Source organism: Onychostruthus taczanowskii, unplaced genomic scaffold (assembly GCF_017590055.1).
Source record: "Onychostruthus taczanowskii isolate IOZ18803 unplaced genomic scaffold, ASM1759005v1 scaffold90, whole genome shotgun sequence".
NCBI classification, from domain to species: Eukaryota; Metazoa; Chordata; class Aves; order Passeriformes; family Passeridae; genus Onychostruthus; species Onychostruthus taczanowskii.
Window position 1 is genome coordinate 2015210 of NW_024506994.1, and position 258032 is coordinate 2273241.

The 258032-nt window shown below is 41.9% G+C and overlaps 1 protein-coding gene across 1 annotated transcript; it reads right to left on the bottom strand.

Moving 5' to 3' along the window:
* Positions 1–3529: 3529 nt before the first annotated feature.
* Positions 3530–241151, bottom strand: PKHD1 (PKHD1 ciliary IPT domain containing fibrocystin/polyductin). The gene is made up of 65 exons (XM_041426139.1): positions 241100–241151; positions 239989–240066; positions 238897–239041; positions 237238–237337; positions 235068–235125; positions 234148–234226; positions 231969–232043; positions 231204–231268; positions 230532–230571; positions 229645–229715; positions 228228–228329; positions 226214–226309; positions 225008–225143; positions 224069–224183; positions 222955–223230; positions 222400–222486; positions 221685–221778; positions 220947–221089; positions 220180–220310; positions 219216–219400; positions 218653–218791; positions 216481–216635; positions 215683–215867; positions 214605–214727; positions 212992–213097; positions 211839–212117; positions 208502–208632; positions 207840–207975; positions 204354–204549; positions 202828–202895; positions 199252–200865; positions 198939–199082; positions 190859–191042; positions 185057–185207; positions 161850–162000; positions 150566–150778; positions 135434–135641; positions 134126–134274; positions 132156–132350; positions 130616–130765; positions 127926–128059; positions 122925–123037; positions 122014–122104; positions 120792–120926; positions 117531–117666; positions 116048–116294; positions 107060–107237; positions 106225–106420; positions 97671–97736; positions 95767–95886; positions 88439–88576; positions 80616–80729; positions 79840–79927; positions 77364–77518; positions 75387–75539; positions 74154–75032; positions 72646–72808; positions 70526–70686; positions 30326–31331; positions 16911–17037; positions 16263–16350; positions 12905–13012; positions 9072–9227; positions 8457–8591; positions 3530–3882 (listed from the first exon to the last, which is right to left on the bottom strand). Exons 1-65 carry the CDS (start codon positions 241149–241151, stop codon positions 3530–3532), a joined length of 12045 nt encoding a protein of 4014 aa, XP_041282073.1.
* Between the last annotated feature and the right edge of the window lie 16881 nt (positions 241152–258032).

The following is a 258032-nucleotide window of genomic DNA, read 5'->3' on the forward strand; positions in this document are numbered from 1 at the left end:
GGCACAAAATTTCTTCAACCCAGACTGTAATTAATTTTACTACATCACCAGTTATCTCTTCTCCCTAACCAGGCTTGTCATTTTAATTTTTCACAGGCTTTCTTTTTCCTATCCATGTGCCTGTTCCTGTATCTTCGTGAAGTCTCATCAGCTCTGGCCCAAAGCCTTAGGCAAATTTGTCTGTAATGCACTCCTCTACTTCAGACATAAGAGGAAAAAACATCACCCCCACAAAATAGGGAGGAACAAAAAAGGAAGAAGAATAATTTTGACCATACATTGTCTAGCAATTCAGAAATCCTGGAGAGCTTGGTTAAAAGTAAAGCATCCTTTCTGCTGTGTTCTTATTTATATCAATAAAGAAACTCAGAGGTATTGTAGATGGGACTACAGGAAAAGGTTACCAGGTGGAAATCCCAAATCCAGCAAACTTAAAGAAATTTTTGCCATTGGCTTGAGTAGAGCCAAACTTGTCAAATTTCACTGACATTTGACATGACTGTCCAGAAAGACTTTGGGCCTCAGAGGATGGATCTCCACAGGCAAATCCAGAAACTTTTTTATCAATTTTCCTGTACATTAGTCTTCCTTCACATCCAGTGTGGGGATGTTACACTTTGTTAAACCCAAGTAGATTTGCTGGAAATATTTTGTGTCCCTCACAGAGATGGTTTGAGCGTGGGCTGTGCTGGAGCATGAATCTCTGCCACTATGTCCCCACGAGCTCCTTCCAAAATCCAAGCTGATATCCTACTTGCTGTCTCTCTATGTCCTCCCAGAAGCTGGACTTTGACAGCAGCTGAATGCCCTGAGCTGAGCCAGAGGGCTTGGATAAGCCCAGGTCTATGAAGGCACCACATCCCCTGTGATACCATGGCTAACCCACACACCACACTGTGGATCCTTCATCCGCCTCCTCCCACTGCATCCCTACCCTGGCCCCACCCTGGATTTTGGAATGCAGAATCTCACAAATTTATCCATAAAACACCCATGCAAAGGTGGAAACAACTGTTGTCCTAGTTGCAGTGTAAGGATTAAGAAGAACTCGAAGCAAAGGTTGAGGAGGATCACCAAAAGTACTGACCACAGCACAGCAATGACAACAAGTGCCCCTCAGCACAAGCTAGCACTCAAAGTACTGGAAAATGAGGTTTTTGGCTTGGGATATGAAACATTTCTTCTCTTCTTTGCCTTGCCCAGGACATTCAGTAGCAGCTTGGGTGGGGCTGTTCACCACAGAATGGGTTGGGTTTGAAGGGACCCTAAAGACCCCCCTGTTACAGCCCCTGCCATGCGTGGGGACACCTCCCTCTATCCAGGGTGACCTCCAAGCCCCATCCAGCCTGGCCTAGGACACTTCCAGGGATGGGGCAGCCACGACTTCCCATTAATCACACAGTTCCATTAAGAGTGAGTGTTTTAACTCAGTCTCATGGAAAACATATATGGAAACATTTCAAAATAAATCTGGATCTCCCTCTGACACGAAGCAGAAGGATCCCATTTCATCCAATTGCTGTTGCACTCAGCATAAACCCAATAATTTTAGGAAAAGAAGTAAGTTTATGTTGAGACATGAAATGGCTTCAACCTCTTCAACTACTGAGTCTCATTCACATCTTTCTCTCCGATCACTACAGTGTTGTGTTTTCAATATTTTTATTTTTTCTGATACACAAGATCCCCTAAATGTGTTACTTATTCAGGATTTGCTGCATGTTTGCACCCATTTTTCACTGTGTTTTTTTTCACTTTCTCCCCACTTCTTTCCCATGTGCCACCACCCACTCAGCTGAAAATGCTGCAATTAAAGACTGAGCCCTGTTAATTCTATTAGAGGTCCAGCTATACAGGACATTACTTATTCTGCAAACAAAGTATGGAGAAATTCAAAGATTTTGAACTAAAGGATTAATTTAAACCCTTAACTATTTCCAGTATATCAACATTTTCCCCCCAAAAATTCTTTTTTGTATTGTATTTTCATATAACTAATTAAATGATCTTTTCTGGCATTTTGATGTGTGATTATATATTATTTTCTTTTATACTGGTTGGATATGATGGAATAACTTATTGGAAGTAGAAACACTGAAGGGAAATAGAATTCATAGAATGGAGGAATTGTATTTCTGCAGAGAGGGAAGGTTCTACTGCCATGTAGCATCTCTGGAGAGAACAAAGGGTTTCCCAATAATTTCACCTGAAATGGATGTCGTTGAAAGCCATAACTTTTTATTCAGACCCTGAATCATGATCCATATGGATCCACTCAATAATAATATTTTGGCCTCTCCAGAAAATTATGTAATAAATGGCTTTTCTACACCATGGAAGGAGGTAAGAAAGACTGATCCATTGCTCTTAATAAGGTTTTCATCCACAAGTGTCTTATACCAAAAAAACTCCTCTCAACAAGAAGCCTGGCTCAGTGTGCAGTCAGTCTAATTTCACCCCCAAATTATGATTATAAAGACACCATAGTGCAGAAGCTGAAGATGGAGAATCTATTTTTGTGCCCAGGAAACTGAGCAGCTTGATCAGAATCTGCACCTTAACTCTTTCAACCTGAAGAGAACTGGTTTGTGGTTTGTTTGAGTTTTGTTCCAAATCAAGGTTTTTCACCTTCTCTTCCACTTCTGATCTGGCCAAAAACCTCATCTTCCTAAGTAGTTTTTTTCCTCAAAGGAGTATAAATTTTATCTGGTGCCACCAGGACACCTTGCAACCAAGAATTTTATGGTACAGAGAAGGTATAATAAAGCTCCTCATCTTCCAGCTCAGTAAAGCAAAGCACAGAGGAATTCCCTGAGCAACTGAAGAATATCAGCATTATTATTATTATAATCCATAAAGAGTAGTGTTCATAACAAGTCAGTGATTTAAAGGTGTCAGAAAACAATGCCATGGTGAAGACTTACTCAGTAAAACACTTTAATCTAAAAAACAAACAAGCAAAAAAACCAAAAAACACAAACAAAACAAAACAAAACACAGGCTTAAGTAGAGCACTATGGAAGCACTTACTCAAGCCACAATGAATAAATGTAAAAACAGGAATAAATGTAAAAAAAGGAAAATATTGGTGTACATACTAAGGTTCTTTGAATGAAACTAAAAGCATGGCTGGAAGAAATGGGAAATTTATATATATTTACATATATTGATATTCACCAGCAATACTCAAGACACTAAGACTACATCCATGCTAGAACATCGTAGTGCCAGAAACCCTGTTCAGTTGTTAGGCTGAACCCTGACTGCTTTTCATCCCATAAGCACTCCCCAAAACAACTCCTGGAGAGAGTTTTGGAGTCAGGAGAAATGTTCTCAAAGGGCAGTTTGGATGCACCCACCCCATTCTGGAACCCAAGAGGGGTCAGCACCAAAGACCCTCACAGCTGGCTGCAGGCTCATTTGCCCACGTGGTCGCCCATCCCAATACCTGTAGGGTTTTCTCTGAGCACAGAGGCAAAAGGCTCAGCCCCACAGGGACCACACTGCTTCACCCCCTCCCAGCACTGCCTCACCCCTCTGCTGCCACCATGGCAACACATTCTCTGACATCGTTCTGGGGTTGGGGCAGCCTGTCGGGCTTCTCTCCTTCCTGGCTGTACCCAGCTGAAGTTTGGGGCATTTCCTCCGGGCTGGAGCACCCCGGGACTGCTGGCTGCTGAAGCTCCTCAGAGTCACCAGGAGCTCTTCCTCCACGGGGCTGCTGGTGACTGCCAGTTTTCCTGGCTGAGGGAAAGGTGTGTCTGTCCCCTGTCTTGGGCTGGGCAATGCTTGGCTTTCTTGCTGACTTGGCTTCACAGGGCTGCAGGTTCAGCTCCTCTGCACGTCCTGTGGCAGCTCCCACTGCTCCACTTCCTTCCATCTCTGTGAAAACAAGACTTGCTTTATTCTTACAATAATTACAAGACCCCCACCTCCATGTACAATATCCTTTTATGCCTTTATTGTGTGTTAAAGGCATCAATAAATTTTTAACTTTTTTTCCCCCATTTTACATGGGTGGACAATGATAGGACAACAGGGAAGAGTTTTAAACTGAATAGGAGAGATTTAAGTTAGAGATTAGGAAAAAATCCTTCCCTGTGAGGGTGGTGAGGCCCTGGCACAGGTTGTCTGGGGAAGCTGTGGCTGCTCCATCCCTTGAAGTGTTGGATGGGGCTTGAAACAACCTAGGATAGTGGAAGGCGTGCCTGCTCACAGTGGGAGGAAGTAGGTGAGTATTAAAGTCCCTTCCAACCCAAACCACTCTGTAATTCTATGATTAATTAAAAAGCAGTTACTGTTACAGAAATAGTTTCAGTGGCCATACATTTCAGTTTGACAGAAATAAATTGGCAAAGCCAAACAACCATTCGCTATTTCCACAAATAAGTAAAAAACAACAACCCAGCTGGTTTGTGCTTATTGACACACTCACAGCTGCTAGAGCATCTCCAACATTTAGAAAAATTTTAATAAATGTTTAATAATCAATTGTGTAGAATACAGTTTCTTAGTAAGCTATGTATAGCTAAGACTGATAATATTTTAATAATACACACCCTTAAAATGCATCATCCCTTTCTGAAACAGGCTGTAACTTAAGGTAGAACTTTGTATTTCTGACATTTGAGTCCTACTCGAGGCAGAGCCTGTAACCTGCAATGATGTTTTTTTTTAAAAATGACATAGAAAAAAATGAAAGAAAAGGAAAATATACACTATACATTTTTCATGTGGAAATGTTTGCATCCTTATCTATCAAATAGTTGCCAATAACAGAGGCACGGTCACTTGTAATGACATAGTAGATAATTTCCGAGCTGACAGAGTGTGCCATGATTGGCAGCCTAATTTGTAGCTTCATGTGGATGCTAAAAACATTTATAATTTTCCTGTAATCCTCTCCCTCCCCACATTAAAAAAAAAAAAAAAAGAAAAGAAAAGCCATCAGCCTACACCCAAACCTTTAATACTCATTCCAAATCCAGAACTAGTCCTGGTCAATGTGTCATGTGTGAGTGGACAAAATCAGATTTTTTTAGTCCATTTATCAGCACACATTTTAAGTCCTTAGCACAAATAATGCCAGAAAATGTGTTATGACCACTTCTGATGTTTTAGGTTTGTCCTTTCAGTTTCAGCCTGTAACATTCAGCCTCATGGCTGTTCAGATTCATTTTTTTCTGCATTTTCTGTAACTCATTAATTTAAACTATATTTGTTGAATCATAGAATATCTCAAACTGGAAGGGATCCATAAAGGGTCATTGAGTACCGCCCCTGCTTCTCATAAAACCATCTAAAATTAAATCATATTTCAGAAAGGTTGCACAGACACTCCTTGACCAACTTGAACTCTGACAGCCCTGGCTGTCAGAATGACTTCATGCTTGGGATCTGTTAAAGGGTGTTGTTGTTTTTTTCAACTTGTACACTCATAAATTTAACTTTCAGGGTTGTACCTCTTGGAAATCCACCAGAAAGTTGTTTCCAAAATTTCAGCAGTGAGATATATTATTATGTTTAGCACTTTTCCTTCTTAAGCTGGCTTTAACTCTAGGTAGTTGGCTGATTTAAGGTACAAATTACATATATCACCAGGTTCAATTTTCCTCTTTAGACACATAAACAAGATAATAAGGTCATGATCTCTTATACCAAAGCTTCATGTTAGTTCTGGAGATTTATTGACTCTCTCATCTTCAAAGGTGCCATTATCAACAGTGGAAAAAAGGTTTTTCAAGCAAGCTTGAATCAGTGGAAGAGGCTACAAGTTTACTGGATAGAAGCAGGTTCAAGGATGAAGTACTGCCTTGAGATTCCTGATTTTTAAGCATTAAATACAAACTATTCAGTATCATGAAAGCATATGATTAACTGGATTAAGTCCCATCTAACAGAGCTCAGGCAGAAATTATATATGGGAAATAATTCTCAGGGATGTGTGGCAGTACCAGACTCTACCACTGAAATGGAAATTCAGCGTAGCCACTGGTGATTTGGAATTTAAACTGAAATTGATTCTGATGAAATTTTCTAAAACAAAGGGATAATGGCAAACCATAGAAAGGAAGGAGGAGGAGCTGATCTGAGCAAGCTGGGAGCCAGAAGGAGAGACCCAATTTACAGACTGGTATAACATTTTCAGGAACATACAGTGATTTCTAGCTGAAGACATCCAAGGAGTTCCAAGAATAAGAATCAGTCAGGTACCATTCCGAAAAGGTTCAGGGAAAGGACAGAAAATTGAAGCTAGAAATGTAAGTTGTAGGAGGATACAAGCACTCTGTTGAACCACCAGAATAAATTGCAAAAAGCAAAAAGAAACAATATGTTCCTGCACCTCCAGGTGTGTTCTGTTAACAGTGTCTTAGTGCATCAAAAGTTCTTCAATTCAAGAGAGAGATAATTACAAGCAGCTAAGGAGATTTTCCTTGTTAGACCAAGGCTGGGCAAGGCAATATCTTTATCCCTTCTCCTTACTGCACGGCATAACTGTGAATATTGTTTTCTTCCTCATCTTCATCCTCAGTTGCTCCTTTTGGTACAATATCCAGGGCCCTTGATCCATTGAACTTTGCACTCCAGAAACACCCACCAATGAGAAAATCTCTGTTTTGCAAATCTTACTTGTGGTGATTAATAAATAAAGGCCCTGAACACTTAATTGTATTAGAAAAGCAGTATTTCTTATGAGGGGAAGAACTACAAAGCAGAAACTAAACAAAAAGAGTGCAGCTTTGATTTCTTCTCTCTCTCTCCAAAACCAACAGCACTTTAAATAGGGGGGAATCAAACATTAGACGTTTCCAAGTCATATGTATTAAATTCACTTAAGATATTGTTACCCTTGTTTAGATTTGAACATATTGGGGAATCTTTTTGTCTTGCAACTATTCCTAAAAGACTCTAAGTGGCTGGATTGCCTTTTTCTGACAAAAAAATCCTTCCCATGAATTATTTACACGACGGCTCCAATCAATGCTGTACCTGTCAGCCTCCCCAGCCAAAATGAAAGTTCACTATGTAAAGGTGCCAAGGGAGAGTGGCAGCCTCCCACTGCGAGTTTATAGACAGAACTAAGTCAGCACGCATTATGTGTCAGAGCCGACATCAGACAGAATCAGATCCTTTGATCTCAGACCTCCACAGGAAGCTTAGATCTCAGACAAATTAGATAAAAAATGAATTTATAGCAGATATGTGTCCTAAGGCACACAGCTGAATGCCGTGTTTTGGAAGAGTATGGCAAATATCAAAACACGTAAACTGCAGAATTTCCTCTCTCCTTCTCTCTCTCCCTCTGCTTTTGTGATAGACACTAATTAAAAGGAGGTAAAATTCCAGCTCGCCTCTTCCTGCCTCTTATGTAATCCACAGGCTTCAGTAAGGAGGAGGAAAAAGAAATTCCCAAAACAGAGTAAATGGAGGTTCATCAGGGTTACCCGAATGCCCTTAGATCTGTGCTGTTGGCAGGTGAGATTAAAAAAAAAAAAAAGCCCTCAACTACTGTAAGAACATTTTACACTTGCAGAAAGGGAAGCTGGTGCTTTGTGCTGCCAGCCACATGCCCCCGGGGCTGTCTGCTTTTCTGTGACCTCAGAAGGAGTCGGGTTTGATCAGGAGATGATGAAAGGACAAGTCTGGAGGAGGTGTGCAGGGAAAGGGTTGTTTGTGGCAGGACCCTGGGGAATAAAGTGGGATACAGGGTGGGGTGGGTGGGAGTGGAGCTGCTTTGGGCTGCTGGGTTTGGACTCACAGGACCATGCAAATGAGCCCTGGGTGGGTTTCTTACCTCCAGTGTAACTCACAGTCCTTCACAGCCTGCAAACTGCCCAGAGCTTTTTGTCCCACTCCAGCACCTGGAGATGTGGGCAGGGAGGAACCCTGCTCCTCCAGGCATGTGGGGACAACAGGAGTATTGGTCCCTGCCCTACTCCAAAAACGCTGGGAGAAATGATGGGCTCACTGAATCATAGAATATCCTGGATTGTGGGGAAGGAACCCAAAAGGATCACTGAAATCCAGGCCCTGTCCCCACACAGGACACCCCAAGGATCACAGCATGACCATAAGTGGGATTATGCTGCTGCCTTCAGTGTAGCTGTGAATTCACCCCACCTGTATTAAAGGAGATGAAATGATAAATAGAAAAAAATCTGGGAGGAAAAGGAGTAGGCAATAGAGACAGACTTTTTGAGAACGCACCATTGATCCTATACAAACCTATAGAATCATAGAAACACTGAAGTTGGAAAAACCTTTTAGATCCTTGTGTCCAACCACCAAGGCAGCATCACTGTGTTCACCATTAAACCTTTCCCCAGCTGCCACATCCCACACATTTTTTGAACTCTTGCAGTGATGGTGACTCCATCACTTCCCAGAGAACACCTGAATGTGTTAAAAGACATAAAGTGACTCAGTGTCCAATAATTTATGAATTGCAGTCTCACCTCCTGCTACAGACACTCCACTTTTGGTTGGTCCTTGATTGTAGCAAGGCTTGGTGGGAGCTGCAGGAGGCTGTGCTTGCTCACTGGGTCTCTTGATGCTGTCCCGTGGGAGATGAGGCTGTTCAGTCCTCGTTTCTGCAATGAAACACACAGTCACATCACTCTCAGCGCATCCTCTGTTCAGCGGAAATTATTAATTCAAGCAAAAACTGAACATATTATTGAATATATAGTAGAATATTGCTTGGAGATATATATATATATATGCCACCAAATGCTGTGTCCACACAACTTTGAACACTTCCAGGGATGGTGACTTCACCACTGTCCTGGGCAGCCTGCTCCAGTGCTTAAAAAACCTTTCCTAGAATAAACTTTTTGTAATATCTGTCTGGACTCAGACACCTTTTATAGGCATAAATCTGTATAACCTTAAACTATCGTAGAATCGTGGAATATTCTGAGTTGGAAGGGAACCACACTGATTATTGAAGCCCAACTCTTGTCTCTGCATAAACTACAAACTCCTTATTAATGAACGTGGCCACTCTGGGGATTTGTTAAATGAAACAAGGAGTCTGCAAGTATAAATTCTTGTGGATATTTTCAACTTACTGTTGCTTTTGCTCTTCCTGAACCAGCAGAAGGAAAGAACGATGATGAATGCAGATGCTGCTGAGCCCAGTATGACAACGAGGATCATGCTGGCCCTGACTCTCAAGGGCACAGAGAAGGTGGCAAATGGCTGGGACAGCACAGTGAACTTTACCCCTGAGAATTTAAAGCAGTCAGTTTGTTACAAAAGCAAGGACAGCAATTTCACAGCTAAAGCACCACCCTATAACTTTTTAACAGGGATGCCACTGGTAAAGATGCATTCAGGGACAAACCATAAATCCATCTCCAGACAGATCCAACATTAATGGACAATATTTATTTAGGACTGAGTACCAAGATAACCCATACATGTAATAATTTTTCTACAAGCTAAGTTTCAAGCTTTCAGTGCTTTCTGAAGCATAAACAGCTTCTTTGCATTCAACAGTACTTAATATTTCTTCTATGAATTTGTCTAACTGACACAAACCTCAGATAATACATTCACAATGCATCTGCTTTTGAGGCCAGACAGATCAGGCCCCTACAGAAAACATGCACATTTTCTGCCACAGAATCTGGTTGTGACAAGACAGTTCTTAATACTTTTTTTTTTTTTTTTTTTTTTACAGGCTATACCTGAATCATATCTATAGAAGTTTGGGGAAACGCAGAAATAGTCACCAGCATGAAGATTAAATCCATGATGCAGAGAACTCCCAGTGAACTTGTTAATAATTTCCACCATGTTGATAATGAGCATTATAAATAAAAAATGTCAGTGTCCCTGCTGTTACACAGTAAATATTTAGTCTCTTGAAAGACAGAAGCTCTGAGTAGTGCTCTGCACTCAGAGGTTCTAAAGTTTTCTCTAAATGGCAGAATCAAGCCAGGCATTGCTCATAGTCTCTGTGTTCAAGAATCCATTGGGTCTCAGATCTGAGTTGCAAGGACTGGAAGAGGACCAGTACTGCCCTTTTGAAATAGAAAGAGGTTTTGATTCCCTAAATTATTTGCAAAACAAGTTCTGAGTGCAGATGTGCTTGGCAAGGACAGGAGTTTAGGAAAACTGGCCCTGGTACTCTCTGTAGACCACCTTGAAGGATGTGGATTAGCACATCAACTCACTAAGTGTCTTACTACCTGACTCATTATTCGTCCTAACCTCACAATTCTAAACATTTTGATGGATGGATATTTCTTTTATTTGACTTCCACTTTTAATAAAATCTATAAGCCTGTTTTTTTCATCAGTTCATTAAAAAAATCAGAAATGCTGTCAGATGTAGGCTTGGAGACCAGGGCAAGTAGCTGTAGGTACTTTTAGCAGAAACTAATTAGATTTGTGTCAGTGTTGTCCACCTGAACAAAGCTGGGCTGCATCAGAACAAGGTGGGAAGCATGTTCCAATTGGGAGAAATCTGCCTGCAGGTACAAACACATATGAACTTCAGCTGAGAGAAGAAATCTCTCAGGTATCAAGAACTTTACACAGACAGGTGTTTAAAGGTGTTTTGCACTACTCTAATAGTTTGTGAGTAGGATGCTGCTGGCTTAAATGGAAAGTGGATGTATCAAACCCATTGGGATCCATATCAGTGAAGGGAATATTACTGTAAAACAAGGAGCAGGATGATGCAGTAGGGCTATGAATAGTCTGCTCTCCCCAGGAGCTACCACTAAAACATTTGGGATTATTGCATTTGACATCAGCTGCACCTCCTGAGCTGTCTCCAAACAGTGAATTACGCCAGGCTAGGTGTATAGAGCAACTGGTTCATGAAGATGTATCACAAACATCTACTATTTGATTGTTTAATTCCTTAAAGTAAACCTCTTCAGTGCGAATCTGGAAGTGTAAAAACCTTTATGCTGCCTCCAGCACGGCTCCCAATTACAAGGAGCAAAAGGCATTGTGCTTTTGGTGTGTACTTTTGCAATGCACTTTAAAAGTGTGGAATAATCTGATTTACACAGGTGATACCTACACAGGTGCATCAGCTGCCTGTACACATTGGTACCTCTAAGCATGCTCCATGGGGGAGAATGGGTCTAAACTGGAAGAGGGCAGATTTAAATTAGGTATTGAGCACTGGCACAAGTTGCCCAGGAAACCTGTGTTTGGCCCATCCCTGGAAGTGTTGAAGGTCAGCCTGGATGGAGCTCTGAGCATCCTGGTCTACTGAAAAGTGTCTCTTCCCAACACAGGGGAGTTAAAACTCGATGATCTGAAAGATCCCTTCCAATCCAAACCATTCTGTGATTCTCTTATTAATCCTTAGTAATTCTCTGACTGGCTAAATATTTCAGAAAAGGGATCTCTGTTCGACCTTTGTTCAGAAAAAAGATTTTGGGATTTACCTGAAACAGGTTTCCAAACACATTGCATTAAGCTGTGCTTCCATCCTAAAGAATCAGATCTTGTGAGGTGCTGACTTTCCATCTGCTCTCACTGATGAGAAGGTAATGGGAGCTGCATGTGTTTAGCAGCTCAAAATACATAAAAACCCTCCCCCCTTGGAAGGCCCACCTCTAAGTGTTTCATGCACCCCAATTCTTCCTTTGCCAAGCCATAGGAAGCACTGGATTTGGATGAGCCATTTGTGGTAGCCTAAATGTTTACAAACTTCTAATTTTTTTTCCTCAGATTTTTTTATTACCCACTTCCACTTGGCCACTTCACCAGTTAGATATACTTGTTCCCTCTGTTTTTTTCTGGATGAGGCAAGACATGAGAGATAGATGATAGATAGATAGATAGATAGATAGATAGATAGATAGATAGATAATATATCTATATCATCTACAGTGGTATTTATCTGGAGAAATATCCATGCATATATATCTATATAAAGAGAGATGGATGGATGGATGGATGGATGGATGGATGGATGGCTAAATGGATGGAAGGATGGATGGATAAATGGATTAATAAATGTATGGACAGATGGATGGATGCAAAACCACAGAGGTTTTACACACAGTCTTACAACATCTATATCGTAGTATGTCCCTGGACTGCATGCCAGACCTGTTCCTGCTTCTCCATATCCTTGCCTCAGCAGCCATCCTGAGACAAGAAACCAACACTTTGACCCCTCTATACCTTCAGAAACAGATTTAGAGATAATTTCAGGCCCCCAAACAGTTGCAGAGGTGCTTCTCTTGTGAAAACATCTTGAGGATTTTCCAAGGCAGACTTCACAGGGTGCCTTGTCTCCAGTGTCCCCCTCAATTGGCATTTCCAAGAAGGCATAAGCACACCTGCCTCCTCTTTACTGAGATGCTCAGGGGCCTCTGAATGTGCCAACATCATCTGCAGAAGCTCTTAGGAAAGCCCTGGCAGAGCCCAGTCCTGGAGTCATGCTCTGAATGTGCATAACCACCTATAAAAGTGACCAGGTGCAAGCAAACAGTCAGGGAAAGGCACTATGAAAATAGCCAGGAGCACAGATGGAAAATTTCTGAACATAAACAGGGGAAAAAAGAGGGAATGAGAGGCTGCAATTTATAGGAAAAAGTTTGCTCAGTCAACTTAACTGATTTTAAGTTTCTAATTTCTTGGGATACTTACTAGGGAATCCAGGGAGAAAGAGGCACCTTTTTCTGACAATACTTCTCTGTACTTATTCATCAGATTTGAGAGATCTTGCATGAATAGCAGAGGAATCACCCAGCTCCCCTGCTGCCTGGGGAATGCCAGCTTGGATGTGGAACAGAACTCAGCCTATTTGGAGGTTTGGCATAGCTCCACCCATTCAAACAAAGTTTAACTCCTTTTTTATAAATTCAGGCCACCTGTAGGGTTTTGATTTTACCAAAACAAAGAATACACAGAATACAGGGTTTACCTGGAGGTGATGTGACTGTGAACACAAGTCTCCAGTTTGTTCCTGAGCTGGAGACAGCCAGATTGGAAAAGGTTGCACATCCCTCTATGACCTGCACTTGGGTGAGCCCTGGAGAGTCAGAAAAAATCATATTGCAATTAACAGCAACCAGGTAAGGGCCACTTAAGCACCTCAGGGTGTCCTCATGACTTTAAGGGACTTCAGAAAGCCTAAATTAATTATCCATCTTAAGCATTGTGTCTAACCCCAGAAAATTTCACACAGAGATACTCAGAAAACAAATTCCAGAGGGATTGGAGGGCTTCAGCTTCTAAATATTTATTCTTTGAGCTCATTGTGAAATGGCATTTTCTGTGTGTTATAGGGGTGTAATGTGAATGCAGCAGTTAAAGGGATCAAACAAAGGTAGCAGGAGTTATAGAGATGCACTAGAAAGGTCCAAGTGCCCATTTTTAAATTTAGCTCATGTCTTGTGTGACTAAGTACTTCACCAAGGTTAGGAGAGTGATAATGAGGGTGTCCCAAGGGGATGGTCTCAAGGAGTCAACCCCTGTAACTAAGGGACAAGCTGAATCTTCAATTCCTTTCTGATTTGTTTCACCTTATCTTTCAGGCATATTCCCTCCTGTCATATTGTTAAATCTCTTGGAATTTTTCTCCAACTCTGTCAGATGCTTTGAAGGGTATTTGGCCATGGAAAATGTCTGTGGTGACTGCCCTGAGACAGTACAGGTGACACTGTCAGCTGGAAATCTGGCAGGGAAAAACTCCAAGGGGAACATTAAAATGAAACCCAGGAAAGAGAATTTCTCCATCACGTTACCTCTTGTTGTGATCTATCAGGGAATCCATTCTGACTCAACATTTGCCCTTGCCATGATTGTTATTTCTGTAGGCTCTTTTAAAAAGTTATAATTTACTTTGCAACTGGATCCCCATTTTATTGTGTGTATCTTTGAGCACCAGCCAAGGCCTGGCCTTTGAGTGATGCTGGCCAGGTCTGATCTGCATTCAGACTCCTGGGGTGAAAGGGGTGAAATCCTAAAGGCTGACAAATTTCCAAATGTTGGTTCAGGTGGGGGTGAGATGCCAGAACTTCCTCAGGATGCTGGACTGGCTCCAGTGATCACAAACACAGACTTTTGCCTGCTGAAAGACAACATGTCATAACTATTTGCTTTATGAAGCAGGTGGCTTGGCATTTTATTGCAGTTAAGCAGCACAGGTGAAGGTACATAAAGCTGAATGTGGGCAGGACATTTCTACTCTGCCATTCTCATGTTCAGGATATTGAGCAATGTGGTGAATTAGCAATTGCTGAACTACAGCCAGAAATTTCCCAAGACAAGGTCCTAGGCAAGACCATGACACATATTAATTATTTAGCAACATAAATTATAAAGTTTCTCCTCTCTGTGACTCTGGTACAATTTAATTTGTTAATATCCCAGTTAGTTTTGACCACATATATGGGGTTTTTTTCTATTTCTGTACAACAACTAGCACACCAAACCGCCAATTTCATTACAAGTCTCCAGGATCAGCTGTGATATATAAATAATCAGTGATTTATACTGTGAATAGATTTGATGGAGATGTGGGAATGTAAGTTTCTTTTATTGTTCCAGCTTAATCCTGGTTCATCCATCTACCACTCATACGATCCTCCTTATGACAGTGTCTGCACAGTCTACCAAGATTTTCTTGGCTCTCATACTCTCTGTAATGCAGATTTTAACAGAGGGCCTTGTCCAAATAGTTTATAATTGCCATTTCTAGTGTGTGAAGAAGCCTGGAGTACTGTACTGTACCTCTCAACAGACGCGAGCTCAGCTTTCAGGCACATATGCTCCAAAGCTCAGAATGCTACAGATATATATGGGACTCTTCCCAAAGATCTCTCAGGCAAGCTGGTATTTAACGCAGAAGCACAGCTAATTTGGAGCTAAACTGCCTTCCACGAGGCACTTTGACTGCTGTCAGATGAAGCAGCCTCAGTGTGCTAGACGGGACCCATTTCCATTAAATGCTGCTTTCACGTGCTTCAAAAGACGAGCGCAATAAGGATGTTTGTCAAAGGGAAAACTGCAGCAAACTATTACAGGCAGAACATCTGTACTGTGCTGCTCTTCCTTTGCTGGAGTTTATTGACTATTAATTTGATGCATGTATCTTTTAGAGAATGTGAAGTGTCTTTCCCTTCAGTGACTTGCTCTTTCTTTCTTTCTTTCTTTCTTTCTTTCTTTCTTTCTTTCTTTCTTCCTTCCTTCCTTCCTTCCTTCCTTCCTTCCTTCCTTCCTTCCTTCCTCCCTCCCTTCCTCCCACTGTAAGTCAGTACCTGATCCAATAATCTTTGGTTAATCTAAACCTAAGGAGTTTAGGAACATGCCCTGAAAAGGCATGAAAAGCAGCAGAAAACACCAAAGGATTTTTCTAACCTGTATCCTAGAACTATCGTGTGGTAGGAAGAATTTCTAATTAACAGAAACAGGGACTGAAAGGGTGAGAAGCTGTGATCTCTAGCATGAATGCTACTTATCTTCTCTAAATGTGAACTTTTCAACTCAAAAATAACACAAAAATGGCTTTACTGAGAACAAAATACTTTCTCTGCAATAGGGAACCTAAATTTTCATTGTGTGTGCTTCTTACTAATATTTAAATATTTTAGAAATTAAACTTATATGTTTATAATCATTATAATTTCCAACTTCTAATTTAGCAGTGAAAGACCATCCACAGGTGTTTGGTTCAGCAGTCTACTTAAACAAGGTTCTATATCTAAGCATATTCACACAACCTTGAGGGAAATCCTCACATGTTTAGAGTTTTTTACAAGTTTTCCTGAGTCTTCAATGAGTTCATGTTTTTAGATAATTGAAGACCAGAAGGGAAACATTTAGATCCCCCATGAAAAAAAAAAAAAATCAGTTTATAATATGTTAATTATAATCTATGGGCATTTGTTTCTCTCTAAACTTGGCCAGATCCTTTGGGATAAAAAAGGTGTTGTGGAACCTAAAGAAAATACCCCAGTTAACATAAATTGAAAATCAAGTGTTATGATTTCTAATTCTTCATTCTTTCCTTTTTTGACCCCAGATATGTCTTTTCAAGACAAACTATTGGATACACTTCCTTTAAGCTACCAGCCCACAAAAAGACTTCGTGAAAGCTTTTTTTTTCCCCTGTAGCATATGACTGGGCAGTTCACCAAACTCCTACTGCAACCTTCTGTTTTCAGCCCAAAGACTGGTTTTCAACTGAAGTATTTCTCAGGGAGAACTCCTAAAGTTATCACCAGCATTTTTCATAGCTGCTTTGCCATAACCCTTGCTATGGTAAAACACATCCAAACCTTTCAGCACAGCCTCAGAGGAGTCCTTGAGATGAGCTGATACAACCCAGGGCTCTGCAGGAGGGCCCAGTTTGTCAATTCTTTCACCCTGGCAGGAAGAACAGAAGAGTAGAATTACAATCTTGTCTCCTCAGCAAGACCAAAGAAAGCTTTTATGGTTTTAACAACTGTAATTTTTTTTATATATATGTCCCCTGTCTGAGGGCAGTTTGCATTTATGGGTCACATGCTACAAATGTCACAAAGGTCACCATAACTTTTCAAGGTGAGGCCACATGACAGAATGGATCAGGTTGGAAGGGACCACAGTGGCTCATCTGGTCCAACCTCCCTGCTCAAGAAGTGTCATCCCAAAGCACCAGGCACAGGATTGTGTCCAGACAGTTCTGGAATATCCCCAGTGAGGAAGACTCCACTGCCTCTCTGGACAATCTGTTCAGGGCTCAAACATTGCACAGGAAAAAAGTTCTTCCTCCTCTCCAGGTGGAACTTGCTGGGATCAGTTGCTGGCCATTCCTCTGGTGCCATGGCTGAGCCCCATGGAGCAAAACCCGGCTCCATGCCAAAAATCTCAAATGTCAAAAATCTCAAATGTCAAAATAATACTGAATTAAATAAAATCTCCATACACAGGGAGGCAAATTCTACCTTTCTGTCCAGGAAAATTATTTTTGGCTGTACAGGAAGCTGCTTCTTGATTTCTCCATCTGAAGGCTGCACCTGAACAGAGATGCTGTAGGGTCTCCTGTATAAGCATGTTTCTGAATGTTGTCTGCTTCCATTTCTTTCACATGAAAAGTGATGGGAAAGAAAAAGAAAGTAATTAAAAAAAGGAAAATTTGAAATAAGGTTTTCGCTGTTATTTTCTGTTCCTATTTTCTACCTATTTCCTACCTACCTACTATGATATTTACCATATCATAACCCTTTGATTCCTTGGGTGAGAGCAGCATGCATGGAAATAGGAAAGAGTTCTCACTTCCAAGCAAAAAGCAGCACCAAAGTATGAAAAAATCCTTTTGTTTCAATCCCCAGTTTACAGATGGAAAAGTGAGAAATTAACAAAGTAATTTATGTCCCTGGTATCATGTTGGAAGTATGTGGCAGAGACAGGGATTTTATGGATTCATGAACCCAATGCCTTAGCCCCAAATTCGTCATTGAAATGCACTGAGAGCAGTGGACCCTGCAAATGTCCTCTGTCCAGGAGAAAGATTTCCACTGAAAACCTTTGAACTCCTCTAAGAACCAAGTCTTGGTTCCTCTACACAAACACACCAATTACAGGGCTTTACTGCATTTCCTTTTCCTGCCATCACCTTCCCAATCTGCAAAGTCTGCAGACTGAAATAAAGCAGTTACAGACACCCCCTTGAAAGACATTGGTTTTTCCAAGCCTGAAATTTAAATTAGAACATCCCAGGAGAGAGCTTTTGCATTTGAATAAAGAATCAACACTTCTTTCTGAGCCTGGATCATTTCATTCCCTCTCCCAGTGCTTTGTGCCATTTAGTATATCATATATATATATATATAATTTTTATATATATATAAAAAGCTCTAATCTGCAATTGCAACGAAGTGGCTGGGGGTTTGGTATTGTCTTGAAATGAAAGAAGAAAAGCTATTCATGGATCTCTAGTGTTTGCTTAAAGGTGTTTACAAACACAAGATATACAGAGCTAAAGTTTCCTTTGCTTTTAGCTCTTTTTTTCTAGTTTGGATGGTTGCGGATGTTTTTTTTCAGAGAATTACTCTGTATTAGAAATGAGAAACTGTTCATACTGAGCTGATGGAAAATACTGGTGTGAACTACAGCTAATGGAAAGATCAACTAATGTTTTAAGGATATGTGCAGACTAGAGAGGTGGCTCTTGGATTGAAGTTTTAGTTCTTATCTTGGCTCTTTATCTTGTATTTTTGTTGGTGGGAAGTCTCAAAGACGATGTTAGGTTTGAAATTCATGTCAGGGGCATCAATAAGGTGCTGTTATCCACCTTCTTCCAAAAATGTGCATTGAGCTGTGTGACCAAACACCAAGTCATATACAACACACCAAATCATTCCTGTTTTTAAGCTAAAGAGCTGCAGTTTTCTGTGAGCTCACTGGTTCCAGCTGAGCACAGAGAGGTTCAGGTGAGTCTTAGCATAGTTTCTGTAAAACCCAATTTTCTTTTTCTCTCCTCAGCTTCTTTAACAAATAAGAAAAATGCCCTGAATTCACACCTCAGTCTCTACATGCTAAAAGTGTGCGTAGAGGAAGGCTGCCGCAAAATGTGGATCTAAGTACTTCTCACTCCCTAAGGTGAGTAGAGTCATAAAATCATAGAGTCATAGAGTCATAGAAAATTTGGATTGGAAGGGACCTTAAAGATTATCCAGTTTCATTCACTGCCATGGGCAGGGACACCTGCTACTATCCCAGGTTTCCCCAAGCCCTGTCCAGTCTGACCTGGGACACTTCCAGGGATGGAGCAATCACAGCTTCTCTGAGCAATCTGTACAACCCTCACAGTAAAAATCTTCTTCTTAACATATAATTTATATCTCTCCTCTTTTAATTTAGAGCCATTAATCCTTGTTCTTTCACTCTCTGGTAAAATAACAGTGAAGAAAACAGAACGAAGCAAAACTAGACATTGATACTTAAAATGGAAGTGTAAAAGTGAATGTCTGTTTGTAGGTAATTTAAAATTGGTCAACACAGCATGGAATGTGGTAGTTATATCCCACATGGTCCAACCTGACTCATGCTGTGAGGGACCCCCTGCCTTAGGGCACAACCCTGCACACAGCAAGTTATATTCCTTAAAATTATGTCAGTGTGGAGGAGGAGAAAGGAGCATCCTGCTGCTCCCCTGCTGATTTGTGCTGGAAGGAAAATAGGCCTTTCCTGGCACAGCTTTGCCCCAGGGAGGTGGAGGTAGATGAGTGCTTGTAGCCCAGCAAGGACCAGAGCAAGACCTGCCTTTGCCTCCATCCTGTAGCCATGAAGGATGTGCTGTTTGCCACTGGAGTCTCCTGCTGGGCAGGAGCAGGCTCGTTGGCAATTCCCTGCTGACAGGGAGCAGCTCTGATGCTCAGTGCCCTGCAGCCCTTCTAGATGTGGGCACAGCAGGCTGGGGATGCCGCAGTCTGCAGGGACACCAGGCATCCCTGATCCTGTCACCTTCAGTGCCTACACATGTCTGCTGAACAGGCTGAGGCTCCACAGGAGAGCAAGTGCTTGTCCTTTAGCAGCAGGGAAGTCTGAGGGCAGAAACTGGAGGGTCTGCTGCAGGTATTGTGGATTAACTGAGAAACTTGGTGGAGAGATTTGGGGCAGAGAAAATGAAGTATCCCCAAAATCAAGGAGAACTTGTCATTTTATTTACAATTGTAATATCAACTGTAATAATAAAATAGAAGATCATAGAATGATTTGTGTTGGAAAGGACCTTGAGGATCATCTTGTTCCAACCCCCTACCATGGGCAGGGACACCTTCCATCATCCCAAGTTACTCCAAGCCCTGTCCAGCCTGACCTTGAACTCTTGAACCTGACCTTGAACACTTCCAGGGATGGGGCAGCCACAGCTTCTCTGGGCAATCTATGCCGGGGCTTCACCACCCTCACAGGGAGGAATTTATTCCTGACATAATCTAATGTAATATAGTAATATCATTATTAATCTAGTTATATCATGTTATCATAAGAATGTCTACAACAATAATAATAGTGGGAAGAAGAAGAAGAAGAAGAAGAAGAAGAAGAAGAAGAAGAAGAAGAAGAAGAAGAAGAAGAAGAAGAAGAAGAAGGAGAAGAAGAAGAAGAAGAAGACGACGAAGAAGAACAAGAAGACGAACAAGAAGAAGAAGAAAAGAAGAAGAAGAAGAAGAAGGAGAAGAAGAAGAAGAAGAAGAAATATTATCAATTGACTTCAAGGGGAAGATCAGGATGAGAGCCTGGATCAAGGGTCCATTAAAGTCAATGTGTCTTCTAGAAAACTAAATGATACCAAAAACAAGCCTTGGCACTGACACCTGATCACCTCTACAATTAAAATGTCAGTCTCTCTTAAGCTATTGTTTAGGTCCAATGGCAAATTCCAGAACAACTCCCAAATGGTCTGGGAGCTAATACAGTCAGAAAATATTTTCACTTGGAAGTTTGGATAAGGCCATGCTGAAATATGTCAGCTGGCCTGGGTGCCAAAGAACAGCCCCTGGCATATTTAATTTCCTAATAGACATTGAAATTAATTGAACAGTTGTCTGGTATGTCTGCAATGTGCTGTAAAATCAATGTATCTTGCAAGAGGAAGGAAATTGGGAAGAATTTAGGGAATAATATGACTAAATGAATTATGATCCAGCTGAAGAGACATTTCTATTTGTTCATGGAAAGGTGGGGATTGCTGGTAACTGTAAGGGATTCAAGAAAGAGAGTTTTAGCAAGGACAGGGCATAGGCAAGCTGAGGACTTATGGCAGGCAAAATAGGTGCGTATGCACTGGAAACATTGTGAGGAACTCAGAGTTTTTGGGTGAGAATGGGTTCTGATGTCATGGGATGATAAAATAAGCCAGACCTCTGCCCTCTCAGGTGCACTGTTGGAGCTTTGTCACCCCCTGCAGATCTTGTCACTAATTATTACAGATGGGGAAGACTGACATGAGCATGAGAAGACAATGAGGAGTCTGAGGTCATTCTTCCGTTAAGCAAAAAAAGGTATTTGAAGGATGACTTATTTCCACCAATTCCCATATTTTTCCATATTATAGAAAGAAATCAAAGAGATTCATGGAGCCCAGCTCCTTGCTCAGCACGGGACAGACCCAACAAACCAATCCTGTGTCTGAGAGCATTGTCCAAGCACTTCTTGAACTCTGCCAGGTCTGGTGCTGTGACCACTGCCCTGGGGAGCCTGCTCAGTGCCCAGACACCCTCTGGGTGAAGAAACTTTTCCTGACATCCAACCTAGATATCCCATGGCACATTTTCATGTCATTCCCTCAGGTCCTGTCACTGGTCACCACAGAGCAGAGATCAGTGCAGGCCCCCTTCTTCCCCCCCATGAGGAACTTGTAACTGCAATGAGGTCTCCCCTCAGTCTCATCTTCTCCAGGCTGAGCAAACCAAGTGACCTCAGCATCTCCTCCTATGACTTCCCCCTAGGCCCTTCTTTCAATAGAACAACAAAGATGATGAAGGGTCTAGAAGTGAGATCACCAGAAGCCTTTAGAAGAAGAGGGACAGAGCAGATGTATCTGATAGGAGAGAAACATCCTCCAGATTCATTAGTGACTTCCATTAATAGCCATAGATCAGTGGAAATGCCCCTATTTACGAAGCCAGTGGCAAGGAGCTAAACCAGGCCTCCTCTGTAACACAGTCCCCAAGTTTACTGTCAGAGAAATGTCTTTTATTAAAAGTAAACAGCATCCCGCCGGAGGTCAGAGCTTTGCCGGGCTGCGTATCCCAAGGTAATACCACTTTAAGCTCCACATAAACTCTTAAACAGTTTCTATCCTAAAACCAGACCGTAGGTGGTACAGTTTTTTACGATATGTTATAATAGTGCAATAAATCTGTTAGCTTAAAATCGAATCTCCGTGGCCTTTTAGAGAAATCATCATTAAATGCAAGGCCCTGTTAATGATGCCATCCCAGTGAAATTGTTTAATCTGCTAGGGGGGTGGAAGGTCACCAAATGAATTTTTTATAATACATCAACTTGACACGCAATAGGGAAAACTGTAATAGATAAAAGCAAAGGAAAAGGGCACTGTCTTCTTCTGATAGGTCAATAGCAGCCAAGAGAGTCACTCATCCACTTTTCCTTCACTACCCTGCTCCTTTTCCATTTAATATGGACACCCAATTAATACCTCAGCACCATAGACAACCTCATTTTAGGTGAATTATAGCAATTTCTTCCCCCTTCTCCGAAATGAAAGTGATCACAATACATCATAGCATTGTGCGAATTAACGTTAATTGATTCGAGTTACCAAGCATTGATGGGCCACTTCTATAATCTGGTCCTTATTGGGAGCTGGAAGGGATGGAGGGAAGATTAGATTGCATCCCCCGTTGCTTTGACGACGGCGGTCACCTGATGGCTTGTTAGACAGTTGTACGCTTCTATTGCCGGCCCCAGTGGGGTCGTCAGTAAACTGGAGTGATGTCCAAACATCATTACACGCTGCTCCGATATTAAAGCAAAGGGATTAGCACCTTATTGCAGGCAACCTGGATTTGTCATTGTGCTGTCGTTATCCAATTTCCAGATGATAATGTGACTGTGGCCTGCGGGCACAAGGTCCTACAGCCAAACCAAGGTGCCTGTGCACGTATATATATCTATACTCTACATATATATATATATATGTAATTTTTTTTACTACTTATATGCACACACACACACTCATATCCATATATACACATGCACACTACCCCACAAACACCCAGCACCCCAAGCCATTTAACCCTTTGCTCACCAGATTCCTGCTAACAAAGCATGTGGAAGAATTTTTTCCCCCTTTCCCATCAGACGTGCAGCGGAGGCCAGGAGCACGATGTGACAGCGGAGCGGGCTGGCCTCGGAGCCAACACGGTCGTCACTCACTCGAATGTCACAGCAGACAAGCTCTGCTGATAGAGGTGACACCACTCACATGTTAAATAAGGCGGAGTGGGGACAGGGTTGGTCCCTGGGAGATGTGGCCAGCAGCTCCTCTCTGCTGGTGCCTGCGTCGTGTAAATCATCACTTATGTCTCAAGTCCCGTTAGTTGTTGGGAGTGAAAATAAATTCATGTGTGACACGAGCAAGGCAGGTTTTGTTTGACAGCACTGAGGTACCAGTGCTGGGATCACATATTTTTGCAGTGCTTGAGAAGCATAGCAGGGACACTGCGGGATCTCCTGCATGTATCTGAACAACCTTAACTTCTGAGGGAGCACTGAAATAGGGAATAACTTCCCTTGAGCTGATCCTCTTCATTTTTAATTGAGACGTAATAACACAAACCCATCAGTTTCAAAGACCAAGACTGGTGTGGGGGGTATATGGCTATTTATTCCTCCTTTTTCCCATAGATGCAAAGTTTTGTGCTCCTTTTCCCAAATCTCTCCTACCCTCTCCACCTTCCTCTTCCTCTGCTTTCTCCTGCTCTCTTTTCACCTTTCCTACCTTCTGCTCCTTTCCTGCAGAGGAGCCCGCTGAGTTTTGGAAGGCCATTGTCAGAGCAAGCAACCAAAGCTGTGTGAGGGGTAGGACTTCTAATTGCCTGAATCTTGTAATTCACAGCTGTCACCTTTGAGTGGGAATGACACATTCTTGGATACATTTACCATGGACACTAGATGCCAACAGAAATTTACTTTAAAATTTAAGGCTTAGAGGTGAAATATATCTTGGTGATAGACCCTCTTAACCCTACACTGCCAAAAGGGTTCCTGTCCAGGAAAGCAACGGTGAAAAACCATTATAATATTCATCTACTATTGTTGGAGAGGCAATGTGAAGGTCCATGGAAGGTGGTTTGAAGATTTGTTGGAAAACCTGCAAGGGAAATGCTAGCTTCACATGAGGCTCATATACAAAGGGCTGCTTTTTGTATTTTCCCCTTCAAAACCAAACAATCTTATGGACAGACATCATATTTTGTGCTTGTTTGGAACAGACTGAATGAAAAACATTTACATTCAAGCTACAGTTCAATTAACTCTATTGACCATGGACTCAGGTCAAAAAATGCCTCCTTAGTTTTCCTTCCTTGATTTAAATATGAAAGAAAAAAAAGGTTAAAAACTGTAGATCTGAGGCCTAATCTCTACATAATTAAAGATTTTTTGTACCATCATCATCCCTGGTATGACTGGGCCTTCCTTACATTGACAATTGAGTTTTGATGCCCAATTTCAATTCTACCAGAAGCAAAAGATTACTAACACACTAAAATTTCACTGTTGTTCAGACAGATAAATATTCTATTGACACAGAATATTCCCTTCACATAAACTATTTTTACATCCATTGTCACCACCTTCACTGTGGGAAGATGTGTCTGAGTCTCTAAGTTCCCAATGGCCATCCACCTCTTCTGGCCCATCCCACAATTAAGTTTCCCACTAGGAAAAGAATTATTAATTGATAATAAAAATTTCATCCTAATTCCAAAAGTACAATTTTTGATCAGGCAGTTTTATTTGACATAATACTTTTTGTTCAAGTTTTAACCCCCACTTCATAATCATGATATTTCTTATCCTATCACTCCCGTAAAGAACCCATTACAGAACCAGAATTTCCTCCGATGGAAAACCCTCTAGGTTTTTCATATGGGCTTTCCCACCTTTTCACTAGACTATAAAAGAGATGTTGGCCACCTCAACTATCCCCAAACTATTAAGTAAATAGGTAAATAAATAAATAAATATAATAATATAATTTTGGCCATGTGGGGGAAAAAATCAAGAAAATATTATTGAATGGAAAAGTGAAATGTCTCTTTCCAGTTCTATTGCAATAGTCTTCCAGTTTGTTATCTGAGGAGGAACCTGCTTCTATTTTTAAATGCAAATTTACCTCTCGATGCCTTATATGCTTTGGTTCCTGTGCTGTCATTGTCCGTCGCTATAGAGAGATTCCTCACTGGTATTTACTCTTGCAATGTATTTTCACAGATAGAATGATATTTTCCAGATATGCTTTGCCAAGATAAACAAACTCTTTATTAAATGGTTTTATGATTCTTTTCCTTACTTCTTAAAATAAACTCAGTTTCCATTATCATCTTAAATGTCCTTCCTTTTAATTATTTTGAAGTGAATTTGTCCTTTTTTGTATATCAGCTGTGAGTGAGGGTCACATTCTACATAAGAATATGCTCTCTACACTGAATATCTAACCTAAATCTAACCCTGTGAATATCTAACTTAAATTTAAATAAATTTAAATTAAAGGAGATTTTAAGCTTAGTTTAAGCTTCTGAGTATCATCACTTCCACACCTTCACTTGAGGGGTGTAGCAGGTAAAACTTTGAAATAACCTCCAGTGCTACAATATCTGCAGCTCTTGACATGGAGATTTTTAGCATCTTGCCTTTGCCTGATCACTGGAGGAAAATCAGGTATATTTATGCATGAAAAAAGCTGTCAAGTCTTTTTTTTTTTTATAAAACCCTGTGCAATTCCACACAGCAGACTGTCTGAAACCTGCACAAAAGTTACCAAATACAAAAACTTTGGGGTTAGGAGGAGTCAGAATTTATCTAGTTTGAACTCCAGCCCTGCTGCCTGCATATGTGCTGTGTGACGCAGGGAATTAGTTGTAATATCTCATTTAGTGCTCTGCATGGGAATTACTGTTGGAATATGCCATTCTTTGATAATTTGCTTCCTTTTTATTCCTTGCTGTGAGCCTGAAATTTCCTGAACAAGCACCATTTTTCATACGTTACCTCAAACATAACTCACCAAAAAAAAATTTCAGTTTGTGTCCAGTTAAAGGTCAATCAAGAAGGAGCAAAGCACCTGCAGTAGTGTGGGGATAGGGACTAAATGGCTTCTGGACAACTGCCCAGAATTACATTCCTGATTTTGTATAAAGGCACCTGCACAAAGACACACAATATATTCATCACTGTGCTTCTTGTTATTTCCTATTTATATTGATATAAGGAAGATTTTGCAAAACAGGGATTTCTACCTGTAAATACATTACAGTATCTATTATACACAGGCATTTTACTGGAAGATACACTGTGTGATAGACATCTCTGACTCTCCAGCTGTGCAAGACTATAGCAGTCACAGCAATCACCTCTGTCTTCTCTTGACAAATTAATGAGCCGTGCTTGAAGTGACCCTAACAAAGGAGTTAAATTAAAATCATGTATAAAAGCACTTCAAATCATAACAGACAAGTCATATTTTTTAAAGGCTTGGCAGTGTGAAATACAGACCTATTGACTCATACCTTACCACAGCAGGGTTTCCAAGGCTCCCCTTCAGCCTCACTGTCCTGGGCTGCAAATGAACATCCAGTCTGTGCTGATTAAAGATCTTTTTGTAGTTGTTGTTGTGTTACAAAACCATAAAATCATTAAGGCTGGGAACTACCTCTAATACTGTTTAGTCCAGCCATTAACCCAGTACCACTGTGTTGACCTCCAAACCATGTCCCCAAATGTCTCATTCATTCACCTCTTGAACACTTCCAGGGGTGCTGACACCACCCCTGCCCTGGGCAGTCTGTCCCAATGCCTAACCACTCTTTCAGTGAAAGATATTTTTCTCTAATATCCAACATAAACCTCCCCTGGTGGGAGATTTTTGCAGCTTGAGGGTTTTTTCTTATCCTGCTGCTTGTTACCTGGGAGAAGAGACTGACCCTCCCCTGGCTCCAACCTCGTTTCAGAGAGTCATTGAGCATGATAGTGATGCAGAACAATTCCCTGGTCTGAAAGCCCAAGGAGATGGGCCTGGAAGAGTGCAGGTTCTCTGTATTTCTGATGGGCCAACTGGGTTTTGCATGACTCAGGTGTGAAAATATTCCTCTTTTCCTTCTACAAAAAAATACACTGGAATACTTTGTCTGACTTGTAACCCCAGTCCTATTATCTGTGCCTGTGCCAGCATGTGCTGCTTAAATGGAGACAGATAGACAGTGGGGACAGTACATGTCCCAACAGGAAAACCCTGATTTCATTTCACAGGTTATCTGTGGCTTTATTGCATCGGAAATGTCAGCCATGAGTAATTCCAGAAAAGCTATGACTGATGGGGAGCAATAAATAACAGTGCAGAGGAGCCCGAGCAGCTGAGGGTGGGTGAGTTCTGAGCCAGTCCTATGATCTGGTGATGTGAGTGTTCTCTTCAATAAAGATCCCAGGTCTTCCCATAACTGGGACAGTGAATCCAAGGCTTTAGGCTAGCACTGCTCTTGTGTCTGTAGTAAAACATCCTCCATCCTAGGGAACTCTCCTGATCCTTACTGCTTGGAATCTTTTCACAGAGTGTGCACAGACAGGAAGACAAAACACAGCTGGGAGAGCAGTCAAAGTGTGGAGATGTCACTTCTGCCTGAAAAAAGGTAGCCTTGAGGTTTCCTTGCTGGCACACAGAAGATGGTTCTTTCCTGCTTTAAATGGTCTCTTGGGATCGTGTCTCAGGATCATGTAAATCATGGAATGCTTTGGGCTGGAAGGGATCTTAAAGATTATCCACTTCCACCCCCTTCCATGGGCAGGGACAACTTCCACTATCCCAGGTTGCTCCAAGCCCCATCCAGCCTGGCCTAGGACACTGCCAGGGATCCAGGAGCAGCCACAGCTTCTCTGGGCACCCTGTGCCAGGGTCTTACCACCTACTGTAAAATTTCCCACATAATTTTTCTGCTGTCCCATTTTGCAGTGCCATTCAGTGTAACACAAACAGCCCCACTCACAACAGTGAGGTGCTGATCCAAAATGCAGTATATCTTCAGAACTGGCCCTGATTTAAGATCTGATCTTGCACTTAAGAATTCTTAATTGAGCTTAATGCAACACCACAAAAAAACCAAAAAAACCACAAAAGTAAAAGCACAAGAGCAAAGCAAAACAAAACAAAACAAAACAAACAAAAAAAAACCACCCAAAAAACAAAAAGAAAAAACAAAAAAACCAAAGCAAAACAAAAAACCCACCCAACCCAAAAGAAAACAAAAATAAAATCTTCCCCCCCAAACAAACAAAAAACCACCTCCAGCTGAAACCAACAAACCAAAACCAAAACAACTAAACAAAGATTCCCACAGTCACAGACCATTGTCCTCCTTCTGGGTCCTTTTCCACCACAAACCACACAGTGTCTACTAGAAAAGTTAAGCATGTGAACAGAGTTTGTGTCACTGGCAGACATCAGGATGGTTCATGGGTCAGCAGCAAATGGGAGAGGATGTGGTATTAATTTCAGAGGATAAGTCTTAGACAAATCCAATTTCTTTCTTTCATAGATAGAATATATGGAATATACTTATACTTGGATAAGCCTCAGTAGTGCACAACATCAAAAAATAACATTATGCAATATCAAGAGAGTACACAATAAGATTGCCAAATATCAAATCCTATGTCCCCTATTAAAAACAGATGGGATATTACCTTTTTCATATTACCCATATGCTTTTAATACTGTTTCAGGATCTGACGCTGAAATACACTGCTGTCTGCTCCCATCCCAGCCCTGCTCTTCACAGCCTCCTCTGCAGATAAGGGCTGACATCTGGGCTATGCAAATAGTGGCAGTATGAGGCTGAAAAGAGCAAGACAGGGACAGAGGAAGGAGGGAGAGAAAGGATTTCTTGTTGCTATGGAGGAGAGGGAAAAAAGACCTTCAAAAAGTGAGTCTTGGTATTGAATATCGATAAAATTTAGTATGTACAAAACTGACCAAGAACTCTTCAACTGGCAGAGCTCAAAAGGGAGCTCCAGGGGGAAATTATTGTAAAGCAAAAGAGTATTGTGTATTCTTCTGTCAAAATGAGATGCAGGTCTGTTGCTGTACCTGGAAGGAGATACAAATATAAAGCCACTGCTGATAAAATGCATGGTTTTGTGGGCTGATAAATTACCAACAGAAAAGTCAAACATGGGGGTCCAGATCATGTGGGATGTAGAATCTGGGCAAACAGAGGGAACTGGGTTCTGGAAAGTCAGAACTGAAAAGGAATTAAAGAACACAGTGAGCAAACAGAAGACCATTAACTCTTTTGTTTCTGTGGGAGAATGGGCTAATGGAATCATTGAATTGTGCCAGTAGAAAATGGGATTTAACACCACTTTTGCATTTGGCGCCGATTCCATACAATCATAGAATGCCAGGTTGGGAGTGACCTCAATGATCCTGTGGTCCAGCCTTTCTTGGAAAAGTCATGGTCTTGTCAAGGTGGCCCAGCAGCCTGCGCAGCTGAATTTTAAAAATGCCAAAGCTAGGGAAGCCACCAAGAAGGAAACCTTGACTTTCAGTCATGCCCACTTCCAAACAGATTCAGAAAACAGAGATAGAGAAAGAAAGAAACACTCACCAGAACTCAAATATTTTGATTTTTTTCCAAAGCAGACAGTGAGGTGATTTGATTACTTTGAAGGTATCTGGAAGAGGAAGAATCAATGCCCAGAAAGCTACTGATGTAAAAGTGGAGGAAAGAAGCCAGGAGCTCTCATGGGAATCTGGAGGTAAAGGCTGACAAGAGGAAATGGACAAGTATTTGTGACAGAAAGAACAGGAATAGAATCCAACACCTAGGCACATGTTCAGATAGTACTGGATGTGTCCAGCTCCTGTATCATCAAGATCAGATGGGTTTCTAGAATTTTAGGTAAAAATAAAAGTTGACACTAAGGTATCAAGGTGGAGAATAGTGGTTTGTGTCCTGCAGGATATTGAAGTAAAAGATTAAACAGATTTTTGTTGCCTTAAATTTTAAAAGTATGTGAATAAATGTTTAGATCTTCAAGATAGTTAAGGCAACAACCCATCTTCAATAACACATCCCTGGTGCCACATCAATTTATAAACATTCATAGATTTAATTGCTTAGAATTTAAGAGCTATGATAACATGAATTAACCCAATTCTCTATAGTTTCAAGGCAGACTTCCAGGAACTCGGTTCCTCATTTAAGGCATCACTGACATCTCTGCATTCCAGAGACTCATAAGCACCAATAGAAAAACATGGTAATTGATGGTTGGGAATCCAGCTAGTATAGCTCTGACATCACAGAATCATGGAGTGGTCTGGGTTGGAATGGACCTTAAAGGTGATCACATTCCAGCCCCTGCCATGGGCAAGGATATCTTCCAAAAGACCTGGTCCAAGACCAGGTCCAAGCCTTTTCCAACTCGGCCTTGGACACTTCCAGGGATGGGGCACCCACAGCTTCTCTGGACAAGTCATGGAAACTTTATAACATGTTTCAGCATGGTTAGTCATATTTCAGTCAATGGAGAACTTAATAAGTACATCAAGTGGATAAAGTACCTCGCTACACTTCAATCAGTGTCTGGTGATGATACATCAGCTACTTACCTACTGTTACCTTCTCTTGGGGACAGCAAAGCAGACTGAGTCACCATTAGGGTGTCAACTGGCAAGCCAAGGCCACTCTGAAGGTCTCCAGTCTGATGAGTGTTGATAATTGTTCTGGCCAAACTCTTTAGGCTGTCACTTGTCAACTCGTTTCTTGGATGACCCGGCAGATCACCAAGCTCAATGATCAGCACTCTTGATGGACCAGCCCCATCAGGTGGATTCACAGCCCGGGTGCTCCCTGGCTGTGTCCCCTCTTCCTGTGGGCTGTACCTGCTCTGAAAGGCTGTGCAAAAGGCCATGTTAGGGCAGTGATATCTCTTTTTGCTGGCATTGGCTGAGATTACCTGCAATGTGCTTTCACTTCCCAGCACGTTATAGACCACTCTGACTTGGTCATGACCAATCTTCAAGAAATCAGCCAATCGACGTATTATGGTTGCCTCACTCGCTTCCCCAGCAGCCTCAGTTACAGTGAAAGCCACAAGAAGGGAAAGGCCAGCAACTATTTCCACAGGTTCCTTCTCATGGAGTAGAACATAGAGAAGGTTGTCCTCAAAGCTGAAGTAATTGGCTCCTGCCCCTGCGTTCAGTGAAAAAGAAGAAGGGGTTGGAGAGACATAATTCCCTTGGATGAAAACACGAAGGCTGAGTGGTTCAGTGAAGAATATGGCGAGGGGCAGCCTGGTTGTGTTTTGGCCACTGAGAAGATAAAGTCGGAAAGCCAGAGGTGCCACGTCTGGGAAGCAAACTGTGGTGAGTTTGGTGGAGGGCAGAACAGAGAAGAAAGCAGAACGATGCTCTGAAGGGTGACACAAAGAAAGTGAGGTCTCATCAGTGAAGGTGTCCATAAAGCTTCCAGTCATTGTAACCACTGGGAACAGCCTCTGGCTGTCCACACTGGAATCCAAGTTTTCTAAGATGACAAGTGCATGATCTGTCTGTTTGCAGAAGTAGCCTTGTACTGAGGGCTTGAAGAGGCACTTACTGTCATCTCTGTAAATTCCTGGAAGAGAATAAAGGGAGATGGGGAAAAAAAAATTGTTTCAGACATCATATCAATTTTTTTTAATAGCTCTTTGTTTTCCCATTCCAAATTTAAAGTCACTTTGTCAGTGTTAAAATTTTGCATAATTTTGAGAGAAGCCTGGACACTGAGGGATATTAAATAGGTAAAAACTGCATCTACCTCTAGATGTCCTGGAATTGAAGATTGTTGAGGACTGAAAACAAATGACAGAGAGGCATCACCTGCACCTACCTTGTTCTTTCTACATATAAAACTGCAGTATCCATTGAAAGAGCATACATGCAAGACAAACTTTTTGTCTGACCCAGCACTTTGTCCCCATGTCCTTGTGCCTTCTACATTTTCCCTGGTCCCAAGCCTGTAGCAGGGTGATGAATCAGGAAATGACTGCAAGTCTTTGCAATGATAATTTAACCCTACAAAATGCTGTCTCATCCCACTCACAGAGACTGCACTTCAAACAGAAAACATTAGAAAGGACCAGAACATCATTAATCTACTCCAGTGATGAACCACCTCATCAAGTGAGAAGCTGGAAGAACCCATCAGATTCAGATACCTAAAAATATAGGAGACTCTCACATGTGTTCCAAATTCCAAACTCCCACAGCAGTCCGTTGAGATCTGGAATTTCAAACATTTGCTCACAGGCAGGTTCTAGATTTGTTTGGGATGTCTTGAGGTACCTGAGACATGTGACGCAGGGTCAATAGAAGACATATGCCTTGCAAGGACGCCCCACAGCACCAGAAATTACACTAAACACACATTTGTGTGACTGAAACACACCCAATTCCCCAGCCATCTATTCAAAGCAGTTTAAAACCAGTGAAATTCATGCTAAAATACTTCTGTTCAGTCATCTGGATTACATTTTACAATCCTATAATTTTATTTACCAGAGGTGGGATCCTGTCACTTAAACACAAGTGCAGAGTGTCACCTGGACTTCTTTTGATAGCTGCAACATCTGTAGGTGTAACACACAATGAATGGGAGTGCAAAAGTCACTTTAAATAACACTTTGTTCTTTCACTGAATGTAACAGGGGTGAAGATCATTACACACTTCTCAGGATTTTCCACTAAATCTCTTCCCAAGTGCCTCTGCAGAGAAGTCAAGAGGATTCTTTTATGAAAGGCTCTAGAGAGAAGAGATGTAATCTGCACAGTCTTCTGTTAGAAGAGTTAGAATCATAGACGCACAGAATGGTTTGGGTTGTAAGGTTGGACCTTAAATATAATCTAGTTCTGACCCTCCTGCAAAGGACCACCTTCCACTAGACCAGGTTGCTCAGGCCCCCATCCTACCTGTCCCTGAACAATTCCAGGGATGGGAAATCCACAGCTTCTCTGGGCAACCAATGCCTCAACATCCTCACAGTAAAGAATTTCTTTGCAATACCAAATTTAACCCTACCCCTGTTAGTTTGATGCCATTCCCCCTTGTGCTGCCACTCCATACCTTTGTCAAAAGTCCTGAATTGTGCTATAAGTTTACGGTGTGCTCCATCTGACTAAATACAGGTCTCTGCTTTAAGATGAGAGAAATTGTGCCTCAGGCTGTAACAATGAGATCACCACTGATTATGAAGAGAGAATAAAAGTATATGAGTTCAGATACAGGCACCAAAACCATAAACATTTCTGCCTGAAGCATCTTAGAAAAAGATGTATGTTTCTGTTTTTCCTTCCTCTCTTCAAAATAAAATCAAAGGAGGAATTTGCTGCTGTAGTCAGCTAGAATTCTCCTTCCCTCACCTAGCCTGCTCCTTCCTTAGTCAGCTGTGCTCACAAACGTGTTGGGCAAAGCATGGCCAATATCCAAACCAATTCTGTGCTCCTCATTCAGCACTTGGGGACATGTATTCAAGTCACATAAAAAATAAGGGACAGAAACATCCTTGAGAGTCACAAACTTCTAGTTTATGATGACTGAGAAGACATTAGGGCAAAAGGACATCCCTTATCAAGGACACATTATGTGAAAACCTCTGCTAGATAAAAGTAGCAGACTTCTAAAAAAGAAATTAACTATGAGAAATGTTGGATGGAGCTCTGAGCAATGTAGTACCGTGGAAGGGGTCCCTGCCCATGGTAGGAGTGTTGGAACTGGATGATCTTTAAGGTTGCTTCCAACCCAAGCCATTCTGTGATTCCATTAAATAATTCTGGGCTCTGCCTTTAGCTACATCTCAAAGACTGGATCCTGTGGGTTCTTGACTACTATGTATTTCCAGGGGAATCATCATGTGCAGCCCATGTCTGTGAACCTTCCCCAGAATGAGCTCCCCCTCTGCACGTCCCTGAGGAAAGCAATGGAATTACATAAACGGTGAGCTCTGCTTAGGGAGGATGTCCAAGTGAGATGGGATTTCACTGGGGTTTTTTTGTGGTTTTTTTTGGGTTTTGGGGTTTTTTTTCTTTGTTTATTTTTTTGTTGTTGTTTTGTTTTTTGTGGATTTTTTGTTTGTTTTTTTTTTTTTTTTTTTTTTTTTTTTTTTTTTGTGGATTTTTTGTTTTTTTTTTTTTTTTTTTTGTTTTTGGGGTTTTTTGCTTTTCAGTGTAAACATTTTGCTGTAGTATTTTGCTGTCAGTTTGCGCTGGAGGCAAAAAAAGGGTGAGGGACAGCTCTGTTCAGAACAGAAGTGGAAATGCTGTGCTCAGAGACACTGGAATTGTCCCGGAGCATTGGGAGGATGCGCTGTGCCGCCAGCAACCTGCCCACAAAGGCTGACACATCTCATCCACGGCTATCCTGGAAACACCCCATCTCCCCCTGGTGACATTTCTCATGTCTACAAATGGGATTTGATGATATTTCGTGATTTCTCAGAACTTTCCTTAGCCCCGCCTGCCCTGCAAAGGGGGCTGGCTTGTTTTCCTGCACACACTCACACCCATGCACACACACACACATCGTTGCTTGTCTTTTTCCAAATGGCCTTATCTGCCAGTCACAATTTCTACAGCCTGCAATTTCGATCACTTTTAAATGAAACCCATGCTGGCCTTAGTAATCATAATGTCATTTACAATTTACCACAAAACACGTTTATTCGGTTAGTAGCACATTGGAGAAAGAGAACTCCATATGAACTCGCCACTGAAGCCCTAATCTGATTATTTCCTCATGAAAATCCAAGCAGGGGTGCTTGTAAGAGGGGGTCTTAGAGGAGAAGAAAAAAGTGAGTCCTGACCACAGCTGACTCTGATAATCAATGCGAACAGATAAGTGACGCTGCATGTCACGGCCAGCAGCTTATCTGCCCCAGGGCTTTCCTCTAAAAAAGGCCAGAGTGGACAGGACTTAATAAATGCTGAGTGACCACTGAATATTGAGCTGACATGTGCTATTTACATTGGTGATGAACAATAGCAGTGATAAATTCCAGAAGCATCCCCCTGCCATGGGTGAAATTGGATTACAAAAGTTCTATTTGTGTGTGTTTGCACACACACACACGTGTGTGTGAGAGGGAGAAAAAAACAGGGGAAAAAGAGTCAACCATAGTCCTTAAAAACATGTGGGAAAGATAGAGAAGATATTCTCATATTGTTGAACTTCATGCTGGGTTCTTGTGTACACAGGCAGAGGAAGGGGACACATGTCCTTTGGGCTCAAGAATTCACCTGCTTGTCCTGCTCCACACAAGAAGAGAGAGAAATGATACATGGAATGTGTGTGTGTGTGTTCACCCTCTGCAGATAATTCCTCCACCTCAGCGAGCAGACTTTGATTTCTGCAGGTTCCACCCATCATCAAGGCAAATTTATTATTTATTTATATACATAAACATACCAGTACATATATCTAGATGAGATTTTAGCACTCAGGTTGCTTCTAGGGCTCCTGACAAATATTAACTTTGTGTCAATATTTGTCCTTCCTGTCGTGAAATGAGGATTTTCCACCTCATTTCACATTTGAAAAGAATAATGCGCCAAGGGGGCCCTCTTTGCTTAGGGAAAAAACCTCCACCACTACCACCATCACCACATCATATCCTTTATTTAGAAAAATGGAGAGAGGTGGAAGGAGAGAAGAGCATTTTTTAAAACAGATGTTCTGACTTAAAGGCACATGGAGTCCTTTACAAGTCTCCTGCCTTTTCCCTTGTTCCCCAATGCCAAATAAATAAAATAAAATAAATTCTACATTTAAAATTGAATGAAATACATCAACATTAATGATTTTCCCCTTCAGGTTAACACCACCATTTGCTTCAATAATTTTTACCCATTTCGTGATAGATTCCACAATTCATGGCACAAGGAAAAATAGAGTCTCTTTCTGACAAAAACAAAAGGCAATGTCAGTTTTTTATCAAAATAAAATAAATCTCCCACAATTTTCTTTCCATCTGACTGCATTTGCCCGTCAGTTATTTCTAATTTAACTACAATTATAGCTACAAAAATATAAAAGCAAGGAGGGGAGGAAGGGGGAGGGGAGAGATAAATGGGACACTGTTTAGAAATTGCGATTCATTGGCCTTGGGCTGGCCAGCACATATCTTTGCTGAGAGGGAAATATTCATCAGCATTAACTGTTCCTTTTTGACCTGCTGACATTCAAATGGGAAATAAAGGGGGGGAAAAAAAGAGCCCAGGAATAGCACCTTGGAAATCCAGAAAAGGTAAATTATTCTGAGTTCAGTTGCAGAGGAAGGCACAGTGGTACAAATGTTTCTCATGTGTTTGTGTACAAACGTGCTGGGTTTGGTTCAGGCAGAGTTAATTTTCTTTGTGGTAGCTGTTTTGGGCTGTGTTTTGGATTTGTGCTGAAAATGGTGTTAATAGCACAGAGATGTTTTCATTATTGCTGAGAGGGGCTTGCACAGAGTCAAAGCCTTTTCTGCCCCTCATCCCACCAGTGAATGGACTGGGGGTGCCCGAGGATTTGGGAGGGGACACAGCCAGGACAGCTGACCCCAGGTGGCCCACAGAATATCCCAGACCATGTGGGGTCATGCTTAGCATATAAAGCTGGGGTGAGAAGGAAGGGGAGGACATTTGGAGCGATGGCATTTGTTTTCCCAAGTCACTACTACCTGTGATGGAGTCCCACTGGAGTGGCCAAACACTCCCTGCCCATGGGAAGTGGTGAATGAATTATTTGTTTTGCTTTGTTTGCTTACACAACTTTTACTTCCCCTGTTTAAAGGTCTTTATCTCAACCCCCAAGATTTCTCCCTTTTACACTTCCAGTTCTCTCTCCCATCCCACCAGGGCTGAGTGGCTGAGGGGCTCTCTGAGGTTGAGTTGCCAGCTGGGGTTAAACCATGGGAACACACACACATATAAATATGTACTCATAGCAGGGACCATGTAAATAAAAATAAAATTACTGCTTTAGGCTGTTAATTCTTTCTTTTAAAGAAAATTATTTTGGAAGGAAATGAGTCTCATAACATCACTCTGTGTGGGGGTTTTATATTCTCCTGTTTATCATTCTTCTATAAAAAACTTTGACATCGCCCCCCCCCCGCCAGCCAATTTTAGCCACATTTGTGGACTCAAAAATACTATATGTTCCTTCAAGGTTTGTAAAAGTAAGGGCCCAAGTAGAGAAAAGACAGTTACTGGTGCTTCCTTTGAACAAAGCTCAGTAGTAAAACTCTCTTCTTACACACTCTGAGATCTGCATTCACCCTTCCCTTTCACATGAAAATACAAAGAAAAACAGGTATATTACATGAAATATTTGCTCTTGCATTCATTGTGTGCATGCTTTGATATGACCACACATATTGAAGCTGCTTATTCTCTGTAAAATCAAGTGTTATTTGCCACTTTCATACAGTTATACATTTTTATGTTTGCATCAACCCTTCAGAGCTCCCCATGCCTGAGACAGAAGGCACAAGTTACAGATGAAAATATATCTGTCCCAGTCATGGACAAAAAATTATGGTATTCCAGTTCCCAGAAACTATAATAATAGTTCATTCTTGACCTCAAAGCATCAGTGCACAAGTAAAGTCTTAAAAAGGGAGACCAGCAAATCTCTGTGGTCAGAATGCTCTCCAACAGGGATCAAAAAGAGTATGGGAACCAAGCATTTGTATAGTAATGTTCACCTAAAATGCTCCTCAGGCTTTCAGTGATTTACAGGTCAGGAACCTCTTGAGTCAGAGAGATCATTGTAGGTCTCTGTATTTGAGAGAAAACATCAAATCTGCCTCACAAACCCATGAAAAGTTGGGGAGAATAACAACCCAGCCAGGACAAAATATCTTGATCCCGCTCAAAGGAGGTGGTGAGTAAATCTGGAAAGGCCCATTAGTGAGGTTGCCCAGACCAGGTTGGATAAAGGGATTTTTCTTATAATTCCACAAATCTTCTGGATTGCAAGGTGTCATACTTGGAAGTACTTGTGTCCAGAACAATCAGCAGGAACTGAGCTGCTAGAGCATTTTATCCATCAAAACTTATAAAATAACCAGTGTCAAGTCAGGTTCTAGTCCCTGAGGCCAGCTGGCATAGCACTTCCATAGTATTAAAGCCATGGACCCTCCAGAAGACAGTGATCACCTCCAAACTGAATTTTTGAACTGGCTCCTAACTCGTGATAATTTTTGGAAAGCACCCAGGAGTTATTCTGGGCACCTCTGTGTTGGCTGGGACAAAAGTGGGTTTGGAGCTGTAGTCTTGGTGCAATAGGAAGCTCCAGTGTTCATACCCTAGTGCTGCTGGACTGGGTAGAGACCCATTCCTGCTACTGTCAGCACTGGCCCAGGGGAGCTTGTCCATAATTCTACTAAACTTTATCAGAAAGACAGAATCGGGAAGGATTTTTGTCTGCGTTATGATTAATGAATTGGGAACTGTGATCATTTTAGTGATCCTGACACACAAAGGTCCCAATAATGCTTATTTCAGGAACAAATCCAATGCAGTGACAAAAGCGTTACCAGATATTTTATTGTTCATGGAGACAAAAATGGTTAAACAGCCTGGACTGGAGCTTTCAGATGATCTCATGAAGCAGGTAAGACAAACAAACTATTCTCACAAACCTCTTGAAGTCATTAACCACCATCCAAAAAACCATCTTTGTTTTAGTTTGTCTCTGCAATGACATCTGTGTGAGATGGGTCCTGTCTCCCAGGAAAGACAAATAAAAATGCAAAGAGAAACACCTTTTGTCCCTATTATTTCACCTTTAAAAAACATGCTGTTCTGCAAGTATCAGGTTTTTTTCTCCTGTTGCTACCAAAGCTTCTCCCATTTTCTTCCCCTTGAAGATAATCTTGATTTCCTTTAGGTGTTTTGAGAGGATTTTTCTCTTCTCCTGACCAGCAACCTCACTGACTGAAGCTTCAGTCACACCAATACCTGTGGCTCAACACAAAGGTGAGGGGCAGCAAACAGCAGAGCTTTTGCCAATGCAATTCCAGTCACCATCTCTCTGGTCTAGAAATGATAAAATTACCACTGCCACCGCCACCACCTGAAAGCAGAACAGCAATTTTGTCAGATGCCAGACCTAAAAATGAATGTGGCTGTGCCACGCACTGCTCTGAGCTGTGGATATAATGAGTTTTGAATGGGAAGTCCCGGACACAATAAATCTGTGCCATATGTGACCATTTCCTGTGTCAGTTCCTTTCTCATAACCAGTGGAGGCTTCTCCCTCCCCCTCACTTTCCCTTTCATGACCCCACACCAGGGCTCTGAAATCTTTCAGGGTTGCTTTTGGGCCCCAGGCCTTTCCACAGCAGTTGCATAAATAAATGAGTTTGACAGCAAACATCATAATGGTTACGGTAATTTGTGCTCCACACAAGTGCTTGTGCTACTCGCAGGAGAAACGGGGGAGGAAAGAGCTTGTTTTGTTACCACAAACAAAAGTATGTTCTCTGACAAGTGGTGAAAGAATTAGTCAAATAAACTTGAACTCTATTCAGACCATCGCTGTTATGGATGGGGAGGTTCTTAGCTTCGCTCTCCCTCCTTGGCCTGCAGTCACTGCAAAGACAAATCATCCTTTTCTTCTGCAAAAATAAAGTTAGGGCATGAAATGAAGTGCCTCAAAATAAAATTTTCAGGGAACTCCACTTTACTGCTATTATTATTATTATTATAATTTCTTCCCAATGAGAACAGTTCTTTGGTTCTGGGAACAGACTCACAAAGAGACTGAGTGATTTTCCACTAGAAGCAGGCTAGAAGGAACATGCCAAATACCTGCAGTTTCTGGAAGTATTTGGGTTAGAAATAAGCTTTAAAATTACAATAATTTCTGTATGAAAGAGGTTGACAAGGCAGAACGAAAGCTTTCATTGGTTCTATTTTCTCCCTTTTTCAGTGACAAATAACACATTTTTGACTAAATACCAAACATTTACTAAGTTTTTAACTTTCCCTGAGAAATTATAATATTTTTGGTCTGTGTACATTTTTTTTTCCTGTAAGCCCTATTATCAAAATCCATTTTTTCCCCAGGAATGCCATTTAATAAAACATATTTCATATATCACAATTTCAGCTCAGAAAGACTGCAAACATTTCAGTTAGTATAGTAAAAGATATAATTAGTTTATAGAAGTTTTACAACAATTGTTATGAAGGAAGGTTGGTTTCCCATATACAATACAGAGATAACAATATAAAAGTATTAGTATTTTAACCAGGGAGGCTTAGGTTGGAAATTAGAAGATCATCTTCTGTTTAAAAAAAAAAAAAAAAAAAAAAAAAAAAAAAAAAAGTATCAAGGCCTTGAAAGCAATTGATTAGGAATCTGGGAGAACTAATAAAGGTGAGGGATTTTCTTAGCAGGTTATATCAATTTCTTTTGGGAACATTGTAATTACAGATATCACTTTAGAGTTCTTTCTTTCTTTCTTTCTTTCTTTCTTTCTTTCTTTCTCTCTCTTTCTTTCTTTCTTTTTCTCTCTTTCTCTCTTTCTTTCTTTCTTTCCCCATCTAAGTTATAAAAAATGTTAAAATCTTACTTGCACCTGCCTTGGCTGGAGGTTCAGTCCAAGAACCTGTGCTGATAACAGAAAGGTTCACAAGCTCAAGAGTCCCTGTGACATTATTAGGGTGATTTTCGGCAATATTAGTCCTGTATGAGCTGTGGACTTGAATCTTAAAGCAGAAGGATTTCATTATGGGTACAGACAGCTATATTATGCCATGACATATTTATGACAATGAACAGTAATGGGAGGCAAGTATTTTAAGCCTTGGGAGTCGAAATTAATCTGAGAGCACAGTGCAGAATCTGAACACCTATGAAAACATATTGCAGAGCTAAAAGTTGAGACACAAAGGCTACAGTCATTATCTGAGCACATAGAAGGGATTCATCACATTAATTCCAGCTGCCTAAATGTTAAGCATCTAGTCTAAGCTAATTGTCTGGTCTAAGCTGTTCATCCAGAAAATAATCATTAGAAAGGGGGAGAGAAGAGACTTTTAGAGGGTCATTCATTCCTGCTTTTCTTTGGATGGATTGTATCACTTCTGGAGGTATCTGTCTCTGCTGGCTATGTGTGGGACCTAGACACATATTTTGGACTGCAGGCCTGTCTTTAGAATCAGAGAATCACCAAATCATTAAGTTTGGAAAAGATCTCCAAGATCATCAAGTCCAACCTTTGGCCAATCACCACCTTGCCATTAAACCATAGCACTAAGTGCCAGTGCCACTGGGTAAAATGAGCCCAAGCACTAATGATGCTGCTAATGAGGCTTGTGGAAAGCCAGGCCAATCCATGTTCTTGTTCTGAAATAAGGGGGCAATGACATCTCTGTACACAATTCTAGGTAACCATCTTCTCCAGTTTTGAATGAGAGGAAAGAGAGAAAGAAGGGAGATGAAGTCACTACCATCAACCTGAAAACTAGAAAGAAACTCCCTACCCCTGACAGAGATATAAACAAGCTACAAACACATTTTTGAGGAAGACCTTGAAAAAGACCAAACTCTGCATTTAGCTTTTGTAGCTCTGATGATCAAGACATGGCATCCAGGTCCCACTCCCAAGTGTGCAAGGTGCACTTCCCCTGAAAACCAAGGTTCTGTCAGCTCCTGAACAGTGCAGCTCACACAGGAAACAGAGGGAGCCCTCAGCAAAATACCTTGGAACACCCAAAATTAGAGAACTTATCCAAAAATAGTTGAGCAAGTAGAACAACACCCCAAAAAATTATTTCTAACCTCTGGAACCAACATGGATGCAGGAACAGAACTACACTGCTTTCAAACACCACTTCCAAAAAATCAAATGTGTCTGTCAGCATTGTCCTAAAATACCATGCCTATAATGAATCTTGGAAGAAAAAAAAAACAGTCAGAAGAGATTTCCAGGTGTCATATATTTCAAACTTCTACTCAGAGCAAGGCTAACTACAAAGTTACATTGGACTTCCGAGGGCTTTATCAAAAATCATAAGACATCTACATTTTAGGCTTTTAGGTTTCATAGGACAAAACGCCGAGGTTAGAAAATGTCCAGAGGAGCTGCCAGGGTTGAAAATTACTTGGAGAAGATCTGTGACCCCAATGACACGTTCATTCAGAACTTCAAAAGCTTTCAAGATGGTTTGAAGTAGCTTTGAAGATTGATTTTGCAAATAGTTTTTATACTCATATGTGATTATTTTAGGTAGTCCAAGTTCTGTTCCTTGTCCCATCCCAAGCCTTCTGGACAGCTCCAACAGGAAAGGAGTACATTTGGAGGTTGAACATCTCTTGTACTTTACCAGACAGTGTTCTTCAAGTTCATATAAAAGTGAAGGACAGAGTCACACTGATCCTGGTTGTGTGGTGTGATGCCCGTGGAGACAAATAAAAAGTGTAAAGGTGAAGCACTGAAATCACCCACCAGTCCTGATTGCCTTGCTCTAAGTAGTAAGGATCACTTTCTTTTTATTTTATTCCAGATTTACTAGCAAGCTGTTTGAAATTTCAGACAGCCCTTGGAGTTATTTTGGCCAGGGAGTATATTTAAAACTCATTGTGCCTAATGTTGTCTTTCTACAATTGAGAAGTAATCAGGAAAGACGTGAAAATAAATAGACAAGTGAGAGGCAAAATGAAATATGAAGTGGCTAGAAAGGAGTCTGCTCTCTAATGTATTTTTTCAGCTTATTATTGTAAAAGCCCAGAGCAAAAGAGTAGCTTTGAAGAGTCTTTTGTTAATAGTGGAAAGGTTGTCTTTATATTTTTCTTAACTTTTTATTTATTAACCATGCTGCACAGGGTACTTCCATAAGTGATGGCCAAGTTTCAGGTTTCAGGGACTTGTTTAGTCTGAAAACATCCCCAGCTGCAATGGGAAGCAGAAAAGAGAAGTCACAGCCCATTGCATTGTGTTAGAAGGAAGTAAAAGTGAAGCCCATTTGTTCTCTGCTTTTCCCTGTAATTTCTGGTGGTTGAGCTTGCAGAGGTTTGGGTGTCCCTGTTTGGATGGTAAAAATGCATTCCCAGCAGGTCACTTCCTCAGGTGGTCTAGCTGATGACAGCATGAGGCCAATGTAAAACAGCTGATGTCTTGACCCTATCTGACAATAAAATTACAGAGCTGCATTCCTGCACTGGGCAATCCTCCAGATCATTGTGGAAAATAGAAAATAAATGTTATTGAGGGCACTTACCCTATGCTCAAGCCCTAAACGATGACAGTTGATAATATTTTTGAGACTCTTGGTGTTGGGGCATTATGTGTTTATTTATCATTGCAGTCATTATGGGGCTAAGTATAAAAATATTCAATTTCTTCAAAAACTCATCAAAACTGTCAGGTGAGAAAATATTATCTATGCACAGGAAATCAGTGATGTGCATTAGGCAGATTTGTTTCTTTAAGATTTTTTAGTGTTTTAACACCAGGAAAAAAAAGAAAAAAAAAAAAAAAAAAAAAAAAAAAAAAAAAAAAAAAAAAAAAAAGCACTGATACTGTGTTAGATAGGTAGAACGATTCAGGATTCTCCAAGGCTTCTTAGCTCAGGCACCCTGCTGGAATTTAAAGGATGCCCTTCATGTATAATAGTTTACATCATCTAACTTTTAAGAAGAGAATTGTCAGCATGGACAATTTTGGTCTGGGTTTTTTTTTGGTTTTTTTTTTGGTATGACACCTGCATTGCCAGACATGCCCATCAGACAAGCCCAAGCATGATTTTTACTTGTTTATTCCATAGCATCAAAAATATCAGAACAGAATTAATTTTCTGGACACACCAGTTAAAAAGCTGTCAGCAGGAATCTCCACAAGAATTTCTGCTGGTCTGTGCCATCAGGGAGTGTCTTCCAGCGCCATGAAGAGTCGAGATGCTTTGGAGAGCCTTCAAAGAGCCCATCTGGCAGTGTTAGTTCAGTTTTCACAAGCCTCATGTGGCAGTCAGAGGGACAGAAGGCTGAATATTTGTAGATTGTGTTTGTATCCCACTAGGATGGAGAGGCTCATTCCAGAGTCAGAGTACACAAAGTATTCAGAGCTAAGTACCAAGGCTAATCCAGCAGGCAGAAGACTGGTGCAAGCCATTTCCAAACCTGTATTGCCTTATCATGACAATCTGGGCTACAACCACCCCCCATGAAAGCCACAGAAATTCTCTTTACATGTAATTCCTCTTTCCAACTCAAATCCTTCCCAAAAGGGTGGTACTTTATGTCAAGCATGTGTTGTCAGTTGTCAAAAATGGATCCACATTTTCTTGCATGTTGTGTTTCCCTGGGGTCCCAAAATAGTAAATAATGCTGGCAGCACTACAGACAGTAACCTGAACGTCCAGCCAGAAGCATGTGCTGTGGGAAGCATCCCTGTGCTGCCAAGGACATTGAGGAGAGGAGGAATATAAGGGAATCTTGACTTTTTTTTTTTCATTTCGCTGTGTCTCACAGGAGCAGGAGCTCAGACAGAGAGGCCTCAGAAGTAGAGGTCTGAATTTAATAAAGCTGTCTGGGGGGAGGGAGCAGGGAAGAGAAGATCACGGAGATAAGAGAGAGAGAGAAAGGAAGACAGAAAAAGAAAGGACATTACAGCTGGCTGGTGATGGCTGTGCCCTTTCAGACTCAATTGGGGGAAGTGAAATATTTGTTTAAGAAGCAGGACACCAGGTCATTTTGGAAAGAATGGGAAATAAAAAAGTTAAAAAAAAAGAATATTTTGTAGTTTGGACATATATTTCCATGCCACTGTAATGAGGATAGGCCAAAGGCAAGGGAAGATGAGGATAATAGCAAGAAGCTGCAAGGTAATTAATAGGGCTGCTGGATTTCATCATAGTTTTGGGGATTCATGAAATGACCCTTTAAATTCAGTGCAGCTACATTTAGAGTATGCAAGAAGTTAGATCCCTGTTTAGGAAAATAACTTCTTTCAAATTAACAGTTCTACATATTAGCAAAACCACAGGGTCTCTTTGCTTCCCCACTTCTGCAACTTTTCTCCTGTTTCACCTTGTAGAATAAAAGTTAATTGAGGGGAGCAGGGAGGAGGAGGAAGCTCATCTCATCCCCACTGACACAGCCTTCTCTATCAAGGTACCAAGTTGCCTCCCTTTAAGAGAAAAATAGCAAATGCACCACCAAAGCTCCCATCTAGGGATGTTTTTTTCTTTTCCACAAGATTCTGTTTGTTAGAAAAACCAAAAAAAAAAACCACCAGAGGGAAAATAAATGCAGATACATTTTTAATGCATGCATTTAATTTTCAGAACATGGTGGGCACTTCAGTGCTGGAACTGCAAGGGGGAATTTATCTAATCAGTCCTCCGTGTCCCTGCTTCATTGACATAATGTGGTCCTGCCGATTAAAGCACTCGAATCTCTGCCTTTTCCTTCTCTTTCATACTAAAATTATTGATGTGCTTTGTACAATGTGTAATTGCCATTATTGTATATGTGCCTGGAGCATGTGCAGAGCTGAAATTGAAATAAATAAGCAAACAAAAATCATACGATAGCGAGTCTCTGATGGTATGGTGGGGGTTGGTGCCGTGGTATCACAAGCTGAAAATAGGATTTCATACTGCTGTGACTGGTTTTGATAAAGTGAGATTTGATAAGACTGGAAGAAAGGCTGCTGTGATCCTCCAGCCTGACCTCTACTTTTCTTACAGCACAGACCCCCAGTAAAAACCCAAATCAAAGTGCCTCTTTTAGCATCCTGGGTCTGAGCCTCACCATCCAGGGATTTCACCAGAGCAGCCCTGATTTGCATCACCTGAGGATCTTGCCCAGTACCATGCACTCACTTTTGCTCCATCTCTTTCTCTCTCTCTCACGGACACGCAGTAGATTTGTTCTTTACATTTAATTTATGCAAGCAAGGCACAGAATACATTTCAGTAACGCCAATTAGATACGCACTAATTTCTTCTCTGTGAAATAGCAGTAAGTAATTAATCAGAATTTTGATCACAACTCAGTTGGCAATTCTAATTGCACTTGTCATTTCCTCAGCAAATACAGAATCATTATCTTTTTCGCCAAGTCCTCTCTTCCTAATCATCCAGGGGTGCTAGAAGCAAAACATTTCCAAGAACTAGATATTGTCTCTATCAACCAGCAGCCTTAATACCTTTGGACTGAGGGTTAGTGGGTTCAGTCTGTGGCTGTGTTTTATTTCAAGCTTCATCATAATTTTAAAGGGAATAGCTGGTGGCAGGCTGGCTGCTTGCCTGGGGGAGGGGGGATTCTGCCTCATGAAATTATGAGGAAGGATAAAAGCTAGCAGCTCACTCCATTAAAATCCTTCTGGGAGAGCTCTAGAGATGCCTGACCTTTGCAGGAGCATCCAGCAGGCATCCGAGGGACATGTGGACGTTGATCAGGTCTGTGCCATCACAGCCCCCACGACATCTCAGAGGCACCACATCCACATCTCACCTCCAGGCACTTCCAGCCACCCCAGGAGCAAACAGGATGATCAGGGGAGATCAATACCCCGTGTTTCACCAAAGCAGTGCTTCCATGACTGTTTAGAGATTATTATCCTGATGGTTTGTGCAAACTGACAGTGCCAGTCTGGAGCGAGAACGGGTTAAGATTATCTGCATGGATGGTGCTGTGGCTGGGGGGGCTGTGGAGGTGGGACTCCCATTTGCTATGCTCCAAAAAGCTGTCAGTGAGATCCTCCTCAGATGGCTTAGAGGAAGGAAGAGAGCAGGAGGAGAAAGGGACATTTACCTTTTAGGAGCTGGGCCCTACAGAGACCTACACCAGATCCAACCTCCAATTCCAGCATGGCAATTCACCTCCTCCTGCTGCTGGAAATAAGGATTTCCAAGGACCTGACACCTACAGTCCAGTTTAATAATCCGATTCTTCATATAATTCAAGCCCAGGTAGTTAATATCTTCTCAGGTAATACCAAATCATACACAATAACTTTGGGAACAACCACTAAAACTGAGATCGTAATTCTGTCAATAGCAAGTGAAAAAACATTTAAGAGGAGAATAAAGGCACCTTATGGAAGAAGTCTCTGCATAGAGTATGTTGTGAACCAGAATAGTTCTGGCTCTACCCTTATCTACAATTTGATCAAGCAGCACCAATGAAAATTAACAATTTGAACACTGCCCAAGAATCTCCTGTATTCTCCACATTTTTCTCCTCCCTGTTCTAAGCAGCACAAATCACTGAAAGAACCAGAAGGCATCACTCGGTCCTGTCTTTTGCTTCCTCAGGGTTTATTTTGCCAATGTTCTTGTTTTTATTCCATATTTGAGAGATCAATAAGAAGGATTTGAAGGGAACAGTAACCTCTCAGTCCTACTCACAGAGACTAAACTTCCCTTATAGAAGGGGTAATACCTCTCAACATTAGTAATGCCAGTGTGGACTGAAGAGGGTCAGAACACCTCAGAACTTAGCTATGAATATGCAAGCCAGGAACAATGTCTGAGATCTTGGTGGGCTCAATTTCTTTCATAACGAACAGAAAAAAACCAGCATAAACATCTGAACTGCCACAGGGACTTTTCTTTGTCTAGGATTTGGGCAGGGATAGCATGTTAAACATGCTGTCCATAATCAAAAGTGTCAAAAGCTTGAATCATACATTTTCCACCTTCTGGGACACAGTGGGCCACAGACATTTTTCATTAGTCTTTAAAAGAGGTACACTGAGGCTATGTCCACACTTATGAAGGTTTATGCCTTAAGACCAAGTACTCAATCACAAATATTTTACATTCTTAGAGCAATGTTTGGCATGTTTCTTTTTTTGTCTAGGTCAGATAGCACTGACCAAAACTGTGTCTAGGAACTGTCTGAGTCTTAATGTGATTTGTGACCATCCCAGTTTGAATGCAACAAATCTGGTCTGGAGCAAAAGGGATTTTAATGATTATATAAATAGCCACACTAAGAGTTGGCCATAAGCAGGGATGCTTTGCACTAGACCAGGTTGTTCAAAACCCAGTCCAACTTGACCTTAAACACTTCCAGGGTTGAGGATATGTTCAATTTCAAGCCACTCAGAAGCATGGGAGGCATTGATAAAGCCAAAAATGAGGTTGCCATCATCAGATTTTTCTTTACCAGCTCTCCATACTCAAACAGAGTCAGCAAGACTTTGCTGACTATCTAAATATAGATGAGATACCCTAAAATGGCAAAAAATAACAAAAACTGGTAAAAAAAAAAGCCTAACATATAAACTGCACAAGAGAAAGGATGACTTTTAATTCACTATAGTCAAAGTTGCTTAATCACCTCAGAATTGGAAAATGAAAAAGAAACAGCAGCTCTTGAAATGTGAGCATGTTTGAAAACTGAGTAAATCCACACACCATGTATTGATGAAGACAGCAGATCACATCCCAGATTAATTACAGCAGCCAAAAGGGAAAAATAAGATCTTTAAAACCAGAGGCAGTGGGACACAATCAGACTAATAAAAAAAAAAAAATCAGCTTCAACACAGATATTTAAGTAATGGATGGTCCTGAAGAGATATTCTGGCTACATCTTCACCAGTAAATTAAATGTGCCCAGGAGTATTCCCAGACACCAAGGCCAACTGACATGATCTGGTTGCATTCATCTTCTAAACCAGCTCAGCTTCAAAAACAGGATGGATTCATTCACCAGACCAGCTGGGAATGTTCCTTGGCAAACACAAACTCCTAAACTGCACCCAAGGACACAAAAATTTTTTGGGAGGATATTGGCCAGAACTAAAGCATGTGAGGGGCTGTGGTAAACATGTTGGCAGGGCAGTGGATTGCACCTCTGTGTCATTTTATTTAGCTTGACATGGACATCACCCCTGTCCACATGAACCTCTGCCCCTGCAGAGTGCTCCTGTGTCCACAATTTTACCTGAAAAATTTAACAGAGGGCAGAGACCACATCAGTCAGGTGTATCCCAGGTCAGGTATCCCAAGCCTAAGGAAATGGACAGAGAAACCTGCAACCCAGATTATTTCTGGGCCTGTTTGAGAGAAGAGTTCACACCCAGAGGAAAAGACCAAGCAGATGTTATGTGAAATATTTGGCCTTCTTTTGGCATTGTTGAAGGCTGTTGAACATCATCACCCTTTGGAAGTTCAGTCACACTGGTTTGGGTTGAAGGGACCTTTAAATATTGTCTAGCTCCAGCCCCTGCTATGGGCAGGGACACCCTCCACTAGAACACTGACATTCTCTTGTACTAGAAAAATATTTAAAAGGAAAAAACCCCAAACATTTATGGTTATTATTAATATCACTCTTAGTGGGGCAGGAAACCAAGTTGTTGGTGTGCGCCTTCTGTATATTGCAAGAGCAGACTTTGAACTTGAGAGGAAGAGAAGGAAGGGACAACTTAGTCACCTCCTGGCTGTTATTTCCCTGCTGGAAATAGGCAATAGATTGACAACAGCTGAGGAGAAACCTACCTACCCACTGCAACCTTAATTAATACAAGAAGGATGGGCTTGGGAAGACTGGAGTCACCCCAGGAGCAAATGGGAATGATTTCCTGTCTCTAGTCAGCTTGTGTCTCTGTGGGTTGGTGCAGATGGACTGAACTCTGGTCTTCAACAGCCAGTCCTAATCTATGAGTTCAATGAGGTTCTGGCCACATATAAGGGTGGGAAATAGCCTGGTGTTTGGTGGTGCCACCAAATCAGCTCAACACGCACGAGCATCTCTCTAACCCAGATACTCTGGCAAAGAGTGGATAAAAAATGTGTCCCTAAGAAATGTGTCACAATCACAAAAAAGCTAAGTAAATCCTTTGACAGACACACCAAGCAAACGCAAGAGAAAGAGTGGGAATAGGTGAGGAGTGGCTACACCACCAGAACTCTATCACCATTGGTTTTTGGAGATGACTCCCTGTCATGTGCCCTTGACTTGGATGAGAACTGTGAATGTCAGCAAAACCCTCAGGGCTGACCCACAGCAGATTCCACCACTGCTGACCTACAGCAGACTCCTTCAGTGCTGGGATGAGTCAGAAGCACAGGCTGGGGCTGTGTGGGAATGTACCCACACAGAGCAGGATAACAAGAACGTGAGGTCAGGCTCCTCAGAAGGAACCCAAGTAGGTCCAGTGTCAGGGACACCACCTGAGCCAACAGCACCTGTGCACAGCACACAGGGAAAGGGACACAAACACATCACAGTCTCGTAGAATCGTAGAGTCATAGAACTGTTCAGGCTGGAAAAGACCTCCAGGATCATCAAGTCCAACCTTCAACCAAACACTAGCATGCCCAGTAAACCATATCATGAACCACCCCCCAGCCAGGGTGGTGATAAAGATAAGGAAAGAGGCAGACACTGCTGCTCAGTCAGAGACCTGCCTTCAGCAAGGACCAGGAACATATTTTGCCTCTTTGTTTCAATCTCCCTTCCCATTTTGAGCTGATTCTTTTTCTTTTGTGAACAGGAGTCCTTTGCACATGCAGAACAGAGAAGGCTGAATTTTTTGTGGCTTCTCATTTGAGACTTTCTTTGCATCTCCCATCCATAGTGCTCATGCCAGTGCTTGGATTTTCAGTGGCAAGCCACCTAGATCAGGCTCGTTATTACCCTTTGTCAGGTGACTTGGGAGCAATACACACACCTGAAAAGTGAGTGGAGCATTGAGCTGATGCCTCCTGGCCTGAAGATGTGGGGACATGCAGGGGCACAGCCAGCGCCAGGCTGGGTGACTCCAGAGCACAGTGCCATTACAAATAGCGCTTTGCCTGGAGGCCCATCCAGTTGAATTATTAAAAAAAAAGAACCATTAATTAACTTGACTTAAGAGAAGGCTGATGCAGGGCAATGTGACCTTTTCTCTATGTCACATGCCACACGGATTTTGGCTTCCCTCTGATGCTTTGTCACTGCCAGTCCTTGTTTTTTAGATCACTGGACTGCGGGTGGGTGACGGTGGCCAAAAGGATTGTGGCAGCAGGAAGAAAGGAAGTGACAGCTCCACTATTCCATGATCTGTACACCAAAGGAAGCAGAATCCTGTTAGACATCTACTATTTATTATTATAATGCAATCAAATATATATATATATATATATATATATATATGCACATTTTATTTCAGGTATTACAAACGCATAACGCACAATGTGTACATTCAGCTAAAATACACATTTAAGATGTGCATTTAAGGCATTTAAGGTTAAGGTTAAAATATTTTTTACAGAAAAACTAAGAGGGGTATTGGTTTTACAAAATGCAGAATATAATTGCTTAATACTGCTCAATTTTTGCATAAATGTGTTTGCAACAGAAGGAGCTTTATGTAGTTTTCACCAATCAGCTCAATGCATTGCTAAAATAGCCCAATCTACCTAAAATTTGATACTGAATTAGCCCAGCAGTTGGGGGGGGGGGGGGAAGTGATAACAGTAAAATCATGGAGTCACAGCCCAATTTGGGCAGGGAGGGCCCTTAAAGAAGATTTCGTTCCAATCCCCTGCCATGAGCAGGGACACCTTCCACTATCCCATGTGCTTCAAGCCCCATCCAACCTGGCCTTGGACACATCCAGGGATCCAGGGGCAGCCACAGCTTTTCTGGGCAACCTGTGCCAGGGTCTGACCCCCCTCTCAGAGAAAAATTTTGTCCTAATATCTAATATAAACCTCCCCCCTTTCAGTCAGAAAGAAGTGATTCTCTCTCTCTTCCAGATCTTACCAGAAAATCCAACCCTAATATCTTGTGCCATACTCAGAAGGCCATGGTTTTGCAGTACTACATTTTCACCAGCAAGATTATGATGGACTATTACAAAACCAATTCAGAGAAGATCCCCATCTCCATGGCATATAGTCCACATGCAATGCTTTCTCCTAGGTCTGGCTTTTTATCTAGTTTATACATTTGTGTGTTTTGACATGAGTGTCTGAGCCTGAGCATGGCTTCTTGAGCTGAGATAAATCAACATACTGCACAGGAAATGTATGCATTTAAGACAACAATTTTAGGGAGGAGAGAGATTTTTTCAGGCAGGCATGATGAATCTTTTGAGTTTACCCTGAATGTCTCTTTGGAAAAGCAAGCTCTTGCAACCCTATGCATCATATTCAGAATGCATCTACACCTTCTCCTTGGCACAGTGCAACACCTGACCCAAAGCCCACAGCAGCAATAAACCAGGAATTACAGGTCCTAGAAATAAGGCAAAACCAGTTTTCAGAGCACATGTGATTCTCTGAGCCTCAGTTTGCTTGAAATCTTTGCAGGCCATGAAGGACCCGTGGACCTGTTGTCAGTGGGTGACCTCAGGTATTTCTACTCTGCCAGCATCTACCTCTGTGCTCACTCTGCGGTGAAAGGTGTATGGATCTGGGAGATCACTGCATCCTGAGTTTCTCCACAGAACCTTCTTTGAGAGTTTTGTCAACACAGACATTAAGATCAGAGGTGCAGGGTTTAGTCCTCTGACTGAGATTTTTTTGACTCTACTGTTGAAAAAGAAAATACAAGGGAAAAATACTTCTGAAATTCCACTGGATAACATTGGCAAGGAAAGGCATGTCAGTGTTATACCCACATATAGCTCATGTAGAACACAAAACCTCAGAATGGCTTAAAAAATGCTTTCCCATGTCCCATTAAATCACTGTGGCTTAAAGTATTGAAAGTTGGTTTTGAAACTCCTCAAAGAAATCTAAGCCTTTATCTCAGTGAAAACACTCCCCTCTTACTAAACAAACATGATGTGATCAGAAGTGGACCTCAAAAAATCCTCTCACATCTCATTATCCCACAGTTTAGATTAGGGATTTTATAGCTTGACTTCCTAATTCAACCACAGCATCAGCTCTGCTCTCCTCTGCCACAGTGCTGATATATTTTTACTGTAACATGAAGAGCAGAGCAAAGGAATAGAGCATGTTCTCATGGAAACAAGTTAATTTTGGTTTAACCTCCATTGCCATTGCACTCTGGTTGGTTAAATAGCAACACCAAGTAAACCAGAAATAAAACTTTACTCAAGCAAAAAGCCTCCTGAAGGTGCTGGCTGCATCATTTCCTGCAACACAAAGGGCTCCCTTGTCATTCTTGTTGGCAAGATGTTAATTTCCATGCAAAGATGGACTCTGTTGAACCTATTTACCAAGGAACACCTGTGAAAATACACCTGAAACTGAATTATGAGGGCTTTCACCCAGAAAGCACAAGAAGATGGAGAGCAAACCTCTGTGTTGGTTTGGAATTTTTCTTTTTTTATTCCTTTCCTCTCCAAACTTGAGCCTCAGCCTCTCAAAGAAAGACACTTGAAAAACACTTTGCTTTTTGAAAAGACTTCAGCACATATGAATCCCACTGCAGCAATATCATTCCCTTAAGCAGCTCCCAAACTGTGAATATAAAACGATACAAATTCAACACCCTCAAAATAAGAAGAATAAGATAATAACCCTGGACAATGAGAAAATTGCACAAGTTCACTTTCCATGTCAGTATGCATTTCCCTTTAAGAATTTCCATTTCCCTTTAAGCAATTCTATTATTCACACATAGCATTTCTAATCATTCTTTCAAGTGTTTCTATGTAACTTATCAGGGTTTAATGAATGCCAGAATAAGCACTAGAGGGAAAATCCACATAACTGGACACTAACCCAAAGGTTTTAACAAGACCTCTACATTTTTCTCTTTTTAATATAATCTTTATTCAAGTACTTGCTGCTTTGATCAGAAATATGGCTTTTTTATTGGTGTTATTATTGACTTTTTCCCACCAACCCACTTGCCTAAATCAGCATCCCATAACTTGTGAGCCTTCCAGGGTTGCAATGAAGAGTTATTGGTTACAAAGGGCTTATTTGAAAACAACATCTACATAAAATCTGTAAAAGTTAACAAACAAAATTCTATAATGATTTCTACTGAATGGGGACCCACACTCACATTACAGAGAACAGTTAAAAAAAAAAAAAAAAAAAAACCAAAAAAAACAACCAGAAAATATCCAAAACTGGAAAATGTTCAAGAACACAAGTGACTTGTTCAGTCTTCAATAATATATGGAGGTACTTGCTATCAATCAGAATTCCTAAGGATCACCTCATGCAGTTGTCATTCACACAAATTCTGGAACACTTTGCCACTAATGGTTTGAATGGCTAAAAGATTGCGTGAGACAGGATACATAAACCAATAGTACAGGAATTTGTTTTACCTTCAGGTCAAACTATCCTGAATTAATTGTTGCTTTGGAAAACAGGGTATGAGAAAAGTCAGTCTATAAATGCCAATTATTCCTCCCAAAGCAACCACTGCCTCCAACATTATACTAAAAACACACTAAAATTTGAATCTGATTTTTTAAGCCACTTCTGGAGTTCTGTAGGATTCCTGTCTGCAGGCAGGAAACTTCCTGCTGTTGTAGGCAGCCCTGCACTTGTATTTCATCTCTGACTGGTTTGGGATTCTTTTCTTTGGAGTGCTCTTCAGGCATACGTGTAGTCAGTCTCTCTTCCAGAGACACTTAGCCTTTCCAAGAGCAAGGAATGTTTTTTGTTATGTGTAGTCACTGACTTCCATTGGTCTTCCTCTTTCCTTCAGACACACATTTGAATGGCTGAGGAAGTTTGTACCCTTGGGGTCCAGAGAGGGAAAGGAGAAAGTAGATTTCCCTCCATGCACAAGGATGCAAAGCAACAACTTGAAGCTGGTTGCAGAGGGAGCTGGGCAGAATAGTTTCTCTAAAGCTGATTTAGATGTCTTACTCAGTGGTTTCAAAGAGTAAGGGGGACATCATATCATTTTCCTGCAATGAAAAAAATTATTTTAACTGATTCTACTTACAGCTCTAATAACTTGTAATAACTTTCAGGGAAAGCTAATAACAGCCTTCCAGTATCAAAAAGGGGATTAGGAGAAGTAATTTTTACAAGGGCATACAGAGATAGGACAAGGGGAAATGGCTCTAAAATTAAAAAGAGTAGATTTAGATTAGATGTTAGGAAGAAATTATTTAGAGGCTGGTGAGACCCTGGCACAGGCTGGCCAGAGAAGCTGTGGCTGTCCCATCTCTGGAAGTCCCCAAGGTTAAGATTGGACAGGGTTTGGAGCAACCTGGGCTAGTGGAAGGTGTCCCTGTCCATGGCAGGTGTTGGAACTGATCTGTAAGGTACCTTCTAATCCAGATCTTTATTCAAAGAACTGGAAAAGTCCTCAACAAGCGGCACAGCCTATTCCTCCATCCCACAGCAAGAACAGGTCAGCCTGGCTTCATTCCTGACACATCCTGCTGTGACTTTATCTCACAGCTCGCCCTCCAGAAAAGAAAGCAGTCGTGTCCATTTCCTAAGGCACAGAGACCAGGGATAGCCCAGCCCTGCTCCAATGTGAGTTGTGCTTTTAATTGTGGTCAATCCTCAGAGTAAGACATGGACAGAAAATTTAATTAATTTATAACGAGCTGGATCCGGAGCTCCAAGAAGAGCCAAGGACTCTCACAGCTATTAGGGAAATTTTTGCCAAGTATTCTTTCCAACTATTTATCCAATAGAGCTGTATCTCCTATTTCTTTCATATTTATTTTTTGGTGCAACCTTGAACATACTTGGTGCTTTTGAAAAGCTAATTCTGTAATCTGTCTGAGGAACAATTTCTTCACCAAAAAGGTGGTGAGGCATTGGAAAAGGCCAGCCAGGAGTTGTGGAATCACCATCCTTGGAAGTGTTCAGTGTTTGGGACACGGTTTAGTGGTAGACTTGGCAGTCTTTAGTGATTGGACTTGATGACCTCAGAGGACTTTTCCAACCTAAAGGATTCTGTGATTCTGTAAATCCCAGAGAAGAGAATAAAATATTGTTCTTGCAATATGGACCCTATAGGGATGTGCCTTCATTTTCAGTCCAGTAACTGTTGCATCCTGGTGAGCATGGGAAGCAGACAATAGGAAAAGCTTACCCTGGTTTTGCAATGTGCTTATTAATTTCAGAAAAACCACCGCAGGAACAAAGTTTATTAGTGAGTAGGAGGATGTTTCAGGAACAGAGCCCGACAGAATATAATCTTAATTAATTACATACAGTTTTATTGCATAACTGATGGTTTTAAACCTTGGCCAATTAACTTGTCAAACACAGAAGTTAAATTCTATATTGGTCTCTTAAGAAAGATCTATGCCAAAGTATTTGAAAAAAAAAAAAAAAAGAACAGGAAAGACAAAGGAAAAAAAAAAGGGCAAGGACACTGAAGTCCAATATATTGCACAGGTCCATGACTTCCATTGTGAGGCAAATTGAAGTGGCAAGGTTACCTTGTCTTGACAACTCATTTTCTAAGAAAAGATGAGGTGCTGTTGTTAATTTAGCATGCTTAAAAGAGAGGAAAAAAAAAAAAAAAAACAAAAAAAAAAAAAAAAAAAAAAAAAAAAAAAAAAAACAAAAAAAAAACAAAGGAAAAAAAACCACACCTTTTCACTGAAAAGTTCTTCAAAAGCACCTTATGGTGCTGTGGTAGCTCTCACTGATTTGGTGTCTCTTATCCCAGCAGCTGGAGTATATAGAATGATTTTATAATCACATATATTCATAGATATATTTATATTTATCAAAGCATATTTATATATTTGTATATTGAAATGAATATAAATGTGTACATGTTAAGATAATAAACATGTTCTTGGGGTGATCTAAAACTGAGTATTCAACATAACTACCCCAGATGAAAATATTTCTTTTCCAGCTTCTTACACACAATGTCAGTTAATAACTTTTTTTCCAAAGCACTGAGCTGTTTCTCCAAAAATTCACTCAGAAATTAATATGTTCTTTTTAACTAATTATTTTAACTAAGCGTTATAATGTACTCATGCTATGTATCCTGAAAACCCCATGGTGTACATAGTGTCAACCACATGTGCTTTGAACTTTGGTAAAGTGATGACATCTATATCAAAGCTATGCTTTATAAATGAAGATTTTGCATGTTTTGTCTCAGTAATTATTTTGTGAAATGCAGCTTTTGCGTGCAGCAACCTCTTGGCCCGAGGTTGCTGCACACTTTAACTTCATTAAGTTAAAATGTTCTATTAAGTCATTGTCCTGAAAGCAATATGGTTAAAACTGGGATGGATAGTTGTGAACTTCCCGCTGATTTTTGGTGATCATGTCATAGTATCATAGAACCCTGGAATGCTTGGGATTAGAAGGGACATTGAAGATCATCCCATTCCACCCCCTGCTATGGGCAGGGACACCTTCCACTCTCCCAGGTTGCTCCAATTCCCATCCAGCCTGGCCTTGGACACTTCCAGGGATCCAGGGGCAGCCACAGCTTCTGTGGGCAAGCTTGGCCAGGGCCTCTCCACCCCCATGGCTAAAGAACATCACCCAGAGACCACCTACACTAGGGCCCTGTCCAATCTGCCCTTGAATGTTTCCAGGATTGAAGCAGCCACCATCTCTCTGGGCAACCTTATGCCAGTGTTTCATCACCCTCATTGTAAAAACTTCTCCCTTGTATCTAATCTAAGTTGAACACCTTCTAATTTAAAACCTTGTCCTATTGCAGCAGGACCTGCTGAATTATCTGCCTCCATTTTTCTTAAAAGATTCCTTTAAGTACCGAAAGGCCAAAATAAGGTCCCCCCACAGCCTTCTCTATTATTCAAACATGTGGTAGCACACAGCCCTGAGCCATGCCCAGAGCAATTACACTTTGGGCCAAATGAGTCAAAATTGCTTGCTTCTTATTGTGATCACAAAAACTGTCAAAGCAGAGAAAGACTGTCAAAATTTAAAAGATGAAGAAGAGGAGAGCAAGGCCAGCTAAGGTCACAGAGGCAACATCTAAATTCTTGCCTGACTTAGTAATGCCACAGGAACACTGATAATTAACAGTTTGTAATTTTTCCCAGTGGTTCACAGGGGACTCAAGCTAATTTGGAATCATACCAGACCACTGCCACATAGACAATTCTGTAGTTCCCTACTCTGAAATATTGAGTCATTACAAACTAGTGAGTGGAAGGAAAAATAAGAATTATCCTCATTTCACAGGGTAATCAAGCGACTTCCTTACTGTGAGGATGCTGAGGCCCTGGGACAGGTTGCCCAGAGAAGCTGTGGCTGCCCCTGGATCCCTGGAAGTCTCCAAGGCCAGGTTGGATGGGGCTTGGAACAACCTGGGATAGGGAAAGGTGTCCCTGCCCATGGCAGGAGGTGGAAAGAGCTGATCTTAAAAGTCCCTTCCTACCTAAACCTTTCTATGGTTCCATTTTTACTATCTGGGACCTCTCCTCAAAATTCACTTGCCAGGACATCTTTAGCAGTGCTGCTTTGTGTGTCAGTGACAGTGACAGTGACACAGCTCCTGCTTCAGAGCTGCCTCCTGTCCTGCCAGCCTGGGACACTGACAGACAAACAAGAGTTTTCTTGGAAGAGGCCACATCAACACAGCCAAGGTGTGGTGGTTCCCACAAGAACTCATCTTTCAGTTATACTTTTACATCCCTGACATCAAAGAACAGGGCGAAAATTCCCTTGCTTTTCTTGCGGCTCTTTTACAGCACTGATCCAGCATGGAAAAATTAAAGATGCTTTATCTGAAACATCCACGAAGGAAATCCTGTGTTTCTGATGAACCTGACTTCCTCAATTTCCTGTTTGCTGCACAGCTGTCTGTATTGGATGGGTCTTAGGGACATTTTTTTGGACATATTTGTGTACCTCAGTTGGAAGCCAGGTTCCTAGAGCTGGAACATAAGGGTCTATAATCTTTAAAAAAAAAAAATCACAGTGAAAACAGAAAGAATGAAAAGAAAACAAACCAATAAAGAATCTATTCTGTCATAACATTTGAGGTTCTGGTATTTGCTGGCCTTGGAATAGGCTCAAGATAAATGAAGGAAATGTGTATTTCATTAAATGCTAATATTTGGAAGATAAGAGGATAAGATGATGAAATGCTCCCAAAAACAGTTGTGAGGGCAGTGCCTGTGTGTGTTTAAACACAAATGTTTGCATACACACAAACAGACCATCGTGATTCACTCTGAATCAGAGCAGGGCTACATAAGAAGTATTACAGGGAAAGGGAAAAATATACCTATTTTCCCAGGTCATTTCTCTTCATATTCATGACAAGGGATTTTGCACTTCTCATTCTCCATCTCTTTTCAGAACTGCAATTAAAACCTTCCAGAATATGGGGTTTTTTGGGGTTTTTTGGGTTTTGGGTTTTTTTTGGGAGTGTAACTTATGTTATAAATAATCATTGAGTCACACTTAGGCACACACAAAAAAATCTCAATCCTACACAAACTAAACTGTGCTAGGTGCTTTAATAATAAGGCTGGTGAACCAACACCCAACCAGCTTTTTTCCCAGTGGATGCCATACCTTTTTGCTGGTTAAACTTTGAGGTCTTTTCTCCATTCCACCCAGAGGACTCTGTGTAATCCCTTGGCTCCTGCCCAACCCAGTCTGTAAAGTCAGGAGGAAACACATGTTTGCCTCCTGGGGACACAGCCTTAGGCAGCAACAAGGGTCACCAAGTGCCCAGAATTCTTTTGTTAATTAGCAGATGCAATGCAAGAGAACTAAAATGTGGGATTTGAGGCTCCAAATACTCAGGAGAGCATTTGATGTCTGTCCTTCAAACAATGCAGCAGAGCAGGAACTGAAATTTTCACAAGCGATAGACAAGGCTTAGAACTTTCAAAGAACATGAGAAGATAATGAATCTAAGCAATTTATTTTCATAAATAGTTCTGGACACTGTTTTTCACAAGGACTGCACATAGAAAATAATTCACTGACCACGGAGTTGTTTCCCTGATAACCCCCAACCTCTATTGCAAGGCTAGAGGTTCTAAGGCTTAGAGATTTGTTTTTAACACACAACAGAAGAAAGCTTCATTTTGTTCATTGCAGCTGAACCATTTCTGAGCAAACTTTCAGACAAAATCTTTCCCCAGGCATAAATCTATCACAGAAAAAGAAAGGCATCTATTGTAGCAAATAACATTAAAGTATAGAGTATAAAATAAAATATAAAAATAGAAGCAAGTAAAAAGAAAGAGCAAATATGATGGAATGTTACAGTATAAGCTGTCAAACTGTGATTGCATGAAAATCAGTGGTACTCTTGGATCAAAGCCATTGATCCATGGCAGCCTCCTTGCAGGTGGACAACACCTGCCAAAGAACTGATTAAATGCCTTGGTCTAGGTTTCAGGTAAGGCATAACGGCAGCAAGAAGACAATTTGGTTACTGGTTGGGAAGGCTGTGGAGGTTTGGCTTTGGAAAAGACCTCTGAGATCAAGTGCAGCTGTAAATGTAAGGTCACAAAATCCCTCTAAACCGTGTCCCTCAGTGCCACATCAACACATTTTCAATGCCACAGCAGAGGAGAATCAGGAGGTGAAGAACAACTCCACACCGAGTGGAACAAGTGCTACACTACACAGCTGGATTCCCAGCCCTAAACCAGCAAGCAAAAGTTTCTTTCTTTAGCTGAGGTACAAAACTGGAGTTTCTCTCCAGAGAACATTTCTTGGTAGCCAAAGGACTCTAAATGGATAACCCACTTTGGGGGACAAAAACGTTCACTCAGAGTTTTTCTTCACAGACCCAAACTTTTTTACACCTGTAGGAATCTATTACCTTGAGGACTTACCATTCTATTACTTTTGTTTAAAATTGAAAATGTTTTTAAAAGGACTGGGAGGGAAATAACACACATATATATCTGCACATACACTGCATGATTACATAAATCTCATGCTTGAAGAAGCCCAACTTAAAAAAAAGAGACAGAAACATGATGTATAAACACCAATAAATTGACTGTTAGCCGGATTTCCTGATACGTTCTGCAAAACTCAGGAATGTGATCCACTAGGTGCCATTCCAACAGATCTCTGCAGTGTTTGTTCAAAAATGTGTCCCCCGCAGGCTGCCCAACACCCTCTAAAATGGGTGAGAAAGCTGCTTTTCCATCCACATGCCTTGATCAGTCCCATAAAGAGAGGAAAAGAGGAAAAGAGAGCTATCCCTTGGTGTTTGTGCCTGCTTCTCCTTCAAATGGAATTAATGGTGGTTTAATGGGGTATGAAAGGATGTTTTACTGGAAACAATGAGGAACAATTGTCTAGCTCACGTTTCATTTCACAGGTCATTATTGCATTAAGAAGTAAATCGACCAAGTCCGGTAAATAACAGTCTGTGTTTTGCCCAAAGCTTCAAACCAACAATCTTAGCAGTCACCAACTAATATCTTTGTCATTTTTAACCCTTGCAGGGATCTGCTGGGGGCTACACAATTATAGTCATCACCCACCCCTAGCAGGTGAGCATTATTCATTTTATTTCTCATCCCTTCTTCCTGCAAACCCCATGAGGCTGGTTTGATTTTTTTTTTTTTTTTTTTTTTTTTTTTTTTTTTTTTTTCATTGTTGTTTTGTTTATTAGCCAACCTAGCCAACTGTGTGTCTGGTGGCCTTGAAAAACAACACATATTTTAGTGACTGCCACAGGCATCTTTAAACAGGCTGCTTCCTCTGCAAAATTAATTGTTGCAAAATGTGGTGCTTCCCCTGTAAACCTCTGCAAACTCCCACTCAGCAGTTTGGTTGGATTATAAATATGTCTCTAAGATCTAAAGGAAATAATATAGTTGTGCTTGCAGGATGAAATACACATTTCTTTTTTTTTTTTTTTTTCTTTTTTTTTCTTTTTTTTTTTTTTTTTTTTTTTTTTTTAAATTGAATAAATACAACCAACTTGCCTCCTTAAAGGTATCAGCCAGGAAGTCTGGAGAGGGTGTTCCATGTAGATGCTGTCCTTGGTTCCATCACTGCCCCACTGGAGCAAGTCACTTCTCCACTCCCTCTGTTTTTCCTGACACATTCTAGCTTGACTTTTAATATCAGCAGCTTCTGCTACAGCTGCACCAAAGGCAGCACGCGTGGCAGATCAAGGGAAGTGACTCTGCCCCTCTGCCCCGCTCAGGGGAGACCTCACCCGCAGAGCTGCTTCCAGGCCTGGATTTCCAGCGCAGGAAGGACATGGGGGTGTTGGAGCAACTCCAGAGGAAGCATCAGGATGATCAGAGCGATAGAGCACCTCTGCTATGAGGAAAGGCTGAGGGAATTGGGATTGTTCAGCCTGGAGAACAGAGCTTTGAGATGATCTAATTGTGCCTTCCAGTACTTGTAGTGTGTCAACAAAAAAGACTGAGAAAGAATATTTCAAGAGCATGGATTGACAAGACAAGGGGGGATAGAGTCAAATTGAAATACAGTAAGTTTAGATTGGATATTAGGAAGAAATTCTTCCTTGTGAGGGTAGGGAGGCCCTGGCACAGACAGCCCAGAGAAGCTATGGGTGCCCCATCCCTGGCAGTGTCCAAGGCCAGGCTGGATGGGTCTTGGAACAACCTGGGATTGTGGAAGGTGTCCCTGCCCAAGACAGGGGGTGGAATAAAATTATTTTTAAGGTCCCTTCCAAACCAAATTGTTCTGTGATTCTTCCAGAAGATGCTGGAAAATTTTTGGGTGGTATATTGTAAGACTGACTCAGATTTGTGGGCATCACCAAAACCAAAAGGAATGATAAATAAGAATGTAACAGTTCCTTGGGAGAATATGAAGGATGTCTGAACTTTGAGGAGAGGTCCCAGATAAGGAATAGATTCATAGAGTGGTTTGTGTTGGAAGGGACTTTCAAGATCAGCTCGTTCCAACCACCTGCCATAGGCAGGGACACCTTTCCCTATCCCAGGTTGCTCCCAACCTTATCCAGCCTGGCCTTGAACATTTCCAGGGATGGAGCTGCCACAGCTTCTCAGGGCAACCTGTGCCAGTTTTGGTTCCCTGTAAACTCCACTCACAACCTGGACACCATTTTCTATGAGACTCTTCTCTAGACTTACATATTGCACACAATTTCAGGCTCACTGGCATTCCACAAGAACAGGCAGACTAAATGACCAGGACCAAGCACGTGGGTTGACAGACAATCCCTTTCCTCCCCAGTGGTCACTCTTTGTCTTCATCAGAAGCATTTAGAGAGTCTTAATTACCAAATCTTCCTCCTACAACGCCCTGGCCTTTGGACCCATATATCACTGTCAGACCTCAAAGATTCCTGCAGGCCATGAATATCCTTTCAGAATTTTTAAAATAGGTGCTGAAAGGGCTATTTGAAATTATTTGACCCATCCTCTACTTACTCAGGAAAGGATCATCTGTATCTGATTATCTAAGGATGTTACCATTGATGAGGACTCTGCAACTCACTCAGGCAAGCTATGCCCATGTTTCTCTATTTCAACATTTCCTCCCAACACATAAAATTATCCTGATGACACTTCAGACCATTATTTCTGGTTCCACAGACTGTGAGAGCAATTTATTTCTCTCCAATCCCCAGCAGTCTCATGTTTTTGAAGGCTGTTCCTAAACCTCTCTTCCACCTTTTCTCAAGAGCAAGGCACCCAGCTTTTCCAGTTATTCCTCATATCACCTGTTTTTCACATGCCTAATAATTCCTTTGACCTTTAACTGTCAGTTTCCTAAATAAATCCATGATTAGTAAGTCCATCAGTTAGTAGGTCCATTCAGTTTTCATGGACCACCAATGCTTTATAATCACAGTTTAAGAAACACTACATTGAAACAGAAGCTTCATCATGCCCATGATAAAAAAACTTTTGCTTGTGTTTCAGACAACATTTATATACAGAAGGGGAGAGAGGTGGGTTTCAAATCCATAACTAGAATCCTAAATGAAGGTGACGTGGTGTTTTGGGGGTACTGAGCCCGCAGAGAAACAAACAGGCTCTCCAAGATCTCACAAACTCTAAAAATGGTGGCATTTTTTTAAGCAGCTCCTTAAATACAGGAGCTGAGTTTGAAAAATTAAAAACCTGCTCTTTTATCCTCAGGGATTAAGGCTAAAAGGAGAAGCCAGGAATTTCTGACAGCAAGAGTAGGCACAAACTATTTATTGGCACATCTTCAAAAAGGATTGCTATCCTAAGGGGCAAGGTTATCTCCCATTGTCAGGGACCTGACTTTATAATCAGTTTTTCCAAAATTCATTTGGATAATCATTCCTAATAGATATGTATACATATTTTACATTTTATGCAGCTGAACATCAGTGCATGACTGTTTGAAAGAACCTGAGGAATTTAGAAAAGAAGAAGAAAGGGTGGCACAAAAAGCTAAACTCTATTTACAGCAATAAATTTACAAAATAGTGGGGTTTGCCCAAGGTTTTTTTGGCTTCATCAGGAGAAAAAAATTTGTTACCCTTGTTTGATGGGAACAAGGAAATAGGGTTTGATAGGCTTATACAATTTTACATATACAGATGTGTGTGTGTATATACATTGCTCTGTGCTGATCCCATGGAAAATGAACAATGCACTTCATCTCACACATCCTGGATTCAGAAATAAGGAAAAAGCAACTCTGAAAAGAAAAATAGCTGTTTATTAGAGTCTGAAACCCAGACTGTGAGTGAAAGCAATTTATAGTATTTCAAAATGGACATGTGGATGGCCACCTCAGCCCCACTGCTGACCTTGTTGCTACGTCCCCAACTGTGCCCAGTTCCTCCCTGATTTACCAAAAGAAATCATGTAGAGGAGTGATTTTCACTGGCACAGCTGTCCCCTAAGCAAGTCTCACGGTGACATCCAGGTCACAGAATCACAGACTGGCTTCTGCTGGAAGACACAAAGAAGTTCATCTTGTTCCACCCCCTGCCATGGGCAGGGACACCTTCCACTATCCCAGGTTGCTCCAAGCCCTGTCCAAATTTGCCTTGGAGACTTCCAGGGATGGGCATCCACAGCTTCACTGGGCAGCTTGTGCCAGGGCCTCAGCACCTTCATAGAGAAGAATTTCTTCCATATCTCTAATCTAAACCTTCCCTCTGTCAGTGTAAAGCCATTCATTCCTTGCTCTATCTTCTTTCCCAACTGGTGGATTTTCCACCCACAGAATTGTCCCTCACTGAAGTTGGCAGAGATGATTCTTTAATTCAGCGTGTTCCACCATCTCACCCGATGAGCCACCACATAGACATCAAAGATATAAAAATAACGTAATTTCCCTTTGGATTACTTTAAACTTTGTTCTCCCATGAGCATTACGAAAATCCTCCCAACTTTATTCTCTGCTTTGGTCTCAACTTAATTAAAGTCTGCTGAAATCTTTACCGGAGATGTGTTTTCAGGAAAATTAAGAATTACAAGCATTTTCTGATCATATTAGGTTTGGTTTTTATGAAAGAATAGCTTGGTAAGAGCTCTTTTAATGTCCTCCATTGCTACTTCCAACCCATTTTGCATGGGCCATTTATTGCAGAAAAAGCAAATTTCTATTTGTGAACAGCAACAGCAAAAAAGCTCCAGAGGAAAACAATGCTGATATTGCTTTGTTTCATTCCATGCAGAGCTACCAAGCCTGCATTTTCTTCTCAGACATCTTTAATTACCGACTACAATTACGCATAGCTAGTGTGGCTAATCATATTCCTTAGAATATTAAATATTTATTGTCAACATTTTCACCCAGCTTTAGCCTTAACTTATACTGCCAGCCTGTGTCTCAAAATTCTATGCTTTCCCAACTATTATTTGAGATTTTTATTCAATAATTAAAAGTACCAGAAGAAAGAAAATTGTACAAAAATCTTCGACCAATAACCCAAGTTATAGTTTTTACCTACATCTGACATTTTATCATACTTCTGATGAACTTAGCAAATTTCTGTAAATTCATTTATGACTTTTAACTTCAGTGTTACAATTCAAAGAGTTTTTGAATAGTTTTTCATAAAATTGAGTGTTTCATGTCTCCATAATTTTCTTCAGAACAGCATTTACATATTAAACACTTTCCTCTTTATGATTTAGAAAATGTAATGATTACCTCTAGAGAGTAAGCAAGACTACTGAGCAATGTTCAGTGATGTCCCAAAATATAGTCCAGGAATATTTTTTCAGAAAAAAAGTGCTATGTAAAATGCACTTTGGGCTTATTCTAGTCAATGCAACCCTAAAGTTCCACCTACTTTAACAGGCTGAGGTATTTTTAGATTCAGGGTCTGGCTGTCAGGGTTCTGGAAGGAAAATTTTTAATTCAATGACTGACCTTGGGCAAGTTACAAATTCTCTCCTCTTCCTGGAAAACTAGTGCCAAAATAAATGTCTACCCCACAGAGGTATTATGGACCTAAATTTCACTGTATCCAAAGAACTTACAAGGAGTTGTCAGGTGGTAAAGTAGAAAATAAATTAAATTATTCACACAAAATGCAAGGATCACATTTACAACAGAAAGAAAAAGTTGCATGAATATACACCAGATAGTCCAGGGCTTCATTGTCCCCCAGTAAATCAGAATCAGATAGGACTGAAGGAAAGACACAAAGTTGGTGAAAAAGTTGGGGAACCTCTCCTGTGGGGAAAGGCTGAAGGATTAGGTGTGTTCTCACTGGAGACAAGGCTCAGGAGAGAATCCTATCACAATATTCCAGTACTTACAGGGAAGCTACAAGGTAGATAAAGGAGATAAAGGAGAAAGGCTCTTTCTTCACAAGGACACACATGGGGAAGACAATGGGCTACAGGTACTGCTTGAACCAAGAAAGATCTCATCTCAATATAAGAAATAAGTTTTTTCACAGTGATAGCAATCATTGGGTGTTGTAGTTGTCCCATCCCTGCAAGTGTCCAAGGCCAGGTCAGACCGGGCTTGGAGCAAGGTGGATTGGTGGAAGGTGTCCACGCCAATGGCAGGGGGATGGAACAAGGTGACCTTTAAGGTCCCTCCCAAGCCAAACCATTCTGTGATTCCATGGTTTATTGGAACAAACTCCCCAGGGACATGGTGGAGTCTCCATCACATCCTCATACTGAGGTTTCCAAAATGCAGTGGGACAGGGTGCCAGATAATGCTCCTTTCCCAAAGAAGGGTGGACCAGATGAGCCTTTGAGTCCACTTCCAACCTGGTCTGCTTTACAATTTTATGATTATTCAGTCCAAATTGCCTTAAATTATACCTAGGATGTATCTGTCATCAGGAAGAAAACATGTCTGCAGGCTCAAGACTAAAACTTTAAAGCCTTGGTTTCATCTCTCCATTTCTGTGTATTACCCATGTAATGAGTCAATCTCTCTTCGCTCGGTGGAGGGGACATTAGTAAACTCTGGTGGAAGTTGTCCCTGCCCATGACAAGAGATGGAATCAGACCAACCCAAACCATTCCAAAATTCTATGACAACACTGGAAACAACAGAAGTGGGGACAGCTGGATCTTCTACCTGCATTCCTACCAAGGGAAGACAATGAACTTTGATGGCTCTGGGAGTCATCCCAGATTACAGATTTAGGAACTGTGATAACAGAGTCCTATGAACACTGCAAAAAGCCAGCAGCTGGCTGATCCTTCAGCTAGACAAGGATGGCTGTATCAGCTGCCCTTTGCTGAGTTGGGGTTTTAACCTGGATACAGGAATCAGTTGAATACACAAACTGTTCGCTTATCCTTAATTCCCCAACAAGACACTCCTGTTTATAGCTAACTCTGCTGTACAGCTTATGATTCTGGTATTTCCTCTATCATGGAACCATTTAGTGCTCCAGGCCTGGCCCCAAGCTCTTTTGCAAGAGGCTTGCTCTAGACACGAGTTTTAGGAGAAAAACATTTTGTCATCCAAAAATGGCAGCTCAAAGAGATTTAAATAATTACAAATTCATGTTAAACTCATTAAATTGTTTTGGATAATTCAAAAAATGGTACTTTGAAAGTTCCTCATAAATTATTTAGGGAGGAGGGTGTTGGAAAACATTTAATTTTAAACTTTTGAAGTATTATATTTAAAAGACAAAAAAAAAGATAAAAAAGACTCTCATATTAAAAAGTAATTATGCTTTGTTGGACTCAAACCCACTTTTGTTGTTACTCCTTTTTTCTTGCAGTAGAAATAATAATAGCAACAAAAATCTTGGATCTGTTCCCTCCTGTTTTGTTCTTTTTTTCTAAATTTCTGCGGTTTATCCAGAAAACTAAAATTTCATTTTGAAGTGAACAATTCTGCTTCTTAAGAGAGTTACAATAAAAAGCTTGGTCTATGAGCAAAGACCAAAGTCAGTGATAAAAGTTTGGGAAAACAAAAGGGGGAAAAAGTGGGTATAGAAATAATAAATTTCATAAATTCTATCTCAATTACATCTTCAATAAAAGACATCATGTGAATCCGGAAACATCAATATAATTCTGAATGATCCCTTGTGCCTCAGTTATGGCTTTCACAACTTCTTCCCTGGGATATTCCTTATTCTGATGAAACATCTCCATGGCTTTTTTGTCCCTGAAGTCTACTGAGTGTTTTGGTTTGCTCCCCACAGAATAATCAGAGTATCTGAAAATGGCTGAGGGACAGTAATTTCAATCTGATTGGCCAAACTGGAAGTTTGAAGGGAACATAAGTATTTATATTTATTATAGAATCATTCAATCACAGACTGGTTTGGGTTGGAAGGGATCTGAAAGTTCATCCTGTTCCAATGCCCCTTCCAAGCCATTCTATGATTTCATAATTCTGTGACAGCACCACCATCTTCACAGACCTTGAAGAAAAAGGGAATCTGTCCCTACAGAATCATTAAGGCTGGAAAAGACCTCCAAGGTCATCAAGCCCATGATAAATGAGTGAATGCCACCATGCCCATTAAACCATATCACAAAGGGCCACATCTTGGTTTTCTTAATTATTCCAGGGATGGCGGCCTCACCCTGTCCTGGAAAGCCTGTTTTAATGGCTGACCACTCTTTCTGGAAATAAATTTTTCATAATACCCAACCTGAATTTGCCCTGGTGCAGATTGAGGGTATTTCCCCCTGACCTATCACTAATTTCCTGAGAGAAGAGGCCAATCCTTCTTTTCAGGGAGTTGTAGAGAGTCCCCTGAGCCTTCTTTTCTCCAGATTAAGGAACCTCAGCTCCCACAGCTGCTGCTCATGAGACTTAAATTCCAGACCCTTCCCCAGCTCCTTTCCCTCCTGTTACACACTCCAGCCCCTCAATGTCTTTCTTGCAGTGAGGAGTTCAGAACTGAACTCATGGTCTGGCCTCGAGCACAGGAGGGATGATAATTTCTCTGAGATAAGTGGGAGCAGGAAAGTTGCGCTTTTTCTCCAGTTTGTCTATCCTGGGAGCCTGCATTGCACTGTGAAAAATACTCAGTTTTACAACTTTGCAGAAAGAGAAGAAGGGAAGAAGACAGCCACAAATTCACCTTATCATCAAGTTGTGCGGTCCCAAATGTCAACCTCAAGACAAAATGAACCATAGGTCAGAGAAATGTAGAGGAATTTAACACACATTTGGGAAGGGAAGAAGAAAAAAATTCCCATTCTGATTCGGGCAGCAAAGAAAACCACAGTAATTTGGTCATAGCTTCAGAGGCAGGCAGCATTTATCATATACTGGTACCTCCATTTCACAAGGAGATAAACCCTATGGAGTGAAGGTTGTACCCTCAGTGTACTTTAGATTGTGAGGATTCCTCCTATACCTATGACTGTGTGCTAGGAGGTGCTAAAAATGGTGGGAATCTGAATAAAATCCAGGTTTTGTATGCAAATATATTCATTAATATGCAGGTGCTAAGTGGTAATAGTACCAGAGCATTAGTGCTTGGATGTGATTCATAATTAGGGTGGAAAAGGTACAATAAAAATCAGTGTTTGCATCTAGACAACACATAAATCAACCCTTTAAGCAGCCAGCTAGAGCGGGATCCTTAGAGGAAAAGCTTTACACCTTTTGTTTAAAGTTCTTCTTGTGTTTAATCAGTTTCAGAGTGTGAAGAAAAACAGGATTAATTACAAGTCCCTCCCATCAGTCTCCCATACCGGCAGAGTTACAAACGATGCATCTCTACAGCAAAATGGCCACCATCAGCAGCAGGCACAGGGAATGCTAATTGTAATTAAAGAGTTTATTTGGAATCAGAGAGCCGAGTTTTAATCAGGATGAGAATGGAGCCTTGCTGTGGGAGCTTTCAGAAAGTGGTTACTGAGCAGAATGGGCCTTTTTTAAACAGAAAGGAGTTGTCAAACTTCTGGAGTGGGTTTTCAACTTGATTATCTCCTCAGTGGGATGTGGATGAAAATCCTTGCAGGGCCAATTATTGGTAATATTTTGGAGTTTTGTGGTGTTTTTATGGCATGTGCCCCTCAATGCTCTCAGAGGACTTTGCAAAGGGCAGGTAGAATCACCAATAATGGAATCACCAGTAATGGTTTGGGTTGGAAGGGACCTCAAATCTCATCTCATTCCACCCCCTGCCATGGGCAGAGACACCTTCCACTAGCCCAGGCTGCTTCAAACCCTGCCCAACCTGGCCTTAGACAATTCCAGGGATCCAGGGGCAGCCACAGCTTCTCTGGGCAACCTGTGCCAGGGCCTCACCACCCTCACAGGGAAAAAATTTCTTTCTACCATTCAATCTAGCAAGTCAGACCATAAAGAGGGTAAGGATGCGGGGTGAAATGATACTGCAAGTAGGCAGAGCGGCACTGGTGGGCACCAAGCTGCACACTGAGTCACTCCAGACTTCTACAGCACAATTCACTACATCCTGCCTGGAAAGGAATCACACAGATTGGGACTACCATGACCTCAACCTCAGTTGCAGGTCTCAGGGAAAATCACATCTCATGGCTCAAATTTCTGCACAACTTTGCAAACACTCCTGCCAGCACAGGCACTTACCCGCTTCTGAGTAGAACTGTGTCCATTCAAATTCTGACTTGGGGAAAACAGAGACAGGTGGCTCCAGATGCAGGACACCTCCATCCAAATCCTTGAAAAGGGCTTTCCTTGAGCCTTTGCATCTCTTTTCGGGGAGCATGGTGTCTTCAGAGGTTTGCACACTGGTTAGTAGGAAAGGTAACATTATTATTAGTAGCTTGGAACAGCCAGAAAAGCCTATAAATTTCTGTGTAAGGCATTAACTACTGGCTGCCAGAGAGGAAGGTACCTGTAACAGCACAGGTGTGTTGAGAGAAACTCATCTCACTGAAACAAATATAAGAGTTGAGACTAATCATTTCCTAAACAAGGGTCTATATTGACTATAGAAGAAGGTCAGTGTGTTTAAATAACATGCTTAATTTTTGGAACACTAACATGTAGAGAGCTGAATTGCTTTCAATTGCAGATTGACTAAAGGTTCAACACAGCTTAAATGAACTGGTGAACTGAGCATCTCACACCCATGGCAGAATTCAATATGATAACAAGACTTGTACTCTAGCAAAGTCCATGGAGATATTTTCAGATTACTACACATTAAACCTTGAAGAAAATGCAGAACTTTTTGGTCTCAGGCTGAGAAAATCTGATTGCTGGTACCTTGAATGGGGCAAACAGGTATAGGCAGAGATTTGCAGTAAGGGCAGAGGAACAAAAAGACCAATTCCCCCAATCAACCAAGCTCAAAAGAGGCAGAGAACAAAGACTCCTCTGATCCTGACAGATCAGTTCTTGGCCATCTCTCAGCACATCCAGCATTTCTGCTGGTTAGGTCTACCAGTAGTACAAGCAAAGTTCTTCATGGATTTGCTCTATTCTCTGATGTTTCTGTTTCTTTCTTGCTCCAAGGCAATGCTCATCTTCTCTTTGACAGGACAAATCCATCAAGACATCCCTTCGGGATGCTGAAGCAGAACAATGCAGACACATGCTGGATCAAGCTCAGCAGCTGCAAAGGTGGATTAAACAAATGCATGCAGATATTGCATGAGGAGCACTGGGAGATGTTACCACCCTCAGAGGCTCAGCAGCCTCCCGAGGAAGACTTCAGTAACCCACGTGCATTCCTCACATTTGAAAACCACCAGCTCTTGCAGTGGACCGGGTATTCAGCAGCTCACTACCAGCAGAATATTGTGGGATGGATACAAGAGTGAAACATAATGGGAGCTGACAAGCTGGACAGGGCTCAGAAATCTACACGCAAACTAATGCCCAGAGCAAAAAGCAAAAATATAGAATAAAATAAGAAATTCTGGCAGAAGGCTGGAGGGGCTCTAAACACAGCAGTGTGGGACACCTCCAATTATTTTTGACTGGCAAGTGGAGTCCATGCTGGAATATTTTTTTGCTACTTCAAGGCTTTCCTGACATAGCCTCTGCATCATGTTCAGTGGCTGCAATAAATAAATAGGCATGTGGTTTCTATTGGATGTGGTATGTCTAAACCTCTGCAACCAGCAGTGACTTAAGGTTACAGATGAAGTTCTCCCCTCCCTCCTCAATCCTCACAGATGATATTCTCCCTGGGCAGGAGCAGTTCTGGCAATCATTTGACATCTCACAGCCTGCCTGGTACTGATCAACATTTCTGATGTGATCTCATGGGCACAAATCAAGCCACGCTTCCCCGACCAAAAGGACATTCCCTGTCTCAGGGTTTTTTTTCCTGGAGGTCCTGACATTTTCTGAAGCCTGAGGCTGAGAAGTCAGAGATGCTCAGGATGGGGGTTTAGGAGATGGGATATGTGAGGCTTGTTTTGCTACATAAATGTCAGGAAAAGAAGAAATCCAAGAGGATTCATCCAGAGATGCACCTTGATGGAATTCAAAACTCAAATTATAAAAGATTGCCCTAAACTAAATTTGGTGGTATTTTTCCATTCCCTTTTTTTTTTTTTTTTTTCCTGTATTTTTATTTTTCTGTGCATGTTTGTTTGATGTTGGAGCTTGCTCATTTTTGTCAGACAGGAGCAGTACAAAAGCAGATATGAGGGGAGGATAGTTCCAAAGCTGTAGGTGTTTGCGTTTTTGTTTTTTTTTTTTTTTTTAAGATAACTCAGAATGAAGCATTTTACCTTGTTGGATAAAAGTAGAACTTGTCCTTCTCACTGACATGTAACATCCTTGATGTCTCTGCTGTGATGAGAGGCATGATGCCTAAATGATCAGCATTTGACATGATACAGACATCCCTGTCTTCACTGTAGCAACTCTGTGTAAAACCAGTAAAGGTGACTTCTGCCAGAGATTAAGAGAAGATCAATCAAGGAAAAGTGGTTAAAAGAGTGCCATAATTAGAGATAAGAAAGTTGTTGTTTTTTTTTTTTTTTTTTTGGTGTGATGTTTTCCATGTTAACGTGGCCCCCATATATATATATGGGCAAATTATTTTTAAATCACAATAATAGCATTTTTCATAGATCTTCATGTGGCTTTAGAATACTTGCAACTAATTTACATCCTAAATTGATACAAACCAAGTCACACCATAGGAAATGAAATCACAGAAATAATAACTGAGAGAGAAAACAAAAAGCAAGAGTATTTTATACATTTTCATTTGAATAAGTAAGAACCAGTTAAATAACAACCTGCCTTGGATGATTTTTCTACTTGCCAGAGATTAATATAAAACAAGCAGGGTGTGATGACACATACTTGGCTCTGACTCTCAACTCTTATGCAGCTCCAAAATCCATATTATGCCATGAATTTTCTGTGAGATTCTGCACAAGTCTATTTGTCTTTCTCTATCTCTCTTACTCCTCAGTAAAAAGGGGATAATGAATTTTCTTGCAAAAGTAAGTAGCAGCGAGGAGTAAAGACATGAAAAGTAGTGGGGTATTTAGATCCCACTATTGCAAGCAGCTATCAGGGTTCTGATATACTCAAATATTGCTCTGGGGACTGAAAAATTATTCTGAAACAAAGATCCAGGATACATAAGAGACTTCTATTCCTCTTGTACAAGCTCTTATACCAATAAAGGTCATAACTGTTTCTGTGAGTTATAGTTCTTATGTTCTGTGACAATTCTATCCAAAGTATGATATTCACTTCTCAGATTTGGTATTTTTATTTAGGTGGAGGCAACTGTGGGTCAGAGAGATGAATCAATTGGAAAAGTAACACAGAAGGAAGGTATGTGTGAGGTAGAATCTGTACATTAGCATGAAACATAATTATCATGGAATCATAGAATCCAAGAATGGTTTGGGTTGGAAGGGACCTTAAATATCATCTCATTCCAACCCTCTGCTACGGGCAGGGGAGTCTTCCACTATCCCAGGCTGATTCAAGCCCCGTCCAACCCAACCCTGAATACCTCAAGGGATGGGGCAGCCACAGCTTCTAGGGGCAACCATTATCCTGCAGTAGATTCGGGAAGTGAAAAATATCAAATAATATTTTTTTCTTAATTAAACAGTATCAAGTTGTAGACGAATTGTGTAATCAATTTCACTGAGGTTCTGATTTCTCCAACAGTCCATCTGTGGGAGGCTAAAACTTCAACTGTAAAAAATGAAATTAGTAAAGAAAAGCAGTGACAGAATAGTCTGGCCAGTAGAGGCAGATGACCAACCTTTCAGCTTCATGATTCCCAGGGCTTTTGGACAACGCCCAGTTTTGTGCCAGGGATGCTCTGGCCTTTGGCTGGGAGCGGTGCTAAATGTGGGCCATAAAATCCCAACACGGCCTCTTAGAGGGTAGAGTGGAGGTCGGTCCTGAGCTGTTGGATCAGCTGAGTGAGGCTTGATCCTGTCTCTGAGGCAGTCAAAAGTCGAGCTTGTTGCGACAATGATGGAGTTTTTAAGTTCTATGAATGTTTTCCCCGTGTAGCATTGCTCGGTGTAGGCACAGTGCACCATTGCCAGGAGTCCCACAGTGTTGTCCACCAGCACCACGTTTTCCACAATAATGCTGCCTCCAGGATGCATCATGACACCATAGTCATAATTCTTATAGGACAGAAAACCTGTGATCCTAGTGCAGGTCTGAAATCCATCTTCCTGGTAGAGGTGAACGCCGTGGAGACTCGAATGGGCCACATTTCCGCTGCAATATTCTCCAGCTAGTGAACAGTCCTGGCCCCTGACATGGAAGCCAATCCTCTCGGATCCTGCCACAGCATTGCCATGAAGGGAGACACCAGTGGCCAGGTTCAGCTTGATGCCAGCAACCCAGTTTAATGAACCTGCTGGCTGCCTGCTCAGAATAACAAGGCTCCTGATGAGGGAGTGATTTTTCCCTTCCAAATCAATGCCAGGTCCAGTGGTGTTGAACACCACATTATCGTGCAACAAGATTCCTCTGCTCTTGACTGCTTTAATGCCAGCTCCACAGCTGCCACTGAAGCTGGATGACACCACTGAGGACCCCTGGGATACATTCCTGAATTCAATGGCAGAAAGCTGAGGAGGCCCAAAATTCAAAAATTGAACATTTAAGAGTTGAAGAGCACCTGCAATGAAATAAATGGAGTGAAATAAAAGCTTATATTACATAAGGACAAGTAAGGACAACCACCTTAACAACAGTCTCACATATAACAGCAGGTACTTTGTCAGTGTATTGTACTGATGGGTATTTGTTAATAAATATATAAAAAGTCTTAGTAAAACCTTACAAAACACAGAACAGCCCCTCCTAAAATATCTTCCATTTTAATGAATTTTTAGTGGTGCTCATGTTTCATACTTGCTGACAGTCAGCTTGTTCTGACTTTCATAGCTCATGTGAATGGATTCACATGTTGCTGTACCTCTTTCTTGGGCAAAACCGGTGTGCTTGATGAGGACAGGTGAATCTCAACTACCTTCAAACTCCATCCCACTGGAGCCTGTGAAGTGTCCCACCAGCATCCTCCCAGCACAAGCCACATCCGACTGGATCTGCACGTTCCGCGTGAGGAGCCCAACCTCCGCGGCCAAAGGGATGCTTCTGCCATCTTCTGTGTCATGGGGATGCCCTGGGGAGTTTCAAGAAAGCAAATGTGATAAGTGTCTATCATACCTATTAGCCAGTGCTTTGAGGGACATAAATCCTGACAGCTCCTCTGCAGAATCTGCACTGACATTCAGGTGTGTTTCACCCCCAGCACAATCTGCGTGCATCGACACAAAACCAGAAAGGCCACCTGCCCATCAAATATTCACTGTGTGCTTATATTTTACTGAGATATCTCGTTTTTAGAACAAGGAGGTGCTAAACCTTTCCCCTGCGGTGTGCAGGTGCCAAAGCAATGAACAGGTTCACACTTCACTTTTTCCAAGCTCTGCGTGCTGGAGTTACTCTTCAGCACACTGCAGAGTTGATCTCCATGAATTTTCCTCAGGATCAGACTAATGTCAATGCCAAAACCCTCTTTGCTACAGAGTTTTGCTTGTATGTGCTTTCTAAAAGGATTTGAAAGCATTTTTTCAATGCCTTTCTGAAAGAAACTTCTGTTCAAGTTTATGCAGCTGTCTAGCTTGGATTAATCTCAGGTGATTTTAGACACATGAAGATGTGATTTTTAACCAGTTATCCAGGCTGGTTTTATGCATGGTGGAGCAATAGGCAAATCTCAAGTGCAATTTGTTGTGTATTTTATATACCTGCTTTAGGGGCAGATAAAAAATGAGTGAGAAGTATGTATTGTATGTATTTTTCTGCTTTAATTATCAAGGGTGCTAAGAGTGACTGGCTCACATTTCCTGCAAGTATCTACATTTGCCAAGGTGAAACTCAGCATTTACCCCTTAATTTTTCCATCAGAATTTTTTTTTCAGCTGTGTCTAACAATTGCTGCATCACTCAAGGGGTAAGCAGTAATTTCCCCTCAAGACACATTATATCTACATCAGCTAAAAAGGAAGGCCTAAAATGCATAAACTACTGGAAATAAAGTCTAGATGTTCTATGCTTTGAACTGCACATTTTGTTTGAAAAATGCCATTGTCATAAAAAACTGTGCCATGGAGGCTACTGTTGATTAACACTGTGGATAATTGCAGAACAGAGCTCAGTTCCAAGTGAAGCTTTGATTACTCGCTCAGATATTTAAACATTTATCATTTAAAACATTATATTTCTGGACCTTTTTATCCATTACACTCAATTTCTGTGCCTACTGGGTGGAATAACGATCAAATTGGAAAAAATATTGATGTGAACAAAAAAAATCCTTGGTTTGAAGGTTCAGAATTTGACCTGTTAATAAAATTCTTTAGATTTTCTTAAATAGATTATAATAAATTTACTTTATAAGCTGAAATAAAAGTAAATAAGTATTAATAGTACATCCCTTTTTCCACAAACATATAGATCCCATGCAATCTACACAGAAAATAGATATACACAGATTTTATTTTTTTTAGATATTAGTTTATAAATACATTGTTTTCATGCTATGGAATTGATACAATTTTGTTTATTAAACTTTTTTAACATAATTATTTTGAAATTTGAAAAAAGGCTGGGGTTTAATTCTTTTCCAGGTTTTTGACATACCATAGAAATTGTACAAAGGGCCTAAAATCCTACATTTCTTTTTTTCTTTTAAAAGAGAAAAAATTACTTTCTCTCTCTGTGAACCAGCTCAACTTGAAACACCAGAAAGTTTTCCCAAAGAATTCAGCAGTGAATTGATTATTTTCACAGAAATTCATGTTACAATCAGCATGATAAAAAACTATATGGAGAAAGAAATGAAGACACCACAAGGAAGTAGAATTGATCCTGTTGAGATATGAAATGGAAAGTCAATACTTCAGAAGAAAACTTTCAGAAAAAGGAAAGAAAAATTCCTTACCAATGTGCCTGTGCAGGAGATGTTCATGTATTCTTATATTATGACCATGGACTTCTTTAAGTGTAACTACTTCAGCTTGGTAGGCTTCATAGGAGGAAGAGCTGATCACAATATCCCCACCTTGATCCCAATCTACTTCATCCTCTACAAAAATCCTGTAACACCATGATATAAACTTAATGTCACTACACTTATGAGAGTTAGGCTCACAAATTTCATTAAAAATGAACAGTTTTGCTCAGGGAGATCTGAAAAAGAAAAAAAAAAGTCCACAGGCCATGCTGTAGGAAAAGCCCCTTTAGGGCTTTCTGCAAAAACAGATGTCTGAAATATGTGGGAGGAAATTAATCCTGAAGCATCTACTTCACACCATTGATTAACAACATATAAAGTTCCAGTACAGCATTTCAGAGCTCAAGCTGCCTCCAAAAGACATATCAGATCATTTTTGGTGCCAGGAATATTCTACAGAGCTGAAAGTCAACTTTACATTTAGACAACAACCACGTGCAGGGTCGTGTGGCTGTCTGCACTTGGCATCTAAGCTTCCACCAGAGCTTGTTGGTGCAGTCAGTAGTGGGAGAAAAGCAATTCAGTTCTCTGAATTGGTTACTTTGATCAGGATTTGATTCCCTGAACAAGAGCATCTCTTGATATCTGAGTTATCCCAGGGTATCTAAAATATCAGCCAGCAGATGTGACAGGAGATAGGACTGGTTCCTGAAGTGCTCCGGGAGATAAATGTGCAAGCCATGGAAGGACACCAAAAGCATCTCAAAAGAGCCCAAAGACACCTCAAATGGGCCGAAACAATCTGTTTAGGAACCTTAATCCTTCATTTGGTTGCTGAACATCCTCTAGGCACCAGCACTTAAAACTCTACTGGCTACTGAACGTTGCACAGCGTCGTGCATTTATTTGTTTTAATCTTGAACTGAAGATCCCCTTTTACAGTCAAAGTTATATTGGTAGTTCAGGGGATTTTTAGCTTCATGTAAAGAAAATAAAAGTGTTTAGTGACAGCAAAATGCATAATGGTCAGTGTTCATCTCTGTTTGATAAACACCTTGTCCTGTTACAGAGTTACTGCTGCTGGCCAGGTGATGATCTAAAGTCTTCAGGGAATTATTGAGGATAAAGGGCACTGAGTGAATTCAGACAATGCCTCACATGCAGGCTAGAATGACAGAAGTGCAGAGAGAAAGGAGATTCCTAAAGGGATGTTGTCAAGTTTTTCCAGAATCTCTTTCCCCAATATTTTTTTCAAAAATGAGTAGGTTGCAGACGAACATTTACAGGATACAATATCTGTGAATATTCAGTAGAGAAATCCACCAAAATTTCTTTCTGGGTTTTTTGTTGTTTGTTTTTTTTTGTTTGTTTGTTTGTTTGTTTTGGGGTTTTTTTTGTTTGGTTTTTTTTTTGGGGGGGGGGGGGGTTTTGGTTTTTTTTTTTTTTTTGAGGAATCACTGCATATCTTCTGAAATGGCAGGAAAGTCCTTCCTGAACTGATGAGCTGATTCACACTGGAAAATGATATAGAGCAGTTTCTCTCCTTCAATAAAATCCACTTCCTTCAGCTTTCATTTTCCTTCAGCTTTCATATTCCAGCTCTGCTTTACCTATGTCCTGTATCCAACCACATTAACTCTAAGCTGGCTTTTGGTAGATTTTTAATGAAAAAGAGGGCATTGGTTTTGGTTTGTTTGTTTGGGTTTTTTTCCTTTCTTTTTAACTGAAACAACTCTTTGTGCTGTATTTAATGTGCATGCATTAACTCCAAACACTTGTATCTTAGCACCTCATGATATTTCACATAAAATATCTGGGCAGCAACCCAGATCTAGACTGGATCCATTTCATCCAAGTGTTTAACTGGCATGCTTCAGTCAGAATCTGATTACTCTGATCTCCCATCTCAGCTAGGGGAGGAGAAGAATTTCCAGAGGGTGATTCTAAAGTTGCACAGTTTGGATCAGGATCAGGTAGCAATTCCTAAACAATTAATCTACACTGAACACACAGCTCTGAGAGATCTCACAACAGATGAGCCTTACTGGTGAGGACTTTGTGCTTCCACTGCTCATCTCTACCATCATTTCCCGAAATGCTGACACCTCTACCCTGATGGGAGCTCTTCCAATGAGGCTTTGTTAGGGCTAGCTGAATGGGAGAGGAAGGAGAGGAAGGAGAGGGAGGAAGGAAGGAAGGAAGTCTTAGTTTGATTCATCCTTAGAATTTTGATTTCTTTAGAATTAAAGTTAGTCTGGGTTGGAAGGAACCTTAAAGATCATCAGCTTCCCCATCATGGTGCAATTTTCTGTTACCTAGGTTGTTTTTTTTCTGTCTAGACAGAATTCAAACAGAACCCATCACAAAGAGAAAGAATAATGCAACTCACAGGAATATTAAATACAAGTCATAGGAACAGGAGCCAAAATTTAATATTTGAAAGCATATTTGACCAAAATACCACCTTTCATTGCCCGGAGCAACATTAGTTCCCAGATGTGTCCAAGGTATCTTCGGATAAGCACTATAAATTTGCACCTGTCCATAAACTCCTGGGGAAAAAAAAAAAAGAAAAGAAAGAACAGAAGGAGGATTTCAAAGGTTAAAGAAAGAGAGGCTTGAGAAGAACTGAAGCAATAACCAAATATATGGCCAAATATATGGAAATCTTTATATTTATTAAAGTATATTTCTATATTTTATGATAAGTGTAAGAACAGCACAAAGCCTTCACTCAAAATACAAAGTGAAGGAGCAATAAGTCCTCAATAAAGTAAAATTACCATCGCATATACAGGCAAGAGAGGGGATTTTACCATTTGTGCCAATGAGAAGTCTCATTGGCACAAATTAGAATTGAAGTAATTGCAGACAACGATATCTACCATTAAAAAAAAAAATCAAAAAATTTAAAAAAAGGAATTATCTAAGTAAATTAATTCAGTAAAAACACCAGGAATGAAAGGAACAAAAAATTATGAGGCTATTATTTATCTTTCTGGACAATTAACTTTTTTTCCCCTTCTCTGGAAAAGAGATCCAAAACCAGAGGACAAATCCAAAATACAGAAGCTTTTCTTATAGATGATATGTCCCAGAAGATTAAATGTTAGCTGTAAAATATGTGTTCCTTTGTTTGAGGTTTATCTGTACAATAACATAGTAACAGTCTCAACACTAGTAGATTTGGATATTATCAAAAATTAGTTTCCTATGAAACGTGGAATACATGTTTCATACCAATACTCCCTGGGTGGACGTTTATATCCTCCAGACGATCACAGTAAATCCCTTCAGAAGCCCGAAGAAGGAACAGCAGCTTTAAATCCCTTTCTAGGGGATATTGCAAAGAACCTGCAATAAAGACAAAACAGCATCAAACCCACCACAAAAATATCCATGGCTGCTCTGACACTGAAAATGGGAGGAAAACTAGGGGGGGAATATGTGTGAATCTCATTTTAAAGAAATACCTAAATGGCTGAATTAATATTTGCTTTCTCAACCAGTTTTTGCCTTTTTGCTCCTTCACCAGTTGCAGGGTAATCGTGCAGCAAGGATGGGAAAGATTGAGGAAAAAAAAGTAGGGAAAAAAAAAGTGCCCAAGAAGTTTTCGTAAACTGTATTCCAACTTTGCCTTAGTTTCTTTCACCAAAGGTAGTTTACAGTTTCAGAGGAAAATGGCCCAGCACTAAACAGATACTAAGGAGGAAAAAGTAGGACAGTTTTTGCCCTGGAGAAATGTATGCGGAGTCCAGTAAAGGAGTTCAACGTTCCTGTAAAATTAGAGATTAAATCAATTATGCAACAGAAAACTGTAGCAGATGTAGAACTAAAATATATATATGTATCTGTACAAAATTAGCTGGCCTGTCATGTTCTTTTAATATTTAAAAATTACTAGTTTGGAAAAGAGAGCTGATTTTGTATCCTAAAGAAACACTTTGCTTTAAGAGCCTTTTTTTTTTATTTAAGTGAAATCAATAAAACAATTAATTGTTCCCGACCACTGTCTGACTGATAACTGAGGATATTTAAATTCTCTGTATGCCTTTTTAACGGGTAAAAGGAGAACAGTACAAGGCTTTCATGCTCCCCATCTAATGCATCTCACACCAATGAGCATGTATATTCTCTGGGGACATGGAAGGAATTATTTTTCAGTGTCCATCATCCACCCAATCCAGCTTTGATTTCCTTGTTTAAACTCCCATAACTGTGTTTTGAACAGAGGAAAAGCAGGAATTAGGTTAGTTTCCAAATATGCTTTCACAATTTCTCATGTTTTTTTACTCCTGGTTACAAAGCATTTACTATTACAGTTAAGTCAGTCAAAACCATCTCATATATCCAATTCTCAGCTCAGTTTTAAAACTATTTTTCAGTAGGCTTCCAGACTTAACAATCATGTACAAAGGATTGGAAATGGGGATTCTATAGGATGAACTGGAAGTTCTTCTTCTCTTAAAAGATTTACATCTGTATTTAGCTAATAATCATAAATTTTAGTCCAAAAAACCACAACATATCAAGAAATTTTACCCTTGTTAAAAAAAGCCAAAATCACACAAATAAAAAATACATTCAGAGTGAGAAACAAATGAATGTCATAATAAAATTATTTATAATGGAAAATAAAACAAAATTTAAAAGGTAAGATAATATTCGCAGAAATTTTTCAGTGGCTGGAAATTGTAATTGGTAAATGACACAAAAGAACACAGTAGTCATCAATCAGTAGGAAAATTCTACTTCTTTTAAGAATATTTAGAAGAAAAATAGCCTTAATATTTGCTTATTGCCATCAATAGTTCCATGGGTTTAAATCAATGGATTTCAGTAACTTGAATGCAGGTGCTAGCAGAGAGTTTTACAGAGAAACCCTTTGGCCTATTAAGGTGGACTCTTCAATAATTTTGGGATCACTCATGATGTCTGAGAGCCCTTGAAGAAAGCTAATATTGTGCCAATATTTCAAACAAAGATAAAAGTAAGAGCCCCAGGTAATTACAGGCCTGTCAACTTGACACTGATTCTGGGGAAAAAATAAATAAAAATGGAATGTCCAACTCTGAACACAATTAATAAATCATTAAAGGTGGATGATATAATTAATGCCAATCAACCTGCTTTTATAGAAAAAAAGGTCCTGTGAAACTTCCTTGTTATCGTCTCCTAATGAGATTACAGGTTTAGTTGATAAAGATAATAGCTTTGATATCATATAATTGGTTTCTCCAAGGCACTTGGCTTAGTAGCACAAAACTTTTTCATTAACAAACTACACGAGAGCAGCAGTAACATGGCACACACTAATTTACAGCCTGAGTGACTGGAATGGAGACATGGACTCAACCAGGTCCTGCAAACCCCGTGGCATTCCATTTTTTATTATGGACCCAAATTTGTGTGAGGATATTGAAAGTAAGCAGACAAAGTGACACAACTGGAGAGAACAATTACAGGGGTGCTCTAGGAAAGTCAGCAGGAGTTTAGAAGTGAAGAATTAGGAAAAAGGTGAAGAATGATCTTGGGAAGTCTGCTTGAGCAGGGTGGTTGGATTAGATGACCTTCAGTGATCCATTCCAAATTTATCCATTCTGTGATTCTCTAATCTTGAACATAATAAGACAAGAGGTCTTGAAAAGGTAAGAATCTCTCTGGGAATGAATGGAGAAGAATGAAAAACAAAGGGAAAAGCTGAGTAAGGTCTCAGATACATACTTTGGCTAAGTCTAAATAGATTACAGCAGAATGACCCATGAAAATGAAGATATGGAGGCAGAAGCTACTTCAGCTTACTCATAAGGGGACTACAAAATAGTTGATTCACACAAGCCACAGAGCTGGGTAAGTTTCAGAACATTATGAAGTAACTAGCAATGAAATCACAGCTCTTGTAATAAGTAATTTTGTCGGATACAGCAACTTGCCACAAACAACAGGAATCATGATTTCTGCAACACATAAGTGAAGGATCTAGGCTTTAAGCGTCCATCTTTGAGCTTTGGTTGTGAAAACTTCAGATTTCTTGTCCCACTTTTCTGTGGTGAGCAAGTCCTACACAAGACCACAAAAAACTGCCCAATTCCCCATCCTGCATGGGAGGAATGGAAATGGATCCCCTTTCATGCTCCTACTCCAGCTGGAAGCCCTGGCAATTTAATGAGCAACCTGATTGATCAGAAAGTGAAATAATAATGTGTTGCTGGCAGAGAACCAGGACAAAAGGATACTTGCAACCTGGAAATTACCAAAAGGTGGAAAAGTCTGGTGAGATATGCAGAAAAGGTCAGGAGGCAGTAAAGACAGAGGCAGGGCTCCCTCAAATTTGTGTTCTTCCAATTGCACTACACAGTGCAAAAAACCCCAATCATTTATGAGAATCCTGTGTTAAATAACCTGATGTGTTAATAAATTCACCACTGATTCACACTGTCCTGAAGAAGTGTGAGATGCAAATGTTGAGATTGTAACACAGGTCTGTTAGCACAATGGTTTCAGCTGGTTCATAATCCTTCATCAGGTCTAACTCCTGGAGAGGAGAAAACCTACGAGAAAAAATGAGGGAATAAAAAGGAGAACAGAAATATAGATGTGTTTTTTCTACCCAGATTTTCCTTTATTCTGGACTGTGGTCTGGATCTAGTTTGTTGACTTTTGAAAGCATTTTCCATTGTTTTCATCTTTCAGTTCTGTTCCAGATGTTCCTCCTGACAGATTTTTGCTGTATTGTTTGGGGGTTTGTTCCATAGCAAAACCCATTCAATTCTTTCCTAGAATAGTGGGTGTTTCCTCCCTTCTAGCCTTCTCTTTTTTTTTTTTTTTTTTTTTACAACATAACAGTCTGCAACATCTGTTGCATATAAGAGCAACGAAATCTCTGAGATAGATCTTCGCCCTTCACCTGGCAAACAGACTTTGCTGAGTATCTTGCTGGGACCATCTCCTCTATCTCCCCTATCTTTGAATCCTGAACTTCTTGGACTCTAAGTACCCAGCTATTTTGAAAACTGTGTGATATTTTCACCAGAAAATATGGTGGATGGTACATCTGAGGAGCTTTTATTCATGATCAATACACAGCTGGACAGCACCTACTGTTGGTTCTCTTCTGGAGCTTCCTTCAGGTGTTCATGCTGCACTCCGGAAAGAACCTGGAATAGCAGCCAAACAAGGAGCCCTCACTTGGTTGCCTCTTTGTGCCAAATGAACAGAAGATTTCAGAAGTCCTCAGCTCCACAACTCCACAGCTGTGGTGTAGGAACCAACAGCCAGAAGTGGGGGGTGAATGAGGAATAAGTGGTGAGACACATAAGATGGGATCTGAGAGTCCCAGTGCCCTCCAAATCCTCTCTTGGATTGCAGGTACAAGACAGGGATAAATGACTCTGGAGTGGGACTTTTTAGCAGAAGTTGCAGTCAGGGGGAGACACCTGAGGGTGCCCAGAACAATAGAAAATCCTTATAATTAGGCAACGGAACCATATTTCTGGGGATAATCATATACCTACATTCAGGTTTTTTAATGCAGATTTTCTCTAGATACCTTTATCAACCAGTCCCACTGACTGCAGGGGCTGCACTGGTTATATTGGATAGACCCCTACTGGAACAGCAGCTCATGTGCTGATGTCCACATTACACCTAAATTCGGGTGTCTAGAACATGTGAACCAAATCCCTTCCCTACATGGTGAAATCAGTTAAAAGAAACTGAATGGCTTGGAAGGGGTAAAAGACAAACAGGCAGAGGCTGAGGAGTTCGTTGAAGGGAATACAAATAGTCCAATGAACTTTTCAAACCACTTTTTTTTCTGTGATGCGGAATGAAAATACATCTTGTTACACCAACAGAGTCCCTTCCTCATACAAGTTGGACAGCTGTGCAGGGATGATGTGTGACTGCAGGGTGGGACTCGGCCCACAGCCAAAAATAGGATCCGCACAATAGGGGTGCTGGAGAAGTTGGAAAAGATAGTAAATTGGTGAAACTCACTGGTTCTCTAATTACTGCTCTTTATTTACTGCTAACGCATGGCCATTTAATGAAATACACTGATTTATCCTTTGACAAATCAGTATGGGTGGTCCTCCTGGAAAAGAGGGGGAATAAATGCATTAGAGCTCTTAGCACAAGCAAGATAAGGGGCTCCCTCTCCAGACAACCCCTGTCTGGGGTTCCCTCTCCAGACAATCAAGCCATGAGCTAATGATGACCTTAGGCTTCCTGCCTCCAATGAGTGACATGACTGACAAGCAGCCATCAGGAGATATGCGAAGGAAAGTATGTGACAAGTTGAAACTAAAAAGAGAAATCCTATCTGGATAATTACTTGGTGAGCTCTACTATAAAAAGCAAAAGCAGCCTGCCAGCAAAGAGCAGCTGAGTGCAGTTTAGTTCAGGATGAGTCCAACGGATCAATGTGTGCCAAGTGAACTTCAGCATTTCCTTCAGCTTTATTGGGAGCTGAGGGTTTTGCTCAGCAATGAAACAGGGCACTTTCTGCATATATTGTCTGAGTTTTAATGCCTGTGGGTTAAAATGGACAGAATCATCCTAGATGAGAATGGAAAAGCAACTGTGAGATGTTGAACTCATAATTTCTTACCTTGTTTTGACACAGATGTGCTAAAGATATTTAGCATTTCACTTTCTCTTTGAACCTCAAACTTCCTTTTCTAAGCTGGAAAAATAACCAATTTTTACAATATCATAGTGCAGAGAAACTATATTGTGTTACTAAAATTCTACTGCAAACATCACCATCCACTTAAAGACTTTGAAGGATAAATTGAAAGAGAGAAACTCCTTATCTTAGAGGTAGGATTATGAAAGTAGAAATAATTAGAAAGTTTCCCTGGATCCAACAACACTGGAGGTCTAGGAGCACCCAGAGAAATTCCTGTGGGGTTAGATTCACACATTTTCCTTTGGGTTTTCTGAGAGTTCTGGCAGAGTTCTCTGTGGGTCTTAAATCATCTCACTTCTTCCAGGGATCATAATTCACATGGATTGTGATCATACATTAAAGAGAAAAGAGATTATTGACCCTGCATGCTCAATGGTGTTTCAAAAATTCTGATTTCCTAATCATCACTACTTTCTCATCCCAGTTTGTCTGTAAGTTATTGTTTCAATAAAGTTAATTGGGTTCTTGTTATGGCTGATAAACTCCAATTTTACACTGATTTTTTTTTCCCTTTGTTACATATTTCCCATCATCATTTAGTGCATATGCACTTATGGTCATGATTTAACCTTCTGACTTTGTTTTCTCTCTGCAGAGAAGAGGTCAAGTGCTCTGGAGGACAACAAACCCAGATAAGATGAATTTCTAAACTGATCATTGTTCTCTAGGGGTTCAAAGGAACCAAATACTCGAGCTTTACCAGAAATTCTTTGTCCCAGGCCACAGAATTAGAAGGAACAGCATGTGGCTAAGATTGCTACACTGAAAACAGGGCATGGAGAAATTACACAACAGGCAGGACCTGGGGATTTGACTCACGTGATGCCAACCTGAGATCCTGCTCAGGCAATGCTGAATGCTGATGTCCACATCTATTAAATCTGTTTACTAAACTGTCTCATTATCTGTTTTGTGTCAGGATTTCTTTAGGGTGTGGTGGAGTCGGACAGATGGGCTTCAAAACCCTTCCTTCAGGCATGGAACAGGCAGGATTGGACAGATGGGCTCCAAGACGTTACCGTAAGGCCTCGAACACATGGGAAAGGAAAGGGGAAGGGGGGAAAAAACAGGCACTCCCAGATCTACGTGCAGGCAGAGAAAGCAGTATGAAATGTGGGAAACTTGCAGAGTCCCCACCCACCCATCATCCCACAGCTGAAACAAGGACAGCTCTCCAGGAGACGCTGGACTGTGACTCAACAGCTGCAAATACCTGCTTGGCTTTTAATATCATTACTAGTCACAGATGTGCTGGAGGGGAGTTTGTGCAGCAAAGTGCCTCAATGTTTTTTTAATAAGTGTTTTTAGCAATGAACACATGCTTTTTCTTAAAACCAATATGAAACCATATTTAAAGTGCAAAGGAGTCTAAGTAAGAAATGACTGACAGTCTTTCAAGTATATATATATTTTTAACCTCCCAGATTAATCTTTCCAACCTCTTTTTCCAAAGAAAAACACAAGACAGCAAAATAACTTTTTTTGGCTAGTACTATATTAACTAAACAGTCCCTTGAGATTAACAACAAACAAATATTGAAGCAGGCTTCCTCAGGAGGTGATTACACAAACAAATTCTCTTTTTAAAGTTCATGAAACCAATCTTGAGAAAGGTCAAGCAATGATCAACAATGTGATCCCAGTGTTCTAAGCATTCCTGTAAGTAAATATAATGCCTGGCTTTAGAAACCTTGATATTTAAAGGGAATTATGTGAATAATTACTTCAGAGTGGAAAAACATCAATCCTCCCTGTTGTAAATAATGTGGGACAGCCCCGGTGGCTTTGGGGACTGTGAAAAGCTGGAAGTAGGGGCAAGGTGATACCTTCCTGTGGTCCTGGTGCTCATCTGTACAGAGGGTTGAGAAGAAGAAGTGTGCTGAATCCAGCTGTTTCACACCACAGCAGGACTTCCAGGCATTCAGAGAATTCTTCATGACCCTGTTTATGTTGGCTTAAAATATTTCTGTTACAAAAAGTGTCCTATTAATGCCCACAGACACCAGGCATTGCCTGAACACTAGGGCAGATCCTGCCCTGAGGAATTACTGTCTCATAAAGCAGCCCCACAGGATGTAGGGAGGGCTTTTACACATATCAGATAAAATCTCTGCCCCAGTGAAACCAGGAGTGAGGTGCAGATTGCAGTATTTGTAACACGTCGCCATTAAAGGAATAGGTAATTAGCTCCAGTGGATAATCATCGTGTTTCACATGCATTCTGGGTGTCCAGACTGCAGATATCCACATAGCCACGGGGCATTAGGTTGGACAGCATGTTTGTGGTGACACTTTGTCATTCTCCACAGGTTTTTTCCTATCAAGAGCAGAAATAAGCCCCAGGCATCCCGAAGATCAGCTGTTCACTCACCCACTCTCAGCACACCTCCCAGCACCACGACACAGGCTGCGCTCAGGACGTTGCTGGAGTTGCTGGGGAACTCAAGGGTCCCCAGGATGTAGAGTCCTCTCAGAGGGGGAAGAGCCACATCCACCAGGATGGTCCTGTCTGGGAAAAAAAGCAGAGGGTTGTTTAGGTCAATGGCAGCCTGAAAACACCACTTGCCAAAAAGAATGTCAGCTTAGCTTGAGTTTTGTTGTTTAGATTGGCTTTCATAGAATCATGGAATGGCCTGGGTTGAAAGGAACCTTAAACATCTTCTTGTTCCAAACTCCTGCCATAGGCAGGGACGCCTTCCACTATCCCATGTCTCTCCAAGCCCTGTCCAAGCTGGCCTTGGACATTTCCAAGGATACAGTCACAGTTTCTCTGGGCAACCTGTGCCAGGGTCTCACCACCCCCTCAGGGAAGAGTTTCATACTAATATCTAATGTAAACCTACTCTCTTTCAGTTTGAAGCCATTAGCCCTTGTCCTGTCACTCCAGGCCCTTTTAAATAGTCTCTCCCCATCTTTCCCATTTTTTACCTCATGGAACTGAAGAGGACAAGAGAGTTCTTTTGAAAGGAACAAGAATGACAAAATGCCCCATCCCTGGAAGCATTGAAGGCCAGGTTGGACAGGACTTGGGGCAACCTGGGATATGGAAGGTGTCCCTGCCTATGACAGGAGGTTGGAACAAGATGAACTTTAAGGGGCCTTCTGGGTTCTATGATTGATGGAAATAGAAAAATATCCATCAGTATCATTGAGGTACGCCACAGTACAAAGGGCCTGCAAGTCCCCACCTTGTCAACAACAGTGATCAGGGCGACAAACTGCAGCCACACGCCATGAACTACCGCCACTGACTCTCTGTTACCACTTTTCCCTCTTTTCATCTTGGCTTTGCTCTCAGTTAGGTTTAGAGTATGAAAACTCACCTCTTCCTCACCATTCAAGAGGAAAGCTTTGCTTACACAAACACAACCTGCAGGAAGCCAGAGCTCATGGAACCACAGAATTGTTAAGGTTGGAAAAGAGCTCTGAGTTCACCACCAGGTCCACCATGAGTTCCATTCTGCATTCATATTTCCCTCTAAAAATCAGTTAACAATGACCAGGGCAAAGCACCCTTCCCTCAGATCCATAAGGAGAAAGCAAGGAGGATATTTTTATATTTCAGAGCAGAGTGGAAACTTTTGTGGCTTGAGGGCAATGACAACATCACTTCTGCTTCCTAAAGCTGCAAGTCTGCAGCCTGGGAACCTTTAAAATGCCTCTTAAGTGTTCCAAGTAGGACACGAGCAAGGATGTAAGTGGTGGATCATTTAGAGGTATCCTGCTGCACAGAGGTGAATTCCACCCCCTGGGCCCATCTAATGCTCTTGGATGTCACTAAGAGCTTCTCAGTTGATTGCACTGGAAAACAGCTCAGGCCCTGAAACTGTGGTTTCCATCCCCCTTCATTATTGACAAGAATAACAGTATGGTGCATTTCTCAGTCAGTGGGTGTTCCTGGAAAAAGGAAAAGCAAGGTGTTTCTCTAACAAGGAGCTCAATAATATGATCTGATAATGGCTTTCATAGAAACAGATTGCAGAAAAAAAAATCTTCAACATAATGACAGCCCTACCTTACACAGAGATCTTCTGTGACTGTCACTTACAAGCATTTATCCATGGCATAGATATAGAAAACATGACAGATTAAGGAACACAAATATTTTTCTGCTGTATTTTGACAGAGTGGTGAGAATGGGACACTTGAAACCAGTTTTGTGTGGAATATAAGAACCATGAAGTGTCTTGGGAAATGGTTCAGCTACTTAACAGTTTCACTTCTGCCTGCGGATATTGGCAACTGCTGCGGATGGGAACACAAATGACCACAAAATGGGCAGCACAGAGAAAGTCTTTGCCAAAAATCATGTAACCAGGAGCTGGCCCAAATTATTTAGCACACCAGTTTAAGAAAATTTTCAAGCCCTGTTTGCAGGAAACAAAATCAATGATTCTGTGAAAACCTACATGAAATACACTCAGAATTGGACTGAAAGAAAATATTAGTAGCATTTTCTAGTTTTTTACTCCTTAGTTTCACAACCTCCAGGGAAAGGAAAATTTTATTTCAAGTTTTCTTTTCAGGTTTGGAGTTCTGGCTCTGCTTACAGACTTGTTTGTCTCCTGCCTACTTATTCTTGCCCTTATCCCTATGAATCAATTATCCCACCTCTTCCTTTTCCCCTCTGTATTTTCATCCTTTTTCTAAGGCTGTGAGCACCCTGAAAACCCAGGATGTTTGTTCTCAAGGACTATACCAAGTACAGCAGCAAGCCATGGTTAATAAGAACCCCTCATCCCAAAACAAATTCTCTGAATCCTTGTACTGAAATATCTTTCAAGCATGCAAAATTTCCACAGTATTCAGATGAAGCAAGTCTCTAGGGAGCAAGTGCATTTTTTTTCCTCTCTAAATCTTATGATGTTACTACTTAATGTATTTTTACAGGCATGAAGAGATTCCTGTTTATAATGTCTTTACAGGACAGGTACAGTGCCATGCCCTGCAGAGCTGTGAAGGGAAGGCTCAGGATGTGAGGATATGAAACATGGAGGAGAATAAGGGGGGAGATGTTGTTAAAATGGTATCTCTCAGACAGAAGGGGAATCTAGTTTGTGAAATCACAGCTCAAGAATGTGGCAAAAAAAGCTGCAGTTGACAAAGGCCATAAGTATATTCATCAAACACAGGCTGAAACATTTTTACAAGGAAGAGAAGCAGTGCTCCCAGGCATGCCATTTATATGTCACATTTCAGTCTAGAACAGAGATTTTTTGCTGAGTTGCACATCTTTCTAAAAAAGGTTTTATACAGGAAATGCTGACTGCTCTGTATCTGCGGCATCATGTGTGTGAGCTTTGAAACAGAGGAGTGAGAGACTCCCCCACTCAGAGATATCTTTGCAAACCTAGACTTTCCTCAGTTTAAAAGGACAACACTCTGGGATGTGATGCTTGGGGTGTGAAGTTCTCAAAGGGTGAAATGTTGCTCTGCAGAAACAGAACACTCCTTTGAGGGGGGAAAAAAAGTTTCCACACTTGAGGAGGAAAGCAAACAGATTCAAAGGCAACTTCCTTACAGAATACAATTTACCTCGTAGAGGGAGATATGACTTAGCAGTTAAAACAATACACGTTAGGTCACTGAGCTCAAAGGATTTACCCTCAGAGAAAGACAAACTGGAGCTGTTTTCCCACCATGAAAACATTCATATAGCAGCAAGAAACCACTTTCAGCAAACCACAGTTTGAGGTTGAGAACAGGGCAATATTTCATTGTACATACACTTTCTTCAGACAAAAAGCTCAGGTATGCCAGAGTCTTAATGTTCAGATGTACAATACCAAGAAGGCATTAATGACTCCAGCAATGACACAAAATGCCTTTGATCAGCCACATTGCTGTATAAAACACCATAGCATGCCATTGAATGGAAATCAGGCACAACAGAGGAGCTATTATATGGGATACAGTACTACAGCATTCATCTCTTCAAACAGAAAAACTTCAAAGACAATCAAAATCAGAAAATGAAGAACAGAGTGAATTCCACCACTGGAGAAAAAAAAAAAAAAAAAAAAAAAAAAAAAAAAAAAGGAAGACAGAAATTGCCAGAGGCTACATGATATCATATCAATACTCTTCAAAACAACATTCCTTAGCTTGGAATTATAACACATTCTCCTTCTACCCAGAGCACATTGCATCAGGAGTGTGCCATCCTAAAAACCATAAACCAAAGCCCTGAAAATCCCAGGGCTTTGGGAAGCTAATGCCACTGCTGGCTGCTGGAATGGCATGACTAAACTCCTCTGGCTTTTTTTCCAAGGTGGTGTGGCTGCTGAAGCCTGATGCATGTGAGAGGTCCTTGTGGGATGGCTGTGGCTCTGGAGGATGAACCTCCAGGGATAAAAGCACAAGCTGTGGCAGCCTGAGCTGAGGATTTCCAGATCAGGCTGGAAAAGACTTATATCCACTGGGGAGAGAGACACTGATGGGAATTGTAGCAACACATCAATACTAAAAGTCACTTTCACATGAGGAACCCACCTTTGTTACAAGTGAAAGTCATCCTTGTACTAAGTCTGTGAAGGTAAACAGGGCAAAAAAAGAAAGAACTTAGTACACAACCCCAACTTCCAAGCTTGCCCAAATCTCTAGATGTCAAGCAGACACTAAGCAAGAACACAAAAACCTGGCTTCTAATATGTATATTTTGCTAATAGAGGCATTTTCTACTTTTTCAAACCTTCCTGAGACCAGCACATGAGGTAGCCCTAATGTTGCAATTCTGCTTATTTTGTGAAATAAGCAAATTGAAGCCTTCAATAGCTAAATTTATACAGTGCCCCAGTTCTCCAGCAAACTCCAGGAATCCACATTCAGTCAAAGATTTCAAGTGTCTGACCAAAGTCTTCCCCTGTACTTCTTCACCCTAGAAATGAACACTAAGCATCTACTAATTGCTTTTATGACCTGAAAACTGATCTATTATTTGCTTTTATGACTCTGAAACTGTTCTTTGGGAGCTGAAAGGACTGAGCCAGTCATGCACAGCATACCAGAAGCAAGTTCATGTCTTGGCTTTCAACCAGAAAATCATTGTAGATTGCTCCCAGAAGAGAATTTTAAGTAACCAGAAGACAGCAAAGAGTAAGACACAGCTGCATCTTGCCAGGAGTGAATCACAAAAACTTATTTTGATGTGCATAGCAGCACAAAGTTTGGGTGTTTCTATAATATTTTTGTTCTCATGAGAGCAAACTCTCACTTTTTTTGAAGCCATCTGAAGTCATTCTGAGTTTAGCAGGGTCTGCACAAGCCAGTGGAAAAGGGAAGAGAAACATCCATAAAATGCTACAATTAAACATATATTTTGCAATTGTTGATTTAATTTTAGATTTTGGATCCAAGCACGGGGCTGGCTTTCTTTGAACTGGAGACTCAAACACTTGTGGCCGCAAAGCAAAGCATTCAAAATGGACAGAAAATTCATCTTGCCTAACTTAATTTTTAATGCACTTATTTGAGCAACAAATCCAGTTCCCTTATCACCCTGGTGAGGGCCATGACTCTAATTTAAGACTCTGTACTCTGTTGACTCCAATGCCAGTGAATGTCTCAACACCTCCAAACCAGCAGGACTGAAGAGGGAGAGCAAAAATAAAATAGAGAGAGGATGACCAGGAAAGGCAGAGATGAAACAAAACAGATGGTGTGATAGACAGCTCGTGTTTGTGTTCATGCTTGTGTTCTCAGGATAAAATCAAAGGAAGATTCCAGAAAGGCACTGGAGAGGAGAATATTTTCTGCACATCAACCAACACACACATTTACTCTGGCAATGGGAGTGAAGAGATTTTTATAGAATCATGGAATAACCTGAGTTGGAAGGGACTCACAAGGATCACTGAGTTCAGCTCCTGGCCCTGCACAGAACAGCCCCAAGAGCCCCACTGTGTGTCTCAGAGCATGATCCAGACCCTTCCCCAGCATCACTTCCCTTCTCTGGACATGCTACAGCTCCTCACCTTTGCAGGAAACACAGAAGAGATTTATTCATCATGGAGCACAAACTCATCCTTCATCTTCTACTCTCTTGGTCTGATCTAAACAGCAGAACTCTAAACCCTCAGCCAAACCTATTTATTTATTAATTTTTGATTCTCTGCTTCTGTGCAAATTGTGATTTGCCTCTATGCTTTTTCATATCTGCATCTGACACATGATGGTGAAGACTGGAATGTTCTGATCTTATGGCAGTAATGGGCTGGTATTGGTGGACCAGTTATCACAGAATCACAGAATCACAGACTCATCAAGTCCAACCTGTGACCAATCCCCACCTTGTCACCCAGCCCAGAGCACTGAGTGCCACATCCAGACCTTCCTTGGACATCTCCAGCGGTGGGGACTCCAAACCTCCCTGGGCAGCCCCTTCCAATGCCTGACCACCTTTTCCATGCAAAAATTCTCCCTTATCTACTCTTCAGCCCAATGTAAGTTCCCCCCAAAAGTGAAGAAAATATTTTTAAAAGTACAGGCTTGGGGTTTTTTTAATATTTATCAGAAAATTGAAGATTAAACTAAATAAATATTGAAGGTTAATGATAATTCTTAATGTAACCTTCAATTTTATATATATATATATGTGTGTGTGTGTGTGTGTGTGTGTAGATGCATATATGTGGAAGGAGATGTTTGTGTTGGTATTTGGGCATGGAATTTCTGTCATGGTTAGGGCTTATCTTCATTTACATACATATATATATATATGTGTGTGTGTGTGTGTTTATGTGTATATATATATATATATATATATATATATATATATATATGAAATTTTTAATGACACAGGCCAGAGAAGCCCTAACCATGACTGAAGCTCCATGCCCAAATACCAACACAAATTTTTCCTTCCACAAAATCCGTAAACCAAAACCAGGTGGGAGAGGAATAGACATGGAGCTATGTTATCCATATTCCACCTTTCCAGAAGTGGAGCTGTGGTAGGCAGAGAGACTTAACTGGTTTCAAACAAATGAGGAGAGATATCAGGTTCTAGAATATTTCAGGTACATATCCAACAATATTAATTGGAAATTCAATAATTATATCTGGAAAGGAACTCAATCAAAGAAAGGTCAGCTCTTATGTAAAATGGTTATCACAAGCTTTTCTCCAGATTTTCTTTCAAATTCCCTAATACATTTACTGAAATCAGTTTTTTGTACAGTAGTGTTGTAAGATGAGTGGGGATATAAATGTAACTCAAGTTGAAATACAAGCCTAAGCTAAAATATCTAGGAGACATCCACACCAAATGGTTTGAGAAATTGCCATTGATAAGTAGGAATTTCAACAGAAAAATAAAACGGAAGTTGATGCAGAAATGTAAAATATAATCCTTGCACAAAACACAGAGAGAAATGGGTCAAGATATGAGCTCTCTGTGAGCTGTGGTTCTGGGTCTTACAAGTTCTCTTCTGAATTAATGTCCCTGTCATACAACAGCTTGAAAGTCATCATAAGTGCTTGTTTTTGTGTGTAGGTGAAAATGGAAAAGAATAATCATTCTCTTCCAAAAACAACATTTTTGTACTGCAGTTTGTGTGACAAGGAACAAATGTGGAGTCCTGCACACACTGGAATGGCCACCAGGGCCAAGGAGCCCATATTGGAACACAAATATAAATCCCAATGGAGGCAGAGCCCAGGACCTCCACAGAAAATAAACACCTTTCCTTCCCCACGTACTTGGCAAGATGATGACGTCTTCCCCAGGGCCTGGGATGCTGCCATTGGATCCACCCCAGCCTTTTCCCACACCATTCCACGTCTCTGGGAATGACCATTTCAACACAGCACAAGAAGGAACTACAAAACAGAACACATAAAGACAGAATTATCATTTTCTATAGCTGGAAGAATTACCATTTCTTTGATAGTCAAGCATCTGTGACATTAACATCCTCCTTTAGTCACTGCTAACTGTTCTTTGTTATTTTCCATGTTTAAAGAAAACTGTTTGATTGAATTCCCAGGGCATGGGAATTTCCATACTTTCCCAAAGTATGAAAAATTTAAAATAATTAGTCAACTCTTACAAGCTTGCTAACATCCAGAAAAGCAATTTTCCCATTCCAAGGGGTGATCAAGACCTGCCTTGGAAAAGCAGCTTGACCAAGACACATAGAAACTCCTGATCCTTCTCCAAAATTTTCTTTTTCAGGTCAATCAAAAAAAAAAAAAAAAAAATCAAGAGCCTTAGGAAAATATTGGAAGAAACTGAGTTCAAAAATGCAGCTGACTGACTTGCATTTGTATTTTAGAGAGCTAACTAGCCAGTCTCCATAAATGAATTGTCCCTAAGTTTGTTGTTCCTAAGAGAGGAAGGGAAGCCTTCAAGGGAAAATCCTGCACACTAAATCCTAGACTAATGCAGGCAGGGCCTCCCTCTGGAGGCCTGTGCAAGCACCTACTTCTGTCCTTCCACTGTAAAGCAAATTCTGGCATTTTTTTCTTGAGGAAAGCTTCTTTGGCAATTGAAAATATGGAAGGTAGCACATGCTTAGGTTTTGGGGGCACGATCCAGCTCAATAATGTTGTAGTATACAAAAAAACATCTGTTGTCAGCACAGGGAAAAACAGAAATTAAACCTATGTCGAGTTCCTTAAGTTTGGGTTTGTCTCTCCAATCACTTGTTTGTTCTGGGAGAAATAACCTGCCAAAATGTCTCTAAACCCTTTTCCCACAGAAGTGATTATTGTTAATCACAACATAGCAAGTCAGATAATATGATGCCTTAAGTTTTAGCTTTCACATTTTTCAGATTCTGTTCTGCCTTAGTATGTGACTCTGAACTTCATATAAAGTGTTAGCAAGTTCTCTTCACAGTTTAGTTAAACAAAACAATCCTTTTCCAGCCTGAGAACCAAGGATACCAGTGCATCTTCAGGCCCAAATAGTGAAAACAACAGCAAATGAAGGAGAGCAATCTGGGAGGATGGGACTTCATAACCCAAAGCTGTAATTGGACAGTTAACCACAATATGTAAATGGACCAAAACTTATAAAAGTGGGAAAACTCATGACCAGTTGTCCCTTTTGGGTCCATCTTGGGTCCATCTTGGGTCCATCTTGGGTCCATCTTGGATAGAGCCATGGCCGGGCTCCTGTGCTGCCCAAGGTGCATCCTTTGAAGACCTTTCAATAAATCCCTACTTTATTCCTTTAAGACTGTCTAGCCCCTGTTCCAGGTAGCCACTTTAGGAAACAATACCAAAAAATATCAAAATTCGGAGGTGTCTCTTGTCTCTGGTATATTTTTCTGTCTGATTCAACATGAAACTGAGCAGTAATATCACACTATGGAGCACTAAAATACTCTGTAGTCTTACACTCTCCATGACCTTTCTGATCTGCTGTGGTATTTCCCAGGGAAAGTTTATGGGGTTTTATACTGCGGAATCACACATTTATCTTGAGCAATGGTAGATAGGACTCAATGAAACACCTAAATTAATACAAAGAGCCTCTGTTGGCTTGATAGATGTACAAAATATTGAAGTGAAAAATAGCAATTTAGTCCTGAAAAGGCCATAAAAAAGAAATGGTGTCACTCCCAGACCAATGTTTTCTGGCACAGACTATCACATACCTGGGGTAGGTAAAGCCACTCTTTCCTTCTCTTTCAGTGTGACCTGAATTAAGTCATCTCCTGTGACTGAACACAAAGAATTTTATGGAGTTACAGCAAGGCCTTTCAAATTAATATAAAAAAAAATTAATAAATCTCAATTTCCACACACGAATTCCTGACAACATTATACATTCCTTACAAAAAGCATTTTCTTTAAGAGCAACTATACGTGTTTTCTAAGCATTTTTGTCCTTTTTTTTTAATGCATTGAGAAAGGATTAAACAAACACATTTTAATTTACAGATACGGAAAATCTCAAGACAACTCATTAGAAACAGCTAAAAAGAAAACATTCAACAATCAGAAATTCTAGGCTGGAACTCGAATCTCATTTATCCCACTATAAATCCACAGCAGTTCCACTTTCACAAGCAATATCACACCATTGAATGCATAATGTATTAACTGGCTCAAACAGCGAAATACAGCTTTTGTTTTGTAGTTTGGTTTTGATTTTTTTTTTTTTTTTTTTGCCCCCAAAATCTGGTATCTGAAAGAGATGCTTTAATTAGTCAGACTTTATAGACTGGAGACAGGGACCCTGTGTTCTCTGCTGTGAAATGGGGTCAGCAGCAATTATCACAGTGGTAACCTTTGTGCCCGTGTATTGTCAGCAGGAGAAGGGCCAGAATAATGCAAATCAAAGAGGAGCAGGAGAAAGCTGCTTCAGACACAGCTAAAATCCCACCTCCTCTTCATCTCCAGTGGCATATAAAGGCACTTCCTTTCAGTCACCAGACTGGAGCAACTGTAGGTTAAAATAGAAACACTCTGACAAACAAATAAATCTCCTGTCCTCTGCCCAGCCCCTTATGGTGACCCTAAAGTGTTGTTGGAAGATTATTTTGGGGGGTAGAAGAATTGTATCAATGAAGCCATTGTCAGAACTTTCCTCAGTTCCAGAACATGCCTGGAACTTTCCTCTGTGTGCTTCAACGTACCGTTGGGATTTCATGCCATATTGTAATTTACTTATTTTATCTTTAAACAAGTCTCTGTACTTTTAAATTGTGAAACCCATCCTTCCCTACCTCCCTCCTTCTCTCCCAGTGCAACTGAGCAAATTTAAAATAACTGAGGTTCATTAATTTTAAGTGTTCAATAAATTAGTATGAATAATCAAAAAACTTGATTCTTTCTGATAATTACTATTTGATGTCAGTTGAAAGCACTCGATTGAGTTAGCAGCATATGCTCCTATGCCAAATGAGCCTTCCATAATTAAATAGAAACTGATTCCATGAGGTTTTTCTCATGTCTGATTAATTAGTAATCAGGTGCCTCAGCCCTGTTCTTCAGTGACACCTTCTCTCCCAACGGTAGCTGGGATCTGATCCATGTATCAGTCAAATCAATCTGCCCCAAACCATCACACAGAGCTCACACTGAACAGCAGCACGCCTTGAGTGGCCACAAGGTGAACATTTGAAGGGAAAAAGATGACATGAAACTGCTGATTTAAAGCCTCTGTCGCAGCTCTTGTGGCTTTCAGACAATACTGTGTGTACTTTGATGGTTATGTTTTTTGGTTTTATGGTGTTTTTCCTTCTCACACAGGGCAAAACAATTGCCAAAGCTTATAAAACAGGCCTAAGAAAAACAAGACAACCAAGCCCTGACACTAGCCTTTTTCACCTCAATATATTTTGTGAGGTTTGTTTGGTTTTGGCATTTTTTTTGCTTACTTTTGCAGGCACTAGAGTGAAATCATCTAATTAAGGATGTTTGTATTTTTCAGAGAAAAGCTGTTCTAATTAAATCCTGAGGGGACATAAAACTTGATCAATATGGTGCATAGACCTCATAATGGGGTTCAATCCCCTTATATGGTGAAGAAAGGAATCATTAAGACTTAATTCAGTGCAGTTTTATCATTGCCCTGTCCAGAGTAAGGGCAAAAATAAAAGTTTCTCATATTTGAAGTGTCATCCCACCAGAGAGCACGACAATTCAAACCATTATAAGATATTTATACTCTTGACATGAGCATAAGAATCAGGGACACAATTCTCCCCAGAACTCTCCTTGTAACTTGTACAGTTATTTACATTGATGGGGTGTAAAGTGCACTGGTTGTGAATCAGCAATGTTTTGTTGCTTTTTCCCACGAATACTCCCAAAAACTGATCAAGGAAGATAAAAGCCTTGGGATTAATCAAGGCTACAGTGACACAGTCCTTCTGGTGGTTTTGTTTTGCTGCTGAGTATGTTATCACTGGGTTTTGCAGGACAGGAAGAGATACAGGCACTACAGATGAAGGACATCATTAGTAAACATTGAATTAAGGTGACTCTTGGCAAAATGTAGTTATAAGGCTCCAGGGTTTAGTTGTATAAAACCTTTATAAGGCTCATCAATTTTCTGCCTTATTACATCCAGCTCCTCCTGGATGTTTGGGCTGTGGATCATAAATATAGGCCTTCTGGATGATACTGCTGGTAACTTTTCCTGGTTCAAGGCTCCTTGAGTGAACATGAAGGAGGAGCAACTCAGTGTTTTATCAGCTTTGCAGTGACTCGGAATTTTGCCTGTGGATATTAGGAAGGGCTGAAACTAGGATAAATGGCTCCAATAGCCTGACTTACAAATAACAAGCAGCTCCATGCTATTTAACATCAATTGGGCTAACATCCATCACCAGGAAATCAAAACTTTTTAGACAGCACAATCAACAACACAGTGAGACACACCTCTAGAAACTAGAGAACCAGGAGAGGCTGTTTTGTCATTCCCTGTGAGGATCTTCAGCAGGAGATAGCCAGAAGTGTGATATAACGAGGACAATGTGTTAGGGAGAAGAGGTGTAAAAACCCATTTTATATACATATAAATAGCTAGATACAATTTTATTTTTATTTATGTATATATATATATACACATACACACATATATATGTATATATATCTTTGGGTTGATGGACACAGATTGTTGCTTACAGCAGATTGGCATTTGTGTAAAATTCCTTGTGCAGACATCACATAATCAAAAAATCAACCCTGACAGGATCATAAGGGCATTTCATAATCTTATTTCTGTAATTGCTGGACTCTCTGGTTTCTCTGCTTCCATGCCAGAAGGATAGGAGCTCACCCACCAGGAGAAGGTTGTTTTGTCTCTTTGTGTCTATTACAAAAATTGAGCAACTGAGGGAATGGGGCGGGAGGGACTCAGCCTGGAGAAAAAGAGTCCATGGGAGGATCCTGCTGCTCTCTGCAACTACCTGGTGTGAGATCCTAGCCAGGTGGGTGTTGACCTCTTCTCCTAGGTAATTAGCTAGAGAACAAGAGGAGATGGCCTCAAATTGCACCAGGGGAGGTTCAGGTTGGGCATTAGGAAGAATTTCTTTTTTGAAAGGGTGGTTAAGCATTGCTACAGACTGCCCAGGACATTAGTAGAGTCACCAAGCCTGGAACTGTTAAAAAGGTTACTCAGTGCTCTGGTCTGGGTGACAAGGTGGGGATGGGTCACAGGCTGGACCTGGTGGCCTTGAAGTTCTTTTCCAACATAAATAATTTTATTATTCTGTGATTACAAGGGGCACCTCTTTGCAAAGAACTGACTTGCATTTCATGGAGGTCACTGAGCAGCCCACATCTGGTCAACTGGCCCTCTGAAACAACTGATATGGGTGAGTTTTATCTGGGTGGAAGAAAAGATTCATCCCTGTAAAATCAGTCTCTGTAAAGAATTAACTCCATTCTTCATGTCTTTCACCTAGGATTCTCCTTTACCCCCAAGCAATAGGGCTGCAGCAAATATCTGTGTTTATTTATTTTCTGTATTTTAATATTAGAAACAAACATTCTTTAGAGTGTTTTTCCTCCTATACAAAGCAATTACAGAAACCCACAGAGCCTAATGGAAGTGAGGTCATTCTTTAGGAATCTAGAAAAGACAATAAGTATAATCAAATTATTTTTTTAAGAACTATGGAAATTGTAAACCTGCTTCTGACACAGCAGTAATGTGAGGTTCAGCCTTAGGCCCTCTTAACAACTCACACATGAGCAGCCTGAGCAAAGTCAGCAGGATGACCCATCTGCATAAAAGTTGTGTCTACTGAAAAATGTATTTGGGATAAATAAAAAGTTTGATAATCCTTTCAGTGATGTTTTCAATAATGTTTCTGTCCAGCACTTCAAATTTTAGGGGAAAAAAAAGCCAAGAGAAATCTGGAGGTGAAGGAAGCCAACACTTTGTTTCATTCCAAAAGAAAATGGTTTAAACATTTCAAAAGTGAACTAAAAGGAAACAACATCTCTCTGGTTTTTAGCCAGTTCCAGTATTGCCCAGAGACCTTAACCAAGGAGCAGTACCGTGCTGTGGCACCATATGCTGAAATTTGTAACAGACTTAAAAAGCTCATCATGTTATTATTGCAATTTACAAAGGATATTTCTCCTAAAAAATATCCCAGATGTCCCAGTGGGATGTTTCTTTCCACCACCTTTGTTATAATAAGTGTTGTTTTTTGGGGTTTTTTTTGCTTCAGCATGGTCATATCATGTTTCACTCCCCTGAATCCCCTGAAATGTGGTTGAGCCACAGCCCATGAGTGTTTCAGAGTCACACCACAATTGCAGGCCCACAGTGACCTTTGAGGATCACTTCTCCTAGCACATAGGGTGCCCCAGAGAAAATCAGGATGATTCTATGAATCATGTCAAAGCAAAGCTGGTGACGTAGATATGACCGGCGTGGAATTCTTCAAGCTTCTTAAGCCTCCCCTTTACCCAGAGCCCTCAAGGGACTTGGGGTTACCTGTCCTTTGATGCAGATGCTTTTAAAAATGTCTGAAGAGGTGATTTTTAACGTGGCTTGGAGGCTGGTTAACAGAGTTACATGTATGTAGGAAGCAGTGACTATCTTTGTTCATACGATCATTGCCCATAATAAAGAAACATTCTCCATTACAATTATTTGCCCCCCATTCAGCACCTCCTGCATTCTCCTCCAAGCCTAACTTACAGGAATTAGGCTCCCAAGCCTAATTTACAAGACTCCAACCATCAGTGCAACTTAACTCCTTTAATCCCCTCCATACGGTCTATTTTCTTGCCTTTTGTGTTAGACAGACTTTTCTTTTCTTCCAAAGATAAACAAACACTTTGCATGACACCAGGCAGTTTTGGATGGAAGAGGGCATGGAGAAAGCCTGAGCCCAATGCAGACTTCTGGCCAAGGTGGCTTCACTCGGCTGCCTGCTTCATTTGAATAACAATATCTTCTCAGTCACGGCGTTTTCCTTCCCCTTCTCCCCATTTTCTCCCCCATGCAGGCCTGAGTAAAAGGCTGTGTGAATTCAGGAGCCTGCTCATTAATGAGCTGGCATCTGATCCGTATTTACCGACGTTAATTTTTGGATGTAATGCACCCCTGCCACTTCCCCACAGTTTGCCCTAAAAGGCTTTCTGAGGGGCACAAAAGCAGAGGGTCAAAAGTGAGTTGACCCCAGCCAGAATGTACAATTATTGCAAAGAGGTGGTACACCAGCAGCTGTCGAAACCCCACCGAAACGCTTCCAAGAGTTGGAGGATGACTAATATACGCCAGAGCCGCCGACTTTGGGCAGGAAGAATTATGGCCCTCCCGAGCAGCTGCAATAATTGTCTTGCCATTGTCCCCCTGCCACCCCCTACAAGTGCCCATTGTGGCCGCGGAGTCAAGTGATTTTATGCTCGGGCTGATGCTGTTTGCGCCCAGCTGCCCGAGCGCTGACACACGAGCCTGGAGAAGGGGGACCCGCGTCTGCTAGACGGGGCTGCGACATACCAGACCTTTTACATAAGTCAAACAGGAACAAATGACTCTTTATCAGCCCCTTCTCCCTTTGAAGTGGCGGCTGCTTATAGGCCCTTACAGCTTTTCCTCCTTAGCCCGAGCAAACATCCTCCTTTTGATATGCTACATGCTCATTATCTCTGCCCCATTTAATGATTTTTGATTGAAGGGTGGCAGCGCAGTTGCCAAGAGGGTAGTTAAAGAGGCTCCACGCAGTCAGGACAACAAGAAAGGCTTTCCTTGTGCAGCAGCCTAAATTTGGAGTTTCTTAACAGTGTGTTCTTGTTCTTAGCAGCAGATAAGGGCTGAGCGTGAAATTCTTAATTAAGCAGTAAATAGAGAGTGGGGTGTCAGCAGATGCAGCCTGTAGCCATGGAGACCAAGTCTGATGGAGGAGGGAGCTAAGACTCAACACCGGCCCCGGGCTCGGGCATGACTGACAGCTGAAGAATCCGACAAAGCTTGTAAACGGGATTAATTAGTTGGCTAATTATTTCATATAGTTAAATGTAAATAAAATATCAAAAAAACCCCAAAATTCTAAAAGAGCCAACTTGCAGAGTTAGGCGGGGAGATGTTCTGAAGGCCAAATCTAGCCTTGTCCTCTCTGGGTGGGTGGGTGGACTGGTGGGGTTTTAAGGCCAGAAGGGACTATTGTGGCAGATTTCTCTGACCTCCTATGGAGCATAAATCTCGCCTCATGAGGTTTCTAATAGCTTCTTGCAGAGCTGGAGCATATTTCCCTGAAACACAGCCAAGCATCTTCTAAGGACCTTGAGTGATGGAAAGTCCACCACATGCCATGAATCTGCTCCGCTGGCTAATTATCCTCACCCTCTCAGCCTGCACAGTGGAGAGAAGGAGAGAAATCCCACACCAGGGCCAGGAATCTGCTTTGTTTCAAACTTCTACCCTACACATACAGCATAGATATTAGGCACCCAACACTGAATTATTGATCTCACTCCTATAAAAGTCCTCACAGAAAATGTTCACAGCATGAATTATACATGTTAGGTGTTTTCATGAATTTCCTCTCGTGTATGTTGTATTACTGTTTCTCTAGCAAAATAAGGAACCACAACAAGCTCTTTGTGTAATAAAAATCAAGATAAAACTAAGGCAAGAGAAGGACAGGAAAGTATCTGTGATGCAAGAGTGACATATGCCAGCCATACACTTTTGTCCCAGTCTTCCCAAGACTCTCATCTCCTCTATTTTCATCAGCAGAGGTCAAGTTACTGCTTTAGATGTCATCCTCTGAGCTTTCCCATGCTGTTCTGACAGTGCAAATGAGGATATGCAAACTGAAATACAGTCACCTTTTATATTTGAAGGAACAAATTTACACTGTTAGTAAGCAGAAATAATAAAGCATTTTTCTTCTTTCAGTAAATACTTGACTTGATCTCTTCTTTCAGTAAATACTTGACTTGATCTCTGGTAAGGCTTAGACACAATAGCTAAATTTACAGTAACCAATTTACACTTGAACTGTATCTAAATAAGGCCAAGACACAGACCTAAGACCAAGACCCCAATAATCTACATGGTTATAATGCTGGCCAAATTCCTGGCACAGCTTTGACCTAGACCAGGCAGACTCCCAGATGGTGACCAGTAGAGTTTGGGATTTAGCAAGCACAGGGATCTTTTATAATTTGAAGCCTGTGTACATCCAGCCCGTTTTTAGAGCTAAAATGTTAAACACAAACTATGCTGTGGCAGTGGCTGAAGGACCAGAGGGGACACAACAAGTGTGATCCTCAGACTGAGATTAAGGTTTGGGCTTCCCCACTTCTCCACAAATATGATTTTCCACACTGGTTGATTTTCACTGTTGCCAGACCAAGCTCAGTGGATTGTCTGCCCTCATTCCAGGCCTGTTTTCCTCTCCACTGTCACAATGATTGTTCTAAAGGTATCCTACATGAGAAAGTCATTTGCATGCCATCTCAGTAGTGCAAAATCAAGGGAATTTCATTACATTTAATGGAACATAAGTAAAAAAAAACATCTGTTAAAATGAAAATCATCATCTTTGCTGGTATGAGTCATGACAGAGAAGATAATCTTCTCAAAGACACCAAAATATATTTGTGATTTCTAGTTCTGCTGCTATTAATAAAGGCAATGATAATTACCTTGCCTTTGGCATATAGAGCTTAGATATTTATAAAATTATTTGCTTGAGAATGGGTATTATGAAAAATGTCCATTACTTCAAAAAAATAATTTCCAACACGCTCCATGATCTCATGTACAAAGTCACATAGCCAAACGTTTAAGATGTCTTTGGGAGTTTCCAGCCCTAGAAAATATTGTCTCCCAGTAATCTTACTGCCTTCAGTGGGCTCAGCCTAGCAAGATGGCCATGTTTTTATTAATATCTGTGATGTAGGAGAAGCTGACAGCCGAGGTAATTGGTGGAATTTAATGCCTTTACGACTCAAAAAAGCCAACTCAAATACAACTGGTGTCACATCACCCACTATTTATGGCCCATTCCTTTTGTTCCTTTTGTTGCTAGGTCAGGCATCAGACAGATCAGTTAGGGATGCACCTGATGTGCACTTACCTATTTGATCAGCATTTTGAAGGACCTCTCACTTATGGAAAGGCCATTGAAAGCTGGCCTTGAGTAGATTTGGGGTTTAAATTAACGAGACATCAGCTCCATCACCATTCTTGATCACAAATGTAGATTGCAACCCCCACACTGCACTTACCCAGATAGGTGAACTTCCCCAGCTTGCTGTCAAGATGCCAATCACAGCTCCTGTGTTGGCCATACGAAGGTACCAGCTGGAGTGGCTGTCCCCTCCTTGTCCCACAGGACACCACAGCCTCAAGATGGGCAGGAAGATCCCTGTGTTCCACCAGCAGGTAATTCCCAGCCTTGAAGTTGCTAAATGTCACTGAATACTGGAGAAGAGGGAACCAAAAGAAACGTCTGAGTCTGTGATTAGAGCTCCATGGAGAGCAGCATAAAGGGGTAAGAAGGATAGCGCTCCTCACAGGCAACATGCGTTGGAAATAGGAAAAGGGATTAAAAACTAAGCAGGAGGTGATGGTAAATACAGAAAAAAAAAATCAATTACCCTCATCACTTTTGAAAGGTGAGGAGAATAAATATCTTCTGAAAACTGCTTCAACATTTAAGGTAGTAAAAACCTGTTGGTTCCTAAGCACCACACTGAACTTTCACCTAAGATATCCAAAGTCATCAAGCACCCATGGCCAGGTGGGATGGTGCTTAGAGCAACCTGGTCTAGTGGAAGGTGTCCCTGCCTATGGTAGGGGTTGGAACTAGATGAGCTTTAAAGTCCTTTCCAACCCAAACCATTCCATGATTCCATTACCTTCCTGCTCCAGGTGACTACTGAGAGTTTATCTAAGAGATAAGAGAGAGCTTATCAGTCATCTTATCTAAGCCTATAAATACAGAGAGACTTTCTCATTGCACTTAACTCTATTTTATTTCTCTCTGTTCATCCAAAGAGATGAAAACATGGTTATCTCTTCCAGATATAATTTTGAAATTATAAAACCTTCCCGTGTTACCTGGAGCTGTTTGCTGACCAAAGGGTTGTCAAATGTCAACGTGTAAGTCTCTTTATCCAAGAGAAGAACCATCCAGCCATACAGGTTTGATAAAGTATCAGGGACATAATTGACTGTGTTTGACTTATTCCTTCTGTCAGTCACAGTTAAATTATAGGGAATGTCAGGTGCCTCTTTTCTGCAGGAAAAAAAAAAAACCAACAAAAACAAAAACAAAACAAGGCAAAACAAAACAAAACAACAACAACAAAAAAAAAACCACAACAATTAATTACATTTTTGCACTGAACTCTGTTATTTTGCAACCTGTACAGTTTTATTTTTATTTGAATTACAGCAAATGTGCTGGATCTCCCTTAGAATATGTCTCCATTTTTGTAATTATTTATAAATACCATAAGAAACAATATTTTGCCCCAAGTGCTGTAAAAAGAGAAAGAGAAAAAGAGAGATGCAGCATGTAGGAGTAAAGGAAGAGGAAGGGAGCAGAGCAGATTTATCAGAGTACTAATTTCTAAATTGCCAGAGTATTTTCCCTCTGCCAGACTCATGGGACCCCACGTTCAACTTTTAGGATCTTCATGAAGTTTGGTGGTCTTCTTATTAGCCTCAGCCGAGGCTGGGTGGGGTTTGGAGTAACCTGGTTCTGGTGGAAAGTGTCCCTGCCCATGGCAGGGGGCTGGAATAAGGTGATATTTATTTAGGGTTCCTTCCAACCCAAAGCATTCTGTGATTCTGCGATTATTCACTCCCATTTCTGTGGTCAAAAAATTTCAAAAAAAGTCCTGTGTAATTCAAAGAGATGTTCTCTGCCCGTTCCTGTGGACTGTTTAAATCCTTCACAAAATGGGTGAACTTTTAGTACAGCAGTCCTTATGAGCAACCAAGTGAGAAGTCAACCCCCTTTTTCACTAGAACTTGGCACTCCTAATTTCTGACCAGTCAAGTCAGGAGAAAAGACCCTTAGTGAACAGATCAACATTAGCCCTCGTATCATGAGGGGTCATAAACCCTTTAGATTTAAGTTTGCAGTAGACTCCTCTCAGTTTTGGCATTTGAGCTGAAAATAAGCTTTAAAAATCCCCTCTTTTAAGCATCCCTTGAATAATTTTTTCTCAATATTTGAAGCATTACCTTACAGCTACACATCTCAGCATATTATCTAACCTCTCAGACTGGATATGGCTTACTAACCCAAGACAGTGCTAAAACTCATGTCATCCTGAAATTTGCCTGTATTTGCAGTTTTTGGTTGGATTGTTGCTTTTTTTTTTTTTCCCCAGGTGCTTTGGAGATGATGCAAAATCACCAGAGCAGTCATCCCAGATGTATTTTTCTTTTCTCTTTTAAAATCAGTGATTTTTTTGTTGTTGTTGTTTTTTGGGGTTTTTTTTTTTTTTTTTGTTGTTGTTGTTGTTGGATTTTTTTTTTGTTTTGTTTTGGTTTGGTTTTGTTTTTGTCATTCTCGTGCCTGTCACTTTGTCAAAGAGCTTTCTGGTTACCCAGAAACATTTAGCTGAGAAACAGCAGTGGCAAAACAAAGTGTGAATCAGCAAAGGATCACTCAACCAGAAGATATTGGCAGACCAATGAAACTGGAAGGAGTTTATAAGGCTTAAACAGCTTTTGTACCACTAATAAACCTCCTGTTATGGGCATTAACTGGACCAGGATATTAGGCTGCTAATTAAGCAAGTAAATGACAACAAGCACATTATTGCCACAGCTATCAGCACCTGCGCAGGTATTCTAGCAGCAGAAGAACACCACACATAATGCAAAACTCTTTTGCACATCAGAAGGAGACTTATTGAGTTGTAAAGATGCCCAATGTCGCAGCAAATGACAGAGACTCAGACTCATCCTCTCTGCAGCATAAATTCACATGGTTTTACTCTTTATTTATTTCCATTTTCATCACCAGAGGATTCTGAAGAGAACAACTTGAATCACTTTTACTGGGAGATTCTTGCCAGTACTTCCAGGAGAAGTAAAGATAGAGAAGAAACCTTGGAAGGGACAGTCCTGCTGGGGTACAAGTCTGACCTGTTAGAAGGTTAGGTGGCAATTCCACACCAACCATGTAGATCCAATAGCTAGTGAATGGGAATGTGAATTCACTAACAGTGAATTAAATGTCAATCCATTTATGTTGGAGACCAATATTTAGAAGAGCCCAAATAAATATCTTAAAATGCATAACAAACTTCCAGATGGCTACAGTTAAGTGAAATATATATTTTCCTGTGTGTCTACTTTTAACAGACAAGTTATAGAATCATAGAATCGTTTAAGTTTGAAAGGACCTCTGAGATCATTGAGTCCAACCAGAAACCAAACACTGCCAATCTCTAAACCATGTCCTGAAATGCCACATTTACATGTGTTTTAAATCCCTCCAGGCATGGAGACTTAAATCTATTTTTAGAGAGTTATGAGCACCACTGCCCCACAAAGCCCATTTCAACGCCTGACCTCCTTTGCCATGAGGAAACTCATTCTAATTTTCAATCTAAACTTCTCCTGGTGCATCTTAGGGCCATGTACTCTTGTCCTGTGCCTTGCCTGTGCCAGTCCACCCCTGCCAGTTTCCCCTTCCTGTCAGGGAGTTCTACAGAGCCAGAAGGTCCCCCCTGAGCCTCCTTTTCTCCAGGCTGAGCCCCTTTCCCAGCTCCCTCAGCCCCTCCTGGTGCTCCAGCTCCTTCCCCAGCTCTGTTCTCTTCCCTGGACACACTCCAGCCCCTCAATGTCCCTCTTGTCATGAGGGTCCCAAAGCTGTCCCCGGCACTGGAGATGCCCCAGCAGTGCCAGCACAGGGAACAGTCACTGCCATGGCCCTGCTGCCACCCCAGAGCTGGCACAGCCCAGGTGCCTTTGGCCGCTTGCCCACCTGGGCACAGCTGGCTCATGTCCAGCTGAAAGCCTGTTCATGACCCAGCAGGGAAAAGGAGCAGGAGATGCCTTATGGCCTGGAATCTCTAAGGTTTTCTTGACTTGGAATGTTGTGTCCTTGTCTTTTACATATATTGCTTGAGGTGTTACCATCCATAAATTCATTTCCAACTCCTGACAGGCTGCCCACAACCAAACCAAAAATTTGGGGAGCCTAGAAAGCTTCTCAGCTCAGTGTACAAGTTAACTGGTGCAAGGACACGATAAGCCTGAGATACACTCCCCCTGAAAGGATGTCAGTGTGTTGTTTTTTCACCTCCATGCCAAAAAGGCACCAAAATGGAAGTACCCTACTAATGGAATTACCAGCCACAATTAGCACCATTTCCATTTGCCCTAAATAGCCAGTGATTTCACTGTGCCCTAAATAGCCACCAATCTACCTCTCTTTAATGCTAATGAAGTAGAAGAGTGTTGGCACACCACGAGTATTTCTAATTCAGAGTATCTGAGGGAGCCTGCACGCATCATTAACATGGAGAGCTTCATTATCAGAGGAGAGCCTTCCCCTGAACTTCTCCTGGCTTTATTAGAAAGAAACTAGGAGGCAATGGTCTTAATGCAAAATTAACCCTCCCTTTAAACTGCTGGAAGCCTTTACAAACTGTAAGGGGGGAAAAAAGGATGACTCATTGTAAAGGCTGTATTTTTTATATCGAAGCAGGTTTCAATTAAGGAGCAATTTGCTTTAGAAATATGGCAGGATTACAGGATAGGGCTTTACAGTCTGAGCCACAATTCACCAATTGTGACTGTATAAACTGTTATATAATTTAGCTCAAATGCATTGTGCAGAACTGCTCGACAGATATGGGCCACAAAGGATTTGTTAAGCCAATCAACAACATGGAGTAGAACAAATATTAACTCTCCTGTTTATGTTTACCATTAACTTATTTATCCTGAGGGTCCATATCTGTGTGTATGAAGGCAGGCACTCTGTTTAGCTCTAAATGCTTTCTGTTTGTGCAATAATCCATTATGATTATCCCTCTTCAAAAACAGGAAACAATTTAGCATTGAACTTCAAATGGGACACCAAATGTTTATACCAAGAGTCCATGTTTATTGTTGGCCAAAGGGAGGCTAATTCAAAATTATAACCATATCAAACACTTTACAGGTTTAATCTTGGGCCCCAGACCAGTTCACTTTATTTTAATTGCCAAGAACTAAGAATTTTCAGCTGTTTTCAGTAAATGTGTGTATCTTTGTTGAGATACCAAGCTCATTATTCAAATCTGTCTTTTATTATGTATCCTTAGTAGCAGTGATTTTTTTTTCATGCATGAGTCTTTTAGGAAATAACCAGATCTTTGACCCTGATCCTGAGTCACCACCATGGGCTGAATTTTAAGTAAGAGAAGAATTGGAATGGTTTCCCAGGAATAGAAAGGGTTGTGACTGACAAGTCAAGATGGATTAATTCAGAGTAGAATTTCAGTTTGCTGCCCCTGACTTCCAAAATTCCCGGTGTTCTTAAAGCATTTCCCCAGATCCTACAGTTTACAAGCTGATATTTTCAGGAAAACTAAAATCAGACAGAAATCCTGAGCTGGAAAGTGGTTGGTGAAAAAACAGTTCAAATGTCTGCAGTGCTAGCACAGCAAACACCAGAGGAGGACTGCTTGTTCACTCTGCTTTTCCCACATCACGTAGAGTTCTGAAGAGTCCCTGGAAGTGTCCAGTGCCAGGTTGGACAGGGCTTGGAACAACCTGGGGTAGTGGAAGGTGTCCCTGCCCATAGCAGGTGGTGGAACAAAAGGATCTTTACGGTCCCTTCTAACCCAAACCATTCTTTGATTTTAGGTTCAGTATGTTGGTTGTTACAGGGAGTCCCAGTTGATGCACCTGGCTCTGATCTATCCAGGCCACATGAACCATCCAACAGACTTGCCAGACTCCTTGCCAGGAACAAAAGCTTAGGGCCAGCAAACATTGCATCAATGTTAAATTTATCTCCCTGCACTTGGAAATACTTTAGATGATGGTCAAGCTGAGGGAGAAGGCTTGAATAAATATCTTGTCTTGCATGCTCATAACGCCGTGCAGGATCTGGCTTTGCTGCCCATACCCCTGACTGCAGGGTGAGTGGAAAGGTGTCCTCCACTGGGAAACAAATTTCTCTTGGTGGGATGTCTGAAATGCCAGAAATGCAGTAATAATAAAGGCTGAATCTCTAAAGCTGAGCTGATGAGTTGGTAATTGAGCAGTCAATAATTTAATATTTGCCTTCCATGTTACATCACAGGAGCCCTCAGAGGATGGGTTATTGGGATATGTGACCATGTAAGCTGCCCCCTGTGGGGATTGTACCCTGTGGGTACAATCATGTGCACGGAGAAGACACATGGCCAGAGAGAGACTGAAGACATTGAGAGAAGAATCGTGGTTGTCAGGGTGTTTCACAGCAGGGAGATGTTCAGCTGAAGGCACCACAGAGAGTAAATATCAAAGGAAAAACAAAACCAGAGTAACCATCTGAACTTTCTTCATGATTCAAAGACACAGAGGTAGGGGGACACCAACCCATCAGCAGTGGCTGAGTTTGCAGCAGAAATGCATCACACAGAGAGGATGTTACAGCTGATTTAGGAGTGAAACCTAAAAAGTTAATCTTTTGCTCTGAAGCAGAAGAGGGAGACAATAAAAGGCTTGAACTGCAAGACTGGTGCTGAGCAAGTCCAAGGCTTCCCCAGTGAGATAAGGAAAGCAGATTGGAGGGACCAGGAGGGAAACTCCCTTTTGGCAGACGCAGCCACTGATGTTTGGAGTCCCCTTCGCCGCAAGGTGCTGCCATTCTGCAGATTATTCTAATGCTCTCCTCTTGTAAAAATTATGCATAATGTGAAGAAACTTTGAAAGTCACTTAATCATGTTATGACAATTTTTTAATGAAAATTTGTTTTAATATTAATAGAGATTCATAGTTTCATGATAATATGGGTAGGGGTGGCATTTGGAGCAGCCGTTTCTAGCCTGCAGCCATGCTGTGCTGTGCCATAGCATAAGCTGTGCTTCAGACTACTCAATAACTTTCTCACATATAAATTTATAAAGACTTTTATAAGCTCCAATTACATTTTTAAAAGACATAAAACCCCTCTTTAAAGTGTGCTTACGTGACACATTAGTTTAACTTTCAACTGGACTTTGTGAAGAAGGGTTTTGTTATAGCAGTGGTAGCTTGGAAATGGATCCCCATTTCCCTGGAAGTTGTTGAGTGAGGTAGCTCAGGACAGAGAGTCACAAAATATTAAAGATAGTAGTTCTCCTTTTCAGAAAAGAGCTTCCATAGTTTTTCTCTAACAAAATGCTCTTTTCTCCCAAACACATAGTTTATTTTGGGGAAAGGTGTCACTAAAACACATGCATACTGGTAAATTAAACAACATGAAGATAAACAGTCAATTGCCCACATTGTATCATAAATAATTGAAATTGTTCCAGACATTCTTTTAGCTGGCACCAAACAGCCCTATCCCTGACAACTCCCAGGCAGGGGGTCTTCCCTAAAGATTAGTGCTGATGCAACATCCCTGACGTTTTGGATTCTGAGATGGTTAAAAATATGGCCATGTCCATGTCCTTGCCTGTTGCTCTCAGGGTCAGGGAATGATCCTGAGGTTTCTGAGATAGAGGATGCCATACTAGGTCTCCCCTCTTAAAATCCGTTATTTGCCTCAAACTTCAAGAATTTTGGAACTGGAAACTCATCTCTGAAATTCAGGATAAGTGAAAAAACCCAACATCTCAAGCCTCTCATGTTTGGTTTTTTTTTGTTTGTTTGTTTTTTTTTTTTTTTTTTTTTTTGAGCACAAAAAAATTCATGTTGTAACCTGACAGGTCTCATATTCCACGACCTGGTAGAGCACAATAGAAAGATTTCTTCCAGAGAGATTTTTAACCCTTTTCTTGTCAGAAACTAAAGACAGACAAGCAACAGTGCTTTTGTCTTTTCATTGAGGTGAGATGGATCCAAGAGGAACTATTAGGAATTTTTTTCCTGTCAGTCACCTATCTTTATTCTCTTTACTCAACCTCTGCCAATTGCTCCTAGTCATGTTTTGTTGTATTAATCCTAAACTATTCGTTTTTTATTGCAAACACTCTCCAAATGCATCTGGATAAAATTCACCCGTTCTCCTTCTCCCACCCCTCATCCTCTGGTCATGCTGTAGGTATTTTAATGACTTTTACTCTTCATCCCCTCCAGCTCCTTTTATTCCCCATCCTGGTCCTCTCCCAGGTTCCTTTTGGAGCTCTATCTATCTGAACAAAGCGTCCCTGACTCACCACACTCATTTGGCTAGATCTGAAAATCTTTCAGCTTCACATGATGGTGATTTGGCTGCTGGGAGCTGCTGAGGAGAGAGGATCTGGAAGCAGCACAGAGAGGATGGTCATGGTCCCTGGGGTTACTCTGCTGAGTACACAGTCCTCAGGAGGACAGGCTAACAGCTGGCTCCTTCTTCTCAGACTGCCAAGGATCTGTTACATAAACTGACTCCCAGCTCATGCAGATGAATAATAAAGATGCTAAATAAATACTTGCTTGAAATAAAACCTTAATTGAGAAGTCATTGATATGACTAATCACCAAATCCTGGAATTATTTAGATTGGAAGGGACCTTAAAGCTCTTTTAGTTCCAACCCCCTGCCATGGGGAGAGACACCTTCTATTAGACCAGGTTGCTCCAATCCCTGTCTAACCTAGTCTTGAGCACTTCCAGGGAAATTCTCATGCAGTTTACTGGGAAAACAAAATTTAGGTCTGGTGAATTCTTCCAGAGTTAACAGCAATGTTGCAGATGAACTTCCACTTGTGCTTGTTCCTTGCCCACCTTTTGATGCCAGGAGAAACAAGGTGTATTAAAAATCTTAACTGCCATGAATTATTAACAATTACATTGTGGCAGTATCCAAAAGGACCCAAACCACTCTACAGGCAACATTTAGAGAAGCTCCATCCACCCACACAGCATCAACCCAAAGATCGTGTAGTCCATTTCACCAAGGTAAACAGAGACTAGAAAGGGAATTAATTTCCCCAAGATCTCATGGTTAACTGCTTAGGAAAGACACCAAGCACAGTTTTGTTTTGCCTTCTACCCAGTATTCTTTTAGTTACATATGAATGACTCCAAGCTCTTAAATTTTTGCAGACTTTTGGTTTCATTACGAGACAGTAACCGCATGCAAAGCCTCCAGGTAACTCAAAGTCTTATAGTTTTCTCCTTCAATGGAAAAGCTGATTAGTTTTTTTCCTGTTTGGGAAGGGGTTGGGGTTTTCCCCCTCCTACTTCTAAAACATTAATTATGAGGCAGACATGAATGATTAACAGCCCTCTGACAGAGCACTTCAGGATTTCTGCCTGTGTACTATTAACCTGAGACGGCAAAATATGGATAATTTTCAGATTTTTACTTCAAAAGGAGAGTGAAATACTGAGCAGGGGACTGGGAAGGGAAGATGAGCATGGGAAGAAAAGCAGGAGTGATGCTTAGACCTCTAAAAATATTTTTCACCCTTTTTCTTATGTCAGAAATATGGAAGTGTCCTCCCTGAGTGATAGAAGTGGCAGCAGTTCTTGGCTGAACACCATTCCTCCACTGGATCCCCTTAGCTGCCAGCTGGGGAAAGGCAGGGAAAATTCCAGCTTGGGGAGACAAGTGAACTGGGACAGAACTGGGAGCTGTACATGCACCACAGCTGATGGGAATGACCTGGCTGTACCTCAGGACTGGATTATTATTAGAATTCTTTCTAATTTCCCAAGCTACCAAATACTTCAGTGTGAACACCAGATCTGACACAGCATCTCCAGGAGATCCTTGTCCTTCTGCCATGGAGTGACAGGCCATGGGAGACAGCACAGCAGATTCAGGGATGCCATTGCTGAGGCTGTAGACCTAGTTTAGGATCAAGCAGAGAGGCAGCAGTCCTGGGACTGAGCTCAGACCAGCAGCAATCTCAGAACAACACACAGAAGCAAAACCCACGCTGTATTTTGGGAGGTGGAGCAATTACTTACAAATGAAGATCCATACGGTGGAAAACGAGGTCACTGTCACAGACACTGCCACCAGAAACTTGGCTGAAGTTGGCACTGGCTGTGCAAGATGTTGCCAGGATATCTGTGGAAGGCAGGATGTGACTTCCCTTCTGTCCCGTGGTAGAGCCATCAAGGTCCTCAAGGATGGCAGAGTGAGGGAAGGGGAAGGACACTTGGAAAGGGGAATTGGTGAAGGCCAGATGTTCAGCTGTCACGGTAAACCCACCTGTGGGTGACAAGCAGCATGTCAAAAAAAACCAAAATGGTCACCTCATGTAATGGGCCTGAAGACAACTCTCTGGAGGAAAAGAGACCAACTTCATTCCACCTTGCCTTTGGAAAAATGTCTGATGGGTCAACAAAAAATAGGAAGATTCAGGAAAATAAATGGAGATGGTTGTAAGAATGGCTATTGCTGTGCCACACCAAACCTGCCCAGTACCCTGCTGTGACTGAGGTTCAGACTCGCCTGATCCAGGCGCTGCTCCTGGCCCTACCAGCAGCTCCTCAGTGACTCAAAACATTTATTCACAGGCCCCACAGCCAAAATTACAGTGACTCTTACAGATCCTGTCTGCCTTTCTTTTAGAGATGAGTACATGGTGTAAATGCACTTGACTCTTTTGCGTATTTGCAGCACCTGGCAGAATAAAGCCTAGGCTCAAAAGTGAGTCTGGAGGACTTTTTCACTACTGAAACATAGAAAGCTACAAAAAAGTTGAATATTCATGCAGGCTAAAGTTTATGAGCACATTAATATTTACAAAAATGTCAGAAAATCATTGCCCCATGGACTGTAACAAGTCAGCCTTGGCCGGAGTGCCCTACAACATGGGTTACTATTTGACAGTCCTATTCCCAGTTTTTTCCCTGACTAAGCTGGATTTTACTATTCCTCCTGTCCTTTGATCTCATCTCTGAAATATTTTTCTCTTTTATGTTATTGTAGGGAAGTCTTTATTTATATATAAATATATTTTATTACAATACAAAAGGCAATTGCAGTTGGAACATTCTTCAAAGAGCCTTTGAGTACCTCTTCAAAGCTCAGAAGGATGCTTAGTTCACACATTATCTTAGGCAAATTCACCTCAGGTTTAGGCTGGCCTGAGGTAGCAGTTTGTTGAAATTCTGCAAGGTTGTGTCACAGCTTTTAAAGAAATCACCTGTCTTGAAATTTTACCTCTCAAAATGAAGATGCAGAAACAAGGCAGTGTATAAAACCTGTTTCCACTAAGAAAATTGTATCAGTGCAAAAATCAGTCTATGTTTGTCTAAAAATAAATGCAATATGTGGCTTCAAGTGAGTGATGAAGTCATATCCAGAAAGACTGGGGAGAACCTGAAATCTCAGCCCGTGCAGAGGAGTTATCAATGGTCATCTGTGGAAACTATGAACTTGTAATGGGAGGGGAAGTTAGGGATTTGGGAATCTTGACAAATAAAAATAAATCAGACTCACCCTGCCCTTGGTAACAGCCAGAACAAGTCCTGATGGCTGTGCAAGTGTTCACATCAAAATTCCTGAAAGCTATGTTGGAGATGAGGAGCTGGTATCTTTTGGGAGTCCTTAGTCCTGCAGACATACAGGTCCTATCCTGAAATGGAGAAACGGAGGAAACATCACCATGAGAATCATGGAGTCCTAGAATGGTCTGGGATGGAAAGGACTTCAAAAGTCACCTCATTCCACTCCCTGCCATGGCAGGAACATCTTCCAAAAGACCAGGTAGCTTCAAGTCCTGCCTAACCTGGCCATGAACATTTCCAGAAATGGAGCATCCAGGATGCAGCAGCTGGGAATGCAAGAGTGTGACTGCCCATAATTGTGGAGTTTAAAGGACAGATGTAAGCTGTTGTTTGGAAAATTCTCACAACATCCATCTAATTCCCCACTTGAAGCAGGTGATAGCATCACTTTTAAGGGCAGCTTGTTGCCCTTTGTTGAGTTGTTGCATAGATTGGACATTCCCTGGGGAGAAAGAATCCACCAAAAAGCCCCAGAGAGTGGATTTTTACATCCCCATTTCACTTTACCTTTTCTGTCCAGCAAGTGGGAATTTTTCCTGCTCTGCAAAAATGACTATCCTTATTTCTGCTCTAAGAAGAATCTGAGCACTGAAATGCAAAGGGATTTTTTGTGATTTGGCATGGGGACACACTCAAGCCAGGCTCTCAGAAAAGCTCTAGAGGACCTCAGGGTCTATTAGAACTTAAAAAGACAGAAAGGAAGAACAAAAGCCACAGGAGACGAAAAACACAATCAACAAACTGGATTTTGGAGTGATTGTAGTCCACAGCAGAATGGAAGTGTACAATCCTCTGCCCAACTCTCTTGGAAACAGGCTGGAAATAAAGATATACTTAGAGTTAGTGAGCAGCCTGGAGGAAGAAGGGCTGGCAGGAGTCTGTGATACTATTTCTGAGGCCAATGAATACTTGTAGAATATATCTCAAAAGCCATAGTAAAGAATCAATCAAGAAATCCACTCTGTGTGAAAACACCTGCAAATGAAAGGAAAGAATGTAATGGACTCTTATATGTAGATTATTACTTCAAAGACAAGGTGCTATCTTCAGTCTTTGTAAGACACAGTAGTTCCATCAGCTGTTTTATTCTGAGGCCAAAACATCAGGAGTGATAGTCCTGGTCCTTGGGCCATCCTATTCCAAATCACTGCAGAGCAGAAATCCCTGGTTTCTGGTAACAAACTGCTCATAATGTCTCTATTGGATTTTTTCTTACACTTCTGATTCTTCCATCCCACCCAATTTTCTATCTTTTTAAAAATAATTTTATTTAAACAAATAGCAAATAGACCAGTGTGAGACAATAATTCCTCCCCTGTGTGTCTCAAAACTCTTGCTTTTTCCAGGAAGAAAGGTTTCTCCTTAAATGGTCCCACAATGACAATGAGTTGCTTAATGAGAACACGGAGGAGGCTTTCTGAATGTCTTGGAAGTTAAAAAAAAACAAACCTTTAACTTGGCTTTTGCCAGTCCTGGATTTAGTCCTGTCACTAATGTTTCAATGGGTCAAAGCCCCAACCCTTCAATGTCCTGATATTTCCAGAAAACAATCTTGTTTTAAAAACACTTTTTTCCAAAAAGTGGAAGGGCTAGCAGAGAGGAATATCAAGGTTCACATTAAAATAATGTTATAAAGTGTTAATTTATATTAGAGACATCATAATTAAAGGGAGAATTACATACATTAAGATATAAATTATGACAAGGAGGCTCTTATCATGAGATAATCAAAGATAATCCCCCCCCCTGAGGTACTGCAAGAAACAAGGAACGGCATGAGCGCCTCTAAATCTCTCAGCAAGTACAACACTGGAGTTCTTCCATGGATCCTGCAAAGCAAAAACAAAGACATCCACCCCTTGGTCAGAGAAACTCACTGGGACATCACTGGGATGCTGCAAGGTTGGACAGGTGAAGCCAGAATTTTATCTGAACTATCTACTTAGAACAGACCTGCCAAGGTGGTTCCTTTCTGTGAGCTTCTAAAGAAAAGTCATTTAAAATACTTTTATTTCTGCCAGACAGAGAGAAAATTAATTTAATGAACAACAATAGAGAACTGAGCAGGGGGAAAAAAAAAGACTTTAAAATCATGAACAAGCAGCTGCGGCCAGTTGTAACTAAAATTCCATTGTTATCTATGTTATTAATCTGTTAACAACCTGGTAGCACCCAAAGGACTTTGTCCAGCTGCCTAAAGAAATAGTGGAAGAAGAACATATTTACTGCATAAATAAAATTACATTTTGTCAGTATTTTTCATTCCCAAGTAAAAAAGTAACACTCTGTGTTCCAGGTGGACCAATGATGCTGAGAGAGAGAAGAGGAAACCAAAGTGTTAACAAGGATAGACACCAAAGCTGCTGTTCCCCCTCAGTATTCTCAAATCTCTAAACTAAAGACACTTGTGCATAGTTAAATGGTGCTAAAAGCAAAAGGTGTGTAGGAATTTGTGTTCAAAAAGCTCAGTTAAAAAAAAATTATTATTTCTCTCAAAAAGTCATGTTTGATGAAATTCCAAGATTTTTCTGAGACCATATCAATCCTGGAAAAAAAAAAATATGAGTAGGAAAAAAATTTGCACTTGTCTTGCTAAGATCCTTCAGCTTTTTGTGTTTGTGATTTTGCTTTCGCTTTTTGAATGTTGTTTTAGAAAGAATATATGGGATTATGCCTTATAGTGTGAAATTTTATAGTAGTTTCTAATGAAAACAGAAAAACCAGAGTCCTTGTTTCAAATTTGCTTAAAAATCTTAAAAACTTCCATGCTGAAAGGAAAAGATGTTGGGAAAAAAAACCCAAAAACCTGTAGAACTGTTTTGGTTGGAAAAGCCCTGGAAGACCATGGAGCCCAACCATCAACCCAACACTGCCAAGGCCAACACTAAACAACGCCCCGAAGTGCCAGCATCTACATGGCTTTAAAAACCCTCCAAGTGATTCCACTACTGCCCTAGGCAGTCTGTCCCAACACTTGAAAACATCTCAGTGAAGATATTTTCCCCAAAATCCAGTCTAAACCTTTACTGGTGCAACTTGAGGGCATTCCCTTATAACCAGTTTAAAATCCAAGCTTTTCCCAAGCTGCCATGAGGCAGGGGCTGTTCTCCAGGTTCCTTTCTTATTTCTCCACATTCTTATTGAAATGTTGATGTGAGACTTAAGGGACATTGAAATTCCTTGCAGTTCTTACCTTTTGTCCAAGGTGTCCATTTAAAACACTCTCAGACACAGAGGTGTTTCCCAGGCTTTCCACAATGTCAATGCCAAAATCTTTGCAAGCAGAAATCCGGAAATGCTGGATCTCAAGGTTCCTGCTTCTGAAAATCTACATGAAAGGAAAATAAAATAATAAAAATGCATATCATCATCAAAAAATGTAATGGTTTAGGTTAGAAGGAACCTTAAAGACTATTTCATTCCAACCCCTGCCATGGGCACTGACACTTTCCACTACCCCAGGTTGCTCCAAGCCCCATCCAACCTAGCCTTAAACACTTCTGAAATGGGGCACCTAAAAGAAAGAAGATTGTTTCTAAAGGGAGCTCATGGAAAAAAAAAGCAAAATATATTTAGTTATTTGTGCATTCTAGGTCAGTCACATACAAAGAAATTACAAGTTATGCAGAGAAAACAAACAACAAACCTACAAATCACCCTTTTACTCCTTTTCATACAAATAACCTTTCCGCAAAGAGAATGCAGATCCTGAAAAATCACACTGAAAAACTGGATACCTTCAGAGGAAGAGTCATATGGGTGGGTGAGGCTATAAAGCCTTACAGACAAATACATACAAACTGCTCAAACCATCAGACAGGATTTAATAAGATCAGAGGCTCCAAACCGTGAGTATGGGAAAAAATGTGACATAATAAAGGGTGGTGTGGCTTTTAAAAATCAGATTAATTAATAGTGAGTCATATTAGCTGGATAAAGCTAGACAAATTTGAATAATAAAAGGTGAAAAATTTTAAGAATTAAAAAAATCCCATGGGAACCATCAGTTCTATAAAGGTAATATATCTACCTATTGCAATCTTCATGAACAGCTCAGATATACTTGGAGAATTTTTTATTTGGCAACATGGTCTAATGGAAGGTGTCCCTGCCCATGGCAGGGAGGTTGGAATGAGATGGATTTTAAGGTCCTTTCCAACCCAAACCATTCTAAAATTCTATTATTACAGTGGCAGACAGATGCTAGATGATTACAGAGAATGCCAGCTGGTGAAAGTAGCATTGATTTTGTAGCAAAAAGAATTCACAAAAATCAAGTTTATGGCTCTTTCCTTAAAACAGGAGCCTCCAGGTGAGAGGCATGGACATAGAAGCACAAGAGCTTTTAGTCAGTGAGGAGGTGAGATACTTGGAAAGATCCTGAGCATAACAGAATGCAGAGGGGACAAACCTACCTGCGCTCCCCCTTGGCAACTCCAGGCTGTGAAGTTGTTGAGCTGAACGTGACTGTCTGGCAAATACTCTGGGTATACCAATAACCCGTGCCTGTTTAGGAGAGAAAGCCATGGAGACTGTTCCTTTACAGTGCATGTACTGGTGAGAAGATTTTTCTATTCATCATTTTGATATCTAAAACCTTGAATCAGTAACAGTTGTCTGCATGAGACTTGATTTCTTTAAAGTCAAAAGTTTTCAGTGTTAGACCTATCAGAGCTAAAAAGGAGTGTGCAGGGCCACTGAGAGTTTCTCACTAGAAAACACCCTCCCCATGCTCATGAGTTTTAAGCCAGTGTCACCTCCAGGTAAGTCTGGCACGAATCTGTACAGATAAGGCTCTTCTTTATCTTGGATTCAGCCAACTTGGATTACAGCCCAAATGTATGCATTCCTGAATGCAGGACTTGGTTGGACCTTCTCAGAGATTTAAAATCCAGATTAATATCCAGAATAACTCAAAATTCAGGTCACATCAACCACTGATTTTCAGTACAATGTCATTTTTTAAATATTCTTTCTCCAATACTCTTTCTGTTTTAGGGAAGTACTGGTTAAAACTTTCGTCAATAGCTGTTCCTGGATACTAAAGGAAGAATTGTTGAATGAAACACCACAGAACCATGGAACCAGGGAGGGTTGGAAGGGACCTTAGAGATCAACTCGTTCCACCACCCTGCCATGGACAAGGACACCTCGCACACCAATTCTGCCTTGCTCCAGACAGCTCTGCTTGCAAGAGACAATGACCTGAAAAGGTGCAAAACTGGAGAGGAAAGTCCTGAAAAGAGGGGCAAAGCCTTTTCTGCCCACCACTGCAATTATAGATGGAACAACCATTTGCTGAAGGAAAATCTCCTTAACCAAGTACCTTGTGCAGGAGTGAGCTGTGTTCTCACTGAAGGACAGGAGAGGCACTTTGGATGGTCCCTCAGGGGAGAGATGAAAGAAATAGCCATACCCAGCACCACACACTGTGTTCCCCTGTAGAGAGGAACATGTGACTATGAAAGTAATATTAGCACAGATTTCTGGAAATGAAAACCAATTTAAGAAACACACAAATTAAAATCCCAGCTGTAGTCCATTCAAATTCTGGTAAACTGGCTGGTGGAGACTTGTACCTCATTTCTGTGTCCCCTGTCTTGTTCTGTTTTCACTTTGACCTTGGGCCAGTAGTAAACATACTTGTTTTCAAATCAGACAAGGAGGATTGACCAAGCAATAGAGTCAAACAGCAGAACAATGGTGTAGTCACAAACCTTCAAGAAGTAGGTAAGAAAAAAACGTGCTGAAAACTTACTTCTATAAACACCTTTCAATATAAGAAAATGTCAGGAAGACAAAGTAAATCACAAACTAATCCCAAAGGTAAATCACAAACTAATCAAGTTTATTGGTTTCCTTCTCAGTCTTGATATTTCTCTTATCTCCCAAAGCAAACACGGAACAAGGAAATATAGGAAATATTTGCATTGAAAAAGTGATACTCCAAAAAGTCAAGAGAAAGCAAAGAACAACATCTTCAGGATATGTCAGTGACTGAACAATTAAACTTCCTTAGACCTGTGGTAAATTATGTAGTTTGGATCATTTTTACAGGATAAATGAACAACCATAGAAAGATGTGCTGTAAGTTATTGTCATTTAATATCTCAAATAAATTGCATTCTAAATTCTAAATTCTGCACTTGTTTTGTTGTAAGTAATAAAACAATAAAAATAAGTGGACATAAGGTCTGACTGGCCTTAAAATTAGGAGTTTGGTAATTACAGAATCTGCATTAAGTAGATTATATGAGTTGTATTGGGTGTGTTCTGGACTTCTCAACTCTAGGACAAAAACCCTGTTCTTGCCAGCTTAATTTGGAGAGCAGCCAAGCCTAGTTGGGTTTGAGTTGTGTCCATATGTCTTCATGTGTGCACCTGTGCATGATCCCTCTCACCTGCCTTAGGTGTGTGAAAATTTGAAGTCCAGGCTGGCAGATTTTAGCTCCCTTTTGAAGAAAAAAATAATAATAATAAAACATAGGCATGTGCTGAAGGCAATGCTGTTGGTCTGTCCTTACACAAAATTAATTGCTCTCTAGAGGTATGTGGCTCTCAGAGGGGCATCTAAGATGGCCTTTCTTGCAGCTCTAAGGAGGGCTTGTTCTCTAAGATCAGGTCTGACACCACCACTCCCATTCATAGGTCACTGGACAGTGTTAAAATACTAATGACTTTTTGGTCCCTGATGGTCCAAATCAAAGCTGAGCCTGGTGACCTCGAGGTGAAACCCTCCATATACCAATTACTTTCTTCTGACCCATCCAAGTGTGCTCCCTGCAGTCCTGATCTCTGACATCTGTCAAGGAATAAAGTACTGAGACCCAGAGCTCTGCTTTCTCTATCCCCTGGTAAAACTGCTGCTTTTTCTGAAAGTGCAGCCACGGACCCTTTTTCTTTAACAAAACATTTCTGCAGTCCAGTCACATCATTTCCAGGATATTTTACTTGCCACTCCAATTGTGCATTCTACAGATGATTCATAAGGAAAAAAAAAAAAAAAACCTGCATATTTATTCAGCCAGCTAGTGGCTGGAGGGCAGGGGTTTTAGGCAAGCAGGGAATTTTGTGTGGAAATCAATTCTTTGTGGAAGTCAGTATATTACGAATGTCCATGCAACCAAAATTCCAGAGAGAAATTACCTCCCTGAGCATGCCAAAAACCTGGAGGTATGCACTGCAAGTCACTAAAATCAAGTGGCTGACGGTTTAAGTGTCTCTTAACTGTTACAACTCTGCTGGTGTAAATATTTCATTAATTTCTTTTAGATAGCTGGGACTCAAACTGTTGACCTTAAAGATGACATTAAAGCTCTGGACAGTGCTCCCAGCACCGCTCCCACAGTTTCAGAGCTGGGCAGGATGTGAGTAGCACTCACAATGTGCCTGCTTTGGTGTGGGCCCACTTTGCAGGAAAGGGTTTGGAAAAGATCTCAGCGGGGATGAAGCAGTGGGAAAACTGTGCCAAACATGCAGCCTCACCTCTTTGGTGCTGTGGAGAATGGCTGGATGGGGTGACACTAGGAAACAAATGCATTCACCAACAGTGTGACAATCAGTCACTCCTCTGACATGGAGACACCAGCTGAGCTCCACCCCGTTCATTCATCTGAGCTGTTTTCCAGTCCTCAACACCAAGGCAAGAAAGGAGAGGGAGGTTCTTGCTGGATTTCTTAAACCCAGTCCATATGTTGTTATGCATGAGCACCGCATGCTGGCTCTGGCATTTCAGGGCATTGAATGTTTATGGGTTGGAACAACAAAAAGGCCAAAACTCACCAGGCTCAAGAGAGACAAAATAAAAAGATAGAAACCTACATTTAAAATTATTTTTCCTGCACACAAAAAGAAAACCAAGGACATGGGGTGGATATTTCAGTGAGAAAAAAGCCAATATCACAGAGGAGCATCTTCAGTTCCTTGGGCTGATAGCATTTAAAATGCAAAAAAATAGCCTGCTAATGAGATTGTCCAAGACTCTAAAAAGTGACAACCTGGGATTACACACTGTGTTTAAAAAAATTACACTAACCTTGTAATAATCAGTTTGCACTCATACTGTCCGAGCATAAAATTTTGTCTAACAGCCTGATTCACCAGTGCACTTAAGACCTTAAGTCAAATGGAAGCCAGCGGGAATTGGGTCTCCAAACGTCTTTGTAGGCTCAGGTTTGAGTGACTGCTCTGTCCCAATTTCCACACCATTTAGGCCACCACAGAATATCAAGGAAATTTAAGCTCTTCAGCCACCGATGCAAATTTAAGCTCCCAAGTAAATTGACTAGTTATAAAAACATTACTGCAGGTCTCACTGTAGAAAGGCTTAACCCATCATGCACAGAAGGTGTTGCACAGCTTGGACCTAGAGCTCTCTGCAGTCCCTGCCTTAAAGATTGCAGCCAATAAGTTAAAACCAATCATCAAAAGATAGAAATCTGAAAACAAACAAAAAACAAGCACAAAACCAACGAACAGAAAGACTGACAAACACCGAAAATTAAATTCTAAACCGGGAAAGTTTCTATCGCATGTCCTAGCCTGAGAACCAGGCAGGTGGAAGGTGAGTCTTTCCCATCATATTCTTCAAATTTCCCCAATGAACTAGGCTAAAAACCTTGAATCATATGATCTGAGAATTTTCATGAGGGAAAAGGTGCTAAGATTACATCATCATAATGCAGGTGCTGCACCAGCACCCCTGATTATTATTGCACTAAGAAAAAGTCCACAGTTCTTTTGCCAGGGAGAAATGTGACTTTTTCTCTTAATATCCCTGTGCTTTGCTGCCTTCCTGAGCACTGCTTGGTCCTGTTGTACAGTAAGCACAGTTAATAACAATTTTAAGCTGGGCAATTTCTTCGAGTTTTCCTTTTGCTGCTGCAACTCCTCAAATATTCCACTCCTCAAGATGATGAAGGTCATCAGCAACCATTTGAGGGCCATCTGTTACCCTGCCTGGAACAGCACATCTCTGAGAGCAGAAAGGACCCCCTGATATTGGGGTACACAGCCACAGCTGTAGCTTTATATCTGCAAACTCACGTGAGCAGAGAGGGATGAATAAATGTGCTGAAAACCCAGCACAGCCAGTTCCCAGGAACCCGTGGAGGTAATTGCAGCAAACCTTTTCAAAAGCTGAGCCACTGGCAATGGAGTGAACTGCTCCAGGGTAAGTCAGTGCATGACAGTACAAAACTCTGTGCTTAGTGGAGCTGAAATTCTCATGATTCTGCCTGGTTGTTGTATTTTAAAACTATATTTGATGGCCTTAAAAATGATAAATATGGCCTCAAGGGAATTGCAGAAAGTTCTCCCTTCCTTGGTGCTGCTGTCTTCATAAAAACATAGGAAATGTGTTGGTCTCTTTTTCACCTTCAAATTTAGGTGTAAATCTTCCCTCATGGAGCAGAAGCCCTGGGGGTGATTAGGTCTTCACAAACAGTAATTGGTTTGGTTACTGGAGGTTAACAATAGAACAGGTTAGGATTATTTTTTAAATGAAAATATGCATTTTTCACTACTGAAAGTGTGGTAAGAAAGGTCAGTTTCAATGTAATTCCTTAAAATAGTTGGGAAAGAAAAGTGGTTTGAAGTTGATGAAAATCATATTTTTCCACTAAACACATAAAAGTGACTCTTTATTCTGAAATGTAAGACCAAAAAAGAGTATGAACTAAGAGAAAGCATCAGAGAATTAGTGAATAAAAGTATTTTTTCTGAGCTCAGCTTTTTGATGTGTGCCTGTTAAGCTGTTAGCTCTTTAAAAACCTGGTGGTTTATAACCATTTAGAATAAAGAAACTTCATTTCTTTCAAAATCAATGTCATTTTCATAGGACAGGAAGCACTTTCTCTTTCTCACCCCAGAATGCAAATCTTCAGCTGTATGGTCAAGGTGACATCCAGACAGAGATGTTGCTGAATTTTAGTGTTTTTGTAGTCAGTCCATTAAAACTGAGGGGTTTGGTTTTTTTTAATAACGGCAGAAATTCTAGAGAAGCTGAGACTAAACTTCTTCCAAGTTTTCTGAATCTGTGAGCATTATAAAATAAAACAACATTTTAAAGTACCTCAGGATGAATTCTCTCACAGTAATATTCCATTCCACTAAAATACAGCAAAATTCTCAGTAATAAATTTACCCAGGAACATAATTTATTTTGTAATATGCACTTGTTTCAATATCCCATCACAAGCACAGGTTCTGACAGCTCAGCCAAGAAACAAATATTGTGTATGTGATCTCCCAGATAAATGAAGCTCTGTGTCTTTCTGATACCTTTGATTAGAAAGGAAATGTTATGTCTTATACCAGAACTTCTTACCCTGATGTGACTGGCAGGAGCCCTGATGTAGATTCCTGCTGGTGACAGTGTCTCAATATTAGATAAACCATCAGTTACATAAAGGCCAACCACTATGTTGTTACTGATTTTGTTCTCCTCTTCCAGTCCCTCACCTTTAAAAGAAAAATATACAAAGAAAAGGAAAAAAAATATTAAAAAAGTAAAACATAGGAGAAAGAAAAAAGAAAAATAAACATAAATGTACTTATAGCTGGAAACCCTCTATTCTCATGATACTCATTTCAATATACTCAAGTCCAGATGCTATATTCACATCTATTTCCCTGTACAAGGTATTATATGTGACTATACCAAAAGTCATACATTCTGGACTGAAAATTTGTGGTAAAAATAAATAAAATATGTATTATAAAGTAGATTTACAGTTGAGAAAAGAGACTCAGAGTGGTTCAGATTGGGAAAGAGGCTCACCTATGTATGCTCACAAAGGCATGCTCCTGGCACTACTAGAATTCAGTCTTTTTTATCTCCTATCTCCATTCACTGTCCTACTTACATGCAAGAAAATTTCTAAACAGGCTGAAAAACACCTGGTGGACCTCTGCATAAAAGTGGGGGGTTGCCCCCCTAAGCAATAAAAATAGAAGAGAAAGGGAAAAATCAATCAAGAAATTGATCAGACAACACAGACCCTTGGGGTGCTCCAGATCTACTTACAGTATAGAAATTGGAAGAAGAAAACAAAATAAATATTTTTTAAACAACGTTGTAAAGAAATTGGCCCCCCAATGGCAAGGAGGGGACGACTGTTCATGCAAGCAATTCCAAATAAGGACACATGGAGAGGATAAGGGGAAATGGCCTTAAGTTGCTCTGGGAGAGGTTTAGGTTGGATATCAGGAAAGATTCCTCATCTAAAGGGTGGTCAGGCATTGGAACAGGCCAGGCCACCCAGGGAAGTGGTGGGGTCGCCATCCCTGGGAGTGGTTGCAGCCACTTGGGGACATGGTTTAGTGGTGGGGTTGGCAGGGTCAGTTTAAGGGTTGAACTTCCAGAACCAGGAAGACCTTTAAGGTCTTTTCCAACTTTAATGACTCCTTGATTCTATGATCAGAACTGGTGCTGTTTTGGAAGCAGAATACAAAGTGGAATCCCGTGTGGAGTCTATGCATAGGCCCTTCTCTCTGGCCTACCAAATCATATCCATCTGGTTTTGTTTATCCAACAGAAGTCACTATCTTCAAATACACCTGCTCAAGTTCTATTCCTAACACAGATCCCAAATCATTATTACCCCAAATATAAGCCACTTCACAAGAAAACCTGTGCCCTTTGGTTTTCAGGATAGCAATAAATACTTTTAGCCTTCCTTCAGTCTTTTGAGGAAATCAGCTTTCTCAATTTTTTCCAGTTTCTAGGTGCTACAAACAATGCTGCTACCAGAGCATGAACAAGATCCTAGAGAAGTCCTTTTCACAGCCATACAAGATTTTGAGGTTTTGGCTTTCCAGCTCAGACCTTGTGTGTCAATAATTTTGTAGCCCAGAGTGACATTTTTTGATGGTCTTGCAAACCCTCTGAAAATAAGGATTTTAGGTGAAATCACTGAGAGAATCCAATTCCAGAGCTGCAAAGAGCCAGCTGTAATAAATATTCCTTCACAGGCAACAAAATTATATATAAATTAATGCATCAGACCCTCTGGAGCTGCTGACAGTAAAGCCATTAAAATCATCTTGAGGATAAGGTGTATTCAGGCTGAAACTTCAGCTCAGCTCAGTCCTTTACCTCAGACACAGATCCCAACACAAATGAGCCAAGGGATGCCAGAAGCTTGGAGGTCCTGCTCTGCTCCCCCATGGCTGCAAGGGCTCTGTACATCAGCTTGCATCTCTCTAAACCAGCTTTCTTCTTCTGCAAGGTGTTTTTAATCTTCCCTGTTTATAATCTTCCCTGTTTAAATCATGATATATCACTCCTCATTATGTTTATACACAGCACCCAGCACAGGAACTTGCTGTGTGTGGGGAACTGCAGGACCAGAACTGAAGACTTTCTTTTTTTCCCATTTATCTCATAATTGGTCATTTTTATCCCACCTCTTATGAAAAACAAAAATCAAGCTATATCTTTAGGTATTCAGGAAACATGAGATACCAGCAGAAGATGCTTGAAGTCAGTCTCCTGATGGTTAGTTAGGAGAAATATTTTGTTGTTTAACATTTTTGTTGCTCCAAGCTCCAATTTATTTAAGTACTAAATCATCTGGTTAACTTTTAACATATGCTTTCATTCCATTATCTTCAACATCAAATGAGTGAAGTTAAAGGTAATATGCTCTTAAATGCTTCACTGAGTTGTGGTCTTAAATATTGCATAATTACACTTTTCCAAAGACAGATGAATCAATCCCCTAACAAAAATCTACTAATTTTTCACTGAAAAATAACTAATCTCTATCAAGTGAAGACTGACCTGAAAAAAGAGAGCAGGTCAAAAGTAGCTGCTAGGAGTTGTGTGTGGAATTGTGGGAGTTTTATTCCAAATTCACTTACACCAGAAATTGCAGAAGGTTTAAAGTTCTCAGAGTAAAGTTCTCAGAGTACAGTTAAGGATCTGCCATTCTTTCCTCCAAAGCATTTTCATGCAAATGCAACCAGCACAAGCTGCTGTTGTACATAGTGAGGATATTTGCTTGCTTCACTTACCCAGGAGAAGCCCATGGCCTGAAATGTTGTAGAAAACGTTGCTGTCCACACTGAGGTTGGAGATCCCTCTCAGATGAAGGCCTTGGCCAAAGGAGTCCAGCACGCAACACCCATGGATGTAAGAGTCTGGAAGGAAGTGAGTGGTGTGAGCACAAACCCCGCTGCAGATTGAGGGCAGGTATTTTACACCCCTTCCCCAGCCAGGCATGCTGACCTTCCCATCATCCACATCCTGGCCAGGGCTGCCAGGGAGCCCTGACCCTCACTCAGTGATGAAGATGGTACAGGTCCTTTCCAAACCAAACCATTTTATGACTCTGTGAGAGGTGCAAATGTACCTTAGGAAGGGAAAATCCATTCAGCACCCTTAAAGCATTCTTTGAGCCCACCTAAGTTGCCCCTACCACCATCAGTCTTCAGAACCCTCACTGCCACTTCCACAGAGATGAATTTGGTATTTAACAGTGACAAAGTCAAAAGAACTTAATATGTTTCTTAATCTCTGGGTGATAAAATTAAATGTTGGCCCCTGCAAGTAGCTAGCCCTCAGCCATTTTTGGGCTCCCTCACAGTGTTTTAGTGCATTCATTTCCAGAGCTACTCTCTTCTACATCAAAAGAACAGTGTAGCATAAAAAAATATATTATTTTAGGAAGAAGCAGAGATACAAAGGAAGTGAAACAGGTGAAACCACTCTGTCACTTGAGTTTAGACTAGAGGTGAGGGGTTTTTTTCACATTTAACCATCCAATTTGCCAACTGACTCAAGAGCCAAGCAGGTTTTGAGGGCGCCTGCCCCAGCTTTGGGCAGGAGAAGGTGGGTATCTCCAGTGCAGGTAACTCACCTGGCATCCAGGTGTTGCCAGTAACAGTCAGGGCACTGTGGTGGTGCCAGAACCTTTGGCCCACGTGGCGGAATTGGACCCCCTCCAGCTGGAGCTGGCTCGCCTGGCCCTGGAAGGCCTCCACAACCAGCACGGCTCCCAGGTCCCGAGAGCCCAGCTGCCTCTCACTTCTCCTGTACAAACACCCAGAGCGACCTAGGATACAACCCAGGGACAGTTGTGAGGAGCACCTTCTCCGTGGGGTGGGGTGGGATGTGCAGGGGGAGATCCTCTGGCATACATTAGGACCAAATCACATCCATCTACTTGTTTTTATCCAACAGAAGTCATTATCTTCAAATACACCTGCTCAAGTTTCTATTCATGATACAGATCCCTTCCCAAATCATTACTACCCCAAATATAAGCCACTTCACAAGAAAACCTGTGCCCTTTGGTTTTCAGGATAGCAATAAATACTTTTAGCCTTCCTTCAATATTTTGAGGGAATCACCTTTCTCAATTTTTTCCAGTCTCTATGTACTACAAACAATGCTGCTACCAGAGCATGAACAAGATCCTAGAGAAGTCCTTTTCACAGCCATACAAGATTTTGAGGTTTTGGCTTTCCAGCTCAGACCTTGTGTGTCAATAATTTTGTAGCCCAGAGTGACATTTTTTGATGGTCTTGCAAACCCTCTGAAAATAAGGATTTTAGCTGTTGCCAGTAACAGTCAGGGCACTGCGGTGGTGCCGGAACCTTTGGCCCACGTGGCGGAATTGGACCCCCTCCAGCTGGAGCCGGCTCGCCTGGCCCTGGAAGGCCTCCACAACCAGTACGGCTCCCAGGTCCCGAGAGCCCAGCTGCCTCTCACTTCTGCTGTACAAACACCCAGAGCGACCTAGAACACAACCCAGGGACAGCTGTGAGGGGCACCTTCTCCGTGGGGTGGGGAGGGATGTGCAGGGAGGGACCCGCCCCACTGACCCAGTGAGACTCCAGCTCCAACAGGGATCTGAAACATGGACCCAAAGGCAACACAGGCAAACATTTTTTATGTCCTTCAAAATAGGCGTGGTTCTTTCCCCAAAAGACTGGACATTTTGGAGGGAAATGCATCAAAACAAGATGGAAGCTGTAGTTTTATGTCTTGGACAGCTCCTTGGAGTTAATTTTATATAATTGTATGCATGAGGAAGAGAGATTTGACATTGATTTCCCTTAGGTGAGGTTTTTGAAAAGGAGATTGGGCATAGATGTATGGAAGTAAACTGAAGTGGGGGGTTTCTTTGTTTTTTTTTTTTTTTTTTTAACTCTGCTTTCCTGACTCTCTCTGCAGATGGATGTTACTACCCACAGTTTTAAGACAAGAATAAAGATTAGGGACATCACTTCCTTGTGAGGTTGATGAGGATCTGGCACAGGTTACCCAGAGAAGCTGTGGCTACCTCTGTATTGCTGTAAGTGTCCAAGGCCAGGTTGGACAGAGCTTGGAACAACCTGGGATAGTGGAAGGTGTCCCTGCCCATAGCAGAAGGGTGGAATGAGATGATCTTTAACTTCCTTTCCAACCCAACCATTCTTGGATTCCATGATATGACAAAAAATTAAATTGTTGGGCTGGGTAAAATTCCTGAAAGGCTCTTCCATGGGTGTGAGATATTTTGGTATGAGATTCAGACTACGAATGTTTTATTTTGGCTTGTTCAGTGGAAGAGCAGAGGGGATCTCAAATTCCAGCACTGCCTGCTGATGCCCAGTAATGCTTATTTTTCTTTAAAAGAAGATAAATTAACCACAAAAAACACTGCTCACTCCTCTTCTGGTGACTCCTCTGAGAAATCCTCCTATCCTTTAACTCAAATAAAAACCTCAAACGGTTAGTGCATTTCAGAGTCTATATTTATGAGTTCCACACAAAATGGACCATAAATCCATGAGTAATATAAGCAGCTGGCTGCTGGATATCAAATGAAGTCTTGTGTCACAGTCTGAAAGCCCAAGGCACTTTTTTTTTAAAGGAACCCTTACACCTGGGTTGCCAGATAACCTAACTCTCCTCACATTATAATCACTGTGTCTGATTCTGCTTCTTGAATAGATGGTGTAAATCAGGAATCCACTGTCAAACTCCATGGCATTCCATACAGGTAAAATTAAAGGAGAACTGAGATATTTAACATTTTTTCACCAGTGATACTTTATGCATCACCTATTAATTTTTTCCTTGGCAACTCTAAGCACTAAACAACGTCTCAATATTTTACGCTAAAGAGTACAAACAGCATTGGGCTGTTTTGTTTTTCCTCCTTCTTAAACTGACTAAATAGTAAACACAATTAAAAATTTAATATATTATGTACACTGAAACGTGTTTTCAGAAGATACTTTCTTTTCTACACCCTTAGGCTCAGGCAAAACTAAAGGGTCTTTCCCAAGATGGCTTGAAACAACACTGCGAAAATAATACATCTGAGATATTACAATGAAGTGCAGTTCAACTCCCAAGACTTCACACTTCAATGTCAAACAATGTTTGGAAAGACAAACTCCCTTTCCTGGCATTGGAATTATCTCAAAGTTATCCTAGGAAGAAAGAGTTCTAATACACAGTGAGGCTGCCACAATGGGATTTTAATGGAGCAGTTTTCCTCCCCAGTACATTTCTGTGAGAAAAGACCTCCTCACCTGCATTTGCACACTGCCTGAGGTGGGACATCCTCTCCAGTGTGACATTTCCTTGAACAACAACCCTTCTGCTGATCAGTGCCACCACAGCACTCAAAGGCAGACCTTGGCCATTGCCCCATCCCTCTCCAACACTGTGGGGGTACCTAACAAAAGACAAAAAATATCACCTACACCTGCCAGATGGAGAGAATAACGTTCATGATTTCTTGTTATTTATGCTTATGACCGTAACCTCCCAAATTCTGAGCAGGTTTCACTCCTTTTCTCAATAGGGACAGTGGCACAATCAGTGCTAGATAGACTTTTCCTTGTCTGATGTTTGCTTTCATCTTTTTTTTCACAAGCTCCCAACCCTTCCTTACATTACGTATATAATATTACATTGTGTTGTGTTATTAGGAAAAGGCTTTTCATCCAGAGGGTGGGTGGGCACTGGAACAGGCCCCTCAGGGAAGTGGTTACAGCCCCAAGGCTGCCAGAGCTCAAAAAATCATTTGGATGACACTTCCAGGCACATGGTGGAGATTTTGGAATTTCCCTGTGCAGGGCCAAGAACTGAATTCAATAATTCTTGTGGGTCCCTTCCAATTTAGCATGTTCTGTGATTCTACAAGATTTACAACAATATATATCAGCATTTGAATGCTCTTCCCAAAACAGGTTTGGGTGAAAACCATCAGGACTTATTTCCTCAAACCCAAATTATTTCCGAAAATAATAAACTAAATCTTCCTTGTCATTGGAGTTAGGTTGCCTCTAGATAGATAATGTAAGAAGTGCAGTTTTCAGTGTGTCCAAGATCTCCATGCACAATAGATGAAGAAAGTGTAGGACAGTGAAATTAACACTCACAGGAAATATAGAAACATATTTCCATAGTGAAAAAAATCACTTTGAGTGTATTACTTAAGAAAATCAGTCAAGAACAGAGGATTTTTTTTTTTTTTTGACACAAGTCAAACATTTCTTGTGAAAAATATGCACTTTCTCAAGGAATTGAATATGCAGGAAATTTCGTTGTCATTCCTATACTGACACCACTGGACTTTTTTGGCCATCAGTGTTTTCTGCTTCAAAGGTTTTCTGAGTTCAAGGGGATGATACAGAATTTAAACATAGAATTTAAACATTCAGGGTTGAACGTCCACTACCTTTAGGGGGAGTGAGGAAGTGAAATATCACCGGCCACCTTTATTAAAGGGATTTATATAGTTATTATGTCCCACAGGGAACAGCAAATCCTGACTTTGATCAAATTTTCTCCTTGTTTAGCTCTGCTATAAAAATCTCCTGAAAGGATACCTGAGTGGTGATCTAAGGTGCAGCTCCGTGTTGTTCACAGACTGGATAACAGCCACTTCCTCCTGCTGCTCTGCATCTCCAAGGCCTGAACTTCCCACCAGTATTTCATCACCAGGTTGCCAATCAACAGGCTCCTGGAGCACCAATCGTGTGTCACTGGCATTAGCTGATGATTTCAAGTGTGCGAAAACTACTTTGGGCATCCAGCCTGAAAATAACAAGGAAAAAAAAGTTAAAAAGTAATTCAATCAACTTAAAAAAAAAAAAAACAAAAAAAACCAAAACAAAACAAAACAAAAAAAAACCACCAAAGAGTAGCATTCTCCTGGTTAAAGGCTGGACTGGACAGGGCTCAGAGCAACTTGGTCTAATGGGAGGTGTCCCTGTCGATCACATGGGGCTGCAATGTGATGGTCTTTAAGGTTCCTTCCAACAAAAAACATTCAATAATTCAATGATTCTATGAAATCTGTCTGTAACAAGCCCAAGCAATGAAAAGTCTTGCCCTATAACTCTCCTTTCTTCACTTAATGAAGTTTGCTTTAACTTTTGACATTTCCCTCTCAGGCTTTGGAAAAGATTGGTCCAGTGAGGTCCAACACACTGAACACCATCAGGGGAGAGTGTGTGTCTCACATATCCACCTTTAGAATACTTTTCTTCCCTCCCTTGCAATAGATCATCATTTACCTTTAGCCCACAGCAAGTTACTGTCCTCCTTGGTTGTACTGCAGGAAAGTAATAATAGCAGAAATCACTGAGTGTAGAGGTTGCATCCAATAAATCATTTTCAAATTATTTTAAGCAAACTTCTCTGCCCATATCCTATTTCACTTTCTTGTTCCTTATACTCCAATGTCTTCATTACTTATATAATAGTGTCTCAACTTTTTCCTTAATGAAGATGGAAATAAGAAGTAGCACCTCCAAGACAATAAATTCACAACAGAATCACAGAAGAATAAAATCTTTATACTCTTTTATCTTGAAGTATACATGAGCACCTGCTCTGTGTGTCAATGATGGCATCTAAACTTGAGATACTTCTGTACTATTACATTTTCTTAAATCAAACTTGAAATTTCCCAACTTCCAGCTAAGAAAATCTCCCAAACATCCTTCATTTAAGGTATTTCAAATTCTTTTGGAAGGCATTAAACATCTCCTGCTGTTCAGCTCAGTCCTGTGAGGTGCATCTGGCTTTCTATGTCCTATTCTGGGCTCCTCGGGTCAAGAGAGACATGGAGCTCTTGGAGTGGGTCCAGTGGAGGGTTATGAAGATGATGAACATGATGGAGGGCCTGGAGCATCTCCCTGAGGAAGAAGGGCTGAGGGAGCTGGGGCTGTTGAGAGGAGAGCCTGGAGAGGAGACACAGCTGAGAGGGGCCCTCAGCTCTGGGTGTCCCTGTGTGCAGGGAGGGCTCCGAGCAGGGCCCAGGCTCTGCTCCAGGGCCCAGCAATGGCACCAGAGGAACGGGCAGCAGCTGATCCCGGTGAGTTCCACCTGGACACGAGGAAGAACTTCTTTCCTGTGCAGTGACAGAGCACTGAACAGATTGTCCAGAGAGGCTGTGGAGTCTCTCTCACTGGAATTATTCCAGAATTGTCTGGACACAATCCTGTGCCCTGTGCTCTGGGATGGCCCCGCTGGAGCAGGGATTTGGGACCAGATGAGCCACCGTGGTCCCTTCCAATCTGACCCATCCTGGGATTCTGTGAAACCAATGCAGAAACTGAAATGCAGCAGGACACATAGGACACTGTAGGTGCCAATGGAACCAGACTGAAATGACTCTGTAGTAGCCCCCAGAACATGTGGACCCTGCCTCCTCAGCACAAACATCACTCACCCTACAGCTCTGCTTCTATAGGGCCACGCTGTTTTCTAATGCTGATGAAGACAAAACCCACCTTCCACCATTCACAGGCACTGACATCAAAGACCTCATCCTCAACACAGCTCAAAAAAACCCTCTTAATACCATGCTATGTACCAGCAGCACTCTCTTCATTTCTATTCATTTACCTTCTTCCACTGAGCGACTCTCGTGAATTTTTAAGGCTGGCATAAAAGCCAACAACTGGCAGCAGCCATCTGCACGTGGAGCACTGCACTTTTCTCTCCAGCTCTGGACATTGTGTTTCTGGTGTTGATTTGTGTGCCTGTGTTAATGTGTGTTCTCATGCATCTGTGTCCAGACACACAAGTGACCCCTGTGGAGTTCATCTGTCACACACACTCTACAGCAGCACTGCTGGGCAACAAGTCTTGTCACTGAGGAGTGGGAAACACCATTCTGCATTCAAAACATGCTCCAATGGAAAAGGCTTTTTTCAGGCTTTTTTCCACTTTTGAGCTCTGACTCAAAAATTTTTACCGAAAGTGTTCTCAATTTTTGGGGATTTTTTTTTTTCTTCTAAAAGGATATTCAAGGCATCCAGACATTCCCCATTTCCTTTATTTCCTTTTCCTTGTTTTCACCTCTTACTGTGTTCAGCTACCTGTCTCCCATGCCACATGTTGCACCTTTTTTCCTGATGATTTAGGTGGGGTGGGATATTTCTCTGATTGTTCAAAATCTACTTCCATTTTCCAATAAATTCAGTATATTTTTGTTAGGGAAAACCAAACCAACCAAACAAACAAGTCTGGTAGATTCCCCTTTCATAGAATCATAAAACCATTAAGATTAAAAAATACCTGTGAGGCCATCAACTCCAACCATTAACTCAACCCTTTCATGTCTGCCACCAAACCATGTCCCTAAGCACCACATTTATCCATTTCCTTGCTTCCCATTTGTATTCCCACATACAACACCTCCAGGTCAGAATCTCCTCTACTTCCAGCAGCACAAGTGACACACAGGATATGATCAATGACACCTTTCTGGTGTCAGTGAGGGACCAAAACTGAGGCTTCTTTGCCCTAATTATAATATATTCCCCTTGAAAACAAACTCTATTTTGAATAAAACATGCAAAGTTCATAAAACAACCTTCAGTGCCTGGGTTTGGGCTGTGCAACAGGTAAATAAATTACCTGTTTGAGGGGAAAATGTTTAAAAGAACAACAGCTGTGGTGTATTTAAATTATGTCTTCCCCCAAAATGTACTGCAAGCAGAAACACTCCAAATGCTGAAAAATAGATGAATCTGTATAACTCCTTAATTATTGAACTCATTTTTAATAATTAACTAAGCACGAGTTAGAAAAAACCCCCATCTTGAGATCTAAAGCAGAAGTGACTTCATGTTAAAGGTACAAGACAGAGCCTTCCAACACAAAAAGCTATTGCAGGCAATACAAGAATTAAACACTTTACAAAATGACTTAACAGAACACCCTTAAATACAGAACAGAGAAGAATAGCGCAGACTAGAAATGCAAGGGATTTGAAAATTAATTCCAAATTAATTAATCACAAATCTTAAGATTGGGAATGTCTTGGCATCAGGACCCTGGTTATGCTTCCTGTTAGAAGCATAATGTGAAGTTGCAGTCTTGTGTGGACCTGGTAAAATTATTGAGAATGAAACAATTCTGATGTGTACCATGCCATTCTCAAATGGCATAAATTTAACTTCTTATGGCCCCTAACACAAAACATTTCGTAAATCAGTGTGGGATGCTATGTCACTTACCTAGCTGGTTTCACCCAGTCCTAAGTAGTGATAGGATACCAACAGTTACTGACAGAACAAGGAAAAACTATGAGAGGAGACATTTAAATCAGATATTAGGAAGAAATTCCCAAGTCAGAGGGTGGTCAGGCCCTGGCACAGGTTGCCCAGAGCAGCTGTGGCTGCCCCTGGATCCCTGGAAGTGTCCAAGGACAAGTTGGATAAGGCTTGGAGCAACCTGGGATATTGGAAGGTGCCCCTGCCCATGGCAGAGAGTTGGAATTAAATGAGTTTTGAGGTCCTTTCCAACTCAAACCCCTCCATGATTCTAAGTAACTCAACAGGAGATGTGAATTTGACATTTATGGAAATATCTCCAAGTCACATCAAAACTGAGCAAACCAGCAAAATGTGTCAGGGCACACACCTCCAGGGTCACAGGAAAATCTGTCCACAGAATGCAAAACATGCATTGTAGTGTTGTAGGTTTAAACAAATTAGGACATTATTTACAATCCTTTGATTACAAAAGACATGAGCATAATTTCCTCTTCCAGGGGTACAGTGGTTGACTCAAAGGGCACTGAAAACATTAAATGGGTGTTTGATTTTCATCTCTGGTCATCCAGCTTTGAAAGTTGCAGTTGGAAACATTGAAATAAAGGGGTTTGAAAGGAATTACTACAGTGTAAGGAGGGGCTGCTGCAAATTGATTAGGAAACAAGTCCTGCAGTCAGTGGGGAAAATGAGCTCCTGGGGATCCTACACAATCTGAATCACCTAGCGGAATTTCTCTATCCCACTGCAGGCACAGGAAAGCTATCCCCTCATTCAGACCAGGGGATTGACCCAAAGTGGCTCAAAAAATACCTGAGAGGCAAAGGAGCCTTGGAAACTCCATCTGCCCTCACTGGCGGCTGTCCCTAAAAAGTTACAGGTGTCCTTGGACATGAAGGGTTGCACAGACCTGGGCTCCCTTTAGGGAATCACTGATTCCTCCCTAGGCACAAGTCCAGCTTCTCTGCCAGTCTTCAGCACTCCAGAGCAGAAAGGGAGGGAGGGAGAGGCCAAAAAGCAGTGCTACTGATCACAGCTGAGAAAGGCACCTCCACATCCCACTCCTCATCACAGTGGGAAATTTTGCTTCAGACAAAGCATCTTTAAAGTCTGTATTTGCCAAACCATCTACAAAACACTCAAGTAATAATTTTACCCATTCTTTGCACATTTAGAAAATATCACCTCTTGCCCACAGCCTTAAAATGTGTTCCAGCTTTCACTAGAGGAGAAACTTGGATTGACACTGAACACCAAAGGAGGTGCCTAATTTTTAATTTATTATTTGTATTAAACCAAGACCTACCATGCTGGAGGGGGTGGAACTTGTCTTTATGGTCCTCTCCAATCCAAACCATTCCATGTTTTGGGTTAGGCACTCCACACATGCAGATAGTTAAGGCCAGACCTAATGGGAATCTCTCCTCTGGTCACAGACAAGTCCTACCACAGCACTCATAAAGAGCACATGGCTGATTCTTTATGCCGTGGAAACATGGCTGAGACCTCCCAAGATAAAAGTATTAAACTCATTGTACACAAGGCAAGGTGTGGATGAGATGAAAAAGAGTTAAGAGGCTTCTTTGGGGTAACACAGGAATCTGGGGATAAAGCTGGGAAGGGAGTTTCCACTGAGCCCAACAAGTTTCTCAAAAATAAAGTCTGTATTCCATCTAGGAACAGTCCAATACATCTGAAAATCAACACTTAGACTCTTCCAACAACTCTTCCAACAATTCCAACAACTTAGACTCTTGTTGGAATTTTCAGTTGTTCCTCGTTGTTCCTCACTGCTCAGGTATAAACTCCAGTGGCAGGATTCCTGCAGCTACTGGAATGCTTTCTCACTGGAAAGGGAAACTGAATCAGTTTACACAGATAAACTCAAAAGCAGGCAATTTGTCCTAGTCCAAGAGGCAGACCAAAACCAAAAGAGGAGGTCACAGCTCTGTGAGTCACCTCCAGCTTTCTGTCAGAACACCAGGATGTGTTGATATCTCAGTTACCTTTTATTACCAATCCCCCTCCTTCCAGGGAATAACTTTCCAGGCAACAACTCTCCTTCTAACTGAGACTGATCCATTAAATTCCAGCTTGCCTCCAGCCTTCAATAGTCATAGGCTGCACACTTCTGTTCCTGTTGAAAGGTACTTCTGCCTTTCATGCATTTCTATGTGGTTACATGAATTTCACTTTAAATCTATAAGGGGGGGTCTGAGAATTTGCATGAGAAGACAACAAAGAAAACATGGAAAATAGATTATGTCCCTGACCTGAAAACAAGACTTTTTGCAGTACATGTTGTTACCTAACTTTAGACACCCAGGGAACCTCCTAACCAAGCCTGACAGCAAGCAGTGTGAGCCACATCCAGAGTCAGGCAAAGCTGGAGAGTAGGGTTTACACATGGGAGTGTTGGTACAAACTGGAATCTTTTAATGGGTTTTAAGAGAAGTGGTTCCAGTTCTCTTAAAGCCTGCCATGGTTCTGTTGGTCTTTCTCCCAAAAGTTCTTTTAATAAACTTCCAAACTTAAATGTTTTTTTATAACTTCCCCTTTTTGTCATAGGGCAGCAGGGTTTGAAGCCCTCTCCTCTGACACCCAGGACCCTGCTGCATCTCATTTTCACTTCTATTTACCACAAATTAATTAACTCAGTTGTGAACACACTGTTGTTTGTGGTGTTGACAAACTATAAAGCTCTTTTACACCTCCTGACTCTTTATTGGCGCTTTAAAGTTGGGGTAATGAGATCCCTTTATTCCACAAAAGGAATTTACAAGAACTGCAGGGCTCAGACACAAAATCTACTTACTGGGAATGTACAAATTACACTGCAGATAATTTGTCAATCTGTTGTAGCTATACTGTAAATCTTTAGTGTAAATTGGAATAGGAGCTTTCGGTTTCCAGGAACAAAGTGAAAAGAAACCTATTTTTCTACCCACAACAACATCAACAACAACAACCAAAAAAAAAAAAAAAAAAATCACTTATTATTGTTCCTTTTTCCCAACCAAAAATGTTCTTTCTAACCAAACTTAGCTTGGCCATTCCTAAAATTTTCCTAAAATTTTCAAATGTCAAAGTGATAACTGCCAGTACTGCCATTGTAAATTGGTGCTTCAGGAAAAAGATGAGTTTTTTAAAATATATTTTTGATCCATGACAAACACATTTTGCTGCTGTTGCTTCACTTAATAAAATATTATTATTGTTCCCTTTTCCCAACCAAAAATGTTCTTCCTAACCAAACTTAGCTTGGCCATTCCTAAAATTTTCCTAAAATTTTCAAATGTCAAAGTGATAACTGCCAGTACTGCCATTGTAAATTGGTGCTTCAGGAAAAAGATGAGTTTTTTAAAATATATTTTTGATCCATGACAAACACATTTTGCTGCTGTTGCTTCACTTAATAAAATAAACCAGAAGAATAATAATCAATTAAATTCTTCAAGTTAAAAGGAATAGAAAATCTTTTTCAGAAGTCTCTTTAGTCAGGATAGCACACAGATGGCTTTCTAATGGATCTTCAAGTGACAGATCCTTAATTAAGGACTAGGAAAATTATTTTATGAATGTGGATCTTATATTTTTTTTTTAAAATGTCACAGCTACCTCAGCTCTTGCAGTGACTAATCCAGTCACTGGCTATAAAGGATTTCATAAAAGGAATCAAAAAAGAAGAATGAAAGCTGCTTTTCTATCTCTTCCACTGTGTTAAAAAACATTTGCCTCAACTGTGAGCTGTCAACCCTCTGGACTTGAATGTTTCCAGCTATTTTTGCTCTCTGTTAATTCCAGTCCTAGGTATATTCCATAAGAATTTGTATGTTTTTAGATTATTTTCAATGAGAGGAGTTTGTTAGGATTTTTTTGTTTGTTTGTTTGTTTTTTTGGGGTTTTTTTACCCTGCTACACGTCTTAGAAAGACAGAGACATCTCTGCCTGGAACTGCGAGCTGCTCCCACCCCCGTGCAGTCCTGCAGGACTCTGCTGTGTGTGGGCAGCTCCTGGGGAGATGCAGAGCAGCTCTTCAGCCACAGCCACTGCACTGAGCTTTTCATCCACATCCCAAGCTGAAATAGAAGGTGATTTCTGATTTATAAATGCTTGTTAACCCTTAGGACACCCAAGAGTTTATCAGCTCTTTGACAAGAAGCTGCAGCAGGACCACACTGGGTATTTTAGGTGGGCTCAAATCGTAGTTTGGAATCAGTGTCACAGAATGGTTTGGGTTGGAGGGGACCTTTAAAGATCATCTAGTCCAGCTGCCCTCCTCCTGTTGAAGGAGCAGGAGCATCAGCAGGATCAGGTTGCTCAGAGTCCCATCCAACCTGATTTAATTCTTCTCTCAATGAGCAAAAATAAAAAATCTGACATCATCTGGACAAGAGGACACACTGAATAGCTTTTATGTTCCCCACTGGCAGATATCCTTGAAAGTGACCTAGTCCTGCTGAATGTTTCTTGTTCAGGAAACTGCAGTTTTCACTTAAAGCATTTCCACCTGAATATCTTTCAACAGCACCCTGGAGAAAGCAAGGATTATCATGTTCTTTTCCTGGAAATGTTCAAGATGAGGCTGGATGAGGCTTGGAGCAACCCAGTCTAGTGAAAAATGTCCCTGCCATGTCAGGGATTTGGAATGAAATGGATTTAAGGACCCTTCCAACACAAACTATTCCATGATAACAGGATCTTACTGAGGATTGTTGCCCTTTTCTGGCAATTTACATTGCAAAAAAAGTACCTTCCCTGCATGTTGTCCCATAAATGCACAAATTTCCAAACATTCCCTTTAATCAGAGATCAACCAGTCACTTTGCTAAGTCACATCAGTCCTGAAAACAAGGGGAAGGATATTCCTGTAATGCCATTGCATAAACCAAAATCCATGCTCCACACCTAGAACGAGCTCACAACCAAATATGCTGTGGAGGAAAAGGTCTTTAGGCAGATCCCAGAAACAAAGAGCTCCAGCCGTGGCAGCCAAGGACAGAGGATCCTGCAGGGAGCTGCAGACAGCTGGTACCACTTTGTGTGATTGCCACAGCATCTCCCGTGCTGCTGTGGAGTGAGACAGGACCTATCTCCCTGCAGGAGTGGGAATGTGGGGCAGCACAACCATTGCCATGCTAACATCAGCTTCTTGCGTCCCCAAAATCTGATGGAGGAGAATTCAGCACCAGGAAAGTGAGGGTGAGCCCAAAGGGAGGGTCCCTGCCTGGCTCAGCCCACAGCTCTGGGGAAAGCCAGGGATGGGTCCAGGCCCCTCAATTTGCCAAAATTCTCAGAATCACTCAGGTTTGAAAATACCTCCAAGGTTGAGTCCAACCTGTGACCAACCCCTGCCTTGTCAATTAGGCAGGACCACTGAGTGCCACGTCCAGTTTTTTCTTGAACACCTCCACCACCTACCTGGGAAGCCCAGACTTCTCATCCTTTCTCCTGTCTAGGGTGGAAATTAACCCTGAATTTGCTGCTGGGTGTTCTCTTCCTCCGACCAATAACAACTGGGTGTTGTTGGCACCAGAACTCGAAGCAGTATTTTGATGTTATATTTGAAAGTTTGAAGGAGGAAATTATTTAATATAAAATATGCCTCCACATTTGTAACAACCCACAAACCTGCACCCTGTCAGGAATCACAAGGTAATATATTAGCTATAGTGTATTTACATATTCTATCATATCCTATTTTATTCTATTCTCTTCCAGTACATAGTGTGTATTGTATTATATTGTATTAATATCTTTACTACCTATATTATATAGTTTCCATCTCTCTGTCTCCTTTTCATCATGTTTTTCCCAGTAAGATCAGCACCAAAACACAAATCAACTGATTTAAGCTTAAATCAAAAATAATAGATGCATTTCTGTTAGAAAGAAGGGCAAACTGTGAAAGACACAGCAGCTTGCCCTGAACCCAAGTCTTTTTTTCCTCCCCCATCTGCTAGGTCTTTAAAATCTAATGGTCATCTTATATTTGTGAATAAGAAAGTGAAGGCACAAGTCATTGTACATTAGTTACTCCATGGGAAGTGCCTAAGCGCAGTTTCTTACCCCTGGTGAACACAAGGGGATTCAAGGCAGCTCAGCCTTCTGTTCCAGAGCCATCTGCTTTAATGCATCATGTTAAAGTCAAGGTCTTAGAGAGGAAAAACACTGTCACAGGAGGAAGAAAGACTCCTGCAACCCCTACACAGAATAACGGGCACCTAAGGAAAACCAACCTATGGAAGCAAGCTCAGGAAATGAGGAAGTTCAGCAGTGAAAAATAACATTTACTAAATAGATTCATTTCAGTAGAGTAAAAAAATATATTTTTTCTAACAGATCTCTGCACCCTATCTTGAATCCCCCTGCTACAGATTTTTTCCTCCTATATTTTTCCCCTGGGAAGCTTTTCTTTTTAACATGTGAGTAAAGCAGAACAAATTCTCTCATGTTGTCTATGATCTCTTAATCTCAAACTCAGCACAGATACATAACATTGCCTAATGGAGGCAAAGCAAGAGGCATTTGATTAAATGTTTGATCTCTGGAGGAATGCACAGGCTTTGTAGAGCACAGTGAGTAGCTCACAAATATTTTGTGTTTTATTATTGATTAAAAGCAATTAAAATTAATAATTGGTTCAACTGATATAATTTATTTTTTTTTTCCCTGAGATAACCCTGAAAAAGTATCAGATGGCTTTGGCTGCAGAGAAATCTGGGATAGAGGTCATGCAGATTTACCTCTAAAATATAATTTTCACCATTGCAAATGCAGGGACATTCTTTGCAGTAGGACTGGCCATGATTTTAGAGCACTGAAGTGACTACTGACACCTCTGTTTAAAGTATCCTGATTATAAATAAGTTATTAAACCAAAACTCTCAAGACATTGTTTCTTTCTTTATCACATACCTTTCACAGTTTGGACAAGGTGAATGCAAATGTTTTTAATCTGAAGTGTAACATTTTTCATCTAACTAAAGGGATACATATTATTAGTCAAAATTCAGGGAAAAGGCTCATGGAATCACAGAATCACAGGGAGTTTTGTGCTGGAAGAAACCTTAAAGATCATCCACTTCCAACCCACTGCCACAGGAGGAACACCTTCCACTAGAATAGGTTGCTCACAGCTCATATTCTTTCCCACCAGAGTGCTGACACAAAGTTTTAGATAAATGCCTGGCAAAGGAATGCTGGTCTTTTTTTGGAAAGACTCACAACCTGTTTCATGGGGACACAATGGAATAACAAGATCACCTTCACAGGACTGCTGAAAATAAAAAAGATCTTTAAAATTTTTCAGTATGTGGCAATATCTCTGCTCTGGAGCCAGGCTGGGGGCGCTGGGGGTGTTCCAAAGAAGATCTTTAAAATTTTTCAGTATGAGGCAATATCTCTGCTCTGAAGCCAGGCTGGGGGAGCTGGGGGTGTTCACCTGGAGAAGAGAAGGCTCCAGGGAGAACTCAGAGCCCCTTCCCATGTCTAAAGGAATTCCAGGAGAGCTGGAGAGGGACTTTAAACAGGGGCCTGGAAGGACAGGACAAAAATAAATGGTCTTAAGCTGAAGGAGGGTGGGTTTAGATGGAATATTGGGAAGAAATTCTTCCCTGTGAGGGTGGTCAGGCCCTGGCACAGGGTGCCCAGAGAAGCTGTGGCTGCACCTGGATCCCTGGAAGTGTCCAAGGCCAAGCTGGATGGGGCTTGGAGCAACCTGGAACAGTGGAAGGTGTCTGTGCCCATAGCTGGGGGTGGAACTGGATGGTCTTCAAGGCCTCTTCCATCCCAAACCATTCTGGGATTCTGTGATAAGGGTTAGGACCATAAGACCAGGCTGTCACAAGGACAGGTTGGGTGTTCTTTGTCCTGATGCAGCACCTCCACTCTGCACCCAGCTCCTGCCCCCACTCAGCGTCCACTGGTGTCTCCAGTTTCCCTGGGAAGGACAAAGGCACAAGAACAGCCAAGGCCACCACGCTGAACTTCTCTCCCGAAGCTTGTCAGGAGAGTTTCTCAGGGAATAGAGCAGGAATGGAGCTGGAGACAGTGATAAATTTCCCTTCTGAACAATCAATAAAACTCTCTCAGCCCCGCTCAGGCCCCTACTGCGGATGCAAGGGCCATAATTACATTGTCAAAAAGTCGAGTTGCCCTGGCTGGCTGAAGCCTCCTCTCAAAGTGACGGGTGATTGACAGGCAGTTTATGGGTGGCACGCTCTGACTGGCAGGGGAGTTGGCTAAAGCCAAAGGCAACAGTGAAATTTCCCAGTCTGCTACAACTACCGGAGCAAAGGACTGCCACTCATGAGGGAATTGTGGGAAACCCTTAGTCATATTAACATATCAAAGTGAGGAGCTGACAGCGCTTACTAAACAATCTGAACTCAACCAGAGCTGCAGAGCATCATCCCCCAACATTCCCAGCCTGAAAGAGAAAAGGAATTAAAATGCACTCAGTCCTGTCTTTGCCAAGACAGCCAAGAATTTGGAAACCTGCTTATTTAATGATTTTGATCTGAGATAACATATATATTTGTGTGTATAAATGTATCTCATAAATGTGTATTGCAGAGCATGTCAGCTTCTTTCACACACACACATATATTCTATATATATATATATGAAAGGGGCTGTCATGCTCCACAATTTGTTCTATACCACAGACCAGACTGATGCTAAATTAAAGACAGAACAGCAGATTTTTTTCTTCCATGTAAGCAATATGAACCCAGTAAAAGACCCCACTATTTTCTGTCATGTTTTCTAGCAGGCTTCTACTGCTTCTATGTTAAATTGCAGATTACATGGTTTGAATGAGCAATAATTGCAGCCATGCACTGGGGCTGCGTGTTGTGCAGAGCTTAAAAGTGACTTCATAGCTACTCTGGATATGTTGAATAAGAAATTAATATGAATTCTTGAATAAGAATTGATTTTGAATAATAATAATAGAATAAGAGTTAGCATTGTTCAGCCTGAAGAAGAGAAGGATTAGGGAGAGCTCAGAGCCCCTTCCAGTGCCTAAAGGGGCTCCAGGAGAGCTGGAGAAGGACTTGAGACAAGGGATGGAGGGACAGGACACAGGGAAATGGTTTCAAACTGCCTGAGGAGAGAGTTAGATGGGATATTGGGAAAAATTTCTTCCCTGTGAGGGTTAGGACGCCCTGGCACAGGGTGCCCAGAGAAGCTGCAGCGGCTCCTGGATCCCTGGAATTGTCCAAGGACAATTTGGATGGGACCCCAAGCAATCTGGGATAGTGGAAGCCATCCCTGCTCATGCAATGAGGGTGGACTAGATGATCTTTAACATCCCTAACCACACAAGCCTTTCAATAATTCAATAATTTATGAAAAATTGAAACCAAGAGTTTTTTCCACTAAGGGTCAAGCCACTTTTGACTCTGTATGTCTCCATCCAGGTAATGCTTGGATTGCAGACCTCATCCTCCTTTTTTCCTAGGGAATGAAGGTTCACTGAGAATAATGGCACTGAGTAAAAAAAAAAAAAAAAAAAAGGATAAATTGGCATTGAGAAAAGACTCAAAGGTACTGATGTGCATGCCTGGGTTTACCTCCCTCCATCACATTGTCAAGGTAAGACTGCAAAATGTGCTCTGCCCTGTTTGTCTTCAATTTTGTGGGTGGTGGAGTCACCAAGGCAGAGTTGATACAGGCTTGGAATAGAAAGCAGAAGCAGCACAGGAGGCACAGCTGCCAAGAGTTGCTACTGGCCTTTTTGCTAGAAAACAAAAAGTGAAGGCTCATGCTGTAAATTGCTGACAATCTAAGGACAAAATCCTGGCTTACAGGGGTCAAACCAAGAATAGAAGGACACTTTAAAGAGGCGGAAGACACAGAAAGTGAAGCAGCAAAAGCTGCTATGAGGCAAATTCAAATCTCAATACTTTTCTTTAAAAAGGGGGGAAAAATGGATGATTAACCAAATTAATCCCCTGGAAAAAGCCTCAAAGGAAGAAGCTGGTTTCTGTCTCCCTTGACATCGTCAAAGACCAAGTCTTTCTGGAAGGCAAGCTTTAATCTAACGGGAGTTACTGAGCTCAGGGCTGGGATAACTGTGTGAAACTCAATGGACAGTGAATTCAGCCAAGATGCTCTAATAGCCCTCCTTCACAGAGACCCTCCAGGAAATGGGGCAGAAATGCTCTGCAAAGCCACTTCACTGAAATTGTTGATGCCTTTTACAGGCAGTAAATAATTGAGCCTTGCTGTGTCTCAGTGAAGGATCAAGAGCACCTGACATGGTGCTGAGGTGCAACCTCACCTCTCCTGCCCTGCCAGGAGCTCCTTCCACAGCCCTTGCTGATCTCTCCAATTCAGAAAAGCATCTGCTCACTGACTCCCCTGCAAACTCAACCTCTCCCAACCTTGCTCAGCTCCCATGAGCTGGCAGGATGATGGCACAGAGGCACAACTCACTCCCTGCCTGTGCTCAAATGGTACCCTCAGTGCCTGACATAATTTTTGTCCAAAAGCCACATCTCTGCAGAGACAGCAACATTTCCTCCTGTAGGGCACAGGAAGTTCAAGACCTGCTGGAGGGTGTGAACACCCACCAAAAGGAAGATTGACACACAAGAACAGGAGAAAGGGGGATGAGACATTCAGATGTTTTTTCTTTTTCTTCTTTTTCATCCTCCTCCTCTATGAGATGTAGAGCTTTTAAAAATAGCCAGTAGAGAAGAACTTGAGAAATGTGCAGCAATGTTCTGAATCATGACGAGTTTGGACGTGAATTCCATGTCCAAACTCCTACATCAAGAAATGGCCATTTTATACCCATATTTTATAATCTTCAAGAAAAGCTCCACATCTACATTCTTCTATGCCACAATATAAGAATGGTGTGGAGTTGTTGGAATGGGTCCAGAAGATGTTCCCAGGGCTGGAACCCCTCTGCTCTGAAGCCAGACTGAGAGAGCTGGGGGTGTTCTTCTCGAGAAGAGAATGATCCAGGGAGACCTCAGAGCCCTTCCAGAGCCTAAAGGGGCTCCAGGAGAGCTGGAGAGGGACTTGGGACAAGGCATGGAGGGACAGGACACAGAGAATGGCTTCCCACTGCCAGCAGGCAGGGATAAATGGGAATTTGGGAAGGAATTCTTGGATGTGAGGGTGGTGAAGGCCTGGCACAGGGTGCCCAGAGAAGCTGTGGCCGCCCCTGGATCCCTGGAAGTGTCCAAGGCCAGGGTGGACAGGGCTTGGAGCAACCTGAGATAGAGGAAGGTGTCCCTGTTCAAGGAATGCCTGCTGGAACTAGATGGTATTTAAGGTCTCTTCCAACCCAACCCATTTCATGATTCCATGAGAATCATGACCAAAGTTTTGTCAATTTTTTTTTCTTCCAAACCCATTTTTTTGTATTTTCTTTGTTTTGTTTTCTGTTATTCATTTGTCCTTTGCTTTTGACAACAAAAGAAATCTACTCACTGTGAATGGAAAGGGTCCCATTCCTCACTGCCAGGAATTTGACTCCATATGGAAATAATGGTGGAGAGTGGAGGCTTCCATAGAGATAGATGTGTGCTTTGTGACGGAAAGGGGCCTCAGGGGATCCCACGTGGAGCTCTCCTCCATCAGACACCAGGATGTAATGAGCATGCAGTTCTACAGGTCCTGGCCCAGTAAACAGGAGTTTGCCACCTGAAGACAAGAGAAGAAGAAAATACAATCATATATTCAGTCAGTCACTCTCTCACAGCCAAAGGAACTGGAAGAGGTAGGTAAACAAAGGGGTTTGCAGTAAAATTACAAAATAAAGCTAAAATGCTATTGCATTCTGTGAAATTTACACCTTGTTCTTTATTTCTCCTCATGGATTTAACAACCCTTTAACGACCCGATTAATCCAGTAAATTTTTTGATTCTTCAACAGTCTGCATTTCTGGACTTGAGCAAGGCCAGTCAGCCTGGGCAGACTCTCCAGCCACAGTTAAAGGAAGCTGTGTTTGGAAAAACCCAATTTTAACCAACTAAGTCACTTAATGTCAAAAAGGAATATTCCTACCTAATTTGTAATATGTTACTTTTTAGATTACAAACTACTTGTGACTGGGAGAGGAGAGAGGAAAACTGCTTTGGAACATAAGAACTGGCAACATGTTTAGAACAGTGGTTGATTTAATCCTGCAAACTCCTCCAGCTGCTGTTCAAAACCAGATGCTTCCAAATACAGTGTGAGACACGTCTCCCTCTTAGCTGGCTGTGGGTTGGTCTCCCCATCCCATAAAAATCTCATTTTAATCCCTAATTAGAGGTTAGCTTCACCTCAAAGCATAAGGTTTCAACCCCTTGCCAACATTTTCCTCCTACTGACTATTAGTATAACTGGATAAGATTTGCCAGTAATAAAGAACTGGTCTTTGGAATCTTTGTGATATTTGGTCTCAACGACTTCTTGAAGCAATGAATTATGTGGGTTAAATGCATAGTGCATGAAAAGCCATTTCCATCCCTTATTTTTTTTTTGACTCAAGCTCTTCAGTTCTGTCAAATGCCTCCCTTGTTCTTGCCTTTCATCAGCTGAAAATCCCAATCTGTCACCTCAGGATGGTTTATTCCATGATCTCCTTTCGGGTTAAATGCATAGTGCATGAAAAACCATTTCCATCCCTTATATTTTTTGACTCAAGCTCTTCAGTTCTGTCAAATGCCTCCCTTGTTCTTGCCTTTCATCAGCTGAAAATCCCAATCTGTCACCTCAGGATGGTTTATTCCATGATCTCCTTTCATATTTCCTCTCCTGTGACGGATGCTGTCACTTCCTGTACAATGGATGTGGACAGAATGGACTCTCATCCATTTTGTCAGACTGCACATGGGATATGCCTTCCTAGATCAGGCTGTGTGTCCCAGGAGAGAGTAGGGAAATTCCCAAAGTGTGGAAGATACACACCTCTTCCAAAGGCTCTACCCTGCTCCCTTTGTGTGAAGTAGCTGACAACTGTAGCAGCTCATCCCACAGCCAGTTTGCTGCAGGTGGAAGCAGTTTTTGATGGTGATCTCTCTATCAACCACCCAGCTGGCTCTCCTACCTCACAAATTCTTCCCTGTGAGGGTGGGGAGGCCCTGGCACAAGTTGTCCAGAAAAGCTGTGGCTGCCCAACTCTGGAAGTGCTAAAGATCAGGCTGGATGGGGCTTGGAGCAACCTGGGATAGTGGAAAGTGTCTGTGCCCGTGGCAGGGGGTGGAACCAGATCATCAGATGATTCTTAAGGTTCCTTCTAACCTAAACCATTCCATGATAACACTACCGATTCTTAAATTCTTAGCAAGAGGAAGGGAGACCAGACATCTGGATGAACTGCAGTATTTATACAAAAAAAAAAAAAAAAAAAAGAGAATTTCTAATATAAAAACATATGAAGTGCTATCTTGATCATTGTTCACCATTGTTCATATTTTGCTTATCCTGATTTCCTTTTTTATTCTCACATGGAGGGGTTTACCTTGTTTCATTGATTTCTTGAGCTTATAACAAAGTCATATAACTTAGTCCTCATTTTTAGGCTTATAAAAATAGTATTTGAATAGGGACTATTTATTAAATATTTTCTTGCCTGATTTTATTGCTTTCCACAATTTTTTACACAATTTTTTACAGAATATGCTTAATTGAAGGAAGAGATAAATCTCACATTTTCTTGCTTATAACCACTGGGAACCACAGGTTTGCTCTCAAAAACAGCAACTCTCCTATGTGTAAATTGTCTTTTTCCCTAGACATTCTTTTCTACCTACAAATGTATTAGTGCTGAGCCTTCATATAGAGTCTTTGCAAATTGTACTGCATGGATTGTGAAGAACCAGAAGAAATTTCAGCTTGTTTCATGTAAAACAACACAAGATATCTGACTCCAGCAGCAGTTTTAAATCTCTTGACTGAGACTGGACCTGTTGATTTTAAGAATGTGTATTCTGAAAGAATATTTAATGTTTTCATTCTATTAGCATTATTTGGCAATAAATGGACTGCCGCTCCATCTTCCTCTTGTGATATAATTTACCATCCTGTTTCTTCCCATGCTGAGAACAGAAATATTTATTAAATACTTTTGCTTTATAGCAGCAGTGTTAATAATTTTATCACCACAATCTATAAATGGAACTGTAAATCACTGTGATTTATTTCACTCCTAACATAAAAAAGACATCTTCCCTAAGGTCTTTATTGACTTACTATGCTCTATTCTCAGTGAAATACAGTAATTTCTGTTTCCTCTTCTTCTCATACAATTTTTAATGAGTATTTTAATTGCTGCCATGCTGTACCACTGAACCAGGAGTGCTGGTAGACAGTTGTCCTATCCTTTGATTGCAAAATCACAATTCAGTCTCAAACAAGTTTTCCCAAGTTTCAGTCACATATTACCCACTCAAAATTTTCAAACTGTTGATTGAAGATTTTCCATATCTTTTGTGGATTTCTGAGTGTCCGAGAAGTCTGGATGCTGCTGACTGCTCTGGGTGCAAGTAGGAGCAATATTCCCACCTCATCCCAGGAGCAGCAGGGATTCCAGCAGGAGCTGTGCAAGTTTGACCCTTCCAGAGGAAAATCAGAGTCACTGAGGTTGAAAAAGGCCTTTAAGATCACAGAGTCCAGCCATTAACTCAGCACTGCCAACTCCACCACTACACCATGTCTCCAAGCATCAGGTCCATGCATTTTTTGAACACCTCCAGGGATGGTGAGTCAGCCACTGCCCACAGTCTGTTACACTCTTGGCCCTCCGAAATTCTTCCTAATATCCAGTTTAAACCTTCCCTAGTGCAGCTTGAACAGCAGAAGCCCTTATACTAGGAAGAAATTCTTCCCTGTGAGAGTGGTGAGGAATTAGAACAGGTTGCCCTGGGAAGCTGTGACTGCCCCATCCCTGGCAGTGTTCAAGGCTAGCTGGGATGGGGCTTTAAGCAACCTGGTGTAGCCTAAGGTGTCCTGTCCAAGCAGGGGGGTTGGAACAAGATGGTTTTAAGGTTCCTTCTAACCAAACTATCCTATAATTGTGGGGTTTGCTGTATGTGACTCTTTTGCTTTCCCTTAGAAGCAGCAGTCAGACACAAAATTTAATCCTGGAGAAGGGGCAGATCAGCTTCACTCATGGTCACTCCACAATGCTGTTGTCCCCTGGATCTTTGCAAAGCTTCTGAAAACCTCCCAGGACAAATCCAAATGGTGCTCAGTCTTTGGGAGAAAGTATAGTGGAAAAGTAAAGTTCAACTGCTGAGGTTGAAAGAAGAGCAGCGCCACAGAACAGAAAAGAAAGCATAAGGAAGGACTCATTAAACCATTTATCAAGTCTATGTGTAAAACAAACTCTGGCCAAACTTACAAATTCTTGTGTCCAAAAATTGCATATTGTCCCTCTACACCTCTGTGTTTTCTGTTGGGTCAGAATAAATATACAGCTGCTGCTTTACAAGGCTGTCTTCTCATTTTTTTAAAAAGAAAATAAAAGTTGTGCTTCCTTCTTTTATTGCACTTGACCCCTTCCCTGAAAGCAGAATGCAGGAATATTGCTCAACGGAGCCTTTGGCTGTGACCCTCAAATTGTTTGTTATGGCTGCACAGGAAAGCAAAGTCCTACACATGACCTTGAGGGTGATTTTATAAAAATCAATCAACCACTGTTATGATGGCCTCCCCACCAAGCAAAATAAATACAATTAAGCCCATAATCACTTCTGTACAGTAATGTGCAAATTCAATGGGTCTCTTTAGGTGGAGTGAGGGAGAGAGGGGAGAAATATGTTGAGGCTATTTGATACTTTGTGAGAACATCAGAAGCACCATTCTTCTCAATTAACCCAGCAATTAGCCTCCACCTCTGCACAAACAGAAAAGAAATCTTTCTTTATCTGTCTATACCAAAGGGGGAAAAGAAAGAATAAAAACAACAAGGCAATTCCATATGTCCCACAGGAGGGGAGAAGCAGCCAGACCAAATAATTAAAAAAAAAAAAAAAAAAAGAAATATTAAAGAAAACAAACCTAATAATAAGGTGGGAGGTTTAATCTGCTGAAAGAATAATTAATTACGGCACCACTGCTTTTGTGAAAAGAGATTTACCTCCTGAAGTCCCTGGGAAATGGTGGAGGACATGCTCAAAAGTAAAGGATTTGGAAAGGGAATGTGTTAACTATTCTCTCTGTCAGGAGTCCTGTACTCACTCATGCAATGCCACAGCCCAGGTATCCAAAATACTAACTATGAAAAGAGCCTGCAATGTGCACTTATGACAAAAAAAAAAAAAAAAAAAAAAAAAAAAAAAAAAAAAAAAAAAAGACTGGTGCAGGGAGTTTAAGAAGCTTCACACTTGTAGACACAGCAGTTTATATCCCTCCTCAAAAACCTCATTTTTAATTTTAAAAAAATTTCTAAAACAGATATTCAGATATTCTCATAATAAATAAAAACAATGTTACTAACTTTCATTTAGATTGTGTTATAGACTGTTTTAGAGATTTCCTGAAATTGGAGGGAAGCAAAGTCCCCATTCCAAAGTACACCTTTTGCATGGAGATATTTTTGAGGCCACACTTTGCATTCACTGTCAATATAAGATATTTTTCCTAATGAACAGCTCATTAGGGAGCTGGGATAAAAGTAACATATTTGTATTTAGTTCAACTTCAGCTATTCAGTTCCACTTCAAATTTTATTTAATTCTACTTCTTTATGTAAAGCTGAATACAGTGTTAAAGCCTGCAAACTACGAGAAGAGTGCTGGATTGTCTCAAGACATTTTTTTTAATAATCAAGTGGTAGAAGAGTATCAACAAAATGGTCTTATATACCACTACTATGTCATGCCCTTCAACTAGGAAACTTCCTCTACATGGAAAGGGATTTGGAGATTGAAATCCCATCCCTCCACCCAGACCACCTCTTCCCATCAGTGCAGGGGAGACCTGCTCTGGTTGCTCCATGACCAGGAATAACTCAGCCCCACAGCCTTCAGCTTGCTCTTACCAGCTCCTCTCACTTGGTGTTTCAGATGATAAAGCCACAGAATTCCCCATGAGAATTCCCCAGGCTCAGCATCAGAAGTTCTATTCCTGGCCAGCATCCCTGAGTGGCAAACAGCAGGATGCCCCTGCCAGGGTTGGAATAGCTTTGCTTGATCCTGTATAACCACAAGGCTTTAATGTGCTGGCAGCCCCCTTACTGCTCATTCTTCTGCTCCAAGGGGGTCACCAGCAGGGGAAAAAAAAAAAAAAAAAACCAAAGCAACTAAAATCTTGTTGCATACAGAAAGAAAAATACAAGGTTCGTGAGCTTTAGAAAAGACAATTAATTATTTCATGGATCTGTCACCTGCACCCTGCTGACATGCTCACAGGACATTCCAATGAACCATGAAAGTTGTTTGCAGCTTGGACCATGTCTGAACAAGATGCAAAGGGGAATTTTGTTATATTGGCCCCATCCAAAAGGCTGCTCAAACCAAGAGTCCAAATTTCATCCTGCATCTCCCTCAAAATGTTCCTTCATGTTCACAGCACCCAGATACAGATCCCAGATTAGCTCTGAATTCAAATGCCTGTGCATTTCCACCAGGACATCACTAACACACTCAAAAGTTAAGCTTGTATTCCAGCATTTTGTTGGATGGATGCCTTAATCCATCCCTGGGAGAGGAATCAGCAGCTGCTTCACTACTCTCAGACAGAATTCATTTTCCCAGCCTGACAAGCCTTTGTTTTTTGGCTTGCTGTGCTCACAGCCATCTGTTCAGATGGCACGTGCTCCCTTGGAAACTGATCAGGCTCTTCCCTTAGAGCTCAGGAGACAAGTAAAAGGCAATTCCAATCAGCATCCCAGAAGATGCTGCCATAGATGTATCTCCTTCAAAGAATTCTTTCTATTTCTTCAGCTCTCAAGGGACCTCTGAGATACTTCATAACACCTGGATGGATTTGGAAGAGGAGAGCTGACTTGGTGGGGAAGAGGTGCAGACACTCCAGGGTGCCTTCTAGCACGTCTGACATCATCTGGGATCTAAGTGAGGAACTTCCAAGCGAGCCTTGGGAAGGCCTCAGGTAACACCACCCACAGGGATGTGATGAAAACAAAGGTCCTTGGGCTGTCATTTCAAGTCCCCAAGTGACAGACATTCATTAGGTGCACATTTGAAAGAAATTCCCTGTGAGGGTGGGCAGGCCCTGGCACAGGGTGCCCAGAGAAGCTGTGGCTGCTCCTGGATCCCTGGAAGTGTCCAAGGCCAGGCTGGATGGGGCTTGGAGCATCCTGGGATAGTGGAAGGTGTCTGTGCCCATGGCAGGGGGGGAATGAGATGAGATTTAGGGTCCATTCCAACCCAAACCCTTCTGTGATTCTGTGATTCCCTCTTTCCATGACAGTGATTAGAAGAAAGAGATGGTGCTGCCCAGGGTTTCTGCTCAGTCTCTGCCAAAGCTGTGTCCAGTTCCTTGGCCAGCATTAGCTTCCACAGATCTGCTCGCTGTGAAATGTCCCACAGGAGTCTCAAGAGCTGCTGAAGTTGCAGTAAATCAATTTAATTGGCAAGTGGAAGTCCTGGGAGTCCAACGTGCATCCCGTAAGCCCATATGAAACGTGATGGCAAAAGAAACCTGCAGTCCACGCCCAAACATGAACCAGGGTTTGCAGCTGGGGGAGGATCTGAAAAGACCCACACCTTAAACTGCTACAGATTCAGGGCCTCAAAACCCTTCCTCCAGGAATGCCCACATCTGCAAGTTGCACTCTACTGGATAGCACTGAATCCCTGCAGAAAAATATACTGAAAAATAAAGAACTGATGCCTTTCACAGTTTTTCATGGAAACAGAGAGGATTCTAAAGCTCTGAGACTAATTATTGAAGGCTCACCGTAACAATGTAGGAAAATATCACACAGTGACAGAGAGAAATAGAGCTGACTTTTCTTCCTTTTAAATCTCAATTAAAAAATACATTGGATGAAATTTCCCATTAGCTGTTACTATTTGTACATCCCATGTTCTTTCTTTAATTAAAAAACATGCTTATTGCAATACTGCCAGAATCACTTTTATGGTATTTTAATTGTAATGTCTCTGCCTGATTAAAAAAAGAAAATATGAACTTGAAACTGGCTGAAAAAAAAAAAAAAAAAAAAAAAAAAGAGGATCACAATGCTTATCCCAAACGGATTGATCAAAAGGGCACAGAAAACACCATGACAGAAACAGGTTCTAACTGTGCCTATTGACAAGGGATTTAAAAATGAATTTAAGGACTGGTTGATGGCATAGAGAAGAAAACAGAGGGAACCACTTTTTCCTTAATTCAGTGAATTAAAACCCCAATCTTTCTCAGCAGTGGCTGAAGCACGGTTTATTTGACTACTATTGAAGTTGGTGTATCAGAGAATATGTGATTGCTTGTTGCTAATAGCATCAAAGAGGAGGAAAAGAGAAGCAAAATCAATATCTTTGTTTTTTCTACTCCCAGATTTACGCACAGGATCCATTCTGGCCAAAATATGATCAAAATGTGGATTACAAGGAATTCAAGATATTCACAGAGTCAGAGAATCAAATAAAAACTGCACGTGGCATGCAGTGCTCTGCTCTAATTCACATGTTGGTATTTGGTCAAAGGTTGGACTCTGTGATCTTGGAGGTCTTTTCCAATCTAAATGATTCTTTAAGTGAAAATTAGTCTTTTCCAGGACAAGGATCAAAGCAATTTTCTCCCTTATGCCTGCAAGAGTGGCTACCCCAAAGTTGCCTTTGCAAGAGCAACTCTCCAGGTGGGGATCTTAAACTCCATTGGGGTGTAACTGTGAGTGTCACCCCAAATTCATCTCCAAGGAGCTCCTGAAAGACCAGACAGTTTTGATTTTGGTGGGGTTTTTTTGTTTTTTGTTTTTTGTTTTTTGGGGTTTTTTTTGTCTCCAGACCTCCCTAGACCACTATAATTTCAGACAAAGGCAACAACACATGTCTGAGGTATCAACCCATCAAACACAACGTTCCTGCACTGTAAACCCTGTGCAAAGGAAATTTCCATCTGTCCTGGGTTATCATAAATATTTCCATGCTTGTGATGCTGGGATTACAAAAATAACTGCAATCTGCTGAACATACAGAATTATCTACAGTCTGTCTCTCTTGTATCTCTTCTTTAAATCAGTCTTGTCTGAGCCATTTCACAGCCCGACTATTAAACTTTCCACACTCAATATCCATTTGTTCATGCTCTGCTTGTTGAGGAGGAGAGAGAAACTGCTGAGCCCTCATGGCAGTGAGCAGAACCCAGCTGCCTAATCCTATTTTTCTATTGTTTTGACCTCCAGATCTTCTGCCCAGACAGTGTGGTCATTCCCAGAACCTCTATATGTTTGGGGCTATATGTTAATATGGCCAAAGGAGGGTCAGTTTAAGGCTCCACATGAAGTTGATGTTCTTGTTCTAACACTCTTTAAATTATTCCTGCAATGTTGAAATCATCAAAAAGGGACAACACAGAGCCAGTATTCAAAATCCTCATGGTGTCTTAAAAAAGGTGGAATTTCAATAAATGGGCCTGTAAACATGTGTTGAGCTTGCTGGACACAGCACCAGAAAATGGGCAATGTAGAAGCAATCTATTCAGTAGTGTTACATCATTTTTCCATCCACAAAACATTGTATTTTCAGCTTCAGAGTGCACAGCCAGCCTGATGCTGAGTCATGAAAGCCAAAGGGAGCAGTGCTACAATTTAATCCCATTCTCCAGCTCCAGCTAAGAAAAACTCTCCAGGTAAAATAGGAATGGGATGTTTCAATCGAAGCACATATTGACACCTACCTTAGGGGTTAGGGGTTTACTGCCATGCCCATCTGGCACCTGGGGGAAGTGGTTGATTATTTGATGTGCTCATGGGGTTGGTAGTTGCTGCTCTGAGGGATCACCTGTGATTCAATTTGAGAAGGGTGTCTGTAATTCCTAAGACGAACAGGTCTTTGTTGATGTGTGTTTGTATCAATACAGGAGCCTAAAAAACTCCCCTGAGCTGGACAGTTTTAAAAAAGGGAAGATAAGAAAAGATAAATCTCAGCCTCATTTCAGAATAGATCTCAGCATGTCTTCATTCCAAATCTAACCAAGGCTACACAGCCAGAGAACCTATGGCAGTGGCAGTGGATGCAACAGGCAACTACACAAAGCTCAGACAAAAAAAATTCCTGCAGGTTATAATTCTAAAATGTTTTATCCTTCTGTTTGGCATGTAACAATGGAGAAAATAATCACATCTAGAATATTCTAATGCTGCTTTTCTAACTGAATTGACTTTATAAACCAGGCTTCTTGGAAAACATGATAAAGAAGAGGAATGATTTGAATGTCAGATGAGCCAAAGCCATAAAGATACTACTCCAGACTTCATTAAATTCAATCAGAGCTCCAGTAGCTTCATGAGGGCTGACTCATAGATCAAATGAGCCTTTGAATAGGTCCAAAGCTCAGAAGGTTTCTGTTCCAATATTTTGCCCCAATTCTTCACAAAGTCAGTGACTGAGCCCCAAAATCTTCATCCAGATTTGCAGCCAAAAGAAATCTGGTGTTCTGACCTGTCTCCTCTAAAGTATGGCATAATCACAATGAGGTTAAGAATAATCTTGAACCACAGATTTAGAATTTTCACTGGGGAAAAGGATTGTACTAAAGTGTTTCACCTTTTTTTATCTCAAAATCTCAGCTGATTTTTAATTTTGCTTTTAAATGGGTGTCTGATGTAGCAATTCTTGAATACCTCTGAGCCTAGACTGAGCAAGTTCAATCAGTTTTGAAAATGTTCTTGTGATAGGGATAAACTTGCAAACTTTTTTACATATTGAATTATCATTCAAATTTAAAATAAAATATAATTGTCAAATGCATGACTTTCACCATCATCTCAATTAAAAAAAAAAATAGTACCTTTAGTATCATTTTAGTATAAAAGCAATTTTACCAGAAATTCTCCTGGTTTTTAAACATATAAAAACTCCTGCTTTCATTTTTTTGAGCTCTATTTCAGCGAAGGCTTAACTCTGAACAAACAATTTCACCAGCACAACTCATTCCCATAATACCAGGCATGTATACAGCAGATTCCACAACCAGGATATGACTTCCAGGGGGAAAGATTTCTGACATGGAATTACAAATCCTTTAAATTTTTACTTCAACACCCACAGAGATATGCCAGTCTCATTCTTATTCTGGGTCTATGTACAGGTACATAAACCCAGCAAATTCAGGGTTTCCCAACATAACTGTGCTCAGTTATTTACTTACTGCCCACCAGCTGGGCTCTAGGATTTGGGATTATTTACTGCATTTGATTGTTGTGAACTGCAATTCTATAATGTCAATAATTTTGTGAAGGTGCCTGTGACACACCTGCCTCAAAGAAGCCAAACAGGACAGAGTAGATTTTTGCTATCAGCAGTGCCATTATCACTGAACACTGCTCAGGACAGCAGCAATTTTGGTAGACTGGCAAAAGAAAAAAGCGGGGGAAAAAAGGCCTTTTTGCTTATATTGCCATTATGCCTCAAGCAGCATAAACAATTCCTTCTGCACACAGAATGTTTAAATTCTTTCCCTGTCCCCTTGCATCTACTGAGGGCAGGCTCAGCCTGCACAATCTGATGCTGGGGCTGGGGAACGGAAGGAAAGATCAGAGCCATGAAAATCCCCATCCCTGGAGGAGGAAGAGCCCCGAGCCCCCCTCGTGCAGACCTCTGAGCTGCAGCAGGTTGAGGACATTGGTGGCGGTCCCCAGGAGCAGGGTCCGGCCGCCTTCTATCGTGACATTATCGCCATCTCGCGGCTGGTGGCCAGCAGGCCAGCTGGAGTCCTCGTCCCACCGCCCGCAGAACTGGAGGGCAAGCTGGAAAGAGAAACACACAGAGAAGTTCAAAGCTCGCCCCTTTCCGTCTTTCGAGAAGCCAGTTTGCTCAGAGAACGGGGGAGGAGATGCCAAAGACGCATCCAGCGTGGCACTGGCATCTCCTCTGCCGTGCTCTGGGCAAGATGACTTCCAGAGGGACCTTGTGAAAGGCAAAGGAATGGATGGATATTGGCACTGGAGAGGTGCTCGGCCTTCAGGAATGCTTGTCGCAATTTGGGGGTCTCCCTTTATCTCGTTCTGGTCTGGAGAACGAGGGATTTGCACCGGGACTGACCACAGGTTTCCTGGTGTGTGTCTCTCTCTGCCTCCTGAGAAGCAGAACTGCACTGTTGTTCCCTGGCAATGTCATAAAATAGCCTGAAGAGCTTAGAATTAAAACATCCTGCTGGGTGGGCAGTATTTTACCTTAGAGGTGTTTTTTTTTTTCTTTCCTAAAGGCTCTCCTGCCATTCATCCTCATTTAGACAGACATTCCTGTCTCAAATACCTTTTTAGCTTTCTCTCTTTTAGTTAATCTGGTGTTGTTATTGCCTCTGCTTTGAGGGTGAGCACAGCAGCTCCAAATAAAGCACTGAATAACTTGAAAACTGCTAATAGACTAACTCGTGATGTGCAATGGTAAAGCGATTCCTGAGCTCAAAGGTCAAAGGTTTCTCCTCATCTCTATACTTTAAGCATGTACTTTGCATGAAGGTTTTATAGAATCACAGAATTGTTTGGGTTGGAAAGACATGAAAGGTTATTTCCTTCCAATCCCCCTGCCATGGGCAGTGACACCTCCAACTTAACCAAGTTGTTTAGAGCCCTGATGGTAAATTTCTTGAAGGTGTGAATATTTGTACCTGGACACGTGCGCACAAGTGTGGACATAGACATCCAAAACATATTATTTGGTCTCATATGTGAACCAGCAAGAACATCCTCAGCTCATCTGAGGTGGTGGGGGGGATGAAACCAGACATAGAAATATTTGTGGTCCTCACTGGGCTGTGCTAATCCAAAACAGCAGTGGAAAGAATAACCTCAAGACAAAAGCAAAAGAGAGTTACTCCATTTTCAAATGGAGCACATCGAGTGCATTAAAGCTTTTTCTCGGGAGCTGCAGTTGAGGTGAATCAATAATGGAATGTTATGATTGTTATTCTCTTTTACTGTGCTGTTTTCAGGTTTAGTTTTATGTGCCTGATGTTTTATAGAATATTTCCCATAGTGCTGTCCCTGGGCAACCTGGTCCAGTGCAAGGTGTCCCTGCCCATGGACCTTCAGATGAGCTTTAAGGTCTTTCTAACCAAAACCACTCTAATTATTTAAATTATTATAAATTATTCTAATTATTTACACCAGGAATGACTGATGGTTCCCAGGCTAAATGATACAACAGGTTGATATCCACCCTGGCTGGATGCTGGGATTTTCTACAATCCATTCTATGATTTCTCTACAAAGGGAATTGATTCAGTTCAGAGTGAAGCCTGGGACTGCATTAACACACAAGGCAGTAGAAAATTCTTGAGAGTTAAAACTCTGGTGTCAGAGGGAGGGAACCACTTCATCATTGCCAAAGTAAGATTAGTGCACAGTTGCTAAGTGTAGCAGAACAAGTTTAATCTTCATTAGTTGTAAATATATATTTATGCAGTTCAGAGATTTAGGACAAATTTCCAGCTGAAAGGATAGATGCCTTTACCCATTATCTTTCCAGAGAGGTGGTGAATTACTCTTCATTGACAATGCTATGAAGCAGATTGCAGAAAATATACAACAAATCCACTGAAAACCAGCTAATTAAACTTTTTTATATCTCAAAGGAGGGACAGTTCACAGAAAGGTGCATACACTGCTTATCAAGCCAACTGTAGCACAAAACTACAAATTCCACAAACTCCTGTCTGGCACAAATGCTGCCAATGCTGTCAGCATGACACTGGAGGAGGCAGCTGTGAAACGGTGGGATCCACAGGAACATTTGGTTGAGAAGGTTTGCTGAGTGCCTTTAAGTCACTTTGATGTCACTTTGACCCTCTGAAATCACTCAGAACCTTTAGCTAACTCTCACGGGCAAGCAAGGCTGTAAGGAATGTACCAGACCTTCTTGCTAGCACCACTTGCTAGCACTTAGTCAGCTGTTGATAGAAGCCCTGCAAGAGTTAAAAATAAATTCCTCTTCTGAATTTACTTTTTTTTTTTTCCTTTTAAGATGGCAATTAGGGATTTCTAACTAGAAAATTTCTAGTTTAAGCTTCTTCATTTAAGCTTCTCTCTACCTAACATCAGTGTTTGAGCTTGATCGGTTCCAGCTGTCACTTCTTAGAAGGTTCAATACCTGTTCAGTTCTCCCAACAACGTCTGGCACAAAAATCTCAGTGTTCATACATGACAGTGGAATTACAGAATCCCAGAATGGTTTGGGATGGAAAGGACTTGAAAGATCACCTTGTTCCATCCCCCTGTCATGGGCCAGGACACCTCCCACTATCCCAGATTGCTCCAAGCCCATCTAACCTGGCCTTGGACATGTCCAGGGATGGGCCAACCACAGCTTCTCTTGGCAACCTGTCCCAGGGCCTCCCCAGCCTCACAGAGGGAAAAAATGAGTTAATCAAGGTCATAAAATTCTCTATTTTTCCACCCAGTCCATACCTAAAAGGTCCCAGTGAGAAAATGCCTGACGTAGTCCACTGTCATGTGCACCGCCTGCCTGTGTGTCTTTCAAGTGATTTCTGACTTGTAAAATCAATATTTTTTAAATATTGTAAAATCACTTTTTATTCTTTATAAATAAAATTAAACAGATGAACATCAGCCAAATAATACAAGACCAAGAGCTGTTTATAACCACTTGTACTATCCTTGCATTACCACAGAGACAATAAATCCAAAGAATCTGTTTTAGGAGGAGAAAAGGGGGTTTGTTCAAGGAACACACTTTAAATTACCAGAGCACAGAGTGGGGTTAGAGGGAAGGCAGCTCTGTAGGGATTGAGGAAAGACATCAAACAATTTTGTTTGGTGACTCTTCTCTTGCAGTCCTGCACCTTTCTATAAGATGAAAGATCACCTCCTTAAGATCTTTGAGAGAAGAGGGTGTGGTCTAATGCAAGTTTAGTGAAACAGACACCTGCCCTAAACCACCAGTACATTTTCCTCAACTTTGTGAATCCCATGTGATTATCCTCCCTAATTTCTGGTAGAAAAGCACAGTGCAATCTCCAGCTGCAAGAGAATTCTTAAGATCCTTTCCAGAAGGGTGGTGGTGTTTATATCCAGTTCCACTTAAGCAACCCATGGTAAAATAACATCAGCTAATACACAAATTAATTGCACATCTCTCATTAAGCAGGGCTGGTGACAGAGTCACAACATCCTTCTATTTTTTTTTTTTTTTTCAGACAGGCAAAACTCTTTCTTTTTTCTATTTTTTCCCCTGCCTGGCACCCTGTATTTGACCTCTGGTGTTTAATTGAAATACTTCTCAGCCTGAAGAGTAGCAGCAGCTGCAGGTGCCAGGGCTGTGGCTGAGTGCCCACCCCACGTGGGCTTGGTGAATGAACCAGAAGGAACCTGCAGAGCCAGGGAAAGCTGTGTGTCAGCCACTGGTGCTGGGCATTTTCCTCCTGTGCTTTTTCCAGCTTCAGGAAAAATGGCAGGGAGCTGGAAAATCAAAATGGGACAAAGAAGAGCTGGCATTAAACAAACCCTGAGCTGTGAAGCTGAAGCTGGCCAGCAGCAGCTGCTGCAGTGGGGTGGCAGCTCCATGTTCTGGCTTCAGTGTGCACCAGAGTTGGAAAGATGATTTGGAGGAAAGAGAGCTTGTGAGACCACAACGTCTCTGCAGCCATCTGTGTCACTGTCAGAGCTCACATTTGAGCGTGGCCAATTTCAGCGAGAAATTAACAGGAGAAGCAAGACAACAAAGATGCTGCAATCCTGCAGGGTTTTTGACAATCAATAGATAAACTGGGGCTTGAGTCTCTCCTGGCTGTGTGTTTTATACAATGTAATGGGTTAAATAAATAATTATAACCTGAACTAAACACGTAAAATCATCCCCCAAACTGCTGCAGGATGTGCCCTCACATCACACATCCACAGGAAAGCCACACTGGCAACATTTCATATTTTCAATCCAGCACAGCAGATGGCATTAACCCAGTAGGGAGCCAAACCTGCAAAATATGGGCAGAAACCTCTGGAGGTGGGATATCACCAGCATTGGGAATCCCTAAAAAACCCCAGTTGCTCTTCCTGAGGCACCAAAGAACAGAAGGAGCTGGGAAGGGATCTGACCTGACAATTCAATGAATAGAGTCCTGCAAGTGCTTTCCAGCTCTGACATCCATTTGGAATGTGTCATGCACACAGGAAATTTTATTTGCTAAGGAAAGGTTTTTTTACCCAGAGGGAATTTGGGCACTGGAACAGGCTGCCCAAATCAGAGCCCCAAGCTGGATGGAGCTCAGAAGCATTGGGACAAACCTCTCAGGAACATGATGGGATTTTTGGGGTGTCCTGTGAGGGCCAAGAGCTGTACTCAATGATCCTTGCAGGTCCTTTCCCACTCAGAATATTCTGGGATTCTATGCACAACTCATATCAAGCCCAAACCTTGTGTAGCAGGCCCATAGCCTGTTATAACACAGGTTAATTTTGGAGAGGTATCAACTCCTTCCCAATCATATTTTCAAAATAATTATGTAAAAGTAAAATAACATTTTTGTAACATTCAATAAAATACACACAATCTCTTTGCAGTTCAGCACCTTACCTCCTTTCCTGCCTACTGCACCTTCTTTTTTCATTTTCCAGGCAGATTTCTTTCCATTTTATGTTTTTTAGCTCCTGCTGTTGTCAGCCAGGCTGGGATTGCCTTTTTGTCAGCCTTTGGGGACACATCTCAGGATCAGTTTGTCAGCTTGTGCCTGTGACTACCAGGGCTCAGAAACAGCAGCAACAACTGAATAAATAACAGTGAAAAACTTACATTCCCACCCAGGCTGGTAAAAAATTCAGACGGGAAGGATACCAAAATGCAAGGTTTGGGCTTCAAAGGGTTGAGAAACTCCTGTTTAGATACAGAATAGATCATTTGATCACGGTTTGGGATAACTTTGCAATTTCTTTAGTTAAGTGGGGTTTGTTAAGAGTACAAAAAAGGACTACAGTAACAATTACAGGCACAAAGATCTTTCAGCCTCTCATCAGAAAATGACTTTTAAAGCAAAACCAAGAAGCAGTGATGTAGTTAAACACAAACCCTGCTTCCTGCTGTGCTCACTATTCTCCCTTCTTTCCTAGATTTTAAGGATAAATTCTTTACTGTGAGGCCCTGGCACAGGTTTCCCAGAGGAGCTGTGGCTGCCCCATCCCTGGAAGTGTCCAAGGCCAGGCTGAATGGGGCTTGGAGCAATCAGGGATAGTGGAAGGTGTCCCTACTCATGACAGGCGTTTTGAAATAATATGTTCTTTGATGTCATGCCCAACCCAAGCCATTCCATGATTGCAGGCTGTGGGTTCCAGCTGAGAGTTGGAGAAACCTGGAAGCAGGAGAGTTTTCCCACCAACAGGGAAAACCCCTTTCCAGCCCCAGCAGGCATTTTTATCCTTTCCCCCGGACCCAGCTGACAGGATGCGGAGCACACCGAGGTTCCTGCAATCTTATAGCAGGAGAAAGTTTCCCCTGTCCCAGTGAGCACGTCCACAAATGAACAAAAGTTTGGAATGCTGTTCACACAGCAGAGATTGACACCCAGGAGAGCAGCCTTTCCTTGGTGCTGACAGATTGCCATTTAACCAGCGAGTGCGGAGAGCAAGTGTTCCTGTCCTCAGCCACCACGGAGAGACAAGGTTAACATTCCAAGTGATGGAGTGCAGCGCAGATTTCCCCACGCCACACACCCAGGACTCCACACCACATTTGAAAACACTTTAATTTCAGTGATGGATGCAGGGAGCTCACTTTCCAGGCTGTGAACTCTTAACAGCTCCTCGGTTTAATATATCAGGAAAAGATTTACACCCCCTCACCCAACTCCCATCCACCTGAAGGAAAGAAAAACGTATATTTGGAGGAGACAAAAGAGAAGGGGAGGTATTTTATTATACTAGATGTCTTTTACAAGGGAAGTATTTTCAGCCATCTGCTCTAATTATTCCTCCTGTATTGGCCACCATCTTCATGCAACAATAGAAATAATTATCTCCTCAAGGGCAGAAAAAAAATATTTACAGAAACAAACAAAAGTTGATTATCTTTAGCTCCTAGGGAAAAAAAAAAAGAAACAAGCTACTTCTTAATGAAGGAGCAATTAGGAAGGTGGGTAGAACATCTATAATTAAACTAGACAAATTGGTGCAGGCTCCTCCCTCCTACACATACTTGAAAGGGATGCAAATGCAAGTTATTTGCTACAGTCAGTAGAATTAACAAGCAAAATGCTGCCCAGTGCCCAAAGAAGCTGAACCTGTCTCTTGGCATCATTCCCTGTCTGTCCTGCTTGTCACACCTCTAACCATTTGCCAAATTAACTGGAAAATACTCACCACGACTGTAAAGCTATGGAATTTCAATTGGCATGGGGAGGACTTCCTCTGTATAACAGCATCCTCAAGACAAGTAAAGGATTCTCATCATCCTGTTCTTTAAGAACAGCCTCCTGCCTGCACTTCACCCCTCAGTGTAAAAGAAAGTGCTCTTTCTATATAAACCAAACCTAGAGGATTTTTGCAATTGCATTTTCAATCCCTGCAGTATCTAAGAATTTTGCTCACTGAGAGAATGAAGGCTTTGTGGGAAAGATGGAACGGGGCTGTCCCAAAGAGAACAGAAAATATGCTGTGCAACAAGTATAAAGCTAAAAAAAAAAAAATGTTGTCTCTACTAAGAGCAAAGCCTTATTTTATGGACAAATATATGGGTTTTGGCTTCAAAAAATAATTTAGTTGAATTTAAGTGTCTGTGTTATGAAGTCAATGAATGGCAAGACTGAAGTTGGTGAAGGAGCAGGCTGATCAGGGAAGTGGTGGGGTCATCAACCTGGAAGTGTTCAGAAAACACATATATGTGGCACTTGGGGACACAAGCTTGGTGGTGGCCCTGGCAGTGCTGGGGGAGTGGTTTGACCTGATGATCTTGGAGATCTTTCCCAGCATAAATTGTTCTATGATTTTTAAGACTGAATTTCCCACAGTTTCTCCAAGAAGTCTCAGGACAGAAGGTACCATCTAATGCTCATTACAGGTGCAAACACCAACCAGGAAAGAGCTGCAAACCAGCACACTGGGAACACTTATTTAGGCAAACCCTGCCCTGTCCATTCCAAAAAGGCCAATTTTCACCAAAAAAAAGAGAAAAATAATCACCAACCTCCCCCCCCCCCCCCGAAAAAAAAAAAAAAAAAAAAAAACCCCCCCCCCCCCCCCCCCCCAAAAAAAAAAAAAAAAACAACAAACCAAAACAATAAAAAAAAAACAAGCCAGAGATTAAGAATTACCAGTATTTGTAGTGTTTCTCTTGCACATCCAGCAATTCCAGAGAAGCTGCCTTCAAATATATAAGTAGCCTGTACTGAGTTTCTTAGGAAATCAGAGTGCCAAAGGAGTCTAGTGGATCCTACAATGTGCTCAGCAACACCATAAAGGACTTTTATCCACGTGCACATCACTACAGTGTTCCAAATTTGCCATTGATTGAGGCATTTCCAAGCTGGATGAGAGGGAGAAGAAAGTAAGAGAGAGAGAGGAGAAGCCCTGGAAAAGTTTGGAATGGAAAATATACTTCCATCCTCCCAGTGAAAGCACCACATTCACCTTTATCATTTTCATTTCATAGAATCATGGAATACCCAGAGTTGGAAGGGTCCCATAAGGATCATTGAGTCCAACTCCTGGCTATGCTCAGATGCCCCAAAAATCTCATCCATGGGTAATCTGAGCAGACACTGGTAACTAAACGGGGCAACAAAGGTAGAGAGATAATGGGACCATCTTCTTGTGGTTTGTGAAATAAATGTTTCCAAAAATGGCAGAAATTGTTGTGCTCAAATCACAAATCACTAAGGACGTAGCCTTAGACACATTAAAAAAACAACAAACAAATAAAAACAAACAAAAAACCAAACCAAAACAAAAGAACACTAGAAAAAAAAAAAAGAAAGAAAGAAAGAAAAAAAAAAGGAGAAGGCAAGATATCTAGAGAACTATATGCTGTGAAAAAAAGAATAATTTATGTCAAAAGACAATATTATCCCCAGGAAGACTGGAAGGAACTGTAGCTATGAATAAACCAAGGATGGAAATGAGCAGAATGCTTCTAAATATACCTGCATGGAGAGGCTGGAACAGGTTTCCAGAGAGAGTAGGAGTCCAGGCTCAGTTTTCCCTTATGATTTAGCATTCTTGACATGACAGCCTGGAACACAACCCAACAAACCATTTCCAAGGCCACAAGGTGATATTTTTATCACTGTCTGCATCATCTGCTGCTGTGTAACTTCACTTTACCCACTACTCCAGCTTTAAAATGCAGGTGGGGTTATCCCACCAGGTCCCTCTTTAATTTCTCCCAAAGCATTGGTACAGCAAGGACCAGGGCTGGGTTCATGGCTGGACATGTGATGCACTGTCCAATATCTTTATTTTAAACTGAGACTGCTTGTACCCTGAGTTAAAAAGAAATGATTATTTTTTCCCTTTTTCTTGTTTGTTTTAATTTTAGCTGTCCTGCAGAAATCTTTCTGACTTTTGCTGAGCTGCACAGGCACAAGAAGGGAAGAATCTGGCTGGGCATGTTCGCTATGGGACTGATGAATGACTCTAGTCTCTCCCAAACTATTAGAGGATAAATCTGTTTACACACAAAAAATTGACCTGGGCTGGTGAGGTGGGACTAGAACCAGGAAACTGGCACGTCCCAGAGGTAAAAATGCATTTGCAGCCAAGAGCATTAGTAACTCAAGACCATAAACAAGCCACAGCATCATTAATTACTCAGACAGGGGCAGCCACAGAAGCAGTGAGAAGACCCAAAAGCCAACTGTAAATAGTTCATCGAGCTGATTAGTTCAGGAAAAAAATGAGTGGGCAGTTTTAGAGGTCAGAGGCCATGGCACAAGTCAGTCTCAAGCCAGTTTGCAACTGGACAATGGCATGAGAAACAACTTCATTCCTGTTTAAAGAAAAAATCCTAAACAAAACCAGCAAAGCCACTTAAAAACCAACCACCAAAAAAAAAAAAAAAAAAAAAAAAAGGTTTATTCAGCAGGGGAGTAATCACTGCAATTTTGAAGCACAGAAGGTAAAGCTCCTTGCTCCAGAAGTATTTAATTAAGGACACAGAGGATTAGTTAAATCTAATGTTGCTTTTATAGGAAGGGTACTGAAAAGACATCACTGTTTTCAGGGGGCATAGCCCAGGTATAAATGAGCCATCTTTGTACACACAGGCAACAAAACACACCCAAATTAAATGTAAAATACCAAATAATGCAGGGATATGAACACTATTAATCCACTCCATAATTAAACAAATCATGAGAACTCTGGGAAGATCCCTGTCTCTTTACCACACTTACATGAGAACAAAGTGTTGTTCTTGGGTCTGTCAGGGTCATGGTGGGAGGACAAGCCTAAAATCAGAAATCTTAATTTCAAATATTAAAGAAAATGCCCTGGGAAACAGAGGAACTGTCTTGGAGCACAGGAAGAGCCTTGTTTCACAGAATGTGTGTTTTCTTGTAACTCCTTGTTAATTCACAAGGATCTTCACAATGTTCATTTACAGCATGATATTCAGAGACTGATTATTTATTATAGTGGAAACTATACTAGTGCAGAGTTTTAAGCCCAACTTGCTGAAAGTCCTCAGTGTAAACACATCGAGGAATTCAGTGCTGCCTTCCAGTTTAGACACAACAGGACTGGGTTTTCCTTTCCATAGCACTGTTAAAGGGCACACATCATTTATACATCTCTCTAAACCAGCCATTTCTCAAACTATGGAGGCTTCTGAGACAAATTAAAAGCAGCAATTTAATGGTAATGAGAAAATTACAGCACCAAGTTGTTTACACAAGCAGGATAACCAAGCCTGGTGACTGTGTCAGCCTTTGCACTGTGCAAATATTGTCTCCCAATTGAATGAGCTTGAGTTACACTCACTAATCTTAGAGCAAATATTGCAAATGCAAAGATTAGCTCAACAATTTGCTGACCACCTGCAGGAAAAGTAATCAAATTATGTCCTTATGTGTCAGCGAGCAGGATTTCTGAATGGATGCTACAGTAAATGGGGAGGGAGGAGTGAAGCTCATCCACCCAACAGTGCCAGGGAGAGCTGATGATGTTTTTTTGGATCAGGCAGGAAGACAAACAGAATCCCAGAGATGTTTGGGATGGAAGGCACCTCTGGAGATCATCTAGTCCTACCCCCTGCCAAGGCAGGATCACTCAGGGCAGGTATGGTTGTGTTTGAGGGTCTTAGGATGAGGGAAGAAATGAGAATCTTGATTCCATGTTTCAGAAGGCTGATTTATTATATTATGATATTATATTATATTATATTATATTATATTATATTATATTATATTATATTATAATGCTATACTAAAATTATACTAAAAAGAACAGGAAGAAAGGATCCATCAGAAGGTTGGAAAGGAATAGAAAGGAATGATAACAAAATCTTGTGGCTGTTCACAGCCTCGACAAAGGTAGCTGTCACTGGTCATCAAGTAAAAACAACTTCACATGCTGGGTAAACAATTCTCCAAATCACATTCTAAAGCAATAAAGCATGGAGAAGCTGAAGCTTCCCAGTTCCTCAGGAGAAAAGATCCTGGCAAAAGGATTTTTCATCAAATATGTCTGTGACAACACAGGAAAACCTCCAGGTGGGTTTGGAATGTCTCCAGAGAGGGAAATCCACACACTCCCTGAGCAGCTGATCCAGTGCTCTGACACCCTCAGCATAAAGAAGTTCTTCCTCAGTTTGAGGTGGAGCTCCTTGTGTTTTAGAGCCCCTTGCAGGAGTCCCAAGTCATCTGTGAAGGTCAGAGAACTGGTGTGGGATCCAGCCTTGGAGTTTTCCACAGCTCCCATGGAAACACAGGGAATACACAAACCATCTCCACAGCAAACCTGGCTTGCAGAGGGTTCAGAGTGATTTACCAGGCAAAGACTGAAAAGTGCTTGGAAGAGGGCAAACTGTGTTTAGGCTACAGCTTGGTCTGTCCTATGTATAAAATACAACAACCAGACAGCAAAACCATACAATCCAAGGACAAATGTTGATTCTGCCTTAATTGCATCCACATCTCTTCAGCCCAAGAGTCAGAGCCATTGATTATTACTGGGCATGACCATCTACCCAGGGCAGGATCTCATGCAGAGCAGCAGCATTCATAATTATCATTGCATCTCAGGGATGATTGCAGGTGTAATGAGGTGCAAAGGGGTTGGCCAGCAGCAGAGGCACAGTTACTTCTCAAAGGTTCATCATAAAATTGGAAAAGTTTTAGTTGGAAGCGTCCTTAAAGCTCATCCTGTTCCACTCCTTGCCAGGGGCAGGGACAACTTCCACCATCCCAGGTTGCTCCAAGCCCTGTCCAACCCAGCCTTGGACACTGCCAGGGACTTAGCACCGACAGATACTCTGGGAAACCTGTGCCAAAGCCTCACCACCCTTTAGCAAAGATTTTTTTTCACAATATCTAATTTAAAAAAACTTCTAGCTTAAGGCAATTACCCTTTGTCCTATTACTCCATGCCCTTGTGAAAGTTCCTCTCCAGCCCTCCTCTAAGCTTCCTTTAAATCTTGAAAGAATCATTTCCTCTCACATTATCCTACAGGGATGCAGGATTTGGAATTCCCAGCAGCCACCAAGACTTTACTGCTCCTGCAGAAGCTGTGGCAGTGACCAACAGTGCTGGTGTCTGACTTCTGCAATGGAAACAATCCTGCACCTGCCCCTCAGATAGAGAATCTCACCCTGCACAGCTGTTATTTCAGTAATGTGAGCTTTTGGAACAGCTCCTCCCAAGCTGCAAGCTTTCAGAACCCACTTTCAAACTCAGTGTCCTGTTTAGCTTTAGCACATCAACAACATGCTGCCCTCAGCCTATCTGTGAGCATTATCTGCTGCTCTAATGTATCGTGTACCGAGCCACAGCATCATTACAGGTAAGTGCTCAGGTTTAAATGCAAACATAATTGCATAATGTGGTACAGCCAGGAAGAATAATGCAGGAAATAGAGCCAGCTCCATCTGATAGTGCAATCTGACTGGAACGCTGGCCCTTCAGATCAAACGCGCAGCCCAGATGGGGCAACCAAGAATAAAAGTGCTTCGTGGTATCTTTATTGTCATCATCAAAAACACTTATCTGCCACAAAGGTAAAAAGGTGAAGATGGGACTGCTACAGAAAAGGTCACAGAAGCAACAGGGTAGCACCGGGTTGTGGGGGCAAGGACACTGTCACACCCCAGCAAAGGCCATCTTTGCCCTGCACTCCAAGCTGAATTTGCCAGTTCCTAATGGGAATCTGAGCACCGAGTGGCATTTAGAACACTAGGAACACCCATACCATTTTCCTTCACCAAAGGGTGTCTCTTTAACTGTGATAAATCCAGATAAAACCTCCCACCCTACCCCATAAGGAGCTGTAAAAAGAGGGAAGAACATTCCCAACACTAGACGCCTTCGAAATGAGAGCATGTCTGGAGCAGATATGTACACTTTAATACATTTATTTTATGTAGCTAAAATTAGAACTGATTCTCGATGGAACAGGGCTTCCATCTACTTAATTTTATTTTTTTTTTCAGTAGTTTGAGCTTGCAGTGGCACACGATAGATGATTTCAGGGGTGCAGACAGCCCCACAACAGAAGCCAGAAGGCAGCAGAAGTTAATTTAGTGCACTTTGAACCATTTGCCCTGAATGACAACTCCTCCTCTGAAGAGAACATCACACATGTCATGGGACAGTAACTGCTCTTGTCATTTCAGGAGATTTTAGCCCAAACTTCATTCAAATTAGACAAGATGAGAGCCTATCATGAGAAAGAACCTCCCCACCAACACACTGCCCTCTGAACTGAGAAGCCTTTGAGTTGAAAGCACAAACTGCTGCTGTTTGAGCTGTAAAGACATCCCTCTGTCTGTAACAGTGTCATGGTTTGACCCGGAAGTACGGTTTGAGTTGTAACAGCTCATCTTTGTTGGGAATACAGATCCCCTGCAATAATGCACTCCATGGCCTTTACTCTCTGCCTCCCACATGCACAAACTTCTCTGCCTGTAAATCATTTGGCAGGATATGAAACCCAGGGTCCTTCTACCCAAGGGTCCCTGCTGGCTCATCCTTACCCCAGTATCTGAATTCATACAAATGCTAAAGGATGCAGATGAGTGTTGAGTAATATTCCAAGGGTGAATTTTGTTTTGGAGAGAGTTGGATACCAGCCTAATGCGCACACAGACAAGAGGATGTAGGTAAAAGTGGAAATGCCAGCTATCAGCACCTGGAGAAACTCACCCAGAATTGTTACCCATGATACCTGTATTCAAATCCTTCATGTACCTAACCAGAAACTCCCTCCTCCAGACCTTAAACTGAGGACTGGCTTGGGGCCATGCCAGTGGACAGCATCTGCTGTCCTTTCAGCATGGAAAAAACTCAATTTCTATAACACTGTCTGGGCCATCTCAGCTTGGAAGACGCATTTTTAGCTCAGTGGCTCCATTCCCTGACTCACCCCAACAGGGTTCCCAAAAAGTCTCTGCAGACAACACTGACTGCCCAACTTCTTCTGAACCAATTCATTTCAGAGAATCATGTAATCACAGACTGGTTTGGGCAAGGGCCTTAAAGAGCATTTAGATCTATCTCTCTGCCAAAGGAAAAGACACCTTTGACTAGACCAGGTGGCTTCAAGCCCCATTCAATCTGGTTTTGAACACCTCTAGGGATGGAGTAGCCAAAGCTTCTCTAAGAACCTGTGCCAGGGTCTCCTCACCCTCCCGGGAAAGGATTTCTCCCAAATATCTTACCTAAATCTACCACAGAATGGTCTGTGCTGCCTTCCTGTGCCTGCTCTCCTGGGTTTACCGGTGAGCTCAGGGAAAACTCCCCTCAAGGCTGAAAGCAAAAATTACATCTTCTATCACCAAACACAGCTGAAGGAAGGAGGAAAAACTGCAAATAAATGAGAATTTGAGAATGAAAGAGCAAGACAGTGTGTGTGAAAGAGGGAGCACTGTGACCCCCAAGTGGGTGAAGCTGAGCCTGACCCTTGATCAGAATCCCAGACCCAGAGAAGATGTGTGAAAGCAGGAAAATAAATCAATAAGCAAAACAGCAATCTCTTTCCTCAATTTTATTTGAGGAAGTTCAAATTTACCCAGCTCCTCACAAACTGTCTTTGGCTAAAATCACCACTAACAAGCTCTGACATTTGAAATTTAACTGAATATGAGCTAACAGCTCCCAGCCCTCCACCACCCAGGGAGCTGACCGGGAATATTTTTTTTAAGTCATAGACGGGGCTAAACTGAGCTTTATTGAGAAGACCCAGCTTTCAGGGGCAAGTATTTATAGCACCCACTTCACCTGATGCTTCCCTGCCCTGGCAGTCTGCTTTTCTTCACGCAGAGCTCTCAGTCCCCTCCTCTCCTCCCCAGTGCAATTATTTGCTGATTTTTAGGAGGTCCCCTCACGATCCCTTAATGAAGTCCCTCGCTCTGCAGCAATTCACGAGGACAGATTGGACACGAGGGGCTTCCACTTAGGGAGTGCCAATCAGGGGTGGTACCCAGCATTTAGCAGCAGTTGTTAAGCCAGTCTATCACCCGGCTATTACAGGCTCATCACGAAAACAGCTTGCTTTTACTGGCAACTGCATCAAATTAACCCTTTCCTCAGAGACAGGGGGAAGCCTCGAGTACATTTATCATGACAAGGAGCTCTGGTTTTCCCTCCTGCTACAGCAGGTTTTTAAGTTATTAATAAATGCTCTCTGTACTGAAATCTCCCTACTTTAAATTTGTTTTTTCCTCTAGCTGTACACCTAGTTCACGTTTTTAGTCTATGCTAAATGTAATGATAGCATTAACAGTTACGAAATCAGGAAAAAAAAACTTTTAAAAATCCCTGAACAACAAATACTATTTGTCCTTTCTCTATTTCTCACTCTAAACTCTGTGCACTGAAGAAATCATGATGCAGGATGATTGTGTCTTCATCACTACCAGCGGTTTGCTACAAGACCAAATTTTCAGGCTTTTGTTATCCTCAGGATTGATTTCTTTTTTTTTTTTTTTTTTTTTTTTTTATTCCCAAAGAAGAAAATCATAACTGTGTTCCTCTCCCACACATTTTATCCAAGGCTTCTTGTCACTTCTTGTGGATGGGGTGGGACACCTGATCTGGCCTTCATGGCCAGGCACCAGACTCAGAATTTTAGCACTACATCCATGGCCCAACCACATCAAGAATCCCTTCAATGATCCCACTCTGGCCAAGACTATGCCACTGAAGTCTCCCAGATTTCAGTAGAGGTTCCCCCCACATGCCCAGTCCTTGCTGGGTGCTGAGCCAGACCCCAGAAATATTTGAGAAGGGGTTGTAGGTGAGCCAATGCCTCTGGTACACAGAAAACACAGTGTGGAACATCCAGCCCACAGTGCTGCTCTGGGTGGGACTGGGGAGGGGACACGAGTCAGAGGGTGACAGAGTCCTCTGTTAGTGACACAAGGGGCTGAAAGGCCACATCTTTATCCCAGGCCATGCCACACAAAGAACAAGACTGTGGAAGAGGTTTTATAGCGACTTCTGTGAGCCAGAGAGAAGTTTGATAAGAGGATCCATGTTTACCCCAAAATAATTTTCTACCAAGGTCATTGACATAGAAACCAAGAAGGAAAGAAGGATAAATAAGAGAAATCTACAACTGCCTGTTCCAGTGAGCATTTTGTTTGTCTTTCATGACCAATAACCTTATGAGTAACCTTATGAGTATTGTAAGAATGTATAAAAAGCATGCATGCTGTAATAAAAACTGTTTGAAGCTTTCTGAAAATGGAGTGTGCTGCTTTGTATTGCCTCCATCTCAACTATGACACAAGACCATCAGATATGTTAAGCCATGCTCCAATGCAGAACAAGCCTGGGCTAGGTGTGTCTCCAAGTTGCTCAGCTCTTTTCCCATTAAATTCAAGATGGGCAGCTGGAGAAGACACAAGGCTTCCTCCAATTTCATCCAAAACCTAAGGCTGGACATCCCAGCACAGTCACAGTCATCCAAAATTCCCACTCCCTTCCCCCAAGGAGACAAAGCCAGGTTGAAGAGGACTTTGAGACACCCAAACTGGTGGAAGGATCTACATCTTCTAAGCACCTTTCCAACCCAAACCATTCTGTGACACCAAGTCCCACAGATGGAGAGCCAAAGCCATGGTTCCAAACACAGACAATCCTTCCCCCTCCAAAATGCTGAATTGCTGAAGGAGTCAATTAGAGGTTCTGTCATAATTAAACAGAAAAGTGGCAGCAACACTCTGTGCAAGCACCTGGGAGCAAGAGGAGAGGACACGAGCCCACAGTCACTCAGGAGCTTCCCCACACCCTCCTGACCCATACTGGATCCTTCCTTTTGTACAGGAAGGGAAAGATTTGTTTTCTGTTCCTTGGAGCAGCACTTCCAAAATGGTGCTTTTCACCCCAAATCTGTTTCTATTAAAGCTTGGGAGCAGGGATAAATGGAAGTGGGAAAAGGAAAACAGCTCTCATTAAACTATGCAGTATTCAGTTCTGATTTCACACAGGTTTGTTTAAATGCATATGGAGAAGCTTTGAGGTGCTTTGGATTGCAGGGACTGGCATCTCGTCCTGGGGATTATGGCATTCCATCCTAGGTAATCCTGGGGATAGCTTCCAATGCACCTCTCAGTGCAGCTCTGTGAGTGGTGGCTTTCCTTCTCCTGGAAATTCAGGAAGTAATCTCCTCAGAGACATTAGAAAGATGGTGGGATTGAAAATAAAAAGCTTTTCACAATGTGGGGTGGAAAAGAGAAAGTTACAGTTCAGTCTTTCATTTTTCATCTGACAGCAGGAGAGGAAACAGTTAAACCTCAAATCAGGAAGCAAAAAGTTAAAGGAAAATAAAACACCATAAGCCCAACTCCTAAATTTCCCATTGCAGCCCAAGGCTGGACCCATTAAAAGGAAGGGGGGAAAAAAACAAAGAAAGGAAGAAAGAAAAAGGAAAAGGGGAGAAGGAGAAGGAAAAGGAAAAGAAGAAAAGAAAAGAAAAGAAAAGAAAAGAAAAGAAAAGAAAAGAAAAGAAAAGAAAAGAAAAGAAAAGAAAAGAAAAAGAAGCAATTTTGCTTATCCTTTCCTCACACACCTAGCAGACCCTTTTTTCCTATTATTTATTTATTTAATTAATTACCTTCCCCTTCCAGAGCAAGGCCCTTATTTTCTCATTTAGTCCAACAGAGATTGTCCTCCTGGAATGACCTTTTTTTTTTTTTTTTCTTTCTCTCTCTCTTCCTCTCCTCCTTTCCTTCTTCCTCCCCCCTTCCCCCCTGCTGCCTCCAGGCCATTGCCCTCGTGCCAGTAACTAGATAACACACTCTATCAGAGATTTTTTTAAAAAATCATTGCAAAGGCACTGGGGCTGATAGTGGCATCAATCCTTGCCTGACATGGGCTCGGGTCAACCATTTATCTCTTCACATTGCCTGTGGTTACTGGGGAGCCCATCTTGGTTCTCTACAAGTTAACAACCTTGCAGATGGTACCTCTCTGCTCCAGCAGTCTGCACACCCCAAGACTGGGTTTGTGGGGTTTTTTGTAATCAGTTTTTGCTGTTTTTTGTTTTTTTGGGGTTTTTTTTATGGACTGTTCCGCTTCTTTTCTGTGAGGGTCTGGTGCGTTTTATTGCACTCCTCACCTCCTTCTGAAAATAACACTGTGACCAAGATATCAAGTTAAGAAAACAGGGAATTTGGAAATCCAAGGGTGGGCTTGCTGGGCTGTTAAAAGTGGATATTTATGAAAATACACACAAAATAATGTAGAAGATTTCGTCTAGTTCAACTCCTGATGTCCCATCCTGTGTGACATGGGTATTTTTGGCTGGTTGCACTGCCAAAGGACCCAGGAGCTCTACTCACAGCCCACAACAACATAAAGTCAGGTTCTATCAGGATACTTGCTAATAAATCCAATTAAACTATTCCCAAACCTCAGCAAGTTGTGATCCCCATGGCCAGATAATGGGTTCTGGGTTTGCACTCTCTAAATGGATACACAGGAATTAAATATCTATTGCACCATAATTCTTCTTCAAGTGGAGAAGAGAGTAAAACAGAACAGTCATTTTATTAGCCCATTCCAAACAAATTCCATATCAAACTGGAATCTGCTCTGTTCCTTCCCCATTCCTGGCAGTGTTCAAGTCCAGGCTGGATGGGGCTTGGAGCAGCCTGGTTCAGTGGAAGGTGTCCCTGCCCATGGCAGGGGGATTGGGACTAGATGATGTTTTAAAGATCCTTTCCAACCCAAACCTTTCTGTGACTCTATGATCCCTGCCCTGCCTAACTACCCCTCAGCCTGCTGTGGTGGTTTCCCTCACGGACTGCCAAGTCTGAGCCCTTCACCCTCAAAAATGCCCCCATCAAACATCCACACAACACGAGGACAGCTCTAAAATGAGAGCAAAAGGGAAGAGTCACTTCCCATCACTTGTAACCCTCACAGATGGAGAACATGCCCAAGAGCTGTCCCTGCCCATGGCAGGGGGTTGGAATGAGATGATCTTTAATGTCCCTTCCAACCCAAACCAGTCTGTGACCTCGCATCAGTCCTGCTGTGAGTAGTAAAGTAGCAGTTCTTCATGCCCAGAGTGTCCTGGACCTCCAGGGACCCTTCCATGCCCCCGAAAGCCACCTGGGTTTTGCCACCTTTGCAAACCACCAAACATCTCCACCAGTCAAAACCATTTCATTGCTTCCCTCACCTCCAAATACTTTGGATGGTAAGCAGGGAGAAAAAAGCTAAATAAAGAAGGAAAGGAATGATTCTAAGGTCTGCATAGGAATCCAAGGGATTTGAAGATCTAGTCCTGTTTATATTAAGTGGAAGCTGAACAGAAAGGATTTCTGAGGTGACTGTACACATAGCAGACACAGATTTGTGGGAGTTTATATTTTTTTCTTTCACGAGAAGTGAACAAAGCAATTATCCCTGTATCAGTCACCAAGCTAAGAACTCACAGATCCTCAATAATCTAAGCCACCCCTTAAATCCCAAGACCTGTTAAAAACAAACTCAAGGCAGCACAGCACACCCAGGCAGAGCCATAATCCAGCACGGCATTTTTATCTGGCAAGTTATTTTTTATTAACCTCCTACCCCTCAACAGGGACCCCTTGAGGGTTGGGTTGCAGGGAATTCACTGGGATACCAGTTCAGCTTCCCTAGGGCTGACTTAATACGTGCCATCGGCCCTCTGCCAAATATTCCATCAGCCGTGTGGGCCAGCAGAGGAGGGGGAGTGGGAGCAGGGAAGAGCTGCTCCAGCAGCATGTTTGCATCATGATTAGGTCTGGTTCAGCGATCTGGAATAATAATGGGAAGACTCACTAAGCATAATGTGTTCAGAGCCATCCCAGCCTGGTCAAATCCTCCCACGAGCATCCTCTTCTTGTGTTTTTGGGGTGTTTTGCACATCTCATCAGTGTCACCAGAGCTGACGTCTCATTATGCAGCCAAGGTGGAAGTGGACAGGTACTGAGTGAGCATTAGAACTTTTCTTTTCCCTTTTATTATTTAATTCATGTCTTCCCATTATCCAGTGCATTCTTGAAGCTGTGAACTAATTAAGTCCTGTGGGATATACAATCAGTGCTGGGTTTTTTTTTTTTGCCCTCCCTCTCTTTTCAGTAGGCTAAATTGCATTATATACTGAAATAAAAATAATTGTGCAACTCTTCCTAGATAATAACAGAGCAAGTTACAAACACTAATGATGTTGAATGCAACAGTGGGGCAGAGGCCTGCTGCTTATTTCTTGTGACCTAATTAAGTCATACAGGGCAAAATACTTCAAACACAAAGTGAGGCAAGAGCTTAAATCAGTTTCTAATGAAAATCATAAGAATTAATCTCTGGGGAGGTGGTGGGACACAGACCAGACATCATGAAAAAGCCAAATTGAACTGAAATTTCATGAAGTCTGCTGTGAAAATCACAGATCTCCAGGTAGCCCCTTGAAACGCCATGAAATTCTGGGAGTCCTCTAGATTCAGATCTGAGCCCATCCCTGACTCTAACCATGCACCCAGTGTTTCTGGAGGTTTTTCCAACATTTAAGATTCTGTGTTTCATGCAAGCAACAGCTCAGAGACCAGAGTTGAAAGGACAAAAACTTAGTGATGGATTTTGCAGCACCTACCAGAAAATGCAGTTGTTTAAATAATACAACTGGTGAAAAAATACCCTAAAAACTGTGTCATAAAATAATGGGCATATCATAGAATATTCTGAGTTTCCAGAAACCCACAAGGATCATCAAGGGCAGCTCCTGGCTCTGCAGAGAACAGCCCCAAGAACCCTAATCTGTGCCTAAGAATGTTGTCCAAATGTTGCTTGAACTCTGGCAGGTTTGGTGATGTCACCATTTGTATTCTCAGGCTCAAGTTCCCAGAACCAATATTTTACATTTCATTTATTTATTATTCTCTGCTCTCAAGCAAGGCTGTTCTCTCTTGTTGCCAGTGCCCATTCATTCTGTGCCATAAGCCTCTGTCAGCCTTTCTGCATTTTCACTTCCAATGCCATCCTGGAGCTAATTCTGCTCTACCATCATCACCAAATCACCTCTGAGCCAACCCTCCCACAGCACCCAGCTGGGCTGAGTTCTTGGCCTGAGCACCACTGAGCAGTGTAGCTGTGCTGAGAACAGGATCATCATGCCCCTTTTTTATGGAATGCTTTGAGATCCTTGCATGAGCATGCAAGAGAAGTGCCAGATGTTATAATAAAGAGATGCAGCCCCATTACTTGTACACAGAGTTGTGCTGCCTGCTAATAGCACCATTATCCTAAGGCACGTGGTGCTATTAATGCATTTCACTGCTTAGTGCTGAACCTGGGGACCATTTTTTCCACGGGAAAGGTAAGGCCAGTTCACATGACATGATTTAAACCTCCACAGTGAAGCATGCATGCGCTGCACCAGGTCGTAAATCTTAACGGGATGCTGTCAGCCAGAAAGGGACCAAAATTGAAGCCATTTATCTGAACTCCCCACCCATCCACCTCTGCTCACCCAAGCCAGTTTTGGGAAGAGGGATAAAATGATTCTGAATACCCACTGGGTTCATTAAGCAGCAGCAAATCCCAGATCTAAAGTGCTGCTCTTTTCATCCTGCTCTGAATGAATTTGTTCATTCAGGACACTTAGGACTTCCTTGGTTTTCCCTACTCTGGGCAGAAAAACCGCAGCAGGAGCAAACCTCACAGCTTCCTCCTCTTCTTGCTCCCACCTGAGTCACAAGACAAGCTGTCATCCTGCCATTACTGAGGCTGCAGGAGCTGTGGCACACCCCAGATCACAGACAGCAGAGGGGAATACCCCTCTGTGCTGCATCTGAGCATCTGGGACTCAAGAGATGCTCTTATCCCATTTGGAAATGAAAACAGGAACGTAAGGAGGAGTCACCAGTTGGTCTCATGCTTGCCTGGGCACTTCCCTTCACTTCTGCAGTAGCCAACAATCAATTTTTGAGGGTTGTATTTCTCCTTAGCTAACATAACTAACCATAACTAAACAAGGCTGATGAGCAAATGAACCTTAATAGGTAAATTCTACATCTGACATTCCTTCACAGACCAAGTACAGGCTTAACAGAAGCAAGGAATTATAATTTGGGATACTCCACTGCAATAGTAATATTCATGTAAGGTAGGTTTGCAAGTATTCAGAGACTCCTAAATATAGAATAGATCAGATATATAAAACTAAATACAGAATTCAACACTAGAAATGTGCCAAAATTACTCTGCCAGGACAATGCAGCTCCTTTTTGGGATGGCAAAGTAAATGTAAAGTCCTTAAACACAGGAAATCTCTTTGCAGATAGAGTTTAAAATTAATATGGTAGCTTTAACTTTGATGTTGAGCAAATTAACTTCATTTTCCTAAACTGTGCTAAAAGACTGTGTGAAAAGTTTACTTAAAAGATTAAAAATAGCATTTGGTTTTTATCCTGAGTCAGGTGTGTAACTATACCCACTCACATGTTCCCGTATTCAGGAGGTCACCACCACATCTCAGGAGCTGCTCCATTAGGAAAGGAGAATGAAAAAGGGATAATTGGTGTTCAACAAATATCCAACTCCTCTAAATTTCTTCTTACAGGTGGATAAACACCTCCTCTACGAAACTGTGAGGACTCTAACAGGACATTTCAGGTTAGCAATGACATTTTATGTATCAAGTTTTAAAATTTATGCTGGTTCAGGATTATAGCTTTTTTTTAACTCTTTTGGTCTTCTTTTCTTGCAATACCCACAGATAGCACTGGGAAGACCGTCCCATTTCCCTTCAGCTACTGAAAAGCAGCAAAAATCAAATATAACCAGGACTGCACTAAATGCTAAGTCTCTGCCAGAGAGCTGAAACTGTACCTCATGGCTAAGATTCCTGCTCAACAGAAAATAACACTTTTATAAGAAAATTGAATTTATATTAAAAAAAAAAAAGGAGAGAGTGTTAAAAAATACATAGATTGCTCAGAAAATAAGGTAAAGCTCATTTATGTCTCATAAAATCCGTGATTAGCCATAGTTAACCATTAATTCAGCTGTGCTGCATTAGAACTGCTATTCAAAGTTGGAAAGCATTTAATATTATATATTGCTGCTGCTCAGCCTAAATTGTTTTTTTTCTTGCCCCCCTTTAAATGTACACAATATTACAAATTTAATTTTAAGCTGTTTGAATCAGTCTGTAAAAAAGATTTGATTATACCTGAGTGTTCTGGCCCCAGTTTTTCCATATCTCAGTAATCTTGGCAGTAATTGGCTGATTAGCTCCCTCACACTCCATCTCTGCCTCAGTTTCCATGGTAATGTTACAGGAGCTATTATAGATGAGAACTTCATCTCTTTCCACTTTAGGGCTGAAACGAGAAGGGAGGTTAAATGGGGTGTCATCAATCTTAATGAAATGCAATTATTTTTACTCTTATTAATCATTGAAAGCCATTAGCTTGTGGCAACTCCTGGCCACCATTTGTCAAACTTTGCAAATTTCGGTAATTTTGTTTCCATTCTTTTATTGTTTATTTGTTTTTCCCCCCTTTATCTGCACACACTCAGGATGAAAACACATGCAGTAAATATCTCTCAGTGATGCTTTTCTCCTTCCCCAAACCATCACAAACGAATGCTGATCTAGACCAAGGCAGGCAGATAAGTGCAGACAACAGGGAGGGAATCAGCAGCGTTGGGAGCAAAGATGGACTCCTACAAGGAGTAGGGTTGGTTTGTGTCTCCCCCCTCCCCATCTTACTCACACTTAGCAATGGGGAATGAATAACTTGCAACTCCCCTAGGGCAAGGGGAGAAATTGGAAAAACCACACAACTGGCTAACTGGTCCCTAATTCCAACTGTGAAAAAATGAGCTCATTTAGGGGTTCCAATTCCTGCTACCCAGCTGATTGCAATGATGCTTTGTTGCTAACATTGGAACATTAACTTAGTAAATTAATTAAACTTACTTAACAGCCCAGACTAAGCAGATTCGATATATGTGCCAGTTATACCAGCAGACATTTGCTCTAAAGCCTCCCCTTGCACAGGGGGAAGAAGAAATAGAAAACATGGTGGGAGAGAAACATTTTTTTCCCTTGGTTTTGCTGCTGACAGTCGCTGATTTTGGTAGTGCTTCATTGTGGAGAGCTATAGAATTCAACATATAGTTTAGTGGTGAGCAAAATGTGGTGCAGGGTTAATGGCTGGACTTGATGATCCCAGAGGTCTTTTCCAACCTAATTCTGTGACTCTTGGCCATTGCTACTTCTTCCTCTCCTCCCCACCCCACCATCAGATTCACACAGGCAAGTTGTAGGAAGCTGAGGAGAAAGGAGAGTTACAGCAAGATCAACACAACAACCAGCAATACAGGAATTACTGTAATTACTGTAATTAAAGCCAAAAATGGCTTTTCTGAATAGCTAAGAAAGGACAGAGTTCACAGTGTGAACTCAACAAAACAGAGGATTAAGATTTTAAGAGACCTTCGGGTTCCTGAAAATCCCATATAACAGGGTTTTCTGGGTTTACAACCATGGAATGGTTTGGACTGGAAGGACCTGAAAGACCATCGAGTTCCATCCCCCTGCCATGGGCAGGGACACCTTCCACCTTCCACCTCCCACCTCCCATCCAGCCAGGTCTTGGACACTTCCAGGGATCCAGGGACAGCCACAGCTTCTCTGGGCACCCTGTGCCAGGGCCTCACCACCCTCAAAGGGAAGAATTCCTTCCTAATAACTCTCAAATATCTACTTTCTGTCAGTTTGAAGCCATTCCCCTGTGGCTCCAGGCCCTTGTCCAAAGTCCCTTTCCAAATCTCATAGAGTCCCTTTAGGCATCGGAAGGTGTTCTAAGTTCTCCCTGCAGCTTCCTCTTCTCCAGGCTGAGCAATCCAAGTTTTCCCAGCCTTTCCTCACAGCAGAACTGCTCCACCCCTCTGATCATCATCCTGCTTCCTCTGGACTCCCTCCAACATCTCCAAATCCCTCCTGTGCTGGGGACCCCAAAGCTGGACACTGTTCCAGGTGGGTTTCATGAGAGAGGAGTAGAGGGGGTGAAGCACCTCCTTTGCCCAAAGCTCTCCCAAAATTGACCCAGTTGGAAAGCGAGGACTCAGAGCTTTGTTGGGAAGGTGATGATCAGAGTGGTTTGATGACCCTGGAGATTTAAAACTTCCCTGCTGGATGCAGCAGCTCACTCTGCAAACAAAGCCTTGCTCTGACCTGCATTTAGGGGCTGTTTGTTTTGTTACACTTATTCAGGGTTAAAGTGGTAAAGGAATCAGCCACATTAGAAACCACAACAATACTAAAATAAAAACCAAAAAAACCCAAACCAAACCAACAAAAAAAAAAAAAAAAAAAAAAACCCCAAACAAAACAAAAAAAAAAAAAAAAAAAAAAAAAACCCACAAAACAAAAAAAAACCTTTGAACCCTTTTAACAGCAAATTTTTGTTTTTATTTTTATGTTTAAATAAACTTTTCCCTCTGTTGTATCAATAATCAAAAGCCAGCCTTGGGGAGCTGTGCTTGCTCTTGATAGCAACACTTTGAGAATTGATCTTGTCCTGTGCAATAATTCAGTGGACTGGGCTATCTTTCAAGACTACAAAGTACTTTTTAAAGCTCCAAGAAAAAACGGCATATTTTAAATAGCCAACAATTTTAAAGGCAGAAGAGGGTGGCCATCAGCTGGATGCAGGGCATGGACACAATTTCCCAAACATTCAAGTCAATACAAGGACCTTTGAGTGGTTTTCACAGGTTTTTTGCAAAACATAAATACACTTTGCTTGTAAGAAGAACCAGTTCCTTTCTGTCCTCATGCAAGCACATTCTGAAACACTCTTAACAAATTGCAGTGTTTAAAGGAAATGCAAGAAAAGGAGTGAATTATTAAGTGGAATTCAGGAATGTACCTTGATACAAGTGTTGTTAACGGTAAAACTTAAAACTCTTTTAAGGAACATGCTTTTGCCATTATGAGCTGATAAAGGATGGGCTGTGGTACAGACTACATAAAGAAAATATTTATTTAAACCACTGAAAAACATTGTTCAAGTTGCTGCCCCAATCCTGGAAGTGTCCAAGGCCAGGTTGGATGGGGCTTGGAGCAAGCTGGGATAGTGGAAGGTGTCCCTGCCCGTGGCAGGGATGGAATAAGATGAGATTTAAGGTCCTTTCAAACCCAAACTATTCTGTGATGCTATAAAATTAGTAAGCAAAACAGGAGCAATTCAATGTGCACTTAAGCCAGGAATTGCTTCAGTGGTTTTGTCCCCATCCTGGGACAAATGTCTTAACCTTGAGCATTTGCACAGAACTAAAATTCATATATATGTATTATTATTTACTATTACTAATTAAAACAATCAATATGTATTATTTCAGGAATCCTCAAAGTAGTTCTTTTCTGTGGAAATATTTAAATTTTTTAAGATTTTCCTACAAATTCCATTAATACTTTAAAATTAAATATTTTTTCTGAACTGAAATATGGAAAACAGTTTTCAGAAATTCTGAAATAAGTTAATGTGTATGATGCAAACCTCTCAATTTTTTCTTTCTGTTTCTTTTAAGACTTCTCAAATCAGGAAACTTTTTAAAACAAAAAACCTTTGCCCCTACTTCCCTTTAGCAAGAAATAAACTTCCCTTTAAATGAGAAATAAACACACTAGAAAAAAATATGAGCCCAAGTTTTAATTTCCAACTAAAAGATAAGCATGACCACAATAGGGTGAAAAGTTAACACAATAAGAAAGAGGCTGAACAAGTGGGGAAAATGGAAAAATAGTAGGTAAAAAAAGTTGATTGATGTGATTCAGAAATCTCTCCCTGATAGGATTTCCAGGAGGAATAATAAACCCTATCTCTGGAGCATTCACAGTGAAATTAGACTAAAAACCACAGTGAAAACAATAAGCAAACAGTCAGCAAAAGGACTTTGTGACTTTCTGCACAGTGGCAGCCCAAACTAAGAAAAGGAGAAAGAAAAAAAATGATCATATGATAGTATTATTATTATTATTTATTTATTATTTATTATAATTATAACATTGAAGATGCATTTTTTTATCAAAGAAGAGCTGATCACAATTTTGATATCCAGGGAAAAAGAAGCAAAAAAAGAAATACATATGGGGTTGTCCTGTGCCTCTCAAGTTTGTTGATTCTCTGGACTGGCGTTACACTGATGTGAGGAAAAGCAAAGCAAAGTTCAACCAGACAAGGCAAGGCTCTGGAGTTTCTTGATTTGAAACAAGTCATTCTGGGAGCAGTAAAACTGATTCAATTATTTCAATTTCTTTTTTTTTTTTTCCTTCTAAGTCTCCTTTTGTTTTCTTCAAAATATCTGTCCTCCCATCTCCTGGGGTGTTACAGGATATTACCAAAGCACGGGGTGGCTTTGGACAGTTGTACAGATCAGGGCAGAATTCTGCCCTCTGTCTCCTCAGCAGGAAAATAATTTCTTTCTGCCTAACACCGATTTTATCAAAACTGGGAAGAATTTTCTTGAAGTCCAGGCCTGATGAAATCTAGACCAAATTTAAAAATCTGGTAAGGAAGTGACAGACCCACAGAGAGGGTGTTTCAACTGTGTAAACTTTTTTTTGTTAATTAATTTTAGTTGGAAACTTCTATTTTTATATTTTTAAACAAGTTTAAAAATTTGTGGAATTCATGTCTTTCTATCTTTGTACAGTAAATGCCAGTTGGGTTTTTTTCCCCCCCTCAATTCAGGGTATCCAGAGCTCCCTCTGGTGAATCAACCCCAGGTATGATGCAAGATCAGGTCAGGATGAGGAACAAATCTCTGCAACTTCACTGAAATACCTGGACCGTGGCAAGATACAGCAGCCAGAAGTTTGTTCACCAGGTACAGCAGGTCATGGGCAGTGAATTACAATGCTGTCCTAATTCTGTATTTAACTAAATAACATCTGGCAAATTTTGTTCAACTTGTTCCAGTATCTAAAGGGGAGTTACAAGAAGCCTGGAGAGGAACATTTCACAAGGGCATGGAGTGATAGGACAAGGGGGAGTGGCTCCAAATTGAAGGAGGGGAGATTTAGATTAAAGATTAGGTGGAAATTCCACCCTGTGAGGGTGGGGAGGCCCTGGCACAGGTTTCCCAGAGAAGCTGTTGCTGCCCCTGGATCCCTGGAAGTGTCCAAGGCCAGGTTGGATGGGGCTTGGAGCAACTTGGGATAGTGGAAGGTGTCCCTGACCATGGGATTGGAACAATATAACCTTTGAGGTCCCTTGCAAACCAAATCTTTAATAATTCACCTATTTATTCCTTAACTCAGACATCCCACTTATCCCTAGAAGTAAGTGCTCTGCAGGAATAAATCCTCACTGCTCAATCAAAGACAACAGTTCCAAGTTGTACTCCTGGACAGCTCAGCCCCAGATTTGCAAAGCATAAGCACCCTTGCACACCCTGCTGAATTTACTCCTTGACTTATTACTCAAGAAAGTGCTTGGAGAAAGGCAGAGGAGGGGAAAAAAAAAAAAAAAAAAAAAAAAAGGGGGAAAAAAAGGAAAAAAAAAAAAAAAAAAAAAAACAGAAGGGGAAAAAAAAGGAAAAAAAAACAACAGAAAAAAAAAAGGAAGACTTTTGCTTTTCATAATGCCTAATCTTTTTTCCCACTGGCATCCACCAGATGTTGCTTTGGATCAGAAGATAAATATTAAAACCCAAGAAGGAACAAAGCAGGCTGTTTACGAGATGGATTTTCTGATGTCTCTCAGACACTTTAAAAAGGCAGGAGGGAAGGAGGGGGAACTGGAGATGCTTTGATAGGCACAGAGAATGAATTCCACTACCCAGCAGAGCTCTCTAGTGGTCTCTCAAGGCTAAACAGCCCTATTGCCATCAATCTGAGAATTAAGAATTTGTTCCTTCAGTCCATCATTTGGAACAACTCTGCAAAAGGTGGAAAACCTTGGGGGAGATGTAATTTTTGGATGGACCCACTGGGCTGATGGAGAGACACGGCACTAACCTGGCAAGGAGTCCAGCAAAATGCCCCTGGGGCTGGGTGTCCCCACAGATGTAGAAGTAGGACACAGACCCTCTCTGCTGGGAGGAGCCCACCAGGACTCGGATGTCACACTCAATGAAGGTGGCTCTGTCCTCTTGGCAGTTGGCAGAAGAATGTGTCAGACCACAGAGAACGGCCAAAGAGGCTGCAAGACAGAGAGGAAAAAATAACCCAAAGCAGCCTAAACACCACTGACATTGAGCACATTTTAGCTACTGAGAGGTGTCATTGCAGGAGGTGTCCCTGCCCATGGAACTAAAGTAACTTTAATGTTCTTTCCAACCCAAGCCATTCCATGATCCTTTGGCTCCTGATGTGCACCCAGCCTCTCTTTAGCTGCATCCTTTTCAAGGATAATTCTTCTCCATGCAGCTCCTTCAGCCCCATTTGCTTTGTGTGAGCAAAATGTAATCTCCTTTGTGCCCTGAGCACCAGGATGGTCTTTGGGATCGAAGTGCTCTGTCCAGAAGGAGATGACATAAAGCATTAAATACAAGCATGGACTTTTCTTCTAGGAGAGCTAGAATATGGTTTACAATTCAGAAATATGGCACAAAGCTTTTACCAAGGAGATGTGACAATTTAACATATATCACAAGTTTGAAACCCAGAAACAGTTTTTGAGGACACTTTGACACAGCTTGGAGGAATCCTGGGAAACTGCTGGGAACTGGGATCTCCCACCTTGCTTTATAGCTGAATATGACTTGAAATGTGGTCCAAGTCTGCCTCCGTGGATGAGGTAAAAATTGTAATGGGAGCAGCTGTTTTGAGGTTTATTTAAAGAACAAGTGGTGTGAACATCTGGAAGAAGTTTTTTTTCCAAGGAAAGGGCTGTTCAGCACTGGAATGCAATGTCCTGGGAGGTGGTGGAGTCACCAACCCTGGAGGTGTCCAAGGAAGGTCTGGATGTGGCACTCAGTGCTCTGATCTGGGTGACAAGGTAGGGATCAGTCACAGGTTAGACTCAATGATCTTGGAGGGTTTTTTTTCCAACCTAAGTGACTCAGTGGGATTCTGTGAGAAGAAATTAGATTTTATTATTCTAAATCCAGACAAAAAATGTTTATTAAAAAAAGGTATTATGAACTGTCACTGAAGTGCAGATTCAGTTGAAATATTTGGGTTTAACAATTTTAGAAAGGAGTCCTTTAAGCATTAAGCCATGACAGACATTAAATCTGTTTCTCTCAAAGCTCTGACTTTCGGAGAATATTCATTAATCCTGAACTAACCAAATAGTTGTAATGAACTCCTGAAAAGGTCTGTGAACGAACAGTGTAACAGACTGCACTGTAGCATCTAAGAGTATTCCTTAAGCATCAGAAAGCCAGACAATGGGAATTTATCAAGAAAGGGGTTTTTTCTATTTGATTTTGTAAGTTCCAATTTGTTCAAAAGGCATTTGTTTGCTGGGGAAGTGTCATTGTCAATGAATGTCTTGTCTCCTAAGCAATCCTAAAAATGGGATTTGAAATTGCAAAAACATGAAAGCATTCTATTTCCTGTATTAAAATATTAAGCACATTTTGCTGAAGATTACTATTTCATATGGGGTATTTCTGAAGAGTTTATAACTCTTTAATGTTTCAGGTATTTTTGAAATATTAAAAGCTATCAGTTCATCTCCTCTGAACTTCAGAGAGAGATCTTACAATTCTTCTCTATTTTTCGTCTCTGGATTTGCACTGATAAAATAAAGTTACCCACATGCTAACAAATTTCGTTCTATTCTTAATCCCTTTCCTTCCCAAAATCCAGGGGCAATTTTCTTGCTTGGCATCCAAACAGAGCCAAACACAATTCCTGCCTTGAAGACCTACATCTAAGGCAAGTAATAGGCAGAGAAGCCTAAAACAACGACAGCTAGATTTTACTTTTATTGTCCAAAAATTCTATCTAGTGCTACTTCGGGTATTCTATGACTACAAGAAAAGCCATATGTCTTTCCTGATGTTCCAAGGGCATCTTAAGCAGCACTAAATATCTGTGTTTTGACAAATAAATAGCATCCAAGAGGACTAAATGCTGCAAAGATCTTGCATTTGCAACAACCTGGAGTAGAACCAATTCATTACAGGAAAGCTTTGGTTTTCTTTTGTGGTCTTGAAAAGAGCATGGCAGAGTTTTCCTATGTGGAAAACCACTTGAACTCTGTTTTGGGATGAATGTTGGAAATTACTCACAGAATGTCAGGACTGTTTTCCTTGACATTTTGCTGCTGTCAACAAACTTGCCTGGCTCATGTAGATCACCAGAAGGTGTTTCCTGCACAGCCCAGAGAGCTCAGCACCAGAACAGTCTGGCACTTCTCAAAACAACCCCAAAATGTGGAAATTGGGCATTTCTGCTGTGCTCCAGTGCCCTGATCCCAAAGTTGTCACGCTTGTAGGAACAGGAGGCCTGGTATCCTAACAATGGCTGAAATAGTTTTTAACTCAAACCAGGCAAACAAAGGTATTAATTTATAAAATCTAAGTTTTAGAATATGGCTACAAAGGATTGCAAAGAGATCAGAGGAAGCAAAATCCAAGCAAACCCCACTTCATCTATACCCCCCAGAATCAAACTTAGAATTGTTTTCCCTCTCTCAGGTGGAAAGAAGGGAAAATTTCACCTCCCCATCCCACATCTCTTGTCCACCAGATGGAGATATCACTTTTAGAGGTGATGTTCTTTTCCCGTTCCTTCCTTGAGGCTTTCCAAGGTCCTCCTATTTCCCTCTTTTCAAAGGTTTTAATGTCTTTATTCATTTAGGAGGAAGTCTTGGCCTTTCCCTTCCCATTGCTCTGACCATGAAACACAAATAGCCCTTGGTATTGTTGGTGCCATTTTCTCCTACCAAACAGCGGCAAAAAATATCAACTAAAGATTTCAACACACTTTTGGCACATCCTAAAAGGATATTCTGCCTGTTCTGGGACACAATTCTTCTCCCTGCTTAATTGGTTAGTGTTCAAACCCTAGAATGAAGCTGCTTTAGGCTTTATACTCCCTATAAAGATCAAACCTGCAATCCCATTGCTGGGATGAATGCTCTCAGCTCATTACAGCTTCTCTTTTGAGATCAGACACGACGGCAGCCAAATCTCTGTGTGGTGGTAATGGCTTAGGGACTGACTACCCCCAGCCCTGGCTTTGAGGGATACTCTGGTTTAATCCAGGATCCTGGGATGCTCAGCACAAGGGCTTTGTTCTGGGTCACTGTTTAATAACAACTGCTGGACTTGTTATGAGGCTCAAACCTACAAGAGGCTCCAAGGGCAGCTGGGGATTGATTGAAGAACTGCCCAAAGAGTCCCAGTGCCAAAACACACATCCCTGGTCATCCACCCCTCACAAAATGGACTGTGGAGCAGCAACATGTGCTTAGAAGGGAAGACAAAGAATTTTTTTTAAAAGTTAATAAAAGGGAGAGAAGAAAGAGACCTATTAAGGTCATTGAGTCCAACCTTTGCCTGTGAAGAATTGCTCCCTGTGAGACATTAATTTCACAGAGACAGGTTTCAGAAGTCTCAAGAGGTGGCTTTCAAGCATCTATTCCACTGCCTGATAGATCTCACTGTCAGAACATTCCTGCCATGTAATTAATATGCTTTACTTCCCCCTCTTAGCTTCATTTCTGGATTTGAAAGGTAGAAGGGACCATTTGGATTCTTTGGTTTGATCTTCACAATAAACACCAGAGGCCCTGGTTTCACTGAGGTCCCAATTGCCACAACATCACAACAAACCTTCTCCATATCTTCTGTATCTGCTCATACAAATCCCTGAATTTCCCTCGCTCTAGTGCCTATTGTCCTGGCTCAGAGCATCTCCTTGTTACAACCAAAACTCATTCCTCTCTCTCCTCTTGCCCCATTCAAAGAGCTCCACCGAACCACCTCCTTTTAAACCAGTCTCGTGTCTAGCCTCTAGTCTAAATCCTTCTCCCTAAACATCCACTCTTACCAGTGGAGTCTGGTTAATGGCAGATCCAGAATCCTACAACAAAGATCCCAAGAACTGTTACATCAAAACCCTGAAGTCAGACCTGTTTTTCCAAGCATGTTGATGCCACCAGGAAAATCAGGCTCAGCTTTTACCCTGATGCATCCTCTTATCAGTTCACCTCTTTTTAAAGGTGCCTTCCTTACCTTCACCTTAATGTAAAACATAAAATGTCAGGGACTGAGTTACTGGAAAAATTATATATGGTATTTACCCTAATATCACCTTAGAAGAATAATCAGTTATTTTCTCAGCTGTCTCAAACTTCCTTCCAGTTTGCTCATTTTTCACAGGAGCACAACTCAGTCCCACAGACATTAACCATGTGTTCTGTAAATTTAACCTGAGTTGAGCCGAATCTACAACTGCATTTTTGCTCATTCAGTGGCATAAGCAACAAAGCAAGAACCAGTGAAGGGGAGAGCTTTCACGATTATGGAATAATTTTGGTTGGAAAAGCCCTCCAAGACTGATCCAAACCATTCTCCCAGCACTGCCAAACCCACCACTAAATCATGTCCCCAAGTGCTACATCTACATGGCTCTTGAACCCTTCCAGGCATGGTGATCAAGACAGTTATATCTTTACTTTTAAAGACTCATGGGTTAATTTGGGCATTTTTCTTTTGGTTTTGTTTTTCCTTGAAGGCACTGAGGTTTTGTTAATTTTATTTAATTTTGTTAATTTTTTTTAAGCTTTAAGGCTGAAAATCAAATTTTAGCTTTGTTCTGAATTGATTTTCCTGCATCTTGCAAAAGACAAGGATTTTTATAAAAGAGTCTGGTCTTGCATTCCCATTCCTTGTGCTTTGGGTTGAGGATATCTCAGTAACATGCCCAGCTCTTGCCAGTAATCAAACCAAAACCTCACTGCGACCCCGCTCAGCACCAGTTCCTAAGGAAAGCCCCATGAGGAAGGCTTATGGATGGATCCTGCTGAGCCTGGCAATTCCTCATCTCTTAGAAATCTTCCTGCTCAAAGGGAAAGAAGGAAAGAAGTCACATTTCCTACCTGCAGAGCCTTGCCCTGTGGACTGGATCACATGAGAGAGCCACATGGACCAGTTGGGGATTCCCACGTGGACATCTCTAATCTCAAGCAAGCCAGACACAACATGACCCAGCACTGAGAGCCAGGGCAGCCATTGCCATCTGACATCCCACAGTGCCAGAGGAGAGAGGGTTCTGCTTCACAGCCCTCAGAAACAGAAGAAATACAGCTTAAACTCCTCACGTCAGCCAGTTCGGTGAGCAGAGCAGGGAAAGGACAGACAAATATCCAACTTGGACACAACACTGAGGGGCTCTGGAGCACCACAGACCTCCCTTTCTCATTCCTTCACAGTCCTGGAGTCTCTTTGCCACATCTCCCATGTGGACGAGGCAAAGCAAGAAAGGTCTGAGCACTGGATGTGCCAGCACCAAGTGGCAAAATTCCCCAGGCAAACAGCACAACGTAAACCATGAGGTAAGACTGGAGTTACTGCACTTAAACCACTCTACAAATGGTGAGGAGCAGGGTTAAAACCTCAAACATATTTAAAAAAAAAAAAAAAAAAAAAAGTCCTTAAATATTAAGGATTAGGTGGAAGAGTATCTGGAAAGCATCTTCCTCTCTATACAGATTTACCTATGCCAGATGTAGATATGCACAAGCTGAATACAAGTGTCTCAGGGAGTACAAAGAGCCTGACAAACACAGATTTGAGAAGCCTGAAAAAGGATTTTTACTTTTTAAGAAAAGAAAATATACATAAATTTGTTTGTAAATATTTAATTAACAAATATTTTGCAACTCCGCTGGTGAAACTGGCATGGCTGCAAAACCCGGGGCAGGAGAGAGAGGGTGAGGCAAGGCTTCCTTTGCATTTCCTCTCCAGACACACAACCAGCCATCAGCATTCACTTGCTGACATCTAGTGACAGGAACAAGCATCATGGTCCTGCCTGTAAGATTGTTTTCCTCAAGATCCCTCTGCCACCAACCACTCCGGGAGTTCTGAACACAGTTTGGACCAATGCGATTAAATTTTAGTATGCTATTCTCCCTGCAATAACCAGGGTGACCCGTTTTGTGGGGTTTTTTTCCAGCACTCCAGCACTGTGTCTTTTTTTATTTAAAATAACAAAGTTTTGTGGACTGTGCCTCGGCCTTGTTTAAAACAAAGAAAACTGAGCTCTTTATGCCCTTTTGGTGTCTCTTTTTGAGTGCTTCTGGTTGAGTTTTAAAGCCCTTTTTCTTTCTCCCTTCCATCTTTCTTTAGTATTCCTCATGCCACTGGGGTTGGAATTGGATGACGTTTAAGGGTCCTTCAGCCAAAATCTTTCTGGGATTCTGTGAAAAGAACTGCTCAAAATGGCAGGAGTAAATTTAGAATTTGGGAATAATTAAGGCTGAAGGGAACACCTGGAGGCCTCTTGTCCCAACCCTTGCTCAAAAGAATGTTAAATTTCACGTTGGGGTGGCTTCTTGGCAAATGATTTATTCAACTTCTGTTTTGGAGGATGGATATTCCACACACCTTTGAACAAACCCCTGTGAATTTACCCTGATGGACACTCTAACTTGCCACCTTTCTTTCACATCCACAAAGAGGTCATGGATTTCTGGTCACCTGGATACTGGATGTTTGGACAGCCTCAGAACAGCAAATATTTCTGCAGATCTTCAGATGTTCTCCAACTTCAGAGCTGTGAAGGGGCTGAAATGTTAAGCTTCTGAGTCTTGGAATCCCTGAATCACAGCATTTGCAGTTGGAAAAGATCCCCAAGATTGCAGAGTCCAAGCTTTGAATGCTCCTCTTCTTGTCACCCAGACCAGAGCACTGAGTGCCACATCCAGTCATTCCTTGGACAGTTCCAGGGATGGGGAATCCACCAAAGAGTCAAGCACCAAGGTGAATATTTCATGTTTAGAATTTGGGAATGGTACAAGGCTCAGAGCTGAGACTTAAAAGTCTTAAATTCTGCCTTTTGCAGATATGAGAAGCCTAATTCTGAGCCTTCAGTAGGAAAAGGAGGGAATGTATCTTTTCCCAGGAAATGCTCATTTTGAAGAGTTAGCTCCAAAATTCAGGCAGGGTTATTTCTCTCAGAGAGAGATGTGGAGATCATCATGTCTCTCTCCAGTTAAGGAAGATGCTCTGGTCATGATGGATGATCCCATCCTCCTCTCAAGGAAGTCAAATTCTCATCTCCACCTTCCCAAAGGTATGAACTGGCCATGGTCTGTCATTTGTTCACCCTTCCAGTCATTCATTCACCTTTTTCCTTCTACACTTTTACCCCACTGAGGCCATCCCACCATGTAACCAAAACACAAAATGTGTGTGGCCACAGAATCAAAGAATTGTTAAAGTTGGAAAAGACCTTTAAGATAATCATATTCAACCATCATCTCACCAACACTATGTTCACCACCAAACCATGTCCTGAAGTGCCACATTCACCTTTTTTTAACACTTTCAGGAATGATGACTCCACCACTTCCTTGGACATTGCCTTTCAAAGCTTGAAAACGCTTTATGTTAAAAAAAAATTTCTAATATCTAAACTGAAACTTCCGTGGTACAACTTGAGACCGTTTCCTCAGAAGACAAGCCATTTAAGGGGGCTTAATTCATTAAGATGGTCATGATGGCTAAGAGGTGCTTGGGTACCCAACCCTGCAGTCCATATGCATGTTTTACATGAGGAGCTTTCCCAAGGAATAACTGCTGTGAGGAAACGTTGATGTTGTGCAAGTGTGGCCACAGGCACATGGATGATCTAATCCAACATCCATGGCCATGGACACAAAAACTCACCCTGACACCATCTGTCCTCAGACTGAGTTCTAAAACAGAAATCATAGATTCATGGAATCATTATGGTTGGAAAAAGATTTCCAAGATCACCAAGTCCAAACTTTGTCCGCGCTGTGTTAATTCCTCTCCTCTCTCCAGGGCTGCTCCTTGTTCCCCTGGGATGAGATACACTAGGACTCCCCATTTTGGGTCAAGATTTTAGGGGATATTTTTATCACAATGAAAATTTCTGAGTTTTAACTGACCTCGTAGGTGTGGGGCAAGGCAGCTCAGCTCAGTCACGGTCATGTTGCCCAAGAGTTCACAACTTGTGCCACAAACTGTGATCAAAGTCTTTCCTGGGGAAAATCCAGTTCCATGCAGGTAAACTTGTCCTCCATTCAAACCACCTTAGAAAAGAACAGCAAATGGGATTTAAGACAGAGCCTGACAGCTAGTTCTCAACAAAAGGGGTTTTTTTAATTAATAATTTTTTGCTTTCATGACAAAATGCCCACATCACTGCAGTGCCTCACACAAAACCCTGTGGAGGAACTGCAGCAACTTTGCATGACTTACCCCAGTTGTGACGTGCAGCTGTCACTGTCAGATGAGAAGTGAACGTCAGGTTGGAAGAAGCCCATCCCCTGGGAATATCCAGGCCCAGCACAGGGTAATCTCCAACAGGGAGCAGAGGAGCTGTGCACTGCAATGTGGAGTGACTGACGGTGATGTTGCTGCAAGGAAAATCTCCAATAAACACCTGGATAATGTCCACTTCTGTGACCTGTGATACTGTCAAAGTTAAAAGGAGACCAGTGGAAACAAGTGAAAGGAAAGCTGGGGTAAACTCCTCACTGTAACTTATTGTTCCAAGGTAATAGGAGTGTCCATCTACTTTCAGACTCAGAGCCCTCGTGCCTTTCCCTGGAGGCACCGTGCACTGGATGAGCACACAGCTGATGTTGAGAATGAGGCAAGGGTGATGGTCTATGAGGACTGAAGTCATCCTCTTTCCTTTCAGAGCCAACCCAGCTAAGCTGAGCAGGCCTCCCCCATTGGTGCTGAAATCCCGTGGGTAAAACTGGTACACCCAAGGCAGGATGGTGAGAAGGCTGGATGTCCCTCTGAAACAAGCACGGCCACTTTTCCTGCTGGATATGGAAACGCTGTGCTCCCCTGGGGCCAGGCAGGCTGTCTGGCAGTTGATGATGGTCTCGTTCCAAAAAGTCACCTTGCAGGCAGAGCTGTTATCCACCTGTACCACGGGGCTGTCACCCTGCCATGCCAACCTCTGTCCTTTGATGGTCATGTGGGTGGATGTCCCGTTGTTCTTCCAGGTCACCAGATGTACCAGGGGGGTCCAGTGCTCCCGAAGGTGGAGTGTACAGCCCCCAAGGCACACACTGCGGACCCCATTGACAACCACAGTGACACTGAGAGCCCGAGATGCCTCAGCCAGCCACTGAGGGTGCAAAGGGTGGGCCCCTGGAAGGACAACACAGCTGATGGAGTCATTATCAGACTTCTGAATCTCACAGGAGTAATTACTCTCCAGGCTGACCTGTACCAAATTCCTCCTGGATTTCAAAGCAATACCAGATATAGTGAGCAACATCCCACCACAGATTGATCCTTGTGATGGGAATATGGAGGTTATCTGTGGAGTTATTGTGAGGGCCTGCTGCCTTGCTGTCACTTGAGCATATCCCAGCTCCTTCTGGATGACCTGGATAGGGAAAGTCCCAGGTTCCAGGCTGTTCAGTGGCAAAGAGCACTGATAAGACATTGCAGACTGGTTGCCCCATTGAAACTCAAGCTGACATTCAGTGTGTCCAAGCTTAGCCACAGATCCAGTGATGTTTATTCCCTGAATGCTCAAGAGCAGGCTGCCATCTGTGATTTCTGTTTCAACAGCAGTAACTAGGGGAGTCAAAGCTCTTTGGTAGTTAAAGGTGGTGGTCCTATTTGCAGAGAGATCTTGTTGAAATGACCCGCTGCTGATGGCTACATTTACTCTGACAGAGATGTCACCTGAATCTTCATTAGACAAATTAACAACTGCTGGGGTCAGGCACCAAATTGTCTCTTCTTCCAAGTGAGTAACTGTACAGGTTTGATTGTCCATTGACACAGAAATCAAGGCAGGATTTTGGCTAAAGCCCACCCCGGAGATTGTGAGCAGTGTTCCACCTAGGAGCAAAGCAAAATAAGGAAGAAGGGTATTATATGCAGAAGAGGAATTCATTATTATCTCTGAACCATCATCTTTAAGGTCCCTTCCAACACAAACATTTTATGATAAAGCTGATAAGCATGACAGGCTGAAGGAAAGAAATAAAATCCTTTTTTTATGGAGAAGACAGCTAGAGAAAATAGCAGCCATATATCAGGATAATCCTATGTGGACAAGAGGCTAAGGTAACAAGTAGCCAGGAATCTTTGTGGCAGTAAATGACCATAGAAAGACACCACAGAAATGGAGAAAGCTGCTGTGAAAGACCCCTGAGAGTAAACAGAGGCTGAACTCTTCATGGAATGGGACTGTCCCTACAGGTGGGTGGGGAGGTAGCTTGTTCCTGATGCCCACAGGGAAGAAGAATGAGATTGCAAATATTTTCAAACTCAGGCAGTGTCAGATTTCATAAAATCACAGAATGCTTTGTGCTATAAGGGGCCTTTAAGACCACCTCCTTCCAACACCCTCTCATGGGCAGGGATACCTCCCACTATCCCAGGTTGCTCCAAACCCCATCCAACCTGCCCTGAACATTTCCAGGGATGTGGCACCCACAGCTTCTCTGGGCCCCCTGTGCCAGGGCTGCTCCACTCTAACAGGGAAGAGCCCATCCAAAAGCTCTGTCCATGTTCCTTTTGTTTGCAGCACTGGAACCCCCAGTGTCCTGCCTTGCTTCAACCTCTTTATCCATTAAGCCCATTCTGTTCCTTTTCCCATGATCTAGTTGAAAAAATAAGTTGTTTTGTGATGAGGTTTCTTTTTAAGTGAGCCCAAATCCTTAACCTAGATGTGCACACAAGTGTTAGACACAACAAAAGTTTACAGGTAAGGGGGGAGGGACTGGTGTTTTTTGCAGCAAAGATATTTTAATTCAGCTTAAGCCATTCATAAAAATACAGCCAAAGAGTTAATCAGTTCTTATTTAATTTTCAATTTACCCTGAAATATAAAAAGAAGGGTAAAACTTTTATTGTTTTTTGTAGTATGGTTTAATCTTCAAAACTGATAGGATTTGCTCTCCAAGCTCTATCCACTCTCTCATCTTTCAAGGCTTGAGCACTTCACAAACTATTGAACTAATCACGTACCACAAAGCCTCTGAATTTTTGTGTCTTTAAATGTGTTGTGAGCCTGGGAGAGCAATCTGTGGAGGACCTGAGGTTGTAGCACAAGAATTTCTCTGTCTTCTATAAAAGCATTTCTAAGGGCTCATGTAAAATTCACTACAGGGATTCAACTCTCCTCCACCACCAGACAAATGACAAAATAAATCAACCACCCTAAATATGCTTTTTAAGATTTAAAGTAAAACTTTTCTTTTTAATTCAGCAGTGTTCTGCTCAGAAACACACTTAAATTATTTCCAATGTCTAAAAGCTTAGAACAGGATTAATAAATATTTCCCTTTTGATTAAAATTAACATTGAAAAAGGGCTTTTTTTTATTTTGTCTTTTCAACATGACAAAAATTAACATCCCTTTTGGGATCACTTCAAATTATTGTTTGCTTCAAACCACAATTGTACCCTGCTTTCCACCTAACTTTCACATGGAAAACCTTGAAAGATGGGGGCAAAATGACTGAAAGAAACAGCACAGATGAGCCAGGTGTGGGCGTGCTTTGTTTTCCCAACGGGAACATGCAAGGATACATGAGCAAACACTTGGGGAAATCAAATTCAAAGCACAGGGAGCCCTGAGCCAGCCAACCAGATGGAGGGATGCTCACTACAATCCTACATTTCCAGATCTCTGCTGTCTGCCAGTTGATGCCTGCGTAATAAAGGGTCACAGATTCAAAACCCCCTCATTTAAAGGGATGTGAAATGGGATGCACTTTCCATTCCTGCAGGAAAACTGTGCCCTTGATTCCTTTAACCTCCATAAGTGGCTGCAGATGTACCAACTCTGTTTACCCAGAATGGAGCCACAACACGGCTGGATGCTGAAGATCTCAGAGAGGTACTGGATTAACGGCTCAACCCTGCAAAACACAACCAACACAGAAAGGATTCGGGGCAGTTAGGGATACTCTTTTATTTTTCCTTCCTGTTTCTGTGCTTTTCTTTCTTACAACTCCCAGAAAGCCAAGCACCCACTTGGCACATCCCATTTGTTTGATGTCACAGTGACAAGACCACCCAACACCCCACATTATTCCACGTGGTTTAGAATCACAGAATGGTTTGGGCTGGAAGGGACCTTAAAGATCATCTCATTCCAACCCTCCCAGTCCCTGGGCAGGGACACATTTGAGCTACATCTATCACAAACACTCTCTTATCAATTGGCAACATGTGGGCCAAATTTAGTCCAACTGAATTGCCCATCAAAGGAAGCAAGAGTAAGGATTTTTTGGCAAGCAGACCCCACTGTAGCTATTCCCATTAGAAATGTACTGAAAAGGCCTCACAGCTGCCCTCTCTCCTCACACCCTCCCACCAGAGTGGAGTACACTGAACAAGAGGAAACCCAGACATGAGCTCCTGAAGCCCACCCAGATAAAGTTATAGCTCAATTTCTGTCCCAATCTACATCTATTTTATTTATCACCCTGCTTTCAAAAACATCCCTTTCCCTAAAAAGACGTGTTAGAGAAGGGATCTTCCCAATCCTGCAATCCAGCCCACCAGAGCTCAGAGTCCTCTCCTGGGATGACAAATCTCCTTCCAATCTGTCCCTGGAGATAGTGATGGTGCTGCTAACAAACTCCAGTACCAGGCGGGATAAATCCCTGTGTGCCATCCCACCAACCACAATTTTTCTCCTTCTGAGGTTCATTAACATTACAAGCAGCTTAAGTTGATTTGTGAGCAATAAAAACACCTCATTTCTCCCCAGTAGTGTCATTTCAGGACCACTCTTGCAGCTGCCATGGCTGAAGAACAAAAGTGTGTTGCTTTTGAATACATTCCTATATCCCAGTTTCAGGTCAGCTTTTCCCTACATTTTGGTTCGTTTATATTACATTTATCTAGGCATGAACTTGAAGTGTCACCTTAGGAAATGGAAATATCATAATTTAAAAATTCTCCAAACAAAGCATTTTTGCATTGTTCAAACGAGCTTTTGTTTTTCTGATGAAAAGTGTTTCTTTTCTTCTGCTGTTTTCCTACAGCAGGATTTATCTGCATTTGACCTGAATCTGTGAATGCTTTTGATTGCCTGAATATGCATTTTTCATCAAATCAACTGTTTTTTCCTAAAATATTTCTCTCCTGCCTTCTACTGATCCAAGGGAAGTTAATTGACTAGCATTAGCAGTTTGCTGACTTGGGCTCCACAGACAAATAAATTCCTTGATAATTATTTATAATTTCATACCACACTGCAGAATTCACCTTTAGGTACAGAATTAGTGAAAAACTCAACCCTTCCTTCTCAGATTAACCCTAAAACACCAAATAAGATGGAGAATGAAGCTTCTGAGCAAAATACACACCTGTTTGAAGTGACAGCAATGCCATTGATGAGGACAGAAATATTGTACCGCCCTGCAGGCAGGGCTGGAAGTGTCACAGTGACCCCACGCTCTGTCTGCGCCTGGACCTGTGGCCATGAGTCCCCAATTTGGACCTTGACATCTGAGCCCTGGTAGCTGGAAAACCGGGATATTCCAATGTGAAGCTCCTCACCTCCTGCAGAGAAAGGAAGGGAACTTTTTCAGTGTTTCTGGCAATGGTTATTTTAGCACATGTGACCATTGCCTGAGGAAGAGCAGAGTCCCATCATGACAGAATAGTCCAGCCATGTCCATCAGCCCAAACCCGAAATGTTGAAGACTGCAGTGGCTCTGTATCCTACTCAATCTCTCCTGCATAAGGTCACCAGCTATCAGGGTTGTCTTGAGATATCAGCACAGTGATTTTGGTTATGTCCACTAATAGCCACTCTCAGCAACACTCAGGATGGGATTCATGTCCCCGTACCATAAATGTCTGTCCTATAAATATGTGAACCTGATAAAATCCAAATCCTTTTTTTTTTTTTTTTTAAAGCTCTAGAGCTGAGGAGTTCTTGGATTTTTTAAATTTTTTTTTCTTAATCCCTGATAAACAATCTAGAGCCTAGAGTTTTCAGAATTATGGAGCCATGGAATAGTAATAGCAGCCTTCCACAGTAAAAAAAAAAAAAAAAATATTTCCTTGTGTACCTAAAGTCAGATGTGCTTGTCATGGTTTAACCCCAGATGGCATCTCAGCCCCACACATCTGCTCACTCCCTCCCCTGCCGTGGGATAGAGGAGAGAATTGGAAGCATAAAAGGGAGAAAAATTGTGGGTGGAGATAAAAACAGTTTGATGGGTAGAGCAAAAGTTACGTGTGCAAAGCAAAATGAGGACTTCATTCTCTGCTTCCCATGGGCAGGCAGGTGTTCAGCCATCCCTGCAGGGCTCCATCACATGGAATGGTGACTTGGGAAGACAAAACACCATCACTCTGTCTCCCCCTTCCTCCCTTAGCTTTATAAACTGAACATGAGCAACATGGTCTGGATAACCCCTTGGGTCTGTTGGGATCAGCTGTCCTGGCTGTGTCCCCTCCCAAATCTGTGTCCACCCCCAGCCCATTCACTGGTGGGGTGAGGAACAGAAAAGTCCCTGACTGTGTAGACCTTGCTCAGCAGTAACAAAACATCCCTGTGTTATCCACACCATTTTCAGCATGAGCCCAAAACACAGCCTCACATGCAAAAAAAAAATTAACTCAATTCCAGGGAAAACCAGCTCTGCTCCAAAGCACCTTATTTTCAGTAATCGTGACTCTCTCTCCTATTTAAGCTGCTGTGTGTCAAACTGTGTTCAAATGATAGAGGATACTTTATTAGTGCACAGTGTACTAACAGGAAAGGACAAAGCCAAGAGACAAGGGATTTTCATAACTTAAATTTCTTCTGAAATAGCTTAAAAAAATAAGGTGGTATCCATCAGTCCAAATAAAGGCATTTTCACTCATAGCTCTATCTGTGGTCAGTGAAGAGAAAAGAGACTTTATGCCACGATTCATCCTATTGCAAGACACACAAAAGAGCTGTGGCAAATCCCACCACAGAACCATCTATTTATCTTCAATGACCATGTAAAACATCTAAACACTGAGCACAGGGATGTGTTTAGGAGGTGAATCATATATTCCTGTCTCCCCTGAAAGGATGAAGGAGGGAGGAAGAAGCAGAAGAGCCTGTACAAAGATTCCTTCAACTACTTGCTCCTCTAAGCAGGTCTTGGAGCTGACACTTTTAAATTTTGCATTCACAAAGACTCAAATAAAGTTTGAAAGCCTGAGAAGTTGAATATGTTAATAACATGAACTCTTTGGACTCTTGGTCAATTGTCAGCTTAATCCCAGATGCCTGGAAGGCATCAGTGTAATTTATTTATTCTTTTTATTATATAGAAGGAAAATTATATTAAAAGACGAAGCCGTGGAGGTTCTGAATAGGAGATTGAACTCAGCCCCACCACAGCTCATGAGACACTGTAACATTAAGGAATTCTTTGCACCTGATCTGCCCGCGGCTACAAAAACCTCCCCTTGGTGCTGTGGCATCTGAATAATATTCAGATGATAAAGGACGTTTTCTCTTATTTATGCATTCTGGAGTAATAGAAAATGACAAGGGCGTTTGGGGAAAAATGAAGAGAAATGCTGGGAGTGCACAAGAAATTTTGGCACTGGCAGTCACCTAACCCTGTACATCCCCAACAAGTCCAACTGAATTTGGGAGCTTTAAGGTGTTCACTGGAGAAGTTGCAAAAAAAGAGAAAAAAGTCAGATTATTATATTCTTGGAGGAATGGGAATGGGAATGGGATAGGTAAGAAAACAGGAATATTTCTGTCTTCCTCCCATCTTCTTCCCCACTGTCTCAGATACCAAATAACTGTTGCCAGTTTGCCATGCAAAAATGTGCTAAACTTTCCTAAAAGGCTTGTTTGTAAGTGGACATCATTCACTATTTATGTTTTCTATGTTCTACACACAGCCAAAATCCTGGGGGGAAGGGGGAGGAAAATGAGAGAAATGTGGAAAAAAACCCCAAAAAAATTAAACAATTAGAAACTTTCCCAAAGAGAAACTTTCAAAAGACAGGAATGGCAAACACTCCATGAGATCCAATTAGGATTTTGTCCCATGAATTCTGTGAGGTCTATGTTCATATTCTAAAGTAAAACATCACAAGGTCAAAAAGGAAGGAACATTTTGGCTTGGAATGGGAACTAGGAAAAAGAAATGTTGCCTATCCCCTGTTTTCAGTAACCCAAAATGCACATGATACTCTTTATGGTTATCCCCTGGGGATCCTGGAGAAGAACACTCTCCAGAGCTCATTTCTCCCGTCAGGGATGAATCTGTTACTAAGAAATACAGAATCATGGAATACCCTGAGTTGGAAGGGGCCCACAAAGATCACCAAAGTTCAACTCCTGACCCTGTACAGGACAGTCCTGAGAATCCCACTGTGTACCTGAGAGAATTGTACAAGCACCAGTCGAGCTCTGGCACCCTTGAGGCTGTGACCATTCCCTGGGGAGTTTATTTAGTGCCCAGCCACCCTCTGAGTGAAAAACCATTTCCTCATACCCAGCCTAAACCTCTCCTGACACAGCTTCATGCCATCCCATTGGTTCCAATCACTGCATGAATGGATGGGATCATTTCAGAGCAGAGTTAGAGAAACCTGACATCCTGTGGACATCATCCATACTACAGGGCAAGCAACTCATTACCTCAGGCATGCTACTGAAAAACCGATAAAAAACCAACCACAACTGACCAGGACTAGCAGGAAATACAGAAACCAACATTTAAATGAAAACAAACAAAGTTAGATCAAAGTTTATAGATTTATAAATTCCCTCTGCCCCACCACCATTGGCACTAACAACCCTTCTGCAGAAGATGCCCAATACATATCTGCATTTTCACCTGCTATGCCACTTCTGTTCCTGCTCAAGGATTCAAGTGTAGGGTTTAAGGAAGGATCATACTGGAATAAGTTGGTTACTGTTGTTGACTTGTATCCAAAAATCAGTGTCACATGGACATCAGCATCCCCTGCCCTCTAGGAAGAGAGAGAAAGAAAATGTCAGAGATAAGAATTAAGCAATTTTTTTAAAAAACGAAAGTTATTTCCTATGTTCCTGCATCTCCCATACAAAAGTCAGGTACATGGCACTGATAAAACTTTCACATACAACAGACTCTATTTAAATATTTACAGTTACGTTGATTTTAAAGAGCATCTACAGAGATTTTGGAACCTTAAAACAATCCCAGACTGTGAAGATTTTGATTTGCTATATCCATACAAGAACATTAAACAAGTAAATAAAATCCCAGACTAACTATGCAGTTTTTAATTTGCAATATTCTTACTAAATTAAGGAGCTTGCTTTTTTCACTGGTTTTCATAAATCTCCTGTTAATCTATTTTTAACTGAGCTGGTCTAATCTGTAGAGTCCACAGTAAACTGCCCCACAGACAAGGCTGAGGGGCTACTCTTTGCCCTTCCCTAGTATAGCTCAGGCCAGAAACACATAGGAAGGCACACTGGCTTCTGTCTGCTCCCAAATGTGTGGTTTCTTACCCGAGAAGGAACTTTACATTGAATTCTTGTTGAATTTCTGCCCTCCTCCAAAACTGGACAAGGCTGGGATCCAAACAACACTGCGTTTACCCCTTCCAGATTGGTCCCCCTGAGAGTCACTCTAAGTCCTCCTAAAACAAACAATTATTCCATGATGTTCAATATGTAGGATGTTTTAATATACAAAGAATTCTTTGTTTATAGATGACTACAAAAGTCTCTCAGCTGAGCTGATGATGATCTGTTCCACCTTGCTGTGCCTGGCTCCCTCTCTTGCACCAGAGATCCTTCTTGCTTTGTTTGAATTATTTGAATTTGAATTATTTGAATTCTCCTCCACAATAGAGGACGACTGGGTTTTTTTCCTCGGTTTATTTTTTAATGGCATACTTATTTAAACCAGCAAGCCCTGGCCTGTGATCTCCCCCTTAGCCAGATCCCCAGCTCGAGAACAAAATAAGGAAGGAAGGAAGAAGCGCTAAGAATGGAAAATGAGCTTAACGCAGCAGGTGCTCTCACAGTTCAAACAGCTGCCAAGCTCCCTGCTGTCAGAAAAGCCTGTAGCATGTGTCTAGGAAACTTGGGATAGAAAGGGGACTTGGCAGGGCTGGAGACTCGGATTTGTGAGGGAAGTCACGGAGGCATTCGTTCCGTGGAGCACTGAGCAAACTCAGCTCTCCTCCGTGCCAGACTGAGCCTCCCTGTCCCAGGCGGGATCACGCCCGACACAAGTCAGGCTTGTGCTTGATCTTTCTTCAGCATCCAGTTCCAAAGAGCCAAGGTGCCCCTTTGTTTTTCCAAGTGATTAGAGGACTCAGGGATGTTTCAAAGAGAAACAGGAAAGAGAACAGGAGTGGGCATTAATGGCAGTTCCAAGCTGGAGTTCGTGCTTTGATGCGATTCAGAGAAACTTTTAAAAAAAAAAAAAAAAAAAGGAAATGTTGCTTGAAACTTAGAGCTTTTTCTCTAGTTCTCAGCACTGCAGAGTTTTAGGATTATGGCTGAACAGACTGCTCAGACAGGCACTAAATAATGCAGTGTTTATTTGTATTTATTAGCATGGCTATATCGTAAACCTACTAAGCTTTCACCCCGCTTTTCACATGTGATATAAGCAAAGTAAAGTTAAAGTAATTATATATTAATGACAAATTCTCTTGTATGCCTTCCTGAAATTACCTAGTCCTGCTAATTCTTTAAACCACCAGAGAATTACAGAAGCTTAGACTTGATTTCCTGTGGCCGGCAGCAAATCCAGGCCAACAAGAGCAATCAGATACATTAACAGCAATCTCCTGGTATTCACTGGAACGTGGGAGTATCTTTAGAAAGGCATTCCATGTTTCTAGAGTTAGGTCATGGGGATCTCCCAGCACGGCACCACTGAGACCAGGGATATTTTGACAAGAGGGAGCTGATGCAGCAAAGTACAAGGTGCTTTGTTGCCTTCCTGTCCTGTAACATTAAATTTGCAGAGTCAGAAAGAGCAAGAAGTGAAAACTGAAGCCACTTGCAAATGCAAGGGTTGTCAGATAAGGCGCTTCAGATTTAGAGTTCAGAATCCACTAGTGTTGTGTAAAGACTGATGCTGTTAAGTTTTGATATCTGCATTATATCTATATGCAGTGAAATACTGCCTGTGTGCACTTTACAAGGAGATTGAAGAGAGGTATTTGAAATGGGAGAAATTGAAAACACAGATGGAAGTTGTAATTCTTTCCAATTATAAGCATTCCAGGCACATGTAATGTAAGATAGCATTATTCTTGCTTTCTTTTTAATGAGTGACAGATCACTGTAATTGGGAGGAGTGGATTTGCCAGCAAAGGAAAAGAGAAGCAAAGCCCAAGCACTAAAATTTGCCATTGAAGGATTGTTTTTTGAGTTGCTTGGAGGTGTTTGAGTTTTCTATGAATTAAAAGTGATTCTTAAACTCAGGGTGTCACTACCCTTCACATTAGGGAAAAATAATAATATTAAAAGAGTTAGAATCATTTTCTTCCCATGCAACCAAAAAAAACCAAAACTCAAACAACCCAAAAAATCAACAGCAGAAAAAATAATACGAACAACCCCCACCACCCCCCTAAAAAACAAACAGAAAAAAAATCCCCAAAACTAAAAGCACAGTGAAAGGTGGCCATAACTTCTAGCTAAGTTATTCCAAGTCCATCCCATGCTTGTCCATGAACAGTTTTACAGGCTATCATTCTTTTTCTGTGGCTGCTCCAAAGTGGCCAAGCATGGCCCAGTCAGATCTCCAAGCCAGGTGTCTGAGCTGCACTGAGTGCTGCTCTCAGTGGTGATTGCTACCATGATCTCAGAAATAAAATTAGTAAAATGAGGAGTTTTACAGAGAAAGGACTGGGTAACTTTACTGTCAGAGTAGACTTGGTTCATGCTGATTCTGCTGCATTCCTTGCTGCTTGAAAACAAAGGATGATCTGAGACTGTCCTTCACTGCACAGCCCAGGTATATCAAGAGTGTTTGCCACATTTCTCATTGGGTTGAGGAGACTCTTTTCTCTCTCAAAAAAAAAAAAAATATTTGAAGCTCTTGTCTTCAGGTATGGAATTTATCATTCTTTATTTCCTCTTCTATTTCAAGGAGAGGAGGTATAATGGGAAGGGAAGGAGATTCAGTTTAGCTTTAGCTTCTCTAAGTTTCTTAGCTTTGTACCTAAAGCTAAATGAATGAGTTTTCCATTTTATTCCTCAGAACATGAACTTGCTTCAATGGGACTGGGATTAACCAGAGTCCAGCCATTTCACAGTCATAGAATGATAGGATCATTTAGTTTGAAAGACCCTCTAAGATCAATAAGTCCAGCCAGCAACCCAGGACTGCCAGGCCCACCACTCACCCATGTGCTCAAGTGCCAGATCTACACATCTTTCAAATCCCTCTAGGGATGGTGACTCTACCAATGCTCTGGGCAACCTGTTCCAGTGATTGGCAACCATTCCAGTGAAAAAATTTTCCCTAATACCCATTTTAATTAACCAGATTAATTCAAATACTACAAAGCTATGTGTCAAATTGATATGGGAAGATGAGTGAAGCACTAATGATTTGCTGAAATGAATATATGTGCACTTGAAAATACAATTCCCAAACAAAACTACTCAGGAAACTGGTTGCCTGCACAAAGAGCCAAAGAGATTCTGTCAGTCTTTAAGTCATTTTTGACTGTGCTTTGGGGCACACGCAGTGTGTCCAGCCATAAAATTTCTTCTTCATCAGATGAAAATCTTGACACTGAAAGTACAGAAGAACCAAAACATGTCATGACAAGGAAGAAGCAGGAAACAGTTCCCTTGGAGGGTTCAGACCTACCAATCTCTGAAGTCGAAGAAGGTTCAACAGCCCCCAGTGTTGGCTGGACTGTGAGGAAGATCCCTTGTCCTGTGGTGCCACTGAGAGCAAAGCCATGAGGTGTCACCAGCAGTGTCACCGGGTAGATCCCGACCGGCAGCCTTGGAACCTGGCAGACCACTTGGGTTTGATTCAGAGATGCGACCTGGCAGCTCCTCCTGTCCACCTCCACCTGCAGGGCCAGCTGCTCCTCACCAAAGCCAGCTCCCCTGAGAACCACTGTGGCCTGGGACCCTTCACCTGAAGGCATATAATCATCAAGGTGACTCACGAATTTTGGCCTAGCAATGCCCAGAATTTAAGTTCAGCCAACAGTTAAAAGTTTCTACCAGTTTCAACAGGACATCCTAAAAACTACACCACTGGTGTTATCTCACTGTTCCACATAACAGCAATTCCTGCCTGTCCCCGTTCAGCTGTTACAACTTTCCTCAATTTTTTATTAAAAATAACTCGAGCCAAGAGCTGGTTTTTGCTATAAGCATCAAACCTGTCATTGTTTCTCTCCCCTTTATGCTTCTACCACAGAATTGCAGAGTAGTTAAATTTGGAAAAGACCTCTGAGATCCCCTCTGTGGTCACCCCTAAACCATGTCTCCAAATGCCACATCCACAAGCCCTCTGACCCCTTCCAGGGAAGGTGACTCCACACCTGCCCTGAGCAGCCTGTTCCAGAGCCTGACAACCCATTAGATGAGGAAACCTCTCTTAATAGCTATTCTAAACTTCTCCTGATGCACATTAAGGCCATTTCCTATCATCCTATTTCTTCATCCCTGGAAGAAGAGACCAAGTCCCCCCTGGCTGCACCCTCCCATCAAGGAGTTGTGGAGAGTGAGAAGGTCACCCTGAACCTCCTTTTCTCCAGGCTGAGCATTCCCAGTTGCTCCTCCTCAGACTTGTGCTCCAGACCCTTCCCAGCTCCACTGCCCTTCTCAGGACAAACTTGTACACTCAGCATGTCTGGAACTGGAGCTGATCAGTAGTGACCCATAAAAGTGCAGTTTCCATAAAATCAAAAATTTACAAAAGGAATGTACATGAAATCCCCAGCACCCGGCAGATCTTTCTCACAGAATTTTTTCCACTGTGCTCAGACACCAGGCCCCATTACCTGATGAATACTCCACATCTCTGACTATGGGCGTCAATTCCCGGCTGAACTGGAAAGAACACAAGCCAGAACAGTTTGCAAGGACATCGTTCACCATCACCACCACCTGGAGAAAGACCAGAGAGATATCTTAAAGCTGAGTGAGATCTTAAACACCTCCAAAGAGCCGTTTTCTAGAGCCATAACTGACTGATAGATGCTGATAGCCACCCTGAGCTACTGAGAGCACACAGTGATAGAACAGGGCACAAATAGAGAGCTCTCCACCCTGCTGTAATACCACTGCAAATTTAATTGCAAATTTAAATAGCAGATTGCTAGGACTCATCCAAGGCACAGCATCCAGACCTCCTCAAACTCCTGTACTTCCAGTCACCCATTGAAGACTGTTCTTGCCTTCCCCAGTTCTTCCTACTTTGCCTTGGGAATAAATGTATTATGTCTAAACACCCCGGAAGACTAATTAAAGTGAAACCCACAATGTGTCGTCTCAACATGCAGCCCTTAATTTTATTTTTTGTTCCTTGTTGTTAAATGTAAAGGAAAAAACTGGGCTGTGACCTTGACTATCTAAAAGAGATATCAAGAAATATCCCCCCTGAGATCTTGATATTTTTAAAGAGTCAGCTGGCAAAGAATAGGGCATAAAAGAGTCCCTCTTTATCCCTCTGCAGGTGTTAAGGGTGTGCCTGCAAAAAGCAAAGCATCTGCTCCAAAGAAATAAAAGGAGCACAGAGTTGCAAAGTAGTCTGCTTAGACAGAGACATGATAATTAGAGGGACACATTTACACTGCCAGAATAAAGCTTCAAAAGCTACAAGAAAATCTGTTTGTTGCTGCGGGTCTTGTTTCACTTGGGCTGTTTGAGGGTTTGTGCAGCATGGATGGAAAAGATGTGATAGGTGCCTGAGTCACTGGAAGAGAGCAATTCTCATGGCTGGGAACCAGGCTCATGAAAAAGGCAGGATGATTTGGTCCCAGGTGTTGCACAGCTGGGCTTGGAGCACATCCAGCACCACCCTGTTATGGCCACAGTGCCTGTGAGGCTGCTGGAAACAAAGCCAGCCATAGCCACTGTTCTGCAGTATCTGAGAGCAGAGCTGGGAAAGCATTTGTCCATCCAACAGACTGGAATGATTCCTCCTTCAGCATGAAGCTCTCCTGTCTCTCTCTTCCCTCCTGGGAAATTGAGATACAGACAGGTTCAGGATTTGCCTAACTCCCAGATAAGTATCCCAGCCACCAACTCATTTACTTTGCCCATCAGCATCACAGAGTGTTGCAGGTGAATTGTGTAATTCCCAGTTTGGTGTCCAGCACCACAGGGCCCACCAAGGTTGAGAGTTCAGAGATTTTTATCCCTTGGTCACTGCTTCAAAAAAAATATATATTGTCTTCCATCACCCATGATCACCATTCTCCCTACCTGCAACAGCTCTTGGAGGAAAGTCCTGCTCCACACACCAGGCAGCAGAATATGAGAATTTGAAGCAAAGAACATTAGATTCCTGAAAGGATTCATTGGCAGAACAAGGTACCCAAATACCTGTGAGACTCCTGGAGCTACACAACCCTGCTGAACCAGTGACAAGTGAGAGAGCACATCAACTCACCTGTGTTTGGTTATGGAGGGTGGCAAGCATGTCCCCAAATATTGGTCCAATAAACACACCCCCATCATAAACCACACGAGTGGAAACAGTGGGCTTCAGGCCAGTGAGGTTTTCAGCAGAGACCTGGAAAAGATCAAGGAATTCAAGTTTCTCATCCTTTTCTGTCCTGTGATGTTAAAACAGAATCTTTACAAGCAATAACGCCTGGAAAGTTCTCACCCTTCTTCCGTGAATCATATCTGCACCTCTAAATCTTCATTCTCAAGGTTTCACACTACCTCCCTGTTCCCACCTTCACCTTGCAGTCAAAGAGATGACCAAGAAGCTCAGGAATCAGGGTGGTAAATAAGCTTCTAATACCTAATAATATAATTTGAATTTAGGCATGGAAAGATCTTCTCAGAGACATGACTTTAGGTGACACAAGGGCCTGGGCAAGAGTTGAAGATGCAGCTCAAACTTTTTTCACCCTTCAGGCCAATACCTTGGGCACTGGAATTTGTTGAAAATAACATCACACTTTTAGGAGCTGAATACCCAAAGAAACAGTGTTTCTTTTTGAGGTAGGAAGCATCGCAGTCTGAGTCCTTACTCAAAAAGACCCTTCTGCTTGAAGCAAAACTAGCAGGACATATCTTGGGATGGGAGAGTGTAAAGTGAAGCTTCACCTGAGACTTATGAGAATGAGATAAGAAACCAGACAAAACAGTTCTCAGAAAAATACCCTCTTGGCAAATGATGTCACAAATCTGTGATGAGCTCCAGTTACTGAAATGTTAATGTAGATATAATTAATAAAGATTTCATTTCAGTATACCAGTCCCTTTGCTGTGCAGAAATTACACTCAAGTTTCCTGGTTTTGAATCACAGACTCAATATAATTTCTTCTCCTACAACTGTTTGGTTTTTTTTTTTAATCATTTAATCTGGAATTTGCTTAAGGTACTTATCCAAATAGGAAGATTGCCTAAATTTCCACGGTGTCTTTTTAACAAAAACATTGTAAGAGTGAATCAGCCAAGACCAAAGCTATCAAATGGGGATCAAAGTGGGGATTAGTAAAAGAAATTATTGTACCCTGATAACATTGGGCAAGTCCCCAGCTGTTTTTTTCCAAGTCAGTGTCCAGACACTTTCATAGCACGAGCTGGAGTCTCTGGTCACGGTGAAGTCACTGGTGTTGATGAAGGGAGCTGTAAAATTATCCACATTGTCCTGCAAAAGCCTGCGGAGCTGGTGAGCAGAGATGTGCACTGAAACACCTGCAAAAGATGTTAGGGAGCAGTGGATGTCTCCATTTCCAGGAGAGCACATCTGCCTGCTCCTGGAAAGGAAGGGATTTCATTATGAGTGCAAGGCTGTCATGGTTCAAACCTCTGCAGCTGCCAGAAGAGTGACATTCATTGGATCCTAAACACCAAAAAATCATAGAATTATAGAATAGAATTATAGAATAGAATTATAGAAGGATTTGGGCTGGAAAGGACTTTAAAGGTCATCTAATCCCAGCAATGATAGACCAGGTTGCTCAAAGCCCCATCCAACCTGACCCGAAATGTTCCCAGGGATGGGGCATCCACCACCTCTCTGAGCAACCCTGTCAATGTTTCTCCAACCTCATCATAAAAAATTTCTTCCTTATGTCTAATCTGAAGGTCATCCACACTTTTCAATAACACTCAGTGCCATGGTTTAGTTGTGGTGTCAGGGAACGGGTGGGACTCGATGATCTTAAAGGCCTCATCCAACGTTCTGTGATTCTGTGAACAACCAACCTGGCCTTGAGCACACCCAGGCATGGGGCAGCCAAAACTTCTCTGGCAATTAACTCTTCCCTTGGCTTCCTGCTCAGGAAATCCCTGCATCTTCCCTTACCTGGTATCACTGTGTTGGCCAAGTGGATGTGGAAGGTTCCTCCGAGAGGTGGGGATGACTTCTGCAGCCTCTGGATGGTGATGCTGACTCTCACATCCTCCGTGGACACGTTCAGGTGTCCATATCCCTCAGAGCCCTCCCCAAGCACTGCACCTCTGTGGGACAGAGAAGGGGTCACAGGAAGGCATCAGCAGTGGAGACCCTCACTGCTGACACCCCCAAGTCAACCAACAGCTCAGGAACACCTATGGGAACAACACTCCTGAGGGATTTAAGGGGAAGATGGCCAGACCTCAAAAAAAAACTGGATATTCCCAACTTTTAACTTCTTATCACTCTCTTTCTCCAGGCAGCAACTAACAGAACCAGAGGACACATCTTAAGCTGCACCAAGGGAAATATAGGTTGGATATTAGGAAAAAGTTTTTTTAAAGAAAGGGTGATAAAATACTGTAATGGCCTGCCCAGGGAGGTGGTGGAGTCACCGTCCCTGGATGCGTTTTTAAAAAAATTGGATGTGGCACTTGGTGCCATGGTTTACTTGAGGTGTTAGGGCTGGGTTGGACTCAATGATCTTGAAGGTCTCCTCCAACCCAGTGATTCTGTGAATTATGCAGGCAATGCACACAGCAAAAAAATACAGAAAATGACCGTTTTAAATTTATGGTGGAAGAAATAATTTATACAACATCAAGCACCAGGTGCAAACCAGTGGTGTTTAGAAACATCACTACTGGTGTTTCTAAAGAACCAGCTCAGTGCAGCCTGGACAACATCTGCAACAGCTAAGCAAAAAATATTTCCTGCTTCATACTGTAATCTCCTTGAGCCCATGAAAATCTCAAGTCCCCTGAATTACAGTGAGATTTCATATTGTACAATAATTTAGGTTGGAAAAGACCCCTAAGATCGAGCCAAATCCTTAACCCAGCATTACCAGGTCCCTCATTATACCATGCCCCCACACACCACATCTGTATTGGAGTTATTCAGGTTCACAAAAGTACAATTTCTAAAAGTTAAAATGCTGTTCTCCTCCACTAAAATTCTCGTATTTCGAAGGAAAAGGAGCCTCTCCGTGGTACAACGATGCCACCGTGTGTTAAATATCTGCATAACAAATGGCTTCTGCAGAGCAAATTTTCACGAAACAAAACCAAAAGGATCACTGTGCCCTTTGTACAGCTGGTATGAGATTTTAGCCAATATTCCTGTTCTGACAGGGGTAGGAGCTATATTGGATTAAATCACAGACCCTGTTCAGAGAAGAGAAAGAGCCAGGTTTATTCTGAAGATGTCCAAAGACAGTGCTCAGCTCACACTTTTTTAAAGCTTGTGGTGAATCCTGCTTTTTTCTGATACCTTCCTCAGTGAGATGGAAAAGTCTGCCTGTGCTTAGCACCCTTTTTTTTATCCTGGTGAGAGGTATTGTGATCAAACTGCTTCTTAATCTTTTTTTTTATTAGCTAAACAGGTGGAGCTTCTTAAATCCTCCTCTTCTAGGCATTTTCCTCAGCTCTACAATGATGCTTATGGCATTTTCCCCCATTTTTTTCTAAATTTATTTAAAAAATACAGCCATCAGTGTTATTTGCAGCATTCCAATGTCAGTCTTCAGGCTCCACACAGGAGTAAAAATTTTCCCTCTTCCTATTAGTTACACCTCTGGTTATGGATCTCAACCACCACAAACGTCCCTGTGTATTCTCATTCCTGCCCTTACCCTTGGTGGTTTATGTTAAGATACTACATTGGACTCAGCTGGATACAATCCAACTTTTACAGGACTTATTTTCTGCCCGTATAAACCTTTAATATTACAGCCTGTGACCCAGTTATAGCCCATGGCTCTGATTCCTCTGTCATTGTTGGGAGGAACAGAAACCTCATCTCAGCAAACATGGACACCCAAGGTGGACTTCCAGTGCCTAATGTGGGAATTGGTGTCATTAACAGTGCTTTGGAGACACCTTTGGAGGATCTTCATCCCCTGTTCCAGAAGGGCTTAGATTTCCTTCCAACCCCACATCACACCTTGGTGACCCACGGATGTCTGACACCACAAGTTACCTCAAACTTCTCGTTTTCAGCAGCTGAACCCATCTCCAGATCCACTGGGGGAGCTCTAAGGGGTGTTACAGGGTACTGAGATGAGCTGCTGGCTGTCCCTACCTTGGAGAGAGAAGGGGCAGACTGGCACCACAGCCAGAGACCCCCCAGGACACGTTGTAGGAGGGAGGAGACCCCACCACCGACACTGCTTCAATGATCCTCCCCCCTGGCCACGGGGGTTTGGGGTCTCTCTGAGAAACTGAAAGAAAAAACAAACATTCATTAGAGCAAGGAGAGCAGAGGTGATTATACCCAGGGTATTGTCATTTCCAAGCTGGAAACACCTGCTTGGGTTTGGTTTTTTTGTTTTAAGTTATATTTCATAGAATCATTAAGGTTGAAAAAGGCCTCTAAGTGCACATAGTCCAACTATTCTGCAGCACTGCCCAGTCCACCACTAACCTGTGTCCCCAAGTGCCACATTAACACATTTTTGAACCTTTACAGGGATGGTGATTTCACCACAGCCTGTTCCATTTGTAGAGCCACATTTTCAAATAAACCAAGTACAGCGATATTTTGGCAATTCCTTTTCGAATGTTGTCACCAAAAAAAAAAAAAAAAAAAAAAACCAAGTCCGGGGGGGGGGGGGGTGTGGTGGGAACCAAAAGAGATGCCTTTACCAATCACAGCTCTGTCAGCAATGATGAGCTCATCAAGATAAAATGATCCAGCTGTTTCTTTTTGCAGCACAGGGCTCTGCAAATCTATCTGGTGCACAAATACTGGGGAATTGGCTGGGAAGTCCTGGAGAAGCACAGAGAGATTCACACACCTCTTCCAGAGGTTGGTGCAGGTAAATGTCCAGCTGGAAGACACCAAGGTTGGGACAATAAACAAATTTGAGGTGATTGTGAAGATTCCAGGTAATATCAGGCACTGGTTTTGTTACTAGTGGTATTTAGCACGAGGCACATGCTCAGTGGTTTGTGATTACTCACCACGTCCTTATTGGGTTCCACAGAGTGAGAAATGAGGATTTAGATCTCTGCTTATGTTTTCCCCTCTGAATCACTAGAGTGGGATATGGGAATGACTACAGCTGCTTTATTTTTGGCAAAATACCAAAACAGCATCAGTGACCTCAAGAGGGGTCAATCCAAAATTCAAACCCTCAGCTTTCTTTATTTTTTTACACTCCTGATTTTTTTCAGTCTGCCTGCCCTAAGCTTTATGTCTGCTACCAAATGTTTTCTACCCATGGAATTTTAAGTGAATAAAGAAAATCAAAGCCTACAGTAATTTTCAAAGCTTTCAAAGGGTGGAGTAAAAAAACAAGCAATTCTCTCTCTTACTGCAGGAAATCGACCAGGAAAGCAAGAGGGGAATTTATGTTCTCAAAAATCTTCAAGTACACCTGTGTGTCACTGAGGTGAGGTGGTGCACTTAGCAAGAAACATGGAAATTTACTCATTAAACCCTCCAAAAAGCAGGGAAACACATTCCAGCAATGCCTCTGTAGGAACAGAGCTTTTGTCAGATTACTCCAACTGACAAATTGTTCCTATATAAATAGTAACTTCCTTCAGTTTTCCTGCTTCTTCCTATGGAAAATGTAATCTCTGATAGCTGTAATTGTCTGGATACCTTTTAGAGTCAGTTTCATTGAAGTCCCACTGGCAGGTGAAGTTTCTCCTCACTGGACAAGAAGAGACATTGGTGTAGGACACTGAGAGATGGAGGGTGTTGCTCATGTGTCCTTTATGTGCAAAACACATCTGCAAAAATGGGGGAGAGACTTTCACAAATCAAAACACAGGCAATTTATATATAATGTACTTGGAAGATAAAGGAACAGATTCTATTTCAGTTCTGGTGTATCACTAGGTTGTTTGGAGAAGAAAAGACTCTGGGGAGACCTTAAAGTCTCTTCCAGTGCCTAAAGGCGTTCCAAGGGAGATGGAAAGGGAATAAAAGCTGCAGAAGACAGTTTTGGCACCCAGGTGTGCCACAACATGGCATCAAACTGACCCCTGGGGCTTCCCTGAAGTTTTGGGTTTATTCCTGTGAAAAGTAGGAGATGAGCAATGGACCACCAAACAATAAAGGATTTTTTCCTTTTGTCAAGAAATGGTTGTCCTTGTCCCTTCCACCTTTCTCCAACGCCATCCCACTTTTTCCTTTCCCAAGCAAGGGTTGTATCCCCAGGAACACTTAACAGCTGTGTTAAACACCTACATCTCAGAGATCCAAAACCACTCTCAAACCAAATAAAAGGTGCTCTGCTCTGTGCTAAGACACAATGCTTGATAGATTTTGGGGAATTGCAAGCTGACCAGATGACTTTATGTTGCTTATCAGGCTCTAAACATTCAGTGCCCAGCGCAAGCTGCTCGTGGAGAGCAGCCACTCACATGTGGGTATTTGGTAAGGTCATATCTTGGTAGTGTTGGTGGGGAAGTTTTCAATAGCTGGCTTGGTCTGTGGATGCTGAACCTCCCACAGAAAGGCTCTGTTCCACTGACAACGTGTCCTGTGGTGATGATGTTCTTCATATCTGACAGGTATTTAAAAAAAAAAAAAAAAAAAAAATTAAATTAAATTAGAGGTTTCAAAGTGATTCAGAAGACACCAGTGCAGTCAAGATTCATGAAAATGCAACAAGTGGGCATCCAGAAATTGTCAAACAGTCCTACTCTGAGAATTCTCCTACCAGAGTTCAAGTGTTTGCACAACACTCTCAGGAACAGATTCCTGGGGCTGTCCTGTACAGGCCCAGGAGCTGGATTTAATAATTCTTGTGGGTCCCTTTCAGCTCTGGATATCCTACCACTGTGATTATTATATTGATCGTGTTGTTTTTAATGCATACACACAACTAATAAATGAGAAACATGAATATGTACTTGTACCCATTAAAAGTGTAAATTTCCCACCAGTAGAAGTTTAAAAAACATTTATGCCATAAAAGCAGATCAAGTCTCATGTTGTTTTTAATGTATACACACAACTAATAGATGAGAAACATGAATATGTACTTATACCCATTAAAAGTGTAAATTTTCCACCAGTTAGAAGTTTAAAAAACATTTATGCCATAAAAGCAGATCAAGTCTCACAATAAATGCTTATTTGCCACAGAAGTTCCCTACCTTCTTTCTCAAAACCACAGTGAAAAAGGATTTTAGCAGAAGTTGTCTCAGTTTCACATCCTACTGAAAGGAGTTCTTCTATTGCTGCTTGCACCTTTAAATAAATTCAGAAAGTGGAAAGCAGTCAGTTACAATAATTTCATCAGAGACTTCAACACACATCATCATTTCATTTTTCATCAGCCAGGGATCAGTGGCACAGCAGCTCTGAACAACCAGGTAGCCAAATATTGAAAGAATAAAAATGTTAAATAATAATATAACAAAATTAATCTCAACAGAGTGTAAACTTTTATGTTTACATAAAAGTTTTCAGGGGTGTGAGACATCCTCAGTCTAATGACTGCTACGGAGCCATCACTTAGGGTCCCTTTAATATTGACAAATTAACAATCAAGACATCAAGAGCCACATGAAGAGCCTAGGGGCCATACAACACCCATCTGGCCTTAGAGAAGAAGTCCAAGGATCTGGATCAACGCAAGTCCAAAATATCTGGATGTTGTGATAAGGTTAGAATATACCTGGGAGTCAAGGCTCAAGAAAAAAAAATAATCCCACTGTAAGGTATTCTCAGGAGAAAAAAAAAAAAAAATCACCTCTACATCACATAAACTTTATCTCAGCTTCTGGGCCAAATCTTAACTTCTGTCAAGCACCAGAGCGCCACCAATTCCCAGCAGAGGACCCTATATTTGTGTTTAATGGCACCTACCTGGTGGGCTGTAGCATTTGTGGGAATCATTCTCAGGGTGTTTTTCCAGGAGATACTGAAATAACCTGTACCAGACACAGTCAACATCTGGGAGAAAAAGAGAAGTAAATCAAGAAATGAAAACAGATGCAAACTGCATGAGACACACATACTTCAAACCTGGAAACTTCAACTGAGGAGGATTTTACAGCACTTTGCCTTTTTAAGCCTCTGTGAATCAGGGATCCCTTCCAAGAATCTCTTCAGCTGCTCTTAAACTGTCCCTGTCCCACAAGGAACAGGATTCTTACATTAACAGGAGAACAAGGGATTTATGACCTGTGCAGCTGCAGATGGCCCCTAAAGCTCCTGACCTGCAGGAGTTTAACCATTAGGAAAAACTTCCCTCATTCCTGAGTGTTTACACACACCCGCCAATGTGTGCAAAAACCTCAGACAACTTCAGCTCACAATGCTCTTCTTTCTCATCAGCTGTCTCAGGAGGTTGCAAACAAGGTGGAAACACACATTTTTCTCACATCTGGCACCAGCAAGGCAGTTGCAGGCAGCACTGACCTGCACTTCTGGGAGGTGCGAGGCTCGAGCCCGAATTTCGTGCCTCTCGGTGTAGTAGCTGTTCACCACACGGGAGTCCAGCCACGTGTTGTGAACCTGGACTCCAACTCTCATCCCTTTGCTGGGTGTCTTGGCGTGATGCAGTGCTTCCAGGTAGTACCTTGAACCAGCAGTTAGCTCAAATTTCTGGGATTTGGGCTGCCAAAGTTCACTCCAGTTCTTTACCCAGTTCTCAGACCACTCGGAGTTGCCAGCAGGGAGAGAAGCAATTCTCACCTGTGTGCAGAACAACAAAATAACACAATTACAGAATAGTTTGGGCTGGAAGGAACATCAAAAACCATCTCATTCCACCCCCTGCTATGGGCAGGGACATCTTCCACTATCCCAAAGTGCTCCAAACCCCGTCCAGCCTGGCCTTGGACATTTCCAGGGATCCAGGGGCAGACACAGCTTCTATGGGCACTCTGTGCCAGGGTCTCCCCAGCCTCACAGGGAAGAATTTCATCTTCATATCCAATATAAACCAACTTTCTTTCAGTTTGAAGCCATTAAACCTGTTAGTAACATTTCTCCATCCCCAAATAACATTTACTCCAATGCCACAGCTGCAAAAATTAAAAATCAAACAGCATATTTGTATTTATAACCAATAGCTGTGGGTTGATGGCTCACAAAATTTCTTCCTATTATACAGGAAAAAGCCACAAACTCAAAAAAACTTTGGTTTAAGGTTCAATACCGTAAAGAAGATAATTTCTATGGCTTACTCTAGCACTAATAACAGTTCCCCAAATAACTTTCCATGGATGGCTTCAGTTCAGAAAGAAATATGCTGAACTAACAAAAAAAAAATCTTCTGGAAAAGACAATCAACAACTCAACACTCTTGCTCTGGTTGCAAGAGTGATTTTTTTAAGAGCTATATAATGGACAGGGATGATGTAAAATATCAAAAATAATTACACAGCTTTGCCTCTGCAATAGATTCATAAAAGATAATAAACCAATCCACACTGGGGAAATTCCCACTTATTATGACCTTAATTAAAATCCTTTCCATCCTCATGTTAAATTTCCATTTCTCTCATTTTTTTTCTACCAGTAATAATACCTTCTGGTTTGGATCTTGAGACAAACTTAAGTAGAGAGATGCCTGACCATCTGCCTGAATCCAGAAGGTGTAATTGTTGGTCTGAGGAGCCACAAAAAACCCACGGAGTCTGGAGCTGAGCAAAAACAGAATATCCATAATATACAAAAACGTTACAGAAAAAAAACCCAAAACAACAAACCTCCCCACACCCCACCTTCACATGTACAGTGAGTAACAAGAAAATGTCTTTAAACCATTTTAACAAAACAAGCCTTGTTATTTTAAAGCTGAAGTAACCTCAAAATGACCCAATTTCACATTAAATGTCAATTATGCTTTACAAAAGTTTCAAAAAGGAAAGAAAAAACATGAAACTAAATATGATTTTGTTGGAGGCCACTTCAGTGCATTTCTTCTCAAACAGTCTTAACCCTGAACATGCAAGAAAAAGCCAAAACCAGACCCAGAATCAAACAACAAAAACAGAGAAGTGGTAGAAAAATGTAAGAATTCATGCACGTTGTGCAATTTTTCACGGTCATATCTGGAGAGGCAATGGGAACCAACACAGTTCAGGAATTTATTTATTTGTATTAACTCCACCTTTGCTGCCAGCATGGGCTGAGAATCTGCCCCTCCACATCTGGCCAGAGCTCTAGCCCAAATTAGCCTCAAACTGGAGCTCCTTCCACTTCCAGAGCAAATCTTTTGGTGGTATTTCTGCATATCTAGGCCAGGTAGAGCAGAATTACTGAGGGAAGGCAAAAGGAGGAAAAAATAAAGCACTTCACTGCATATTTTAAGCTTCAAAAGGACCTCAGAGCAAAGGGTTTGCTTTGATTTATAGGAGCTATGCAGTGAGGCTCTGCTATAAAGAGCTGTCAGGTGTTTTTGCTACACCTTACACTGCTAAAGGTGATTGCCATGGCTTCATCTCTTTTTAAGATCGCTGAGTACCTGAAGGACTTCTTTGCCCCAGACAGAAACCTTACTGGGGAGCTGGCATTAGGTACAAACTGCCATCTGTATCCAGGACCTGCTTCTGTCAGATCAGAGGCATCATCCCAGACTTCAAAGAGAAGCCCTCTGTTTCCTAGAAAGTTAAAACAAAAGTATTCTCAGCAGCAGCCAGCAGAAATCCCTGAGCACATGCTGGAATCAGTGCTGTAGGAGGCAGGCCAGAGAGAAAATTTTAATAATAAATTGGTTCTGTTTGTGGGGTATTTTGCAGTCTAAGGCAGAACACAAATCTCGCCATGGGGAATTTGTTTTACCTTGAAACCCTCCAACATAAATAACAAAACACTGCAGAGAGAACATCCAACCTGCTCATATGTCTTCTCTTGCAGGAAAAGGCACTGAGACGACCCACAGTCAAAGTTAAGCCTCCTTTTATCCCTAAAATCTCCTACTGCAATGCTCCATTCAAGGAGTGTCCTCAGAAGCCTCTGCAGTAACTCCAGTTCAGCCATCTTCCTCTAAATGTTTTCCACGCCTTTTTCCCCTCATTTTCCATGTCCATGCACACCAGTCTGACCTTCCTCCCACCCTCCTGTCTGCTCGTGGTGAGCTGAGTTCTCCACCTTGGTTTTCCTGGCTACAGAATCACAGAATGGTTTGGAAGGGACCATTCAAGTTTATCCAGTCCAACCTCCCACCACGAGCAGGGACATCTCCAACCAGAGCAGGTTGCTCAGAGCTGCACCCAAACTGGCCTTGAATGTTTCCAGGATGGAGCATCCACCACCTTTCTGGGCAAACTGTGCCATGGCCTCCCCCACCTCACTGTAAAAAAACACCTCCCTTAGAAACAATTTAAATAGACCCCTTTTTAATTTAAAACCATCACCCCCTGCCCCATTACTAATAAAATCTACGTCCATGTGTCTGAATGCCCCCTTTAGTCACTGAAAGGGGATCTCAGGTCTGCCTGGAGCCTTCTTTTCTCCAGGCTGGATAACCCCAGCTCTCTCATCAGTCTCCTCATAGCAGAGGTGCTCCAGCCCTTGGATTATTTGTGGCTCTCTTCCCTACCACCCCAAAATTGATGTTGAAGCAGACAGTGCTTTGGAAAGCCCTGTTTCTTGATTGCATTCATCACCAAAGGGTTCCTGCCCTGCATTTCTGTGTGTGTTTGCATTTGGAGCTCCAGGAGCAGCTCACCTGGCTGGGGGGCACCGAGTCTCCTGCCCTCGCCAACAGCCTCAGTGGTGCATCTGATTTCCCAGGGAGAGACGTGCTTGACTTCACAGGGAACACCTGGCAGCAGGGAAAGGAGACAAAGGTGCTGTGGGAGACTTGGAGTCACAGCTGAGCTGCAGCACAAACACATCTCAGAGTCATGGAGCAATTTGAGTAGGAGGGGACCTTACAAACATGTAGTTCCAAGCACCTTTCTACGTACAGGGGCACCTTCCACTAGACCAGGTTGATCTGTTGGAGCTCCTTTAGGAACTGGAAACTAACTCCTTTAGGTCTCCTTGGAGCCTTATTTTCTCCAGTTGATACTAAAATATTTTAAAATCATAGAAAAATCAGGGAGTTAGAAAGAAAGCTATGCTTAGTAGGCCCTGGGAAAATGTTAAAAGTAGGCCCTGGAAAATATTAGACCTTGTGTTTTCCAGATCATGTGAAATTGCACCTGCGTAACCAGTATATGATAAATGATATAATTGTTAGATGTGATGAATGTTTAGATATAATTATTGTTTGATGGTAAGAAGAATCATGAGAAACTATGTTAAAAGGTTTGGGGGATCAGGAGAAACCTATGCTTGGATGAAATCAATGTATACAACAGAACAATGTAAGTTTAATAATTAATATGTAAGTTGTTTAATGATAGAATATAAAAACATGTTCATCCCGAACCCATGGCGGAGTCAGATTTGGGTCTGCACCCCTGACACCCAAAGCTCTTCAATAGAAGCACCTGCATATAATCATTCTGTGATTATGTGTTCCTGAAGGCAAACACAATCTGAACAGCCCCATCTCTCCCAGCCTTTCCTTATGGTATAGGTGTTCTAACCCTCTGATCATTTTTGTGTCCCTCCTCTGGATTCATTCCAACAGGTCCATGATTTTCCTGTGCTGAGGACCCTGGATGAGGTACTCTGGGTGGGGTCTCACCAGAGTAGAGAGGCAGAATCCCCTCCCATCCACTTTGTTCCCAAAAGGCATCAACATTTTGCCACAAGCCTGGGCTGGTACTGCCAGCAAACAGAACAGTTCATGCCCACAGTCAGAAAAACTGGAGCTTCCTGGAGGTGTGTAGTGGCTTTGGTTTGCCAATTTGAGATATTTTGGTTAATTTATTAATGAGTGTGGTGTGTTTAGTGCTGGTTAATTACTAGGGTATTTATTAGGATGTATTTACTCATTTCTTGCTGTGAGGTAGGACTAGGAGAAAGGTAAAGTAGGTTTAAAACTTTAAAAAGGTATAAAGAGAAATTTAACAATAGTAACTCAAAGAAAAAATATAAAGTAGGTTTAAAAGTTTAAAAAGGTATAAAGAGAAATTTAACAATAGTAACTCAAAGAGAAAATAATAAGAATTAAAACTTTTAGGATACTTCTCCTCCCCTTACAACTTCTTTTTTCTTAATGACAATGCAAAGAAACAAAACCTACAATTTTAGTTTACTACTTCTAGAACAGTTTTTCTTTAGTTTATTTAGGGAGAGAAGTCTCTCTTGTTAATGTTACAGAGACTTCTCTACAAGAAAATAATTTTCTTGTATCTCTTTGTGAATAGCAGCTGACCAGGGAAACATGTAATCATGATCTTCTCAGAGAAGTCTCTCTTGTTAATGTTACGGAGACTTCTCTACAAGAAAATAGTTTTCTTGTATCTCTGTTTGTGAATAGCAGCTGACCAGGGAAACATGTAATCATGATCTTCTTTCTCATTTTTCCATAAGCTTTTCTCACAGCTGTGTTTATGGGCTGTGTTAACTTATGGGGTATTGTTTTAAAGATGAGGTGTCTAAGGGTAAAGGTTCTCCTTATCTATTTGTATCACTTCTGTAAATGCCTCCCATGCAAAACAAGAATGAGGACACGGGGAGTCCTACAATTCCCACACTGGTACCCCAGAACATCTCTTGGGTTTTGCAATCAGGGCCAAACTGTATTTAAAAAAAAAAATATATAATTCACGTGTCTCTGCTCTTACCTGCAGCAGTGACCTGCACTGGCTCCTCAAAGAAATCCCCAGTGACAGTGAGATCAGTGCCCCCAGCCAGGCTCCCTCCAGCTGGGAACACGGAGAATATCTCTGCAGGGGAAGGAAAGAGGGATCTGAGCACAAGCCTTGCAGAGGTGAATCCCAGCCCTGTTTCTGGGAAAGCCTGCAGTGCACTTGCACTGCTTCCAGCCAGAGCAGGCTGCTGTGGATGAAACCAGCTTCTCGCTGATCCCTTTTTTTGGCAGCCTCTGGGATGACACCAGGAATGAGCAGCATGGATAATTTGGCCACATGGCAGGGGGAACACGGCAGTGTTTGGGCTGTTACTTAGCAGGGGCTGCATCTGTCATGCTCAGATTGCAAACTGCTCTGTTCTGTGCTATTGAGGATCTCTGGGAGAAAAAGAAAGAATAAAAGAAGCCAGAATTAAAACTGTTTTAATCCTCTTGACCTTCTCTTGCTCACATTTCAACGCAGTCCTTAGGTTTAAATTGAACACTCTTTCCAATAATCCCTCAGACTTCAGGGACAAAAGGAGGGAGCAGTGTTCACATCATGACCATGGGATCCTTTCAGGACTTTATCTGTTACAAGTGTGCCATTCCACAAGAAAACTATTTTTCTTTTTGATGAAATTACCTACTTTGCACTCGTATTGGAGTTTAACCACCCGGTCTGGAAAAAAAAAACCAGACTAATAAGAAAAAGATGAGGGATTTTAGTCTATACCTGCACCTTTTTTGTTAATTCATCTGATATTTAAGCACTAATTTTACAGTATTGACTACTGACTAGCACAGTACTGTCTTCTGGACAGATCTATCAGATCTTTCTGCTCATGCTCTGCCCACAGCCAACTTCATACATGGTTGTTTCATTTCACTGTGCTTTAAATTGTAAATAGAGACATAAAATTAGCCTTGTTAACAAAGAGTTGTCTACAATACAACTTGAAATGTCACATGCAGGTTATTTTTAAGATACCTTAAATAATTTTTTTTAACTAATGGTACAGTACCCTGCTGTTCACTACTTATCCAGAACTCAATTCTTGGAGTAGCTGAACATCACCTCCTCCTTGTAGCCAGGGAGGAGGTGATGCATCCTGAGGTCTGCATTTCCAAAATTTCAGCCTCAATAAATACAGAGTGATTTAAGGGGGGAAAGTTTCCCTATGAGCAACACCTCTGATCTGAGAGAACAAGGAACAATGCACATAAATCTGGTTGTCTCGTAATTTTTATCTGCAGCTTTTTGCTTAGTCAAGCCCATACTAGGGGAGTGGAGCACCAAAATGAGGACAAAACAGGATTACATCCCTGGGAAAAGCAACAGTGAGAAGTGTTTTCTCAGATCACACTGGGACTGATGGAGGACAGTGCCAGTGAGGTAGATCAGGGAATACCTGGATGAGTCTGGTACAGGAAAAGCTCCTGTTTGGCACTGATGAGCCAAGCACCTTTGTGCACTGCTGACCTGCAAGAGAGAAAATGTCTGAGACATCCTGGGCCATGCAAATAAAAGCAGACCTTCATTTGGCAGGGCTGGACTCTCCAGAGGAGCAGTGGAACATTTCTGCAAGCTCCAACAACTCCTTTCACCAGCACATTGAGGCATTGATTCATGAGACCCCATTAAATGGCTGAAACACTTTATTAGAAGTACTAGCACATTGTAAAGTATGTTTTGACACAGTCAGAACCTGTTTTCACCTCCTTTAATGGTTAAATTCTTTCCCATTTGGATGAATAGTTCAAAGCAAGGTGAAAGGTTTTAATTCAGCTAGATTTAACAGAGCACAGAATGGTTTGGGTGGGAAGGGATGTTAAAGAATATCCAGTCCTACCCCCTGCCATGGGCAGGGACAGTTTTCACTATCCCAGGTTGCTCTGAGCCCCATCCAATCCAGCCTAGGACACTTCCAGGGATCCATCAGCAGCCACAGCTTCTCTAGGCAACATGTGCCAGGGCCTCCCCCTCACAGGGAAGGATTTCTCCCTAATATCCAATCTGAATCCATCCTCCTTCAGCCATTCCCCTTTGTCCAATATAAGATGTCTTATGTTCTGGTCACTGAAGGTAAAGTATAAAATACCAAAGTGGAAATACTTTGGGGAGAAACATTCTCCCATGTCTTTCCAAATCTAACAATCTCCTCAAGACAACAAACCTTATTTCTGAGCAATGAAACACATGATAAGGTAAAAACAGAATTCACTCATCCTGGACTCAAATGCAGCTCTATTCCCATGCAAAACCAGAGGAAAAGAGAGAAAAGATTCTTTTACTCACTTTCCTTTGTTAAACACCGAGAAGCTGACATTGTGGGACCCTGGGGGAGAGAAAAGTGACAATGCTTTCAGGCAGGAGTATGAAGTAAATCCTACCAAACGTTGTCCAGGTTCTCTGGGCCCAAGTCTCCCTTCTTTATTCTTTCCTTACAACAGTAAGGAAAATCTATTTTACATATTTAACTCACAATATCCTTCCCAAACAGGAAGGCTGGATCTCAAAACCTCCATAAGAAATTATAAGCTTCTTCAGGGTGCTTGGAAGTGAGGAAAAATTAAAGGGGTCCCACCTGCTACTGGAGACTGTGACTAGAAGGGAACAACTGATTTATTCCTCTAATAAAGCGCTAAAGGGAAGGTACACCACAGACAAGAAGGATTAAAGTAGGAAACTCAGCAAGGACCCCAAATCCCACTGTTGGCTGTCAGCAATGCCCACATCATGTCATGGTTTCCCTCCATGCTCTCCCAGGCTGTGCAGAGGACACAAACCAGGGCAGGGGCTGTGCTGAGTGCTGGCAAGCCTTGATCTGAAGCGGCTTTTATGGACTCAGCCCTGAGCCACATTCCAGTTTGGAAACAGAACAGGAACTCATGACAGACACACTCCTCCCTGCGTCCTCTGGAGCTGCAGGAATGACAGAAACCCATGGTTTTACCCATTTTCACCAACCTATGTGGTTGCCTTCCACCCGGCACTGCAGGGTCCCCAGTCCATCCTTCACCTGAATGGGGTAACTGTGGAGAGACAAAGGACTTCACTGAGCCTTGGGAGCAAAAAAAAAAAAAAGCAAAATATAGTAGAACCAACTAATCAATAGAAATGTGGGCTTATACAACCAAGATAGTCATGGTTTGCTAGCTTTAGAAACATGGGAGTGAAGCAGGTGAGATGGGAGAGGAACAACCCATCTTCCCATCTTCCCACTAAAGATCAAGAGTTCAGCAGCTTAGGAGGATGTATTCCAGCAGCAATGCTCCAGCTTGGCTTCTTTACACCTATTTCTAGAAGCTGATGCTGTTGGTGGCTTTCAGAACCCCTCCTTGAAATAAAAAACAGAGCAGGGACAAATGCAGGCACAAGGGGAGGGTGAATAGGAAGAAAAAAAATGTTTCCCCTCTACTTGCTCCTCTGCAATGTTCCTAAACTGTGAGAATGAGCAGGTAGCAATGAAAACAGATATGCTGGCAATACATCAACCTTCTGGAGTCATGGAATGACACAATTCCCACCATTAACTCACATTTATGTTTAAGCAGTTGAAGCTGCAGAAAGCCAGCAGCCCTCACCCACCCCATCACAGACCATAACTCCCCAGGGCCCATCTCCACTTTAACCCAAAGCAGAAGAGTTTCTCCAAAAGCCACAAATACTTTTGTGCACAGGCTGTGCTGAACACTTGCAGCAACAAAAAACCCAAAGTAAACAAGAACTGACGTGGTTCCAGCTCTTCTGTCAGCAAAAGAGCAGAGACTGGTCCATCCATCTCCTTCTGATGTAAGAAAAGCTGGCCTGGGCAAAAAATAAACAGGAAAGATATGATGTGATACAGACGAAAACCTGATCCTGTTAAAATCAGCAGCCAGTATCTTCCCAAGGGACAGGAATGTTCTCCCACTTGTATCTAACATTTATTAACCTTCTAGAAAATGGGACATGCCCTAATCTCTCATCTCTGTGCCTGCAAATTGCATTCCCCAATTACTGTGGGAGCTGCAGCTCTGTGGGAGTGCAGCAGAGCCCTCTTGGAGACACCTCATGCCAGCCCTGAATGATCCAATCCCTCCTCCCTCAGGGCAACAACTTCCAGCAGAAATCATCCAAGCTCCTAATAAAAAAATTTAAATATGTGTTCCTTAAGGGATCAGTATGGGACAGCTTCCATTGGAGAGGAGGAAGAAGGTGAGAGGAATAAATTCAGGGTAATTAGCAGAGTAAGAAAAGACTGGCAATGATTCTTTGAGAATTAACAGCCAATTAAAGGAAATAGGTAATTAAAACCTGTAATGCAAACACTTTGTGATGACCCATCCCTCACAATGCAGTTTTCTATGGCCCATGTTTCAGAATGCAGTTTTATGAGGTTTTTCTAAAAGAGCTTGCTTTTATTAATACAGGTGGCTGATACTGAGAACCTTTCCTTTTAAGGAAGACTAAAAAAAAATATCAGTGCTGCCAAATGTTTGTTCAGCATCACTGGACCAGTGCATCCCATACAAAGCCTGGGAAAAGGAGCAGAACACACTTGAAGCATAAAAACCATTCCCTTTCGTTTTTTTTTTTTTTTTGCTCCAAATCCTGAATCACCGTGACTGAGTGACAGACTGCTCTGGTCAAGTCCAAGTCCCCACCTGGTACCTATTTCCTAACACACCAAAAATGGGCAAATAATTCATGTGAAGCTACAAAGGGAACCTGTCTGGTATGCTGGGATTTTGAGGCCATTTCCTTTTGGTGAGGCTGGGCTGTAAATGAGTAATCTGGCAGCAGAGCACTGCAGGCACGTCCAGCCTGCACTCAGAGCAGCCTTTCTTCCCTCTCATCAAAGGTTCCAGGACTCCACCAGAAGCAGGTAAAACAATAATTGATCCCAAACAAAGGATGCTGATATGCACAGAGTAGTGATGGCATGGCAGGAATCTCCTCTGGACTTTCCTTCATGCCAGCAGGGAGTTTAATCACTTAACAAGGGACATTTCCAATCAGCTTGAGAAGTCATTAAAATGTATGTCAGTATTAAATGTGCTTATATGTTATATGCTTCAATTAAAATTTCCAACTACTGAGAATACACTCCTTTCCTGGCTCCTGAAATGATCCTTAAACTGCCAGCAGAGTAACTATGGATTAATAGTTTATCTTTAAAATATTTACCTGGGCTTAGTTCTTCACTGCCACTGGCACAGAAATCATAAATTAACATTTGGTAACATATCTATACATATGGAAATACATATGACACACAGCAGGACAGTGTTGATGCTCATTTTGGATTCACTGTGTTTAAAGGGGCTGCTGTCCTAAAATAAGATTTTTTTAAACCTAGATGCTTTTCTCTGTTGCACATAAACACAGAAGCAACATTTAAAAAAAAATCAAACCTCTGAAAACAAGAAAACAACTGCAGAGTGTTTAAAGCAGCGAACAACAAAGCCTTTTGTCTCAAAATACTTCTCTTTTGTCTTCTGGTTCACCAGAGCATCTGCTTCAAACTAATAGGGTTTTTTCTTAAAAACAAAAAAAAAACAAAAAAAAACAAAACAAAAAAAAAAGGGGAAAATTTATTTAACTTTTCGACTCTGACATTATTTTAATTAGTTAAATTTTAATTTGCTAGCCAAAATAAAATCTACAGCAGCCAGCTGCAATTACAGTGCAATTCACACTGAGCTGTGATTGACTGTGCTGCCAGTAAACAAACCAACCAGCTTAATGGACCAGTTGCAATTAGATTAACAAAGTTTGCTGGAGCCCAACTCATGAGCTGCAATAAACCACAAAGGAAGTAAATGGCAATTCTGGGCCAACTGGTTGCAATTTATTGCTGTGGAGGAGGCTGATGGAAGAAATGCCAATTTACAGGGACTGCAGCAGATAGCTGAGTGTTCATAATTACCCATCAATATAATCCACGTTGAAGTCCAGGGTCTCATATCTGCCAGCAATTGTCTTCCCATGAATCAGTATTAAATTTCCTGTTTAAGAGGAAATGGAAATTGAAGAGTCTTTTAAAAGCAGAGAACTTATTTGCAAATTGTCGAGCTGAAAAAAAGGAATTAATGGTCTTTACATATTTTGCAGAGGTTTCTGCACTGAATGTATATTCTCAGCTTTTACCATGGCTCAAGATGATTTTGCACTTAATTCACTTTTCTCAAAGCACATGTCTTTGTTTCCCACCAAATAACCCAAATTCATTCCAAAGTTTTTTGCACCTCTGTCTTTGGACAGAGCTGACAATTTTTCCTCAATTCTTTTGTTAACTACACCACACTTTCTAACCCAATTCCACTGTAGAACCTCACAAGACAACCAAAATTACATTATTTGTATGCCAGACAGGGTGAAGGCCTAAAGAAGGATCTTGGCATGTCTGTGACCAGATTATTCCCCTGCTCTTCACTCACACTGGGAGGTGAAACATTCATGCAGCTAACACATAGAAACCTCCATACTGTCACCCTAAAGCAAGGCATGAGAATCTAGAGCTGAACTACACCTGAAAACAATCAGAAATTAGGGATTGATTTGGAATGAGGCGCTTCTGTGTGATATAACCTCCACATGACTGTCTGAACTCTTGAAATACCAAAGTCTTTTGATCAATCTTGACTTTGAGGATCAAACTTTCAATTTTCCCTAAAGAAACCTGGAAATACAGAAATAATAGAAATGGAGGGGGAGGGTAAATCTGCCATATTCCAGTTAATTTTTCAGGCCAAAATCAGTGAATGACTTCTCACGTAACTTTAAAATCTAAAACCCCAATAAGCAAAAGGTCTGTATGGCAGTACAGACTAAAGAAAGGTCCCATACCTGGGGTGCCAGATGATGGATTAATTTGGTAAACCACAGGTGTCTGCTCAGCTGAGAACTGCAAAGAGAAATTTGCAGTGAAAGGTCAGCAATTTCTGCAGCAGTCCAACCCCACCTGAGGGTGCACTGCTCACAGCCCAGCCAGCAGCTGCATTTCAGAGACTCACACTCTGATCTTTGCAGCAGATTCCTGCTCTGGGAAAGGAGTAAGGAGAGTTATTCCCCTCTTACCCCCTCTCCATTCACAGTGTGGATTAGTGATATTTTCACATCTTTTGTGCCAAAATTGCCCATCCTGGCTTGATCCAATGTCAGAAGACACAGTTTAATACACTATCAAATTTCTAAGTCGTGCTTTAGCTGAAGTTAAAACCTGCATTTTATCTTGGATGGTGACACCATTTTTCTTCCTAGTAGTATATCCTGTAGAACAATTCCATCATCATAGATGTGAAATACTTCAGCCACTCTTTGGCAAGTTTGTTGTACCCTAAAGCAGTGAGGCAAAGACTTTGTCTTGGCCCATCTTACAGCAATACAACAGAAATTTTTTGGGAAAGGACTGCCTCTTAGGAAAAAAAACCTTGAAAATCATCAAGTCCAACCATTAATCCAACACTGCTAAATCCAGTAAAACATATCCCCAAATGCCACATCTGCACGGCTTTTCAATCCCTCCAGGGCTGGTGACCCCACCACTTCCCTGCTGTTTGACAATCTTTTGGGGAAGAAATTTTCCCTAATGTCCAATCTAAACCTCCCCTTGTGCAACTTGAGGCAATTTTCTTGTTCTGTATCTTGTAACTTGGGAGAAAAGGCCAACTCACACCTGGCTGCATCCTCCTGTCAAGGAGCTGTGGAGAGTGAGGAGGTCCTCCCTGAGCCTCCTTTTCTCCAGGCTGAGTCCCCCTAGCTCCCTGAGTTGCTCCTCATCAGATTTGTGTTCCAGACCCTTCCCCACCCTTTTTGGACATGCCCATCTTCCCCACCTCCTTTATGAGCCCCCTCATGACCTCATTGGCCCTTACAGATGCTGCTCACAGCCCAGTAAATATAATCAAAATTTAATTTGTTGCATTAATTCAAATTAATTAAATTGTTGCATTAATTAAACCATTTCATACATTGGGGTTTTTCCTAAACTTTCCTCGAAGCCCATTCCCTTCCAGAGCTCAGCCTTTGCCTTCCCTCCTACTCCTGGTCATGTTAAAAATGAATGAGCAGCCACAAACTTCCACCAGCAGTGGCCACTTCTGGGGAGAAAGGGCAACATCACACCACACTCCCAAGTTGGAGAAGATGTGAAGAAAGAAGCTAAAAGCAGCATGAAATTGGGGCCACTGGCTGACACGAGTCTTGTGAGCTGCTCAGACTTGTTGGTGCCTGCAGCAGCTTTTCCAATCTAATGCAGAGGCAAAATTAATTTTAATACATGTAGCTCCCAGGGCCCAGCCCCAAACAAAGAGACACATTGTGGTTTATTTAGCTTGGAATGTGCCTCATTAACAGCATCCCCTGGTGATTTTTCATCAGCTCTCTAAGCTAGCTGAACCACCCAATGACTCTTCAGCTTTAATGTGCAATTTACTGAAAATGCTGGATTTTTTGCTCAAAGTTAGCACAGAGGTGGGATGTGACTTTCAAAAACACCAGGCCTCATCCCAAAGCACACAGTCATGGTTAAGGATTCTGCTCTGCAAGAGATCACAGAATCCCAGAATGGTTTGGGTTGGAAGGGACCATAAAGACCTTCTCATTCCATGCCCCTGCCATGGGCAGGGACACCTTCCACTATCCCAGGCTGCTCCAAGCCCCGTCCAACCTGGCCTAGAACACTTCCAGGGATGGGGCACCCACAGCTTCTCTGGGCAACCTGTACCAGGGTCTCACATTACAGAGGTTTTTCTCAAACATCCAATCTAAACCTACTACTAAACCAGTTTGAAGCCATTCCCCCTGGTTCTGTCTCTAACATGCCCTTGCAAAAAGTCTCACCCCACCTTTCTTTAGCTTAGGGTTGGAATTGAATGGTCTTAGAGGTCCTTTCCAATCCAAACTATTCCATGACTCCATCCATTTCAATGTATTTCCTGTGACACAATGCTGAAGCTTCACTCCCTTCAGTACTTTGAATTCTTTATCCTCACTTCTGCACTTGCTTGGTGATTACCTTGAAAGAATAGTTTTCCTTCTCCACCTCAGTCAGGTTGTTAATCACATGCCCTTTAAAGATCACCTCCACGTAGTACAAACCCTCCTGGGGTGAAGACCTAGGTGGAAGAAAATGTGTATTATATTTTTATACAAATTGTGTTTAGAAAATGCCAAGTCCTTTACAGAATCTCCATTCAAAGCAAGTCCACTGAGACTTCCATAGAGAAAAGGAGTTTTACATTGTCAGCCCAAACTTCATACATATGAAGACAAACTTTAAAATAACAATTTAAAAGAAATGTGGAAGCACAGCAAGAAATCACAGTTAAGAGGAGAAGGTGACAGGACTGCATCAGAACTCCACCTAAATTACTGTTAATGCAAAATACAAGCATTCTCATTAGGCATGCACAGAAAATAATTGTTATTCATTAGTAATAAAATGAAACACTGGATCTGCAGGGTATCTTGATCCTGGTCCATAAATTAATGCTGCATCCTTGTTTCACAGTTTTCCAGCACAGAACCCAACAGAATTAACTCCCAGCCAAATCATAGCAGCAAAATACAGAAGAGTCCCATTAGGTCCCTCTTCAGACACCCCAGTCTTCCAGTCCAACCACCTGTGTGAAAGCTATGACAGGATAGAAAACAGGCAGCTGAAACTGCCCAGCTGATGCTTGGAACCATATTTATTTCCTGTTCCATTCATAACTCCTCTCTATCACCTTGGACATGTCAAGGACACCAAAAGCTGGTAGAATCTCTTCCAAGATTTTCTTGGGAGTTTTACATCTGAGAGCTAGATGTCTACAAACCTCTGAAAGTCTGAGCCTGGACTGCCCAAGAAGCCTCACTGTGACCCTCATGCCTCAAGGAATCCTTGTGCTTCATGAAGTTAAAACAAAAATCAATCAACCCAGGTTAGCAGGTGCTCAGTGAGGCCACAGCGTGAGGATTTTTGAAGGAATTCTGAATGAGTTAGAGACAGGATTTCTGAGCCATTTTAAATAATGTTCTTTATTTTTCTTATCTTCTACATAAGCAAGAAATGTGAGTGCAACTCACATCTTCACCACATGGCTCAGAAGGTCACAAGACCTCTAGTAACAAGACCTTTTAAAAATGTATTAACCAATAAAACATTATCAGCAAGGATATTTATACTTTTAACTCAATCCTTAAATATAATGTTTTATAGACTCATACTACAGTGTAAATTTTCTTAGCCAATCATGTTATAACACAAAAATATACTCTATGGTACCATATATAGTACTATAGTACTGTACTATATATAGTAGTATACTGTATAGTACTATACTCTAGAACTCCAAACTTTCCTCTACTTGAACTTGACATATCTCTGTTTTAAACTATAAATCCACATTCTCATTTCTAATACCTCAAAACTCCAAACTTTCCTCTAGTTGAACTTAGCATAACTCTGATTTAAACTATAAATCCACATTCTCATTTCTAATACCTCAATTTGGAAGCCTTTTCCAAATCCTAATACTAAATTTTGGCTTACAGGCCCAAAGTTCTGAGAATTCCCTACATTTCAGATAGGAATTCTTTCAACTCCCAGATTTCCTGTGCAGACACTGAAGGAAAAGGGGGATCCTGTTTGACAGAGGCAAAGTCTCACTCACAGTGTAACTATGGATCATACCTTGCTCTGCACCTTATGGTGGGCAAGTCCAAATACAGAGGAGAGACATCACACGGCAGCCTGGGCAGGTCAGGATGCACCAGGAACACCTCCAGCTGGGATGCACTGGCTGGAGAGAGAGATTCTACCTGGTGGGATGTTGAGCCTAAGCAAAAAAGTCAGTCAGAAGAGCTCTGTGAGGGCAGGGTCACTCCCAGTCACACAAGGAGCATTTTTGGATGTACAACTCAGCCTCTCTAGGAGTAATGTTTAGAGTCCCTGATCAGGCTTTTTAAAACCACGTTTGTGGAATTTCATGTTGTGGTGGTTTAACCCCAGCTGTCAACTCAGCCCCACACAGCCACTCACTCACTTTCCCCCCAGGAGCATGGGGGAGAGGACTGGAAGGGTAAAAAACCACACCCCAGCTGCATTTCCACACATTTTAAATCCCCTTGGTGACTCTATTCCCACACTGGGCAGCCTGTGCCAGCTAATGACCATGCACAGCTGATTCAGAAACCAACTCTCTTCACAATGAATAAATATTCATCACTGTGAAAAATTATACCTAGCATTGTACAGTTGGTTTGGGGCCAAAATGGATGTGACATATAATTTTCTGAAATTTTTACTCAGACCTCATGTTTATCATAAGAGTTTTAAAATGCTCCAGCATCAGAGAACACATAAAGAGGGCAGATTTTTAGCTTTTCTTCAATAAAAGGGCAGGAGCAAGGAAGAAATTTCTAGCCCTACATCTGAAAAAATAAACATTTTGAATTTTGTTCCTTAGAAATAAACCTTCAGCAATAGCTTATTAAGTCATCATTTCAAGCTGATTTCATGCTATGAGTGTCATAGCCTGTGGCTCTGTGGGGTAGGCTTTGTCACTCCAACCACAAACCTCAGAAGGGAGCTGATTATCTGTTATTTTTACATCCCTGGAAGTGTTAAAAATCAGGCTGGACAGGGCTTGGAGCAACCTGGGATAGTGGAAGGCGTCCCTGCCCATGGCAGTGGGGTGGAATGAGATGATTTTAAAGATCTCTTTCAATCCAACCTTTCTGTGATTCTATTTCAACACACACTTCATAAGAATTTGAAGCTCACCATCCAGAGTGATGGTAATCCATGTTCCCCCAGCAGTGCTCCCCTCGTGGGGCTTCACAAGTGACCCTGAGGCTGTCCCTGCAAAACAAACCAGCTCCATCAGGCTGAAGGGAAATGCAAATATCTAAAAAACATTATTCAGGATGAGACACAGTGACATGAGAGCTGTCTTCCTGTGCTCCCACCCTTCATCCCATTTCTCCTTCTCAAGAATCCAAATTAATCATGTTTCCCATCCTTTTCCCCCACCACTGCCCCCCGTTTACAGCTCCCCTCAGGAAGGTGTTGATGCCCTTTAGGGCTTGGTGAACCAAGTTACAGCCTGAGCCTCCTGTCATCCTCAAGAATTAAAGATGATAAACATCATTTTTATTCCTTCATCTCTCAAAGAAATGTGTTTGCTGACTTCTGTGCACCCTACCAAAATTAAGGATGCCTACAAAAAACATCCTTTTCTGGCTCCCAGACTTTCCTTCTGAAGTCCTTAGGAAAGACATTCAGGCCTGGAAAAGAGCTCCTGCTTCATGATGTTAATCACCTATAACCTGCCATGCCAGGCCTTTCATAAAGGCACTAAATTTCTTAGATAATTTAGGATTTATTTTGGATACCCTCATTCTCTAAAGCTGAGAGATAAACCATATACGGCTTCCTTTTATGCAGCCACTGACCAGAATTTTCCAGAAGTTATTTCATGGTGATGTCCACTTTTCTGTTTAACATTTTAGGAGATTTCCAATTTCTTAGCTATATGTGGATGAAATCTGATCAAACATCAGTATTGATCACCAAAGCCAAATATTGGACACTTTTGCATTTCCCTTAATATCAACATGCAGAGAGTGACATATTTATCATCAAGTAAACAAAAAACAATAGGTATGGTATGAACTCAGAGAATTAAAAATTAATCCAGAAATCTTCTCTATTGCTATGGAAATAATGCCATGGAAAACCTATAAGGGTGGACAATGTCAAATGTGCTACAGTCAATATCCCATATTTTTCAACACCTTTTAGAGGTTCTTCTCCACTACTCACAGGCAGTCTGTATCCAATCCCCACTGGATTTTGCAGGTGTGGTCAGAGACAACACCTCTCTGTCACCCACCTGCCAAGAATATCAGCCCAGCACTCAACAGGAATGTTCTCCAAAGGTTCATCTTGAACATTGGATGAGGAATTCACAAAAGTCTGGCTCCAGGACCTTCCCTGTAACTTAAAAAAAAAAATAAAATAAATAAAATAAAAATCTGTATTCTTTGTTCTCATAGCAAATCTGCGGGAGCAATAGCTGTGAATTCTTCTAATAATTTAAGAATATTTTTACATTGCCCTGGTACTTGCAGACCAGTTCTTACTTGCTGTCATAGACAGAGATATCACAAATTTCCTTTATAAAGTCCATGTCAGGAGCTGTTCTAACATTTAAAGACAGACTGTCAACTCCTCCTGCCTTCACCCTCAGTATGGAAAAAGCATGGGTGCATTAATTTAGACACATTTTTAAATCACAAATTGGTTTTGGTTGGAAGAGATCTTAAAGATCACCCAGTTCCAACTCCTGCCATGGGCACGGACACCTTCCATCAGACCAGGTTTCTCCAAGCCCCATCCAACCTGGTTTCTACTGATTATGGACCATGAGACCCACTGCAACCACTTTCAATTTCTTGCACATTTTAGCACACTGCAAAGTGCACTGGGCATAGTCCAGCACAAGAGAATGCTGCATTTCAGTGCAGGTGCAGAAAATATAATTTGGATTTAATTTTGTTATTATTTTTAGGAGTTTTTCTGGCTTTACTTACCTTATTGAACTTGTTCTTCCTCCATTCCTCTGATGAGTGAAGTGCAGGGGCTCTGATACCAGCACAAGAGCTCCATCTCTTTGGCACCAGCTCTGTCACAGGTTTCAGGCTGGGGTTGTGTCACTCCCTCTGCCCAGTGCTGAAACCCACCAGACAAGCTTCCCAAAAGGCTCAAATCCCATCACAGACAGCTCAGAGCTCTCCACTGAGGATGCTTAATTATTAACCTAAGCTACTTGCTGCTATTAACTGTTTTGTTCCAAGACTTTAATGACCATAACAAAAATAAACTGGGATTGTTCTTCCATTGGTATATGGTTAGGTCCTCCAATAGGAGGACAATTAATCCATTTTATCCTCTTTTTCCCTCCTACAACATGACAGAAAAAACATTTTCTTGATATGCTGTTATTCAGTCTGGGACTGACTTTCACAGCAAGTGGACTTCAAGGTTCCCTTATATATTATCAATTCAATTTTTCCATGGTATTCCAAAGAGCATCTGCTGGGAATTCTGCCCAGAGGGTGTTTAGAACCCTTATCACTTCTCAAGTAGCTTTAACCCTGCAGATCTTTTTGCCTGTGGAAAAGAGGGTAGTGGACTTTCAGAGTGTTGTCATTCATGCCCTGGAGAGCCTTGGCTCCTGGAAGATGCAATCCAGCCTCCCCCAGACACTGAGCAGCATCTCTACTCCCACCTCTGCCCTCCTCTCTTGGAAGCCCAGATGGATTTTGATGGAGTCCCTCAATGGGCTGCTGAGCCCTTGCCCTGGTACAGAAACCTTCATGGAAGTTTCCACTGAAATTTTCAGGAGCTTCCCAGACCCCACAGCATAACTGAGGTTTAATGAGTTACCAGACACCAAACAGCAGCAGAATGTGCTCATGCTCTCACCTCAGCCCCCAAGGGAGGTGGAACAGGCTTGCTCAGCCTCAATGGCACAAAGTCACGGGCAATGAACCCCCAGGGGAGCTCTGGAGCTCTGCCCAGCCGTGGAACCAGTTGTGCTTGGTTTATGCTCAGGCCCAGCCCCAGTGTCTCAGCCACATCCAGCCAATGATTACAGGAGCCCCGTGTGAGTTAACCCCACCAGTGATCTACACTCAGTTTACTCATTAGCAGAATTACACTGGAAATGTGGTCAGAAGGAAGAGGAAACTCGAGGGAATGCTCAAACAAAAAACTATTGCTAAAAAAGAGGCTGTTCAAGGATGACAACTTGAACCCAGCAGACAGAAAGAGATGCTGCTAACAGGGTCCACCCACAGCCCAAAATAAAGGGATGGACCAGGTGCAAGGTCCCTTCAGGAATCCCCCTCTGAAACAAGAGAAGATAGGGCAGGGTGCTTAGCTACAACAGGAGCCCATGATATCCAGATAAAAAGCAGGACCACAGGGGGATGCCAGAGCAGTATTTCTACAGCACAGCTCAGGGAGGGAGCACGGGGCCACAGGTGAGGTTAAATCATGCTCTAGAAACAAGAGGAGACAGGGCAGCATGCTCAGCTACAACAGGAGCCCATGATCCAGATAAAAAGCAGGACCAGAGAGGGATGACAGAGCAGTATTTCTACAGCACAGCTCAGGGAGGGAGCACGGGGCCACAGGTGAGGTTAAACCATGCTCTGGAGCCACAGCCAGGCTGGGGAGGGTGGTCCCAGGTGAGGCTGATCAGGGGCATTATGATTTATTGCTGCTCCCAACTCACTCTGCCACTCAAACTCTCTAGGTCAGCAAAAACTATTAGTATTGTATTAGTATCCGCAGCACTTTGTGATCCAATCCTAAGGAAATGTTTTATCCAGGAAAAACTCAACCAAACGTCCAAGGTTTGCAGATCAGAAGGATTTGGCTGGGATGAAGAGTTTATTCTTTGCAGAAGTCACAGAATAAGTAAAACAATGCATGGGGAGCCCTACCCATGAAGCAGCTGAAACGTGAAAAGAAAGGGAAAGGGCAAGTCCAGAGGAGGCCACTAAGATGATTGAAGGGATGGAACAACTCTCCTGCAAGAAAAGGCTGAGATAATTGGGAGTATTCAGCTTTGAAAAGAGAAGGTTTTGGGGTGACCTAATTGCACCCATCCAGTACTTGCAGGGAGCCAACAAAAAAGATGGACAGAAACAATTTGCAAGGGCCTAGAGGGACAGGACAAGGGGGAAGGGTTTAAACTGACAGAGGACAGGGTTAGATGGGATATTAAGAAAAAGATTTCTCTGTCAGGGTGGGGAGGCCCTGGCACAGGATGCCCAGAGAAGCTGTGGCTGCCCCTGGATCCCTGGAACTGTCCAGTGCCAGGCTGGACAGGGCTGGGAGAACCTGGGATAGTGGAAAGTGTCCCTGCCCATGGCAGGGGATGAGCTTTAAGGTCCCTTCCAACCCAAACCATTCTATGACTCCACAATTCTATGAAAAACATTGTCCTTAATTACCAGAAGCCCAGGCCTAGAATTCAGATCAGGAGAGGAATGGCCAAGTCACAGAGGAGCCTTGCTATAGGAAATGTAAATACTTTGTCACCACAGGCTGATGCCTGTTTTTAGGGACATTACCCACTTAAGAGGAAATCAGCACATTTTGATGAGCAAGTTATGTAAATACTTTGTCACCTCTGCCTGTTTTTAGGGACATTACCCACTTAAGAGGAAATCAGCACATTTTGATGAGCAAGTGCACGTTTGTATATATGTGCAAGCCACTTTTTTTTCTGCCAAAGGACAGCTGTGCTCAAAAACTTCACCCCTGGTTTTGTTTGTTTGGACTTACTCATTTAGGGGTTTAGATTTTTGAGCAAATAAATGGAAATAGCCCTATGGACAGGCTCAGCATCCAGAATCTGAGAAATACTCCTGCAGTGAACCAGAAAGGAGGCAGAGCCAAGCAGGAGGGGTGAGCAGTGGCTTTCTGTCACTAGATGGAAGCATGGAGCCATCAAAGACCTGCCTGACACTCGAAATACAACCCAGGAGCAGCCAGGCTGCCACTGCTCTGCCTAACACAGGTCCAAGAGTGTTTTGTGATAGTTCCCTGTGCTTGAGGAAAAGCCCAGGTTCAAGCAGGCAGCGCAGGAAGAGGAGATGTGGGATCCGTTCCCAGCTCTGGCACTCACCAGAGCGTGATTTGGGCTAAACAGCTTCACTGTCGAGCAACTGGTGTGTGAGACAGGGATGACACTGCCCATGAGGCCTTTTTCAGAGGCAGCACCATGGAAAGACTGTTTTTCCAGGACTTGGAGCATTTCTGGGATGGAGGAGCCTTGCAGGAGCCAGATGAGGGGTCCCCTCATGCTCCCCGCTCCGTCTCACAGCGGCCACCTCGCGACAGGAACGTGGCAGGTGTTGGACACCACATGGCACCTGCCAGAGGAACAGCTGAGGGGAGGATAATGTGGGATAAGGAGAGGTTTAGCAATTTTAGTGGTCTGCAACCACTGCAATCCCCTCCTTCCTCCCAGCCCTGCTGATGTATCCACCACCCCACATCAAGGGCAGCAGCCTTCCCTGCCTCCTGCTTGCCAAAGTCAGGACTTGGCATGAGGAAAAGAGGTGGGAATGCTGCCTGTGCTCACAGTTCCTGCACCTACAAAAGGTATCCCAGGGGAAAGCCAGAATAATGGAGCTCATTCTTGGAGCATAAAATGATAGAATCATAAAATCACAGAATGGTTTGGGTTGGAAGGGACCAAAATGCTCATCTATTCCAGCCCCCTGTCCTGGATCTCTGCTTTCCAGCTTAGCAGTATCACAGGATCACAGAATGGTTCAGGTTGGAAGGGACCTTAAATCTAATCTCGTTCCACCTCCTGCCATGGGCAGGGACACCTTCCACTATCTCAGGTTCTCCCATCCCTGTCCAGCCTGGCCTTGGACACTTCCAGGGATCCAGGGGCAGCCACAGCTTCTCTGGGCACCCTGTGCCAGGGCCTCACCACCCTTGCAGGGAAGAATTTCCTCCTGATATTTAATTTAAATCTACCACCTTTCAGTGTGAAATGATTACCCTCTCCTGGAAGGCTGGGTTACCAGTGGCCTGGAAGACTTCCACTGGCCATGCTGCTCTGTGCTGGGGTCTTACAGCTGCTCTTTCTTTCTATTAATACTTCACTTTTCCTGTATTGACACCAACTTCCTAGCAACCAAGGTCACAGAGAAGGTGTTAAGAAGCTGGGCTGATTAATAATAAATCCTGGGGTTTGATGTCTTTTTCTCTTGAGAGGCTCTTTAGACACCAGCAGGCAGGGTGCTGAGCTGGGATTTCCAAAGGAACCTAGGGGATTTGGAAAACCTTCTCTGATCAAATTTCCCTTTGAATCCCAGTCTTCCTCCTGCTGGCCTTCAGAATCCAGCTGGGTGAGGCTACTGTCCATGGGGAGGTGAGCTGAGGCAGGGCAGTGGTGTTAAACAGGGATCTGAGTACGAGAAAGCCAATACAGCTCACTCATGATCAATCTCAAATGAGAAGAAAAAGCCCCTGGCCAAGAATCCTAAAGTCACAGAATAATTTGGGTTGAAAGGGATGCTAAAGATAACCTAGATCCAGCCCCCAACCATGGGCAGAGACGCTTTCCACTGTCTCTAAGCTCTATCCAACCTGACCCTGACCACTTCCAGGGATGGGGAATTGAAAATGTCTCCTGGTAGAAACAGCATTCAGGCTTCTTCTCCCTTTTTTACTGTTCCTTTACAAAGGAAAAGAAAAGCACTTTTTCCTTGGAAATCTTAATATTCACATTATTAGGATTTTGAGATTTTAAAACCTTTTATTACCACTACTTCTACTTACATTTGCAGCCTGTAAATGAACTGCCTGACTTGCCCAGCCCATTTTTCTGCCCAATTTTTAAGGGATTCAACTCTTTCCTTTGAGAAGAAAAATGCTGGTGCTTCCAGGAGCCTTCCACATCTTTACAGGGCCACTTTTCAGCAGGATAAAAACTCTGTTAAGCTTGTTCCCGTAGCTACTCTTGCTGCATTTTAAACAGGCACTGAACTTCTTTAAATTCTAAATTTATTGCCGGTGCAGCTGCTTTAATGACAGGTTTGAGGCTTCTTTGGTTTCAAGGTTGGGTGTGTTTGTGCTCACGTCTCCTGTGGGTCACAGAGGGGATGTGGGGTCCCTGGCAGATGCTGGAGCTGGGGATGCACAAGGCAACTGGGCCAGGAAGACAAAGCATCTTGCAGGGGATTTGTCTGCTCAGCTTTGGTCTTCTCCCAGCCACGTAGAGGATGCTCCCCTGCTCCCTCGGGGGCTGCAGAGCACATGGGATTGCCAGGGAAAACCAAGGCCAAGGCTCCCAGACCCATCATAGAATCATTAAGATTGGAAAAGACATCCAGGACCATCAAGTCCAACATTTGATCAAATATTCCCGTGCCCATGACTCAGCCATGTCACAAAGTGCCACATCTACTCATTTTTTGAACATTTCCAGGGATGGTGACTCCATCACTTCCTTGGGCAGCCATTCTTTCAGTGAAAAAATTTTCCCTGCTATCCAACCTGGCACCAGTTAAGATCATTTCTCCTTGTCCTACCATTTGATATGTGGGGGAAAAGACCAAACCCAAACTGGCTACACCCTCCTTTCAGGTGTAGAGAGCAAAAAGGTCCCCTTGAGCCACCCTTTCTCCAGACTAAACACCCCCAGCACCTGACCTGAAATCCTCCTAAGGGAAAAAAACACATTCACAAAGGGGAAAAAAAAACAACTTGAAATAAAGCACTAGATGCTTCCGTACTGTGAAAACTTCCTGGTGTTGAGTTTTTCCCAAAGATTTTCCTCTGCTGGGCTGCTCACAGGCACATCCACACTTCCCATCGCTGCAATGGACCATCACTCCTCCAGTCTCTGTGTCACAGGGCTTTTTGTCATCCAAACAGCACCCAAAAAAGGCTCCAGCTCTGTTGTGTTGGGCACTCTGGAGCCACGCAGTACCAGGAGTGTCCAGCCCTAAAGCAGCTTTCAGTTTAAACAGGGGCAAAGGGACACAATTCCAGGTGCCTGTGGGAAAAGATGCCTGCTGCAGGTTTTGCAAATTAGGTGGTAACATCCCAAAGGAAACCCACACAGGTTGGACCCCGGAGGGAAGGATAAAACCAAGAGGAATCATTTGGGCAGAAGAAATCTCTCGGGGAAGCCTCGGCAGGCGCTGCTGGGGAGTGAACCTCGGCATTTGCTTAAACAAACAGCTGGTGGAGGATTGGGTTTCGGAATCAAACTGCAACCCAGCACCTACTGAGCTTCATCCATCATTAGTCTTTCATTAGGAAACTTGTTCTTGGCCTGCTCCCCAGTTCTCAGAGAAGTGATTCAGGCAAATGCCAGCCCCGCTGTGCCCTGCAGCCTCTCTCCTTCCATGTCTGCAGCAAATGCCCACTTTCTTCTCATTTAAAAAAGGAATTCCTTCCCTTCCAGGAGTTTTCACTGTGAATGCTGCCACTGCCCCATCCCCTCCATCCATCCCTGCTCCCCATGTCTAAGCAGGAGGAACAGGTGGGACAGCTGACCCTGGTGAATGAAAGGAGAGCACAGTTTGGCTGCCCTCACCCCTTTCTCACAGCCTGTCCCCGCTGTCAGTGATCCTCCAGCCCCCAGGGACGGGGGATTTGTGTGTATTAGTCACATGAAAGGAAAGACCCTGCAGCAGGCTGCTCCCGGGCTTCGCTTCACCTCCAGCAGAGGGGATGGCTTGCCTCAGGGCTGGACTCAAATAACGGTTTTTTTCTTTTTTTTTTTTCTTTTTTTTTTTTTTAACCAATTGGCTTCTATGTAAGATGTGCCACAATCCTTATTAAAAAAATAAATAAATAAATAAATAAAGAAAATAAAAAAGTAAAATAAAAAAGTGCAGAAGAACAACTTACAATGATCCCAGCTGTGCAGGGAGATGTGTAAAGCCAGACACTGGATATGAGATCTTTTTCCGTTGTCAAATCCCTGGGGTGGGATTTGGTCTCACTGGGCTGGTGTGCAGCTCCACAGCCTGTCACCACACAGAGGTCTGCATCAGAGCCTCTCTCTGCCCAAACTCTGCCAGTCTGGTGGCACACACAGCAGACTCCCAGGTGGACCCTGCTGAGGTGGACTCACTGCTCAGGGAGTCAAGGATATTTTCCTCTCAGGAGTAAAAACCAGAAACTCATGGAAGTCAGACGGATGAACACCAAAGCTGTCACTCCAGGAGAAAGCAATCAGAGAATCACAGAATGGTTTGGGTTGGAAGGGACCTTAAAGATCACCTAGCTCCAAACCCTGTGCCACAGGCAGTACCAGTTTGACCTAAATACGGTGACTTTCTATCACTTTTCTCCTCAGAGAAAGTGTAAGGGATGTTTCAGGGTTGTTGGGAGCCCTGGATAGGTTGAGCACTGCTCAGCACATCTTCTATTTATTATTAGTGCTCTGAGTATTAATTCATTTTCTCACTCAAAACAACTTTTTTCACACTTCCCTCTCTTTTTCTGCTTACTTTTGTTGCCTGGATCCAGCAAGAAGTCATTTCCCACCCAGTCTCAAAAAACCACTTGAGTTGAACAGCAGCAAGATTTTTTTCACCCCAGCTTTTCAGTACTGCCAGTGATCTGAATAATTGGTAATTATTACACCTCTAATTGAGATATCCTTGTGCTTGCTGCTGCACTGACCCATCGACCCAGCAATGAAGAGAAAAACAGAAGCAGAGAGAAAAAGAGCCCATAGGTGGGATGAGGAAGGAAGCCTTGATCTGAGCCTGCTCCATACATTTTAAGTCTAAATTAAAATGCTTAAAATGCTTTAATTCAGAATGGGTTTGTATGCATTAAAATGCGAGTTGGATGACTATCAAACCCAAGATGACAAGATGATTCCCTTATTTAAGGACAGGAGGCCTGTTCAGCCCAGCCAGATGCATTTCAGAGTCATTTCCAGCACCGTGTGTGCAGCGGGGGGGAGGGCCATTAAAAATAAAAGTGCCAGTGTTCCAAATGCCAGCCCTGTACCCACCTGTTCCTCTTTGAGCCCAAACGTGGCCACCTCTGACCCCGCTGTGGGTCTGAGGCCCTCGGGAGGCTGCACCTCCACCCCCAGCCCCATTCCCCACGGCAGCTGTGTAAACCTCAAGGGCAACAGCTGGGCACAGAAGATGATGCCTTCAGCTTCTGGGTGCAGGGACAGCAAAGGGCATCTGCAAGGGCTCCAAATCACTGATCTGGCAGCGGGGACTAGATTTATTTAAGTTGCGCGAAGTTTGGCACTGCCCCCTGTCCATAAAGCCAGCTCAATTAGCATGCAAGGGTTCTCACTGCAAGGTGTTAATTTGGGAATTGCCTGCCCGGGGGGACTGCAGGGTGGGATTCGATTTATTTAAGTCGCGCGAAGTTTGGCACTGCCCTCGTTTGAACCCCCCCTGTCCATAAAGCCAGCTCAATTAGCATGCAAGGGTTCTCACTGCAAGGTGTTAATTTGGGAATTGCCTGCCCGGGGGGACTGCAGGGTGGGATTTTGGGTTCAGGGTCTGCTCAGCTCTGCTGTGACCTCAAGGGCATCCTGAGGAACTCTTGCTTTTTTGTAGCTGCAAGGATGGGGAGGGAGGAGAGGAAAATGGTGAAGAAACTCTTCTCATCAGTGCTGGATGAAGCCTTGACGTTACCTGGAAACTGCAAGAAGGATTTTTCCATCCTCTGGCAGCCAGGGACAATAAGTTTCACATCCTGACTTCAGAAAGACAAATCTCCACTGGGTGATTTATCCAGTGTGTGGATATCTGCAGGCTGTTTTCCAAAAGCCTGACGTGGAATTGGACCTTGAGGAGATCTTCCTCAAGCTGCTTAATTGTGAAAACACCAATGGGATGAGATTGAAACTCTGTCCTAAGGCATCCCTTTTTTTTTTTTTTATCATGTCTAAATACATGTCAGAACTCAACAATCCTTCTTCAGAATCTTTTCTTCTGCCTCAAAGGCAGATGGAGCTGTCAAAGAATCACAGAATGGTTGAAGTTGGAAGTGACCTTAAAGTTCATCTACTTCCAATCCCCCTGCCATGGAAATTCACCCCTGTACAGAGGAGAAGGCAGGAATTCTGCTCCTATTCTAACACCAATAAATTAGGATAGCCACAAGCTGGAACTCCATAGCTGAGACTGGGTGTCCTTAAAAGATGGAACTGCCTGGAAGAGAAGTTCACTTGCCAGCTCTGTTCCATGCTTTGTGGGCTCTGGGAAATTCACTTCTTATCTATCAGTAATGATAACAGCACGAGTAACATGAGATCAGTGACATGTTGGACCCTGGGACAATGAATTTGCCAAGGTAATAAATAAATAAATTCAATGTATAAATAAACTCAACAACGACCATTTCAGAGAACGCAAAGGCTCAGGGGACCTTTTTACAAGATTTGTTGAATATTGGGTGCATACCAGGCTAATTCTCACTCTTTTTCTTGAGATGCTTGTGTCCTCCCATTCTTGCTGTCCCCCAGTCATGGTTGGAATGAATCTCCAAGGGACTGGACTGATGGTAGCTGTTGGCTTTCTCTGTATCAGCCCAAGGCTGAAGAGGTTGACAACCTGACCTTCCCATCACCCAGCCCAGAAAATACATCCAAAATCCAGTACAGACTTCAAGGCTGGGTGTCTCCCAAGGGAAGAGCAATGAATTTCCACTTCCAGGATATAAATATTCCCGTTTCAAACAATCTTTTCATTCCAGAGTCTACAGCAACTTTCAGTCTCCCTTCCCCATCACCAGCTCTCCCAGGCCATGAGCAGACACCAAAACCCCCTCCCACCCCCATCCAAAGCCCCTCCAGCTCAATCAGCTGTCACAGGCCCCACATTCCTGCAGAACTCCCAGAATTGGCAGCTCTGGACATCTGCTCTTTTCCACCCCCACAAATATGCAAGCAGGTGTGAGGAACCCACCACTTGCCTTGTTCCTGGCCACTTTTACCCAGGCACTGGGAATGAAGGCACAGCCAGAGGGGCAGAAGATCTGTTCCCCTCCATCCTCTTCGTGTCCCTCTGGGGAATGTATAGAAACAAAAATCAATTTTCTTACTTGAATTGAACAATCTGGAAAAGATGAAACTTAAGTGTCTGGATATAATTCCTCTCTGCCTCACTCTGACAGGGACTTTTTACCAATGGTGACAAAACCCAACTCATTCCACCCCTGCTATGGACAGGGACAAATTCCACTACCCCAGGCTGCTCCAAGACCTGTCCAGCCTGGCCTTGGACACTTCCAGGGATCCTGGGGCAGCCACAGCTTCTCTGGGCAATGAAATACCCAGAGAATATAGAAATAGAGAGAGTACAGAATTCCTTCCTATGGTGAGTTTATAGGTATCCAGCATATCCATGATTTTATGGATTACAATCTGCATGGAGCTGTGTACAAGGCTGGGTTTATCTACATCCCATTGAAAATAAAAATAATTAATAAAAATAAACTAAAAATGAAGCATATGCAGTTTATGCAGTTTATACAGTTTATGCCCTACAGGTTATTAACTGGGATTAAAAGAAAATATATATTCAGCATGTTCAACTTTTTTGTTGCTGCTATTTTTCAGACAAGTAGAATTTTAAATAAAATAAAATAAAATAACATAAAAAATTTAAAATTAAAAATTTTAAAATTATAAAATAAAATAAAATAAAATAAAATAAAATAAAATAAAATAAAATAAAATAAAAATAATATACAGGACTATCCATTCTGTACTTAAATCTTCAGCTCACATATGTGTTCCACAGGCCAAGGCTGTGGTTTTTTGGGTTTTTCCTTAAGGAATGGGGCGATACCTTATAGGAAATACAGAGTTCATCTCATGACTGCATGGGATCATGTGAGGTCCCTGAGCCAAACGCTGCTCTCAATATCCTTACAAGGTGTATCAGTAGCTCCAAATAGAAAAGATCCATTTTTTTCCAGCTTCCACATGCCCAGTTTGTTCCCAGCTGCCATCCCCACATCCCATGTGAAACCTGGCGCTGCCTGCAAGCACCAGCACATTCCAGTGACACCAAACCCCTCTGTCAGCCTCAGTTTCCTGGGGACGCTTTCAGGGATGGAGCAGCCACAGCCTCTCTGGGAAACCTGTGCCAGGACCTCACCAGCCTCACAGCCAGGAATTAATGGGATATCTGAATGCCCCAGAGGGTCTCTTAGGTCCTCATCCCTCCCTGGGAGAGGGCAACACTCTTAAAATATTGTTTATGGGGAAACTGCTGGAATTAATGGGATATCTGAGTGCCCCAGAGGGTCTCTTAGGTCCTCATCCCTCCCTGGGAGAGGGCAACACTCTTAAAATATTGTTTATGGGGAAACTGAGGCATGGGATGATGTGCCCAAATTCTTGGAAGAAGTTTATGGCATAGCAAGTTGTTTGTTTGTTTGTTTGTTTGTTTTTTTAAATCACACTTTCTCATGCATCTGAAATAGTAAATTCAACATGACTGGCACAGCTGGCAGTGAAGCCAAATGGCCCACACTGGTATTATTGAAGCCTTTTATCCTCCAAAACAGGATTGCTGCATGCAGCTCCTCTTGGGATGTGTCTTATCTATGCAAACTCCTGATCTGTGTTTAGAAAAGGATGGGAGAGAGAAATCATCTCAGCCAAAACCATGCTGAGGGTGTTCCTGCAGTGAGAATGGTGGAGTTCCTGCACCCAGCAGCATTGCCTGGGCCTGTTTCATTTACTTTTGGTCATTGCTCTCTCAAATAATCCTATTACAGCCTGTCTTTCATCACAGACCCTGCTCCCTGCCTTTTGTCCTCATCCTAATAATTCTTTTTAGGTGAGCATTCAAACGTCTGGAAGTGATTGCAGGGTTGTATTGTCAGTCTGATTTTAACACAAAAATATTTCCTTTCCAAAAAATTGCTGAGAATGTTTCAAAAGTATTTCTCCTCTATGAAGCAAGATTACACTCAGCATTGAGATTTTGACAGAAGATGGAGGGGAAATGGTTGATAATTTTAGAGGGCATTTTGGTTTATGTGTCATAGGAGACTGGCAAGGAGCAGAATGACAGATTTGCTTGCAATTTGCTTCTTTAACTCTGAGAAAGCTGAAGATTATTTCAAAATCCAACATAAGGGAAAAAAAAGGGCAAGTGTTCAAGGCCAGGTTGGATGGGTTTGGATTAACCTGGTCTAGTGGAAGGTGTCCCGATCATGGGTGGAACAAGATGATCTTTAAGGTCCATTTCAACCCAAACTATTCTAGGACTCCATGATTCTGTGACTAATATTATTTGCCAGCCAAAAATTCTCGGCAAACTTTTACCAACATCAATGGATTCATTTCCAGGTTCCCAGGGGACACTATTTTTTTTTTTTTAAATATCTGGCAGAGAAGAGGAGAAAAGACACACTTTTAACAACACCAGGGCTGGGAGGATCCTGGCTGTACTGATTGTGGCTCATGGAAATGACCCCAGCACTCGCCAAAGCCCAGCTCCTCTGACCACTTCTAAGCAAAGAACCCATCAGGATTTTGGACCAGCTCCAAACCCAGCTCCCTCCTCCTCCTCCTGCAGCCCTCTGGCCATTAAGAGATAAAACCTCTGTACCTGCAGGCTTTATTCTGGAAATCTTTGGTGGGATTTTTTTTTTTTTCGGTTGTTGTTGTTTTTTTCCCTGACAGGACTGAGTTACAGCATCGGGGGAAAAAAAGGGATAAAACTCCCAAACGCGCCCGTGCGGGCACGGGACAGCTGAAGCGGTGGCGCTCAGGACGGCGCTGCCAGCGGGTGATTGAGGGGGACAGCAGGGACACCGAGGGCTCTAAAGGACACGGGCAGGTGCGGGGACGACGCCGTGGGGTGGGCTGGCCCCGGGGATGGGCGATACAAAAGGGCCGGTGACAGCCGGGCAGGGCAGGGGGCAGGCGGGGATGGCAGCAGCATCCTGGGGACAGCGGCGGTGAAGAGCCAGCCCCGAGACAGGGTGGCTGGAGGCTGCTCTGCCCTCATTCCTGAGGACAGGAATGCTGATGGAAAACCTTCATAGGGGAGTTGAGAGGATGCTGAAGAGAGGTGGGGGGGAAATGAGCTCAGGTGGTAGAAAACTGAGGGAAGGGAGGGGAATTTAATAAGGTTATTACTTAGGGCGAAAAGGGAAAAAAATGAGGCAGTGGTGTAGAAGAGCATGGGAGAGGGGGAAATGCCCAAATCCCCAAACACACTCACACACACACAGAGGTCAGTGGGATCAGCTGCTTCAAGAGACTTTTGGGCAGCCCCATGCACAGGCTGCTTGCTGGAGAGCATTTCTGACCAGCCCAGCTCCTGCTTTCTTGGTGAAACCTTGAAAAGGATGAACCCCAGCCCTTACTGGAGATGCCAGCCCAGATAACACCCCTGGGGTGCCACAAAGCCACAAAGGACCCAGGAGAGGAGGATGAAGGGACCAACTGCTTCTTTGCTGAAGGTAATGCCTGTAATTTCCTTTTTTTTCTCATGTAATACCTCCTGTGTGTGAGATTTATGGAATGCACAGGCAACAGCCAGTGCCTCACATCCAGGGCTGTGGAAAGAATCCTAAGGAGCTCTAGGCAGGGCAAATGATGCCATGGATAGAAAAAGGAGATGAGGTGGGGTGGTGTCCTCATGGTTCAAACAGAGCCCCAGACTCATTAGCAAATTCCCAGGGATCTGACCACTCTGCCTGGATGTCATCTCTGGCTGTGGCACCAGAGCATCCTTTCAAAGTGGGTGTGTTCAGTCTCTTAGCTGTGGACAGACCACTCTCAGGGATGTTCTTGATTTTCAGGAGCATCTTCAGACCTTCAGGAGTTTTGTTCTCCAGGGTTGGTGTTCGGAGCCCTGTTGGCCAGGTCTCTCCTCTCAGAAGTCAGCCTTTCATGGACCACGGGGGTACAGGGACTGCTGGGGAAGGGCTGTAGGGTGTGGGGGGATGATTTCATCCCTGGGAAGCTCTGCAATCTCAGATTGCTTCCAAGAAACCTCCGTTGACAGCAAAGGGTGTCCAGGTGATGAACACCTTCCAGGGGAAGTGACCTGATTTTAATTCTCACCTTGAAATAAGTGGTGACCAGCAGGTCACCCTAGTCCACACTAGTGTCACCCTGTCACCATGTCCAGCTGTTAAATTATGTTATGCCCACACTATTTTAGGTTTATTTAATGCTCCAGAATCATGACTGGGCAATGAGGTGGTTTCTCCATTTCACCAAGGAAAACCAGAAGTACAGGCAGCCACAGGTCCAAATCCATCCCCCTTGCCCTCAGACCCTTCAGTGAGGAGTTTAAATGATGAGCACAGCCACCTCTGGCTCCTTCTGGAATCAACAGAGAGAGGCAGCCCCCTCTGGACACACTCCTGGGCCCTGTCTGTGGGTCCTTGCTCTCCATGGGTGGCTGTTCCCAGTTTTTCCAGCCTGTTAGAATTACTGTTTAATTTAACTGGGAATGAATGACTGAAGCTGTCAAAGCCCACTGTGGGTTTATCCTCCTCTTGTCTCAGCTCATTCCCTCATTTTCCCTGTTCTTGGATCACAAGTAGAGGAACTCACAAAAAAACCCCAAACAAATAGAGGAAAAGGGCGCTGTGCTGTTTCCCAAGGCTGCACAAGAGGCCTCCTGCCCTCCAGGAACTCCAGCCTGGGGAAGGGTTTGTGATATGAGGAAACCCAAAAATCCCCAGATAAACAGTCTTAGGTGCAATAAAAAGACAAGGATGATTCTCCTCTTTTTCAAGCCGGTGGCAAAAATCCTGCTGGGCATCTTGAAGACAGTTACCGTAAATTATTTGCATTCAAGATATGGGGGAAAAGGTAAAACCAAGGAGCAAGGGAGGCCATGCTGAAGATGTATGGGCAATTGCAATTCTACAGGCACTCCAGTTTGTTCCAGGCAAATTATTGCACCTCTGTGCCTCAGTTTCCCCACCCAAATTCTGGGGATGTTAATGAACTTGGCTCAAGGGCAGTTACTCTTCTCTGATGCAAAGAATCAGACTGGTTAAATAAAATATGATGGGGCTAAACCAGCCTGAAGATCTCAGTTTAAAATCACCAGATACAGCAGAAAATATAACTTCGAGACCTACAATATTAATATCTTTTTATAGTGAAACAAAAAGGTTAACAAGGAGGTGAGCAGGGTGGACAGCACCTTAAAAGGACTACTGGTGCTTCTGACACAGCCTTTCTAAATAGCCTTGGGCAACTCACTTATTTTCTCCTTTATGCCTCCCTTCTTTAAGGAACTGAATGTCAGCACACAGGGGCTGGGTGATGTTTCAGAGGTGCTCACTGAGGCCTTACTCCCACAGAGGCAGAGAGCTCATCACCCCAGTTTATGGAGCAAACTCAATAAACTTTGAGACAAAGTTAAACTCTCATTAAACCCCAACAGAGTTAAAAAAAAAATAAATAAAAGGCTCTTGAAACTTTTCCAAAACCCAAGGGCCTAAATAAAGTCTCTGGTTAGATATAGGCAATTTTTTGCAGACAGAGGCAAACTTGATTTCTTGAGTTTTAAGCTTCCTGGAGACTGTGGTTAAGATAGGGTTAAGATGAAACTCTGCTTCAAAAATCTCCCCTGAGATAACTAATTTGGCTCACAAGGCTAAAATGCTAACCTGACTGACTTGCCCACAGAAAAGTTGCAAAAGAGCCAAGAAAAGGCTCTACGCGAGTTTTTGCCTCATGTGAGGTGCCTTTTGGTGCAGACAGGGGGAAAATTAGGTTAATTCAAAAAATGCAATGGTTTGGGCTCAAATATTTCCTTTGGAGAAGGTCAGAGCATTAGGAATTGACTTTAAATCAATGGGATAACTCCTATTTATCCCTGCCTTTCTTTGCACTGCTGTCACATCCATGTAGCTCTCTGTGCATGTGGGTGTAGACAGGAAAACCAAAGGCTGAGCAGCCTCCCTCCTTCCAGTAACAACTGCTCCCTGGAAAGCATTCATCCTGCAATCCAGGCTGGAAAAAGAGACTTGACAGAGAGCCCAGACGAGCGACTGCCCGGATGCCAGGGGTATCAGAAAGCCCATTTTGGGAGTATCACCTCCCCTCTCACCCTGGTGACAAACCCTCCCAGGCACAGGGACCCTTGCAGGACAGCTGCCCCATTCTTTCCTCCTCCTTTTCCTCATGCCAGGCAGGGACAGATGTGGCTCTGGATCTGCCTCAGATGATTGGGTTACTCCAAGTGGCTCTAAAAGGGCATGGACTGTTGGCTCTTAGTTTGCATATCTGCCATTCACAA

What these genes read in the sequence shown, in the direction of transcription:
- PKHD1 (XM_041426139.1), bottom strand. Translation starts at nt 241,151, where the DNA reads ATGAACCTTTGGAGAACATTCCTGTTGAGTGCTGGGCTGATATTCTTG. An exon ending in TCGGTGTTTAACAAAGGAAA is followed by an intron (nt 229,716 to 230,531) that starts GTGAGTAAAAGA and finishes TCTCTCTTGCAG; the next exon opens with GTCAGCAGTGCACAAAGGTG. An exon ending in CACAGTCACATCACCTCCAG is followed by an intron (nt 9,228 to 12,904) that starts GTAAACCCTGTA and finishes TTAAATTCTCAG; the next exon opens with GGGTAAAGTTCACTGTGCTG.